The sequence below is a fragment of the Lepus europaeus genome, chromosome 4 (assembly GCF_033115175.1).
Source record: "Lepus europaeus isolate LE1 chromosome 4, mLepTim1.pri, whole genome shotgun sequence".
Taxonomy (NCBI): Eukaryota; Metazoa; Chordata; class Mammalia; order Lagomorpha; family Leporidae; genus Lepus; species Lepus europaeus.
In genome coordinates, this window is record NC_084830.1 from 108,842,734 (window position 1) to 109,131,091 (window position 288,358).

General features: G+C 45.9%; 2 protein-coding genes across 7 annotated transcripts; one reads left to right on the forward strand and one right to left on the reverse strand.

The window, feature by feature from the left end:
- The first annotated feature begins 3,365 nt into the window (after positions 1-3,365).
- Positions 3,366-142,215, forward strand: FBXW11 (F-box and WD repeat domain containing 11). 6 transcript variants are annotated; one of them, XM_062188690.1, is made up of 14 exons: positions 3,409-3,517; positions 12,570-12,732; positions 92,175-92,237; positions 95,536-95,761; positions 105,185-105,371; positions 106,258-106,348; positions 114,226-114,363; positions 121,193-121,311; positions 123,809-124,058; positions 128,261-128,379; positions 130,137-130,247; positions 131,766-131,844; positions 132,847-133,033; positions 139,628-142,215. In XM_062188690.1, the coding sequence occupies exons 3-13, from the start codon at positions 92,187-92,189 to the stop codon at positions 133,006-133,008; spliced, it is 1,533 nt and encodes a 510-aa protein (XP_062044674.1). In that variant the 5' UTR covers positions 3,409-3,517; positions 12,570-12,732; positions 92,175-92,186; the 3' UTR covers positions 133,009-133,033; positions 139,628-142,215. The 6 variants fall into 6 exon arrangements, with proteins under 6 accessions (XP_062044672.1, XP_062044673.1, XP_062044675.1 ...); XM_062188688.1 differs by lacking the exons at positions 12,570-12,732; positions 92,175-92,237 and adding an exon at positions 53,290-53,391 and having other exon boundaries at positions 3,366-3,517; XM_062188689.1 differs by lacking the exon at positions 12,570-12,732 and having other exon boundaries at positions 3,366-3,517.
- Positions 142,216-205,637: 63,422 nt separating this feature from the next.
- On the reverse strand, positions 205,638-213,711 carry SMIM23 (small integral membrane protein 23). Its single transcript, XM_062189911.1, has 4 exons — positions 213,622-213,711; positions 206,379-206,430; positions 206,130-206,197; positions 205,638-205,850 (listed from the first exon to the last, which is right to left on the reverse strand). The coding sequence occupies exons 1-4, from the start codon at positions 213,709-213,711 to the stop codon at positions 205,638-205,640; spliced, it is 423 nt and encodes a 140-aa protein (XP_062045895.1).
- Positions 213,712-288,358: the final 74,647 nt, after the last annotated feature.

Genomic DNA, 288,358 nt, shown 5'->3' on the forward strand with positions numbered 1-288,358 from the left:
GTCATTAGGTATCCTCTTACAGTCCTAGTTTGACTCCTTCTGACTTTTTTGTTTCCTAATGCTTTTTTTTTTTTTTTTACTTTTTAAAAAAGTTTTGAAAGGCAAAGTGACACAGAGAGAGAGAGAGAGAGACAGAGAGAGAGAGAGAGATCTTTCACTTGATGGTTCGCTCTCCAAATGCCCACAGTAGCTGGGGCTGGGACAGGCTGAAGCCAGGAGCTCAGAAGTTCATCTGAGTTCCACATGCAGGGACCTAAGCATTTGAGCCATCACCTGCTGCCTTCCAGGGTGCACAGGAAGAGGAAGCTGGATCGGAAGTGGAGTAGCTGGGATTCAAACCAAGTGGCATCCTAACCACTGTGCCAAATGCCTGCCCCTCATGTTGAAATTTAATCCCCATGATGAGAGGTTGCAACAGATGCCAAGCAGGTGCCAGCACCAAGCTCTTCGACTTGCAGAATCAAGAGCTAAATGATCTTTTTATTTATATATTGCTCAGTTTCAGATAATATGTGTACAGCAATAAAAAGTGCACTAAAGATAGATATAAGACAAACTGGAGTGATGGCAACTGTGGAAAATCATAGGCCACACTTCATATAAAGAAAGCAATTGCTGTTCGACCCCTGCATATCATTTCTATGTAGATCCAATAGTGAGATGTTCCAATTTTTCAAGAGAAGCTAGAAATTCAGGTTTTAAAATAGGACACTCATATTTTAAAACAATAAAAAAGATGGTGTAGGCTAAAGATACATATTGGGGGTAGGAAATGATTCACTGTGGGCTTCCTAGCTCTGTGTGCTGAGTCACGTTGCAGGTGCTGGGGCCTTGGAGATCTACATCAGTGGCACCCAAGGGACTATGCCTGTCTGTATTCTCACCATTGTCTAGACCCTTTCCACCCTATGCGCTTGGCTGTGTCTCTGGCTTTGGTCAAGGGGCATGAGCATGTGTGGTGTAACAGATTTGATAAGCAATTGTTCTTTGGGGCTTGTCTTCTTTGAAGCCACCAAGCAGAAGCTGGAGTGGTAAGAAGCCATGTGGAGAGGATGGTATTGTGGTGTAGCGGGTTAAGCCTCCACCTGCACATTGACAACCCATAAGGGCTCCGGTTCAATTCCCGTCTGCTCCAAGTCCAATACAGCTCCCTGCTGATGCACTTGGGAAAGCAGTGGAAGATGGCCCAGGTCCTTGGATCTCTGCATCCACATGGGAGACCCAAATGAAACTCCTGGTCCCTAGCTTTGGTCTGGCCCAGCCCCAGCCATTGTGGCCATTTGGGGAGTGAACCAGAGGATAGAAGATATCTTTCTCTCTCTTTCCCTTTCTCTGTAACTCTGCCTTTCAAGTCAAATAAATCTTTTTTTTTTTTTTTTTTAAAGAAGAAGCCATGTGGAGAAGAGAGACCGCAGAGGCCACGAAGTCACTTTGAATGAGTCCCCAGCTGATTGCAGGCCCATGACTAACTTCAGATTACACCATGTGGGTCTAGCTGAGCCTGGTCAACCCACACAATTGTAAAAAATAATAAACTCTGTTATTCTAAGCTACTAAATCGTGGGGTGGTCTGTTTTGTTGCAATAGGTAACAGAAGCAGAGGTCATTAATTTTAACTCCCTTGTTTACACTCCCTAGAGTGTTCCAACCAAGGCCCAGATAAGGCACTGCCTCTGGTGAAATTCAGGCAGCAAGTTAGTGGTGGTAACTGTTCAATTCCGGTTTCTTCCTATTGCTTTTCTTTCAATTCCTTGGTGAAAAGCACCAGATAAGGACAATGAAACTTCAAACTCTACCTGCATGAAATTTAACACTGTCTTCAATGCACACAAATCACTGCAATCATTTAGCTCTTGGAAATGGAAACACTTCTAGGTCATCCAGTCCCTTTGCTTTACAGGTGTGAGAATGAAAACACACTTGAGGAAAACGGAAAGCACTTGGAAGTAGATGACAGCTGACCGCTAGGCCTCGTACACTCTTGCAGAATATGAATCACCGCACAGAACATCAACATCAGACAAGGCCAAGCTGTGACCAGGAGAGGTCAAGACAAAAACCAAGACCATCCTTAATCATGCCCAAATGCAGATAAAACACGAACGCTGTCCCAACCACAAAAAATGACCACACACCCATTCCAGTTAGTTGGAGGGGCTGTTGCTACTTTACCAACTAAAGCTTTAGCCTCTACCCAAAATTCCCTTCCTCCCGAGAAGATTTATTGAGATGGACGATCAACGAATGACCATCACTGCCTGACAGTCTCGATGGCCTCAAGTCTCCCGGATCACCTTCCTGAGACGCCCTTCGGCTTCTCCTGGTGTGTGCTCTCACTCCAACTAGCAGGAAAAACAATGCGTTCAACCCTCCGTGTGTTCCCGCTGGGTTCTGGTCAGAGGAATGGCGAAGTCTGCAAAGCCATGAGGCTGAGTTTAACTGAGAAGAGTCTCCAGTTTTGCTTCTGAGCACCTGCCATTTTTCCCGTTCGTGTCTGCCGCCTTCCTCCCACAATTAAACTCCACGAGAACAGAGTCATGTTGAGCGCTGACTCCCTGTGCCTACAGCTGTACGCGGCACGGGTGGATGCTTAAAAAGCAGCTCTGAACGAATGAATGAGGAAGAGCGGCTCAGCCCACACTCGTTCCCTTTGGTCTCTCAGCTCCTAAGCCGTGGGGCATCCAGACAGGCCCACAGCACGTCAGCATCCCCCTTCCCCAACTTCATCTCCAGCCCCCTCAGTCCTGGGACACCCATACCCTTACAGCTGCTTCCCTCGGTCAAGCTTCTCTCTCTTGCGTCCTCTTCCCACACTTGAGCCCCAAGACCCACCTTCCTAATGCACTCAACCCATCAGTCTCCATCATCTTCCCCCACCACCACCACGCACCGGCGGACCCGAAGCCTCGCTACTTAGGCGTCGAATAGGCACTGCAGACACCCACCGCGCATGTGCGGAAATTGGTCGCACAGGCAGGATCTCTGACAAGCGGGGAGCCGTCTCCGAGTTTCCGTCCCGGTCTCCGCAGCCTTAGGCTGCCAGGAAGTCAGGAGAAGGCAGCCGGAAGGAGAACCTGCGCGCAAGGCTTTCTGGGACATGTAGTCGTGGCGCTCCCGAGACCCTACGCCGAGCCAGCCCTTAATTCTTCTGGTCTGCACGTCCCGCGTTCACAGGGCAGTGCTACTTTCGGCTCAGAATTGGCTGCCGGCTATCAGGAAAGCTCGGCCCGGGGGTCGGCTTCTCGTTCCCACAACGCTCTGCGGGGCCCGCGGCGCCTGCTGGGAGCTGTAGTGCCCGCCGTGCGTACTGCGTTCGCCGAGGGGGAGGGCGGAGCTGCCGGCGGCCCGGGCGGGCTGGCAGCTAGAGTGGGTGCGAGAGCCGCCTCCGCCTCTGCCGCCTCCGCCGTCGCCTCCTCCGCCCGGGCCGTTCGCTGCTGCGCGGGGAGAGCGAGGCGGGGCCGCCGGGGCCGCCATGGAGCCCGACTCGGTGATTGAAGACAAGACCATCGAGCTCATGGTGAGTGCGGCCCGCTGGACCGTCCGTTCTTCCGTCCGTCCGGCCCCAGACGGGCCTGCCCACCTCAACGTCCGGCGCGAGGCTGGCCTTGGCCCTTCCCCGCCGCCTCGGCCCAGATCCGGGCCAGCCCTGTCCTGGCCTCGGGCCCAGCGCGGTGCCTCCCGATCCCTCGAGATCTCAGGCCGGACTTGGCCCGGCCCCCTCCATGCCCCTCGGTTCTCCCCCCCGTCCCTGTCCCGTCTCCGGGCCCATCTTTCGGGACGACCCTCACTCGTTCATGCTGTAGCCTTAGGTCACATCGTGCTAGCATCTCATTCTCTTTCTTTTAGGAGGAGATCACCCCCCCACCCCCCACCCCGCGCACCTTGTATTTCTCTGGCTCAGGCCCGCACCGCGCTTGCAAGCACCACTTAGGCCGAATGAGGTGGTGGTGGGAGAGAGTGCAGAGGAGATCGTTACGGGCTGCCTCGGCCTCCGGGTCCTAAGAGGGGTCTCAGCACCCTCTCCAGCCCAGGGCTGTGTGGATGCCTGGGATAGGCCCTACAGGACTGGGGGGGTGGGGAGCTCTCTGGTCGGAGGCTGTTACGGATAAGGGGCCTCTTCCCTGGGCTCCTGTGGTGTCAGGCTTCTCGGACAAAGGGTTTCCTACCCAGCCGAGAGGGATGTTTGCACAGCGAGGCCCCAGGTACTCTGGATTCCATCCACTTGGAAAGGGAAACCATAACTTCACGTTTTCTTGAGCTGCTTTGGGAAATTGGGGGTGGGGTGGGGGGTGGAGCGAGGGGACCGTCGATCTCATCACTGCCGCCAATTCTTTCTTCTCTCTAAAAAAAAAAAAAAAAAGAGGCGAGGGGAGAGGGTTCCTTGGCCCCTGGGGGAGCGACCATTCTTCTGTTAGAAGCCATTGGCTGATACTCCCCGGTTCACGGACACCCTCCTCCCCTTTCCGTCTACGACTTGGATCCAGAGGAGTTTTTAGAAACAGGACCATGCGAGAGTGGCTAGCAGAAGTGAAGAATTTGCTAATTGGCGGCCGATGTGGTGGAAGAAATAAAATATGGCAGGTATTACCTGCCAATTGAAGATAAATCAAACGGGGCTCTGGAGGGAAGGAAGTCTCTGCTTCAGCAAACGACCGTGCCCAGGGATTCTTCCTGTAGAAGCCTCGACAGTTTCTTTGTATCTCTCCCAAGACTGTAGCAACTTCCACCCTGGCAGGGTGGAGAGAGAAAAGGCTAAAGAATCTACTTAACCCAGCAAAATGTTTTCCTAGCCAGATTTTCTCCAGTGTGAAAATGTTTATTGAGTCAGTGATTCCACTGGGTAGGGTTGGTGACATCAGAGCCACTTCCCCCATTTAATGCTATAAATAATAAATGGTGACACTGAAAGTCTGTTGGGTAGCTGCATGGTGTCCGTGGATGATGGCATCTGGGGAGTTGAGATACAGGTCTTAAAAATGGAAGTACAGTAGCGTAAATTCTGAGGCAGCTTAATATTTGCTGTCCTCTGCATGCCTTACCAAGCTGGACTTCCTCAGCACTCTTGAAAACTAGGAAAAAAATTCTGATAGTTCCCAATTCTTGCTTGTGGGTGTGTGTGCACATGTGCCATTGTTTTCAAAGGGTTAACGTCACTTGGGTTTTTGTTTGATCTTCATTTACTGAGTGATTTTCCTTTTCAGCCTACTTTATCAAACCACTTAGTCAAGTGTTTCGTATTCTGCTACTTTTGTAGTGGGTAATTTGGGTAAAATGATCTTAACAGTTAAAAATCTTTAATGATCTTTTTGTAATTTGGTAAAATAATTTGCATAGTCATAATTACATATATGACTTAAGGATACGTTCTTGAGGATGTAGAATTCATGTACTCACCACAGGAGAAATACTTCATGTTGAGAAATTGTTAACTTGGTAGCTCTTTGAAATGGGCTGTTATGAGCTCCTTCCATTTCCATTCATGTAAGAAATAACTAAAATGTCTTTATTTTCAAAAGAATTAGAATAAAATGATTGTACTGTGCAACCCAAGTCAGTGTCTTTGAGTGTCTTAAAATAAAAAGTCTTTGGCCTACATTTACTGACTTCCTATGTCCATAATGCGGGCAGATTTGATTTTACATGGTATGGTCCTTGTCTTTGATCTAAAAAGAGAGCTCAACCTCCTAAGAGCATTATAAACTAGGATTTAAGCTGGGATTCTTAGAAAATTTAGCATGAATTGAGTAGTTATGGTCAGTTTTAAAATGATTTTTCATTTAAGGATTTCAGTATTTCCTGAAGGGGATATCAGTTAAGACTGTTAGATAGCCCTTTTCATAAGCTTATATGTATTTATTTTAGTATAGGTTATAGTGCAGTTGCTTAGCAAGCTGATTAAGTAATATCCAGGATCAAATATAGGAATCATGCCTTAAAAATCCAATTGCTTGTGGCTTTCAGTATTTACTATTTTCAAAGTGCAGTTTCCAGAACTAAGTTAAACGTATATTTTATATTGGTTTTAAAGTCACATGACTGAGGGAATGGGTTAAACCAATGGTATTTTAAAAGGCTAAAGCATGGAATATTTTAGATTTTTATGAGTCAGCTTCAGTACTCACATATTTGTGAGTGTGCTGCCTGCACCAGTGTGGAACTTAATGGTTAACTAAGATAACTTTCATTTGATATTCCGGAGTGTGCTATATTAGAAGGAGGTAACGGACTTTGCGGTTTCCTCATTTTTTAATCTTCATCCTCCAGTTTCTTTGATTTTGATTTATTTTTTCCCCTTGCACTTTTAGTTAAATGTACTTGGAAAGGAAGTTGGCGATAGCAGAATAATTAACTCTTCAAAATATAACCCCTGCTGAAACTCCTACCTCTGGTCCCAAAGATTGCTTCTCTGAACTCTTACCTGCTGCATGGAATTTGGAATCTTAAAGACAACTGATTTTACAGTTTCTGATGGTGAATAATTTAACCACCTAATGACCTTCATGGCCTTATATTGGCCAAGTACTATGTCTACTCTGTGGGCCTGTTTTTCTGAATTTGGTAAACTCAGCTTTATTATGAGGTGGGGGAGGTAGAAAAGTAGTAATCCATTTTGGAAACAGAATACACCATTCTAAGTCCATTTTGGTGGACTTCACGGGATTATGTATCACATGATGGTTATTGACTCTTGAGTTATAGATGAGTTGATGTTCAATCATTCATCACTAGAAGGCACTCCCAAGACCTGTCGATTTGAAGAGAAACATAGTCTCCTATTAAAAGGCAGAAGAAATTGATGTCCAAAGTTTGGAAAGGCAATCCTGTCCCCATCTGGGTGCTAATGAATCCCTTCCCTCTTTATACACTCAGTGGACAGTTTGTACTCTGTTGTTAGATGAGTCCCCTCTGCTAAGTGACCCTAATTGAGTCCTTTCTCATCTCTTACATCTTAGGTGGCTATGTTATTGTTGTATGAAGTAACAGAGTTAGAATACATTGATCCTAATTAAGAAAATGTGATATAAATTCTGTTTTTCAAGGTGTTGAAGTAGAGCCAGGTCTCAGGGCCCAGGAGATGAAAGAAAAATAAGTTACTGGAGAATTTTCTCATTTTCTTTTTTTGGATCATTTTCTCTCACTTCCTGTCACTGACTTTCTAAGTGGAGTAGGTGGGATGGTTAGTGACTGCGTCAAGAAATTCGGCTTACCGTTGTTTATCCTTGTGTACCTCTAGTTTTGTGCTAGCTTAACCAAATGCGCATTCAACAGATGCACGTTTCATTAGGGTCCTAATGAAATAAACCACATACGTAATTATAGACCTTGTTGACCTGTCTAAAGAGGCTGTGGCTCAAATATATCAGTTTTTGTCCCAGATTTTGCAATTGGTTAGATGTCCTTTTACATTTGACAAAGGTAAACATGTTCCTGCACATAGTCTTGACACATGTGGCCCCTGCCTGCTGTAGTCTGTCTCTGGCAGACTCAGATGACTAGCCCAGGAGCATCACTAGGCCAATACATCGATTCAAAGAACAGCACATCTGGCCCTTTGATTAGTGGTGTTTGAGCTGTGAATTCTAGAAATAGGGGCCTGCGTTACAGTGCAGCCGGTTAATCTGCCATCTGTGACACTGGCATCCCATTTAAGTGCCAGTTTGAGTCTCAGCTGCTTCCACTTCTGATCCAGCTCCCTGCTAATATGCATGAGAAAGCAGTGGAAGATGGCCCAAGTGCATGGACTTCTGCCACCCACTTGGGAGACCCAGATGGGGTTCCAAATTCCTGCTTTTGGCCTGGACTAGCCCTGGCCATTGTGGCCATCTGGGGAATGAACCAGCAGGTGGAAGATCTCTGTCTCTGCCTCTGTCTCTCCCTCTCTCTCTAACTCTGCCTTTCACATAAGTAAATAATTAAAAAAAAAAAAAAAAAAAACCTTCAGAAATAAAGTCTTCTGCTCTGTGTGGTCTCTGAGATCCTGAATTCTACCTTGTGAGCTTTGTGCTTTACTGGAAAGAAAGCATTTCAAATCTTAGTGATTCCAAATCCAGTCTTCTTCCAGATTCCAGTCTTCTTTCTGTCCTTTCCTCTCACTTTCCTCACTTACTGTATATCCCAGCCAAGCATGGATGATCATATTCCTCCAAATTCTGTTCACCCTGCTTCTTTTGTCAGCACAAATACTGCCTGGCCTAAGCGCATTTGTATAAGGCTACAGGAATCTACTGCGAGGAACTAATGGTGGACTCTCTGGCCAGATTGGCTTAGGTGGCATCTCAGCAACCTTCCCTTCTGTCTACGCTGATAAAGTCCTGGCCACTCACAAAGCAAAATAGATACCACCTCCTTTGAAAGGGTCAATTATGTTATGATGACAGTTACTCTGTCTTTTGTGTGTCTGTCACCCCGCCTGCTTGAAAATCATTGTTAGATGAATGAATTCTGGCCCTTTGTACTTATCTTGTAGCTCTTAACGTATACCTATCTGTGTCCCTTACTAAATGATGAACTCCCTTTGGGAAGGGATGTGGTCTTACTCATCTTCCTGTGGCACTCCTTCATATACGCAGTGCCTTTTCAGTAAATGTTAAGTGGAAGTTTCTTGCTGATTATTTTCATACATGCTGCTTCCTGCTTGTATCTTTTTTTTTTTTTTTTAAGATTTATTTATTTATTTATAAGGCAGAATTAGAGGTATCTGCCATCTGCGGATTCACTCCCCAAATGGCCACAAAGGCAGGGACTGGGCCAGGCCAAAGCCAGGAGCCAGGAGCTTCTTCTGGTCTCCCACTTGGGTGGCAGGGGCTCAAGGACTTGGGGCCATTCTCAGCTGCTTTGCCAGGCACATTAGCAGGGAGCTGGATTGGAGGTGGAGTAGCTGAGATGAACCTGCTCCCATATGGTGGCTTAACCCACAGCGCCAGCCCCTCTGCTCGTATCTTAACCATCCTCTTTTCTAGAAATTTTCACCTACATTACTAATTTTCGCAATATTTTTTCCTAATTTTTATATGAATATTTGAAAATCTTTTGACTGTGTCTCACCTCCACTTCTGGAAGCTCTGATTATCCTGTACTCCCTCACAGTGCTCAGCGTGTGCCTGCTCAGTACATATTTACTGATTTAAATTGTTAATTTTTTTTTTTTAATTCTGTTAAAACTTAAGATTTCTTTTTGATGACCTTAAGACAAAGGTGGAGATGAATAGAGGAATAAGACTGGTGAGGGGCAGGAGGAGGGTGACTTGTGGCTCTCAGGACATCTGTAGACATTTTAACCATTATTTACAGATTTTTCCACAACATACACATTGATTTATACATATCCCCGGCAGTGGTTGTATGCAGAGAATTCAAGAAACCAAATTCTAAGGTCCTATGACCTGAGGAAAAGCGTGGGCTTTCCAGTGAAACCCCTGAGTTTGGATCCCAGCTGTGCTATTTGTTATCTGTGTGACCTTCAGAAGGGTAACTTTACTGTGGTGTGATTTCATGATCTGTAAAAATGAGGAAAGCTAGACATTTCTCGGAGTTGTTGAGAGCAGTATGTGGAAGGACTTTGCCGGGGCTCGCGTTTCAGCCAGCCCTGGCTGGTCTGATTTCCCCATGAGCACGGGGATCATGTTTTGTAAAATCAGGACAGATGGTGTGAAAAAGGGTTTACTTTCCCTTGGGTTGTGCACATATTTCTTTGTGAAGCTTTACAGAAGTCTACGTGCAGTTGCCTTTAGTCATATATTCATGAGCCATCGTTGGGGGGAAATGGTGAAGTCATACACAATCAATACTGTCTTGGAAACCTGAGGAGATACTGTTTAAATTACTAAGAACTACCAGTTCGGCATGTCGATCTGTGTTCTGCAGATAGAACCCATCTTGCCCTGCCTTAGGTACTCTGGTCGAAAGAAATGAGTTTACATTAACACGGGTGTTGTGGTTTCTTTCTGATTTGGTTTTGGCTGGAAAATTATGATTGTTGAATCCTTATTCTTGCGTTAGCCAAGCTGGTGATTTTGCCCTTTAGCATAGTAAGCAGTGAGTATCTATACAAAACTTCCTCCTGAGTAGTAGTATTGTTGTTCATTGAATTAGTTAACAATAGGGGAAAAAACCTGTTGGTCCAGTGTGTGCTTGTTATCCTCGGTTGAGTTTCTGCTGATTGCAATTGCCTAACAGGAAGTTTGTCTTTATAGGCAAATGATAGACAGACTAGGAAGACCTGACAATCCAGTGTAGTATCTCTAATCTGGATCTTAACTGTTTCAACAAAACTTGAAGATTACGGAGTTTTGTGATGTCAGCAGGAAACATTTAGTCAACAATGAAGACCTTCAAAGAATGGAAAGCTTTGAAGTGGAAACACTGGGACATTAATGTGAAACATGGAAAAGAAAGTGTCTACTTGGAGTGGGGAGGTGTACAGATATAAACACAGACAATCTGGGAAAGCGTTTTCTAGTTGAAAACTAGAAACTCTGATCCCCTGAAGAAAAAGAACGATCCAACAAGGATTCTACTATTGGGAAAAAGAGACTTGAATAATTTTTAGTTTAAAATTTTTTTAAAGTTCAGTTGAGTTTCGTTTAATCGTTTTGAGAACTAATTATAAGCCATATTTTGGTTTTCTGAAGTGACTGGGAGATTCAGAGAGAAAGGAACAGGAGACATGAAGTGCTTGGTTCTGACACTGCTGTTAATCTTCATCTCTCGCATCTAGTACAGGGCTTGGCCACCAACCAGGCATTCAAGAAATAGTTTCTGAAGCGAAGTGGGGGAAATTAGCTCAGTGGTACAGGGAAAAAGCCCGAGAAGTCAGAGGTTCAGAAATGAGTCTGTTAGTCAAATCGTGATTGTGTTTTGCTGTAATTCATTCTGCTTTTTGGATGTAACTAAGTTTTACTTTGCAAAGCATAGTATATTCCTTAGTAATTAGCCACTAACCATAGCCTACTGGTTACTATTATCAAAATTTGATTTCCAGTTTATTCTTAGGCTTTAAAGTAGTGTCACTTACTGAGAAAACTTGAGCACTCCTTATTTGCTTGGCATTTCACTTAGACCACTCTCTGAAGTTGTGGCTATTAAGAAAGATATTTCCATCTGATTGTTAACGGTGAGGTTAACCCCAGGCTGGCATTTCAGTCACTTCAGGTGCTTTGCCTACAGTGTCAACAATCAGAACATCCTTAGTCAATGCCTGTGGACTTGCAACAAATCATATGGTTTAAAAAAATATGAGTTCAGTTGGATTTGAGATTCTTTGTCAGGGACAGTGTTTGCTGCAGAACACAAAAACTACTGGGATACTTTTGTAATAAATGTGTTTTGTTTTAACAGTAGTATTGTAGGCCATAAGATTACAGGCCTCTGTTAATGAAATGTTTTTTTAAGTGGCAGCATCTAGGGAGTTTGCCCTTTCCGGATGGCTCAACTGGTTCAGCTGGGCTGAAATATTTGCTCTTCTGTATTTTTGTACTTCTCCATTCCAACAGTTAATTAACTTGGGACCTTTGAGAGTCAGGCTTTTTCTTCTTCTGACCAAGGATTCATGGCCTTTCTGGTCCTTGGACTTGGAAGGCAGCTCTGGGAAAAGGGCGTGAGTTATCCCACCTAGTAAGTAGGGGACTTGGGGCAAGGTTTTTTTTTTTTCTTATCCTTTTTTCTTTTCTTTTCTTTTTTTTTAAAGAGCATTGAATTTGGGTAATTAGTGTGAAGGGCCTGGCCCATTAGTAACCCTTCAATAAAAGTAGGTATTATTATGATCGCTGCTAGAAGCATTTTGGCAGTAGTATGGCAATTGAGGAAGCAGCAACATTTATATGCAAGTAAGCCACAATCTTAAAAGTCTTAGAATTTGCAGTCTAATGAGATCATTGGTAAGGTAGAAAAAGAATGGTGATATAATATGGACCAGGCTTAGTGTTTAAAGGTGTCATCTTATAAATTGTTTATTGGTAATCTTTGTTTTGTTCCATGGCTTATCCAATGACTGGCCATTGTGGGGACTGGCCTTTATTGTACTCTTAAGTTATATGTTTTGAAATGTCTATACTTCAGCTGAGGGTGGAGGATTTGGATAATGTGTTGATTTGATGTCTTGTATGTAGCAATCCCAAAGATTTCTCTGCTAGGTGCTTAAATATTTTTATTGGGAGATATTTAGCCCCCGCCCCATTCCCCATATCATTATTTTTGGCTGACATACTTTTTGTGATGGTGGAAGAGCTGTCTTAGGAAATGGACGAGGAAGGTCCTTTGGCTAAATGGCCTGAGACACCTATGTGGATAATAGGATAAGCTTTTAGTGGCTCTCATTTGGAAATTGCCTATTATTTATCATGAGTGAATATTAATATCAGGGAGGCTTTGTTATTTGCCATATGAAATTTTGTATGCTCTTTAAAGCCAGAGGTGAGAAATACTGCCAAAAAGCTGCCTCAGGGATTGCTAAGCTGTCTTCTGTGCCTCAGATCCACCACTCCATTGACCCTTCCTTTCATCTTCTTGGTGGCTGTCCTTTGCCGCTGGTGCCATGGTGGGTGTATGGATTGCTTTCTGTCTTTCAACAGTTACCGAAGTGCATGTTTGGGATTTTGTTGAAGAAAGCTGGATACAGTAAACGGAAAGAATCTTGGAAGATGCTTGACTGCTGTCTTTTCTCAGACTAGTCTGAAAGGGAATACCCCCATTCATTCTGGATTGGTGGATCTGAAGTACAAAAATATTCTCCAGGTAAGCCATTACCCTGTATTGTTTTGTTTTGTGGCACTCACTTCTCTAAAAGAAACTTTAAAAAAAATCCCTTTCTTTATTTCATTTTTTCCCGTTAACATGCAAAGAAGGAAATATTAGATACTTGTTCTTGGTGTCATGTTTGGATGTAGATTGGTGAAGGTACATGTGGCAGAATTGCTAGTAACACTGTTTCAGTGTCACAGTGCAGTTATTTTTATTATAGACCAAGACAGTTTTTAGTCATAGACTAACAGGGAATACAGTAAATAGGGAAATTTTGTTTGGGGTATAGCCTGGAAAATATCGAAAACAAGTGGTAGTTTTGAAGCATTATGACACTTGATTTACAGTTAATATCTGGTCAAAAAGTTTTTTGTAGTTACCTTATAAAGTGGTGGTCTTTTATTCTTAGGATTCTTGGAGGGTCTTAAGAGAGTTTCCTAACTGTAGCAATTGTTTATTGCGAACATCTGCTAAGCACCAGGCCCTGTTATAGGCATGTTCCATAAACTAGTGTGTTTTCTGCTTAATTGACACAGTGCTTCCCCTGCATTGTACAGATAGTGAAGTGAACTCATAAGTGTTAAGTAGGTACACGTTGTTCAGGGTCATACAGCTGGCAAATGGGCAGAGCCAGGCTTTAGCTTGGGTCTTTGTGTCCCAAAAGTTTTGGGTCTTTCCACCTGGCTGTATTTGCTGGAGTTTGTACTTCAGCATCTGGATTTTTCCAGCTGCCTCTCTGCAAGAAGATGGGGGGATTTTCTACAGGAGATATTCACTAAAAGAACATGCTCTGGGTCATTGTTTGGCATGATATTTTAATCAGGTCTGGTGCTCTGCTTGCTGACTGAAAATCGGAAAGTCTTTAGGTCAAGTGAACATGAAGGTAACTTAGTATGTTAGGGAGCAGTACATATAAGTATCAAAACTTGCTGTACACAGGGAAGTATCACGTGGTCTGGTGAGCTGAAATATGTATTTTCTCACTTCCTCTTTAGTATTTGTTGGTTTTTAAATAGCTCAGTAGTTGATTGTGTAGACTTCATTTGACTTGAAGTTTGTCAGCCTTATAAGTAAGACATTGCCAGGCAATCTCTTGAAAACATGCCTTTTTGGTTTTTTTTTGGTATTTAATACTCTGTCCAGATTACCCTCTCCCTTTAATCTTCAGTTTTTTTCTATTTGTCATAGACTAACACCCTGCCTTTGTAGGGCTTGTTTTAGTTTAGTTTCTTTGTGTTTGCTAGTGTTTCTCCTAGATCGGCATCTCCCACACTTGTCATCTGAAGGGCTGTCAGGGTGTGGGTTGGGGTACCACAGGGCACTCACTCTGTCTGCAGTGTCAGTGTAGGCGCTTTGTATGTGTGAACTTGTTGTATCCTCACCGTAACCTGTTGAGGTAGATACCGTTATTTCTACCTTCCTGGTGAGGAGGCCGGAGGGCAGAGGAGTTAAGTAACATGTTGAACATCACACAGCTTGTCAGAGATAAGGCCGTCTCGCTCCAGAGGATGTGCTGTACAGCATGCAGCGCAGAGTTTGCCCAGGAGTAGACGGAGAGGCAGAAATGCTAACGACTCCCACTGTGTACAGGGTTCTGGCGTCGAGAAGGCCCCGTGCAGAGGAAGGAATCGGCTGTAGAATATCCGTTCCTTCCCTCCTGTAGAAAAGTCTCTGAGGCTCTGTGTTTGCCAGCCAGGGGTATCTGTCAGGCTGTTTCCCAGGAGAACTTGAAACAGGTTAGTTCAAGTTCTTTCCCAATAGTGCTGTCCGATAGAACTTTCCGCGATGATCGAAATGTTCATGATCTGCACTGATTGTCCCGTGTGGTAGCTGCCAGTCATGTGTGGCCATTTTGAAGTGTACTTCTGCAAGTTAGTGACTGAATTTTAAATTTTGCTTAATGAAATGTATATCTCAAATGGTCAGATATATAGTTTTTAATTAATTTATTTATTTTTAAAGATTTATTTATTTTTTTACTTGAGAGTCAGAGTTACACAGAGAGGAGAGGCAGAGAGAGAGAGAGAGAGAGAGAGAGAGAGGTCTTCCATCTCATGGTTTACTCCCCAACTGGCTGCAACGGCCGGAGCTGCGCTGATCTGAAGCCAGGAGCCAGGAGCTTCTTCCAGGTCTCCCATGCAGGTGCAGGGGTCCAAGGACTTAGGCCATCTTCTACTGCTATCCCAGGCCATATTAGAGAGCTGGATCAGAAGTGGAGCAGCCGAGACTCGAACTGGCACCCATATGGGATCACTGTGCCACAGTGCCGGCCCCCAGATATATAGTTTTAAAATTTGTAAGTATCCTGTGTTTAGTCCTTGGCTTAGGACCCTCAGAAACCTGGTCTGATCAGCATGCTCAAGGCAGGTCTTTATCCCAGGGTTGGGCTAACAGTAACCAGCCTTAGAAAATGCATGTGTAAAAACAGAATTCCAAGAATTTACAGTGATACATGGATGTTGGCATAATTAGTATGTTTTTTTCCTGATGGCAGGTTTGCTTTTGAAGCCCTAATTAATATGCTAGTTTAATTTTTTTCAGATTAGAAACAAGAGTCAGAGAGACCTGCAGGACTCAAGCCAATTGACTGGGCTGCTCTCATTATATGAGGTAGACCTTACCAGCCAGTTCAGAGTTGCAACTCAGCCAGGGAAGTGAGATGCCTGTTGTCCAGGGCTGAGCCCGTGTCATTCAGCTGGCATTAGGAATGGCTGGCATTTCCCCACGACAAAACCTCTTCCTTCATCTTCAGTGCCTGCTCTTGCTTCCTAAATCCTTTCTGATTAAGGCATTACTTTTAGACAGGTTAATACATTCAGCTTGAAGGCATTCTTGACTTACAGGTCTGGGAGGCCCTTGGGTTTCCTTCATTATTGCTGTGATCCACTTTGTGTTCATTCTTACCTGGAAAAAGGCAGTTGAATTACCTTGCTTCCCTCTGGTCTCTTTCTACTGAAAAACTAATATTTGTTTGTTAAATGTGATCATAGAGTATGTTGTAGAATAGGAACATACTCAGCAGTAAACATACCTGTTTACTTACTACATTCTGCCTGCTTTACATCATGTAAATGGAGCTTAATATTTACTTACTATATTATTACTTTGAGACTTGTTCTTTTAAAAATGTTTTTCTTGGGGCTGGCATTGTGGCATAGTGGGTTAAGCCACTACTGGTGACGCTGGCATCAGTACTTGAACCATCTGCTGCCACCCAGGGTTCCATTAGCAGTAAGCTGGATCAGAAATAGAGGACCTGGGACTTGAACCAGGCACTCTAATACGCCGTGTGGGCATCTTAAGTGGTGGCCTAACTGCTATGCCAAATGCCTGCCCTCTGGAGCTTGTTCTTGAGGTAGTAAGAGTGACATAATCAAATTTATATTTTAGGAAGTTTACTCTCAGGTATGGGCAAATGGATTGAAAAGATTAAAGAGGGGGAGACCTGTTAGTCCAAGGGAGCAATGATGATGGTAAAACCAAACTTTGACAATAGAGGTGCTGGGGTAGGGTGCATTTGAAAGAGATAAAGATGTTAAGATTTACAGAATTTAGGGATTGGCTTTAGTAGAAGGAGAGAGAAGGAATATAGTATGAATTTTAGAGTTTTCTGCTTTGAGCACCTGGATGGATGTTTGTACTATTCTCCAAGACAAGGAATTGCTGGAAGAAAAGCAGACTGGGGAGAGAAAGAATGAGTTCACTTTGGGTTATGATGAATTGGAGTTGGCTTATGGATGGATCATCTAAGAGAAGTATCTGGTAGGAATATCAGCCTAGAACTTACAGAGAAGGAAGAGTTAAAGAGAAATGTTTGGGAATTTTTAGCACCAGTTGTAGCTGTTTTAGTGGAGTTACAAGATTACTCGGATTATAGTTTGACGTATCTATATATTGTATGGGAATGCCAACATAAAGAGATGGGCTAACAGTTACAAGGCAGAACTGAGATCATATGTGATGCTGACCAAGAGGTGGTGTTATCACATTCTCCTTTTTTTTTTTTTTTTTTTTTAATTTATTTGACAGATAGAGTTAGACAGTGAGAGAGAGACAGAGAGAAAGGTCTTCCTTCTGTTGGTTCACCCCCCAAATGGCCGCTACGGCCGGAACTATGCCAATCTGAAGCCAGGAGCCAGGTGCCTCCTGCTGGCCTCCCATGCGGGTGCAGGGGCCCAAGCACTTGGGCCATCCTCCACTGCCTTCCCGGGCCACAGCAGAGAGCTGAATTGGAAGAGGAGCAATCGGGACTAGAACCCGGCACCCATATGGGATGCTGGAGCCGCAGGTGGAGGATTAACCAAGTGAGCCACGGCGCCAGCCCACATTCTCCTTTTAAACTAGGTATTTTGTTATAGTCATCCAGGACCTAGTCAGCAAGTTAGGCCATTATATTTGAGTTATGATTTTTCTCTTCCACTGTAATTGTTTAATTGGTCAAGACACAGTTTTTGAAATGTTTTAAAAAATTCAGTGTTATCACTGCACATCTTATGTACATTTACACAAGTTAAATTCTGTGCATCTGCTAACAAAAATAGTAGCAAAAGAACCTAAACAATCATGGTTCTGGATCAGGCTTGATATGAGAATGGAAATCTGCTCTTCTCTCAGCCTGTCTCAGTTCCCGAATCTTAACTAGCTGTGATGGCTGTGATGGTGGCACTTTAAGACACACATTTTTTTTTTTTTTTTAAGGATTTATTTATTTATTTATTTGAATGGCAGAGTTACAGAGGCAGAAGTAGAGTGAGAGAGGTCTTCCATCCGCTGATGTACCCCCCAATTGGCTGCAATGGCCAGAGTTGCACGGATCTGAAGCCAGGAGACTGGAGCTTCTTCTGGGTCTCCCACGTGGGTCCAGGGGCCCAAGCACTTGGGTCATCTTCTACTGCTTTCCAAGGCCACAGCAGAGAGCTGGATTGGAAGTGGAGCAGCTGGGACTTGAACCGGTACCCATATGGGATGCCGTCACTGCAGGCAGCAGCCTTAACTGTTACGCCACAGCGCTGGCCCCAGGACACACATTTTTAACATCACAATTTGAGGCCCAATACAAGTCAGCTGTTTTTTGTACTAGTCAGTAGAAGAAACAGTGAACTGGTCTAGTGCTGGACTGAAAGTTAGTTCTTCTGGAATTATTGAGATGCTGTGTTGATTTTCAAGTGTGGCATATCTGTTAGGGGCTTTTAAGGCACATTTTCATTCTGCTCTTTTCACCTTGTATGCTCACTTTGGCTCCTAACTCCCAAGTGACATGCAACTCCACTGTACATTTTGGTAATGAAAGCATGGAGGCATGAAAAGTTCATTATAGCTACAGTCAGTCAATACTTGACAACAGTTTTTGAATGAATTATATATATCTATGATACAAAATTCCTAAGTTACAGAAGGGAGTACATGGGGCGGGGGTCGGGGAGAAAGGTGTTCATTCCCTTAGCTCCAGCCACCCAACTACATTCTTGGGTAACCTCTCGATATGTGTATGTGACTGATCTACATTATTCTGCACCTCGATTTGGTTAATGTGAAATTTGACTTGGTCATCTTTCATATTACTTTCCAAAGAATTCTCATATGTTTTGAAGAGATAATTTAAAAGACACATGCTACGTGCTGATTTATGGTACAGAAATGCCATGATGTCTTTCACCAGTTGGACTAATCTGTATGTAGGTTATTTACTGTCTGTTGGTATTAGATATAATGCCATAAGGACTAACTTTGGACACATGTCCTTTCTCACCGAAAGGAGTATATATTCAAGACAGGTTCCCAGGAGAAATGCTAGGTGGGTCCCCTAAAAATATCTGATAGCAGATAGGTATTTGGTGCAGCCAATAAGATGTTGCTTATTCTTTTTTTCTTTTTCTCTTTTTTTAAAGATTTATATATTTATTTGAAGGACAGAGTTACAGAGAGGCAGAGGCAGAGAGAAATCTTCCATCCCGCCATTTGGGGAGTAAACCAGCAGATGGAAGACATCTCTCTCTCTCTGTTTGAGAGGCAGAGTTAGAGAGAGAGAAGAGGGAGAAAGGTCTTCTATCCACTGGTTCACTTCCCAGATGGCTGCAACGGCTGGAGCTGCGCTGATCCAGAGCCAGGAGCCAGGAGAGCTTCTTCTGGGTCTCCCATGCAGGTGGCAGGCTTTTCCCAGGCCATTAGCAGGGAGCCGGATTGGAAATGAAACAGCCAGAATTTGAACTGATGCCCATATGGGATGCCAGTATCAGGCAGTAGCTTTACCCACTGTGCCACAACTCCTGCCCCTACTCCTTTTTTTTTTTTTTTTAAAGATTTATTTATTTATTTGAAAGAGTTACAGAGAGAGGCAGAGTTAGAGAGAGAGAGAGAAGTGAGAAGTGGAAGTGATCTGCTGGTTCACTTCCCAGATGGCTGCAACGGCTGGAGCTGTGCTGATCCGAAGCCAGGAGCCAGGAGCTTCTTCTCCCATGTGGGTGCAGGGGTCCAAGGACTTGGGTCATCTTCTGCTTTCTCAGGCCATAGCAGAGAGCTGGATCGGAAGAGGAGCAGCTGGGACTAGAACCGGTGCCCATATGGGATGCTGGCACTTCAGGCCTGGGCTTTAACCCACTGCGCCACAGTGCCGGCCCAGTGCCCCTACTCTTTTGCAGTTTAAACAGGCCTTCTACATTTGCCTTCCTTTCCTTGGCATTAACTTTTTAAAATGTCTAGGTCAGTTAGTTGTGCAACATTCTTATTTATGTCCTTGTGGTTCCATTTGATTTGTCTGTCATCCTTCTGTAAGCTGGAAGTTAGGTGAGAGGCATGCAGGCTAAATATTTGGACACGAATGCTTCCTCATAGGTGAAGTGTCCCTTCCACTGAATCACTTCAGGAGGCACTCATGACAGCTTACACCAGTATGAGCCCTGGCTATGGAGCCAGTAGCCTGGTCTCTCAGAGAACATAGGGTTTTCTTCTTGGCTGTTAGAGGGCAAACTTTGGGACACTGTTTGGCACCTTGTGTATATCTTGTTCACTTACAGCTTTGTACTCAGTGGTTTCAGCATCCTGATCCTGAGATCCGTTATTATGATAGGGGTTAAAACGTGTGGTTTCCTAGTCATTCCTTCTTCGTATGTTGGCTAGCAATCACAGAGGCCGCCTCCTTTTCTCCACCTTTCATATCTTTATCATTCTACTCTCATGGACTTTTATTTATTCAGAGTGTTAACAACCAGTTACAGTCTCTGCTGATGTTCATTTTCTCCCAGATTAGCCTAAGGAAGCCCTTCCAGTTAGCTTCTATTTCCTTTCTTTTTTAGAGATTTATTTATTTATTTGAAAGGCAGAGTTACACAGAGAAGGAGAGGCAGAGAGAGAGGTCTTCCCATCCACTGGTTCACTCCTCAGTTGGCTGCAACGGCTGGAGCTACGCCGATACAGCCAGGATCCAGCAGCCAGAAGCTTCCTCTGGGTCTCCCACGTGGGTGCAGGGGCCCAAGGATTTGGGCCATCTTCTACTGCTTTCCCAGGACATAGCAGAGAGCTGGATTGCAAGTGGAGTAGCCAGGACTCGAACTGGTGCCCATATTGGATGCCAGCACTGCAGGCAGCAGCCTTACCCGCTACGCCACAGTGCCGGCCCCTCCATTTCTTTTTGACATGACCCCTTCAGTCTGTGTGTTTTGGCTTTTTTTTTTGGGGGGGGAGCACAAAATGCCCCTGTGCCCTACTTGCAGAGTGGGAATCAGGCATGGTTCTTTTTTGTGGGGAATGGAATTTAGAAACCAAAATTGTTGGTGGCTGTCACTGCTCCTAGATTCTTTTGATCCACTAAAAGAAGAAAGATCCATGAGTTGGTGTTATTTCTGGTTCACATTTAATATTATAGGTATTTTTTTCTGAACTCGTTGACTTCATTTTCAAAATCTAAGAGACCTTGCGTGAGAGCTGTCAAATTGAAGTGCATGTTGTTACATAAATAGTCAGCTAAATGGTGTCTTCCGTTTGTTGTTGAGCAGGGTCTCTGTTCTGGGTACTGTTTGGTAATATGGAGATTACAGAGCAGAATCAGATGTGCACTTTGCTTCCAGAGGCTTGTAGAGTTTTACATGGGAAAGTAGAGCATGATGTGGAAACTGCCAAGGATCATGAGGGGTACACGGTGCTGTGCCAGCTAGAAAAAGGAAGGAAACTTCCCAAGGAACATTTTTTAAAGTTACCTTTTGAGGCCTGGGCAGAAATTAGACATGGGCACGGATGTGCAGGAGCAGAGCAGGGTTTCTTAGCAGAGGTCACCGAGGGACCAGTGGCTGGCAGACAGTGATGTGTGCTCTGTTTCAGGAGGGGCAAATAAGCAGTTCTGTGTACTGTTGGAGTGTACTTTGTGTGAAGAGACTGGGGTGCATGACTTTGGAAAGGTAGATTATAATCCAAGATAGTAGGTTCTGAGTTCCCATGGATACATAGAGCTTCTCAGACATATTTTAGTGTATGCAGTTAGAAAAAAAAAAAAAAAGCAAAACTGGAGGCATTTCATATCCAATCACTGATTTCTGGTTTTACTTGAACATTGGAGCTCAATAGCAGCTGTCCCTTTGGGTCAGAGCTTGTACCATCCTGTTTACCATGGAACCTGTAAGGCTGAGCTCACTTTGCCTAGGCACGTGCTTCCTTCTTCTTCTTCTTCTTTTTTTTTTTTTTTAAGATTTATTTATTTATTTGAAAGGCAGAGTTACAGAGAGACAGAGGCAGAGAGAGAGAGAGAGAGAGAGCGAGCGAGCTTCTATCCGCTAATTCACTCCCCAAATGGCTGCAACAGCTGGAGCTGGGCCAATCTGAAGCCAGGAGCCACGAGCTTCTTCAGGGTCTTCTACACGGGTGCAGGGGCCCAAGCACTTGGGCCATCTACTGCTTTCCCAGCCTATAGCAGAGAGCTGGTTTGCAAGTGGAGCAGCCGGGACTCGAACCTGCACCCATATGGGATGCCGGTGCTGCAGGCAGCAACTTTACACACTGCACCACAGCGCCGGCCCTGGCACGGGCTATATGTGCTTCAGCATCCAAGCTTTTTAACTTGCGATCCCTTTATAGGCTGTAGGAGGTGTGAGGGTGGTAGATGTGATTCAAGAAGAGAGCTGAGTGTGAACATTTGAGCAAGATCTGTGCTTTAGAGTTCATTCTGGCAGGCAGTTTGGAGGGTGCATTTGAGCAGGGAAAATTGGAGCAGGGAGACCAATTAGTAGATTGTTGGAGTTTTTCAGGGAAGAAATTACAAGATAGTAACAGATGGTACGAAGAGGAGGAAATGAGGCATTTTAGATGTAGAGTGGATAGATTGTATTGATGTGATAGATGGGCATATATGTGTGTAGGAGGGTACTCCACAAATTTATGGAAAAAGAGGATTAAAAGATGTTTATTGTGCAAAAACTTTTGAACTTACTGTATAGTTTTTTGGTAATATGCATTTCCATGAACTTTTTGAATATCCTTCATAGGTACTCTTTCAAAATATTTGCACCAAAAATAAACTTACTTATGTTATTTATTTGGACAGATAGATTGACTGATCGAGCAGTCAGTTGATCTATCAGCTTGTTTACTTTCCAAATGCCTGCAATAGCCAGGGCTTGGTCAGGCTGCATCCAGGAGCTGGAAACTCAATCTGAGTCCCCCATGTGAGTGGCAAGGACCCAACCAGCTGAACCATTATCTACTGCTTCTCAGGGTGTGTATCAGCAGGAAGCTGGATTGAAAGTGGAGCCTGGACTTCAACCGAGGCACTCTGGTATGGGATGTGGGCATCCCAGAGTGGCATTCTGACTGCTCTATGCCAAGTACCTGCTCCAAAATAAGTTTATTTTTTGTATTTTTATTTATTTTTTAAAAGATTTATTTTATGTATTTTAAAGAGTTACACAGAGAGATAGAGACAGAGAGGGAGGGATAGAGAGAGAGAGAGAGAGAGAGAGAAAGAGAGAGAGAGAGAGAAAGAGAGAGAGACTTCCATCCTTGGTTCACTTCCCAGATGGCTGCAACGGCCGGAGCTGCGCTGATCAGGAGCCAGGGGCTTCTTCCAGGTCTCCCATGTGGTTGCAGGGGCCCAAGGACTTAGGCCATCTTCCACTGCCCTCCCAGGCAGTGGAAGAGCTGGGACATGAACCAGTGCCCATATGGGATCCTGGCACTGCAGGCGGTGGCTCTACCTGCTATGCCACAGCGACAGCCCCTGTTACTTCACTTCTGATCCAGCTTCCTGATAATGCATTCTAGGAGGCAGCAGATAATGACTCAAGTTTGTGGGTCCCTGACACCCATGTAGGGACCTGAATGGAGTTCTGGGCTCCAGGTTTCTTTCTGCTTAGCCCAGCCCTGGCTGTTTTGGGTATTTGGGAAGTGAATCAGCTGATAGAAATTCATATCTGTCTCTGCCCTTCAACTAAAGGAAAATAAATAAATATACATTAAAAAATAGTCATTTTAAAAATAATGTCATGTTTAAAATAATGTTTTGTTGAAGATCCTCCCTGTCTGGTAGGGACACAGCTTTATCGAGATTCACTGCCAGTGCCGTTATTCTGGATATTTAGTATCGCTTCCAGCCCAGACATTGGGCGAGATAGATTTGAAGAATATGTAAGTGGGTAGAAAGTGAGATTGACTTACACTGACAAAAGCCACACCTGGCTATTGTGTAAGAAGCTTCCAACTTGTAGGGATGAACAAAGATTCCTTAAAAGAGCATTTGTATATATGTATTTATTGTGTGTAACTTACATGCATTGAAGAATACACATTTTGAAGTGTCCAGCTTAATGAAGTTTTAGATTTGTGCGCTACACAAGTCAAGAGACAGACATTTCTGGAGCTCTTGCTTGGCTGTAACTCACCCTGCGTGTGAACTTCCTCCAAGTCTGTTCTGTCCTCTTTCATTGCAAGGCTAGTTATGTCTGTGTTTGAATTACTTATAAATGGATTCATACAACATATATTCCTGAGTTTCTTCACTGTAAAATTCATCCATTTTGTTGTGTGTAGCCATACTTTTTTTTTTTCCTGTGTAGTATTCCATTGTATTTATAGGCCATGGTTTGTTCTTTTTACTTGGTTCCTTGAATACTGAGATTGCTGAGTACTTGGCTGCTTTAGAGATAACACTTCTACAGTGAACATAAGCACTTGTTTCTGTTAGATATAAAAACCCAAGAGTAGAATTACTGTGTCATAGGATAGGCATATATTTAGCTTTAGTAGATACTCTAAACTGTTTTCCAAATGTCTGTACCAATTTCCACTCCCAATCTCTAATAAAGAGAGTTCCAGACATCATCTATTGACAGTCCTTTTAATTTTAGCCAACCTGATGGGTGTATACTATTATCTTTTTTGTGGTTTTCATTATTTATTTATTAGCTGTATCATAGTTTACATTTAATAAAGTATACTCATTCTAAGTTGTAGTATTTGGGTTTTGAGATACAAATACACTCAAAAAACCATGACCACAGTCAAGCTCTGGAACATTTGTATCTTCCCCAAAAACTTCCCCTCATTCCCTTTTGTAGTCATTCTCCTGTACCTTCTGTAATTTATTTAATGTTATCATTTATTTAATGATTGTTATATACTACATCACTAGTGAGTTCTAGAAGTTGGTGATTTTTTAGGAATTGTCTTTTTCATCTAAGTTTTTGAGCCTACTTTCTGTAGCTACAGATTTTTTTTTTTAAGATTTATTTTATTTGTTTGAAAGTCAGAGTTACATAGAGAGAGAAGGAGAGGCAGAGAGAGAGGGAGAGGGAGAGAGAGAGAGATCTTCTGTCTGCTGGTTCACTCCTCAGTTGGCCACAATGGCTGGAACTGCGCCGATCCGAAGCCAGGAGCTTCTTCCACATCTCCCATGTGGGTGCAGTGGCCCAAGGGTTTGGGCCATCTTCCACTGCTTTCCCAGGCCATAGCAGAGAGCTGGATCAGAAGTGGAGCAGCCAGGACATGAACTGGCACCCATATGGGATGCCGGCACTGCAAGCGGCATCTTTACCTGCTACACCACAGTGCTGGCCCCTGTAGCTGTAGATTTGGTTGGTAGGCATTGTGGCACAGCCTGTTTATCCTCTTGGCACACCTGCATTTCAAATCAGAGCTCTGGTTTGCATCCTGGTTCCTCTGCTTCCAGTATGGCTTGCTGCTTATGTGCCTGGGAAGGCAGCAGCAGATAGTCCAAGTACTTGGGTCCCTGCCACCGACTTGGGAGACCTGGATTGAGTTCTGGTGTCCATGGCTTTGTCCTGGTCCAATTTTGGCTGTTGTGGTCATTGGGAAGAGAACCAGTATATGGAAGATATTGCTCTCTCTCTATGCCTTTCAAATAGATAAATAAATAAGTAAGTAAATATTAACTAAGTACAAATAATATAAATACATAATACTACAATAATAAAAAGTATATGTAATACTATAATAATAAAAATAGGTAAATAAATAAGTAAATAAATTTTTAAAAATGTTTTCTGGGTCTTCATATAGATGGACTCATACAGCATATACATGGGTGTTTGGCTTATTTTGCTCAGCATAATGTTTTTCAGATTAATTCTTATCAGTTCATTGCTTTTTATTAGTAATATTACTTACCTGAGTATACAACAGTGTATCCATTCTCCTCCTTTTTAAGCATTTTGTTTCCTGTGTTTGTTAGGAATGAGACATGTAGATGTTTGTATTCAGATTTTCGTGAGGCTCTTTCTTTTCCCTTGGCTGTATACCTGGGAATGCAATTGCTGACCTAACGCAGATGTAAAGGAGAAAGCTATTTTTCTGTACTTTAACATTTCTGACATCAGTTTTTCCCTTTTACACCAATCAGTTCTCCAAATCTTTGCACATACTGGGTATGCTTTGATTCAATTCTGATGCTGTCTATGGGAAATTAATAGTGTCACATTCCTCAAGTTAAAGGGCTCAGTCCCTCAAGATTGTGCCTACTTCACATGCCTATTTCAGCTCCCAGATGGGCACCTGTACTGTTGACTGACCAGAGTCAAATTGGGGGTTCCCATGATCCCCCCTCCTCATGTTCGGTAATTTGCTGTATTAGCAACACAGTTCATTGGGTTGTCCACTTTGTATGTTCTTTACTGCATATAAGTTGCACACAGTTAAATGTATAATATTTAAACATAAGGAAACCTGTTTGTTTAACTAAAGGATATTGTTAAGGATCCAGTGATAAACTAGGGTAAGAGGTGTACAAGATGAGGCAGAGAAGGGGCCCAAGGGCAGGTGCTTCTGTTGCTGTGGAGTTGGAGTGCACCACTGTCGCAGCATATGCCTGTATTCGCCATCCTGGAAATTCTCCAAATCCTGCTTTTTGGTTTCCTGACTTTTTTTTTTGAGAGCCCATTCCCCTAATGTGGCTAATTGATTCATGGGCATTGGTGATGTGGCTCAGTCTGCAGCTCCTCTCCTTCTGCAGAGCTTGTGGGTCAAAGCACTGAAAGTTCTGGTCCTCTGATTGCAAGGTTGGTTGCCCTGGCAGCCAGCCCCCATCCTCCAAGAGTCACCTCATTAGCTGACTCAGCTGTTGTTGGAAAGAGTTTATTATGAAAAACAAAAGTTGTTATCTTACCTATCACAGAATTCCAAAGGTTTTAGTTCTTATGCCAGAAAAAAGGGTGGGGTACAGCAGGGCAGCAGAGACCAAATATATATTTCTTTTTTTTTTAGCTTTTTTTTTTTTTTTAAAAGATTTTATTTATTTATTTGAGAGGTAGAGTTACAGAAAGTGAGAGGGAGAGACAGAAAGGTCTTCCTTCCGTTGGTTCACTCCCCAGATGGCTGCAACGGCCAGAGTTACGCCAATCCGAAGCCAGGAGCTTCTTCCAGGTCTCCCATGAGGGTGCAGGGGCCCAAGGACTTGGGCCATCTTCCACTGCTTTCCCAGGCCATAGCAGAGAGCTGGATTGGAAGAGGGGCAGCCAGGACTAGAACTGGTGCCCATATGGGATGCCGGTGCTGCAGGTGGAGGATTAACCTACTGTGCCACGGAGCTAGCCCCTCTTTTTTTTTTTTTTTTTTTTTTTTTTTAAGATTAATTAATTAATTTGAAAGTCAGAGTTAGAGAGAGAGAGAGATCTTCCATCTGCTGGTTCACTCCCCAAATGGACATAGTGGCCAGAGCTGGGCTGATCCGTAGCCAGGAGCCAGGCACTTCCTCCAGGTCTCCCATGCGGTTGCAGAGGCCCAAGGACTTGGGCCATCTTCCACTGCTTTCCCAGGCCATTAATAGGGACCTGGATTGGAAGTGGAACAGCAAGGACTTGAACTGGTGTCAAAATGGGATGCCGGCACCACAGATGGCGGCTTTACCTGCTATGCTATAGCACCGGCCCCAAAATATATAATTCTGCTATCACAGGGTATATGTTTAGTTTTCCAGAAGCTGCCAGATTTGTTTCCAAAGTAATTTGAACTCTTGTTTGCTTTACGTTATCCTCAGCACTTGTCATTGTCCGTCTTTTTTTGTTTGTTTGTTTTCAAGATTTATTTATTTATTTGAGAGACAGAGTTACAGACAGAGAAAGGGAGAAATAGAGATCTTCCTTCTGCTGGTTCCTTCCCAAACGGTCACAATGGCCAGAGCTGGGTTGATCTGAAGCCAGGAACTTCTTCTGGGTTTCCCATGTGGGTGCAGGGGCCCATCTACAGCTTTCCCAGGCCACCAGCAGAAAGCGTGATCGGAAGCAGAGCAGCCAGGACTTGAAGCGGCACCCATATGGGATGTCAGTGCCGCAGGCAGAGGCTTAACCCACTATGCCGCAGCGCTGGCCCCATTTTTTTTGTTTCCTTCCTCCCTCCTTCTCCTCTCCCTCTCCCTCTCCCTCTCCCTCTCCCTCTCTTCTCATTTTTCTGTTGTTCTTTTCATTTAACTTGAAAGGCAGAGAGATCTCTTCATTTGTTTGGTTCACTCCTGGGATACTCAAAATAGTCAGGGCTGGACCAGGCTGAATCCAGGAGCCAGGATCCCAGAATGAATTGAGTCTCTTATGGGCTTCTTCCCAAACTGAAATAGCCAGACTGGAACAGGCATTCTGGAGTGTGAGTGTTCCAAGTGGTGACCTAAGGGCTGGGCCTCATGCTCTGCCTGTTTTTAGTTTTAGCTATCCTGATACAGCTGTGAAGTGGTAGCTCATTTTGTGTGTGTGTGTGTGTGTGTGTGTTTTCATTATGGTTTTAATTTATATTTCCCTAATGACTCATGATAAGCATCTTTTCACTTGCTTATTGGCCGTTTGATTATGCTTTTGAAAATTGTTTATACAAAACAATTTTTAAAATGACATATTTGAAAGGCAGAGGAGAGAGAGAGAGAGAGAGAGAGAGAGAGAGAGAAATTGATTGATCTTCCAGCCATCTGAAGAGGTGACTTTTGGCATTGTTTTTGATTCTAGGATCAGACAGTACTTCACTCCGTAAAACAGAATAAATGTTCTGATGTGCTCAACAGGGGAAGCTGATTTCTCTAGACAGAAAAGAGCTGAAGAAAGCAGAAACAAAGGCAAAAAGTGGATTGATCGCTTCAGTTACTTGCCTTGGGAAGCAATGACAGGGAGACAGCTCAGTAGAAAACCAATGGATTGGTTAACGTTAGATTACTGTGGATTGCTTTTTGTAAGGATTAAAAGATGTGGGGATGAAAGCATAGGGAACTTTATTGTCATGTCTTTTTAAAATTTTTTAAAAGGATTTATTTATGTATTTGAAAGTCAGAGTTACAGAGAGGCAGAGAGAGAGAAAGAGAGAGAGAGAGGTCTTCCATCTGCTGGTTCACTCCCCAGATATCTGCAACAGCTGGAGCTGTGCCAATCTGAAGCCAGCAAGAGCTTCTTCCGGGTCTCCAATGTGGGAGTAGGGGCCCAAGGACTTGGACCATCTTCTACTGCTTTCCCAGGCCCTAGCAGAGAGCTGGATCGGAAGTGCTGGCCCCCATTGTCATGTCTTTCATTCTGATACCTCCAGAAGGTCAAATAGCAGCTTCTTTGTGTGTAGCTTTACCATAGGTGACTCTATTTTGATTTTTTAAAAAATTCTATTTCTTTATTTAATTTAAAGGGAGAGGGAGATCCAGAGCTCAGATCCTTTGGTTCACTCCCCATATGCCCCCAGCAGCCAGGGTTGGGTCAGGTTGAAGCCAAGAGCCTGAAGTTTTATTCCCGTATCTCATGTTGGAGTGAGAACCCAAAGTACTTGAGCCTGTTACCTCCCATGGTAGGCAATAGCAGGAAATGGAATCAGAAGTGAAACTGGGACACAAACCTGGGCACTCCAATATGGGATGTAGATGTCCACAGCAACATTGTAACTGCTGGGCCAAATACCCATTCCCCATTTTTATTTTATTTTTATCTATTTATTTGAGAGATAGAGTTACAGACAGTGAGAGGGAGAGACAGAGAGAAAGGTCCTCTGTCCTCTGGTTCACTCCCCAAATGGCCGCAACGGCTGGAGCTGCGCCGATCTGAAGCCAGGAGCCAGGAGCTTCTTCCAGGTCCCCCACGTGGGCGTAGGGACCCAAGAACCTGAGCCATCCCTCCCTGCCTTCCCGGGCCACAGCAGAGAGCCAGACTGGAAGAGGAGCAGCCAGGACCAGAACCGGTGCCTACATGGGATGCCAGCTCCGCAGGCAGAGGACTAACCCACCGAGCCACAGCACTGCCCCCCCCTCCCCGCACCCCCCCCCCCCCCCATTTTGATTTTTAATATTGTCTGTTGGGGCCCAGTGCGGGAGTTCAGTCTAGGATGATGGACTCATATTATTTAACGGAACTTGTATTTCTTTTTCTTCTACTTTTTTTAAAAAAATTTTTTTACAGCTTCACTTTTTTTTTTAAACAATATTTGTTTATTTGAAAGAGTTACTGAGAAAGAGGGAGAGGGAGAGAAAGATCTTCCATCTGCTGGTTCATTCCGCAGAGGGCTGTGATGGCCAGAGCTGGGCCAAGTGGAAGTCAGGAGCCAGGAGCTTCATCCAGGTCACCCACATGGGTGACAGAGGCCCAAATACTTGGGCCATCTTCCACCACTTTTCCCAGGCCATCAGCAGGGAGCTGGATTGGAAGTGGAACAACTGTTACTGAACTGGCGCCCATATCAGATGCTGGTGTCACAGGTAGTGGCTTATCCACTGCCACAATGCCAGCCAGTATTTTCTTTTTACAGAAGTAATCTACATTATTGTAGGAAAAAAATGAGGATAAAAATAATGTAAAATAAGAAAAGGAACAAATCATTCCTTTGATAATTATTGGTTTTTTGGAGGGCCGCATTCTTCCCTTCCTTCTATATTTATATATGTTTCATACATGCTTGTCACATATATAATTATTTTGTAGACTGCTTTTAAAACTCAACAATATTTGTGATGGCTTTCAGTCATTCTGTATTTATAATATTTTGAAGAGGTGCCTCAAGTATATGAATGTGCAAATGGGTAACATTTGAAATACCCTTTTAGACATTTAAGTTATTCTGAATACATGACAGTACAAAATTGGTTTGTTTCTTTCTTATACATTAATCTTCAGCACATCTGTATGTGTTACTTTGGGATAAGTTCTAAGAGGTGCAGTTGTTGGATTGAGGGAGATAGGCATTTTAAGAGCATGTTTATTTTATATAATGGCCAAAAGTTTTGCCCACTTTGTATTCTTACCATATAAACATGACATGGCAGACCGCATTCTTTCTGTGAAAATGTTTTCTCCATGTGTATGTCATTCTAGAGCTTTACTATATATTTTGAAATCCCAATTTAACGAAACATTTGTGAGTGCTAGTGACATTGGACATGCCTTTCCTACATTGTGACTGTGAGCATTTCTTTTTGTAAAGAAAGGCAGTGTGTAGAGAGCCGTAGTTCTGCTCTGCTGATTCTGGACCCAGGTGCACGGGGAGGCTGTGGAAGGAGGGTGTGGCTGAGGAACATCTGGGTTTGCTGCGGCTGGGTCAGCGCTGCCATTGTGTGCTGGCACTGGCCATTTTTGTGAAAGCCAGCTACAGAAGTGTGTGCCTTACTCAGCATACTGTCCCTGGAAAAGGTGAACTGAGTCCTGGCTCTGGGTAGACCCTGGCTGTGGATGCTCTTTGTGAAGCACCTTAGGTTCCGTGGCGATTTGCCTCACCAACAGCTTTACTCTACTGTTACCCTTTGCAGCTTTGAGCTGGGAGGCGGGCTTCTGCTGGGAATTCCTTCCAGTGCTGACATGGGCTTTTCCTCCTTTTCATGCAGCGAACCTTACTTCTAGTGGAGCAGCTGAGACTTGAATTGGCGCCCATATGGGATGCCAGCACTTCAGGCATCGGCATTACCTGCTACGTCACAGCACTGACCTTCATTTCCTTTAGATATATACACAGAAGTGGGATTTCTGGATCTCATATATAGAGTAGTTGTATTTTTAATTTTTTAACAAAATATTTATTTATTTGAAAGGCAGGGGAGAGAGAAAGAGATTCTTCCATCCACTGGTTTACTCTCCAAGTGCCCTCACTAGCCAGATCTGAGCCAGGCTGAAACCAGGAACCAGGAACTTTCCATCCTAGAGTCTCCACACAGATGGCAGGAGCCCAAGCACTTGGGCCATCCTCTGCTGCCTTTCCAGATGCATTAGCAGGAAGCTGGATTGGAAGCAGAGCAGCCAGGACTTGAACCAGTACTCTAAATTGGGATGCTGGCATAGCAAGCAGCGGCTTAACCTGCTGTGCCCCAACACCAACCCCTATTTTTAATTTTTGAGGAAACTTCACACTGTTTTCCATAGTGACTTTACAGTTTACATTCCCACCAACAGTGTGCAAAAGTTTCCTATTCTTACCAACACCCAGGGGAGGCAACACCTCATTCTGGCTTTGATATGCATTTCCCTGATGATAGTCATGTTGAGCCCCTTTTCAAATACTTGTTGCCCTTTTGTATGTCTGCTTTGAGAAATGTCTATATAAGCTTTTTGGCTATATTATTTTTTTTATCAGAGAGCGAGCCTGCTTCCATTCATTGGTTCACTTCCCAAATGCCTGCAACAGCCAGGCCAGGCAGAAGCCAGGAGCCAGGAACTCAATTTACGTCTCCCACGTGGCTGGCAGGGACTCAGTTACTTGAGCCATCACCATTCCTTCCCAGAGTCTGTATTAGCAGGAAGCTGGAGTCAGGAGGTGGAACCAAGTTATTCCTTATGGGAAGTGTTAAGCGTCCTGGCCAGATTTCCAGTGCCAGTGTAGATGGTGTTTTATTTTCATGTTCCTTTGATGAGCCTTGACGACCGTGTTTTCCTCCTGAGCCTTACCCATTTTGCTGTCTCTTATCCTAGTTTTCTCTACTTTAGTCACAGTGATTTTTTTCCTTATTTTTAAAAAAAGATTTATTTTTATTTATTTGAAAGAGTTACAGAGAGGGAGGGAGAGACAGAGAGCTCTTCCACCCACTGGTTCACTCAACAAATGGCTGCAATGGCCAGGGCTGGGCCAGGCCAAAGCCAGGAGCCAGGAGCTTCATCTGGGTCTCTTATGTGGGTGGTAGGGGCCCAAGCACTTGAGCCATCTTCTGCTACTTTCCCAGGCCATTAACAGGGAGCTGGATTGGAAATAGAGCACCTGGGACTCGAATGGCATCTGTATTGGATACTGGCATCACAGTCGGCAGCTTTACCTACTATGCCACAATACTGACCTTGAATTTGTTTTTTATTTCATTTTCTGTCTCTTGTGCCTCAGGGTCCTCACAAGCATTACTGTTTGTTATCATCATTATAGGGGGACTTCACTCTTTCCTTCTTCCTTCCTAGTTATCCTACGCTGAGCTTAGCTCAAGCATCGACTCCACAGAGCCTGTGTCTGGGCCCCTAAGGACCCTCATAGGTGAGCGTTCCTTGTCATGCTCTAGCAACCTTCAGCCCTTTGCAGCTGTTACCGTAATTGTAGTTGCTAAGTGTATTGCACAATCCCCTGCTAGACAGTTCCCTCTAGCACTTCCATGGGGATAAGGATCACATAGACATGTCATGTTCTATTCATTCCCAGCATCTACCGCTTCCCAACAGTGTTTCCAAACAGTGGTGCTTCCCAAACAGTTGCCAGTTTGAGTGAGGAAATAAATTTAGGAGAGCAAATGAGAACCACCATCTTGGACCAAAAGTCTGTTTGTGTTATTTGTGAATATAGTTGTCCTTAAACTCTTGGTATCCTCTGTTTGAATACCCATCTCTTTATTGATTTGATCCTGACAATTAAGCAATTGATATCAGAAACTCTTCTTAAAAGATCAAAAGGCATCCTTTGATTCTTCTCTGCCTTCAAATCAGATTTTTGAATTGTGATTGACTTGAAAGTTGCCCAATACTTTTGTCTCACTGATACTTCACTTGTCATTTTGAAGTTGTCCATGGCCTGAATTGCTGTCCTTTCCTCCCAACCTCCCTCCTGTCCAAGCAGCCACGGGGTCTGGCTCTGCGTAGCTTCTGAGACCAGACAGGGTTGGATCACGGTGCAGCAGTGACACCCTCCCCTCCTTGTGTGTCTCTATCAGTGATTAATAAGAGCAGTGCTGGCATAAGTTGCTATCTAAGGTCAAGTAAATTTAGGAAATGCTGCAAATACTCTCTTCCTCTGCAAAATTAGCTTGATGATTGTCATGATAGATAACATGTTTCACAGTGTTGCCCCAACTTTCCAGCCTCCAAAATCCTCTCCCTCTTTATTTTGTTTTAAAAACTGAAATGCAAGGGATACACTTTTGAAAATGCTATTCTTTATGATTTTTGTGTATTTTATCCTAACTTTTTTTTAACTTTTTAAATTTTTTTTTTTTTTATTTTTTTGACAGGCAGAGTGGATAGTGAGAGAGAGAGAGACAGAGAGAAAGGTCTTCCTTTTTGCATTCCAATGGCCGCTGCGGCCAGCGCGCTGTGGCCGGCGCACCGTGTTGATCCCAAGGCAGGAGCCAGGTGTTTCTCCTGGTCTCCTATGGGGTGCAGGGCCCAAGCACTCAGGCCATCCTCCACTGCACTCCCTGGCCACAGCAGAGAGCTGGCCTGGAAGAGGGGCAACCGGGACAGAATCCGGCGCCCCAACCAGGACTAGAACCTGGTGTGCCAGCGCCGCAAGGTGCTGTTGAGCCACGGTGCTGGCCAAGATTTTTTTTTTTAAAGATTTATTTAATTTTATTTGAAAGAGTTAGAGAGAGGTAGATACAGAGAGAGGTCTTCCATCCGCTGTTCACTCCCCAGATGGCTGCAATGGCCGGAGCTGTGCCGATCTGAAGTCAGGAGCCAGGAGCTTTTTTCTGGTCTCCCACGTGGGTACAGGGGCCCAAGGATTTGGGCCATCTTCTACGGCTTTCCCAGGCCATAGCAGAGAGCTGGATTGGAAGAAGAGCAGCCGGGACTAGAACCGGCGCCCATATGGAATGCCGGCGCTTCAGGCCAGGGCTTTAAGCTGCTGCACCACAGCGCCAGCCCAGTAGTAAGATTTTTTCCCTCACATTTTAGCATATGAGGAAGTGGGGACTGGAGAAGAAGTGTTTTTCGCCTGCGGTCACAGTAGCCAGCCATAGCTGTTTACTTGCTTAGTGTACTCATCGAGCCTGTGCTCTCTTTCACCACAGTCTAGAGTAAGAAAGAAAAGCTCTTGATTATTTAGAGGCTGTACTTCTGTTATGTTTGTGTGAAGAGTGTTTAGGTGGCAGCTTGGGACTCTTTTTTTTTTTTTTTTTTTTTGACAGGCAGAGTTAGACAGTGAGAGAGAGAGAGAGAGAGAGAAACGTCTTCCTTTTTCCGTTGGTTCACTCCCCAAGTGGCTGTTATGGCCAGCGCGTTGCGGCTGGCGCACCGCGCTGATCCAAAGCCAGGGGCCAGGTGCTTCATCCTGGTCTCCCATGTGGGTGCAGGGCCCAAGGACCTGAGTCATCCTCCACTGCCTTCCCGGGCCACAGCAGAGAGCTGGACTGGAAGAGGAGCGGCCGGGACAGAATCCGGCGCCCCAATCAGGACTAGAAGCCGGTGTGCCGGCACCACAGGCAAAGGATTAGCCTAGTGAGCACGGCGCCGGCTAAAGACTTATTTTTATTTATTTGCAAGAAAGTTACAGAGAGAGATAGACAGAGAGAAAGGTCTTCCAGCCACTGGTTCACTCCCCAGATGCCCGCAATGGCCGGAGCTGCGCCGATCCGAAGCCAGGAGCCATGAGCTTCTTCCAGGTCTTTCTCACGGGTGCAGGGACCCAAGGACTTGAGCCATCTTCTACTGCTTTCCCAAGCCATAGCAGAGAGCTGGATAGGAAGTGGAGCAGCTGGGACTCGAACCAGCACCCATATGGGATGCTGGCGCTTCAGGCCAGGGTTTTAACCCACTGCACCACAGTGCTGGCCCCAGCTTGGGACTCTTAAGAGAGCCAGAGGCTAGGGCCAACAGGTTTTCCAGGCTGTGCAGATGGTCAGTATTTGAGGAGATGGAGAACAAAAGGGAGAACCTTGGCTGCCTGTGCCCAGACTGCCTTTGTAAGCTCTCATGTTCCTTTCCTCCCTCCTTCCCCCACCTCCAGTCTTCCCTCCTGGTCCCTAGCTGCTTTGTTGGAGCTTTAATTTGGCTTTGCTCAACAATGTAAGAGCTGATGTTCATTGCTTTGGATGCAGCAGGTGCTGTACCTCCCTGTCCCTCTGAACAGAGGCCTCTTAGGTTGAGTAACATGGTTGGGTCACATAGTATTAGATCTTGGATCTTACTCTACCTCTGCCTGGATTTTTTTTTTTTTTTTAAAGATTTATTTATTTTACTTGAAAGTCAGAGTTACACAGAGAGAAGGAGAGGTATATATAGAGAGAGGTCTTCCATCCGCTGGTTCACTCCCCAGTTGGCCACAATGGCCAGAGCTGTGCCAACCTGAAGCCAGGAGCCAGGAGCTTCTTCCATGTCTCCCATGTGGTTGCAGGGGCCCAAGGGCTTGGGCCATCTTCTACAGCTTTCCCAGGCCACAGCAGAGAGTTGGATAGGAAGTGGAGCAGCCAGGACTCGAACCGGCACCCATATGGGATGCCGGCACTGCAAGCGGTGGCTTTACCCACTACACCACAGCACCGGCACCTGCCTGAATTTTTAACTTCAATAAATTTATACATTGGGCTAGCTAGCCACATTTAAATTAAAATATAGCTAGCTATATTTTACAGTACAGATTTAAATTAAACATACAGCTATTAAACCACTATTGAATCACCTTGAGCACCAAACCCTGGGAAATGGTGCTCTGATCTCCTCCTTGCCTTTATCTGCTCATTTGTACATCTGTGAATAATTCACTGGGGCTGGCGCTGTGGCGTAGCAAGTAAAGCTATTGCCAGCCACGGCTGGCATTCCATATGGGTACTGGTTCCAGTCCTGAGTCCTGGCTGCTCCACTTCTGATCCAGCTCTCAGCTGATGAGCCTGGGAAAGCAACAGAGGATGGTCTAAGTCCTTGACCCCCTGTACCCACGTGGGAGACCTGGAAGACGCTCTTAGCTTCTGATGGGCCCAGCTCCTGCCGTTGTGGTCATTTGGGGAATGAACCAGCGGACAGAGTATCTGTCTCTTTCTGTCTCTCCTTCTCTTTCTCTGTAACTCTGCCTTTCAAGTAAGTAAATAAATCTTTTTAAAAAAAGTGAACAATTCACTATATGTAAAAGATAATTCCAAAACCAAAAACATAAATTCCATTATTTATACCTAAAAAATTTAACAATTTCTTTATATCAAATAGTCAGTGTTCAAATTTTCTCATAGACAATTTTAAATTAATTTACTCTATTTTTATAACAGCTTTAGATTTATATAAAAATTAAACAAATGTCACAGAATTCTCATATATTTCCCCTCCCCAGTCTCTTTTATTATTAGCATTTACTATAGTGTGGCACTGTTGTTTCCATTAGTGAACCAATATTGATGCATTATTACTGAAGTCCAAAGTTTATTCAAATTTCCTTAGTGTTCTTTTCCCACAAATAAATTAACTTTAATGGTATTATTTTGTATTTGTATAGTAACTTCTTTAAGCACGTAAATGATTTCCTATTTAACATTACCTAATGTCCTTCTGTTCCAGGATCCACCTTCATGTAGTTGTCGTGTGTCCTTAGGCCCCTCTGGACTGTGGTAGCTTCTCAGCCTCTCACGCTTTGATGAGTGTGATAGTTTTGAAGAGCACTGGTCAGTTGTCTTATAGGATGGAATTTGTCTGCTGGTTTTCTCATAGATATTTTATAATAGTTTTTGAATTCAGAATCCAGACTCATTTTATACAATACATATATATGATAGTATCTGAAATCTCTGAGTCTGTGAAGATTGTTGCTCATCTGTTTTTCTTGCATTTTATTTATTGAGGAAACTCAAGATGGTTAATTGTTCTGTATAACTTCCCACATTCTGGGCTTTGCTGATTTTGTTCTTATCTCTATATATTATTATCTCTATATTCTCTGTATATTATATTATAAATAATAATATATATTGTTATTATCTCTATATATACTGTTCCATTTTGTCCTTTTTGTGAGTTGGTAGCTAGATCTAGAGACTTGTTGCCTTTAGGTATAGCGTATATCTCTATTAAACCAAAGAAAACTTGTGCTCTTTCCATGGTCCCTTCTTCCTGTTTATTTCTTTGAAAGAGAATGAGAGAGAGAAAGAGAGGAGAGAGGAAGGATGTGAGGGAGGGAGAAAGGGGGAGGTCTTCCATCTGTTGGTTCACTCCCCAAATGACCAAAGCCAGGAGCCCCATCCTGATCTCCCACATGGGTGGTAGGGGCCCAAGTATTTGGGCCATCTTTCACTGCCTTCCCAGGCTCATTAGCAAGGAGCTGGATCAGAAGCAGAGCAGCTTCAAACTGGCACTCTGATATGAGATGCTGTTGTCTCAAGCGGTGGCTTAACTTAGTGTACGACAATTCTGGCTCCATTGTGCTCTTAATTGTGTTATTCTCCATTCTTTCCAAGTAAGCAATTATGGAAGAACCAGTGCATCTGTGCTTTTCTTTGAGTTAAAATCCTACATTCATTGATGGTAGATAGGGTGAGCAAAACTGGCCTGCAAGAAGGTCAAGTGTGGTTTTTACTCTTAGTAAAATCAGTGGTGACCTGTTTATGGCACTGATAAGCAATAAGAGGGTAACAGTCCTATCTTTTTTTTTTTTTTTCAACTTTTTCCTTTCTCTCAGTTTAAAAGTATAATGATTGTTGTTAGGTTTTAGTTTATTCCAAAAGGTGTATTTGCATGATTATAATGACACATGTAGGAACATAAAAGCAAAATAAATGTGGTGCAGCAAGTTAAGCTGTTGCTTGAAACAGATAGCCCATATGAGAGTGCTGGTTCTAGTCTTAGCTGCTCTGCTTCTGATCAGTTTCCTCCTAATGAGCCTAGAAAGGCAGTAGAACATGACCCAAGTACTTGGTTCCTTATCGTGCACATGGGAGACCTGGATGGAGTTGCTGGCTTCTGACTTCTGCCCGGCCTAGAGCTGGCTGGAGTGAACCAGGAGATGGAAGATCTTCTCTCTGTCCCTCTCTCTGTTGTGTTTTTCAAATAAACACATTGTTTTTTGTTTTTGTTTTTTTGTTTTTTTAAAGGAAAATGAAGGTGAAGGGAAAAACAAGTCAAGACAATAAGATTAGGGCAATAAGGAAACAGGGAAAAGTTATATACAATGCTTAGAAAAAGCTTACCTGTTATGGCAGGGAGGGGGGCAATTTGGGCTTTGCCTGTGATAGTGCTATTTTGTATTTAAAGTAGTCTGGTAGACTTCTGTAGTCTTAGATGATAAATACATTTGCTTCTCTAAGGTTATTTGTTTGCCATTTGTTCTTGGTAGCCTCATTGCTTAGTCCGAATGGAGTGTCTATAAAAATGTAGGTCAGGTTGCTCAGTGCTGGGTTTCAGAGGTCTTTGGAAAATCACGACTCACTTTTTTCATTGCACTTTCTTTTTGTAGTCTTCTTAAAGTTTTGAATAATTTATCTTAGAATTTTTTTCCTCTAGTATCCATGGTTCTCGTATGAACAGGAAATTTTGGGATTTTTTTATTTTGAACCCCCTTGTTTATCTGTAGAATAAAATGCCTTCATAGGAGAGTAAATATAAATTGAAGAGTATTTCATCTGCAGATTTTCATTTCTTTATGATCCAGGCTATGTCAGTACCTCTTTTGGGTTTCTCCTGTTTTATTTAAACTAAATTTTTAAGGTTTGCTATGATTTTCCAGCTGATAGTGGCAGAAAACCAAAATCAAAAGTGGTTTAAGTCCAAAAAGTAAATTTATAATTTGGAAATGCTAGAGGTAGATATATATTGAAGTTTTTCACTCATACTCTATGTGGTACTTCTGAGTACCAGCACCAAATTCTCACTTGAGTGGCATGGTAGCATCAGCAGCTCTAGGTCTCATCCATTTGTCAAGATTAGTAGGCAAGAGATTTTTTTTTCTTGTGGCTCCTGAGGAAATCTTGGGATTCAGCTTGGTTTGTGTGATCATCACTGAGTGGGTCAGTATGATTAGGGGACCTGGTGTCTACTGTCAGCCCCTTAACATTTTCACATTATATTCTTCTAGCCTGCTAGTCAGGTTTTTGATCTTCATAAAAACTTTCCTGGATTTTACATGTTAATTATTTGATAATTCAGTAAGTATCTATCTAGCTTCTCTTTCTAGGCACTATAAGGACCTGAAAATATTAAGCTTGTAAATTGGTAAATTATCTTACTGATTGCTCATAAATTGCTTTATTTTTATATTTTAGAACTAAAATTCTGAGTTTTACTTAAGTATAGTTTTGTAAGAAAATTTATTACTTTAAATATTTTCTTGTTTGTAGACCAGTTTTCGCTTTTGTAAGGGGGATTATTTTCAAAGTAAGAGTGATGTCACCCTGTCAGCCCCTTCCCCTCACCTCCCGGTCTTGGTAGTTGTTTCTGCCGTTTGTTTATAGACTTTGACTTCATCAGTGAAAAGAATTGTGGATTACAAATTGTTTTTTTCTAGAAATATCCCCATGATATTTGCCTTCTGATCGTCCTCTTAATTCTGTATTCTCCTGAGTTAGTGAAAAATTTATGGTGGTGGTAACATCTGTGTACGAATGTTTTGTAGAATATCTTGAGTGGTTGCATATAGCCAGGCCATTCATAAAGTTATTAAAACAATGGGATTGAACAAGGTTTTTGACAAAGAAGTTGATAAGCGGTCCAGTATCTCTTACATTTATGCTGGGCTTCTGTGTGGTGACTTCATTACTTCCTCTGTATGAGACGTTCCAGAGAGTTGGGGTCTACCCCTGTTCACATATACGTGTGCAAAGCAGTCTGTGACCCTGTGGAGATGTTGTGTTTGGCGGTAATTATCTGCTGTTGAGACCAGGTGCTTTCCAGGGAGTACGTGTAACAGCACAGGGTGAGAGACCTAGAGGACCTGCACTAGAAAAATATTTTGAGAACATGGGCAGAATGGTTTATAAGTTCCTTTTTGTCTCCAGAAGTCAGTGAAATCCCTGGCTTGAAGCGGCGACAACTTCCCTTACCCAGCGGCCTGCGGGAAACAGTGCTAAGAGGCCCAGAGTCGCCCTCGCTGTGCAGCAGACAGCAGGATCTCATACTGAGGCAGCCCGGCCTCTGGCTGAAGGACAGATTCTTTTGTTTTAGAGCCCAGTGGACTGTAAGGCACACAACTTCATTCTTATTTGAAACCAAGGTCAGCTTAGGATATGAGGACAAGAGACTGTATGAGACAGAAGAGTAAGTTTGGTGTTTACTATAAAATTAATTAAAGGGTGATAAATTGTGCCTCTTTATGTCTACATATTAGCTTTGACAGCCTACTTTTTGTGTTATTCCTACCACAAGGAACAAAATTTTAGATACCATTGTTTACTATATCTGTGTATGTATAAAATTTTAAACATTGAGACTACCGATTTTGAATATGTATTTATTTGATATAGGGGGTGGTCAAGTCTTGGAAAATAAATGTGTAGTTGAGAAATGAGCAGTTAGAAAAATGGCAGAAGGCTTTAAAAATGGTGTAAGATTTGAATTCAAGTGGCTCCTTAGTAGAGCCCACTTTCCATTCTTTAGATACTTATTCAGAGCTTGCTGTGAGATGGGGCTCATGTTAGATGGTAGAAGCTTTGAAAGTCTTTGGCAGTGACAAGTCTATGAAAGCTTTTTTTTAAATAAATAAATTTCTCTGTTTATTATTTGAGAGGCAGAGAGACAGATCTCCCATTTGCTGGTTCACTCCCCAAATGCCTACAGTGGCTGGGACTAGACTGGGCTGAAGCCAGGACAATACCTGTCTCCCGTGTGTGCAGAAACCCAATCATGAGCCTCACTGTTGCTTCCTAGTGTCTGCATTAGCAGGAATGCGGAATCAGAAGCTTGAGCCAGATGTTGAACCCAGGTCCTCCTGTGTGGGATGCCAGTGTCCCCATGTGATGTCTTGACCACTGACCAGATGTCTGCCCCAAGAATTCCTACATTGTTTATTGAAGCATATAGTGTACCTGGTATTTACAGTAAATTTTTTTGAATTAATAAACAGTTTAATTTTGAAAATTGTTTTATTTGAAAGGCAGAGAGATGGGGTGGAGGGATAGATCTCCTATCTGCTGGTTTACTCCCCAAGTGCCTGCAACAGCTAGAGCTAAGCCAGGCCAAAGCCAGGGGCCTGGAACTCCATCTGGGATCCAAGTTCTTGAGCCATCACTTGCTGCCTCTCAGGGTACACATGAGCAAGATGCTAGATTTTGTAGTAGAGCTAAGACTTGAACCTAGGAACTCTGATAGGAGATACAAGTGTCATTTTTCTTTTTCTAAGATTTATTTATTTATTTCAAAGGCAGAGATAGAGATCTTCCATCTACTGGTTCACTCCCTAAATGTCTGCAATGACTGGGGCTGGGCCAGGCTGCAACTAGGATCTGGGAGCTTTTCTGGATCTCACATGTGGGTGGCAGGGACCAAAGGATTCAAGTCGTCTCCCACTGTTTCCCCAGGCACATTAGCAGAGAGCTGGATTGGAAGTGGAGCAAGCAGCCAAGACTCCAGCCAGTGCCCATGGGAAGCTGGCGGTATAGGCTGCAGCCTAAGCTGCTGCCCCACAGCACTGGCCTCTGTAATGATGTTCTTTAAGTCATCTTCTTGAAAGTGTTTATCTCTAGCTAGAAAAATATGCGGATGCTCATTATATCAAAACAAAAAGTTCATTTTCTGTATGTTCTAATGTTTTTTTTTTTTTTTTTAATTTAAGATTCATTTAAGAGACAGAGAGACAATGAGACACACACACACACAAAAGGTAGGGAAAGAGGATGGGAGAGACAAACAGGCAGAAAGCTCCCAACTGCTGGTTCACTCCCCAAATTCCCGCTGGTGGCAGGAACTCAACTGCTTGAACCATCACCTTGCCTCCCAGGGTCAGCATTAGTAGGAAGCTAGAGTCAGGATATGGATATCTTAACTGTTAGGCTAAATACCTGCTCCTGGTATTCGTTCTAAAACATAGCAAACTTCATACTCTCTTCCATTAAAATAGGGTAAGAATTTTGGCTTGGTATGTTTGGTGGCAATCAAGATTTTGTGTATATATTTCCAGAAATTCTCCAGCTTTAGGTTTGCGCAGGTAGGCAGATGGACCAGGAAGGCATGCAGCCAGCACCTGAATAGGGTGCAGGTGCAGTATATTAGTCCATTTTTTTTTTTTAAAAAAGATTAATTGATTTATTTAAAAGACAGAGTTACAGAGAGGCAGAGTCAGACACAGAGAGATCTTCCGTTCACTGGTTCACTCGCAAATGTTCAAAAGGCCAGAGCTGGGCAGATCTGAAGCTGGGAGCCAGGAGCTTCTTCTGGGTCTCCCATGTAGGTCCAGGGGCCCAAGGACTTGGACCATCCTCTGCTGCTTTCCCAGGCCATAGCAGAGAGCTGGATCTGAAGTTGAGGAGCCGGTATTTGAACTGGTGTCTATTTGGGATGCTGGCATTTCAGGGGGTAGCTTTACTCACTTTGCCACAGTGCTGGCCCCTATTAGTCCATTTTTTGTTGCCATAACAAAATATCTGAAGCTGAATATTTTATAAAATAAAGACATTTATTTAGCTCACAGTTTTGGGGGCTGAATCTGCTCAGCTTCTGGTGAGGGCCTCATGGTGGAAGCACATTTAGAAGAAATCCTTGGTAAGAGAAGAAGCCAGAGACTGGGACGGGGCTCATCTTATATACAACCCCCTCTTGCAGGAACTAATCAGGGTCTCATTAGAACTGCATAAGTTCCAATGTGGTGATGCCCCCAGTGATTTTGCTACCTTGTGCTGTGACCTGTCTCTTAAAGCTTCTACCAGCACATCCCCCTCCTTTTTTTTTTTTTTTTTTAAGATTTATTTTATTTATTTGAAAGAGTAACAGAGAGAGGTAGAGCTGGAGAGAGGGAGAGGGAGAAGAGAGAGAGAGAGAGGTCTTCCATCTGCTGGTTCACTCCCCAAATGGCTGCAATGGCCAGAGCTGAGCTGGTCTGAAGCCAGGAGCCAGGAGCTTCCTCGGGGTCTTCCACGTGGGTGCAGGGCCCCAAGGACTTGGGCCATCTTCCACTGCTTTCCCAGGCCATAGCAGAAAGCTAGATCAGAAGTGGAGCAGCCGGGACTTGAACTGGCACCCATATGGGATGCTGGCACTGCAGGTGGCGGTTTTACTCACTGCACCACAGCGCCAGCCCCTCTACCAGCTCTTAATGCCACCGCACTGGCAACCAAGTCCCCTGCATGTGTACCCTTCAGGGACAAACCACATCTGCACCATAGCACAGGTAAGAGGGGAAAGATGGATTAATGCAGGATGGGGATAGGCGTTTTGATACCGACGATGAGAGCAGGTGTCTCCAGATCTTAGATAATGTCTTAAAAACAAGGTTGGTCAGTTCTCTCACCTGGGTGTCCTCTCAGGAGTCATGCAGTATACAGCATGGATTGTTGTACATTTAGAAGTGACAGCCTTATAAGACAGAACACCATTTCTTAAAAGTTTTCTGACTGGATATCCTTGGTTAACTGTCTATAGACCACCGACATTGAAATGGATTTAGAGTGTCTTTGTCAGCTCAGATAACTGATAACTGCCTTAACCCCACCTGCTCTCCAGATTCTTTGAAGGAGAATGAGATTCTTTGAAGGAGAATGACCTGGCATCACGGGGCAAGTTGCTGTGAGCAGATCTGCCGAAATGCCCGTATTCTGTTTGAGGTGGCCTGGAGGAGAGAGGCTTGAGAAGCTTGGGTGCTTTATTGCTAATTATACATTGGCTGCATTTGAAAAGATACAATAGGCAGAAAGAATAAAATAAAAATCACTTGTAGTTAATTCTGGATGTTTTTGAATATTTTGTATGTATTAAATAAAAATGGGATCATAATATAAGATCTGATTTATTGTCTTTATTCACTTAAAGTTCCTGGGCCTCTTCTAGTGTGTTGGAACTTTGTTTTCATATACTGTGAACTTTTTTCCTGTCTATAAATATAAGTAGATTTCTGCCTGCTGAAAATACAATATTCTGCTTTGTAGTTATGTCTAATTTCTTGAAACAGCCCCTATTGTTGGTGTTTTTCCTTTGCTGTTGTGAACAGTGAAGTGGTGAACATCTTCTTAGCTGTATTTCTGGAAATATCTTAATTTTTTTCCTTGACAGCATTTCTTACATGTGAAATTGCTGAGTCAACTGATGCGCACGTTTTTCTCTTCTTAAATATGTACTGTGAGGTTGCACACCAGAGATTGTACCAATTACACCCCCTTCAGCAGTGTAGATGAATGACAAGTTGACAGGATTTGAAAATAAATGAGGGGAACTTGCTATTTTAGGAAGTTTAATATCAAGCAGAGGAAATGGCAGGCAACGTTCATTCGGGAAGAAACAAAGGTTCTGGAGTCAGATAGAATTCAGTTCTGCTACTTTTGATCTCTGACAAGTTATTTGATATCTTTCACAATCAGGCCTCTGTAAAACTTGGATTCCTGTCTGCCCATTGGAGGTGTGGGAATGGAAAAGTATGTTATGGTATAGCTCTACAGTTCTGTTTGCATCCCCTTCCAATTTGATCTTATTTTTTGGAAATTTTCATAACATTGATCATTTTTCTTGAAAATGAAGTTAAACTTAGAGTTGAGTGGTTTTCCTTAGTGCTGAACAACAGTCCTAATAGAACCACAGATGTTAACTGACAAAGGCCCAGATGTACTTAATTAAACTGTTGTTAAATTCTGTCTAGTCTCAGGATTTATGGATCTTGGATAAACTCCATTGGGATTGTGTTCAGACTGATCTGACTTGGAGCTTGCTGGGGGAATCTGTAACTCCTTGGCAAGTGAACCTCAGACTGGTCCTAGCACAACTGAGGACCCATGTGGCTATGCCGGAAATAGATTATTTTGTTACATCCTGTTCTGTGTCATGCTGCTTAGAATAGAGATGCCACTTCCCCCTCCTACATCTAATCCTTCTCCTCTCCAGGTTCTGTGAGAGCTCTGAAAAGCCTGGTGACATTTTTGAATCATGGATGATGATAGTTGTGAAATGGACAATTTGATTTTTTTCCTTTGAATTTCCTCAGGAATAAAACACTATGATTTTGATATTCACTGCTCTTTCTGAGGGTTACTAGGGAAAATATTTTTTCTAGCACTTAGCATTTTAACTATAGATGTTTAAGATAAGCTCCAAATTCTTCGGAAAAGAATGTGTTTTTATTTGAACTGTCAAGTTACTGTTGATAATTAAAATAATGTATCACTTTAAATTACATAAGGTAGTGTTCGAGTATTACATAAGTATTAAGTGGTCACTGGCCAAAAAAAATCAGAAAATGTGGGCGCATACAAATTTAAAAGAAACTGCCTTTTATCCAGGTCTCAAAGAGGACTGTGAAGATCATATTGGTTTTGTTAGCTTGTGGGTTCTGGTGTCTCATGTGCTCTTTCAAGATAAAATAATTGTTTGAATATTAGAATAATTTTCAAAAAGAGATTGTGTTTAAGGAAAGTATGGTGTAGGGCTCTGAGTCCTGATTCCACTATTGTTTGCCTGTGTTCTTCTAAAACTTGGCAGATAGTAAACTTTGGTTTTCCTCATTCTTCTCATACTTCTTTTCTCCCCTTTCTGCTTCCTTTTCACCATGACCTTTTCTTCCCATCAAGTGTATCTCAGCCTGAAAATAACCTGTGCTGTAGGGTATAGCAAATGACAAATAAGTATATGATTCTGGAATATAGGTGAAAAGAGTTAAACAATTAACTTTCTTGGTTATGTGTCATATGTTTATTGTCAAATTCTGATATAATAAGATCTTATATAGATAAGAAGGTGTTTTACATTTGAAGGCCATGGGCCAATATTCAGTTCTTTAAAAGACTTTGAAAAATGCCTTTAAATTGTGAGTTAATGTTTATTCTACAATGTGAATAATATATAGTGGTTTATTTCCAAAACAGTACAATTCAACATTTATACATGTACATTATTGAAATGTCACATTGTACCCCATAAATATGTCCATAAGAAATATTTAATATATGTCATATATTGCAAATGTAGTATACTATGTAACATATTTTACTATGTGTTAATAAGAATGAAAATATATGTAGCAAAGCAATACAATTATTTTGGTGATAGTTTGCCATTTCTTATAAATTGCCATCAAACATTTTAACAACAGAAACTTAGGTTATGAATTTTAGAAAACTTTTTTTTTTTTAAAGATTTATTTTAAAGTCAGATTTAAAGCGAGAGAGGGAGAGACACAGAAAGAGACAGAGATTGATCTTCCATCTACTGGTTCACTCCCCAGATGACCACAATGGTTGGGACTTGACCAGGCCAAAGCCAGGAGCCAGGAATCAGGAGCTTCATATCAAGATTTCCTTTCTATGAGCTCCTGAGGTTAGGATGCCATTTTCAGGGAGCTGGATTGGAAACAGAGTGGCCGAAACAGGAACCAGCATCCATATATCGGATGCTGTTTTTGCAGGAGATGCCACAACACTGGCCCTGGAAGACCTAAGTTGTTGTGGTCTTATTTCTATTACAAATATTATTGCATCTTGAAAAGCAACAGTCAGAGATGTGAGATACAATAGGCTAATTCCTAATTCTGGTTAACATCAGTGCTTGCTCTATTTGCCTTAAGGTGAGGACAGTCTTCAGCAGAAACTGAATGGAGAGTCTGTAGCCATCCAAGCCAGCATTCCAGAGCCGGAGCTGTGTATGCTCCTGAGCCCTTCTACTGCGGGATTCTTCAGGATCCTCCCCATCCTGGCTTGGGAGTCCTAGAGCAGAAGGTGTAATTGCCAAATGGTTGCTGTGCAGATCTTTATTTTACTCCCCCCTGTGTCTGGTAGCCCCCATTGTATTATCAAGGCACTCTTTGTTTTATAGCCTATCAGTAGAGGTAGTGAAAGTTTTATGGGAAAAAAGGACGTAGATTGAGTATGAAATTTGGTAAGTACTGGTCCTTGTGTCTCCTTTTTGTAGCCCTTCTGAACATACACGTTGGCTATAAAACACAAATGGGGTACTGTCCTGTAGGTTCTCTAGGAGGCTTACCTTTCTCAGTCCATCCCCCCCCCCTTTTTTTTTTTAAAGATTTATTTACTTGAAAGGCAGCATTACAGAGAGAGAGAGAGAGAAAGGGAGAGGCAGAGAAAGAGGGCAAGAGACAGATAAATCTTCTATCTGTTGGTTCACTTCCTAAATGGCCACAACAGCCAGAGCTGGGCCAGGCTGAAGCCAGGAGCCAGGAGCTTCATCCAGGTCTCCCATGTGGGTGCAGGAGTCCAAGGACTCGGACCATCTTCCACTGCTTTCCCAGGCCATTAGCAGGGAGCTGGATCAGAAGTGGAGCAGCTGGGACTCAAACCAGCACTCAGGTGGGATGCTGACACTGCAGGCGGAGGCTTTACCGGATGCACCAGAACGCTGGCCCCTCTTCTCTTCAAATCCTGCTTTGCTGCAGCTGCCACGGGTCATTCCCCTGCTTAAACATTTGAGTAGCTATCAGGGCCTCTAGTAGTGGTTTTTTTGATGTCTCACATGAAAGAATGAAAAGACTCAGAAATTCTTACTATATAACAAAATTCAGAGTATGTCTAAAAAAATCTGATTTTTTGCCTTATTTACTTCCACCCTTTATCACTGGATTAGTGTTGAACGGACATCATTTCTTGCCTTTGGCAAATGATCCTCACTTGTTCTACAAAACATGGAGTCTTTGTCAGTTTGAGTTGGCTGTGGCTTGATATGCCTTACGTCTTAGTTTCAGAACCTCACCCCCGCCTCCACTTCTCGGTGTATAGCATGACTCACTTCTATTCTCTGACAGATACTGTTGAAACAATATTGTATGCTGAGTTGCAGGAAAAAAGTCTTGTCTATGTTGGTATAAAGTTGGGTGGCCACCTGGGAAGCGCTGGTGGCTGTTTATTGGTAGACTGTAGCACACATTTAAAGAGATGTTGTCTTTTTACAGGATGAAGTTCCAAGTTCTGCAGAACACTATAGGAGAGACTTCTGTGATTTGGCCCTTCCCTGTCTAAGCTTTCCTCATCTCATACTTAGAATATTTTAATGCTTAGTTGATCGATGATCCTTGCATACAAGGGATGTGTCATGTCTTAGTTCTTTGGCTTTGCTTATGCTATTTATTCAGCTTGGAATGTCTTTCTCTTTGTCTTCCAGCTGCTTCTTACTCATCCTTTATGGTCTAGTTCAAGCAGCTTCTTCCTTTGGGTGGCTTAGGGTTATGTGTGTGTGTGTGTGTGTGTGTTTATACTATATATCAAGATTTCCTTTCTATGAGCTCCTGAGGTTAGGATGTCTTAAATGCTTAGTTGTATGTACAGTAGAATTCAGATAAGTTTTTTGTTAAATGGAACAGTGTATTTGAGCATGATTGGAGTTAGAAGAACCTGATAATGACAATAACCTATGGAAAGAAGATTAAAGAAAAAGATACGGGGGAGGAGGGATAGAACACGTGTAATATGGCAGATTTCTAAATCAGAGTAACATTAGAGAGATTATTATCATAAAATACCTCTCTCTGGGTAGCTTTAAAAAGAATTGCCCCTTTGAGAAGGAAACCAGGACAGGAGACTCAAAACAACCCCATCTAGAGACAGACTGAAGTTAGCTTTTGTGAATACTTCTTCAAACAGCCAGTCAGAAGACAAGGTGCCTGCAACTACTTTTTCCTTTTGATCTGTAGTTCCCATGGCAATAGGAAGAGAAGCTAGGGTATTTCCTACCTCTTTTAATAAAACTTTTTGCTTTTGAAAAATGTGAAACAGCTGTTATTCTTCTTGCCTTTGAACATGGTATTTCTTGACAGGATGGTACTATGATTTTTATTTATACAGTGAATATGGCAAAATTAATAAGCACTATCAGTTTCCTTGGTGGTGTTTCTTCAGGCTTTATGGACTTACAAGTATAATCAATTAATTTGGATATTTGCTGTTAATATCAAAACCTGTTGTGGATCATTTCCTGTTCCCTATGAACACTCCTAAATTACAATACTGGTCATTACAAATTGCTAAATAGGAAATTGTGATAAGGCTTTGTTGGAGGATTTCTACCTCGAGGCTTTTCTTGAGTATACCCAGTATGACCCTGTGGGGTTTCTTTTGAGCTTAAAGCTGAAGTTTTCGGAGGAAAGAGACTTAGCTTCCATTGTTGTTTGGCTTCATAAGTAGGTCAGTAAGTGTTTTTTAAAATTGATATAAGTAACCATGATATGGGGGAAGTTCTTCAGATCTTTTTTAAACAGCAGTTCCAGGAGCTTAAAGATAGACCACTGTTAGCTTAAAGAAAGAAGAATAAGAAAAACAGAGATAATCGTTTAAATTGTCACTATAGCTAATATATAGAAATCTTCTTTTTTAATTTAAAGCATTATGGATAATAGTTATTTCAGAATAGTCAACATGGGTTTCCATGCGAAGCTCCTAAATTTAAAATTACAAGCTTCAAGAATCACTGTTGTGATCCTAGTTGCATTTTAATGCTCTTAGGTTGATAAATGTGGAACTTTTATTTTTATCCATTATTATTTCAAAATTGGATCAATGTCCATTCTGGTCCATTAGTCCTAAGAGGAAGCTTGTTTAGGCTAGCAGGTGCAGACTTCCATATTAAAGAGAATATATTTCCTAGAGTGGCATTTTCTGTTGAGTAAAGACTATTTTTCTGTAAATGTGATTGGTCACTTTGCACCAAAGTAATTGAGATCAGACTCTTAGAGGGTCCTTTTAAAAACCTTTTCTTGAATATACAAGTTCAATATCAAGCTTTAAAAAAGCTTTTATGCACCAAGCTTGTAATAATGTTGAAATTAAGTTTACAGAAGAGTTTCTGTGTATTGCTTTCCAAATTTTTTATATCGAGTATTGATTAGGTTATTATATAGTTGGAAAACCTTGGGAAGATCACTGTTTTTCCCTGGGCTTCAGTTTCTTTACCGCTCATCTAAAATCAGGGGTAGGAGGTTAGACTAAATTACATTAGGGGGAGAAATGTTTGGCACAGCAGTTAACATGATGCTTGGCACCCCATATCCCTTGCCCCGGTTCAGAGTGACAGAGTTCAAGTCCTAGTTCTGCTTCCTATTATGTCTTCTTGCTAATGCACACTTTGGGAGATAGTGATTGATGGCTAAAGTACTTGGGTCCCTGACATCCACGTGGGAGACCCAGATGGAGTTCCTGGCTTCTGGCTTGGGACTGGCTGAGCCCTGTGTTGTGGGCATTTCAAGAGTGAATTGGCCGGCGCCGAGGCTCAATAGGCTAATCCTCCGCCTGGGGCGCTGGCACACTGGGTTCTAGTCCTGGTCGGGGCGCCGGATTCTGTCCCGGTCGCTCCTCTTCCTGTCCAGCTCTCTGCTGTGGCCCGGGAGTGCAGTGGAGGATGGCCCAAGTGCTTGGGCTCTGCACCTGCATGGGAGACCAGGAGGAAACACCTGGCTCCTGGCTTTGGATCAGCGTGGTGCGCCGACCGCAGTGCGCTGGTCGCATCGGCCATTGGGGAGTGAACCAACGCTAAAGGAAGACCTTTCTGTCTCTCTCTGTCCCAAAAAAAAAAAAAAAAAGAATTGACGCATGGAAGATCTTTCTCTGTTTTTGTCTGCCTGTCATATAAAATGAAAATAAAGAATATAAAAAGCTCTTTAAACCGTTCCTTCCAGTTCTCCTAGGCTGTGATTTTTCTTTTTAACTTATTGAATGTGAAACATGGCCTTAAAAATTTTAGATCTTACTTGCAGAATCTAATCAAGGTATAGTATTTCATGCTTATATGATTTTTACCCTTTGAGGCAAATACAAATGAAATGTTACAGAGGAAATTTGACTATTTTTACTGAATAAATGAAAATCAGTTTACAGATGAGCTTTGATGTTAATTTGGTGTCTGTTTCTGAATGCAGTATAATCCTTAAACTCCATCCTTCTGAGTTATTCTGTGATTTGGATAATTAGAAAGATTCCAAAAAGGACACTTTAATTGAGGTACAAGAATCTTAGGAGTTTATTTAAATTACAGAACCCATGTAATATAAATATATAATGGACCTTTTCTTTGCTCATCCACTTCTGATGTATGTTATGGAAACACTCTGTTTATTATAACAAGCATGTGCCTGAGTATCTCTGAATAGAGAAACGTCGTATAGTGGAACAAAAATTTGCTTAGAATCAGACAGAATTAACCTCTGGTCCTTTTTGTGCTGTTAGTTAACCCTGTGTACCTTGAACCAGGATCTTCTTTCCTGATCATCAGTTTCCTTATCTGTAAAATGGAACAGCACCTTTCTTACACGGGTCATCATGAAAGTTTACGATGTTCACTGTCTGCCGTATTACAGGAGCTCTGTAAGTGGAGCTGCTTCATTGTATTCAGCAAACGTTTATTCAGCACCATTTCTGTAGTTGGTACTCTAAACTAGGAAACCATGGGGCAACAGAACAAGTCTGGGAATCTCAGGGGTGTATGGCTGCCATATTGGCTGTGGTAAGCTTTGGAATAAAGGCACACATTGGAAACGTGGCATTTTCATTGTTACCAGAAAGCTGCATTTTTTAAAATTCCATTTGGTTTCTCTGCTTTTTTTTTTTTATTTCTTTTTAATATCTTTTCTGAACAGTCTTAGTATTCCTACGTTGTAGGTAAGATATAACTGGTTAATGGCAAATGCTTGCAGGTCTGTCTGATGCAGGCAAACTTGTCTTCGTTTAGTTTGTGGTTGGGGTCATCTTAGACTTTGCCCACAAAGCAGAATGTTTTGACAAGGAAAGTTATTCTGGGATAGTAAGTGTAAACCAGGACTGTCTCAGGCAAATGAAAATGTTTGCCCATCCTAATTATAGCTAGGATCAACAAATTTACGAGCTTGCGTCTAAAACTTTCAGAGTATTTTTGGTGAACCCAAACACTCATTTTCAGTTTTTCTTTCATGATTATTTCTCGTGCTATAGTAAGTTAATTGACGTTAGATCTGAAAAAATACTGCGTACTGTAAATAGTCTGATGGTTGTTAAGTACTAAACGTGTTTGTTTTTGTATTTTACTTTTTAATCTTAGTTTCTTTAAAACCAGCTGGCTTTTAAAGGACAATGGAAAAGAGTAAATGAAATGAGCTTTTAATTCTTTGTCCTGTCACATGAGCTTGATAAACAAAGTCCAGGATGAAAATCATGACATTCTAAAGTTTTTCCTTTAGAAAGGCAGACATGTGGATGACACCAAAAGTCAGATGTGGTTTTAAGCAGCTTTTTACTATCTGTTACTCTTAATCTATCACTTATCTTGCTTGTTTCTTTTGCCCTATTGTCTGAATCTCCTGTGATTGGATGTTAGGCACCAGTGCAAAACTACTCATGAAAAAAGTGATCCAAATTTCTAGGATAGCCTATGGAAGGAACTTGGGTTTTGGTAGCAAACTAAAGTTTAAAATTCTGGCTCTCCTGTCCTGCTGTGTGTCCTTGTGCAAATCACTTAATCTCTGAGCTTTAATTTCCTTACACTGTGGTGTGAGGATCAAATAATACATGGAGTGCATGGCACATAGTTGGTTCTTAAGCTATGAAGGCAATTATGATTTATGGCATAGACCAGTTACTGTTACTTTTATGACATTGTAGTCACACTCTCACTACTAATCTTGTTTGTATTCAAACTTTCACAGTTCTGTTTGGTGGGTTTTTATTTAAACTTTCTCTCTCCCTCTTGATTCTGTTCACTGTATCCTGAGAAATTAGTGGCTGGCAGCTGAAGCCTCCTCTCCTAGGACAGAAAGTGGGCCCTCTCCCAAGGTTTTAGTAAGGGACCTACCCTGTCCTCCAGATTGCCACGGGTGCACCCCCTGCCCCAACTAACATTCAAGTTGCCTGTGTGAAGGAGTGATTTGTTGCGGCCGGCCTCTAACTGCTTCTTCTCTTCCTTCCTTTTTGTCATCCTGCAGTGTTCTGTGCCAAGGTCTTTGTGGCTAGGCTGCGCCAACCTGGTAGAGAGCATGTGCGCACTGAGTTGCCTGCAGAGCATGCCCAGTGTCAGATGTCTCCAGGTGCCTCTCTTCTTTCTTGTTGTAAATGTGTTTTTACGTATGCCATGAACATTTGTTGAAACTTGCAGTAGTGTGTTTAATCCAATGTTAAGTCTGCTAAATGTTCTGTGTAACCCTCTGCTTTCCTCCAGCCTGGGTGCCCCGCATGGAGGAGTTAGTACCAAGAGGGGCCCTTCTGAGCAAGTGGGGCTCCTGCTGGGCCATGTCCTGCTCCCCTTTTTCTGCTCCTGCTTTTTACTCTTTCCTCCTGACCTTGAAGTTGTGATTCTCATGTTTAATAGCTGTGCATGTGCCATTAAAAAAAAAAAAAAAAAAACCCAAAAAGCAAAAACAAAACCCTGCCACTTTCCATTTGGCTGCCTTTTCCAGTCGGTTGAGTTGGGAGGGTTCCTAATTAAAGTGTTGATTTTTTTTTTCCTATTTTGAAACTCATCCTTTTGGTTTGCTTTTTTCTCCCTCATTCAAAAAAGAAGCAAGGAGGGAATCCTTAATGGTTTGAAGTCTCAAATTGAAGTCATAGCTTTATGCTGCCAATACCTATCAGTATGGGCCGCCTCCCAGATGCCACATCTGGTGCCTGTCCTCAGGGTCCACCCAGTTTTCCAGGCTGGGGCTGGCAGAGAATTCCACAGATAAAAGTAAAACTTTTGGGGGGACTGAGGGATGGGAAGGGGTTGCTCAGGACAAAACTTTAATAGGAGTGCAGCTGGTGGTGACCTGGCTTGTTGGGATGGTTTCTAAGAGAGCCAAGGCAGAAGATTACCGTGGCTGTATTTGTGAAGCTCTGTTGCAAGAAAGCATGAGTTTAATTACATATGGTTTCAGTAGCAATATTCAGTTTCCATCACTGCATAATCCACAGTTTGATATTTCTTTAAAAAGCAATAATTAAATTGCTGGTGTCCAGTAGAGATTGCCATATTTTAGGAAAAGAGGTTGAAATGAAGATATGAGCTAGAGTGGTATTATTGGTGCTGTGGGTAACTGCTCTTTCTAGAATAGCTTTCTTTTCACATTTATAGTCTTGAATGGCGCTGGGGGGCTAGGGAGGAGGAACTGTTCTTGCAGATGGGGCTGGGTCAGGCATTTTATTTACTTGTGGGCAAACACTCTGAGTAGCATTGATGTGGTTATTGATTCGAATAGCTTTATTTAGAGCACTGTACTGGAACCTCACTAATGCAATTAACTGGGGAAAGTAAATTCTATACAAGTCCCAGTCGTCTTTAGATTCTCTGTAAAAAGGTGGGTCACAAGTTCCAGGACGTGGGAATTGGGTGTTGCAGTGAGGCTCCAGTGTGAGGCCTGTGTTTGGAAAGCAGCTTCCCCATATTCAATGCAGCTCTAACAAGATGCTCTTGAGATGGCAGACATAGCTGCATGTGCTCTCCTTGGTGCTGTATAATGGATATTTGCATTATAATCATGGTGTGCATCTGTGTCTCTAGTTTCTGAAAATGTTCAGTTGCTTTTTTTCCAGAACTGGAAATTTAAGTAGGGGAAGACTTGTAGTTGTTAATGAGGTTTGGTGTACAGAGTGTTTTTATTGCATTCAGTTGAAAGTAATTGACCAATGGAAGGCATCATTCAATATATTTTAGTAGCCGTATTGTGAATTCTCTGGAGGTGGGGTGAGTGGGAGGAAGTGTGGATTCTTACCTTGTTGAAAATGGAAAGCCAACTGTGTTAAAAGTTCTTTGACTCATCTCTTCCTGTGAAAGTCATTTATGAGCGAAAAAAAAAAAAAAAAAAGAAATGTTGCCTTTATGGCCCTTGGTTTAGTGAATGGAGCAATGTTGTTCTTAGAGGTATGTAGGAAATTTTGTTTATTTTTACTAGCATTTAATTAAGGTACATAGCACAGTAAATGAATTAAGTACTCAGCTGATTGGAGTTAGCAAATCATTACTCTGTTTTGTTCCTCCTGTGAATGGAAAGTAATCATGTAGTAATGAACCTGAAAGAATTCTTTCCACTCAGTTGTTTTACATATATATATATATATATATAGACAGGCAGAGTGGACAGTGAGAGAGAGAGACAGAAAGATCTTCCTTTTGCCATTGGTTCACTCCCCAATGGCCACTGCGGCTGGCGCATCTCGCTGATCCAAAGGCAGGAGCCAGGTGCTTCTCCTGGTCTCCCATGGGGTGCAGGGCCCAAGCACTTGGGCCATCCTCCACTGCACTCCCGGGCCACAGCAGAGAGCTGGCCTTGAAGAGGGGCAACCGGGATAGAATCCGGCGCCCCAACCGGGACTAGAACCCGGTGTGCCAGCGCCACAAGGCGGAGGATTAGCCTAGTGAGCTGCGGCACCGGCCTGTTTGTTTTTTTAAATAAAAACCTGCACATGGATTTTCATTCTTACTTTTTCTTTATTTTCTCTCTCTCTCTTTCTTTTTTTTATTGTTTCAATGCCAGCATTCTTCCTTTCTGCTTCCATCCTGTCTCCACACTATACTAAAATTCAGTGCCTTCATTTGGGTTTGGGATTTCAAAGAGTATCTGTTGCTTATATGCTACAGCTTTGGTTTATCGTAAAGATGACTCTTCTTGACATTGTGTACCTCTGAACAAGCTCATCTGGAACAGGCCTGAGAGGAGAACAAACAGAGCCTGATTGGTTTTGATTGGCTCTGGAGTTCCACAGAAGCTCACCTTTAAAATTGCCACATTGGGTCCACTAATAGTCACAGTGGCTTGTCTGGCTGAATTGGTAGACCTTTTGGTAAAGCAGGAGTGATGAAAGATGTTTTTTTTTTTTTTTTAGGAATAATTTTGCTAACTCCAGTTTTTGCCATCTGTGAGACAGGAAAAAGGATAACAGAGACTGAGATATAAACCAGCCACTTACAGCTGTTCTCGGCGCTTCACATACGTTAGCTTTACTTCCATTTTTCTGGTGTGGAAAGTGAAACTGAGGCGATGTGTGCTGTTTGACTCAAGTTAGTATTTATGTGAGTGTGAGCTGGTGGAATTGACATTTGAATTCTCCATCCACCTGATTTCAAAACTGGTTTTCCTCCCTCTTACACTGGGATGCCACTTTTCTGAGTTTTATATCTTAGTTTTGTTTGTGGAAAACTTACTATTGATATCTGGTATGTGGTTTGTTTAGTTATTATTTTTCTGAAAATAAAGGGATACCTTCCAAATTCTATAGGGATTAAAAAAAAAAAAAAAAAAAGCATTCCTTTTGCTAGAACGAGTGCTCCTGAATCTTAAAGCTGGTAAAATTCCTGAATGGACTTTCTGCAGATTTAATTCCATGAATATTTACTGAGCAATTGGTACGTGCCAGGGCCTCTGCTGGTGTTGGTCATATAAAAATGAACAATTCAGGCTTGTTCCCTACTCTGAAGGAGCCCATTGTCGAAAGCAAACATGTGAATGAAAATCCAAACTGAACTGCAAATGGAGTCTGTGTGTGCTTGTGTGTGTAAAACTCTGGAATTAGCCAAACCTGTGTTTGTTTTTAAATATTTTAATTTTCATTTTTATTTGAAAGAGAGTTACTGATCTTCCTTCCATTGGTTCACTTTGCCATTCCCCACATACTTGCAACAGCAATGGCTAGGCCAGGCTGAATGCCAGGAGCCCAGAACTCAATCTGAGTCTCCCATGTGGGTGTCAGGGACCTAAATACTTGAGTATCACCTGCTGCCTCCCAATGCATGCATTGTGGGAAGCTGAGCTGGGTCTTGAACTGACACTCTGATATTGGACTTGGGTGTCCCAAGCAGCTTCTTAACTATTGGGCCAAATACTCACCCCTTATATGTGTTTTTAAAACAATGTAAGGCCCGGCACCACGGCTCTCTTAGTTAATCCTCTTCTTGCAGTGCTTGGGCCCTGCACCCGCATGAGAGACCAGGAAGAAACACCTGGCTCCTGGCTTCGGATAGGTGCAGCACCGGCCGTTGGGGCTATTTGGGGAGTGAACCAATGGAAGGAAGACCTTTCTCTCTGTCTCTCTGTCTATAACTCTACCGGTCAAAAAACAAACAAACAAACAAAACCAATGTGAACCAGTTTAAAACAGTGTGAACTAGGACTAACTCTCTACATATTTTCAAACAGTTTACTGAAATATGCAGATATCTCTGAACCAAATACAACTGAGACAATATTTCATTTGCTTCAGATACCCAGATTCGATCAGTTGATTGTTGTATCAGATAATCAAGAGTTCAAACCATGTAGAGTATTGATTAGCCAAGATGCTTGTGGCATGAGGATAACACCAATGTTAATGATAGTATTAGTTATTTTCCAGCTTGTTTTTGTGTGTTTAACTCTAGGCACTAGATTATATCATTTGATCCCTTATGGAGAAGGTGTCTTTTAATGTATGGATTATTTGAAAAATATTTATTTATTTGAAAGGTAGATATGGAGGGAGAGGTGGAAAGGGGAGGTGGGGTAGGGAGAGAGAGAGGTAGAGATAGAGAAATAGAGAAACAGAAAAACACTAACGTTCTTTCATCCAAAAGGGGCACTATGGTAGGCTCCCGCGTTAGAACAGTGGCTCTCTGGGACATTTAAAACAGTTGTTACAGTCATCACCAGCACTTAATAACATAGAGCACCTGCACAGTTTGATGGATTCCTCCCTGTAGGTGCCCCTTTCCACCCTGCCTGCCCTAGAATAGCTCTGGATTTATTTGTTTTACGTGATGGGATTGTTAAGGTGATTTTATTTTAAAAAATATCTACTATGGGAATTTCTAGACACAAACAAAAACAAAGAGAATCATTCAATTTAATCTTGAGATTTTTTAAAATTTTGCTATTCTTAGTTCCACTTTCTTTCACCTTTTTTTTTTCTGGTATGTTTTAAAGCAGCTCTAAGATGACTTACAGAGTTTGAATAATCACTATTTTATGTCAGCATTTAAAAAGTTTTAAATAAGGCTCAAGAAATTAAAAACAACCCAGTTAGTACCGAAAGGTATCAGAAGACATGTAGAGTTTCCTTTGGTCCCAGGTCTCACTGAACAGTTTCCCGTGATCATTGTAGACTAACTCTTTAAAAAATATGAATAGAACCATATTGTATATTTTATTCTTCAGTCAGTAGTGTGCATTGACCATCTTTCCATGTCAGCATATGAAACCAATTCTACTCTTTTCTTTGAAGCTGTAGTACTTTCTATCCAATTTTTTAAAAATCTTTTTCCAAATAACAACCAGTTCCCTATTGAAGAACCATTAGAAGGCAATTTTTTTGATATTGTAGGCACTTTAGTAGTTTAATTGTTCATGTATCTTTAGGTTTGCATGATTATGTTTGTAGAGTAAATTCCTAGAAGTACAATTGCCTGGCCAAAGAATATCAATGTTTTATGATTAATTATCTGATTACAGAGAAATTTAATCCCTCTTTTTCAACCCACTCCTCCAAGATTCCTGATGAGACAGTACATACATAAATATGTATGTATTGGCCATTTCTTGTTTTATGAATTACCCTTTCTTCTTTGTCAGTTTTTCTATTGATGGATTCGTTAAAAGTTAACTTGTAGGAATTTTTTCTTTTCTTTTTTAAAAAAGATTTATTTTTTTATTTGAAAGTTAGAGTAACAGAGAGAAGGAGAAGAGAGAGAGAGAGAGAGAGGTCTTCCATCCGCTAGTTCACTCCCCAATTGGTCACAAAAGCCAGAGCTGCACCGATCTGAAGCAAGGAGCCAGGAGCTTCTTCCAGGTCTTCCACACAGAAGCAGGGCCCCAAAGACTTGGGCCATCTTCTACTGCTTTCCTAGGCCACAGCAGAGAGCTGGATCAGAAGTGGAGCAGCCGGGACTTGAACCGGCACCCATATGGGATGCCAGCACTGCAGGCGTGGCTTTACCTGTTAAGCCACAGCGCTGGCCCCAGAATTCTTCAAGTATTTAAGTATTAATGTCATTTATTGCAAATATTGACCTCAGTTTGACATGTCAGTTTTGTTTATGATGGTTTTGTCCATAATATTTTGAAAGAAATATTTAGTTTTTATGTAGTCATTCCTCTTTTCCTTTATTTTTCTTCTAGTGGTTTATGGCATTATATTTCACACTTAAATGTCTTTTAGTTTCTCTGGAATTTACATTGCTGTATGCTGTGAGTTCTTTATAAATGGCTAGGCTGTTTTCTGAATGCCATTTACTGATCTGGTGTTTGCCCGTTGATTTGTAATCACATGTGCATGCTTCACGTGTTGTGTCTAGTGGTGTCCACTCGTAGAGGTCCCATTGAAGCTTCTGTTCTTCCCTCTGGTTATCATCATCAGTTATTGACCTTTGTAGGCTCGTAGTCAGTGGTTGTATGGGTAGTGCCAGCTTTAAAATGCATTGTTAATGATAAGGTAGATTTTATTAAAGTTTGTGCTAAACATAATGGTTTAATTTTTTTTCTAAAAGTATGATTCTCTTTGTTGTTGCTGTGGCTTGAAATTGGTTTCTTTAAAAATCATTTCAGTGTCATATTTTCTGAAAGCAGTGAGGTGGTCTAAGGTGATCTGAGAATTTAATGCAACAGAAAAGTAACAAATAAATTAATATTTTGGGCAGAGTTTTAATGATAATATAATGCCTGGCATGTGGTACTAGAACTCAGAAAATCACATATTTCCTATGGAGCAGAGCCTCTGCTGTGGGAAAATGAAAACTATACCTTGCTATGCTAACAGTTATAATTTATGGTTTCCAAAGCAGTGTGTATGATGGATAAGATTTCACAGTATAATTTGAGGGTAGCAAAGGTCATAAATGGAATTCAGACCACACTAAAAAAGTCTTTGTACTTTTTGAAGAAAAATGACATCATGTATTTTGTACCCCAGACATTTATTATCTTGCTTGTAAAAATGCTGGATTTATTTCTGTTGATTTATATTATATTCTGTTTATGAAAGTAATGTTTTTTCATAATAGATATTTAGACAGTAGATGAATATAAAGAAATTACTGGCCATAATCTCACTTTATTGTAATGCCCATTCTTTTTTCTTTGTCTCTTGATGTTTTATTTCTAGAGGTGTATTATATACATAAACAATCCTCCTTGCCTATAAGTTCTATATCCATCGATTAAACAGTGGATCAAAAATATTAGAAAAAAATTGTATCTGTACTGAAAACATACAGACTTTTTTTTTCCTTGTCATTTTCCCTCCCCTAAATAATATTTTTCTTTAAGCAACTATTTTTTTTAGCATTTATGCGATATTAGTTACTATAAGATAGAGATGATTTACTGTATTTGGGAGGATTTATGTAGGTCATATGCAAGTACTGAACTATCTTTTAAAACTATTTGAGAGAAAGAGAGGGATTGTATCTACTAGTTCACGCCCCAGAGAGAGTACAGGGTGTGCTCATGTCTGCTGATTCACTCTCTAAATGCCCACAGTAGCCAGAACTGGATCTAACCAAAACGAAGAGCTGGGACTGTAATCCAGATCTCCTACGTGGTTGTTAGGAACCCAGTTACTTGAGCCGGTACTGTATTATCAGGAAACTGGAGTCAGGAGCTGGGGCTGGGTGTTGAACCCAGGTACTCTGATATGAGATGCGAGTGTCTTAACTGTGAGGCTAAATGCCCGTCTCCATTATGCCGTTTTGTATAAGGGACTTGCACATCCATGGATTTTAGTATCTGTGGTTGGGGTGAAGTCCTGGGACTAATCCCCCATGATACCAAGGCAAGACTGTGTATATATTTTTTATTTTTATACAGACTTATACTGCACATACTAAATTATAACTCAGTTTTAATTGAATAATGTGATTTTTTTTTTTTTTTTGACAGCAGAGTTAGTGAGAGAGAGAGGGACAGAGAGAAAGGTCTTCCTTTCCATTGGTTCACCCCACAAAAGGCCACTACGGCCGGCGCGCCGCGCTGATCCAAAGCCAGGAGCCAGGTACTTCCTCTGGGTCTCCCACATGGGTGCAGGGCCCAGGCATTTGGGCCATTCTCCACTGCACTCCCAGGCCACAGCAGAGAGCTGAACTGGAAGAGGAGCAACCAGGACAGAATCCGGCGTCCTAACTGGGACTAGAACCTGGGGTGCCAGTGCCGCAGGTGGAAGATTAGCCTAGTGAGCCGTGGCGCCAGCCTGAATAATATGGTTAATGTGAATTAGTGATTAATGACTATTAATCATTAGTGAACCTACCTTTTAATAACTACAGCTCCACTTTCCGGACATATAATCATTTAATCAGTTTCTTACCATTCTGATTGTTGAGGCCATTAAATTTTACTGGGTATTCATGATTAGTTCTTTAGGTTATAATAATCATTGGAAAAATTCTGAGTCAAAAACTGTAGACTTTTATAAGGCTTTTAAACTTCTACCAAAAGATTATTGTAATTTTTAATATTGTCAGCAAAGTATGATTATAATAGAAATAAAAGCCCAGTAGGAAAGCACACAGACTAAATTAAAAGTCATATTTTGTTCACGTGTGTGTTTTTTCTTTAAGTAACAAATATTTGTGATTCTTTTACTATGTGCCTAGACTCAGTGTAGGTCTGGGAATTGGGAAGTATACAACCCAGACAAAAGCAGTGTTGTCTTGGAAGCTACATTTTAGTGGTAAGAAGTAACTTTGAGTGTGTTTGATGGTAACAGGTGCTAGGTAAAGGAGGTAGGTTATCCCAAGCTTCGCAGAAAAGCTTCAGCCTTACATAGCACAGTGAGGGAAAGGTTCCCTGGGAGAAGATGAGGTTTCCTGAAGAAAATACGGAAACAGGCTGTGTAGGTTGTAAGACTGCCACAAAACACACCAGACACCGGAGTTAGAGGAAAGGGTGGGAGGAGCCAAATGGGCCTGGGAGAGAGGGTGCGAGGGTGAGAGAGAGGAGGAGAGCATAAGAGAGAGAGATCAAGAGAGCCTGTGTTCAGGAACAGGTCCTCTTAAAAACTTTGCTGGAGGGCGAGCAGGGAAGTAGGAGCAGCAAATCCCATTAGGGTGGGAGTGGGGCTAACACCAGTGGTTGTGCCATGTGGTCACCTGGCTTCCAGGATTGGCAGCGGGTGCCAGGGCCCAAGATGGAATCTAAGGCATAGATGGTGCCATAGATAAGACTGCGCTATTTTACTAACATTCTCCCCTTTCGTTTTTTATAAAGCAAGAGTTTTAGCTATCTAGGCGAAGAGAATCCTGGTGGAGGGAACAGCAGGCTCAGAGGCAGGAATGTTTGTGTTGTTCACATGACTCTGGGTAGAGTGAAATGGGTGAAAAAAAAAGAGTAGGAAATGAATTCCGAGGAAAGGAGAGAAGGCAGCACAAATTCTGTAGGGCCTCTAGCTCTTACTGTATTTTGCCTTTTACTCTGCATCAGGTGAGATGTCACTGGGAACTTTCATCAGAAGAGTCATTTAGCATTTTAGCGCAGTCAGTTTGGCTGCCATGTAGACAGTGAAATGAAGCAGTGCAAACAGGGAGACCAACTTTTTTTTTTTTTTTTTATAAGATTTATTTATTTATTTGAAAGAGTTAGAGAAGGAGAGACAGGGAGATCTTCGATCTGCTGGTTCACTCTCCAAATGCAACAATGGCTGGGGCTAGGCCAGGCTGAAGCCAGGAGCCGGGAGCTTCTTCTAGGCCTCCCATGTGGGTGCTGCATGGGCCCATGCACTTGGGGCCAACTTCTGTTTTCCCAGGCCATTAGCAGAGAGCTGGATCACAAGTGGAGCAGCTGGAACTCAAACCTGTGTCCATATGGGATGTCAGAACTGTAGGCAGTGGCTAACTTAACCCACAGCACCAGCTCGGAGACCAACTCTCTGGGCTTTTCCCATGAAACAGAATTAATAAAAGATAGATACATATTTTATTTATTTGAAAGACAGAATGAGAGCAAGAAAGAGGAGAGAGAGATCAAGATCGAGCTGTCTTCATTTGCTGATCACTCCCCAGATGACCACAACAGCCAGGACTTGGCCATACTGAAGCCAGGAGCCAGGAGCTCCATCCAGGTCTCCTACAAGGTTTGCAGCGGTTTCAGTACTCAGGCCATCCTCCACTGCCTTTCCAGGTGCATTGCCAGGGAGCTGGATCAGAAGTGGAGGAGTCAGGACTCAGAACTGGTGCTCCGATGTGGGATGCTGCAGTCACGAGTGGTGGCTTATCATGCTGCCCCACCGCACTGGCCTTGTAGACAAGTATTTTAGAGAACCATTTCAGATGATTGGGGGGGAGGTGTTGACGGTTTGAAATTTGTCAGGCTGGGTGGTTTGTGGTAAACTCAGGCAGAATTTGCCTGTTGCAGACTTGAGAAAAAATTCCTTCTTAAAAACCTGAACCTCTGCTCTTGGGGTCTTCATGTAATGGGATGAGGCACCCTTAGGTTATGGAGGGTGATACATATCCTTTGCTCAGAGACTCCTGATTATTGACGTTAATCACGTCTAAAAACACCTTCCCAGCAACCTCTAGTTAGTGTTTGACCAAGGAGCTGGCCACCATAGCCTAGATAAATTGCCACATAAAATTACCATCACAGCCAACATGGAAGGAGGCCATAGTTGGTGGAATTAGAGATTCAGAGTGGAATCAGGCAGTTTATGATGAAATGAGGAAAGAAAAGACAAGAAAGCATGGCATTAGTAAAAATGACATAGTACCAGTTCTAGCAAGAATTCACTCAGAGGTGGTTTGGACTTTGGAGCCACTGGTGTGGTTGGAAGATAAAACTGTGACACATGTCTATTTGCAATAGTGAACTAGTGTGCCCTGGAGAACCATTTGGTGCCTAGGGCTCATTTTTGTGGAAGAACCATACATGTGTAGGGAACTTAACTGCTGATGAACATTGATAGACCTAGACACAATTCTAAGCCCCTTCTGAGTCCTCTGAACAACTTTATAACCTGGCACTATTATGTCTGTTTTATATGTGAGAAAACTGAGACTCAGAGAGAGAGAGAGAGAGAGAGAGAGAGAGAATGAATAAGTGCTCAAGGTAAGATTTATCAGTGTAGTCTCCTTAGTTCTGATATCCCTTACTGCCTTTCAAAGTAGAAACTGTTTTCATAGAGATGATTGTCTGCATTTTAAGTTGTAAATAGACTTTTCTAAATTTTAGGACAGTTACGCAATAGCAATGCTATTTATGTTATTATATGAGTAGTTTACGTGATCAAATTTCTCCTGTTTAGACAGGCTTTCTCTGACCACCCGGTCTAAAATAGCTTCCTGCTTACCTCTCTGTACTGTTACCCCACTTTATTTTTTCTTCACAGCATTTAGCACTGTCTGGGATTATATTCCATGTTTGCTTTTCTCCTGTTTGCTGTCATTTCCCCAACCCCCAAATTCAAGTTCTGCAAGAAATGGGACACGACTTCTTGTTCATTGCTTGGTAAACACACCCATTTCTAGAAATGGTTGCTAGCAGGTAGCAGGTATGCAAAAATTATTTACTGCACAATAAACTGAAATGTGGAGGAAAGGCTGGGTCCAAGCTTTTTCAGCATCATGTATTTGCTCCTAAGGTTAGGACTGCTTTGGACTTGGTTCTCCAAGTTCTGTGAATTCAAGTATTCTTGTAACTTGAAGGGTGATCTTGGAAAAAAAAAACAGATTTTGTTTTGAAGACAGACTTGTTTTGTGTGTGTGTATGTATGTGTGTGTGTGTATCTTGAAAAAGTACTGTTTTCTGATTATAAAGCCAACATATGCTATATGCTATAGAATATTGGAGTAAAATCAAACTGAAAAATCAAAGAATTCTCAAACAGTGTCATTCTTAATGTTTAGATATATTTTCCTTTAGTTTTTAACATATGCACATATTTACATAGTTGGATCTTTTATATGTGTATAATTTTATATGCTTTATTTTACTTATGCTTTGCACACTTAGAGTGATTATATTAACCTTTTCTCAATGGCACATAATAATTTGAAAATTCAATATCATGTACTTGTCATTTCTCTGAGTGCTTAAACTCTTTAATTATTTAAAAAATCACCACTTTAAGCATAAATCTTCCTTCATTTTGAATTATTCAGGGTATATTTCTAGGAGATAAAGAGTATATAGCTTTCAAATCATTTTCCAGAGACATTACAATTCATTGTATTCTTACTAGGGTTTAACATTATTATTTTGAAGAGTTTCAGTGAGCCTCTTGCTCTGTGTGCTTTAGTAGCATACTCTAAATTCACAAACCCCTTTATAAGTGACTGGTGTGTCCCTCTGAATAGTTTGTGTACATGCTGAGTCAGCTAAGGCATGGCCTACTAAAAGAAGATCTACTCCTGGATGTTCTCAGCCAAGAGAAAGCTCTCTAACAAGTGGGCAGCGCATGCCTTCCTATTGGATTACTGCGGTGCTAACTAGCGTTCAAAATTGAAACCATTCAGTTAGAATGGGGTGGTTCACAAAATACTTAAGAAAATATACAGTCACTCATACATCCTGTACACATTTACTGAAGACCTACTATGTGCCATCCACTCTAGTCTGTGTCCTGGTAATACAAAAAGCAAGCTGCCAATCTCCATAGACAGATTGCATATGAATAGCATCTACTCTAATGTAACAAAAACCAGGAGTCACTTACTGGAATCCTTGGAGAAATCTCCTATGGAATCTTTCTTAGCTGCTTAATTTGGAGTAAAAGGCACTTGCTGAAAGCTACATGTTCTTCTTTAAGACAACAGAAAATTAAAAATTAATTTAAAGTAATGATGATTGTAATGATAGAAATTACCATATAATTAATTTCTAAAGACTGAAAAGAAGCATTGTTCAGGGTGATCTGGTAGTTTCCAGAAAAGGGATGGGTGGGGTGAGCCCCTTTCTATTGACTAGTATGAGATGGCTCTGGAAGACCTGTAGTGTCTTCAGTCAGCACTAGTTTGAGACATTTGTTAAAGTCATCTGACAGTAGTGGTAAAAGGAAAGGGGTGGGTGCAGGAGGTGCCAAAGATTTCAGTACATTTATGAACCCATAGTTCAAAGTGTTGGATCTTAATTAATGTAAACAAGCTACTGAAACATATGATTTCTTTTGAGATACTCTCAAGCTTATAGAAAATTACAAGTGTAATTTGAGTAACTTTTGTTACCCAGTTTTAAAGTAAAGCTAACTGAATGCTCTATCATGCTGTGATATTTTGCTTTATATTTCCTATGAAGAAAAGTGTTCTACATAATCCTTATATAAGAATTAAACCACTAAATTATTGGTACATTGTTGCTATCTGATCCTCCATCCCTATGTAATTTTCATCATAGTTTCCAAAAATGTCCTTTATAGCAAAGTTGTCTTGTTCAGAATAATACATTGCCTTTATTGTGTACAGTTTCTGTCTCTTAGTTTCCTTCAGTCTGGAACAGTAGGTTAGTCTTTGCTGGGCTTTTGTGGCCCTGATACCTTAAGAGATTACAGATTAATTGTTTTGTAGTTTGTTTGTCACTATAGATCTATCTGTTGCTTCCTTAGGACTTGATACAAGTTCTATGTCAATATCACAGAAGTGCTTTGTTCTCACTGCATCCTGTCAGGTGCTGCATGACCTTGTCTCATTATGAGTGGTGATTGCTTCGATAAGTAGGGTAATGTCTAACAAACCTTCTTTACTGCAAAGTTAATCTTTTTCCTTTTGTAATTAAATATATTCTGGGGGCCAGTACTTTGGAATTATGTCAATGTCTGGTTTTCATCAGAATTTCAGATTTCCATTTATCCTATCAGTATGGACGCGTGTCTCCCCATTTTATTCTGAAGGTGTTATAATCTGTTGTTATTTGTATTGATGATCATATTGCTCAAGTTTAGCCAGGAAGTACACTTTGAAGTTGATTCCTGCATCATGTGATCTGTCCTCATACTTGTTTATGCATTGCCTTACTTTCTGCTGCAGCATATTCCTGGCTCATCTTGCATTTTCCTCTACTCAGCCTTAGAGTCATCCATTTCTCCAAAGAGTACTGGTTCTTTTAGTGAAGAATGGTCCTGATTGGTTCCGGGTGCCAGGAGTGCTTAGTGCCTCCAGAATGTCATTACTTCTAAGCCCTCTCGAATGAACTCATTCCTTTTCCACATATTAAAAACCATTAGTTCATACTGTTGTCTCCAATTCTAATCTAGTCCACAGATTTCCGTCTATCCTTATGTAAGGCAATGCTCTTCGTATCTTTTTATTGTTATTTTAAAAATATGTGAGCTAGGGTACAGTGCTGTGGTGGAGCAGGTAAAAGCATTGCCTACAGTGCTGGCATCCCATGTGGGTGCCAGTTCAAGTCCTGACTGCTCTGCTTCCAATCCAGCCCCCTGCTATGGCCTGGGAAAGCAACAGGGGATAGTCCAAGTCCTTGGGCCCCTGTACCCACCTGGGAGACTCAGAAGAAGCTCCTGGCTTCTGGCTTTGGATCAGCCCAGCACCAGCTGTTGTGGCCATTTGGGGAGTGAACCAGCAGATGGGAGATCTGTCTGCCTCTGCCTCTCTATGTAACTCATTCTTTCAAATAAATAAATCTTTTTTTTTTTAAAAAAAGTGAGATTGACAGAGAGAAGGAAGAGAAGATATGAGAAAGGAGAGAGGGAAGAAAAAGAAGAAAAGACTGGGAACACAGTCTCCCATGTGAGTGGCAGGGGCCCAACCACTTAAGCCATGCTGCCTCCCCGGGTGCACATTAGCAGGCAGCTGGACTCTGAGTGAAGCCAGAACCTGAATTCAGGCCCTCTGTTACAGAAATTAGTGTCCTAAGTGATATATTAACAGCTAAACCAAATGCCTGCCCACCTTTCCATATCATAACTGAGAAACCCGGTTCCTATTTTCCATAATATATTTTACTTGCTTAGTCCTAAAATACCCACTAAGTAGTTTTAGAATTACTTATGTCACTAAAAAAAGTACTAATCATATGAGTGTTTCTTTATAATTAAAAAAAAAAAAAAAAGATTGTTTGTGGCTATATTGTCCAGCTCCTGAATTTAGCAGGCACTTGAGTTAGTACCTTTTCCTCCTACCATTCACAGATGATTGTGCTTTTCTTTTGAGATATTGCTTAGGCTCCTTGGTATCTGCTAATATTTCATGTCTCCCAGTCCTTGCTGATTTAATTTTTATATGAGTATAGAAAGCAGTTATTATAGTTTTAGGAGTCAAAGCAACACAAAAAGGCGTACTCATAGAAGTGAGAACACTTCCATTCTCTTCCTTTCTGTCCTGTCACCATCCTTCATCCTTCCATGCATTGCCCACTGGGTAACTAATCTCATTAGCTTCTGATTTGACCTTATGGGTTTCTTTGTGCACTGTTGAATAGGTGTGAAATGATATATTTTCTTATTTCTATTTGTCTTTTATACAAAAGGCAGCATACAATGTATACTCTTGCACTTTTCTTTGTCACCTAATTACTCTGTATTTTATCCTTGCTCTTGACTGCATAGTAATCTGTGATGTTAGTATGTCATAATTTACTCAGCTAGTCTCAGATATGAGCATGTGAGTTGTTTCCAATTAAAAAAATTACAGTGCCCCTTTGTAGTTTTGTACATATGCATTTTCATGTTATTATTGAATTAGTGTATCTTCAGGGAAAATTCTGCCAGTGGAGTTGCCAGATCAAAAGGTAGATAGATGCACACTTAGTTTTGTTAGATATTGTCAGTTCTCCTCCAAAATTTTATGCACATCTGCCTTCCCACCAGAAATACGTTAGTGTGACTGCCTGTTTTCCTCATTGCTTCATCTCCATGATGTGCTGTCATACTTTTGAATATTTGCCAATATGTTAGATGAGAAATGTGTAGCTTTAATTTTTATATTTCTTTCATTATGAGTAAGTCTGAATGTCTTTTCCTATTTGAGTTATATTTACCATATGTTCTCCTTGATCTGTGGTAACTAATAGAATACCTGAAAGGTAATCTATAGAAATGATATTGACAATTTGAGATGCAATGATTTTGAACAGCCTTGTCTTGACTGTTAAGGAACAGATTTTTTTTTTTAATTTTTCCATACTATTTGTTGAACTTTTTACCTAGTATAGGGTTAACCTTATGAGTATAAAGTTCATTGAAAATAAATCTTTGTATAAATTAAGAATGAGAATAGGACAAGGAAGAAGGATGGGAAGGAGGGTAGGAGTTTATGATGTTTTTAAAAACTTTGTCGCTGGCGCCACAGCTCACTTGGCTAATCCTCCGCCTGTGGCACCGGCACACCAGGTTCTAGACCCATTCGGGGCACTGGATTCTGTCCCGGTTGCTCCTCTTCCAGTCCAGCTTTCTGCTGTGGCCTGGGAAGGCAGTAGAAGATGGCCAAGTCCTTGGGCCCTGCACCTGCATGGGAAACCAGGAGGAAGCACCTGACTCCTGGCTTTGGATCAGCGCAGTGCACCGGCCGTAGCAGCCATTTTGGGGGTGAACCAACGGAAAGAAGACCTTTCTTTCTGTCTCTCTCTCTCTCACTGTCTAACTCTGCCTGTCAAAAAAAACAAAACAAAACAAAACAAAAACCAAAAACCTTTGTGTTTTAAGATTAAAATTTTTATCTAGTTAAATTTTTTTGCATCTGGATTTTAAAACATTTTAAATAATTTTTCCCACATGCATATTTTGAAGGAATTCACTCATATTTTCTTCTAGTTAGTTAACAGTTTCAGGGTTTATGTTTAAATTTCTGATTTGTTAGCCAGATATTCATATACATTCTGTGAAGTTTGGAACTAATTGTAACTTATTCCAAATTGCTAACCAGTTGTCCCAGCACTAGTTGTTAAAAAGGTTCCCCAGTGATTTGAGATGCCCCTTTGATCATGTGCTAACTTTTCATATGCACTTGAGTGTATTTGTGGACATTCTGTTCCATTAGACCAGAGCATGGCAAACGACAACTCACAAGCCAAATCCAGCCCTGTTTTTGTAAGTACAGTTATATTGCAGACCAGCCAGTTGAGTTGCTTGTGTATTGTTTGTGGCCACTTTCATGCTACAATAGAAAAGCAGAGTAGTTGTGCCACAGATCGTGAGGTCTGCAAAGCTCAAAATTCTTCTTTCCTACCTTTTCAGAAAAGCTTGAAGATACCTACATTGGATAATTATGTATTCATATGCTATAGTGCCTCACTTCAATTAGAGAGACTTATAGCACATTTTATTGTTATTCTTTAAAAATTATTTCTCTATGAGGGAGGGAGAGAGAGAGAGAGAGAGAGAGAGAGAAACAGAAATGCTCCTGCATGTGCTAGTTTACTTGCCAAATGCCCAGAGTGGCTGGTACTAGGCTGGGGCCAAAAACAGAAGCTGGGAACACAATCCAGGTCTCCCATGTGGGTGACAGAAACTTGAGCTATCACTGCTGTCTCCTAGTGTCTGCATTAGCAGGGAGCTGGAATCACAAGCCAAACCTGGGAATTGAACTCAGTGTGGGACGTGTTCAACTTAACTGCTGGGCTAAACACCCACTCCATACTTAAAATTTTTTTGAAATAATTCTGATTCCTTATTTAACATTCCATTAACAGGTTTATCAATTTTTTAGCAGTATTATTTTTTCTTTTTTTCTTTGACAGATAGAGTTAGACAGTGAGGGAGAGAGACAGAGAGAAAGGTCTTCCTTCTGTTGGTTCACCCCCCAAATATCCGCTACGGCCAGAGCTATGCTGATCCGAAGCCAGGAGCCAGGTGCTTCCTTTTGGTCCCCTACGCGGGTGCTGGAGCCCAACCACTTGGGCCATCCTCCACTGCCCTTCTGGGCCATAGCAGAGAGCTGGAATGGAAGAGGAGCAACCGGGACTAGAACCCGGTGCCCACATGGGATGCCGACACCGCAGGCAGAGGATTAACCAAGTGAGCCATGATGCCAGCCCCAGCAGTATTCTTTAACTCCCACCTATTGCCTATATAATACTAAGAGCTTTTCTTTTTTTCCTTATCTCTTACATTAAAAAAAAATTAGGGGAGGGGGGAAAACTTAAGCTGTCATCTCCTGTTCCCTTTATCCACCAAGTCCAAGGCCACCACTTGATTTTAGTTGCAAATATTTTGTCTGTCACGTTGTTTCATTGAGTGTGTGTGTATGTATCTTTTTTTTTTTTTTGACAGGCAGAGTGGATAGTGAGAGAGAGAGAGAGACAGAGAGAAAGGTCTCTTTTTGCCGTTGGTTCACCCTCCAATGGCTGCTGCGGCCAGCGCATCGTGTTGATCCGAAGCCAGGAGTCAGGTGCTTCTCCTGGTCTCCCATGCGGGTGCAGGGCCCAAGCACTTGGGCCATCCTCCACTGCCTTCCTGGGCCATAGCAGAGAGCTGGCCTGGAAGAGGGGCAACTGGGATAGAATCCGGCACCCCGTCCGGGACTAGAACCCGGTGTGCCGGCGCTGTGTGTATGTATCTTTTCCATGGGAAACTCGTTACACGTAGTCTTGTCTCCCATTTTAACTGCTTTCTCTCTGTTGCATTTTATGCTTCTTTCTTTACCTCATTTTCAAGCTTTTGGATTATTTGCTTGCTTTTCTTCAGTGCCTCTTATACTTTTCATATGATTTATCATTTGAGGGTCATTGTAAATTGTTCTCATTTGTTATAATTATCTCTGAGTTGATTCTATTTCATTTCTTTCCGATCTTGGTGCAGTTCCATTCTTAAGTTTTGAATTTCTGACTTAAGGTGGATAAAGAAAAACATCAATGCTTCTTTTGAGCGTGTTTAATTCAGTATGAAATAACTATTTCCAATCAGATTCCTTAAAAGTGCTGTGCTGTAATGTACTAAGGTCACATTTTTTGTTCTAGTCCCGGTTGGGGCGCCGAATTCTGTCCCGGTTGCTTCTCTTCCAGTCCAGCTCTCTGCTGTGGCCCGGGAGTGCAGTGGAGGATGGCCCAAGTGCTTGGGCCCTGCACCCCATGGGAGACCAGGAGGAAACACCTGGCTCCTGGCTTTGGATCAGCGCCGTGCACCAGCCGTAGCGGCCATTGCGGGGTGAACCAACAGAAAAAGGAAGACCTTTCTTTCTGTCTGTCTCTCTCACTGTCCACTCTACCTGTCAAAAAACAAAAAACAAAAACAAAAACAAACCCCACAATTTTAAGTTTACAGCAAATGAAAGTAATGATGGTTCCAATGTATCTGTGTCCTTACACATGCACAGTTTCTTGCATTGTGGGTATCCTGCACTATAGGGACATATTTGATGGAATGGGTAAATCTATATGGCCATCATCATTTTCCAAAGTCCATAGTTTACATTGGGATTCACTCTTGATGCTATATATGCTATAGATTTGGACAGATATGTAATGACATGTATCTGCCATTGTAGTATCATACAGTATAGTTTCATTGCCCAAAGAATGTTGTGTCCTCTGACTACTATTCATCCCTTTCCCACCCTTCCTGCTCTTGGCAAACACTAATCTTTTTTTTTTTTTTTTTCTGTTTCCATGGTTTTTCTTTTCCAGAATGTCATAAAGTTGGATTCCACAGTATACAGTCTTTCCAGATTGACTTCTTTCACTTAATGATATGCCTTTAAATTTCCTCCATTTTTATTCCATTCATTTCTTTTTGGCTTTGAATAACATTCCATGGATGTACCATGGCTTATTCATTCATTCAGTTATTGAAGGACATCCTGGATGCTTCTGAGTGTTGTAGTTGTGAATAAAGCTGCTATAAATATCCATGTGAATATGTGGCTGTAAGTTTTCAGTTCAAATACAAAGGAGCAGGACTGCTAATTCATGTGATAAGAATGTTTCCTTTTCTAAGAAATTGCCAAACTGTTTTCCAAATTAGCCCTACTGCTTTACATTTGTACCAGCAATGAATGAGCGTTCCTGTTGCTCAGCGTCCTTGCCAGCATTTGATGTCTGTGTTTGGGATTTTTGCCATGCTAGTAGGTATAATATAATGCCGTATTGTTTTAATGCATTTCTCTGATCATTTACGACATAAAAATGTTTATTTGCTGCATGTGTTATCTTCTGTGATTGTCTGTTAGAGTGTTTTACTTATTTTCAAAATTGTGTTTGTTTTCTTATAATTCAAGTTATTAAGAGTCCATTGTATATTTTGAGTGACAGTGCATTATCAGAACTTTTGCAAATATTTTCTATGTTTTATTTTTCATACTCTTGACAGTGTATCTCACAGAGCAGTTAAATTTGGTGAAGTCCAGCTTATCCATTCTTTCTTTCATGGAGTATGCCTTTGGAGTAATGTCTAAAAAGTCATCACCAAATCCAACCAACAACATCTAGATTTTCTCCTATGTTGTCTTCTAGTTTTGTGTCTTACATTTCCATTTGTAATCCATTTTGACTTGATTTTTTGGAAGTGTATAAAGTCTGTCTAATTCATTTTATTTTGAATTTGGATTTTAGTTGTTCTAGCACCATTTGTTGAAAGACTGTTTTTCTTTACCACATTGCCTTTGTTTGATTGTTAAAGATTTGTTGACTATTTATATGTATTTGAAGGATAGAGAAAGAGAGAGAAATTTCATATCCTGGTTCTCTCCCCAAATACCCACAACATCAGGGGTTGGGCCAGACTGAAACCAGGAGCCAGGACTCAGCTTGTAACAGTGACTTGAGACCAACTTCGTTCGTCATCTATCACTCCTGGGGTGAGCATTAGCAGGAAGCTGGAGTTAGGAGTAGAGCTGTGCTAAAACCTAGGCACTCCAGTATAGGATGTAGGCATCCCAAGCAGTGTCCCAGCTGCTGTGCTAAATGCCCATCCTTGTACGTTAGCTTTTGATTGTATTTCTGTGAACTTTTTGAAACCCCCAGATGTGTGTGTTTGTGAATTTTCCTTGACTTGAAGTGAGATGTGTCAAAAAAACTTCTGGATTTATTTTCATTCTCTAGGTTACCTTTTCTCTTTTAAATTTTTTTTTTACAACATTGAAGTATATTTTACATATTATAAAATTAGTTCATTTTATGTGTGAGTTCAAAAATGTGCTATCATCATAAATCAGTTTTAGAACTTCATATCCCCTTGAAAGTATGATTTGCCTTTTGATTTCTTAATTACACTTTCAGTAAACATTAATTATTCTATTGTAATTTTGTTTACACATTTTTCTTTAGCAGTTGTGTGCAGTTTAAGGAAGCATTGCCTAGTTCAGTGTTGTGAAGATGTTTTATGGTTTCTTTTAACAGCTTTATTGTTTTCACCTTTTACATTTAGATCTGCACTCTATCTAGAATGAATTTGTATGTATATGTGTGTGTGTCAGAATATTTGAATAATATCCAGCTGGTATGGTCTTTTATTAGACCATTCTTTTCTCATTACATTGAGGTGTCAGATGAACTTCACTGTGTGAATCCGGTTGCGGTTCTGTTCCATTGCGCTGCTTAGCTACTGTATGCTCTGTGACACAGTGTTAGCTACTATAGCTGTGTAATCATCTTGAGATATCATCGTGTAATTCTCTAGTTTAGTTGTTCCAGACTACCTTGGCTCTTCTTGGCCCATTATGTTCTCTCTCTTTCTCTATTACTTGTGAATACACACACACACACACACACAGTACTTTCATCTTCTGGTTCACCCCCTAAATACTTGCAATGACTGTGGCTAAGCCAGGGCAGAGCTAGGAGCCAGAAACTCAATTCAGGTTTCCCAGGTGGGTGGCAGGAACCTAGTTACCTGAGCCATCACCAGTACCTCCCAGGGTGTGCATTTGCTGGTTACTAGAGCCAGAAATTGAACCCCCAGATACTCTGATGTGGGACATGGACATCTTAATGGCTAGTCCAAAGGACAAGGCTAACTGCCCCATATTTCTATCTGATTTTTAAAACCAACTCTGTTTTTATAATGGGGAAAAACCTGCTGGGAGCTTGGTTTGTGTTGTGTTGATTTCATCACCTCTTACTCTTTAAGTTTAGCTTTTATGTGTTTAGTTTTCTTTTCCCAGTTTTCATTGAATGATATAATCTACCAGTACTCATTAAGTAGTTATTAGTAGAATTAGAAATGTAAAGCATTGCTTTATAATTTCTTTAGGCTGTATGCCTGCATCTGTAATGAGTCTACCAGGTTATACTCAAGTATGATAGAAGAAATGATTGTGTTGTGGTATGGTATTTCTCTAGTTTTGGCTGACATCCTCAAAAAGATGTTTTTTTTTCCCTTTTTAAGTGTTTTATAGTAGAAGCAAAAAAAGTGAAAGTGTTTTTCCAGTTTTATTTTTCCCCTTCTGAGCTATGTTGTGTTATATGTGCTTTTCATATATTATTTCTATTCCTGAGGTTAGCTAGTGTTATCCCTCTTTTATACAAAGAGGTAACTGAACCCAAGAGAGTGTTCCTGCTTACCCAGAGTCACCTGGTTTGTAGTTGTAGGCCTGGCTTCAAAGGCCCCTTGGTTACACTTCCACAGACTGGCTCTCTAGTGCCATTCGTCAGGATTAAGCGTTCTTTACTAATTACATTTGCCACTACTTCTAAATTACCTTTTTTTTTTTCATGATTTCTTTAATATAAAAAGTTTTGTGGACCGGCGCTGCGGCTCAATAGGCTAATCCTCCGCCTTGCGGCGCTGGCACACCAGGTTCTAGTCCCGGTCGGGGCACCGGATTCTGTCCTGGTTGCCCCTCTTCCAGGCCAGCTCTCTGCTATGGCCCAGGAGTGCAGTGGAGAATGGCCCAAGTGCTTGGGCCCTGCACCCCATGGGAGACCAGGAGAAGCACCTGGCTCCTGCCATCGGATCAGCGCGATGCGCCGGCTGCAGTGCGCCGGCCGCGGCGGCCATTGGAGGGTGAACCAACGGCAAAAAGGAAGACCTTTCTCTCTGTCTCTCTCTCTCTCACTGTCCACTCTGCCTGTCAAAAAAAAAAAAAAAAGTTTTGTGTAGTTTTGCTTTTAAAACTGTCCTCCAGGTAGGAAGCAACGGGGTGCATGGAAAGGGCATGTTCTGCCCTTGTCTGCTTTCTCCCGGGAGATTCCAGTGGACTCAGATCTATCTTTCTTTGGAACTTTTTAAACGTTCAAATAATTAATGAGGTTTTCTTCTTTTATCAGGTGACTTGATACTTCAGGGAAGATAAGGGTGAATGCTATCTGAAAGTAGATTTTGTGTCTTACTACTTGAAATGGTATTGCATGTTTTTCTTTCTTCTATGTTTTGAATCCTTCCTCATCGTAGACACTTTGGAAAATATGGGAAAGGAATAAGGTGAAACAAAAGGAATAGGATGAGGCAGAGAGAGATCTTTCATCTGCTGGTTCACTCCCCAAATGGCTGCAACAGCTGGACTTGGGCCCATCTGAAGCCAGGAGCCTGGAGCCTCTTCTGGGTCTCCCATGCAAGTGCAGGGGCCCAAGCACTTGGGCCATCTTACACTGCTTTCCCAGGCTATGAGCAGAGAGCTAGGTTGGAAGAGGAACAGCCAGGACTTGAACCCGTGCCACATGGGATGCTGGCACTACAAGATGGAGGCTTAGCCTACCATGCCACAGCGCCAGCCTCTGGAGGTAAAATTTTGCCAAAGGAGTGCTTCTTGTGTGCCAGATTTTTCTTTTAAGTTTTCTTACTCTGTTTCCCTCTCAGTTTTATGTATGTAGACAGAGGCAAAGAGCAGCAAGAGAAAAGAAGCTGCAGAAACAGTGTTGTAAACATTTCAACATGCAGTTGCTTTTCTAAATAAATAAATATTTAAATTTTGTTTGTGAAGAAAAATCATAAAGACATATTTGAACATATTCCCATGCTTAAAATATCACATAGAACTTTTTCCACATCACTGTTTTAAGGCAGGTAGATGCAGTCCTCACAGTTTTTATATTTTGTTCTTTTGCCTATTTCACACATTAAAAAAAAAAAATCTCTCTCTCTCTTTTTTTTTTTTTTTTAAGATTTATTTATTTATCTGAGAGGCCGAGTTACAGACAGAGAGAGGAAAAGACAGAGAGGTCTTCCATCGCTGGTTCACTCCCCAAATGACCACAATGGCCAGAGCTGGGCCGATCCAAAGCCAGAAGCCAGGAGCTTCTTCTGGGTCTTCCATGTGGGTTCCAGGACCCAAGCACTTAGGCCATCCTCCACTGCTTTCCCAGGCCATTAGCATGGAGCTGTATTGGAAGTGGAGCAGCTGGGACTCCAACTGGCACTTATATGGGATGCTGGCACCACAGGCAGAGGCTTAACCTACTGTGCCACAGTGCCAGCCCCCAAAAATCTGTTTTTTGAAATAAATCAGAAATGGAACTGTATATCACCTCATTACTAGAAAATCATGGGCACTTACTGCCATAGGTTACTGCAAAAATAAATACCATATAAATAAGATTCATATGAATTAGTTTTTTTTTTTTTTTTCATAGAAAACTGAACAGGAGTCCAACTGCTTTTGTTAGAAATAGACAGCTTCAAGTGTTAAAGAGATGTGAAAATCTCTTTTGGTAGAATTAGAAGAATTAGAAGAAAACTGAAAATGTAGCAACTTTTATACTGTGGGCTTCATTGTACTCTAATATTTATTGTAACTAGGGGTTTTCAAGTGCTTTCACAAGAAATAAAATTTACGTTTAGACTTACTATGCATAAGTATATGTATTTATGAGTATTTAATTTGTAATTTTAATATATGTATATACCTATACATATTTATAGCTAGGTATTCACTCAAAAGCACTGCCATTTTTTAATTGTATGATATCGATTGTAAGAAGCATCTCTTTCAGAGATGTGAAAATCTGAAAAAAATTTACAACTCAATAGGGGAAATACTGTGTCTTTTGTTCTTTTGTTATTTCAGTTTTTTTAAAAAATGCTGATTTTTCCCCTTAAGTTGATATTGTAGGCTGGTGCCGTGGCTTAACAGGCTAATCCTCCGCTTTGCGGCGCCGGCACACCGGGTTCTAGTCCCAGTTGGGGCGCCAGATTCTATCCTGGTTGCCCCTCTTCCAGGCCAGCTCTCTGCTGTGGCCCGGGAAGGCAGTGAAGGATGGCCCAAGTGCTTGGGCCCTGCACCGGCATGGGAGACCAGGAGAAGCACCTGGCTCCTGGCTTCGGATCAGCACGATGCGCTGGCCGCAGCGGCCATTGGAGGGTGAACCAACGGCAAAAAGGAAGACCTTCCTCTCTGTCTCTCTCTCCCTCACTATCCACTCTGCCTGTAAAAAAAAAAAAAAAAAAAAAGTTGATATTGTAACCCATAATGGATTGCAACCTCCAATTTAGAAAAAAAATATGGCCTTAAAATATAAAAAAAAAGAATTTTGACTCCTACTTTACAAAAAAATTAGTATAAGTTTATTTTAGATGGAAATGTACAAGGTAAAACAAGACTTCTAGACTATGTACATTGGAGTCTCTATGATGTTAGTAGAAGAAAGAATTTGTTTTTTAAGATGTATTTATTTGAAAGTCAGAGTTAGAATTGAGAGAGAGAGAGAGACAGACAGACAGACAGACATCAGCTGGTTTATTCCCCAGATAGCTGCAATGGGCAGCACTGGGCCAGGCCGAAGCCAGAAGCCAGGAGCTTCTTCCAGCTCTCCCACATGGGTGTGCAGGGACCCTAATACTTGAGCCATCTTCTGCTGCTTTTCCCAGGCCATTTGCTGGGAGCTGGATTGGAAGTGGAGCAGCTGGGTACACTGGCATTGCAGGTGGCAGTTTTATCTGCTACACAACAGCGGCCCAAAGAAAGGATTTTTGAGCAAGGCAGATACCACAAATAATAAGACATTTAGTAAATTAAAATTTCATTAAAATGAATCCCTTTTGCGTGTGAAGACACCATTAAGAGAATGAAGAAGAAGCTACATTTTAGAAGAAAACCTTCGTAATAAAAATATTTTAAAATGGACTCCAGTCTCATATATGAAGAATTTCTAGAAATCATTAAGAAAAAAACTAATTAAAGATTGGTTAAGAGTTTTGATGGCTCTTAATGGCTAATTAATTTATAAAAAGGTGTTCAACATCATTATCTCTCAGGAAAATGCATATTAAAATTAGATATATGGTTGATGCCGCGGCTCAGTAGGCTAATCCTCTGCCTGTGGCGCCAGCACCCTGGGTTCTGGTCCTGGTTGGGGCGCCGGATTCTGTCCTGGTTGCTCCTCTTCCAGTCCAGCTCTCTGCTGTGGCCGGGGAAAGCAGTGGAGGGTGGCCCAAGTGCTTGGGCCCTGCACCCGCATGGGAGACCAGGAGAAGCACCTGGCTCCTGCTTCGGATCGGCGCAGCACGCCGGCTGTAGTGGCCATTTGAGGGGTGGACCAACGGAAGGAAGACCTTTCTCTCTGTCTCACTGTCTAACTCTGCCTGTCAAAAAAAAAAAAAAAATTAGGTATACTAATATACACACAGCGAAGAGTTAGATTTCAAACAAAGCAAAGACCAAATCAGAATTCACAGATGCTCCTGGTGAGGAGCACCTGACAGTGTTGCTTACACTGTTGGTAGGAATGATGACTGGGGAGAATTATCTTGGAAAGGTGGCAGTGTCTGCTCCATGCCCTTACAAATCCGCCCCTGGGTGGACCTGCTAGAATTGCTTACACATGTGTGCCAAAGGACTCGAAATCGTTGTTAGCCTTTCGCCAGAAGGAAGTCCTGCAGGATGGGACAGCGTGGATGAGCCTTGAGGGCACGATGCGAAGTGAAATAAGCCAGGCACGGAGACATGCTGTGTGATGCTGCTCATATGCACAGGTATCTACAGTAGGCAGACTCGCAGATGCAGGAAGCACAATGGTGGTTGCCAGGGGCTGGGAGGAGGAGAGTGGTGGGAAGTTGCTAGTCTACAGTTAGAAAATGTCAGTTATCTGGGATGAGTCAGTTCTGGAGATGTGTTACACAAGATAGTGCCTATAGATAACAGTGCTGTGTTGTACACTTGAAATCTGCTAGAAGGGAGATCTTGTGAGATGTGTACTTACCACTGCTTCAAACTTAGCCATGCAAAGTGAATCTGTGGTGATACTTAGAAAATAGTGGTTATCTTCGAGGAGCTATGCCTGGGAAGTAATTAAGAGGGAGGAATTTAGGGCCCTAGAAATGTTCTTTCTGTTGATCTTAGTACTAGTTACGCTTGAGAGATTTGCTCTTTACTGTACTTGAATAAATTTTTTTAAAGCTAAAAATCTCTCAAGTATACCATACTTTTATAGCCCCCCCCCCCTTTTTAAAAGAACAGTTTTAGGTTCATTGCAGAATTGGGAAGAAGAAATGGCAATGCCCCCCTAAAAAGCCTCTGTCCCCCCCCCCCCCACATGTGGTTCTCATTGTCAATGAGCCCCAGCAGACTGGTTGTTTGTTAAATTTGGACCTATGATGACATGTCATTCACTCACAGCCTGTAGTTAATTTTACATTGAGGTTTACTCTTGGCATTGGACATTGTGTGGATATGGACAGATATAATGACGTGAGTCCTTTATTGTAGTAGCAAAGAGTAGTTTCACTACCTCAAACATCTGTGCTCAGTGTACCATATATTAAGATTTTCATTTTATTTGAAAGGCAGAAGGACAGCGAGCTTCCATCGCTGGTTTACTCCTCAAAGACCTGCAATAGCCAGGGCTAGGCCAGACTCCATTCAGGTCTCCCATGTGGGTGGCAGAGCTCCAACTACTTGAGCCATCATCTGCTGCCTTCCCAGGGCACACATTAGCAGGCAACTTAGTCGGAAGCAAGGATTTGGGACTGGAACCAGCCCTCCATTGTGGGACCTAGGTGTTTCAAGCAGCAACCTAACAACTGCACCAAATGCTCTCTGTACTATGTTTTAAGAGGTCACTCTCTTGTTAGACATTTGTATTGTTTCCTATTTTTCCATGTTATAAATTGTTGTAGTAATATTTCTGTGTGGGTCTAAAATTCCTTGGGAAAAATTGCCATCAGTTAGATTATGTCCAATATTATGTAGTACTCTTTAAAGGTATGTGTTAATAAATATTCTCTGAGAGGTAATAATTTATAATCCTACTAAAAAGCCTAATTCCTATACAGAAATAAAACCCACTAATTTTTAAAAAAAAGAATATTTTATTTATTTTGAAAGGCAGAGTTAACAGAGAAAGGGAGAGACAGAGAGATCTTCCATCTGCTGGTTCATTCCCCACATGGCCACAATGAATGGGGCTGGGCAGCTGAAGCCAAGAGCTTGGAACTTCATCCAGGTCTCCCACATGGATGCAGGGGCGCAAGCACTTGGGCCATAAAAGCTACTAATCTGATAATTTAAAAGTTGCATTTTTTAGTGTTATTAATATTTTGTGGTCATTCTTAAAAATAGGTCTGTATTTTTTGCTTATTTGCCTATTAAAGTATTAATTTTGTTTTCCTAACTTACAAGATATCTTTATAATTATTTGTTATATGTTGCAATATTTTCACCAAAGTATTTATCTTCAAAACTTACTAATTTTGAAACTTCAGGAGCTTAAAGTTTTTTATGTAGTCAGCTCTGAATTATTTCCATGCTTGGTGTTATGCTTAGCAAGTCTTCTATTTGAGAAAAAAAATTTTTGGGGGGTCAGCATGTGGCACAATGGATTAAGCTTCTGCCTGCAACAGCAGCATCCCATTTGAGCACTTGTTTGAGTTGCGGCTGCTCCACTTCTTTTTTATTTATTTATTTGACAGTCAGAGTGGATAGTAAGAGAGAGAGACATAGAGAAAGGTCTTCCTTTTGCCGTTGGTTCACCCTCCAGTGGCTGCTGTGGCCGGGGCATCGCGCTGATCTGAAAGCAGGAGCCAGGTGCTTCTCCTGGTCTCCCATGCCAGTGCAGGGCCCAAGCACTTGGGCCATCCTCCACTGCCTTCCCGGGCCACAGCAGAGAGCTGGCCTGGAAGAGGGGCAACCAGGATAGAATCTGGCGCCCCAACCGGGACTAGAACCCGGTGTGCCAGCGCCACAAGGTGGAGGATTAGCCTGTTAAGCCACGGCGCCGGCCCCACTTCTGATCCAACTCCCTGCTAATGTGCCTGAGAAAGCAGCGGCAAGATGGCTGAAGTACTTGGGCCTCTGAAACCACAGGGGAGACCCAGATGGAATTCTGGATTCCTGGTTTTGGCCTGGCTAAGTCCCAGTCTGGCGTTTAGGGGAGTGAATCAATGGATGGAAGATTCTTCTCTCTCTCCCTCTCTCTCTCTCTCTCTCTGTGTCTAACTCTGCCTTTCAAGTAAGTAAATGAACCTTAAGTTTTTTTTTGTGTGTGTGCTTTTAGTAGTTCTATGTTTTTTTTCCCACATTTGATTCAAAAGAATCAAATCATAGTATGTTTTGTTATATGATGTTACCATGTAACTTGTTAGTTTTACTTGCTCTATTGAATTTTTACCCTTTGCCCACCAATTTGAACTTCTAATTTTGTCATTCTCAGAGTCTTAAGTGTAAATCAGTGTTTCTGATCTTTGTATTCTGTTTCATTGATTTTTTAAAAAAGATTTATTTATTTATTTGAAAGGCTGGTGAGAGAGAGAGATAGAGAGAGAGAGAGGTGTATCTTCCATCCGCTGGTTCACTTCCCACGTGGCTGGAATGGCTGGAGCTGGGCTGATCTGAAGCTAGGAGCTAGGAGCTTCATCCAACGTCTCCCATGTGGGTGACAGGGCCCAAGCACTTGGGCTGTCCTCTGCTGCTTCCCCAGGTGCATCAGCAGGGAGCTGGATGGGAAGTGGAACAGCCGGGACATATGGGATGCCAGCACTGGCCTCATTGATTGTTTTTAAAACATACTGCTGTAATTATTGTAGCTTTTAAGAAAAATGTTAATTTCAAAGAATAAAGATGGTCCTCTCTTTTAAAATATAATTGGTGGTGATGAAAGGAAAACAACTCTACTTTCATTCCTCCAGCTGTTTTTAGTATCATCTCTTTTATAATGTCAGTAACTACAAAATAATTGTTTGAAATTTGAGTTGAACTACAGTTTAATTAGAAGAAAACTTATAAAAATCAAATAAATAGCAATTTCTTTAGAAATTATTTTTCAAAAGTCAGAAAGATACAGAGAAAGAGAAATCTCCCACCCTCTGATTCACTCCCCAAAATACCTGCCAAAGGCAGGGCCGGGCTAGCTGAACACAGGAGCCAGGAACTCAGTCCAGGTCTTCAACCTGTGTGACAGGGACTCAACTACTTGAGCCATCACGTGGGGCTTCCCAGGGTGCGCTTTAACAGGAAGCTGGAATCAGGAGTGGAAGCTGGGACTCAAACCCAGGCATGCTGGCAATCCAAGTAGTGTCTTAACCACTGTGCCAGATGCTCACCCTGAATGGCAGTTTCAACCAGATTCCCAATGGATTTAAAATTTATTAGGAATATATATCTTAGTAGTAGAAAGAAAATACCCACTATGTCCCTATATTTTAACATCTGTTTTGAGGAAGGAGAAGGTTTCCAGTGGAGGTATGTTTAGTGGTGGCCTGGCTCAGCATGTGTGCATATGTGACTGACCTTCTGAGTTGCTAGATTCATATGGGAGATGGAGACTGTTGCTGTACACCAGCTGGTCTCCTTTCAAAATGAATGCTTTTGGGGTGGGCATTTGGCACACAGTTAAGTTGTGTGGGTGCCTGCATCACATATTGGAGTGCCTGGGTTTGAGTCCAGGCTACTCTGTTCCCAGTCCTACTTCCTGCTAATGCCCACTAACCCTGGAAGGCAGCAGGTGATGGGCTTAAGTGCTTGGGTTGCTGTCACCCATGTGGGAGACCCAGATGGAGTGCCAGGCTCCTGACTTCAGCCTGACACAACCTTGGCTGTTGCAGGTGTTTGGAGCATAAACCAACACAGGGATGTCTCTCTCTGCTTCTCAAATAAAATGGGGGGAAAAATGCTTGTAGCTTTCTCATGTTCTAGTTTTCAAGCAATGTGTTGGTAAGATTTAGGTTTTAGGGGCCTCGGTAGAGTTAAAAAACCAACAAAAAGGTGTCTGGTTTGCCTTGCCAACATTGTCCTATGTATTTATCTCTGGAATTTACATCAAGTAGTAGTTGGGAGATTAGATTTAGATTTTTCTGCTTAGCCTAGTCTGAAACATATAATAATCTTTTTCTGATTTCTAATTGTATTTGTGATTTGTTGTGTGACAACATGGAATATTGAAAAGAAATCTTTGGGGCCAAATTCTATATTCTCCTGTATGTTCATACCTACAATAAAGTTTAATTTGTTAACTAGGCATGGTAAGAGATTAGCAACAATAACTAATAATAAAATAGAACAACAACAATAGTTCATACTAAGTTATGTGAAGTAGTTTCTCTCATACGAGTCAAGACAAATATCAGTTATCTTTGGGCCCTGATTTCCATGGGTGGCTGAAGCCATGAAAAATGGAAACTGTGCATGGGAGAATTGGGGATACTGTATAGTTTTTTTTTTTTTTAAAAAGATTTATTTTATTTATTTGAAAGACAGAGTCACAGAGAGAAGTAGAGACAGAGAGGTCTTCCATCCGTTGGTTCACTCCCCAGATGGCTGCAGCGGCCGGAGCTGTGCCGATCTGAAGCCAGGTGCCAGGAGCTTCTTCCGGGTCTCCCTTGTGGGTGCAGGGGCCCAAGGACTTGGACCATCCTTCACTGCTATCCCAGGCCATAGCAGAGAGCTGGATCAGAAGAAGAGCAGCTAGGACTAGAACCGGCGCCCATATGGGATGCCAGCGCTTCAGGCCAAGGCTTTAACCCGCTGCGCCACAGCACCGGCCCCACTGTATAGTTTTTTTAATTAGACAAAAACTTTGTGATAAACCTAATAATTTAAGCTTTACCCCTTTCCTTCCTTCCTTTGTCCTTCCTTTCTTCCTGGCCTACTTTGCATCGAAGATAGAAACTTATTTAAAAGGGCTGGCATTGTGGCGTAGCAGTTTAGGCTGCTGCTTGTGACGCAGGCATCCGTATGAGCACTGGTTCCAGTCCCTGTTGCTCCACTTCCGATACAGCTTCCTGTTAATGGCTTGGGAAAAGCAGAGGAATACAGCCCACATGTTTGGGTCCCTGCAACCCACGTGGGAGACTGGATAAAGCTCCTGACTACTGGTTTCAGCCTGGCCCAACCCCGGACCATTGCTGCTATTTGGGGAGTGAACCAGTGGATGGAAGATCTCTCTGTGTCTTTCCTTCTCTCTCTCTGTAACTCAGATTTTCAAATAAATAAATAAAAATATTTATTTATTTATTTGAAAGTCAGAGTTACACAGAGAGAAGGAGAGGCAGAGAGAGGGAGAGGTCTTCCATCCACCGGTCTATTCCCCAGCAGCCAGTAACGGCCGGAGCTGCGCTGATTTGAAGCCAGGAACCAGGAGCTTCTTCTGGGTCTCCCATATGGGTGCAGGGCAGCCGGGACTCAAACTGATGCCCATATGGGATGCTGGCACTGCAGGCGGCGGCTTTACCCGCTATGCCACAGCACCAGCCCCAATAAATATATCTTAAAAATAAAAAAAGAAAATTATTTAAAAAGTACTTTTAACATTTTACTTGATGTACTTTGTTTTTATTCACTATATAAATGCACATTTTATGGTCTTCATAAATTCCAGTTTTTAAAGAGATTTAAAAAATTATTTGTTATCGGCCAGCGCCGTGGCTTAACAGGCTAATCCTCCACCTTGTGGCGCTGGCACACCGGGTTCTAGTCCCGGTTGGGGCGCCAGATTCTATCCCGGTTGCTCCTCTTCCATGCCAGCTCTCTGCTATGGCCTGGGAAGGCAGTGGAGGATGGCCCAAATGCTTGGGCCCTGCACCGGCATGGGAGACCAGGAGAAGCACCTGGCTCCTGGCTTTGGATCAGCGAGATGCGCCGTCTGCAGCGGCCATTGGAGGGTGAACCAACGGCAAAAAGGAAGACCTTTCTCTATGTCTCTCTCTCTCACTATCCACTCTGCCTGTCAAAAAAAAATATATATATATTCTTTGTTATCCAGTGGTTTGGCTTGAATTTTGCTTTTCTTTCAGTAATGATCTTTGCTTTTCTTTTTTTTTTTAAAAAAATTTAATTTTTTGAAAGAGTTACAGAGAGGGAGGGAGGGAGAGAGAAAGAGAGAGAAGGAAAGAGAGAGAGAGAAAATCTTCCATCCACTGGTTCACTCCCCAGATGGCCACAATGACCAACACTGGGCGAGGCCAAAGCCAGGAGCTAGGGCCTTCTTCCAGGTTTCCCACATGCATGGCAGGGGCCCAAGTACCTGGGCATCTTCTGCTGCTTTTTCCAGGCTATTAGCAGGGAGCTGGCTCAGAAGTGGAGCAGTCCAGCCTGGAACTGGCACCCATATGGGGTGACAGCTTCGCAGGCAGCAGGTTTACCTGCCACGCCACAATGCTGGCCCCTTGCTTTCCTTTTGATTCAAATTTTCCTGGTTTTTGCTCATTTCTTTCAGCCTTTTTTAATGTGAATTTGTTACTATACTTAATCTTGTCTATAGGGGAATTCCTGTGATCGCGTTGGTTTTATTTTTAAAATTCCGGTAGCAACCCATTAAATTGATTTCATGAGCTAAAACTAGCAGTTGTGGCACTCAGCAATTTCTGCCAATCAGGTGGAAAACACCTGAAACTCACCTTTTCTGTATAGAAAATACAGAGAGGCTTCTGGGTAGAACAGACTTAGGTCTGAGTCCTCTCTGTCATGTACTAGCTGTGTGACTCCTACCCTCTTAGTTCACACAGAATTTGCAGCACTTTTAAAGTAGCATCCCTCTTACATAACTCAAAATTGGGAATTTTCCAAGTGGAAACTATTTTGTGTTAGTTGGTGGCACCTACTGGCAAAGATAGAGCATTACTGTGCCTGTACTCCAAGCTAAAGGTGAATGGCGCCTGGGTCATTGGGAACAGCCTGCCACCTTCGTTGACTGGTACAGCAGTGAGAAGGCAGAATGCCCAAGGCGCTGTAGGAGTGGTGAAGTGCTGCAGAGGAGAAGGGAATTCTCTGGGGCAGTGCGGTTTCACGGCAGATGCAGCGTGGCTGCTGAATTATCCAGCTGATGAGTGATTTACTTTTTCTTGACGAATTTTCAACTCACAATATTGGGAGACTATGTGTGTGTGTGTGCATGTTTGCGTGATGGTGCAATGAGTAAACTTTCCCAAGTTTTGCTTGGTTTTAAATAAAGTTCAGTTTAAAGACTGTACTTCACACCTGGGCTGCCTAAAATGCTTTTGTTTGCTATGTGAGGAATTTTTTTTTTTTTTTTTTTTTGACAGGCAGAGTAGATAGAGAGAAAGGTCTTCCTTTTCCATTGGTTCACCCCCCCAATGGCAGCTGCGGCCAGCGCACCACGCTGATCTGAAGCCAGGAGTCAGGTGCTTCTCCTGGTCTCCCATGCTGGTGCAGGGCCCAAGGACTTGGGCCATCCTCCACTGCACTCCTGAGCCACAGCAGAGAGCTGGCCTGGAAGAGGAGCAACCGGGACAGAATCCAGCGCCCCGACCGGGACTAGAACCTGGTGTGCCGGTGCCGCAAGGCAGAGGATTAGCCTATTGAGCCGCGGCACCGGCCAGGAATTTTTTTGTTCATTGTATTCCAAGGCCACAATACGTGTATTTTCAACTAAATTTTTTTTGACAGGCAGAGTTAGAGAAACAGAGAGAAAGGTCTTCCTTCCGTTGGTTCACCCCCCAAATGGCCGCTAACGGCTGGCGCACTGCAGCCGGCACGCTGCGCTGATCTGAAGCCAGGAGCCAGGTGCTTATCCTGGTCTCCCATGAGGGTGCAGGGCCCAAGCACTTAGGCCACCCTCCACTGCCTTCCCGGGCCACAGCAGAGAGCTGGACGGGAAGAGGAGCAATCGGGACAGAATCCGGCGCCCCAAATGGAACCAGAACCCGGGGTACCAGTGCCGCAGGCGGATGATTAGCCTAGTGAGCCGTGGCGCCGGCCCTCAATTAAATTTTTAAACAAAAATATTGAATTCTCAAGAAGTACATTTTTGTTGTAGTTGACACACTGCAATCACATGTATTTCTGGGGTATAGTGACATCTCAATACATACACACAAACTGCAGCAATCAGATCGGGGCACTGGTGCATCTGTCACCTCCAGCCATGATCATTTCTTGTGTTGAGAACATTCAAAATTCTCTCCACTAGGCTATTTTGAAATAATTCATTTAATTCTTGTGAGCTGTAGTTACCCTGCTATGTTGTAGAACTTTAGAAGTTACCTTCCTATCCACCTGGACCCCTGTACCTGTTCACCATCTTTTTTCTATCCCTTCCACCTCCCCTTCCCAGCTTCTGGTAACTGATATTCTTCTACTCTCTACTTCTAGATGAACTTTACAGAAAATATTTATTTATTTTTTATTTGAAAGGCATAGTTGCAGGGAGAGAAAGGGAGACAGAGAGAGACAGGGAGAGAGAGAGAGATATCTTCCACTCACTGATTCACTCCCCAAATGGCTGCAATGGGCAGGGCTGGGCCAGGCCAAAGCCAGGAGCTTCTTCTAGGTCTCTTGGGTCTCCTGGCAGGGGCCAGGCACTTGGGCCATCTTCCACTGCTTTCCCAGGCTATTAGCAGGAAGCTGGATTGGAAATGGAGCTACTGGTGGCAGCTTCTACCCTCTACACCACAGTGCCGGCTCCTAGATGAAATTTTTAGCTTAGCTTTTTATAAATGAGAATATGCAGTATTTCTCCTTCTGTGCTTGTCTTATTTTGCTAAAAATAATGTCTTCCAGTTCCATCAATATTGCTGCAAACATGACAAAATGTCTTTTTTGTGGCTGAATTGTATTCCATTGTGTGAATATATGTACAGCACATTTTCTTTCTCCACTCAGCCATCGGTGGATACCTAGTTTGATTCCATACTTGGCTGCTGTGAGTAGTTCTACAATAAGCACGTGGATGCAAATGTCTCTTTGACATAGGGATTTCAGTCCTTTCGGATATATACCTAAGTAGTGGGATTGCTGGATTGTACAGCTGCTCCAGTTCTAGTTTTTGAGGAACCTCTATACTGTTTTCCATAATGGACAACAGTGTCAGATTTGACTATTCTTCCTATACTCTTTCATTAGACAGATTTCTTATCAGCATTATAAAATCTCCAAATCTGACTCTCAGGGCAATGGAAATTTGACTGTTTGAACTAACCAAACCAGTTGTCCTTAGTACACTATTTGCATTAATGCTAAGAGTGCTGTTTATAAAGACAGTACCCACTGGTGCCTGTGTTTTCCTTTGTGATGGTAGAAAAAATGCCATGAAGGAGGCAATGCTGTAAAGAGTCTAACTTTGAATCCTGGCCCATATTTGCTTCATAATCCCAAGCCAGTTGCATATTTCTCACCACAACTCCCGCTGCTTGTAAAATAGGGCATGCCTATTATTTTGTGGGGTCATTGTAACCCTTATGAGAACAGTGCTACTTCAGAGAAGTTTTTCCTGTCTCAACTTTATAGGTAAACACTATTTCTCTGGGAACAAAAGAAAAGAAGAATTAAATTTTATTACAGAGAGTTGTTTCTTGTGTAGACTGTAGGGTCTTCTGATGTGTTTGTGTTTTCCTCCTTAAGTGAAGAAAGTATTAAGGTAGCTTTGATCAGCACAGCTCTGGAGAATTCAGGTTCCATTTTTTTCATTTTTAAAAAAGATTTATTTTCATTTATTTGAGAGAGAAAGATGGAGAAAGAGATCTTCCATTTGCTGGTTCACTTCCCAAATGGCCGCAATGGCTAAGGTTGGGCCAGGCTGAAGCCAAGAGCCAAGAGCTTCTTCTGGATCTCCCTCAGGTGCAGGGGCCCAGACACTTGGGCCATCTTCTGCTGCTTTCCCAGGCACATTAGCAGGGAGCCGAATTCGAAGTGGAGCAGCTGGGAGTGGAATTGGAGCCCATATGGGATGTCAGTGTAGGCAGCGGCTTTACCCTTATATTTGGAAAGGTTTCGGTTTAGATCATATGCATCCCTTCTGCATTTCCTCTGGGATACCTGGTGACATGGGAATGGGGATGGATTTCTCACTTCTTTTCCTCTTTGGTCTGTATTCCTTTGTATTCCTTTATCTGTTCCTCCTTTCATGTTTCCAGCCATTCTTCTTGCCGTTCTTAGGACCCAGGACATTGGGACATTGCAAGATGACTTTGTAACTACCAAATTCAAGGGATGATATACTTTGTTCATTCCTTAAGGAAACCTATTAAATCTCTGCATTCCTTCAAGATAAGAGCAAAAGGAAAATTACCTGGAGAGTCTGCCATAAATCCTGCTTTTGCTTCCATATTCTCCACCCCCTTCTTTCCACTCAGGACTAGTCACTGCTGCTTTCACTCCAGCCGTGTTTTGAACAGGGAGTACACTGCCTTCCTCTCTAGCTAATGGTTGGCTTTTCACCTAAGAGCCCCACCTTGTTATATTCCAGACCTTAGTGCTACTATGGGGCTTAGAAGTTGTTGGTTTTTTTTTTTTTTTTTTTTTTTGAGGAAGCCATGTGTTTCCTTGTAGGCAGCTGTCTGGAGCCATTCTGTCCAAGTCTCTGAAGTTAGAAAAGCGCGACAAGGTAACTCATCGGTTAAAGCAGGGAGTGCAGTGATATTTTTTTGAATACCCATTAAGCACCAAGCATTGTGCTGGATATTTTCAGTTGTCTCAGTCACTCTATGCGATTTGTATTTGTTCCATAAGTAAAATAACTTGCTGTAGATTATACAAACACATTGAATGGATGATCAAATCAGGATCGCAACTTTTGTCTTAGGTTTCAAAGCTTTTGGCTTTCCTACTTTGTGGTAGAGCCTGTGGGTGACCTGCATAACGACTGGGGTTCAATGATAATTCTTTTATTATTATTACGTACATTGGGTAGATTCAGATAGATTATTTGTAAATACTTTATGGGTCCGAACATTTTAGGATATGACTAAATAGGGAAAATTTGGGGGGGGGGGCGGAGGCTTATTCCATAAAGGCGATAAACAGGATCTTCTAAATACTGATAACTTAATTAGATCTGTAGTATCCTTTTGAATCATGCTATGAAACAAATGTTGTAATTTAAACTTTGTGCCGCATTCCTAGAATTTTAGAGTTGGGAATGAATTTTAGAGAGACTCCTATCCATAAATGAGTTGTTACTCTTTTCAGCACACAACTCTTCCACTTCCCCTTCTCATTAAATTTCCATTTAGCCATTAGGTAGGAGCCTCAAAAGGAAAATCCAATCATGTATAATCTCCAGTTAATGGGCATCTATTGAGCGACTAGGTCACCAGAAAGAATAATTACACAGTACCTCTTTGTGTAGTAAACACAAAAATCAAAAGCTAATGCATTCCCAAGGCACACTAGATTGTTAGTGGCTGACAGCATTCTCTCTTGAGGGAAAAGGTTGGGGCACCCACCATGGTAGAGGAGATTGCAAAGCCATTCCAGGAAAATAAGGCTACCAAGGTGGAGAAGAGAAAGGCAGGGGGATTCCAAGGTTTTGTCACTTACAATTATTTGCTGATTGTTGGGGTGGATTACTGCATAGCAGACATTCTAGTCGATGTTTTATGCCATCATTGAGAACTTGGTGGATCTCTGGGTTTTCTTGCTACAAATAAAAGAATAACAGTGAAGACAAGTAGTAGAACTTCAGCCATACTCCCGATTTTGCCTATTTTCTAAGATGCCCAAATTCCATAATGAAGAGTTTGGGGATACTTTTGTCCAGTTACTAATTATCTTGATTAATGAAAGATGAACATACCTCCTTTGACCCAAAATGACACTGCTAGCCACAGCCAAGTAGTTCTTGGGTTTGTGTTGATCCACTCTAGTTTAGGTTCTCAAAATTATATCTTGTAGTTATTATTTAGGATTTGCAAAACTTGGCATAATTCAAATAACCTGTTTTTCCCCCCTTAGAACACTTCAGTTATGGAAGATCAAAATGAAGATGAGTCCCCAAAGAAAAATACTCTTTGGCAGGTAGGAATGACGTGCACAGAAAAGACAGCAATTGACTGACAGAGATAAGAGTCTCCCTCTGCCAATGTCCTCAGTGAAATCAAGAGCCAGGCTTTTTTGTTTCCTTTTGTGCAGTTTTGCTAGTTTCAGAACTCCTCCCCCATCCCACCCCCAGTTTTTTGAAGTTGTCACAAAGATTCCCATGTGGGAGTAGCCTAAAATGTTATGACTGTGTCCACCGTCTAGCCAAGGACGGACCATGGTGGCATCATTTGTCACCAAAATGGCACCATGCCACACACCAGTGGAAACATTGATGACTTTTTCTCCTTTTCTTCCTGACCTCCACCCTGCTCTGTCTTTTCCTGTTGGTTTATGTTTTCCTTTTAAACTTGGCTTTTTACACTCATGACTTTATTTTAGTTTGCCAGTTTTCTTCCCCCCCCCCCCTTTTTTTTTTAATGTGAGGGGGAGAATGTAATGTGTTGTAATTTTCATCAATCTTTGTGACGAAATATAAATGTGAAGAGAATAATGTAAAAAATATATCTGGGTTCATTCAATTTGAAACTAAAGAGGTAGATTAGTTAACAAGAATAAAGCACACCTAGCTGGTCTGATGTGAAATGAAGTAAAGGAAAACAATGTTAGGGAGAGGTTGGAGGGCTGAGCCGGTGACTCCAGTGTAGAATGTGAAAAGTGGACTGTGAATAGTGTACATGCCACTATATTTTTTGGACGTTGCTTGTAAACAATTTTGTGCCATCCTTTATGTCTATTATTTTGCAAGAGGGTTCTCTTCATTCACTATTGATTTCTCATTTTGCAGTGGTTCTTAACACCTTAGCTTGGGGTTTTGCTTCCATCTGTCTTCCAGTCAACTAGTTAATGGTACATAAATATTCTAGGGATGCTAAATGGTTGGGAGCCCTTTTGTAAGTGAAATAATAACCCTTTTGCCTATCAAATGAGATAATGGGATGTGAAAGTACTTTGTAAATTATAAAGTAGTACACAAATCAAAGTTGTTACCATGTTGATTCTTAACTTCTCTGAGAGCAGTTATTTTGACAAGTTATTTGAGGAAAAATAAAGAGGAAAGGGAAACATGCAACTTTCTTCCTCAAGATCAGGCAGTGTAGACATTTTTATGTATATTTACTCTGACTTGGCATGCTCTTCTCATGGATCATGATCACAATACTCTTCCTTAATATTGCCTTTTTATTACTTAATATTAATTCATAAGCATTTTCTTTTTTTTTAAGAAAAACTTACCTTAATAAATAAATAAATAAATAGAATTTTAATGGTTACATTGCAGCACTTTATGTAGATGTGTTATAATTTGCATTAACCAGTTGCCTATAATTTGGCATTTACTTCTGTTTTTTCTATAATTAGGCAGTTACTTCTTTTTTTTTTTTTTTCTGTGACAGCATTGTGGTGGATATCATTATGCTTAAAAGTAGAGTAGATGTCCCTGATCAACTGCAGACATTCCTCACAGCAAAGAAATTTCACTTCATTTCTGTTTTCGAATTCTTAATTTTTGAGTCTGTTAGATAAGAGAATTTTACTATAAGCAAAATTAAAAAAAATATCCCTGTTCAGTGCTGCCGCCTAGTGGTACCTGGTGCCAGTGAGTTCTTCCTAAACCAGGTTAGGAGGGGAAGAACACATTGAGTGGTGAGATAAATTAGGTGGGACATAAATGCGTTCCAATCTAAGAACTTGTTGCAAACATGACATTTAGAAGATTTTTATCAAGGAAAGTCAAAGGCCCCTTTGGCTGTTTCTAAAGGATACCCTTTCCTTTGGGATGGATTCCATCCACTTTATTTTGGGGAACATACTGATAACAAAAGCTCTTGATTCTTTCTATGTAAGACTTCTGAGATAAGTTCCTAATGGAAGTAATGAACATTTGTAATTGAACTCTTTAGTTCTCAAAATTCTCTTATGGTATTCCTTTTGGCATAATACACAAGGAGCCTACCAGAGGAGTCACGGGCAGATGGCACAGCAAATGTTTGAGAAGTATCAAGGTTATTTTGTTTTTAAACAGGGAAGCTACTGAGCCTCATACCACCAGGTAGCAGTTGTGGCTGAATCTAGGGTTTTGGATTGTTTTTTGGGTGCTAATGTCTAGATGCAGCATATGTAGTTTGAATTGTTAAAGAAATATACTGAGCTTATGCAAGGACATTTTGGTGGATTTAATGAGAAAACATTGTTAGTATAGCAGTTAGGTTGTCCGTGAACCACCACAAGGCACTTTTCAGGTGTACATGGTTTACCCTGGGTCACTTTCTGAGAAGATAATCAAAAGAAGGACAGTCTAAACTGTTTTGGTAGAGAAGATTGAAACTGTTGAGTACAATGAGGTTTTTTAGATTGAATTGCCTTCAAACACTGCTAATCCTGTCTGTTAGGTAGACTAGTGGTTATCAAAGTGTTGTCCCTAACATGTAGTCTTTGGACCAGCATCAACAGTGGCAGCGGCAGCAGCATCACCTGGGAACTTGTTAGAAATGCAAATTCTGGGATCTAATCCAGACCAACAGAATCAGAACTTCTGGTGTGGGGCCCACAATCTGTTTTAATAAGCTTTCTTGTTACTCGGATTCAGGCTTCAGCAGGGAACCAGTAACAGAGTTGCACAGTTAGGCCCCTCCTCCTGGTACCCATCTGCAGTTTTGGTTTCAGTTTGCAGAGGTGAAGTATGGCCCCAAAATGTTAGATGGGAAATTTGAGAGAGAACATAGTCACATAACTTTTAGTGCAGTATATTGTTGCAGTTGTTCTATTTTTAGCTTATTGTTGTATATCCCTTAGTAAATTAAGCTTTGTAAATTGTAAGTTAAGCTTTGTCATAGGCACACATGTATATGAAAAAGCAGAGTATATGCGGGGTTTGTAACTATCTGTGATTTGAGGCATACAGCTGAGGACCTTGGAATGTATTCCCCATGGGTAAGGGGTAACTACTTTTTGCAGTATTAACTTTGAAATTTAGAGGAAGTGAAACAAATTATTCACTTTAATTAATCAGTTGCCACTTTGCCAAGTTGAGCAATTCCTCTAAGATGGTCATCTCCAGCACTGGTTGTCTAATAACAACTAATTTTGGAATAAGCGTTAGAGAATAATGATGTAAGATGCCATGTAGCTTTTGAAATAGTTATAACTTTGGTATTTACTGTAGTGACTAGGTTGAAGACATGGATCTTGAATATATTTTTAATTAATTTTAAATTATTAAACGTCTTTTCCCTGTCAACCTAAATTTGTTTTTGTTTTTGTTTTTCTAAAATAGATTAGTAATGGAACATCATCTGTGATCGTCTCCAGAAAGAGGCCATCGGAAGGAAACTATCAAAAAGAAAAAGACTTGTGTATTAAATATTTTGACCAGTGGTCTGAATCAGATCAAGTGGAATTTGTGGAACATCTGATTTCACGAATGTGTCATTACCAGCATGGACATATTAACTCGTACCTGAAGCCCATGTTGCAGCGGGACTTCATTACTGCTTTACCAGGTAACTGACTCGTCTCCTACGAAGCCCACCAGTGGAAGAAGGCCCAGCCCACGAACCTGGCTGGAACTGAGTAGATATTTATGAAGTGAAAGAATGAGTGCTATCTGAGGCAGCATTTCTGTGGGACACACACTGTGTTATTGACAAACGGCATTTCACGAGGAATTATAATTTAGTATCTATCCAGGAAATGTAGGCAGTTTCTGTGACAATCAGTGTTGATTATTGGTCAGTGGTATTGTTTGATTCATCTCATGAGTTAGCAGTATGCTTTTTATTTTGATGTAGTCTGAATACAATCCGCACGATGCCTTTATATATAACTGAAAACACTTATGGAACTGTTTTCCCTTCCATTTGTATGTTTGGCAAGTGTCCCCAAGCCTAGAATGTTCATTTATATCAGAAGTGATACTTACGGAATTGCAAACATGAATTCATGTCTTTTTATTACACTTCTTGAAACTTGTTTCTGGATCCTCTCCCTCACCATCCTCCCTCCATCTCTCTCTTGCTCTGTCATGAAGTTGACTTTGAGTTTTAAAAATAGACTCCATTTCCAGAGCAGTTTAAAAAAAAAAATGTTCAGAGCATATCCCGTATCCCTTTTCTTCCATTCTCATAGCTATACAACCTGCCCCACTACCAACATCCTGCAGCAGGGTGGTGCGTTTGTTTGGACCCATGAACCTGTGTTGATACATCGCTGTCACCCCAAGTCTGTCGTCTACATTGGCCTCCCTTTGGATTTGGACAGATGGATGATGACGAGATTCTACCACTGGAGTGCCCTACACAGGAGCTTCACAATACCCGCCCTGCTCATTCCCTTCAGAGTTGTTTTTAAAAGAGTTACAGGGAAAGAGGGGGAGACATGCACAGAACCATCTGCTGGTTCATTCCCTACAAGGCCCCAGTAGCCAGCACAGGGCCAGGCCGAAGCCAGGAGCCAGGAGCTTCATCCGGGTCTCTCACATGAGTGCAGGAGCCCAGGCACTCAGGCCATCCTCCTCTGCTTTTTCCCAGGCCGTCAGCAGGGAGCTGGATCAGAAGTAGAGTAGCCGGACACGAATTGGTGCTCATGTAGGATGCCAGTGTTGTGGTGGCTTAACCTCCTGCACCACAACACTGGTCCCTTCTCTTGGAGTTTTGATCTCATTCTTTTTGGTCTCTGTCACTTTGTCACCTTTTTAAATGTTTCATATTAAATTTGACTAGGTATTCTTCATTCTAGAAGAAATGCTGGCCAGAACCTTTTCCTCTCAAATGGTTTGTATAGTGTGGGGGTTACAACTGCCAGGCCAGGGCTGGTCTGGAAATGGGCAAGGATGGGCCAGTACCATTGCCAGCAGCCCTCCTTCTCAGAGCTGCCGCACGGCTTCCCAGAGGGCAGCCCTGGCACGCCCTGCCTCGCCTGTGGTTTGCAGGAGAGTGCGGGACTCCATCTTCTTGGTACTTGTGCAGGGCTTGAGCCTAAAACCTGGGGCTGCACCCTGAGTGGCCAGCTACTTATTTCTAACCCTTCTTCCAAAACTTGTAAGCTTACTTGCTACCATGGGGATTACAGGTTGTTTGAGGGTTAGTTTAGAAAATTCTGGGTCTGCTGTTTTTTTTTTGTGTGTGTGCTGAAATGTAGCACCGCTTGCCCTTCCATTAGTATCTAGAAATGAGAAATATGTATCCCCACCTTTGTAGGGTCATACTGAAAGCTCATCATGTAGATCAGGAAGCCAAGGAGCAGAGAAATCATATAAAATGATCAGGGTCAAACATCTTGGTTATTGTGGTGATGGTAAGGATTGTGCAAAAGGTGGTGCAAAGTCAAGATTACTCCGGGAAACTCCATAAATTGGCCCTCAGTACTGAATACATGAATTGCAGCCATGTTCAATAAAAGCCATTTTAATTATGAAGGGTAGAATAAGGAGGTGAAGAGAGAAAAAGCCATGAGAGAGAGAGACAGAGAGACAGGACAGTGCATGGAGGTAAGCCAAGTGCACATGCTGCTCTGTATGTACAGCGCCCCAGCTCCCAGCACCCAGGGAGTCAGGCTGCCTCTCAACCAAGAAAGACAGGGTCGTTTTTAAAGTTAATGATTGTGCTGTTCCTTTTAAGTATTTGTAACTAAATGAGGCTACACCACCATTTGTTTTCTTCCCTGTATGTTTTGTGCCAGGGAAATCACCTCATATTTATAGGATAGCCACAAGGTGGCACTGTTGAAGTTCTCTTGATTTAGAGTCTAGTTCATAGGCAACCGCTTTGCCTTGGGATTGTACAGCCTTGTAGAACAGGCAGAACAGATGAACATGTGTTATGTATATAAATATGGTTAGTGTCATTGCATACAATTCAGTTTTCATTACAGCGAATTTTAAGGCATTGTCCATATCTCTGTTAAAGTGGAATTTTGTGGTATTGACTATTACATGAAGTGAATGGACCATTGGCTGGGGCATGGAAATATTTTCGTTAAAAGGCTATTTGTTTTAACAGGGTTTGATCTGAACATATATACATATGTCAGTATATTTCATACATATGAATCTAATAGCTGGGGACAAGCTGGCCACGTCGATTGTGTTAGTTAGTGTGCAGTAGGCTTGGATCAAACCTGGCATTGGTTCTTTGACAGATACCCTGCCTCGAAAGCATTAGGGGAAAAACACGTCCCTGTGTATGTTCATACTGAGATTTAATGATGTGTGGAGCAGCTTACTAGTCATTATACTATAGATGATTTTGAGTTTGAGTTTTTATTAAAATTGACACTCTACTTCAGACTTGATTATTAAAACTATTAATTCTGTTAAAATTATCATTTTTAAGTTTTTAATGCTTACTGTAAATATTGTACCTGTCAGTATAGGGAAAATGGAAAATGTTTGTGGTTCTGGCTCCTTTCGGTTCAGTGGAAAAAGTGATAATTCTGATATGCTTTTCTAAAAATCATGGTAAATGTTTAGTCTGCAATGTCAATTTCTGCAGGCTGAGTTTGTGGTTTGTAAGAACTGTTGTTAAAGGGCAAATTTATACTATTTAAAGTGCAGGCGGAGTGTACTTCAAAAAGGATGATTAGCGTTGGTGATAGCATTGGTGAGACCTCTTCACAACTAAGAATTTTAAAACACTTTACTCTTGGTCGTAGTTTGTTTGTTTGTTTTACCCACAGGTGAGGGTGATAGAGCCTTATGGACTGTATCTGTGACAGAGACTCCATCAAGGGTCTTGGAAATGTAGAAGAACCAGAGGTAGCCAAGGCTTCAGGCTGGGTTTAGACAGCCATTAGGTCTGAATCCCCCCGCACTGCGTCTCTTTGAGACTCCACTTCTGAAGCCTCAGTATGCTCATCTGTATAGGGCTAGTGCCCCTTCCTGAGATACTGTGAAGATTTAAGACAGTGTGTAAACGTGCCTGGCATCAGTGGAACTCAGATGGCAGTCTAAAAGAGAATGAGCCCAGTGAGACAGGAAACGCTTCTCTGGGGTAGTCCGATTGGTTGCTAAGACGTTTTAATTATTCACTCACTATTCTCTGAATTGATTCATCCTGACATCACATAGATGTGTGTGCCACTTTGTTGTTTTGTTTCCTGAATATTTGATGGAGAAAGATATTGGATGTTGTGTCCTGAGCTGCTTTTCACTTTAATTTCTGTCTGAATTCGTGGGTTGGTGTGTTCCAAGTGAAAGGCATCCATTGACAGACTGTTGCTATCAGCAACTGAGTTGTTTTCCTTTCAAAGGTTTCTAACCTCACATTTTACAACTAAATCTGTGACAGAGGGAGGGGGAAGGGATAGCAGGGTGGGTGGGAAAGGAAGTTTCTTTGCAGCTGCTCTTTGAAATGTGTTTTTAAATAATACAAGTTCCTGGAATTGTATGATCTAAGCAGCTGTGTTAGAACTGGCTGTAGTCAAGGGCACTGAACTGACATCACACATTTGATTTTCGTTTTGATACAGTGTTATTTACATATTGGGCTTTGAAACCGGTGACTTTTAATTGTTTTAATTTATTATTGAAAAATTTCCAGACCTTCATCTGGTGCCTGTAATTAGCACCAGCAGTATTTCTTCAGTGCTGTGTGTGCAGTATTATGGCCTCCATTTTCTGAGGCCATAATGTGTCCTCTTGTTGCCTTGGGAAAGGGGTGGTGGTGGAAGATGGTGGGGGTCGGGGGAGTGTCTCAGCAGGATAGAGTAATGAGAGCCAGACACAGGTACTTATGAACATGCTTAGTGTTAACACCTCAAAGCATTTTTTAGCCCAGGCAATTGAAGCACCTTATTTGGTAACTTCTTTGTCTGGAAAGTGCTTAAAACTAGAAAGTTGCAAGGTCTGGGGGCCTCTGGAGGTAGCTACTCCTAAGTCCCCAAGTAGAGATTGTGTGGTTCTTACTCTTCAAACATTGCGGGGTTATGAGACTTATACCAAGGCAATAGATGAGGCTTAGCTTTTGTTGGAGGAGATGCGCAACACTGCTTTCTTTGCAAGAAAGTAAGAAAGAATAACACTACTTAGCTTCCTCGACCATAGGTGATTGGTGAAGGGATCTGAGGGAAGCTAAGACTGACATGTACTAATAAGTACCTGTTACATATTCAGCTCTCTCTGCTTTTAAAAAATATTTATTTATTTATTTATTTGAAAGGCAGAATTGGAGAGAGAGGTCTTCCATCTACTGCCTCATAACCAAAATGGCTGCAACAGCTGGAGCTGGGCCAGTGCAGGTCTCCCATGTGGGTGTAGGGGCCCAAGGAGTTGGGCCATCCTTTCAAGTGCACTAGAAGGAGCTGGATTAAAAATGAAGCAGCTATGACTGAAACTGGTGCCCATATGGGATGCCAGTGCTGCAGGTACCCGCTACACAGTGCTGGCCCCCCATATTTGGCTCTTAATATCCATCTTGTTAATCTCCCCATCAAAGTTGGGAAATTCAAACTCTGTAAAATGAAGATATTGAAAGTGCCTATCTTGCAGGGTTATTGGGTAGATTATATGTGATAATCCATTTAATATCATTCTTATGTGATAGAAGTTTGAGGTCCAAAAAAAGAAAATGGATTTCTTTAAGGTCACTAGTGGTTGACAAAACCAAGAATCAACCCAGGTTATTTGACCTTACTGACAGTCAGTGCACTTTCCACAAGACAAAACGTGTACTACCTCTGAGAATGATGAAGTGAATTTAAAGTATTAACCAAAGGAAATGAGTCTGATCTCATGGGTCTTTGGGATGCTGCTTTATGGAACTGACTGTGTTTGAACAAGGAGGAAATATGTGCTAGTCAGGGATTTACTTGTGCCAGAACTCACTGATAGTCTAGTTGTAAGCTATTGAGGCTATTGAGAGGGGCCCAAAGGGATCAAAGGTGAAAAGCGATGTCCTTGTTCTTACCAATAGTTCCCAACGTGTTGGAATTATCTGGTGGCACTTCTTAAAAATACAGATTCCTGGGCCTTACTCTCTATGGAGATTTTGGTTCAGTATGTCAGAGAAAGATCTGAAGAATCTGTGTTTGTTGCTGATGTATTGAAAATCAGTGACCCTAAGTGATTCAGAGACAGTGATATGCACTCTAGCAGCTCGTAGACCATCCAGGTAGGTAGAGGTTTGGTTACTGCTTTTTCAGTTTAATTCATACAGATCATGGGAATGGTGCAGCCATTGAGGTCAAGAAGGAAAGGATGCATTCTTGCTTTGCCATTTGTTTCATCTCTCAGAGAGTGGAGACCTTGAGGAGAATTGGTTAGGGTTGTGTTTGTAACCACTTAGTAGGATTTCGTTAGTGATGTGGAAGTAAAATAAACCTGAAAAGTAACTATCAAATGTAGAAACTAGAAAAGGAAGATAGGTAAGAACTACCAAATTGGAGAAATTAAAAGAAGAGCTAGCCTGTGGCTACAGACTCAGAACAAAAATATGATTAAAGAGGCTGAGAGATCCTGGAATTTGAAATTCTGATGAATGATTTCTCAATCTTAGTGGTAGAAAGGCACAAGTAGGACCCCATGTGATTATCCATGGATTTTTCCTGATCTCAAGTAAACACAGTAGATGGAAGAAAGGGGCCCATGATTATAGGGTTACACAATAAGGTGGCCTGAGCCTTTGAACATGGTCCCAAGAAGACCAAACCCCAAATAATGGAAAATTGTCCAAAGTGTTTAATCTGAGAGAGTTGAAAACAAACACAATGATCCACTATTTGGAGCAAGATTATAAAGAATAAAAATAGATGGTATAGTGATAATAGAAAGAAACAGCATGTTTTCACTCATTTTAACTGAAGTCTCCCTTCTCTCTCCAACTAAGAATAATAGCTTTAAAGCAGGGAAGGATAGAAAAATCGTAGAAAATACGAAGATATTTAGGAATCACATAGCTTCTGTAGGCAAATAGGACTAAATACCTTGTATATCAGGATAGTGACAAAACCTGTGGTTGTAATTTTCAGAATTGTGTAGCACAAAGCAGGTAATTGAAAACCAGTGTACAGCGCCACTGGACACAGCTGTGCCTTGTGTAACTGCATTTAATAGTCCTGCGTGGTAGTACCCAGAGATAAGTGGGTCTCCTGGTTTTAAGAACTGGGAGGATGTATTTGGAGGATAATAGTTAGCTGTTAGTTGATGTTATGCACTGGCAGGATTCTTAAGTGAGTTTCAGAAGTTAAACCTCAGCATCTGAAAAGATGGTGTAGGGTTGTTAAGATGTATAGTAAGATATATACAGAATGTTAGAAGACGCTGTGTTTGAGAGATGGGGCTTTATAATTTTTCACCAATGAACATGTTGAAAAATAGCACACAGCGGCTAGTGCCAACTTGCAAATATAGAAAGACCAGCAAGGGAACACAAAGAGTAATCATACTAAATTCACCTTAGTATCCTTTTGGTTTAAGTTAACCAGGCTAATAGTATAGGCCAGAAGAATGATGTAAAGATAATAGTATCTTCATGGGATGGTTTTTCCAGGTGTCCCTGGGACTGAGTAGTGAGATGTGGGCTGGACAGTAGCATACCCACATGATTACAGAGCTGATGACTCAATGCTCTTGTCATTGAGTGTTAAAGCATATAATAGCCTGGAGGGAAATAGCTAGTGCTCTGGGTGCTGTCCTTGGTTCTGACCCTCTTAACCTTGTGTCTACAACTTCATAAAGACTAATTATACTTGCCCAACCATATAGATCTGATGTGAAACATCCGTTCTTCTGTATGATAAAAATCAGAATTCTAGAGTATGAAATGAGTGGGTTAGATAGAACTTTGAAGGTGAATTCTAGTAAGGATAAATATAAACTCCTGGAAGAAAGAAACTGCCTCCCACTTTTCCAATGAGCCATACAGATTCAGAATTAGTGGGAATTATTTTAATGACTGTTTGGTGGGGAGAATTTTTAGAATTTTTTTTTTTTTTCTGACTGCCATCTTAAGAGTCTGCTGTGATAGGGCTGTCAGATGAGGGCAGTGCAATCTTTGGCTGCATTAACTATCATACAGTGACCAGCACAACCAAGGGCAGTGGTCCCAGTGTATTTCTCCCAGTGTGGCTTGGGCATTAGATTTTAGTCCAGAGTAGGAGAATTAGTATACAAAGTGCCTGGAAACTATAATCAGTGAAGCAAGAATCATTGTTATGGTTGAAGAAAGTCATCATTTGTGAAGAGTTCTCATGCATCCTCTCATTTTGATAGTTTCAAAATAGGCCAGAGACTGTTGTCTCCATTTCATTCATGAGGAAACTGAGGCCCTGAAAGCTTAGTGATTTACCTTCACCCTTGTCATTCAACATCAGGCCTGGTGCTACTATATTGCTTCTGTTTATTTTGAAAAAAGAATAGATATTAATTTTATGGAGTGTTTTATTGTCTTAAAATCTTTTCATAAGATGGTTTAATTTGATTCTTACAGATAATGAAAGGAAGGGTAGTTGTTACTGATTATCGTTTTATGTGGTAGAAAATTGAGGCCCAGGGGTGTTTCTGGATTTGTTGTTTCATGTCATAGAACTAGTACATGGTGAACTTGGGGCTTAAAGTGGGGCTCTCCTGACTGTAATATTCTATGTTCTTTTCCCTATACAGAGTAGGCTTGGGGAAGACCTGTGTTTCTTGCAGCTGTAGAAGCCATGTCTAGAACCATAGGATGGGAGCTTGCAGGTGATGGCAGTGCTGCCCATAGTAATCTTCTCATTGTGAATGTCGGAAAGAGACTAAATCCCGAATATTTGTCTTTGAGAGGACCTCTGTATTGTGGGGGTGGTTGAGGTTATAGGTTTTATAGACATGTGGCTATTGTTTTTGAGGATTTTTACCATCTATTTAGGAACAGAAAATGGATATCCACAAGAGGGAGGTGAAAAATGGATAAAAATACATGTAAACACAAGACACAACTGACTTTAACTCTTAGATCACCATTTAATGTTTCATGTTCTTAAAGATAGGTCAGTGCTTCACCCTTTATAATGTCTCCCTAGCTCCAAGGGATTCCCAGAGAGCATGATTGGTGAGATATAACGAGCTGTCCATAGTCAACTTTTTTTTTTCCCCCCCCGACAGACAGAGTGGACAGTGACAGAGAGAGACAGAGAAAAAGGTCTTCCTTTACCGTTGGTTCACCCTCCAATGGCCACTGCGGCCGGCGCACTGCAGTCGGTGCACGCCGATCTGAAGCCAGGAGCCAGGTGCCTCTCCTGGTCTCCCATGCAGGTGCAGGGCCCAAGGACTTGGGCCATCCTCCACTGCACTCCCAGGCCACAGCAGAAGCTGGCCTGGAAGAGGGGCAACCAGGACAGAACCTGGTGTGCCGGCGCCGCTAGGCGGAGGATTAGCCTAGTGAGCTGCGGCGCCGGCCCACAGTCAACTTTTACACATAGACAGGAGTTGGCAGCAGTAGTTTTATTTAAAAAACCAGAACTGTAAAGAAGCATATGTTTATATATTCATGTACTTGTATATTTGTAAATATTTTGATTTTTTAAGATTTATTTATTTGAAAGGCAGTGTTACAGAGAGGTTGAGGCAGAGAGAGAGAGGGAGAGAGAGGTCTTTCATCTGCTGGTTCACTCCTCAAGTGGCCGCAACAGCCTGAGCTGGGCTGATCCAAAGCCAGGAACCTCTTCTGGGACTCCCAAGTGGGTGCAGGGGCCCAAGCACTAGGGCCATTTTCTACTGCTTTTCCCAGGCCATAGCAGAGAGCTGGATCAGAAGTGGAGCAGCTGGGACTTGAACTGCTGCCCATATTGGATGCCATCAGTACAGGTGGTGGCTTTACCCACTACACCACAGTGCTGGCCCCTGAACTTTTGATTTTACTCAAGTATTTTACCTACTTCAGATTTCTTTAAGGAAATTATGGCTGGTACCTCTGCATCTCCCTGCCCATTCCTTCATTCCCTTTTCTGTTTTGTAGAGCAAGGCTTAGATCACATAGCAGAAAACATTCTTTCCTACCTGGATGCCAGGTCTCTGTGTGCAGCAGAGCTGGTATGCAAAGAATGGCAGCGAGTGATCTCAGAAGGAATGCTTTGGAAGAAGCTGATTGAGCGAATGGTACGCACTGATCCCCTCTGGAAGGGACTCTCAGAAAGAAGAGGGTGGTAAGTACTGGGATTGCTTGCTTTGTGGAGAAAAGTTTCTCTGACACAAGGTCAGATGATTGCTCAAAAAGGCAATTATACCTGCAAATGTGTTGACCTGTTGTAAATAAAGGGGAAAGTGAGGGGTCAAGAGTTGAAAAAAAAAAAAAAAAGGTAAAGATTGTAGAATTTCCATTTTTGAAATGTGTGTTTCCTTTATATAGATTAATTATTAAGAAGCGTTATGTAGTTTGGATAGATGAATTGGCTCTGCAAAGCTATGTGTTTATGTTTCTTCCTTCACATTTTTCTTAGGAAAAAATACCATTATCAAAAGATAGATAAGACAAAAGATGAGAAAGTCGTGGGCTGCCATTTTGCTCTGTTAGTGCCCCAGGTTGAGGCTATGGATTATAGTGACTGGGTATTTTAAAGAAAATTCCATGAACTTAAATGCAGCTTTTTAGCTGTATGCACATCAGTGGCCTGGCCCAGTTATCTTAGAGAAAAGGAAACTGTACAGTGAAGTGCAGGGGTGGGAAGAGTGAGGATTAGGGCAGTCTTCTTTATAGGAAGCCGTTTGATGATAAATACTGTTAGATCTTTCCAAAGCTACAATAGGACTTTAAAAATAAAACAAAATAAAAAACTCTATGAAATGAAACGCTACATTAGTATGTATTGGTACTGAGAAAACAAAAGGCCAGGATCATGTTGGAGAGCTGTGAATTGAACTGAACTTATATTTAATGTTTACATTTGTCAGAAATCATGCTTTTGAACTACTAAAGCTCAGTGTAAGTTAAGAGACATAAAGGATAGGTCATCTTTGTAAGCAGCATATTTAAATAAAACTCACCTTTTATAAAGTGCAAAAGTGTAACATCTGTTTGTTTTTATTTGCCAGGGATCAGTACCTGTTTAAGAACAGACCCACAGATGGTCCTCCCAATTCATTTTATAGGTCATTATACCCAAAGATTATCCAGGATATAGAGGTAACTTTATGTTTTATCTGTTTTATGAGCTCTTTGTGTTTTGTTCTCAACTTTTTATGTTGCCTTAGAGTGGTCTTTGTTCTAAAATTATGGAACTAGCATTTTTTTTTTTAAAAGTTGAGCTTTTGGAGTACATGTGTCACAAGGTATAATCTGCAGGTCTTCACTCTTCAGAGTAGATCATGTCTTCTTGCAAAAGATATCTATTCTAAAATGCTTCTGCAAGGCTGCCAGGTGGTTAAAACTTTCATCCACAAGTTTTTATTCTAATAGGATAAATTTTCCAAAAGCCAGGGCCCAGGTTTTTAGGTGAACATGGTTTTACGTTTTTGAATCATCTCTCAAGAAGTGGAGAAGGCATGTTCTTAGGTAATTTCCTCTGTATATTACCCATAGTTTTTCATGAAAATAACTGAAATTATTCTAAGCAATAGTTTTAAGCAGGTTTTATAGAGCGGATTATGCTCCTGGACCATTTTGGAATTGAATGTAACTTCACCAGACCAGTAAAACTCTGTAAACTTGATGAGAAACATTGGAGATGTTTGATATTGTTCCTGTGTTCTAATTAGTTCAGTTTTATTATTTAGCCCTTTTCCTTGAACCAGGAAAGACATGCACAGGCATTTCTCATTAACTCTTTCACATGTGTTCTTGGCAGGTCTCGGTTACTTCACTGTTTCCTCCTTGGCAGAAAAGTTTAGGCTTCACTAGGCAGTGCTGTATCGCCCATAAAATTATACTCAGTTTCCCAAACGTGAAGTAATCCTCTCCCCCAGGTGATAGACATAAAAGTTATTGTGCCAAAATTCATTAATGGAGAAACATGTGTGTTTTTGGAGTCCCGTCCCCTCCCCCACTTCTCAGGCAGATGTGAACTAGTGGAATTGTTCCCTTAATGGTAAATCTGGATGTGACTGGAATATCATTATTTAAAACACACACCCTTGTCTGGAGTATTCTGCTCTCCAAAATGACCTACAGGGTCACCTTTTAGGGAGAGTTACATTATTTAAAACTTCTACCAGACAAATTATAAAGTTTGGGAATTAAATAATCCATTGGCCAATCAAAACATAGAATAAATTGCCCCCGCAGTATTAGCTGAGTCATAGATGGGTGTGCATGTGTTTCAGAGGAGAGAGATTGTCTCCTACCCCTATATAGTTGTATTAGGGCATGTTCACATCTTTGAAATTAGGTTTCCCTGTGTTTTTTGGGGAGTAGGGTGAACTATTTACAAAGTCTCTTCAGATTTCCTTGAGTAATCTTATCAAGTCATCTGTTTTGAGGGTAGCATTTAAAGTCATTCATTAATAAACAGGGACTCTGGGAGTTGTATGATGAGGCTAAGGATCTGGTGACATCAATTATTTTATTTAGTCCTCATGACTTGTATTATAATGGACAGTATGAACTCAGTGTTCTGTGGCAGGACAGTATGTGACACCACCTACCATAACCATTTCCTCGGGCTGAAATAACATTTCCAAGTTAGTAGAGGAGGCAGATGTGAGAGGAAACAGCGCTATGGGGGAAAACCCTATTTGACACAAAACCTCTGCATCATGGTGGTCTACTCAGTGGTTCTTAAAGTGTGGTTGGCCACAAGAGTCTCCTCCAGACTTTTGTGGGCTAGATTGCTTAGTGTAAGGGATGATGTTTATACTTTGGTATATTCACTAATAGTAATAATGATAAAAATAATGTACCACTAATAGAGCATTTACTAGTGCCAGATACTTTGTTAAGCATTTTATGGTACCTTTTCTCATCGAACATTCTGGACAGAATGTGAAAGGTGGGCCGTGACCTAATTTAAAGTTGAGGAAACTCAGGCTCAGAAAGCTCAAGTGGCTTGATCAAGATCACACGGCTAGTGAGTAATGGAGTCTGGGAGAAACATTATACTCTTCTTCCCTCGATACAACTCTTGGTAGTGTAGATCCCTGTGCTCCTGGTTTGGGAGTTGTTTTATTCCGTGCAGGGTGGACATTTTTACATGTAGGGATTTCTTGCAGTGATCCTGGCATCAAACAAATGAGGGGGTTTTGTGGGTATGGCTGTACCCCTGTGGCTGGCATGGACCCTCATGAGCAGAATTCAGTTCTTAGAAATACCCTCTTTTGAGCCCCTGCAATATACCAGGAACTGTGTTGGGTGATTTGCTTAGATTATTGCATTTATTTCATACAGAAAGGTATACACTGTTATCATTCATGTCTATAATAAGGCAAAACTGAGACTACAAAAAATTTTAGAACTCCTTATGCAGTTAAGCAGTTAAAACAAATTGACTGAGGTCTGTCTAGCTGTAGGCTGAGAGTGGTTGGTTGTTGTTTTCCAAATGCACATTCAAGGAGTCAGGGAGAAAGAGCCATATGGTTTTATACCTACAGAATTTCAAGGTGGTCTTTTCATCTGTTTCAACTGAGTCAACAGTGGTCAGTGCCCTGGCCTGTCTGCCTATAAAGGGTATGGGGTAAGATAATACTAGTTGGCCTTGTTTTAATTCAGTTATGGCAAAGGTAGTGCTTTTAAAGGTTTTGAGTGCATTGGCAAAAGATCAGTTATACCTGGGATGTCACGTGGATATTTACCCCCTCCCCCATGGTTGCCTGTATGTACACAGCTTCAGAGTCTCTATTTTCTCCATCTATTTGCAAGGTTGCCAGTTCACAACACTTTCTTTTGATTTCTTTCTCTACCATGACAGTTTGGCTCACATTTGGCAGCTGTAAACCAACCATTGCCAGATTAGCTCTGGTGAGCACAAAGGAAATGTTCGTCTCTGAACTACCCGTTCCACACTGACCCACCAGAAACTAGCTAAAAATTAAGGGGAGAGTAGAGAACCTGGCTTGGTGAGGCTAACTCCTGTTACTCAGGAAATGAGGACGTGAGAAATGGAGCCTGAGGAGAATAAGGACCCGTCCCTAGCGTTATGTGAAGGTGCATCACTCCTGGGTGTTCCTGCCACAAAGAGATGCTTTACAGGGCCTCTGAATTGGGAGGGACTTCCTGGAAAGCCCAAGGCACACTCCTAAAAGCAGCAGCCGTATTCTCCTTTTCTGTCTGGAGTCTTTGTTGCTGTTCATACTGTCACTGTCATTGTTAGCGGCTGGCATCCTGCTAGGTACTTTGCTACAGTGATTTAATCCTCAGTTCGTCTAAACTGAGATTCTTCCCCCAAGACCCATGTTCTTTTCGCTCTGCCCTGAGTGTCCCTCGCAGAGATGGAAGCTGTTTTCACAGAGTTCTGGTGGGCTGTTTCTCTCTGTTTCTTCAGAGAGTGGCAGACTGTCATGGATGCACCTTTTCCCTCTCTTGCCTGTGAAAGGCTCTCCTTGGAACAGAGCACTGGGCAAGTGAGGGTGTGCTGTGTCGCACCTTTTAATAAACCACACTGTATTCAGGGAAAGTGGAGAGCTTTTTTGTGGTTTGCAAGCTTGATATTAACATTGTCCTGACCAGAAAATGCTGAAACTTGCCCACCCACCCAGTTGTGTTTAGGCTTCTAAAAATAATGTTATTCCTCCATGCTCAGACATCTGTTTTCACTCTATTGCCAATTTAAATGCTGCTGTATACTCTGTGTATCATGGCTACTTTCCCAGTATTTTGAAAATTTGCTCAGGGTAAGGGGATTTTACAGGTTCTCAAAAACACAAAATCTTCCTTTACGGTAGCTGTCACACCTGATGGCTAAGTGAAGTGTCAGAGAGCCACGTAATTAAAGAGGTGCACCTGTGCACGACCTGGGCTCTGCTGCTGATGTTGAGATCCTAGCTGAATTCCTTTTGAGGGCTGAGTCCCTTCCTGGGAACTGTTAGGGAGGGCACAGGATTATCAGCTTTAAATATCAGCCTAGACTGAGACAATTCCTAGCAATTTGGCGAGAAGATATTTTCTGGTCAGAGCCCACTATTTTTGGTCTGTGTTCTCAACAGGGCCTGTGCTGAGAACTTTCCGGATGTAATCTCATTTGATCTTACGACAGTTTTGAGGGAGGAGATATTATCCCCATTTTTAGAGAGGAGGAAACTGCCACTCAGACAGTGTAAGTCATCGGGCAGGCATTGCTTTCCCGTGTGTGGGTGGCCCTGGCAGTGGAGAAGCCAAGTGCATCTCAGGGTTACCTGCAGCTGCTGCGCAGCACTGTCGTAGTGCCCTGGTCTGCTGCCTTGTGGCCTCCATTGGCATTTCAAAGCAAGCCATGCTTGACTTGCAATTTGGGAACCCAAAGTGGAGACTTCCTACAGTGACCCACCAAGAACTACTTGACAACCTTTTTCTTTTTAAAATTTAGAAACATATTTTATTTTTTATTTGAGAGATAGAGTTACAGATAGTGAGAGGAAGAGACAGAGAGAAAGGTCTTCCTTCCATGGGTTCACTCCCCAAATGGCCGCAACAGCCGGAGCTGCGCCGATCCGAAGCCAGGAGCCAGGAGCTTCTTCCCGGTCTCCCATCTGGATGCAGGGGCCCAAGGACTTGTGCCATCCTCCACTGCCTTCCCAGGCCATAGCAGAGAGCTGGATCGGAAGAGGAGCAGCCAGGACTAGAACTGGCATCCATATCAGATGCCAGAGCCACAGGTGGAGGATCACCTACTGCACCACGGCGCTGGCCCCCTAGAAACGTATTTTAGAAAATGAGGCTCTTCACCAGCAAAGTCATAGGCTTTCATTCAACTTAGAATGAAAGGCTGTTGTCTGGATTTTGAGAGGTTCTGTCCTCCAGCTCTAGGTTATGGCTCTGCTTTAACCTTGTTCTCTGTCCAGACATCTCACAGTGGATGTGTGGCTTTGCCTTGGCTCCCTTCTGTAGTCCCCTCTGCTGTGTCTTAAGGGTTTAGATGCAGAAAAGCTGTGACTAGGTTACTGAGTTCTACCGAGTATTTTAGAGCAATGGGAGAACATGTAGGGAAGTCTTTCAGATATGGGGATTCCTCTACTTCTCCTTTTTAAATTAAAAGTTATCCCGAATGTGGTCATGTGGTTTTTCCAGTCATAGAAATATACAGAGTAGCAAGGCTCCTTACTGACTGAATAACACTTGAAAGCAGTTGTACATGTTTTAAACCCAGAAACAGCTGTAGGAACTTAAATACCCCACCTGCTCTGTGTGTAGGACAGACTATGTACTGATCTTTGGCATGCTCTGGATTCATGTAGAGTCGTGCTTCTGTTGCAACTCTGTGGATCCTCAGAGGATGTAGCTGAGCATGGGTAACCACTGCCAAGGTCACTGGCCAGAAATCAGGCTTGTTCCCAGGACATCTGCCTCCTGAGTCAGCGTTTTCCCAGGATGCTTAGCATGCTGACGTGGCTCAGTCACTGTCTAAAAATACATCACTTCTCCCAGGGACTCTAAGCATTGAGCTCCTGTTAAGAAATTCTTCATTTTCTGGACCCTCTTTTAAAAAGTTAATTTCTACTGCCACATCTGATACCTGCCACATCTGATACCTGAAGATAACAGATGGGGTCAGCTGGTTTGGAAATGTGGTTTATACATCTGACATTTTATCACCTCACTAGAGATGATGGCATGGGCTAGGAAGTCCCCACACAGACATTGGGAGTGTGCCATCCCGCCTTATGGCAGGGCTCTGTGTGGGAGCTCTTGGAGGGCAGGGCTCCTGTTTCCAGGGCTCTTGCTAAGCACAGGCCACGATGATGGAAACATTTTCTTTTAACGTCTGTAAGTGTACCTACTACCTTCCGTTTCTCTTTCTGTGAAGTGGACAACAGTTCCTGCTTCCCAGTAGTGAGGCTTAGCTGTCAATGCAGTCATCCCTCAGGGTCGGCCTGTTCCACAGCTGTAGGCTGAACCAACGGGGTTGAAAACAGTTTTTGTATTATTATTCTTTTAAAAACTGTGCCACTACTGGATGTGTATAGACTTTTTCCTTGTCATTATTCTCTAAGTAATAAAATACAACAACAATTTACAGTGTGTCAGGTATTATAGATAATCCAGAGATGATTTAAAGTATATGGGAGAATGTGCGTACATCATCTTACATAAGGAACTTGAGCATCTGTGGAGCTTGGTATCCATGGGAGTCCTGGGACAACCCTCCATATATAAAATACACAGTATTGTTAGGAAATCGTAGTGCCTGGCATATAGCACTCAATGGGCTCAGTAAACTGTAACCTTTTAGACGTGCAGAAGCTTAGTGCCTTGAAAATAAGAGGAAATACAGTTAGATATCAGCAGAGCCAGTGAGTCAAGTGAGCTTTATCTCCTATCTTCTACAAAGCAAGTAACTAAACTTTTAGCTACTCAGAGATAATTAGCTACACAGAGAAAACCTTTTAAACTGTATTCTGAACTGAAGTGTTACCAGTTATTATAGCCCCCATTGGCCCCTGATTTCAAGGTTCAGGAATTCAGACTTTGGTTATTCTTGTATGGTTATAACTTGTATCTTTTGATCCTGAAAATTCCCTCTGGTCTCTACCAGAAGCTGTATTGTGGTGGTCTGGGTGGTGGTCTGGGCGTGACCTGCTTCCTCATTAGACTTTGCCCAATGGTCTCAGGCCCAGGGCTCTTGGTCTCCCTGAGGTCTTGCAGCACTTAGAGTTTTTATCACTCATTTCACACACTCCTATTTTATCTGGCATTGGTACTGATCTTACATTCTGTGTTTATAGCCTCAGGGACCAGGACCTTCTTCCTTATAGGCTTTGAATATGTTAGTAAGCATTACAAAAAACTGGGTGTGACTTCCAGCTAGTCCAATTACTCGTTTTGTGGCCTTGGATAAACTGGGTCTTTATATAGTGGAAATAATAATAACTTTTCTTCCAAGCTTATAGCATGCGTTAGCCAAATAAAGTTAGAATGCAGATGCTCCTCGACTTGTGATGGATTTACATCCTGATGAACTCATTTTAAGTTGAAAATATTGTAAGTTGAAAATGTGTTCAATACCCCTAACCTACCAAACTTCATAGTAACACAGTGCATTGTATGGTGTTGGCTGTTTGCCGCTGTGATTGCATAGCTGTCTGGGAACTAGTGCCCAGCACCGCACGTAAGTATTGTATCACCTACTGCTGGCCTGGAAACAGATCAGAATTCAAAGTACAGTTTCTATTGACCATATACTGTTTTTGTACCATTGGAAAACCGAACAATTGAAAGTTGCACCGTCACCTTAAGTCAAGGACTGTCTGTATATCCAGTTCAGCTTTTGTGTGCCTAGATGCTAGACTGGTGCCTCTTGAATGCAGTGTGCTTCCTATTGATCTTTTTATCCCCAGTTGGAATATACTAACATTGTGGGAAATGTCACATGAATGAAGAAAGAATGAGAATAACAGGGCTGGCATGTGCTAGTCTTACTCTAAAACAACGTTTGTCTGGAGGGAGATTGATAACAGATAAAATTCTTCCTATGTAGTTGTCGTGTAGTTGTTGCTCAATATCTTTTCTCAGTGCTCAAGACAATGCTTTGGTTGATACATGCATTGTCAGAGTGTGCTTAATGATGGCTGCAGGGTTTCGCCAAATATTTTAATTGGCATTAGGGAGCTACCCATTGAGTTATTATTTGTTTGTATGTTTTGGGTGCAAATGGCATTCTTCAACCATATTGAATTCTGTCTAAGCCATTTCAAACCCAACCTAAAACTCATTGGAAATTCTCTGATAGTTGCCAGAAGAGCAAGGAAACTTTGAGTAAAAACATTGTTGGGCTAATGTCTTACTTGGAAAAGAGCACGATTCCTATCCACAGACAGTTATGCAAACTAAGATTGGGGTATCAGTGGTATGCTGTTTCTGGAAGCAATGCCAAATTCTGAAACCTACTAGAGGAGTTGATTCACAAAAACTCACTTTGTCTCCTTTTTTCCCACTAGACTATAGAATCTAACTGGCGGTGTGGACGACACAACTTGCAAAGGATTCAGTGCCGCTCTGAAAATAGTAAAGGTGTCTACTGTTTACAGTATGATGATGAAAAAATTATCAGTGGCCTACGAGATAATTCCATTAAGGTGAATGACAGCATTTCAGAATTGTGGTTAGGTGCTAGACACTAGATATTACAATCTTTGCATTTACGGATTGGTTTTATCTGTTCCACTCAGTCGTGGCACTTCCTTGTGATGAAAACAAGACCCTGACTGCTAAGCTGGCAGATTTTGTTTGTATATTGTCGTGTTTAAGGAAACTTTGAGTTTTTAAAGAACTAAATTGTAATTTACACACAGGAAAGTTATATAAAGTAAACATATAGAGACAAAGATCTGTAATAGCAGTGAAGACATTCCCTTTCAAATACCCTTGTCCTGACCTTTTAAAATTGCCCCCACCTCAAATCTTGGCAACTAATCTTTTTTTTTCAGTCCTGTCAATTTTACCTTTTCCAGAATGTCCTATCAGTAGAATCATGCAATATGTAATTTCTTGAGTCTGGTTCCTGTACTTAGCATGGTGCATTTGAGATTCATCTGTGTTGTTGGATTTAGTTATAGTTTTTTCTTCTTTTTTTATAATTGCTCAGTAGTATTTTTGAGTGCATCACATTTACTTGTTGAAGTGTATTTGTGAGTAAAGTCACATATGTTTCATGAGAACATTAAGTTTTCAGTTCACGTGAGTGTAAGCCTAGGAGTGGGATTACTGGCTCATGTGGTAAGTATATGTCTTGCCTGCTAAGAAACTGCCAAGTTGTTTTCCAAAGTGGTCATACCAGTTTACATTCCTGGCAACAATGCAGAGAGTCCCTTTTGTTCTGCCACCTTGCCAGCCCTTGATATTTTCAGCTTTTCAGATATTTGCCATTCTACCATATATTGACATATCTCAGTTTTTTTCTTTTTAAGATTTATTTATTTATTTGAAAAGAGTTACGCAGAGAAGGAGAGAAAGAGAGCAAGAGAAAATGAAAGAGAGAGAGAGGTCTTCCATCTGCTGGTTCACTCCCCAAGTGGCCGCAAAGGCTGGAGCTGTGCCAATCTGAAGCCAGGAGTCAGGAGCTTCTTCTGGGTCTCCCACGTGGGTTCAGGGTCCTAAGGACTTGGGCCATCTTTTGCTTTCCCAGGCCATAGCAGAGAACTGGATAGGAAGTAGAGCAGCCGGCACTCGAACTGGCGCCCTTATGGGATGCCAGCACTGCAGGTGGTGGCTTTATGCACTTTGCCACAGCGCTGGCCCCCTCAGTTTTGTTTTGAATTCACATTTCCCCAATGATTGATGACAGTAGGGTCATTTGTCATCTGTATATTCGTCTGTGAACTTCCTGTTCAACTCTTTGCCCATTTTTAAAAATGGATTCTTTGTTAGGCATAGTTTCCCAAATATTATCTTCAAGTCTGTGACTTTTCTTTTCATTTCCTTAATTTCTTTCATAAAGCAGAAGACTTTAATCTTGATGAAGTCCAGCTTCCTGGTCCCCCCCCCCTTTTTTTTTATCATGTTTTTGATGTCATAGGAAGTTTTTTTTTTTAATTTCTAATTTTTTTATTTATTTTTTTATTTTTGCCAGGCAGAGTGGACAGTGAGAGAGAGACAGAGAGAAAGGTCTTCCTTTTTGCTGTTGGTTCACCCTCCAATGGCCGCCGCGGTAGCGCGCTGCGGCCGGCGCACCGCGCTGATCCGATGGCAGGAGCCAGGTGCTTATCCTGGTCTCCCATGGGGTGCAGGGCCCAAGGATTTGGGCCATCCTCCACTGCACTCCCTGGCCACAGCAGAGAGCTGGCCTGGAAGAGGGGCAACAGCATAGGAAGTTTTTCACTGAGCATCTTCAATCTGTTGCTAATTTCAGAAGTTTGTGGCCATTAGTGTTTCAAATATTAGCTACTCAAATATTTCAAATATTCACAGTTTCTCTTCCCTTCCAAGAATCTAATTTTGTATTTGAAAATCAGAGTTACAGAGAGAGAGATACATCTTCTGTCCATTGGTTCATTCCCCAGATGGTGGCAATGACTGGTGCTGGGCCAGGCAGAAGCCAGGAATCAGGAGCTTCATGGATTCCCACATGTGTGGTTGGGGCCAACTTCCAGTGCCTTCCCAAGCACATTAGCAGGGAGCTGGCTCTGAAGTAGAGCAGTCAGGATTCAAACCAGCACTCGTGTGGGTGGGATACTGGCGTCCCAGACGGTAGCTTAACCCTCTGTGCTACAATACCAGCACAATGTTAGACCTTTTGACATTATCCCACATAGTTCTTTACATCTTTTCTACTCTTCTACTTTTTCCTGAATAATTTCTAATGGCCTGTCTTTAAGTTGTGTGAAATATTTTGAGAAACCACTGATTGAGAACAGTGTTGCTGGTGGTGAAAGTATTCACCAGCAGTCAGAGAGAGAAAGAGAAAGAGAGAGAAGGAGAAGAGTTAGATTTATTAGATACACTGAAAGGAGGCAGGACAGATAGAGGCTGATGAGTGCTGCAACTTGGGTTGTAACCCGGGAGATACATATCTGAGGCAGATTGCCACTGGGCAAGGGTTTTCCATCACTGGAGATTTCTTTATTGCTGGAGATTTTCGCTAGGGACTTCCTTATTACCAGGTGCCCAGGTGACCCACACAGGGAATTTTCGTCTCTCATCTATATTCTGCTATTGCCTCCATCAAGTGAAATTTTTATTCGGTTGTAATATTTGGTAATTTCTGTTTCTCTGATAAAATTGTCTGTCCATTTTGTTCATATCAAGTATGTTTATCTTTACTCTGAGGAGTAAAGTTATAATAGCTTCTTTATTTTTTTAAAAAGATTTATTTTTTTATTTGAAAGAGTTAGAGAGGGAGAAACGCACAGAGAGAGAGACAGACAGAGACAGAGACAGAGACAGAGAGACAGATCTTCCATCTGCTGGTTCACTCTCTGAGAGGCCGCAATGGCCAGGGCTGAAGCAGGCTGGAGCCAGGAGCTTCATCTGGGTCTCCCACGTGGGTGGCAGGGGCCCAAACACTTGGACCATCTTCCTCTGCTTTTTCCAGGCCATTAGCAGACAGCTGGATTGGAAGTAGAGCAGCCAGTATACAAACCGATGCCCATATGGGATGCTGGTGTCACAGGCAGCAGCTTTACCAACTACACACCACAATGCCAGCCCCACAATAGTTTCTTTTTTTTTTAAAAACATTTATTTATTTATTTATTTGAAAGGCAGGGTTACGCAGAGAGAGAGAGAGAGAGAGAGAGAGAGAGAGAGAGGTCTTCCATTTGATGATTCACTCCCCAGTTGGCCACAACGGCTGCAGCTGCACTAATCTGAAGCCAGGAGCTTCTTCTAGGCCTCCTATACAGGCGCAGGGGCCCAAGGACTTGGGCCATCTTCCACTGCTTTCCCAGGCCATAGCAGAGAGCTGGATCAGAAGTGGAGCAGCCAGGACTCGAACCGGTGCCCATATGGGATGCTGGCACTCCAGGCCAGGGCCTTAACCCGCTGAGCCACAGTGCCGGCCCCCCACAAACGCTTCTTTAAAATCTTAACAGAGGTGGACATTTGGCAGGACAGGTAAGGCACTCCTTGGGATGCATCCTGTATCAGGTTTGGGTCCCACCTCCACTTCTCATCCAGTTTCCTGCTAATGCACATCCTGGGAGGCAGCAAATGATGGCTGAAGTCCTTGGGTCCCTGCTACCCCAATGGGAGACCTAGATTGAGCTTCAGGCCCTGCCTTCAACCTTGCCCAGGACTGGCAGTTGTGGGCTTTTAGAGAGTGAGTCAGCCAAATGGAAGATCTCTCTTGCTTGCTCTTTCTGCTTTTCAAATAAAATGAAAATTTAAAAAATAAGGTCTTTAACCATTGTCATCATTTGTGGAATCTCCAGCTTCACAATCTCCTGAAATTTGATTGTTTTGTCTTTGTTTTGTTTTGTAATGTAATTTTGAATTGTATCTTGGACGCTGTGGAGGTCATGTTGCAAAGACTGTAGATCCTAGATGAGTGTGTTTTCAAACAGTTCAGTTTTCCAAAGCCTTTGCCATGTTACTTTGGGTCTATGGCACTCTTGCTCATGTATTGGAAGACTTCTGTCAGGATGTCAGTTTTTCCCCAGTTTATCCATACATTGATTATCAGGCCAATCAAAATCTGGCAAGTTATTCTGTGGGTATTGACAGACTGACTCTAGAGTTTACATGGAGGAGCAGAATACCTAGAATAGCCAACACAGTATTGTAGGAGAAGAACAAAGCTGGAGAACTGACACTGACTTCAAGACTTGCTTTAAAACTACAGTAGTCGAGACAGTATGATAGTGGCAAAGGAAGATAGCTAGGTCAGTGGAACAGAACAGAAAGCCCAGAAGGAGACCCATATAAGTAAGAGTCTTTTTGTGTCTTTAAAAAATAATAAAAGCTTTATTTATTTGTTTATTTATTTATTTGAAAGGCAGAATGAGAGAGAGATGAAGAGACATCAAGCGCAAGTCCAAGAGAGTGTTTCCCATTTGCTGGTTGTCTGTTCAAACCTGTAGTAGCTGGGGCTGGACTAAGCTAAAGCCAGGAGCCAAGAACTCCATCTGGGTTTCAAACCTATGAAGCAGAAACTCAAATACTTGGGCTGGAGATACTAGCAGGAGCTGGTTTGGAAGTGAAGGTAGGACTTGATCCCAGGCACTCGTTGTAGGCATCCCAAGCAGTAGCTTAACTCCTTACTCTGCAATGCCTGCCCCAAGTCAAAAGCGGTACAATGGAGGAAAGTTTGTTCAACAATTGGTGCTGAGGAAACTACACAGAAAATGAATGTAAACATAGACCTTATGCAATCACAAAAGTTAACTCAAAATGTATAACAGATATAAAGTGTAAAATTGTACAGCTCCTAGAAAACAACATAAAAGAAAAATTTAAGTAATACTGATTTTGGTGTTGAACAGTTAGATATGACACTGAAAGCATGATCCATTGACATGTTGGACGTCATTAAACTTCAGAATTTCTACTCTATGAGATACATTGTCAAGAGCATGACTTGACACAGAATGGGAAAAAGTATTTGGAAAAGACATATCTGATAAAGAATTGTTATCCAAAATATACAAAGTTTTAAATATCAACAACAAGGAAATAAACAACCTGAGTTTAAAAATGGGCTAGAGGGAGACATTCTGATGTGATGGATTAAGCCATGGTGTAGGATATCCACATCCCATATTGTGGTGCCTGGGATCAAGTCTTGCCTCTGCTCCCAGTCCAGCTTCCTGCTAATGTGCCCCTGGGAGGCAGTAGATGATGACTTAGGTACTCAGGTCAATGTCACCCACATGGGATTCCCCAATTGAAGTTGCTGGCTCCTGGTTTTGGCTTGGCCCAGCCCTGGTCATTGCAGATATTTGGGGAGTGAACCAGCAGATGGAAGATCAATCTCTGTCCCTCTCTGTCTGTCTCTTTCTTTTGCTGTCTTTGTCTCTTCCTTTCAAGTAACTTTTTTTTTTTTTTAAATGAACCAGTGATGCTTAACACCTTATTAAAGAAGACTCACAAATGGCAAATAAGCATGTGAACCCACATCCCATATCACAAGTCATCAAGGAAATGCAAATTAAAACAATAGTGAGATTCCACCACACAACCATTAGCAAGGCGAAAGACCAGACACTGACAACACCAAATGCCGGCAAGGACATGGAGCAGCAGAAGCAGGAATTCATTGTTCATGGAAGTGTAAATGGTACAGCCACTTTGGAAGACAGTTTGGTAGTTGTTTCAGAGCTAAGCATACTCTTACCATGTAAGTGAGCCACACTGCCCTTTTGTATTTACCCAAATGAACTGAAAACATGTGCACAGAAAAACTTGCACATGGATGTTTATAGCAGCTTTGCCCAATTGAGTGGATAATAAACTGTGGAACACCCAAATAATGAAGTAATTTTCAGCACTTAAAATAAATGAACTCTAAAACCATGAAAAGATATGGAGGAACCTTAACTGCATGTTAGTAGGCAAAAGATGCCAATCTGAAAAGGCTATATATACTGTGTGCTTCTGACTATGTGACATTCTAGAAAAGGCAAATAGATGGAGACAGGAAAACACCATGCGTAGAAAAATAACTATTATTTACATTTTATTTCCTTTTAGTTATTTTTCTTCTTTAAAAATATAATCATGGGGCTGGCACTGTGGCATAGTGAGTTAAGCTGCTGCTTGCAGCGCCAACATCCCATATGGATGCTGGTTTGAGTCCAGCTGCTCCACTTCCGATCCAGCTCCCTGCTAATGAGCCTAGGAAAGCAGCAGCAGATGGCCCAAGTTCTTGGGCCCCTGTACCTACGTGGGAGACCCAGATGAAGCTCCTGGCTCTTGGCTTCAGTCTGGCCCAGCCCTGGCTGTTGCGGCTGTTTGAGGAGTAAACTAGCAGATGGAAGATTTCTCTTTCTCTCTCTCTGTAACTGCACCTTTCAATTAAATAAATCCTTAAAGAAATATATATGTATGTAGTCACTATGGACAGTTTTTATTCTGATCATTTTAAATACTTGATTGTTATGAAGTGTTACATTTTTCTCATTTAGAACTCTTCATGGTTTACCTTGAATTTGCTGAAATGTTGAATGTTTCATTTTTTATCTTTTTCATTTTGTAAACAAAGGGTAAACAGTATGTTTTTATTTTTTAATTCCTTTTATATGGTTGTTGATAGTATGAGTACAACAGCACATCTAAATAAAATAGCACTTGTGTTCTAGAAATTAGCATTGTCCTGTTCTTGTCATTTCCCACATGTATGATATTTAACTGCTTTTATTTACTGCTACACAGGTGTATTTTATTTTTTAATTCAGCTCATAAAGTATGACAATAACATTTATAAAATGTGATATACTAAGTTACTGTTTGTGATTGATCTTGTCTCAATAGATTTGGGATAAAACCAGCCTGGAATGTTTGAAAGTGTTAACAGGACACACAGGCTCTGTCCTTTGTCTGCAGTACGATGAACGTGTTATTGTAACCGGTTCTTCAGATTCTACTGTGAGGTGAGTGATCTAGCTTCATCGCTTGAAATTGTGAAGCGGAGACTGAGAGTCACAGCTTCTGGGATTGGCACACACACTTTGTATTGTTTAACTTGCTGTATTTAACAAATGTTTCATTTTATTTGAAAGGTGGAAGGGCCAGCATTGTAGTATAGCTGATAAAGCCACCACCTGCAATGTCGGCATCCCATATAGGCACCAGTTCATGTCTTGGCTGCTTCACTTCTGATCCAGCTCCTTGCTAATGTGCCTGGGAAAGCAGCAGAGGATGCCACCCACATGGGAGACATGGATGAAGCTCCTGGCTCCTGGCTTTAGTTTGGTCCAGCTCTAGCTATTGTGGCCATCTGGGGAGTGAACCAGTGGACTCTCTCTCTCTATAACTCTGTCTTTCACATAAAATAAAATCTTAAAAAAGAAAGGTGGAGAGAGAGAGCGAGAGAGAGATTTTCCATTCACTAGTACACTCTCCAAATGCCCACAGTAGCCAGGGTGGGGCTAGGCTGAAACCAGGAGTCCAGAACTCAATCTGGGTCTTGTGTGGCTAACAGGAACCCAAGAACCTGGGCCATCACCTGCTGTCCCCCAGGGGACATTAGGAGGAAGCTGGAATTGGAAATGGAGCCAGGACTAGATTCCAGGCTCTCTCATACAACATGTGAGCATCCCAAGCAGAATCTTAACTACTGTGCCTAACACTTGCCCCAGGTTGCACAACCTTTGAGAGACATAGGAAGAGTGAAATCTGAGTGCCGGATAGCTGGCTAGATATTTTGTATAATATTATACTCTTAGGTTCTCACATCATCCTTTACCAAGTTGGTAGATACTAGTTCCATTTTTATAGATGAATTAGGAAACCACAGCCAGAGAGGTTAACTAGTTTCCTCAGTCAAGTTGGGACAAGGACATTTTCCCCCAGATGGAGTTGGGTGTAGATGAGTTCATCTGAGTAGAGGTCCTGAAGTGGCGCCTCAGCTGGACTGTCTGCTGGTGGGCTGGTGGCTTGAAGGGAATATGGGTCTGAAGGAAATCCCTCTTCTAGGCTGAATCAGGTACTGGAAGAGGGCTGTTTTGCAGTGTGCCTCAGAGGGGTAGCAATAGCCCCTGAGTCTGTCTCCGGGTTGCTGTATTCTCCATCCTCTCTCTTCTACTTGATCCTGTGGCCACTAGTCTCATGCCACACTCTTGGACTTCCCTGTTCCCCAGCTCACAGCCGGCCCAGGATCCCCTTCCTGCCCTTGAACTTCCAGGCTGCTACTTCTGCCAGAAATCACATCTCAGTCCTAGAGACCAGAGCCTTCTCCTCCACTATATGTGAACTTGTCATCTTAGGAGGTTGGGGTTATAGAAAAGCCAGGCTGTGGGAAGACCGTCCCTAAAAATCTTGTATCTCAAATATGAAGCAAGTAGGAGACCCTAGCTTTGTCCATAAAGCATTTGAGTACAGAAATGGGTGTGGTGTTGGATGAGATATCATGACTTCTAGTTTCCAGTTTGCAGTGGATAAATACTTGTAAGAGACCTAGCAGTCTGTTAGACGTCACCAAGAACTGCACTGTTCTCAATTCCCCAGCCGTTATACCTCCGTCTTCCTGCCATCTCAAACTCACTGCAAAGCCTACTTCATTGAGCAATCATTCATCATCAGCATAAGCCTACAAACACTGTCCCTGAACACCTGACTGTCAAGTCAACCATCCCAGCACTTCTCAGCAAATAAATTGTTTCTGGGGCTCCTTGTAATCCTGTACATAGGTACTTTTAAGTATAGACATAGGGCAGGGCTGGCAGTGTGATGTAGTGGGTAAAGCCACTGCCGGCAGTGCTGGTATCCTGTACGGGTGCTAGTTGGAGCCCCGACTGCTCCATTTCCAATCCAGCTCTCTGCTATGGCCTGGGAAAGCAGTGGAAGATGACCCAAGTGCTTGGGTCTCTGCGCCCGCATGGGAAACCCAGAAGAAGCTTCTGGCTCCTGGCTTTGGATTGGCCCAGCTTTGACTGTTGGCAGCCATGTGGGTAGTGAACCAGTGGATAGAAGACCTATCTCTCTCTCTCTCTCTCTCTCTCTCTCTCTCTCTCACTGCCTCTCTATAACTCTGCCTTTCAGATGAATAAATAAATAAATCTTTAAAAAAAAAAAAAAAGGAATGGATACAGGGAACAGGTGTTTAGTCTGGAGACGTCTGTGTCACACATTGGAGTGTTGGGTTAGGTTCCTGGCTCTACCTCCTGACTTTAGCAGACCCTGAGAGGCAGCAGTGATGGCTCAAGTAATTGGGTTCCTGCCACACATATGGGAGACCTAGACTGAGTTACAAGCTTTTGGCTCTGGCTGTTGCAGGCATTTGGGGAGTGAACAAGTGAATAGGAGCTTTCTGTCTGTCTCTCAGAAAAAAAGAAACAAACAGAAACAAGAGTGGACTCAGTTTAGAGGACAGAGTCTTTTCTTGGCTTTCTCAGTAATTGAGCAGCATGCATTTCTCTTTTCGTCTAGAGTCTGGGATGTGAACACAGGTGAAGTTCTCAACACATTGATCCACCACAATGAGGCTGTACTGCACTTACGCTTCAGCAATGGACTCATGGTGACCTGTTCTAAGGACCGCTCCATTGCCGTGTGGGACATGGCTTCTGCCACCGACATCACTCTACGCCGTGTCCTGGTTGGCCACCGTGCTGCTGTCAACGTAGTAGACTTTGATGATAAATACATCGTGTCTGCCTCTGGCGACAGGACCATCAAAGTAAGTGAGTCTTTAATCATAGCCCTACCTGCTTCTGTCTCTTACGGACCAGAGAGAGTGGAGACAGGCCAGTACATGGCAAAGAGTTTATTCTTCGTTTATGTTCATGAACCCATGCAGCCTTCCCATTCTACATACTTTTAGTGTCAGGCAAGGTAGGAGGAAGTCATCGATCCAGAAAAGAGAATAATAGTCTTCCATTTCACGAAATGACATTGTTGATAACTTTGAAGAGGAAGAGAACCACAGCTTCGAGCACGCATTGTGTGCTAGGGGCTTTATGTCGCATCTCACTTAACCATCCTCGTACTTTTTTTATTTAGGTGATGCCTCTGATTCATAGCCGTGGCTCAGAGGGTGAGGGACAAACTCTGTTGGAGGTCACACAGCTAGTAGCAAATTTTATTCATTTAACTTAGACAGCTTGCCTTGCCATTGACCCTGGGCTGGCCTTTGGAGATTTGTTGAGCCTGACCTGTCCATGCTTTCAGGAAGCTCAGCCTGTGCTGTGTATGTGAAGGCAGAAATGGGACAAGCAGTTGTAGCCTGGGATGCTCCCCAAGATATGGTCATTGCAATTCTGACCCCAGTGTTCATGATAACTTTTTAAAATTCCAGCTTTCTTCTGTATTTATGACAACTTTACTGAGATGTAATTTCCATATCATAAGATCCATTATTTTGAAGTCTGCAATTCAGTGACCTTTCAGTTTATCTGAAGTGTTGTTTAAAATTACCCCAATCTAGTTCTGGAAGATTTTTATCTTAAGAAGCATCATACCCATTATGAATCAGTCCTCCCCACACGCCCCTTCCAGTCCCTGGCAGTCACTACCCTGACACCTGTCTCTATGAAAAGGCCCGTTTTAGACATTTTATACAATTAGAATCATACATGTGGCTTGTGGTTGTTTCAGTTTGGTTTTGACTATTATGAATAGTGCTACTATAAACGTTCATGTATAAGTTATTGCATGTTTGTGTATTTTTATTTCTCTTATGATGGTAACTCTGTGTTTAATATTTTGGGGAACTACCAAACTATTTTCCAACATGAATGTACTGTTTTGCAAACATGCCAATGGTATATAAGCGTTTGAACCTGTTCAAAAAAACTGTCTTTTAATGACAGTTAAAAGCTCTAGACAGTATTCTGATACCTAGCTCCACATAACATGAACTGTATTGCATCAAACTTTGGTTTGAGTGGCCTGGAAACTCAACACGTAGTATTTCTGTGTGTTGATTTATTCCATAGTCAACAGCAGTGAGTACAAGACCAGTGCCTGAGCCGGCGCCGCAGCTCACTAGGCTAATCCTCCGCCTTGCGGCGCCGGCACACCGGGTTCTAGTCCTGGTCGGGGCACCGGATTCTGTCCCGGTTGCCCCTCTTCCAGGCCAGCTCTCTGCTGTGGCCAGGGAGTGCAGAGGAGGATGGCCCAAGTGCTTGGGTCCTGCACCCCATGGGAGACCAGGATAAGCCCCTGGCTCCTGCCATCGGATCAGCGCGGTGCGCCGGCCGCAGCGCGCCAACCTTGGCGGCCATTGGAGGGTGAACCAACGGCAAAAGGAAGACCTTTCTCTCTGTCTCTCTCTCTCTCTCACTGTCCACTCTGCCTGTCAAAAAAAAAAAAAAAAAAAAAAAAAAAAGAGTTGAATCTATTTAAAAAAAAAAAAGACCAGTGCCTGAAGTCAACAGGGTCTGGGCCTTATTGCAAAAACAACTGTTTTGTAATATCAGCTGGAAGGTTTTTCCGTATTCTTGTCAACAGTTATTACCTGTCTTTTGTATTACATCTGTCCTGATAGATGTACAAGAGTATCTGTGGTTTTGCTCTGCAGATTATAATAACTGATGGTATTCAGTATCTTTTCATATGCTTATTGACCATTTGTATACCATCTTTAGAGATAGATCTGTTTAAATCTGCTGCCCATTTTAAAAATTAGGGAATTTGTCTTTTTATTACTGAGTTTTAAGCTTCTTTATGTATTCTGGATACAAGACCCTTATCAGATACATAATTTGTAAGCTATTTTACCCTGTTTTATGGGTTGTCTTTTTTACTTTTTTAAAAAATTTATTTTATTTATATAAAAGGCAGAGTGAGAGAGAGAGAGAGAGAGATCTTCAGTGCATTTCATTTCCCAAATGGCAGCAATATCCAGGGCTGGGCCGAGTGCAGCCAGAAGTCCAGACTGTGTCCTAGTCTGCACATGGTGGGTGGCAGTGGGCCGAGTACCTGGACCATCTTCTACTACTCTCCCAGCATTAGCAGGGAGCTGGATCAGAACTGGAACAGCCAGGACTCAAACTGGTGCTCTGATATGGATGCTGGCCTCGCAGGTGGTGGCTTAACCCACTGTGCCACAACATCAGCCCCTTCACTTTCTTTTTAAAAATTATTTGTTTGAAAGACAGAGAGAAAGAGATCTTATATCCACTAATTAATTCCCAAATGCCTGCAACAGGTGGAGCCAGGCCAGGCCAAAACCAGGAGTCAGGAACTCAATCCATGTCTCCCACAAGGAGTTATCACCTGCTCTCTCCTTTGGTGCACATTAACAGGAAGCTGGAATTAGAAGCAGAGCCAGGACTTGAACCCAGGCATTGTGGAATGAATGTGGGCATCCCAGACAACGTGTCTTAACTTGTCCTCTAAATGTCCACCCCTCTTTTCACTTTCTTATGTTGTTTTTTGATGTGCCAATGATTTTAATGTTGATGACATCCAAATTATATTTTTAAATTTTGTTGTATTATTTTTATTTTGTTATTATCATCTAAGAAATCATTGCCTGATTTAGTGTCACAAAGGTTTACTCCTTTGTTTTGTTCTAAGGGTAGTTTCGGCTCTTATATATAAGTCTTTGATCCATTCTAAATTAAATATTTTATATGGTATAAGGTGGATATTTATCTCTTGTTTTGTATGTGGATATTCATTTATCCCAGCTACAAATGCAGCTGGTAAAATGATTCACAGCTCTCAGGTTGCCGTATATCTCTGCATTTGGCTTCCTAATATATTAAATATATCTATAAGCATGATTTCAGAAAAGTGGGGATTATTTAATCCATATACATAATATTAGCATTGATGTTTCAAAACTAGTGGAGCTATTTAAGAAATTGCGCTGGGGCAGGTATTGCAGCATTGTGGGGTAAGCTGCAACTTTGAATATGCACATCTCATATCTTTAGTGCCAGTTTACATCCCAGCTACTCTTCTTCTGGTGTATCCTGGAAGGCAGCAGAAGATGACTGGAGGGCTGGATAGAATTCCCAGCTGCTGGCTTCATTCCAGCCAATCTCTGGCTTTTGCAGGCATTTGGGGGAGTGAATCAGTGAATAGAAGATTCCTCCCTGTCTCTGTCTATTTCTGTCTTTCTCTGTTTTTCTGCCTTTCAAGTAGATGAAAATAGATAAACATCGAAAATAGAACTATGCTGAAAAAGAGGAGGGTATGAAAGATAAAGCTTTTTTTTGGTATCAGTTACATTGGGTGTGATGTGTCAGCTGGCGTAGAAATGTAAAATCTGACACAAACTCCTTCTGCTAGGCAAATGAATGTCTCAGCCATCTAGTAGATATTCTCTGTGAGGATCTCAAAGTTTGGAGACTTTGCAGCTTCCTTCATATTTATTCCAGTTTTATCACTAGACAGCCAAAAAAATTCTATGCTGTCCAGTCTGTCCCCCGGCCTTCCAATATTGAGTTAGAAGAGGCCATATTTTATAATTACATATTTGGGTCATTCACAGAAGCTCTTTGTTTATTTTTGAAAGTGTATTTTGGGGCCGGTGCTGTGGCTCAATAGGCTAATCCTCCGCCTTGCGGCGCCTGCACACCAGGTTCTAGTCCCAGTCGGGGCGCTGGATTCTGTCCCGGTTGCCACTCTTCCAGGCCAGCTCTCTGCTATGGCCCGGGAAGGCAGTGGAGGATGGCCCAAGTCCTTGGGCCCTGCACCCCATGGGAGACCAGGATAAGCACCTAACTCCTGGCTTCGGATCAGCGAGGTGCACCAGCAGCGGCGGCCATTGGAGGGTGAACCAACGGCAAAAAGGAAAACCTTTCTCTCTGTCTCTCTCTCACTGTCCACTCTGCCTGTCAAAAAAAAAAAAAAAAAAAAAAAAGAAAGTGTATTTTGGAAGGACTTTTCTATATTCATTCTTAAAAATATTGCTAATTTGTTATACAGGTCTGGAGTACGAGTACCTGTGAATTTGTTCGTACTCTTAATGGGCACAAGCGAGGTATTGCCTGCCTCCAGTACAGGGATCGACTGGTTGTGAGTGGCTCCTCAGATAATACCATCAGGTGGGTAGAAGTTGATGTGCTGACAGAGCAGGCTAATTATTTACCCAGTGTTGGCTCATCTCTCAGTCCTAATGCTCAAGTGATTGAGAATAAATGGGATGCGTTAGATAAGAAAATCTTAGGTAACTTTTATAAATTTATTTGGCTCTGCATACTCAAATAGGAAAATTGTGTTCACCTTGGGTGTTCTTCCAAGATTGCCCCAATACACAGTCAGGATCGCTTAATACTGGAATACCTCAAACTTTAGACATTTACTATTTTATTAAAATCCCTTAAATAAATATCTGATTATCTCATGTCATTTTCCCACTCTTCCAACACAACTAGCAGCTTTGCATACATAACTAACTTTGGGATTTATAGCAAGATTTCCTAATGTTTAGGCAAAATAAAGATTGGGTCCAAAGTAAGCTATACTTGTTATAAGTTTTATCATGTAAAATTCCAAGATATTTAAGATAAAAGCTGATTTAGAGCGCATATCTTGGTTCTGCTGAGTTTGACCTGCTTTGTGGTGCAGCTTCATGTTTCATCAATGAACAGTCCTTAGCTTCCTCATTGGAGTCTCTGAGATTTTGCAGAATAGTGATGCAGATTTCTGGACAGTTTATAGAGGGGAGCTACTTTGGAGTCCCCTTGGCAGTGCTAATGGCTCTGTTCACAGTGGATTCGAGAAACAGTCACCACTTTCTAAAGATTTGCTGAGGACAATTATGGTAAAATGTTCACTGGGTGTGTGATAGGTGAAGAGCCAAGAAAAGTCATGGAAGGATTAGTTTGCTCCCTTTGTTTTGTTCATTCTAGTTTTCTATAATTTCTTTTTGCAAATAATAGAGAAAAATCAATGATAGTAGGAAAAAAAGAATCCTCTAATTTCAGAATTGTTACGTAAATCATATGCAGAGAAAAAGGCCTGCTGTAGTCGATGGATTTGTGTTTCCAAGATACTACAAATGCCTAGAAGTCTCTCACTCCGACCTTGTCAACTATCCGACACTGGTATACAGTCTATATCAGGAAGGACACGTCTCGCCACCCTAGTGGTCCACCAGTTTTAACCTCAGTGGACCTTACAGATTCTGGGGTAGAAGCGTGACCGCTGACTGTTAGGTGGTGTTCTCCCTGTCCCCTTCACCCACTACATGACCACTTACCATCTCTATCTTCCCCAGAAAAGTACTCCTAGACCACTTGACTACATGTTTTCATCAATTCAGAGGTCAAGAGAGTGCGCAGAAACTAACTGTAGTGGAAGTTTCTTGTTTGTAGATCTCATTTAAATAGTAATATGTGCATGTGATTTTAAAACATTTCAAACTGTATAAAAAGGAAATAAAACAAAAAGTAAGACTTCCTCCTAGGTTAGTGCTTAAAGTACACAAACTGTATAAATGTATATATGAGTAGATTCTAGAAAGTTCTTGGGAGAGTGCAATTAAAAATATTTACTTTGGTCCAGAAAAATTTTTTGAAATCCTGGCATATATAGACTCTTCAAAAAATTTATGGAAAATGCATACTGTGAAAAAACTAGGCCTGGATTTCAAAGTCCATGAACTTTTTGACGCATCCTCATACTTTGTATGTGTAGACTATGCGTGAGCTAAAAATCAAGAGTTTAAGGCTAGTGAAAAGTCATTTTTTTTCACTTTCATAAACTGGGTTTATTCCATGAAAAATGATTTCTGTAGTGGGAGAAAGAAGTTGAGGATTGTGTGGGAAGTTGTTTCTCAGAAGTGTGTTTTTCATTCAAGGCTATGGGATATCGAATGTGGTGCCTGCTTGAGAGTCCTAGAGGGACATGAAGAACTGGTCCGGTGCATCCGATTTGATAACAAGAGGATTGTCAGTGGGGCCTATGACGGGTATGTGTTTACAGGGTTCAGATGCACTGTTTATAAATCTCTCAAGAAAGACAGGACATGCTGCATGTTAAGCAGCCCTGTGTGTGCCAGGTCCTATACCAAGGACTTTCTAAGTCATGGAGGGTGGCAGGTGTCGATCAGGTGAGCCCACTCAGGCCCAGAAAGGGGACATCAGTCTTACCCTCAATCACACAGTAGCAGAGCCATTGTGGTTCCTAAACTGCTACATTTAACCAGCATTGTAAACTTGAGGAGTGGCTAATTCTGTTGGAGAATTCAGTTCTTTACCTTAGCCATTAATGAAACTAGGCTTTTTTGATGAGTTCAGTAATAACTTTCTTCTTCCCCTCATTTGAAACAACTCACTTTTTTTTTAAAAAAAATTTTGAGATTTATTTATTTAAATTTGAAAGGCCAAGTTATAGAGAGACAAAGAGATCTTCCATGTGCTGATTCACTACCCAAATGGCTGCCAGGAGCCCTGAACTCTATCGTAATCTCCCACGTGGGTGTGGGGCCCAAGCACTTGGGCCATCTACTGCTGCTTTCCCAGGCACCTTAATAGGGAGCTGGATCAGAAGTGGAGTAGCTAGGTTTTGAACTGGCACACATATGGAATGGTGCCATTGTTACCTGTTATGCAACAACACTGATCCTAGAACAAATCCTCTTTAAGACACCTCAGGACTTTTAAGGTTTATTTATTTATTTGAAGGGCAGAGTTATACAGAGAGAGAGAGGGAAAGGCAGAAAGAGATCTTCCATCCACTGGTTCACTCCCCAAATGGCCACAATGGCCTGGACTGGGCCAAGCCAAAGCCAAGATCCCAGAGTTTCTTCTACATCTCTGACATGAGTGGCAGAAGATGTAGCCACATGAAGCCTTTGGGCATCTTCTGCTGCTTTCCCAGATGCATTAACAGGGAGCTAGATTGAAAGTGGAGCAGCTGGGAATCAAACTGGCAGCCATATGGGATGCTGGCGTCACAGGTGGCAGCTTTACTACAATGCCAACCCCAGCTCATGACTTTTTGAATGAGCAAATGGCAACTGCAGACCTTTTAAGACAAGCTTATACAAATCTTCGAAACGGGGTAGTTGGTCTGGTTATACCCCTGTTGCTAACTAGCAGCATTTGCTTAGTTTGGAGTAGGGTATCTGGGAATTTCACACAGAGCTGTAGCTTCTGGCAGCAGCACCTTATCTACTCCAGGGGGCCCCCTGGTTAATGAATTTGGCAATGTGGATTATCCAGTCAGGAATTGAACTGAGATAAACTGAAGTTTTCTTGTCTCACTTAAAATAGTAGTTCTTCCAGATTTCAGCAATGCTGAGTATGTTTAGATCCTAAATGTTTTCTGCAATACTATAATTGTTTCAAGTAACTTGTAAAACATAAGCATGTTGCCCATTAGCTTGATAATAGGCAGTTCAAATATACTTCTTTTTGTCAAGGAAATGCTTAGCAATATATAAAATGTTAGTATTTGTACTAATCTCTGTCATTTTCCTTTGTAGGAAAATTAAAGTTTGGGACTTGCAAGCTGCTCTTGACCCTCGGGCCCCAGCAAGCACCCTGTGTTTGCGCACATTGGTGGTATGTGATCTGTTGAAAGAGAAGCTGATTCCCTTTGCTGAAAGATGGCCATGTGCCCATAGCCCTTCCTGTGACCCACAAGGAGGCCTGTGGATCTCACCACTGGCTTTCACGTTTAGCCAAAATCAGAGAGGGTTTGACATTTATATCACTGTGGGCTCTTTCTGAAGGAGTAACAGGACAGGCTTTCTTATAGGGGGACTGGATTCCTCCTAGAACACGCAGTATATTATCTTTCCTGGAGGTTTGGGAGAGCTCTTAATGTGGCTGTTAATGTCTCTATAACAGCACATATTTGTACTATAATGGTAGCATGTTCCATCAATCTGTGCTTTATGCACATACGTAGTTTATGGCATCTTCATGTGTTAATCTTGTTTTTGCAACTTTACCAATGTCCTTTTAATAACCTGGTTGGTTCTCTTGTATTTTTGAGGAGATATCATTTGAAAATACTGGTAGGTTTTTCTTATTTTTCTTAGTGATGTTACCATTTATTTCTAGTTCTAGCCTCTTGTATTGCATCTAGAACATGCAGTATTATAGTTAGGGCCATTCTTGTTTTCCTCTTGATTTTAACTGGAATAAATCTGATGTTTCACCATGAATTGTGCTGTTGTGGTTAGAGGTAGATATTCTTAGCCATGTTAAAGAGACAGCCACCTGTCCTCTGGTTCTGGTTCTGGTTTTTACAGTATACAAAAAATTAATGTTAAGTATTGTTTATCTTTCTAAGACCTTTATGAGGTGATCACATCGTTTTTCTTCTTTGACATATAAATGGTCCAGGATCTATGATACAAAGTTTAATGAAAGAGAAAAAGTAGAAGGAAAGCAAAGTATTTGTTCTTGGGTTGAAGGACAAAGCTCAGTGAGTTCTGGAAAATTATTTGGGAAGTCTGGATAAGCAGTTGTGTTTCCAACTTGGGCTAAATCTCTCGCTGGGAGAGATGAGAGGTTGTAAAGGTGTCGTTTTGTTCATGAAGCCGTTATATTTCCTAGGAACATTCTGGACGTGTGTTTCGGCTACAGTTTGATGAATTTCAGATCATCAGCAGCTCCCATGATGACACTATTTTGATTTGGGATTTCTTAAATGTGCCTCCCAGTGCCCAGAATGAGACCCGTTCTCCCTCCAGAACATACACATACATCTCCAGATAACAGTCTGCACTTTCACCCGCTTCTGGTGAGCATTAACCCTGTACTGATTGAATTCATCTTTCCTTGGAAAGTTTTTTGAGACTTGGATTCCTCAATGATGTGATCCCAGGTCTCTATTAGATGTGTCAGCATTCACAGAGTTCTTTTGTAAGACCAGATCTTTGTAGTCACGTACAAACAAGGCTGAATTTGGGATCTTGTGTGTTGTGGGATTTTTATGTCGACAGATGAGGAATGTAATTCCTTTTTAAAATACTGTTTTCTAACTTATTTCTCAGATCATATCAATTTAGCACCAGTGAAGTCTCTTGAGTTTTATTTTGGAAGCTCCTTTTCCACTTTCTTTCCTGTTTTTCAGTTCCATCTTTGATTAAAGATATAAAAGAAAAAAACAACTACATAATTAACCAAATATTCAAAGTCACTCTCCTCCTTCCACCACAGTTCTCACTACCTCCCTTCCTTATGTGTAAATCAAAGAAGGTTTTTGTTAAGAGAGCCTCTAAACCCCATTCTTTATCCATGAGATACAACAGGTACCCTGAGTCCTTTGCTGTGGTTACAGGAAGACTTAAACTCATTATAACCATTGGTGATAGAATGTTTTGTTTACTAAAGATGTTCAATCTGGAAGATGTGTGAAGTCTCACTTGCCTATGTCCTAAGAACCGATGACAATCTGGACAATACTCCCAACCCTGGGAACTTTGCAGGGGCCAGTGAATCTGCGCTCTCTGAACTTTGTTGATTTAATCAATACAGTTGCACCGATTTGTACTACTATAAATATACATATATAGAGACTGTTGTGATTAATAAAATTCATATTTATTTAAAACATTACTTCATTTTAATGGCTTTTATCATTATATACTTTCTTGCTTATTGAATGTTAAAAGGAATAAGAAATGTACAGAGTTTTGAAATTATTTTGATAAAGATTTGGAGCCCCTGATACCTTACTCCTCAATTTCTTGTTTTTTCAGCCATTACTTAATCAAGATTCCAAAACCCAGACAATAGGTATCCTCTAAGAAGTTTGTTGTACCCAGGAGTCAACACATTACAGTCACAGGGCCAAATGTAACTTACTGCCTGGTCTCCCCCCCCCCCGCCCCAATGCAGTTCCTTTGTTACAAACACCAGTGTCTGGTACAGTGTACAGTATATTAGAAGCAGTCATTGATGAATTTTGTGCCAGTGGCACCTGATGCCATTACAATGTATTTGTGCTCTTTCTGCAGGGCCACACAAGAATGTGTCCCTTAAATGTATACACCCTTATAGCTACCTTCATAATCAAAGCATTTTCCATCACATTTAAATCTCTCTGTAGTCAAAACCTTCCCCGACCCCAGCCTTGGCAAGCACTGGCTTGCTTTCTAGTACTAGGGTTAGTTAGCATTTTCTAGAGCTGCACTGTCCACTGTAGGAGTCATTAGCCCTATGTAAGCTCCTAAAATATGAGCAGTATGCTATAGGAACTGAGTTTGTAATTGTATTTAATAATATTTATTTATTTTTAAAAGATTTATTTTTATTTATTTGAGGGGCAGAGTTACAGAAAGAGAGAGGAGGAGACAGAGAAAAATCTTCAATCCACTGGTTCACTCCGCAAATGTCTATAATGGGCCAGGCTGAAGCCAGGAGCTTCTTCTGTGTTTCTTGGATCTCCTGGCAGGGGCCAGGCACTGGGCCATCTCTGCTTTCCTAGCAGAGAGCTGGATCAGAAATGGAGCAGCCAAGCCTTGAAATGGCGCCCATATAGGATGGCGGTGTAACAGGCGGTGGCTTTACTAGTAATATTTTATTTAAACTTAAATTTAAAAGGCCACATGTGGCTTACTGACTCCCTGTTTGGACCAGTATGGTTTAGAAATTATAGATTTTTAGCTTTTACATTTAGATCTTTGATATATTGAGAGTTCAGTTTTGTGTATGGTGTGAAGTAGAAATGTCATTGTTCCAGCACTATTTAATGGAAGGACTTTCCTCTTCCATTGAAATGTCTAAGTACCTTTGTCAAAACTTCAGTGTCCCCTTACTTACTTGTAGGTCTACTTCTAGATTCTGTCCTATTCCATGAGCTGTGTGCCTGTCGGTTCACCAATACATGCTATCTTTATAATAAATATTCCAGTATTTTTCTTTTTACATTTTGTTTAGACATTCTAGGTAACTTGTTTTCATATTCCTTTTTGTTGGGGGGGGGGTGGTGGTGTTATGTATTTGAAAGAGTTAGAGAGGGGCAGAGGCAGAGAGGTCTTCCATCTACTGGTTCATTCCCCAAATGGTCACATGGACAGAGCCTAGCAGATCTGATCAAAAGCCAGGAGCTAGGAGCTTCTTCCAGGTCTCCCACACGGGTGCAGGGGCCCAAGCACTTAGGCCATCTTCTACTGCTATCTCAGGCTATAGTAGAGAGCTGGATTGGAAGTGGAGCAGCTGGGACTCAAACCAGTGCCCATATGGGATGCTGACACTGCAGACCAGGGCTTTAACCCGCTACGCCACAATGCCGGCCCTCATATTAATTTTTTTAAAAAAGATTTATTTTATTTATTTGAAAGTGTTACAGAGAGAGGTAGTGACAGAGAGAGGTCTTCCATCCACTGGTTCACTACCCAAATGGCCGCAATGGCTGGAGCTGCGCCGATCTGAAGCCAGGAGCTTCTTCCGGGTCTCCCACATGGGTGCAGGGACCCAAGGACTTGGGCCATCTTCTACTGCTTTCCCAGGCCATAGCAGAGAGCTGGATCAGAAGAGGAGCAGCCAAGACTAGAACGGGGACCCATATGGGATGCCGGTGCTGCAGGCCAGGGCTTTAACCCACTGCGCCACAGTGCCAGTCCCTCCCCATATTTATTTTTAATCAGACTGTCGAGTTCTAGGAAAATGGTTGTTGGGATTCTAATTCAGACTGCATTGAATCTAAAGGTCATTTTGGAGAGAATTTCTGTCTTAACAAATGTTGTCCTCCAGTCCACAAATACGTTTTCTATCTCTGTCTTATTTAGGTCATCTTCAGCTTCTCCTAAGCAGTTTTCTGCATGTGTAAATGTAGACGTCTTATATGTGTTTTGTTACATTTATTCCGTTCTTACCTTTTCCCTTTGCAATGGGCACTTTCAAAGCTGTGCGTTGTTTGAGCTGCCGCCTGTCCCTGCGTTTTTCTTTTTTCTCACATAAGAAGCCTGTACAGAAGAAGATGGACAACTAGAGCTATAGCTGGGCTTCCGGGCTGAATAGGTCCAGGGGAGAAGGTGTGTCATGAACCAGTTTAGCTGTGACCGTTGTATATTTGTGTCTTTACACTGTTTAGAGAGGCACATGGCATAATCCAAGGCATCCATAGTATTTTTTTTTTCTTGGCATATTTAATGGATGTGTTAGAGAACATTGAAAGCTTTCACAAATTGACAACTTGTCTATATTACCTACAAGTGACTGAGAGAGGAACCAGTGGTCAGCAGTACCATGCCTCATACTGTGGTGGAAAGGAAATGTGTTACTTCTTCCAGCCCTCCCTCCACCCTGTCTTTGGAATGTAAGAACGATGGCCTTGTTACAATGCACAATTATAATTTGATGGAAAAATTTTTATCTGTTTTTTAGGTGGTATTACAGCACAAGCAGTGAAACTCCAAATGTGTTTTTCTCTTCAAAGATTTACTTTTGACAACCTTGGCAGTCAGCTTTAAAGATTTTATTGCTTTTTTCCAAATTCTTTTCACTTATTATAGCATGAGAAAAATTATTACCATGTGATACCATAAGATGTATGCATAATAAGAAACACTACTGTAGTGATGAGTTAACCTTGTAGTAAAATATTTACCCCTGAAGTTTCAGGCAAGAGTATTTCTGTGTCAGGAAGTAGAGGATAAATTTATTTTCTGAGTCATTTAAAACACTACTGTGTCCTCAGACACAGTAGCTTGTAGCTCAAGATTCATCTTCTTTTAAAAAAAAAAAAAAGATCTATTTATTTATTTGAAAGTCAGAGTTACACAAAGAGAGGAGAGGCAGAGAGAGAGAGAAACAGGGAGAGAGAGAGAGGTGTCTTCCATCTGCTGGTTCACTTTTCAATTGGCTGCAACGGCCAGAGCTGCGCCGATCCAAAGCAAGGAACCAGGAACTTCCTCCGGGTCTCCCATGCAGGTGCAGGGACCCCAGCACTTGGGCCATCTTCTACTGCTTTCCCAGGCCATAACAGAGAGCTGGATTGGAAGCAGAGCAGCCAGGACTCGAACCGGCGCCCATATGGGATGCCAGCACTGCAGGCGGCAGCTTTACCCGTTATGCCACAGTGCCGGCTTCACCTCTTTTTTTCTAACTACAAAATATTATAAGGTCATTAGAGGCAAGTTGAGAGGTGGGTGTCGTGGTTCAGTGAGTTAAGCCACTGCTTGGGGATATCTGCATCCCATATTGGAATGCCTGGTTCAAGTCCTGCCTTCTCTACTTCCAATCAAACTTCCTGCTAATGCATCCTGGGAGGCAGCAGATGATGGCTCAGGTGTTTAAGCTCCTGCACCCATGTGAAGATCTAGGAGTTCTGGGTTCCTGGCTTCAGCCTGGCCCAGCCCGGGCCATTGTAGGCATTTGGGAGTGATCTGGTGGAGGGAAGATTGCCCTGTCTGTTACACTGCCTTTCAAGCAGATTAAAATAAATAAACATTAAAAAAAATAGAAATTTTAGAAAAGGTCTGTAAGTCAGAAGAATAAAATCAACTCCTACTCATGGTTCATTGCTGTTAACTCCTTTATTCTGTGTCATTTCAGGCTTTTGAAAATTATAGTTTATAACTATACCTGTTTTTTAAAAATGCTTTTGACTGTAGAACTGTTGCATGTAAATAATGTTAATATTTATTTCAGTGATTATTACTAATTATCAGATGCTGTGTGGTTGTTTGGATATGCCCTATTATTAGATATTTACGCCCCCTCCCCAGCTTTCAATAGTTATAAAAAGCAGTGCCATGATTCTTCTTAAGCATCTTTGCCCACCCTTTATAACCTTTGGATGGGATTCTGGAAATAGCTGGCCTGTCTGGGCTAAAAGAGAACATGTTTAAAGACTTGGGGTACATGGGGTCATGATGCCCTCCACAAGAGCTGGCTTAGTCTACATGCCCCCCGGCAGTGGTGCATAGTGCCTGCTTCTAATCTCTGGGTGTTGGTATTTTCAAAATAACTTAGGTACTCTTAAATACTCTTAATGGGAAAACAGTGGTGAATGAAATTTAATCTGTCTTGCGTTCATTGAGAAGGCTTGTTAGGATTTTTGATCTTAACAACTTTTGGAAAAGTTGCCTTACCAAAAAGCATACGTGTTTTCCAAAGGCCTTTCTCTTCTGCTGTAGAATTTTAGACCCATGTGACTAGATTTTCCTAACTAGGCCAGTGCTTTAGTGCAGCGCTTGGAAAGCGTCGATTGTGAAGTAATTTGAATAGATTTTGATTTTGTTTTGATTAGAATAGAAAATATCAGTTGCAGTGTATTTTTTTTTTTTTTTAAGATTTATTTATTTGAAAGGCAGCATGTCAGAGAGGAAGGACTAAGAGAGAGAGCTTACATCTCCCGGTTCACTCTCCAGATGCCCACAATAGCCAGGGTTTGGCCAGGCCAAACTAGGCGTTGGAAGCCAGGACCTGCATCTGGGTGTCTCACCTGGGTGGAAGGGATCAACAAAATATGGAACACACAGTGGTCTTTCCCCCAATACTGTGTTGTCCTTCCACAAATAATTGATTTTTAAAAATAATTTCTGATTGTTAGCATCCTATTTCAAAAAGGGACAATTTTTTTTTTTTAATTTTAAAGGTTGATTTATTTATTTGAAAGTGTTACACAGAAGGAGGAAGGGGGAAAGAGAGAAAGATGTCTATCTGCTGGTTCACTCCATAAATGGCCACAACAACCCAGGCCGAAGCTAGGATCCAGGAGCTTTCTGGGGTCTCCCATATGAGTAGCAAGGGCCCAAGCACTTGGGCTGCTATTCTCCACTGTTTTCCCCAGGCCATTTTCAGGAAGCTGGATGGGGAGTGGAGCAGCCAGGATGTGAACTGGTGCCCATATGGTATGTTGGTGTTGCAGGCTGTGGCTTCACCAGCTACGCCATAGTGCTGGCCAGAAAGGGACAGTTTATTTCCTAACTTTGCACACTGTGATTTCACAGTGATAGATGAGGGAAGCATGTCCTAAAGGTGCTAAGTATAAAATGGAGCATTAGGCAGTTTTGTCATATGCATAGTTTTAGTCGAAACACTGAAGTGGCTTGATTGTAGAGTCAGCCCTCTCTGTGAATGCCTCCCTGTCGCTGAATGGTCAACTCTGGGAACTAAACACAGCATTTCTGGACTGTAGTTTTCCTATTTGTAAAATATAGATTGTAATAGTTTCTGTCTTACAGGGTTGCCTGTGAGGTTGAAATCAATGTTATGCCTGGTATGTGATACACTCAGAGAAACAGCTTGCACCTCCTGTTCCTTATGCTGAATCTGAGAATCAGACAACTGTTGGTGTGCACAGTGTGTGGTTGAGCTGGGCTGTGGAGTGTACATCTTTATCTAACCAGAATATCCATCCCTACTCCCTTTCCCCCCCTCCCAGGGTTTCCTAGTCTTGAACTACTGGCTACATGGCTACCAGATGCCTAAGGGAATTCGTTCACAGCTGAGTTATGAAGCTGGAATTGGTTCTAGACGCTGGGTAGATGCAAAGCAGCCTAACTCTTCAAGTACCGACATTTCTCACCTCCGATCCCGGCTCTACTTTGAGAAGGATACCTTAGCTTCACCGACTTCGAGTAGAACAGAAGCCCATTTCCTCCCCCATCAGTGAAAAAATCTAATGCTTCAAATGTAAATTGTTCATATAAAAGGAACACACAGTCTGGTTTGCAGAAGTAAAGCGACCGTCACGAGAAGACTTGGCCTCTAATTTATATTGCTTTGCACTTTGGTCTGATATTAAGAAACAGCGTTCTTCTTCAGTGAAATTTTGGGTGCCAAACACCTACCCAGAATGTCCAGGGCTTTCCTTTTCCGAAGTTAGCATTCTCCTTTTGACCGTTCAAGTCATTATGAATCTTGACTTGTATTAGGAACATGTTGGACAACGGGAAAAATCTCTCCGGATTGTTTTAGTAACTTTTTTTTTTTTTTGGATTACACTTCCTTTCTGTACCGGTTTCTTTTAATTTAAAGAACTTTAAGCCAGTTATATTATCTCCCAACAGGTAATATAGCTCTTTTCTTTTATTAACTGTTCTCTCTCCCGCAGCCATCTCCTCATATTTGGTAGAGTAACACCTTTATATGTGTGCTTGCCTCCTAATTTAAAATACTGTATCCGCATGTAGATATAATGTACATAACAGTTTAACCTCAAGGTTGCTGGAGTCGGGGCCCCCTGAGCCTGAGACACTAATACAGAGTGTGTTCGCACTTAGCCATGGGTTGGGCTCAAGAACCTGATAGCAGGGTTGATGTGGATGACCTAGAACCCTTCCTGCAGTATTCATACGGTGGTTTTATTTTGTCATTGTGTGTGTGTGTGTGTGCGTGCACGCATGCGTGCGTGTACACCTGTGTGTGTGGTATGTGTGTTTTAATGGGACTCTTGTTTTAAAATGTAATTTCTAAAGCTTAACACAAAAATGTTTTATTTGTTGTGCAGTATATATAATAGAGAGGTACCTTAAACATTTTTGTTGTCGTTGGTCTTTTCCTCGTAAGTACTTTTGAGGACTAGTGGTCAACTTCCCATAGTATTCATTTGGCTTCACTGTCAGAAATCATTATTGTGTGTGGTGTTGATCCTGAGAGGGGAAAACAAGAAGGCCCTATTGACTGAATTTCCTGGCTCCAGAACACCTGGGTTGTGGCCTTGCCGGGGGTGTGGGCAGGGCCTGCTCAGAGAGGGCGGAGTCGACAGCACAGGTGAGGCTGGGCCAGATGCCTGCCTTGAAGGTGGGGCACTGCTACCTAGTGCAGAGCCTCAAGCCTGTGAATTCCAGCCCGCTCATCTCTGGTGTCACCTGCTGCCGTGGCCCCAGCAGGTCCCTTCTTACTGCTCCTGCGTGCTCTGCAGCCCAAAATGTGTGAATGGCGCTGTCGCACTGACCGTGCCTGGAAAGGACACTGGCGTCCAGGCGGCACTCCTTTGCTAGGCTTTGACTCGCCCCTGGCCATTGTTTCCGAAGGTCAAGGGATGTCCGCAGCGTTTTAAAGGACCAATCACTAGTCTCCTGTATGTGAAACCTCTTCCCGTGGAAGCACACTCTAGAACTAAAGGGAAGGCCCCTGGGCTCTGTGTTGTCCTTGGCATTGAGAATGGTGTGGGATCAACGTGTGTGTATGTGATTTGTTTACTGAGTTGGCTTTGCTTTTTAGTTTTTCCTTTTATCTCTCTCTCTCTCTTGATATATAGATATATAACATCCTTCCCTCCCACAGGTTACTAAATGTCTATTTTTGAGAGGTTGAGCCTCAAAGTGTAAAGATAACTGAATCAACAAGCCTCCATCGGGAGGTGGTCGTCGTTTCCCTTTGGCCGCTCTTGAACTTGCAGCTGTAGTCTCTAACTGGTTAGGAAAGCCCAGGGGAGGGGCCAGGAAGGGAGGGGAGGGAGGAGGCAGTTCTTCTGGACGAATGGATTTTTGTTGTTTTTGCATGTTTAATATAGAAGTTCCTCTTGTTCCTTGGGAGATCATGGCCTTTGAATATGCACACAACCTTTGAATTGTGCCTATGAAATTATAGCAGGGGACTTTGGCACCCAAGGAATTCTGACTTTCTGGGATTATAGTAGTAATTCCCAGCCATACTCTGGACTTTATTTTGCTAACCATAATTGAGCAACTGTAAATTACTGCTATATTAATGTTTTAAAGCACTGGGATAGTCTAATTCTAACTTGTAATTAATTATGTTTGCCAATTATCTGTTTGAAATAAATTTGTGTCTGAACAGCTATTGAAACTGTTAAATTGTACAGATATTATTCATGACAGCTTTGTACTGTGGAATGTGCTTAATAAAAAACAAAAAGTTTGACCTTTGTCCAATAAATTGCTAAGTAATGTCAGTAAATCAAGTATGAGTATTATGCAGTACACCGAATCTGGCTTCATGCAATTGTTACATCAGCTACTAATTCAAAGCCAATACTCTTAATAAAGTGTTGCAATACTCTGATGTTCGTTAAGAAATTTTTGAAAAGACATTGTGACATGCTATTAGGAATTCAGTGACATACAATGGAAGTTCCTAGATTAAGAAAGTTCTTCTACTCTGTAAAAATGAAGTTGATGGCAAACTTGGGTTTTGCTGATGAGAACTTTGTAAAGGGTGATGTAATTCCTTGTCTTGGGGCCTTTTACTGAAAGCTGCCTTGTTAAACCTCAGGAGGTAGGGGCTGGTTCAGAGCTCTTCCCCAGCAAATCTGCTTTTCACACACACTTAATTGCTTCACAAGTTGCTATAAAAACAGGAAAGCAGCCTCTTAACTGTCCCCGGTGGCTTTCAGGTGTTAGTGGACCCTCCCCTTCTTGGGGGATGGGGGTGGGTGGGTATGAGAGATGCAGGTGCACCTCCTTCCACCCCAAGTCTTGGGAAGAAACTGCTCAGTTTTCCATGTCTGTGTGTGTGCACGCAAACACACACACACATCACTGGTTGAGGATTAAACAGGAAGACTGCGGTTAGGAACTGCAGGATTTCTACTGAGTTGTTTGGTTTGTTTTTTCTGTATTCCTGTTGTTTTATCTATCCCCTTTGAATCTGTACTCTTTTTAAGATTTATTTGTTTGATTTGAAAGGCAGAGTTACAGAGAGGCAGAGGCAGAGAGAGAAAGAGAGATCTTCCATCCACTGGTTCACTCCCCAGATGGCTGCAACAGCTGGAGCTGCACCGATCCGAAGCCAGGAGCCAGGAGCTTCTTCCTGGTCTCCCACATGGCTGCAGGGGCCCAAGGACTTGGGCCATCTTCTGCTGCTTTCCCAGGCCATAGCAGAGAGCTGGATTGGAAGTGGAGCAGCTAGGACTTGAACTGGTGCCCATATGGGATGCCAGCACTGCAGGTGGTGGCTTTACTCACTGTGCCACAGCACCAGCCCCTATTGAGTTTTCTTGATAGCTGAATTTTCTCTATTAGTCAACAACATTGGTAATGTGCACTTTGGGGATGAAATCCGAGTGCTTCTGAATAGTATTGTCCCCACCTGTTTTTATTGTAAAATGTTTTTGAAATAGGTAGCTGCATATGGTTAAAAAGGTTCATTTATAAACCATGAAAGGATGGAGTGATAAGTAATTCTCCCTCTCTTCCTCGACGTTCAGGCACCAGGCATTGCAGTCATTGTCCTCCAGTTTCTTATATGTCCTTCGGCAGATAACGCTCAGTGCAGAAGGTTGCATGTTTACACACACAGGTACCCTCCTCCCAAGTGTCAGTGGAGTGTGCTGGACCGCGGTTTGCCTTTTCAAATCTCACGCTCTTTAGGTGATGGGTCCATGTTAGTACTTGGAGTTCTACCTTGTTCTTGCTCAAGGCTGCATAGCATTGGGTTAGATGCAGCTTAATTTATGCAGCCAGTTCCAGTGGAGGGTGCAGTTTGCAGAACGGTAAGAACAGGAGCCTGGGTGTTGGACTGGGTTGTACCCTCTCCCGTGAATACCAGGTTCCTTCTCTTGGAGAGATGAGGTGTTGCTCCAAGAAAGTCACAGCTTCCAAATACACCCCACGTTGATTGTGAAGACTCTAGGAGGAGTGTGGAGAACGCCTTGCATGTTTACTGGGGCGGTGCTTTGCCATCTCAGCCTGTTTTCCAGTTGATGAGGAGACAGGAAGTTGGGCCATGTGGCTGTCATCCTGTCAGTGATGAGCTGTGGGGCGATACCCGCTTTTGGGTCTTTGCTTCCTTGTGTTTCACCAGTTCAAGTCCTGGAGGTCAAGTGTCCCAGCTCCAGTCACTTTTGCAAGAATGGAAACCCAGTGGTGCCAGCTGTAACATTGCGAGCAAAGCGGGAAATCCAGATTATGTGAAGACACAACTTTAAAAAGTTGCCAACTAATTGTAAAATAAATCTCTGAGGCACCAGTTTGCTTTCTCTGAACTAGCATGATTTAAGGATTTTTTTAAAGAAAAGATGGATTTATTTGAAAGGCAAAGTGGCAGATCCATCGGTTTCTGTCTGCTGGTTTGCTCCCCAAATGATTGACCCCCAAAAAGGCCAGGCCAAAGCCAGGAGTCTGGAACTCCATCAGGGTCTTCCACATGGTGCTAGGGGCCCAAGTATTTGGGCCATTTTCCCACTGTCTTCCTAGGCACGTAAGCAGATAGCTGGAATGGAAGCAGAATAGCCAAGATTGGAATTCTGATGTGGGGTGTGGGTATCCTAACAGCAGCTTAACCCCCGGCACCACAGTGCTGGCCTCTGAAGCATGTTCTTAGTGACCTGATGCAGTGTGTCCAAGTATGAAGAACTAAAGAGGCTCCAGAGGAAAACGACAAATTAAATAAGCCTATGGCAAAGGGAGCTGTGTAGAGTACGTTTGCTTTTAAAAAGTGACCCCATTAAAAGGAAGGTGCTTGAAAAGGCAGAAGGAAGGAGCCAAGAGTTGGCAGCCATTGTCACCAGCACATTGTGAGAGCAGAACAGAAAGCAAGGCAGGATTCTGCCCCGGATCGGCTCGGTCTTCCAAGGGAGGAAGGCTCTTTCCAGAGCTTGCCTCGGCAGAGCCCCAAGACGCTCCCTGGGGTTGGTTGCACAAAGCTGGCTTAACATCTTGTATGTACTCAGTGAGAATCTGTGGGATGACCGAGTAGATGGCCGTCTCCAGAAGTTTACCTGGCCCACACGCCACACACTGATTCAGTGTTGTAAGGTTTCACGGACAGACGTAGCCATGTGAAAGAATGGGAGTGCAGAGCCTAAGTAATTTCTTAGTGCACGCCGGGCCACCTGGAAAGTCGAATCCTCTCAGTGGGATCTGATTGTTGCATCGCATCCAACTTTGTGGTTATCTACCCAGTCCGTCTCCAGGAATTGCTTGGTCTTATTGCCCAGGGTATGTGAGCTTCTGCAGGGCTGGCCTGGGCGAAACTGGATGTGACAAGGCCAAGGACTTCCTTTGTAGGGAGGACATCCCTGAGGAGCAGGGGGAGCCAGTGTTCTGGAGAGATCGCAGTGAGTACAACTTCAGCTCCCTCCGTCCTTACCACCATCTTCAGACCCACCCGACTCCTTACAACACCCACCACTGGATCTTGATGGAGGCCATCCCATGGAGGTCATTCACCCACAAGGTGGCAGGGGGGAAAGAGCTGGGGCTTTGAGGCCCAGAGCTTTTGCAGCTCTGCCGTGTAGTTGGCAGCAGCCTCCGTGGTCAAGGGCATTCATTGCCCTGAACTTGAGTCCCTCCAGGAAGTAGTCACTGTATTTTAAGATTGGCATGAGGCGTTGCCGTGGCTCAATAGGCTAATCCTCCGCCTGCGGCGCCGGCACATGGGGTTCTAGTCCCGGTCGGGGTGCCGGATTCTGTCCCGGTTGCCCCTCTTCCAGCCCAGTTGTCTGCTGTGGCCCGGGAAGGCAGTGGAGGATGGCCCAAGTCCTTGGGCCCTGAACCCGCATGGGAGACCAGGAGAAGCACCTGGTTCCTGGCTTCGGATCAACGTGGTGTGCTGGCTGCAGCGCGTCGGCCGTAGTGGCCATTGGAGGGTGAACCAATGGCAAAGGAAGACCTTTCTTTCTGTCTCTCTCTCTCTCTCTCTCACTGTCCACTCTGCCTGTCAAAAAAAATTAAAAAAAAAAAAAAAGATTGGCATGAGGAGTAGATGGCATCATGGAAAGCACCCAGCACGGTGCCTGGGGACTTCAGCTGTGGCACTGAAACAGCAGAGTGCTCACACTTGAGAAAGGTGAGGTGCTCCGTGGAGTTGGGGATGAGGTGATACGAGACAGAATTAAACATGCATGGGCAAGAATGTAAGGCCACCTGGCAGGGAACTGCCAGGGCTGGCACTCCTGAGGCCAGCATTGTGGCACAGCCAGCAGAGACACTGTCACCCCATAGTAGCGCGCCAGCTCTAGTCCCAGCTGCTTTGCTTCCAATCCAACTTCCCTACCTGTGTGCCTGGGAAGCAGTGACGGATGGCTGGAGTACCTGGGTCCCTGCCACCCACTTGGGAGACCCAGACGGAGTTCCTGGCTCCTGGCTTGGGTCTGGCCCAGCCCTGGCTGTTGCAGCCATTTGGGGAGTGAACTAGTGTATGGAAGATTCTCTCCCCCTTTCTAAAACATAAATAAATTTTTTTAAAAAAAAAAATTGTCTCTTCTGGAGGAGCACTGACAGTCCCCAGGAAGGGCCTGGGCTGTTGGGTGGGAGGGAGAGGAGAGGCAGCTCAGGTTCAAGTGCCAGCTCTTTTGTGCATTTTGTTCACTGGCGATGCTGAGCAGTCTGGGTCCTATGCCGGGTGCCAGGCGCAGCCCCTGGTGGGTTGGGGGCTAACAGACCACTTAGGAGCTAGCGTGGCGACTCGGGAGACAGGCGGTGAGGTCAGGAAGAGGGCAGAAGGCGGAGGAGGTAAGGCAGGGGTTCTGAGGGATGTCACTCAAAGTAGGGGACGGGGCACGCGGGGAGTGGAGAGGTTGCCAGGGGCGCCGGCCTCGGGGGCCCGTCTGCTCGGCTCTACCGGGAACGGGCGCGGGCCCTGCTCTCCGGACGCTTCCATTCCCCGTGCGCTCCCGAGCGCCTCGGGACGTCCCGCTGGCGCGGGGGACAGGGGCAGGAGGCAGCCCGGCGCCGAGCCGGGAGGCTGAGGCTGGAAGGGCCCGTCAGCCTCCCGGGAGAGGGCGGCCACTGGGGGAGCGCGGCGCGGTCGGCTGCGGACAGGGGAGGCGCCCCGGGGAGCCGGCGGGGGCTGCCCGGAAGGGAGGGGACCTGCGCTCCGGGAAGGGGCGCGGAGGTGACTGACAGAGGCCGAGGAGCCGGCCCGGGCCTCCCGGGGGACGCCCAGTCCCGCCTCGCAGCTCCTCCAAGACGGGCTCGCGCGCGCGCGCGTGGCCAGGCCTGGCGGGCGCGCCCTCGGCTCGGGGACGCGCGCTGCGGCCGCCGGTGGGCGCCGTCGGCCGGGGCCGTGCCAGCGAGGCGGTGATAGCGGCCGTCGGGGCTGGGTCCGCCCGCGGCCCAGGCATTTTACAGAACGGGCTGCGAGGTTTTGTTTCAGGAAATTTCATCATGTCTCCAAGAAGGGGAAGGGAAAAAGGAGGGGCGGGAGGAGGACTTAATTGGCCTCAGACTCCCCCCACCTCCGCCACGAGGCGGCCCAGGTCAGACTCAGGTCAGCGCCGCCGTGCGGACCCTTTAGTGGCCCTTTGTGAATACCTCATTTCTGTAATAGTTTTTCCTTTAAAAACAGCTCTGCCTACTTTGGCAGATGGTGACATTCCATTAGCATATGGAATATTTTTCAAAACACATCCGAGAGCATGTCTCTGACGGAGGAGACTGGCAGAAGCAGGCGGCTGGGAGCAGGTCCACGGTGAGCAGAGCTGTGCACCCTTCCCACGCCACCCCGGCCTCTCGTACTGACGGGCGGGCTCGCTGCTGGACTCACCGGGACCTGGAGGAGAACAGGTCGGCTTCCCCACCACCCAACCTGTCGGCCTCCATACACCTGCACACCCCCACCCCCGGGGGGCAGCCAGAGGGGGCTGTGAGGATGCCCTGTTCGTTGAGCACCTACCTGGTGCTAGATGCAGTGTGAAATGGGCACTTGTCTTTCCCGCCAAAATGCCTGGGCCACACAGCAGGCAGAGCCCTCCATAGAAGGCACAAGTCGGGTCAGGTCACTGCCCTGCCCAGCGCGTGCCAGGGACTGCCCATTGGGCTCTGACCCAAGTTCAGACTCCCCAGGACGCCTGCAGTGACCTCACCCCTGCTTCCTCTGTCACTCCCACTCCAGCTGCAAGAGCTGTCCATTCTTTGTTGCTGCCTGAGGGCCTTTGCACGTGCTGTTCCCTCTCCCAGCATGCATTTCCCTCCAGCTGTTGACATGGCCCAGCTCATGTGCCTGCCCCACATGAAGCTGTCTGTCCAGGAGAGCCAAAGGACCCATGCCATTCTCTGCTGCATCACCTGTTCTGTTTCTAGAATTCACAACAACTTGTTTTGTTTACTTGTATTTATTCAAGACATATTTGTTGACAGCCCTGTTATGTGCTAGGCAGTGGCAAAACATAAAAAAATTCCCCACTTCCAGGAAGCCCGCTGGATGACTGGCACTGGCAGGAGATCCATCGTGGGTTTCAGGACTGCCCTTCCCAGAAATGTGCCCTTTGCCTGGGTCAGAGCTCAAGAAATGGCAGGTAAGCGAAGGGCTGAGCCCGCATTTTATACACAATGACGTGAAGCGTAGATGTCCATATGGTGCTGTCAGTGAAATAGCAGAGCCCGGAGGCACACCTGGGTCTGTCTGACCCTGCAGTGCGTGATCCAGGGCGCCCGCCCCATGCAAGCCTCTTGCTGGGGGCCCTCCCTGCTGCTTCCTTCTCCCTGGTCCGGTGTCCAGGCCCTCTTCCCTCCCCGCATCCAAGCTGCCTTGCGTCTGAATTGTTCTCTGAGTGTCCTGCATGCACTGGGCCTCGAGGCCCCCCAGCACTCCGGGCAACAGCCTTCAGCTCCCTGAGCCCCAGCTTCCTGGACCAAAACAAGAATGGGGACCACAGGAGATTCGCTAAAGCGCTTAAGAGATTATCCTGCCTTCCGATCAGCCGGTTTGTAAACTGTCTTCAGTAGAGGTTAAAAAAAGACTTGTGGGAGGAGGGTGTTGTGGTGCAGTGGGTTCAGCTGCCACTTGGGACGCCCACTTCCCATATGGGAGTGCCTGGGATGGAGTCCCACCTCCTCTGCTGATCCCGCTCCCTGCTGAAGCACCAGGGAGGCAGCAGATGATGGCCCAAGTGCTTGGTCCCCTGCCACCCACGTGGGCAACAGGGATGGAGTTACTGTCTCCTGGCTTCAGACTGGCCCAGCCCTGGATGTTGTAGGCATTTGCGGAGTGAACCAGATAGCTTTTCTCCTCTTCTCTCTCTGTTCAAATAAATACAACTTAATTTTAAAAGTCTTAATCCCCAGTTGGAGTGTGGTCTGTCCATTGCATTCCCAGCTTCTGGCTCTTCTCAGCCTGGTGTTTCCAGCTCTCCATGCTCCTCATTCAGGCACAGAGAGGCTGACCTCAAACTGGCTCATGCAGACCACGGCATCATAGGCCCAGGAATTTGCTAGCTTCAGGGATGGCTGGATCTGGGCGCTCCAACGATGCCATCAGCTCTTGGGTCTCACCTCTCTGCTTCCCTGTCTCGCTCTTCTCTCTCAGTCTCCTTCTAAAGTAGGCTCCCTTCCCACACGTTGGCCCCATCCTTGCCAACCTCTCCGAGACCATATCGTATCCTTTGAACAACTTTGGAGGAGCTAAATCTCTTTTCCCTGTAGGCCCAGAGAGCCTGGGAATTAGTGTCCTTACTTAGATCGGGTCATGTGCCCATCCTTAAAGCCATTGCTGTGATTAGAGGAGCATGGTGCTCTCATTGGCAAGGCCTGGAGATCGCCTTGACAAGCCATGTGGACTGAGAAGGGGGGGACTTAGATGCCCGAAGAATTAGCATACTGAGGTCCACCAATAAGGGGGAAGGGATGCTAGACAGCACGGAGCTGACAAAGCCCTGTAGCCAAGCCTTCTGACAGTAGCCATGCCTTTTCCCCATGGGAAACTGGACCTTTGCATGCTCTTCCAGGCTGAAGTCAAGTGTGCCCTCCTCCCTGAGCAGCCGCAGGGTAGGAGCCAAAGCTCGCAGCTCCTGAACTGCTCTTCGGCCCTTGTCAGCTTGGTGCTCGGCCTTGCAGCATTGGCTGCGCACAGCAGAGCACACAGAGGCAGCAAGGGAGAAAAGGGTTTGCCTCTGTGGTCGGAGGGACTGGAGTTCAGATGCGGCTGTGCTCCTCGGGTGAGCCGATGAGCGTGCGCTGGGCTGACGCAGGCCTCCCAGGGCTCCTGCACACCAGGCTCCAGCCTTGTTCATCTCTGAGTTCCCAGCCCCGCTCACAGACCCTAACCCGAGAGTACTTTGAAAGGTGTGTGGAAGAACGGGATTCGAAGGTAAGCTTACTCTGAGCTCTGTGCATTGTTTTGTTTTGTTTTGTTTTGTTTTTTTCATAATACACATTGTCCATGAACTTGATGGAGAGCCCTTGTATGCCTGCAGTTCGGGCTTTTTTTTTCCACCAAAATACACTGATCTTTTCATTCCATTTTTGCAGACTTTCTGCAGTGTCCTTGTACTTGTGTGTTGAGTGAACAAACACATGGATTCTGGAACTAGCAGGGCTCAGAGGAGTCTCCCACTCAGAGTGTACCGAGAGTCTCCAGGTGAGGAATGGTGGAGTTCCTTAAAATAGATTCAGAACAGTAGGAAAGGGGGGTGCTCCAGGGCCCACCCAGTGCCGCCAGCAGGGGACACGGGCAGCAGGCACCCTGACTTCTGCTGCCTCCCAGGAATCGCGCACATGACGGAGCATGGAGCAGGACTGGAGTTCGAATCCTACCGTGTTCACTGAGCTCCCACGTCCGGCTGCACGCTCTCCTTGCTGCTTACCTTTGCTCTCCCAGAACAAATCAGTGTGTTGACATCCACTAAAGCGGTGGATAGGGCTGCGTAAAAAGCCAGAACGCAGTGAACCTCGCGGGCCATTCACGGTAGAGGATCGGCCGTTTCTCTCCTCCTTTTCACCTGCTACACCGCCATCTTTCCAGCATCAGCTACTTTAAGAGCAGACCCGTTCGGATGCCTCTGGGAATCCCCACTTACCCACTGTACAGATAGGGGAGGGGAGTGCCTAACTGAATCAGTCTTTTGATGGAGTGAGTGAATGACTGGAGACAGATCCAGGCCCCCCAGTAGGAAGGGAATACAAATCCGTTTCTGTTCGTTCTTCCGCAGTGAGGAGATAACCTAAACATCGGCGTGATACCATCGTACGTATCTCGTTTGCTAGTGATTTGATTTCATTAGTTCTTTCTTGGAATTCTCAAAACTGAACTCCAGGGAAAGCTTACGGTTGATACTGTCCCCAGAAGTCATGGAATGAGCGAGTGTCTGCTCTTGGACTTTTCCCTCTCAGCTGGCTTGGTGGCTGTCTAGGAGTTCAGGCCCTGGCTGGACTGTCACCGCTCCTGAGTTCTCTTGACTGCTGGCCTTGGCACCACGTTTCTCCTTGGGACAGGTCAGGAGGATGCTGGCGCTGGTTCTTGGTGGCACAGCCTAATCCCAGGCTCCAGGGATGCTGAGTAAGAGCTGGGGCCCTGGGCGTGGCCTGAGCTCTGATTCCTGGCTCTGCCCCAGGCACGCCAGGAGGGCAGAATTTGGGCAGGCTCTTGCCGTCAGATCCCTGTGTGTGTGCATGCCTGTTGCTACCTTCCACAAAGGTCAGGGAGGCCTTTGTGTTACCCACACTTAAACCTTCTGAAGAGCTGTGCCCAGCCAGATGCAGCCGTACAAGAAGAGAAATGCTGGTCTCCCTCTTTCTTGCCTGGATGGGATTGGTGTAATGAGCTGGGTGAGACAGCCCACGTTCATGACGTTGCTTGCTCTTCCTGTTGGTCCACGACTTACGGGCTGCGATTGTTACAGTGACAGAGGGACACAGCAGACCACAGAGGGGATGGTGCCTGCCTGTGTAAGAACTTGGCACGGGTTCTTTCTTTGAACTGGGCGTGAGTCACAGCGTTGGGTACACTGAGAAAGCATCATCAAGTCTGTAAAGCTCTCTCATTTCTACAAAGCAGGTGGCTTTTGTCTTCAGGGACAGAGCGGCTGGGAGGAGGCCAGCACTGGGTGATGTGTCACTTCTGGATTTCCCAGCCGCAGTGCTCTTGACCTTGGAGTGGGACAGTTCTTTGTTGTGGAGCATTCCCTGTGTGTCATAGGAGGTCTGGCAGCATCCCTGGCCTTGACCCACTAGATGTCGGTAGCAAGGACACCCCTGCCTCCCTAGTGTGATGACCAAAAATGTCTGCTGATATCACCGATGTCCTCTGGGGGCACACAAGCCCACCCCACTGAGAACCGCTGGGCTAAGAGACTGAGAGGGTTTTCTCTTTTCTCCTGTTCCCAGAAGGGAGCCAGTGCAGCCATGCTCAAAGCATGGTGGAGAGCCTGCGGGACCTGCTGGTGAACAAAACCATCCCCTTGGGCATGTTCTTAACTTACCCTTCAGGTTCACGTGTCTGTTGAGTTTCTTGGTTGCAAGCTATAGAAACTCCAGTCCAAAATGATTTAAGGGAGAGAAAAAAAAAAAAAAAAGGAATTTTTGGGCTCATGTTAATTGAATAGCACCAGGCATAGCTGGATCTAGGTGCTTAAACAATGTTATCCAGAATCAAGAAATTTTCCATCTCTTTGCTCTAATTTCCTCAAAACTGGTGTCACTCTTAGATGGGCTCTTCTCATGTGCTGTGGGTGAGACAGCTGCCGGCAGCTCTGGCCTACTCCTCACTCCCGCAGGTCTGATGGGAAGGGGAGGATGGAAGTCCTGGGTGGCCTGCAGCCCAGGAGACTGAGCTGTGTCTGATTCACATGCATGGCCCTGGAGCCATGGAAAAAAGACCAGTTAGTCACTGGCAGTGGTTGTCCAGAGGAAAACTGGGGCAGTGATCTGAAAAGACACCAGCGGATACTGGTCACACCCTGGTATCACACCGTTTATAACTGTAACAACAATAGTAGCCGCAGTGGTGACTCCCATGTTCTACACCAGACCCACCAGTACCTGACAGGCAGCTTGTGTCAATCCATTATTCAGATGGGTAAGTGGAGTCTCAGAGGTAAATGAATTGATTTGGCTAAAGTCCCATAGCTGAGCAGTGGCTGAGCCACAGACTTGGGGCACCATTTTACCCTCCCTAACCTCCTCTTTCTATGCAGGAATTCATAGGGGCTCCAAGAGCTCTTTAGAGGACCATCCTAGAGGCCACAGCTTTTTCAAAATCCTCTTGTCCATGATAATCCCTTCGGGGCCCTTCTGACACCGCTCGGTTGACTTTTCATGCTTGGCTCTGTTTGGCCTGCTTCCTGTTTCTCTGCCTTCCGTTTTTGCTGTTCTATCTTCTGTTTCCTGGGGGACCTCCAGAGGGGTGTATTAGTAAGAACAGCTAACATTCTAGAGGGCTTGCTGTGCGCTGGGCATTGTGTGTGGCAAGGGATTGTTATAGCATAATTTATTTTAAAATTTATTTATTTGAAAGGCAGAGTGAAAGTGAGAGTGAGAGAGTGAGACAGACAGACAGAGAGAGAGGGAGAGAGAGAGAAATTCTCCATCTGCTGGTTTATCCCCCAAATGGCCACAATAGCCAATGCTGGCCCAGGTGAAAGCCAGGAGCCAGGTTCTCCATCCAGGTCTGTCACATGGGTGGCAGGGGCCCAAGCACTTGGGCCGTTACCTGCTTCCCTCCCAGGTGCATTAGCAAAGACCTGATTGGAAGTCAGAGCTGTATTGGAAGCCAGCCAGAACTTGAACCAATGCTCTGATACAGGATGCTGGTGTTGCTAGTGGCGGTTTAACCTGCTGTGCTACAATGCCAGCCCTTCGTGACATAATTTCATTAAATTTTCTCAACTATAGTATCAAGTTGATGCTACAATTATCCACATTTCACAGATGGAGCCGTTGATATCTAGAGAGGCCAGACGACTTGTCCAAGGTCACCCGGCCAGATGGGAGCCCAGGGGTTTGACAGACAGATCCCACTGCCTTTATCATGGCACAGAAACTTCAGAAATTGCAAACGAGTGGTCTGAGAGTCGAAATTGGCTTACAGATATATTTTGTTTGGCCCACACATTATTTCCAAATGCATACATACTGATTGCCAATGTTTAAAAACTGGGAACCATGCATAATAAAAAAAATAATAAAACACAAAATCCATTCTTTCCTGCTTCTCTTGGGGGAAAAAAATCAGCAGATTGGCAGCACTGAGCCTACATTCCTGCCTGGCAGAGGTCGGCTGGAGCCGACAGCTCGGTCTCTGCTGGCCCCTTTGGGCAGGGTGCGCGTGCTCCAGGTGAATGCAGCGCCTACCACGCCCTACTGCCTGCCCGACCCTGAGCTACATTTGCTGTGCTGTGTTCCGTGTGGAGCTTTACCTGCCTGGCTGTGGAGGCGCCACCTCCCCGCGAGGCACCTGCAGCTTTGTGACCCCAGTGCTTTGGAGTTGCTCGTAATCTCCGTCCACAAAGGCAGCGGGACGCTCCCCCACTGCTGCTGGTCTGATGACTCCCGCACTAGAAGTGTTGGAAAAAGCCGCAATTTCCCTTCCCGCCAGTGCCCCAGTTCCACCCCCTCCCACCAGACTTTGGTTTATTGGCCATCAGAGACCACTTGCTTGGGCAGTGTTTGTCTTGGGTACATGACCGTTTTTTCTTGCTCCTCCCAGAGCCCCCTCCGGTTCTTCCTAATCCTCGTCAGGAGACCCATCGCTTGGATTATCATGAAACCCAAGCCGCGGGCGTGAGCTGTGACCCTTTACAACCAACGGCCCATTTCACTTCTGCCCAGGTCTGTTTGTTTAAACTCTCTGCTGGCAGGGCGCAGGCTCAGGGGCAGAGTTCCACAGTGTGCTCAGGCAGATGTTCTGGCCTGCCGCAAGGGGCTGTGTCAAAGCCAGGACAGGAGAGGCAGTGGCCGGGCTCCAGGCTGCGGGGGAGGAGGGCGCCTCGGGGGTGTGTAGGGAGGGCAGGAGTTGAGGATGAAAACAACAGTTCTCAGTACTTGGGCAAATGGGATCTGAAGGCCCTGCTTCATGTATGAGAACATTACTGCGTAGGTGGAGTCTCCTGGCCAAGGTCACAGTGCTAGTTAAAGAAGGAAAGAGAAACAAAATGTTGTGCAGCCTATTGCATGTAGACTAGTAGGTGCTGCTGATGGTGATGATGGTGATGGTGGTGGTTGATGGTGTTGATGATGGGGATGGAGATGATGGTGATGGTGGTGATGGTATTGATGGGGACAGAGATGATGATAGTGATGGTGATGGTGGTGATGATGATGATGGTATTGATCATGGGGATGGGGTTGGTGATGGTATTGATGGTGATGGAGATGATGGTGAAGATGGTGATGGTATTGAATGATGGTGAAGATGGTGATGGTATTGATCATGGGGATGGTAGTGATGGTGATGGAGATGATGGTGAAGATGGTGATGGTATTGATGGTGATGGAGATGATGGTGAAGATGGTGATGGTGATGATGGTATTGATGGGGACAGAGATGGTGATGGTATTGATGGTGATGGAGATGTGGTGAAGATGGTGATGGTATTGAATGATGGTGAAGATGGTGATGGTATTGATTATGGGGATGGTAGTGATGGTGATGGAGATGATGGTGAAGATGGTGATGGTGATGATGGTATTGATCATGGGGATGATGATGGTGATGGTATTGATGGTGATGGAGATGATGGTGAAGATGGTGATGGTATTGAATGATGGTGAAGATGGTGATGGTATTGATCATGGGGATGGTAGTGATGGTGATGGAGATGATAGTGATGATGATGATGGTATTGATCATGGGGATGATGATGGTGATGGTATTGATAGTGATGGAAATGATAACAGTGATGATGCTGACAGTTGCAATGGTTTGTGAGTGCCCTCCAAGGTTTCATGTGATGAAATTTAATCTCGATTGTAAGGTATTAAGAGGGTAGAAACTTCATGAGACAATGGTGTTTACAGGCAGGGCTTTTGGGAGGTGATTAGGATTAGACAGTCACCAGGGCAGTGAATTACTAGTGGCTATAGAGGAAGAGACCAGAAGATACACACACACACACACGCACACGCACACGCACATGCACACGCAAACACACTCTCCCTGTCTCTTGCCCTGCACTGCCTTAGGACTCTGTCAGCAAGAAGTCCATCAAAGAGGTGGCCTTAGCCTCACACCTGCAGAATCGGGAGCTGCAATAGACCTCTTTTCTTTGTAAGCCCCCTTCCGTAGTACTTGGGTATTAGCGACAGAAAACAGAATAATACAGCAATGAGTCCCGGAACTGAAAGGCATGGTGAAGGCCTCCAGGAGGGGGAGAGTGGACACTGGACCCCACGAGGCACTGCCTGGATCCTGCTGCAACAGGACTGCCTCAGAGCTGCACAGTGGTCAAGACGGAGGGCACTGGCCTCAGCATAGACCCGAGACTGAGTGCTGGACCCACTGCTCAGGGCCCGTGTGAACCTGGTGTGGTTGCAGAACATAAGCATCGTTTTCCTCATTTGCAACTGCAGGGAAAGAGCGGCTGACAGAGTTTTGTGGGTGGGAAGCACAGGGCCTGGGGTCTGGCGTGTCATACTTGTTGAGAGTGTTAACTTTTCCTGTCTGTCCAGAAAGCCTCAGCCTGAGAGCTTGCATACAGTGCATGCAGGCCCAGGGAGCACCACCAAACCCAGATCCCACTGGGAGTGGCCAGAGGTCAGGGTCCAACTCCAGCCCCTCAACTGGGGGGAGCATCACACCCCCTGGAAGGGCCCCCACACCCTCATTTGTAAAGTGAGGTGGCAGTAGCACTTCCCTTGCAGATGGGGGGAGGTTAGAGAAGTGCGCTCAGCATCAGACAGGGCTGGCCTCTTGTCCTCTGATCCCACCATTGGTCAGTGACCTTGGGGACGTCGGCTGACCTCTCTAAGCATCCGTTTTCCCACGTATCAAGTGAGAACACACACACACACACACAAAAGCAAAAAAGGGCTGCTCTCGTGTTTGTTTTATGAATGTTACGCTAGTGCCTATCAGGATCATCTTCGTTAAACATTCCCAGCCCAGGGCATCACACTCCCACGCTGTTCAAGGCACACAGTCCATTAAGGAGAAAAGGACTTTTCTGGAGGTCTTGGTAGACAGAACCGGGGAACAGACTGGCTCCAGCTCTGATGCAGGGGAACGGAAGACCCTGGCTTCCTTGGGTCCGTCCTGAATCCTTAACAGTGGCTGTGGCTGGAGGCCGGCGGCAGGCACGGTTGTCCTGGAGGTGACTGGCGGGCGGCTGTGACCAGCTGAGGCGGGAGAGCTGGGTTGTGTCGCTGAGTCAGGCTTCTGTTGGCTGCTTAGTTTTGATCCCGGCCTTTTTCCCTGGGGGGCTGGTGGCGCAGGGCTTGTTCCTCCTGTGCCCACCTGCTGAGCTCCGACAGCGACTCCTAGAGAATCAGTGGGGTTACCTGGCTCGTGCACGCGGTCTGGCACGTCCTCTGCGTGCCCCCACCCGTGTTGGTGGCGTGAACCAACGCACGCACGCGGGCACCAGCAGCTGCGGGAGTCACCGCTGTCACCGACGGTTCTTTACCCCGCCCCGCCCCGTCACTTTCTTTCTGTAGCCTGCTACCGGCGAAAGTGTTGCCTCTGCCGAGGTTTGAACCCGCTCTCTGCCGCCGGAAAAGCGACGTGTTTCTCTTTCCGACTCGGCGGCCCGCGTGGGGCGCTGTCGGGGTCCGCCCCTCCCGAGGGGACGAACCCGAGGGAGAGCCCGGAGCTTGGCAGGTTCATTCCGGGATGCGCAGTCCCCAGCCCGCCATCTCGGGGGACCACATCAGAGGGGACCGGTGTCTGTCAGGCCCCGGGGTCTTCGGCTTCCGTCCTGGGCCGCTGCGGGGACCCGCCCTTCCGGGCTCTTGCCTTTCCTGGTGGGGCGGATGCATCCGATTGGCAATTGGGCGATTTATCCCAGGAGCGGTCTTTGGGTTTTCCTCGTGTTTTGCACTTGAGCTGGGACTGAGTGAAGTAGGAGGACAATGGTGTCAGGGGGAAGGGAGGTGGCTGGGGTGGAGGGCAGGTTGGAGGCCGGTGGGGTTTGGGCCGGTCCAGCCTCCGTGTCCACGCGTGCGCCAGCCTCGTCGCTCACTCCCTGGGTCGCCGACTCCTCCCTGCCTTCCTTGGTTGGGAAGTTCTGTGCGCCTGCTCTACACACCTGCTGGCCACCAGCGATCCCCCGCGCTGTGCAGGCGTCCCATCTGCTGGGGACCGGATGTTCGGATGCTGGTTCGCACCCAGGCTGATGTCCAGTTCCCAAGCTCGTGGTGCTGGGCGGGGATGAGCTCACCAGGGTGCAGCCCTCAGCAGTGACATTACTGCCTTTAAAAAGAGACCCCAGAGAGCCCTGTGATGATACAGGAGAAATCAGTGGGGTCCCCTGAGAGGACCCTCACCAGAACCCCGCCCTGCTGGGCCTCTCAGACCTTTGGCCTCCTGACCTGGGCAAAATACATCTCTGATATATACAAAGACAGAGAGATGTTCCATCCACTCGTTCACTCCCCAAATGATAGTTAACAACCAGAGCTGGGCCAGGCCAGATCTCCATCCAGGTCTCTCATGTGGATGGCAGGGGCCGGGGAACTTGGACCATCTTCTGCTGCCTTCCCAGGCCGTTAGTAGAGAGCTGGCTAGGAAGTGGAGCAACTGGGACACAACGGGCTTAACCCTTTGCACCACAACGTTGGCCCCATACTTCTGCTCTTTGTAAGCTACCTGGTCCATGTGACAGCAGCCTGAGCTGGCCGTGACTTCCTCCTTCAGTTGACAGCCCTACTCAATCAGGGAAACTGATGGGTGAATACACAACCCCCAAGGGAGGCACGGGTTCAGACCACGCGAGGTGACAACAGCTCATACTTGCCTGGCGTTTTCCACGTACCAGATACCGGATTTTCCACGCTTACCTTGCATGGACACATTCATGTCTGTCAACCACCAGAGGAGCAAGGTCCTGAGCAAACAGAGACACAGAGATGTAAGGCACTCCCCCGAGGTCACACCACAGCAGATTTGAGCCTAGAGTGTACCCAGCCTCTTACCACCATGCTAGCCGCTTTGGAGATGAGGTGGGTCTGCTTCCAAGGGGAGGGGCTCCCAGAGGGAGGGGCGGTGAATCTGGGCCTTGAGGAGGGAGTAGAGGAACCTTGGCATAAGGAACCAGCAAGCAGAGGGGATGCCTGTCATGTGCTGCGCTGGTTTCAATGTTCCCTCCGAAACTCAGGCTGAAATAAAAAAAAAAAATACAAGACTTTAAATTTATTTTAATTTTGTTTGAAAGGGAAAGAGAGTAAGCTTCCTTCATTGGTTGACTCCTCAAATGCCTGCGACAGCCAGGGTTGGGCCAGACCCAAGCCAGGAGTCTGAGACCCAGTCCAGGTCAACTCGTGGGTGGCAGGGACCCAAGTACTTGAGCTGTCTGTCACTGCTGCCTCCCAGGGTCTGCACTAGCAGGAAGCTGGAATCAGGGGGAGCCTAGGACTTGAACCCACACGCTCGATATGGGGTACAGGTGTACTAATATTAATTGCAGGGCCAAGTGCCTACCCCTGCTGTTGAAATTGAGCTGCCATTGTAGCAGCATTCAGAGGTAGGTCTGAGCCCCCATGGGTGGATCCGTGCTGGTACTGAGGGGTGGGCTGGCTGGTGCGGGAGTAAAAGGCCGAGTTCTGCTCTCCATCCTGTCCTGAACATGCTTGCTGGCCCTTCCTTCACGTGAGATGCGGCCACGGGCCCTGGCCACCTGCATTTGCCATGCTCGTGGGCATCCTAGTTCCCGGATGGTGAGCCAACTCAACTTCCATTGTTGGTCTATTGCTCTGTCTGAGGTGTTTTGTTCTAGCAGCAGAAAACTGACTGTGGGATGGGGTGTCCTGGTAGGGGAGATGGGGGCGAGGTGGGCGGCGCCGTGTATGACCCCCCTTCAAGGAGGGCTAGATGGCCTGGTTTTAAGGAGGCTTTGACCACCAGGTCAGGGGAAGGTGGATGGCACTGGCTCAGGCTGCAGAACCCTAGTGCCTTCAAGTCCTTGTGCCCTGAACCTGCTTTTCTTTTTTAGAGATGTATATGAAACATAGAGTTACAGATAAAGGGAGAGACTGGGAGAGAGAGAATCTTCCATCCACTGGGCAACTCCCCCAGTGGCACAACAACTGGGGGTGGGCCAGGCCGAAGCCAGGAGCCAGGAGCTTCTTCTGGGTCCCCCATGTGGGTGGCTGGGGCCAAGGACTTGGACCATCTTCTGCTGCTTTCCCAGGCACATTAGCAGGGAGCTGGATCAGAAGTGGAGCAGCTGGGACTCAAACTGGCATTGCAGGCGGTGGCTTAACCTGCTATGCCACAGTGCTGGCCCCCACTTTATGTTTGTCCCCAGTGCTGTCCCTGGGACACTAAATAAGTGGAAGCAATTGTTATCACGACTCACTCTTACCTGACATTGGTTGGGACCATTTCTGTGTGCCATCCTATCGGGACCGACTGTGCATTTGGGATTCACATGGGGAAGCAAAGACCACCATGGTTGGCACGTTTAGCAAACTTTGCCTGTAAGGGAGGTAAGGTTCCTGCTCTGCGAGAGGGAGCACGCGGGGAGGCAGGGGATGTCAGCACTGGTCAGATCATGCACTTGCATCATTTCATTGCAGCCTTACTCAAACCTCACAACCTAGATTCCTTTGTGACCCCATTTTACAGTCGAGGAAGCTGAGGCTCATGGAGGGACTGAGATCAGACTGCTTGGGAGTGGGGCAGCCAGGGTTCCAGGCTGAATCTGTACTGCCCCAGTGATGTACAGAGGAGGTGGCTGTAGGAGAGATGGAAGGTCAGTCTGCCGGGCTGGTGTGGCTTTTGGGCCGGCCCCCAGGAGTGAGCAGTAAGGCAGGGAACCCTCATGTTTGGTGGATGCTGCGCTCTGCTGAATCCTTTAGTGAGGGGTCCCCTCAATCCCTTTTCAGCTGACCTGGGAGAGAACCCGAGGGACAGTTTCCTGGTATAGAATAGCCCAGGGACTGCCCCTGTGCATGCCAGCACAGCTTTCAAAGGCAAATAAAATGCAGCTGGCACTGGATTTACGGAATAAATGTCTCCTCTCCTTGTAAATGTACAAAGAGCAGAGAAGGTGGTCAGGGCGAGGGATAGAAGGGATTCTGCAGCTTGGGTGAGCTCTTCAAGGTCCAGGGCAAGCAGAGCCATGTCACATCCACCTGAGCCGTGGCCGCCCAGGTATCCCTGGAGTTTTTGGAGGCATTGGGGTGCGGGTGCAGGTTCTGCCCCTGCTGCTGTGCTGAGATTGCCCTGGGAACTAGACAAGGAGATACGTCTGGAAAAACTACAGCCAAAAGCGGGAAAGGAATGTCTTGGATGATTTCCAAATACCTCTCAGAAGCAAGAGGAAGGCAGGAGGATGAGCCTTAGGTATGAAGGAGGAAACTGAGGCATGGCAGGGCCCCTGCCCAGTGCTTTCTCCTTCCACATGTTGCTGTGGGCACCTTCTCCCAGCACACCCACGGACAGCTCCGGGCCTTGCTCTGCCCCCAGTGCTCTGGACCCCACAGAAGCCTCTAGGAGCCTTTGAGACACCCCTCCTAGAGTGGATTCCCCACGGGCAGGATTGCCAGATAAAAGCAGGATGCCCAGTGGGATTTGAACGTCAGACACTAAGAACGTCAGTGGCAAACATGATCATTTGTCAGATATCCCAGTCTCACGGGCCTCCCGTGTCTTATTCACTAACCCAGGGCACGAAGTCCAGCGGGCTGGGCTCTCCCTCAGGGGGGTGGGAGGGAGACCCAGTCCCTCCCATTTCTGTAGTAACGATGCTGAATGCCAGTGCTCAGGGGTTGCACAGAATCCTTTTGTTTGGATGTAGAATGGCTCAAAAAGCAAACATAGATGCTCACAACTTGCATTGGCGTTACATCACGCTAAACCCGGAGTGAGTTGGGAATACCCTAAGTGGAAAGTGTCTGCAATGCACCTGCTCAGCGGCACAGAGCCCTGTAGAGCGATGGTGGCTCCCTAGTGACTGCGCGGCTGCTTGGGACCTGGGCCATGAAGGATCGCACCGCCTGCACTGGCCCCGGGAAAGATCCTGATTCCAAATTTGAAGCACAGTTTCTACTCAGTGTGTGGATTGCGGTACCATCTTAAGGCTGGAAAAGTCGGAAGTCAAGCTATCTTAAGTCGGGGACCATCTGAGTCAACTACAGTTCCTTAAATCCTTCTGCCGGCTTTTTATTTATTTTTTAAAAAGATTAATTTATTTGAAATGCAGGGTTACAGAGAGGCAGAGGCAGAAAGAGAAATCTTCAATCCACTGGTTTACTCCCCAGATGGCTGCAACAGCCAGAGCTGCGCTGATCCGAAGCCAGGAGCCAGGAGCCAGGAGCCAGGAGCTTCCTCCGGGTCTCCCACCTAGGTGCAGGGGCCCAAGGACTTGGGCCATCTTCCACTGCTTTCCCAGGCCATAGCAGGGAGCTGGATCAGAAGTGGAGTAGTCGGGATCGAACCAGCGTCCATATTGGATGCCCACACTGCAGGCAGCAGCCTTACCTGCTACGCCACAGTGCCGGCCCCCTGACTGCTTTTCAGATTGAGCCCAGAGAGATCTTGTGAGGTAGGAATGGTCCACATCATTGCTTCTCTTGAGTCTAGTTTTCTTTTACAGAAAGCCTTTTAAAAATTATGTATTTACTTAGTTTATTTGAAAGGGAAAGAGAGAGAGAGAGAAGGAGCATTCCCATCTGCTGGTTCACTCCTCAAATGCTTGCAACAGCCAGGGCTAGACCAGGCCAAAGCCAGGAGCCAGGAATTCCATCCAGATTTCCCATGGGGGCCACAGGGACCCAAGCACCTGACTCGAACCCAGGTGCTCTGACACCGGATGTGGGCCCCCAACCTGTGGCCTAACTGCTTCGCCAAGTACCTGCCACTGATCTCACTTTTCTTTTTTCTTTTTTTTTTTTTTTTTGACAGGCAGAGTGGACAGTGAAAGAGAGACAGAGAGAAAGGTCTTCCTTTTGCCGTTGGTTCACCCTCCAATGGCCGCCGCGGTAGGCGTGCTGCGGCCGGCGCACCGCGCTGTTCCGATGGCAGGAGCCAGGTGCTTCTCCTGGTCTCCCATGGGGTGCAGGGCTCAAGCACTTGGGCCATCCTCCACTGCATTCCCGGGCCGCAGCAGAGAGCTGGCCTGGAAGAGGGGCAACTGGGACAGAATCCGGCGCCCCGACCGGGACTAGAACCCAGGGTGCTGACGCCGCAAGGCGGAGGATTAGCCTGTTGAGCCACGGCACCAGCTCAGGGACTTTTTACCATTGATCCCCACTATGCTCTAGGCAGCGGAAATGCAAATCAAAGATGGAGCTGACTGTCTAGACGGGGCTCAACCTTCTGGACAGGGAGGGAAGCAGACAGCAGCAGCTCTGGCCAGAGCTGAAACTCAAGCCCTCAGCCCCCATCCTCCCTGCGTCATCCTCCCAGCAGCCTTGGCTGACGGTGCCACAGCCAGAGTCGGCCTGGGCTGCTTCTCAGTCCAGTCTCAGAGGATCTGTTCTTATCCCAAAGGCTGAGTTTGCCTTCCTATGGTGAAGCTTTTCACAAAAGAGCTCAGCTACAGTGGACGCCGCCTCTGCGTCCTTAGCTTTTTTGTTTCGTGAGAGGAAATGAGTCTCACTATAAAACCTCGTCTTGAGATCAGTTTTAGCAAGATTGGCAACTGCTAATTGAAAACATCATTTCTGGGGCCCTTCCATCCAGGGCAGCAGGTGCAGCTTTGTGGTTTTAGAGGGAGTATTTCTTTTGGAGAAAAGTAGGAAAAGTGCCCAGATAAGGTCCCTCCAAAGCCATCAGATCTTTACTTTTCAGCCATGAGTTACTTAGAAGGTGATTGGAAAGATTAACTGAAAAGCTAAAAGAAAAACCAAACTTCATCCTCCAAGGCAACACTCTAAATCTCTTCTTTCTGCTGTCCCAGGCTGAAGAGAGGGCAAATGTTTACTGCAGTTTGTTCACACTCCCTGACGATGCTGTCCGCCCCTGGGACATCAATCTGATTCCGCTGCATCTGTTTTTATTCTTAATCCTGAGAAGGAAAGCCTGGGCCTCCCTTCTTGTTTCAGATGAGTCCAGAGCTGGCATTTTCCCTTTACATGTCACTGCTTTATCTGGCTGGGAAAGGACAGCAATTTCCTTTTTAATTTTATTTTTGTTGGACAATAATAATCGTACAGATTTATGGGGTACGATGTGGCGTAGCAAATCAAATCCTACATAGAAAAGATGATTCCCAGGGCAGATGTTGTGCTGCAGCAGGCTAAGCACTGCTTGGGCACTTGCATCCAATTTCAGAGTGCCTGGGTTCGAATCCTGCCTCTGCTTCCTGTCCAGCTTCCTGCTAATGTGCATGAGAGGCACAGATGATGGCTCAAATACTTCGTGGTGTCCCCAAGAGCTCCAGGCTCTTCCCTTATGGTGACAGGGTGCCTGAGTAACTCCAAAGTCACACCCTCTCAAGTTCAAGCCCAAGGGGAAATAGTAAGAATTTCCCCCTCCCCCCAGGAAACAGACAGAATCTTTTGAGGTTCACTTTAACAGACAAAGTCAAGTGCCCATCCCTGAACTAGTTCTTGTGGCCAAGAGGCTGCCCTGATGTGCTTTGATGGGCCAGAACTGGGTCAAGTGCCCCACCCTTGAAACAGAGATTTTTATCTAGAGCTTGTGGCCTGAGAGAGGTGAGAGAAGAACCAAGAATAAATATGGAACTATGGAGAATAGATTCTTTTAAAGACAAGCAGATTTATTTTATTTATTTGAAAGGTAGAGTTACAGAGAAAGAGGAAAAGGCAGAGAGATTTCCAACTGCTGGTTCACTCCCTAAAATGGCTGCAATGAGTGGGGCTGGGCCAGGCTGAAGCCAGGAGCCAGGAGCTTCAACCTGGTCTCTCATGTGGATGTAGGGGCCCAAGGACTTGGGCCATCTTCTGCGTCTTTCCTAGATGCATTAGCAGGGAGCTGGATTGAAAGTGGAGCAGCCAGGACTTGAACCAGCGCCCATATGGGATGCTGGCATTGCAGGCGGCAGCTTAACCTATTATGCCACAATGCTGGCCCCATGGAGATTAGATTCTAATAAGCAAACAAACCAGAAAGAGTTCGTATCTTCTATCTTATATGCTATTATATATTATCTATAATATATTTATATATGCTGTTATATACTATATATAGCTATTTTATATTTAATTATAAAGTATTATATAATTATATAATACAAATTATAAATTATTATAAAATTTATATTTTATTTTATATTTATATATTATATATAGCTATTTTATATTCATGTATAGATTTTGCCCTGTCATCTTAAACCTCTTCTGAACACTTTCTTTGGTGAACACAAGAAATATTATTGGTTGATTGACCATCTATCCATCAATCTGCATGAACATGAAACAGTGTGCTCCTTGTTTATTCAATAGGCGATAATCCTTACTATCAGTGTTTGTTTTCACAATTATGTTCAAGTGGTCTGAGGGTGGACCACTGAGAACCCTTCCAAGCTGTGTTCTGTATCCTTTTGTTGTGCCCCCATCTTTCTCTAAGTGCTCCCTCATTTTATGGTAAAAGACTTCAGATTTGCTAATACTTTTCCTGGCCCAGCCCTGGAATCAGTCCTCATTGGTTCTGGGATCTGAATTTACCCTACTTATAAGCTAATAGGAGCCTCTTAGTATTTCATAAGTGTTGGCAGATTACATGATACTCCTGGGGCCGGCTCTGTGGTGCAGTAGGTTAAAGCCCTGGCCTGAAGCGCCAGCATCCCATATGGGTGCTAGTTCAAGTCCCGGCTGCTCCTCTTCCTATCCAACTTTCTGCTATGGCCTGGGAAAGCAGTAGAAGATGGCCCAAGTCCTTGGGCCTCTGTATGTGGAAAAAGAGACTGGAAGAAGCTCCTGGCTCCTGGCTTCGGATTGGCACAGCTCCAGCCATTGCGGCCATCTGGGGAGTGAACCAGTGGATGGAAGATCTCTCTCTCTCTGTCTCTACCTCTCCCTGTAACTCTGTCTTTCAAATAAATAAAATAAACCTTTAAAAAAAATGCATGATACTCCTGAGCCAGCATCCAAGGACTCAGTTACTTATGATACAGGAAGTAACATGAGCATTAGCACACTCCATCTCTTCTCTTGCCCACTCCCTGCCTCTAGTGGGAACAACGTGATATAGACCAGGTGGAGGCCACACATGCAGGGTGTTTGCATGACCGCCAAAGAGCACAGAGCTGGAGGAACCCACCACTTTTATAGCAAGCACTAAGCGTGCCTACTCTTTATGGCAGAAGGAGACATTACCCGTTCTGTAAAGTTGCTCACTGCAAACACAGCCCTGAGACAGGGCTGGAAAGGAGTGTCCAGGTGTCTTCACTCTGGGCACACCAGCAGAGTATGCATGAATGCTTGAGCCTATAGCAGCTCTTCCAGCAGCCACTTGTCCACAGACCCCTGTTTTGTCTTTAAGTTGGGAGTGGTATTTAGAAACCAGGATCTACTTGCTAGATGTACTCATTGCTACCAAGTGCTTATTGCTCCTAGCAGCTCTTAGTGGGCAGAGTGAGGGACTAAATGTACACATACGCATTTATGCTATACCTAATCTTACACGTATGTACACCGATTGATCTACACCTGCCTGCCCATCTACGTTATCTATCTTTCTCTCTCTCCGTGAATTCACATCAATGTGTCCAGTCCAGCCTGATAGGTTCATTCTAGTTTTCTGCCTTGGCATACGTGTCACACTTCTCAGACAGTGAGAAACCCAGACTATATTTACCCAATTGTTGAATGCTCCTGGATATAACCAGTCTCCTGTCAGCGCCCCTGCTACCCCCTCCCCAATTGCATGAAAGACCTCCTAACCCTCCGGAGCTCTGATCCGAAGTGCTGGCACGGTCTCCCCCATAGGAGAAGTCCTCCTCTCCCCAGTGCTGGCCCATTGCAGTGGCTGATGCTCACAAATTCTGACAGCCTCCTCATCTCTCAGGCTCCGAAGCCTGGTGCCAGGCTGCACCCACACACCTCCCTGTACAGGGGCCCTTCTCACACCGCCTGGTGAGACACTTGGGTCAGGTTACCCACCTGCATGGACACCCCCAGGCTGGGCCACCCCTGCCCCGCTACTGCCCTGTGCAAGCCAGCTCCTCCCCTCTCAGGCTCTGACATGCCTACCCTTGCCTTCTGCAGACATTTGCCTCGCTCAGCCGCACCTTCATAGCGTTAGACTGAATTAATCTGGAAGGGACAGGAAGGAGAAGGAACCTACCTGCTCGTTTTGAATGGCTGCGAGGCGCTGCCTTAAGGGGATGCCACCTAGTTTGCGTAACCACCTCCCTGCTGCATTCCCTAGAAGTGGTTTGTGTTTTTTCCCTTCCTAGGAGTCAAGCCGTGAGCACGGTCTCTGTGCGTCTCTCCAGGCACCTCCCTGGTGCTTGTCTCAGGACAGAGTCCCAGGAGGGGATGGTTCCTGGGTCAGAGGGATGACGGGTTTTAAAGCTGCTGGCCTCCATAAGCTGGCGTCGGTGCCCATTTCACAACCCGTACACCCCTGAAAAGTAAGCCAGTGGGGCTCCGTTCCAGAGGCTGCTCACGTTTGCTATGGATGAGACTTGCTTCGCAGCTTTGTGACATCACCCCGCCTTGGATCCCAGGATGGATGTGGGAACGTCTGCATCAGTAAGCCGCCCCGTGTCTCCGAGGTGGCAGCTCGCTGCGGCGCGGCCAGCCCAGCCCGCGCGGGCCAGGCGCCCGTGATTTATAAGGTCCAAGCATGAAGTCTTCAGGAAAGTTGGTGAAGTACTTTATAGGTCACCTGTATTTTTCCTACCATAGATGTTTTGACTCACAGGTTTCCTTTATGTCACTCTGCCCATAGTCCCGATATTATTAAAATGGAATAAAGAGGTTACTGTGGTGGCTGAGTAGCACCCGGGAGGGCGTTTGTGATTCTGAATGGGAGAAGAAAGAACGAACGGGCCAAGGGATTAATTAGGACACAGATTGGCAGTCAGGCAACCAAGTATTATTGCGTGAGGGCCCCTAGTCCAGTTTAGGGCTGGGAGCCGTGGGGAAATTCATTTGGTCATTGATTCGCTCAACAAACATTTACTAGGCAACTACTCTGTGCCAGGCAGTCTCCTCTGTGCTGGGGACCCAAGAAAGAGACTTTGTCCCTGCTCTCAGGGAGCTCATAATCTAGAATGCAAACCGAGGCCCCTAGTGTAATATCTACGGCAGCTCCCATCCCAGCTAAGGAAGATCCAGTGACGGTTGTGAGCAGCATTCCTTCTATGTGAAAATTATTACAATTACTTTTTATTTACCTGAGAGACAGACAGAGCTCTTGTGTGCTGGTTCACTCCTCAAGTGCCTGCGGCAGCTGGGACTGGGCTGAGGCTGAGCTTGGGAGCCAGAAGCTCAAGCCAGGTTTCCCACGTAGGTGGCAAGAGCCCAATTACGTGAGCCATCATTTCTGCCTGCCAGGGTCCGCATTGGTGGGAAGCTGGAGTCAGGAGCCAGAGTTGGGAATCAAACCCATGGTGTAGGACATGGGTATCCTAACTGCTAGGCTAAATGCCCTCCCATAAGCAGGATTCTGGAAGTAGAAAAACGTATCCATTAGGATAAGTGGTGGAGGTGGGGAAAGGGTTTTATTTAGGTAGAGAAAGCAGCTTGAGCAAAGACACGTGATTCTATCCGTCAGCATTGAGGATTCAGGATGTGTGTTCCACATGTCCATGTACGCTGCAGGGCCTGGGCAGGATGTGGGTTTTATACCCCAGTTTTTAGCTGGGAAAGTTATGAATCTGCATAAAATTAACAAATGATTTTCTTTTGCTTCCAGGAAAAATTCTAATTGTCTTCTCTGTGCACCCAAGGGGGAATCGTTAGCACTTGCAGCGTCAGGGGCATTCCATGGTACACATTTATATTCTTCCTAGTGCATGTTTGGGTTGGTTAGGATGTGACTGATCTCGGCTGGGCCCAGCTGGGCTGGCCTCCAGGCTGGGATTTGACTCCCAGACCAGCCCCATGTGACTCTTGACCTCCTTGGATCAGGGACAGCCTAAAGCCATGTTCTCCTAACCGAAGGCAGGAGTACACGAGATCAGCTCTGATCTGGGAAGCACATGTCTAGCTTTGGCTCTCTCACATCTGCCAGCATCCATGGACTGAATCATGTGGCTGTACCCAAAGTCATGGCTGGGAAAATGCACTCTGAGGGCATGACAAAGATGGGGTTGTAGAACTACACCCTCTGCGACCTGACTCCTGCAGGCCTCACCTGCCTCACTTCCCTCTTTCTCTTCTGGCACATGTGCTATGGCCACACAAGACCACTGGGGTCCCGTGGGCGTACCGGGATCTTACACGCTGCATGTCAGGCTTGTGCTATTCCATGGACCTAGAATGCTCTTTCCTGTCCTGTTCACCTGCTCAACCTCATCCCATCGCGCCTGGTTAAGAAAGGGCTGGCTCCAAAGGGCAGGGGGGATATTCTGACCTGGGGATTCAGGGCCCTTCTTCATGCTTGGTTTTCTCTTTCTCCCTGCGCCCCCTCCTTCTCTTCTTGCTCTCAGTGTGCACTTTGCCATGATAATGTTAGGGTTATGATTTGATGTAGAGACAGGTGGCCTTACCCTGACCTGGATCATTGACAAGAGTGTGCTGCATTTCACGAGGGTCACCTGCTGCTCAGGTGGCTTCTCTGCCTGCTCTTCCGCCCCTGGTCTTCTGGTGCCCTGCTGGGGGGAGGGCGGCGGTGGAAGTCGAAAGCAGAGTCCAGGCATTCCTGTGCGTGTGTCCTGCGTGGTGAGTCCATCCAGCGGTTCCCCATCCACCCCACCTTGACCTTGGGCACCATGCAGGTCACACAGAGTAGCCGTCAACGCATTTGGGGTGAGTGAATGCATCGATGTGTTTCCTCCGTGTGGTCAGGACGCCGGGGGAGCCGAGCAGTTGGGCTTCGTAGGCAGGAGGAACAGAGCCGCGATGCCAAGACAGGGACGGGCACATCTTAGCTTTCAGAGATACTTCCCGCAGCGGCAGCAAGCAGCTCTGCGCACCAGGCATGCCAGACTCGCTTTGGGGTGAGGACTGCGTTTTAAGCCATCTATTTGCAGAGGCTCTAGAAAGTTATAGAGCCTTGGGGAACCAGCCTGGGGCCATTCACAGCCCACTTAGTGCAAGTGTTGTCTTTGGGGCCTGCAATTCCCTTTATATAGACCTTTTTTTTTTTTTTTTTTTTTTTTTTTAAATGGGGCCTGGATTCTGTTAACATTAATGTGGAACAGGTCAAAGCAGGCCCAGCCATTACTGATAATAAAAAGAGAGATTCTGCAAATGTAACAGTTCACCCAGTGCCCCAACAGGCAGCGTTGTTGGGGTCTGAATTGTAGTTTGTTCATGCAATCAGCTGAGGCTGGGGAAGGTGAAGTAATCTCCCCAAGGTCACGGCGTCTTGGTCCGTTTTCTGTTGCTGTAACAGAACACCTGGGTGATTTATAAGGGAGAGATTAATTTTGGTTCAGTGTTCCGAAGGCTGGGAAGTCCAAGGCATGGTGCTAGCATCTTGGCTTCTGGGGAGGGCCTCCTGCTGCTCAGTGGCAAGTGGGTGCCTGAGAGACAGAGCACAGGGGCTGGACTGGCTGTGTCACAGCTGGCTCTCTGATGAACCCCCTCCCCTGAGAAAGGCTCCAACCCCTATTTGTGATCTAATCACCTCTTAAAGGGCCCACGACCTCTCAATCCTGTTACCCTGACAATCATATTTCAGAATGAGTTTCAGAGGGGACAAACTGTGTTCAAGTCATAGCCCAAGACTAGCAAGGGGCTGGGGCTAGGGAGCTCCAGGTTGGCCGGGTGACAGTACAGGTGCCATTGTGATGGAGAAGATCTAGTGGTCAGCTCAGGGTCATGAGGAAAGCAAATCTCAGGTAACCGGTGTGAGGACTGAAGTCCTTCCCAAGTAGGAAATGACCTCTTTTTATTTCTAATTTATTTGAAAGCAGAGAGAGATCTTCCATCTGCTGATTCATTTGCTAAATCCCCACAACAGCCAGGGCTGGGCTGGACTGAAGCCAGGAGCCTGGAAATCAGTCCAGGTCTCCCACCTGAGTGGCAGGGACCCAAGTCCTTGGGCCATCACCTGCTGCCTCCCAGGGTGCACATTAGCAGGGAGCTGGAATCCGAAGTGGAGCCGGGATTCTAACCCAGGCACTCTGACATGGGATGGCAGGTGTCCCGAGGGGCATCTTAACCACTCTGCCAAACACCTGGCCCCAGACTGAGCTCTCAAAGGCGAGGCTGGAAGGGTTTGGCATTGGCACAGGATACGGAGCAGGATCAAAGTCCAGAATCAAGACTTTGAAAAATGAGTGGGCATCAGAGACCCGTTTTTAAGGTGGTGCTGGAGCAGGTGTGTGAGCCTGAAGTGGAAGAGGAGGGTATGGAGTCTGAGCTGCTTGGCCTCCTCTGTCCCCGGGCACACCCTTCCTGTTGCAGTTATCATGGCTTCTGAGACAACTGCATGGGGAAAAAGTGCTCCTCGGAACAGAGTTTGGAAATCAGTGAGTTCAAGTGAGCTCAGGACCTCTTCCCCCATCAGCCAATCAAAGCCACATCTACCCTGGAGAAAAGTAGTCAGATTGACTTGTCTAATATCGCGAGAGTGGACAGCAGGGGATACGGGGGACGAATCTGAGCTGACGCGTGTTTGGGGCAGGCAAAGCATTTGATGGTGTCGTGCGCAGTTGCTGCTACTGGCTGCCCAGCATCTACTTCCTTTTGTCACCTGCACCCCGATTCTTACTTGGGTGCTGAACCCTCCATAGCCCTAGGGCTCCAAGGGGAAGCTGGCCCAAGTTGTTGCTCTGGTCCCTGGTCCCTGGTTGGCCTGAGCTTGTGTACACAGCTCCATACCCTGGCCTCAGCGCCTGTCCAGGGTCCTGGGTGAGCATTTGCTTGTTTCTGAGAACAAGTTCTCTCTTTTGTTGTCCCCTCCCTGAACCTGTGCTGGGGAAGCACTCTTTTCCCCCTGATCTTAGAAGCCCTGGTCCCTGCTGGCAGCCATCTTGGAGCCAAGCGGAGAGGCAGGCATGAGCAGAGGGCACTGGCGTGTGCATAGTGGAGAAATAGAAAGAAACAAGATTCTTGGAGACTCCACTGAGCTGTGCTGAAACCCATCCACGTCCAGACTCCCGATTGCAGGAGCCACTAAGTGATCTTAATTCATTAGGTTTGTGTTACTTGGGGACAAGCTGTTCCCAAATGGAGGGCTGCTGATTCCACCATGTTCTCAGGGAAGCATTCCAGGCGATTGCAGATGCAGGCTGAGTTGACTCCTGCCTGGGGCACAGGGGAGGAGGTCACAGACTGCCAGGACCAGCCTCTCCGCCCCCTCCATCCCTCACCCCGGCCACAGTCCCTGAGTGAGGCCAGCCTAGGAGGCACGGTGACAGCACTGTCTCCGAAACCAGACTGGGGGAATACACATTTTCTTGGTGATAAAACGTCTTGCGTTCCTTTCTTGGGCCCTGTCTGCCCATTTTGGATGAGATCAGCCATAAGACAGAAACCTTGGGGGCTGTAAGAATCGAATATTCTACTGTACATTGGACAAGATGCTCTTTCAGTCTCTTTCTAACTCTGACAAGTCGTGGCTCTGTGAAAGCCAATCCAATTAGGGTGAAGGGGCTCTGAGAGTTTCTGTCGTGTGCCAGGCTCCTCACGGCCTCTCTCTCTCTACTTTGCTGATTTGCGTGAGGGGTAAATGAGAGCCCCATTTTGCAGATGCAGAAACTGAGGTTCCAAAAGGCTGTGAGGCTAGCTCAAGTCTTCAGAGGAGAGCTTGGGTTTAAATTTCTTTCTGATACCAAAGTTTTGCACAATATCAAGTGGTGTGTCCTTGCTTTGGGACAGTTTCTTCCAATAAAGATGGTTGCTGTACTTGAGGAAGGGTCAGAGAGAGTAACACAACTTCAGCCTGGTCGAAATTGTTTTTTAGAGATTTATTTATTTATTTGAAAGTCAGAGTTACACAGAGAGAGGAGAGAGAGAGAGAGAGAGAGAGAGAGGTCTTCCACTGATGGTTCACTCCCCAATTGGTCACAATGCTTGGAGCTGTGCTGATCTGAAGCCAGGAGCTTCTTCTGGGTCTCCCACGCAGGTGCAGGGGCCCAAGCACTTGGGCCATCTTCTGCTGCTTTCCCAGGCCACAGCAGAGAGCTGGATCAGAAGTGGAGCAGCCGGGTCTTGAACTGGCGCCCATTTGGGCATTAACCCACTGCGTCACAGTGCCAGCCCTATGATGGGAATTGTTTTGGAGCAGTGGCCCCATGGATTTTTTTTTCTTTTCATAAACAGTTCAGCCAAGGGTGCTTCAAGAGGCCAATCTGCAGCTTCCGCCCCCACTGAAACCCGGAAGAATGTGAAGCAGCGCCAGCGAGCTTGCTGGGTAATCTTGGAAGCAGCAGAGCCCATGGGAGTTGGCCTGTGTCTACTCACAGTGTGCAGGTGGAGGGAGGAGGTAGGGTTGTTGCTTCAGTGGCCACCAAGCCCGGTGCAGGCAGAGGGTGTGCAGGCCAGGCTGTCTGAGAGGATGGGGTGTGTGTGCACACTACAGACCTGCTGCAAAAATAACCAGTCTTCAGGAGGGAGACAGAACCAGCCTGACTTCCTACGCTGTCCTGACTGATCTACAAAGCCCCTGAGAACACCGTCTTGCCTTCAACAGAATCTGGGTTTTCATTGTATGTTCACGGTGCTCCCTGGCTGGAGAGCAGACAAGTCACTGTTGGGCTGGGGAGCTGCACACACACCTGCACGCACACCTCCCTGTGTCTCTATCATTGCCTGCGGGCTGCCATTGGGGTGGAGGCGGAGGCTGCTTCCTGGTCGTGGACCCAGCTGTGGGCAGGCAGCAGGCCACACCCGCAGCATCCAGGGTTTGGGAGCATTTTGGTTCTGACGGTGGATTCTGGGCAGAGCACTACAGCACCCGCTCCATTTCTCATATCAATTTGCTTCGTGTAGCAACTTCACGCCATCTCCGACCTGTTCTCTAGGGTTCTGTGTGATCTGCTTTCCTGGAGTAACTTAACCCTACTCAAGAGGCATGGATTACAATCCCCACCACTGCAGAGAGGCTTGCGATGAACTTTGTAGTCGTCATTTCCCTCCTCTACTCATCTTAGCTTCAGCTGGCCCCCCGGCTGGTCTTGGCAGCTTTCCTTGTGGGCAGATCAGCCTGGACCTCTGGTCAGGATGCCCTCCTTAAGCCGTGGCTTCTGCCCTTGACCATCAAGGGCTGAGTGTTTGGTCTGACCGTTAAGGTGCTTGTTAAGATGTCTGTGTCAATGCGTTGCGCTGGCCGTAGCGTGCTGGCTGCGGCGGCCATTGGAGGGTGAACCAACGGCAAAAGGAAGACCTTTCTCTCTGTCTCTCTCTCTCACTGTCTACTCTGCCTGTCAAAAAAAAAAAAAAAAAAAAAAAAAAAAAGATGTCTGTGTCACTATTGGAGTGCCTGGCTTCAGCACCTGGCTTCGACCCCTGACTGCAGACCCTGCACCCTGGGGTGCAGAGGTGATGGCTCAAATGATTGGGTTCCTGCCACCCCTGTGAGAGACCTGGATTGAATTACTGGCTCCTGGCTTCAATTGCAGTCCATTGTGGGCATTTAGAGAGTGAACCAGGGGATGAAACTTCTCTGTTTGTCTATTTGGTTCTGTCTCTCAAAAAATTTTAAAAATAATTTAAAAACTTGGCACAAGTGGGGCTGGCATGGTGGCGTGGTTGTTTAAGCTGCTGCCTGCAGTTGCCCGCATCCCATATGGGTGCTAGTTCGAGACCCAGCTGCTCCACTTCTGATCTCGTTCCATGCTAATGAGCCTAGGAAAGCAGCAGAGGATGGCCCAAGAGCTTGGGCCCCTGCACCCATGTGGGAGATCCAGAAGAAGCTCCTGGCTCCTGGCTTTGGCCTAGCCCAGCCCTGCCATTGCAGCCACTTGGGGAAATGAACCAGCATATGGAAGACTTTTGTCTCTCTGTCTCCCCTTCTGTCTCCAACTCTTCCTTTCAAATAATTAAAGTTAGTCTTTAACAAAAAGATAAAAAAAAATCTTGGCATAGGAGTGCCAAGAGGTACCCCAGTGGACACTTCTAGGAATGGTGCTGTAAAGGGACTCAGTTTTGGTCTCTGTTGCTTGTAGGTTAGACATTTGGCAGTGGCAATAATTAGATTAGTATTGAAGAATGTGAGTCTCTGCCTTTGGGACCATGCAAAACTCCAGTTGTTATCACCATGGCTGCTCTATGCCCGTTGGTGGCTAGGGTGGCTGGTACCAACTGGCTATGTCCATTTGTCTCTTTGGTTGTGATTGTCTTTTTTTAAAAGATTTATTTTATTTATTTGAAAGACAGAGCTACAGAGAGAGGTAGAGAGAGAGAGAGAGAGAGAGAGGTCTTCCATCGCTAGTTCACTCCCCAGATGGCCACAATGGCCAAAGCTGCGCCGATCTGAAGCCAGGAGCCAGGAGCTTCTTCCAGGTCTCCCACGCGGGTGCAGGGGCCAAGTCACTTGGGCCATCTTCTACTGCTTTCCCAGGCCATAGCAGAGAGCTGGATAGGAAGTGAAGCAGCCGGGACTAGAACCAGAGCCCATATGGGATGTCAGCACTTCAGGGCAGGGCTTTAACCCACTGTGCCACAGTGCTGGCCCCTGGTTGTGATTGTCTTTTGCACAGTGGACGCTGTTAGGTAGGTACTATGTGATTAGAGATCTTCACACATCATGCTTACTTAGAGATTTGTCAATATGTGGACACTGCCAGAAACTTGTGAGAAGATGGAATTAAAACTACCAGTTTATTTTGGTGCAAAGAAAATTTTTTCATAATATGTACAAAATGAGTTTTTTGACAAGTCTATCCATGGAGTCCAAAATTTTTGCAACAAATAAACTCATACTTTTAATTCTATTTTTCTTCATCTAATTTTTTTGAGATTTATTTGAGAGAGAGAGAGAGGTCTCCTCTATCCTGGTTTATTCCCCAAATGCTCTCAATAGCCAGAGCTGGAGCTGGCATCTGGGAATGCAATCCAGGTCTCCCACGTAGGTGACAAGAAACCAATTACTTGAGCCATCATTGCTGCCTCCCGTGGTCTGCACTGGCAAGAAGCTGGAGTCAGGAACTAGAGCCAGGAGTTCATCTAGGACACTCCAGTGTGGAATGCAGGCATCTAATGCAGGCAGGGAGCTGAATAGGAAGTGGAACAGCCGGGACACGAACAAGTGCCCGTATGGGATGGTGGTGTTGCAGGCTGCGGCTTTACCAGCTGCGCCGCAATGCTGGCCCTGGGGAATCTTTCTTAACAGGAAGAGAAAGGGACCCATCCACCAGCAGTTGTAACTGCTGAGTTGCTGGTCGTCTGTGGTCATCCTCCAGACCCCATTGGGTCTTTGAATGGGCCAGAGGGTGAATTAAATGAGGATGTGCTGGGGCCACCACTGTTGCTCCTCTAGGTCTTTAAGGACGGCCCTAATCTCTGCCATTCTCTGTTTGGTGTGTTAGTGATTTCTATTCACAGTCTTGGCTGAAATACGAGGGATAGTCTTGAAAGATCCAACTTGGCTTTTTCTGCTTGTCAAGGAACCCATGTGGGGTCCCCTTAATCACCACAAAGGCTCATTTCCTTTCTCATTTGAGAGCCGGGGGGTGATCCCAGATGTGTTCATGTGAGCCAGACCTGGCCAGGCCTCTACTTCCTACCTGCTCCCTTCTGCTCCCAACTCAGTCCCAGAGTCCAAGAGTCCTTGAGAAGTCTGGGATTTTACTGGAGTTTGAATTTGGATGTGGACCTCTTTGGGGGATTGACTGAGGGGATCATTACTGTACAGATGCACCTTGATGTCCCAGGGTCCTTCCTCCTGGGGACCCAAACTCTCCTTTAGTGACAGTTTCCAGGTCTAAGAATTGAGCAAGGGATTACAACTTTCACCGAGACAACGTCCCTCCATTCCCCAACCAGTCATCCTTGATTTCGTTTGATTGTACAGCTTTGAGGAATATCCTGCTTTCTTCTTGGAAACACTGCACTCTCTTTCCGCGTCTGTGGATCTCTGTACCACTCCATCCTGACACTCGTGACTGCAGTCATCAGCTGTGTTTCCGATGGCGGAGTGCTTCCACCTGGGCTTGCGGAGCAGCTGCCTTGAACTTCACTGATGCCTCCTCTTCCTCCCACCAGCACATCATCTATTGCAGCAGTGGGTGCAGCATCCTCTGGGCCCACCTGCCTTTCAAATCAATAAATCTTAAAAAAAAAAAAATGAAAAAAGAGAAAAAACTGTTCTGACACTTGCTAAAAGAGTAAAAAAAAGACTTTATTCAAGACTGTTGCAATAGTGAAGAGAGCTCAGGATCAACTCCAATAGCCATGGCAGGTGGGGATTTCTTGCCAAGGAGCAGAGTAAGGGGACCAGTACAGGGAAAAGTACTAAGAGGAGACGTCAACAGCAGGGGATTTTTTTTTTGCTAAATTGGCCTAGCAGGATTCTTGCTAAAGGCAGACCACGGACTTTGACATCAAAGATGGGGAGTGAAGAACTTGACCAGACACCAGGGGTGGGGAGATTCTTGCTAGACTGACTTAGCAGGATCCTTGCTGAGACTGGACTAACCACGAATAGTCCTAGAAGCCCGAAGTTGATGCTTAGAAGAGGAGGCTCAAAGGAGCCTATATTTGACCAAAGAGAGCCTCTTTGCCAAGAGCAATTCCCTGGAGAGGTTTCTTCCCTGAGCCATCATCAGGTGTGGGAGGTGAGTTCCCTGGTCTTGTCGAAGGCGTAAATTCTCCTAACGTCTGAAGCAGGGTTCTGTGCCTGTTGATGGATTGCACTCATTTTTTGGCATTTCCATTTCCCTCATTAGCACTCTCTGAGTGGAGTCAAGCAGAAGACTCTGAGACTGCAGGGGAAGAAATGGGGCATTGGAATGATTAGAGCCAGAATGGAAACTTGATTACTTAAGCCAACATCCTCTTAGACCACTCGGGCTGTGCGAGTTAATGAATAAATTGAGTTGATTGATGTCTGAGCCTCTCCCAACTCGGAAGCAAAGATAATTGAGCATCTGGAAGAGGTTGTACCAGCTCCTACCCATGGCTCTGATGCAAAGAGCCAGAGGGGACAGCTATGTCTGGGGGAAGGCTGTGGGTCAGGTAGAGGCACAAGTTCAAGCAAATTAGATCTCTAAAGCAAATGTAACCAGCTTTTTCCCAGGGCTCTCCAGTTTTAGGATGCAAAGGTTTTCAGCTTTCGCTATACATCAGACAATGTGGGCCTTTGGTCTCCCCAGTTATTTCTGGGGATCTCTGGGCATGTCTCATGTGAACCCACACATGGACCTGATTCTCTGGTTTCCTTACAATGTCCACTGCCCCAGAACTACTCGAGGACCATCACCAGTGTCGATGCCACTAGTGACTTCTGCAAGATGGAGAGGTTGGATGTGGTTGCGATGCCTCCACCCTCCATTGCAGCAACCCTTCAAGTCACCATCTCAGCAAGTGTTCCTTGGGCCTCACTCTACGGGGGCCAAGATGAGGTCCAAGCAGGGCCGGAAGATGCCACTTGGGAAAAGAAAGTTTTTCAGTATTTGCAGAGGGCCGCAAGCACTCTCTCCGTCACACCAGACATACTGAGAGCACACTGACCATGACTGCTGCTGACAACCGCCTCCTGATGAAATTGACACTGTGGACAGTGCAAGACAGAAAGACCCCCAGCCTCTGATGACGTTGTTGAAACATCAGGTCGATTAAATGGGTCTCCCACCATCTCCTACTTGATTTGTCCTTACATTGATGATCTTAAGCCAACTTGAACTGTGTTTTTAAAATTCACCGTCTGAAGCACATGTGAGCCCACTTAGCTCTTTTGGACTTTGATGTTATTTTCCCTCTTGAAAAGCCTCAGGATCCTCCACAAGTGCACCCCGGGGCCACTCTTGCACCCCATGCCTCAGTTCAGTGTGTGTAGGGCTCCGGAGCAGGCCCCCTAAATGAGGAGATCCTGAGGCAGTTTGGGGGAGCCGGGGGTGGCATCGATGGCTGGAGGGTCCAGGGGGTTGAGGACGGTGCTGAGCTCAGTCTTGGAGTCAGACTTCTGGTTCGGATTCTGACTCCTACACTGTAAGACCCGGGGCGAGGCATTCCCTTCTCACATCTCTGCCGTAGATGAGGTTTACTAATAGCCCCTAGCATAGTGTTTGGAAGATTAAGATGATGAACGCGGTTGTCTCTCAGTATCTGCAGGGGATTTGTGCCAGGATCTCTGTGGAGACCAAAATCCGTGGGTGCTTAAGTCCTTTATATGAAATGGTGCAGTGCTTCTGTGGAACAGACACGTATCCTCCTGTGTAGCTTAGGTCATCTCTGCCCATCTTACCCAAGTAATGACTAAAAGAAAGGTTTTTACATATTCCGTACAGAGATGATACTTTTCCTCTTGAATATTTTTTTTTAAATTTTTGACAGGCAGAGTGGACAGTGAGAGAGAGAGAGAGACAGAGAGAAAGGTCTTAATTTGCCATTGGTTGACCCTCCAATGGCCACCGCGGCTGGCACGCTGCAGCTGGCGCACCGCGCTGATCCGAAGCCAGGAGCCAGGTGCTTCTCCTGGTATCCCGTGGGGTGCAGGGCCCAAGCACTTGGGCCATCCTCCACTGCACTCCTGGGCCATTGCAGAGAGCTGGCCTGGAAGAGGGGCAACTGGGACAGAATCCGGCGCCCCGACCGGGACTAGAACCCGGTGTGCCGGCGCCGCTAGGCGGAGGATTAGCCTGTTGAGCCACGGCGCAGGCTTCCTCTTGAATATTTTGGATCCACAGTTGGTGGAACTGTGCCTACAGAACTCGCAGATTTGTGGGTTCGACTGTACTTGAACAGGGCCGGTAGACACTAAGTGCTTAATGGATGTTATTTCTTGCCAGCTGTCCTACTGAATAAGCTGCTGTGATCTGTGTGGGTAGCAAGGGGAGATGTTTATGTCCTGCCCTGGGGGCTCTTACCTCTTCTTTTTTTAAAAATATATTTGAAAGGCAGTGTGACAGAGGGAGAGGAGGAGGGGAGGAGGAAGAGAGAGAGGGTGAGGGGGAGGTAGTGGGAGATCTCTTCCATCTGCTGATTCACTCCCCAAATGACTGCAGTGGCCAGGGCTGGGCCAGGGTGAAGCCAGGAACCTAGAACTCTATCCAGGTCTCCCATATGGATGACGGATGGCAGAGCTCCAAGCACTTGGACCATCTTCCCACTGGTTTCCTAGGTGCATTAGCAAGGAACTGGATTGGAAGTGGAGCAGCTGGGACTTGAACCAGTGCCCATATGGGATGCCAGCATCACGGGTGGCGGCTTAACCTGCTGTGCCAAATCACCCACCTACCTCTTAGCTCTTCTTGAGGTGAGCTGGGCCAGGTACTTGGGCTGAGTCTGCTGAGAGGGATAGAATAGAAACAGACATTTGTCATTCCCAGAGGAAATCCCTTTCTGGCTCCCTCTTAGTTTTTACATTGAATCCAAACAGCTTAGTGGTGGTGCTGGGGTGGGCAGATGGGGTGGCCACTTCGGAGACACCAGCCCTTTCTGCAGTGTGGGGAGTCACCCTGGAGTTGAGTGTTCCGTGAGAAGGTGGCTCACCCCAGCTTCACACTTGTGTTCATCCTGCTTGGCCCCTGTCTCGTCTTTATGGGGTTTATAAACCTTTTTCCCCTTTCTTTTAAAAATCACTGTTTATTTGCAGAGCCACTGGTTTTAAAACTTGTGCAATATCTTAAATGTCATTTTTGCCCTGGTCTGCTCTTAATACACACGAACTAGTGCCTCTTACATAATGCAACTCAGAGGCCTTTGAAAATAATGATTCCCAGTAAGGATTTAACATGGGTAATCATTACATAATCCGGAAAGTGTATAGCTCCTGCCATTAATTGGAACTAGTCTTTTCACGTCAAGGAGAGAGGGGCAACTAGTTGATTCAACTAGTTTAGTCCAGGTCTACCAGGGCCTCAGAGTGACAGCACTGAATTGATTGCTCCAGGTAGTGAAATAACCAAACAGATTTGAGTCCTCAACTGGGTCATCACACTCAGATGACTGGCCTTGTTTACTTTCTCTTTCCACTGTATTGGCCAATGGGATTGGATTAATTGGCCTGTTGTTCCGGCATTGGGTACAGTCACAGTCAAATCATTGGCCAATGGGGAAAAATGTCTGTCAAGCCTGCTGTTCCACCAGCTGCTGACGTGAGGCCCTGTGAAGACAAGGCTGCAGGGAAACCCGATGAGCCACACAGACCTAGGGAGCATGGTGGTCCAGTGCTCTGCGTCCCTTTGCACAAGGCTGCATTGTATTTGTTGCCCAACATGTACTTTTTTTTTTTTTTTTTGTAAGATTTACTTATTTTATTTGACAGGCAGACTTACAAAGATGCAGAGGGAGAGAGACAGAGAGAGAGGTCTTCCATCCGCTGGTTCACTCCCCAGATGGCCGCAACAGCCAGAGCTGGGCCCATCTGGAGCCAGGAGCTTTTTACAGATCTCCCACATGGATGCAGGGGCCCAAGGACTTGGGCCTCCTCCTACTGCTTTCCCAGGACATAGCAGAGAGCTGGGGCTTGAACCGGTACCCATATGGGATGCTGGCACTGCCTGCCATGGCTTTACCCACTACACCACAGTGCCGGCCCCGAGGCTCAGTTTTCTCAAAGAGAGAGAATGAGCCTCAGTAGACAGCACTGTGCATAAGACTTTCTGGGGGCCGGCGCTGTAGCGTAGTGGGTAAAGCCGCCACCTGCAGTGCTGGCATCACATGTGGGCGTGGGTTCGAGTCCCGGCTGCTCCACTTCTGATCCAGCTCTCTGCTGTGGCTTGGGAAAGCAGTGGAAGATGGCCCAATCCCTTGGGCCCCTGCACCTGTGTGGGAGACCCAGAAGAAGCTCCTGGCTCCTGCCTTCAGATCGGCACAGCTCCGGCCATTGCGGCCATTTGGGGAGTGAGCCAGCGCATGGAAGACCTCTCTCTCTCTTTCTCTCTCTCTCTCTCTCTCTCTCTCTCTCTCTGCCTCTCCTTCTCTCTCTATGTAATTCTGACTTTCAAATAATATAAATAAATTTTTAAAGACTTTCTGAACCGCAAGACATCATTCAGATGGGAAGTGTTTCACTCAGGACCTGATTTTGCAGATTTGTCCAGCCTTGGGTAACAAGCGGCAGTAGGGTCCTAGACTTTGGACTTCAGAACAAACAGACAACATTTGCCATCTGCCGTTGGGCACCTCAGTGTCCCAGGCCCCTACCACATGGAGCAAAAGCTCGTGATGCATGAATATCTAAAGTTAATGCTCTTTGTTGAGATAGGAGCAGAGTTGGGCTGGGGACCATGGCAACTCAGAGAAGAAAGGACCTTGTTCTTGGGGGCATTGGGAACCTTGAAGAGAGAGGCAGGTATCCCAGCCTGGGGCTGGAGAAGGCTTGGAGAACAGCTGAGCTGGCTGTGAAGGAAGCAGGGGGAGATGTGGACTAGCAGAGGGCATGAGGGACCCCGGTGTTTCTGAGCTCTGGAACCACACTTCTGCTGTGCGATTGTGAGAGAGGGCCTCATAGGCAGTGCTAGTGTGGGTCAGCCCAGGTTCTGTCGCTGTAACAGAACACCTGAGGCTGGGTTGTTTATAAAGAAAAGAGGTGTATTTTGGTTCCAGTTCTGGAGGCAAGATGAGACAGTCACTTCTGGTGAATCCTGTGCTGCTTTGGCTCAGGGTGGAAAGCAGAAGGGCAGGTGGATGTGTGTGGAAGAGGCAAACCAGCAGGAGACCCGGTACAAGCCGGATCTTGCAAGATTGTACTCACTCCTGTGAGAAAGACATGACTCCCTCTTACAGCCTGATCACCTCTCAGTCTTGTTACACTGGGAATTAAATTTCAACTTGAGTTCTGGAGGGGCCGGATCACATCCAAACCATAGCATCTGGGCTCTTTGAGTTGTGAGACATAACCAAATGATGATGCATAAGAATGAGATTTGTGCAGAGATCCTGGGGTCGCCGGGAGAATTGAGGGCAGAGGTACAGAAACACCAGCCTTGACAGGACCTGGTGCCTGGCTTCGGTTTTCCCTTGCCCACTCCCATTGTCAGTTACACTCTACTCCTGCAGATGGTTAGCATGTTCATCGGCGGCCCAGAGTCACATCTTTCCCAGGTCACCCCAAATTCAGGAATCCTCCCTCCTACTTTCAGTGGGAAAACCCCAGGAGGGACTGCACTTGAAGTGCCAATCTTAGAACTGGTCCCTGCAGCCTGGGAGCCGGGTCCTTGGATTGATGCTGTGGGTTCCTTCTGGTCCCAGGTGGTAGGAAGAAAAAGAGGTGGATGGTGGGCCACAGTAGCAAATACTTGATCCTCATTATTTGTAGAGTCCTTATTTGTGAATTCACCTGCTCAGTGAGATTTGCGTGTACTCAACACTGCCTTTGTGGTCACTTGCAGACATGCAGAGAGCAGTGGCCCACTTCAGTTGCCTGATACACTGAATTGTACGCACTCCTGGCTGACATCAAACTGAGTGACAGGTGGCCCTCTTGCTTCAGCTCTCACACTATAGCTAAGTGTCTTTTTCGAGATTCATCCGATGCCATGCTCTTTGCCTTTTTTGTGGGTGTTTTCACTGCTTAGCACGCCCCCCACAGTTGGCCTAGTGATTTAGAGCCAGCTGGGCACCTGTGTTGCACATTTGAATACTTGGGTTTGACACCCGGCTCTGGCTCCTGACTCCAGCAGCAGCGATGACTCAAGAGATTGGGTTCCCTGTCACCCACATGGGAGACCTGGATTGAGCTCCCAGCTTTGGCCCAGCCTGGCTATGATTATTCTGTGCATTTGGAGAGTGACCCAGTGGGTGCTGAAGTGCTGTCTCGTGATCCTAAGGATGTGAATGCGCTTGTGGAGAAAAAAAATGGTCACTGGAAAAGCTTCATTCAGGCGTGAATCCTGCTGGCCACTGTGAGGTCAATGTTAATAAACTGGCAATATATCTAAAATATGTATTAAAGTAATTTCATGTTAAGCTAATGTATATTAAAATTCAAATTATGTTCTTACATTTAAAAAAATTTGTTTATTTATTTGAAAGTCAGAGTTACACAGAGAGAGAATGAAGCAGAGAGACAGAGAGAGAGAGAGAGAGAGAGAGAGAGAGAGAGAGGTCTTCCATCAGCTGGTTCACTCCCCAATTGGCTGCAATGGCCGGAGCTGCGCTGATCTGAAGCCGGGAGCCAGGAGCTTCCAGGTCTCCCACATGGGTGCAGGGGCCCAAGGACTTGGGCCATTTTCCACTGCTTTCCCAGGCCATAGCAGAGAGCTGGATTGGAAGTGGAGCAGCCAGGACACGAACCAGTGCCCATATGGGATGCCAGCATTGCAGGCGGCGGCTTCACCTGCTAAGCCACAGTGCCGGCCCCATGTATTAGAATTAAATGAAGGCCGGCGCCTCGGCTCACCAGGCTAATCCTCCACCTGTGCTGCTGGAACCCCAGGTTCTAGTCCTGGTTGGGGCACCAGTCCTGTCCTGGTTGCTCCTCTTCTAGTCCAGCTCTCTGCTGTGGCCCAGGAGGGCAGTGGAGGATGGCCCAGGTGCTTGGGCCCTGCACCCGAGTGGGAGACCGGGAGGAAGCACCTGGCTCCTGGCTTCGGATTGGCGCAGCTCGAAGTGGCCATTTGGGGGGTGAACCAATGGAAGGAAGACCTTTCTCTCTGTCTCTCTCTCTCTGTCTAACTCTGCCTGTCAAAAAAAAAAAAAAAAAAAAGAATTAAATGACAATGGAGCAGAAACAGAGACACAACAGACACAACACAATGTGTTGATGAACATGTTGTGGCCTGAGGGTCTCAGAACTTTACCCTGGCCTTCCCTTGTAAGCTGTGGCTCAGTGTTTGCAAAATTGGGTGTACAGTGCTTTCACAGAACTCGACTATGGTGAATAACAAGAGTAGACAGAAGCATGTGATGAGACTTTGTCCTGGGAGCCAGAAGGGACCATTGGGGGGTCTTAAACTGGAGAGAGAGATATTCTGTATTTGGGAAGGTCCCTCTGGCTACCGAGTCTGGGATGGATGGGTGGAACCGTGGCTGAAGGCAGGGAGGACAGTGAGAGGGTGGTTATGGAATCCCGGTGAGAGACAGGGAGGCTGCAGCCAGGCAGTGGTGCTTGGGAGGCGGAGAAGGGGATGCACTGCACGGACCGGCATGGTGGCGAAGTAGGTTAATCCTCTGCTTGCGATGCCGGTATCCCATATGAGCACTGGTTCGAGTCCCGGCTGCTCCTCTTCCCATCCAGCTCTCTGCTGTGGCCTGGGAAAGCAATAGAAGATGGCTCAAGTCCTTGGGCTCCTGCACCTGTGTGGGAGACTGGAAGAAGCTCCTGGCTCCTGGCCTCGGATTGGTGCAGCTCCAGCCGTTGCGGCCATTTGGGGAGTGAACCAACGGAAGGAAGATCTTTCTCTCTGTCTCTCCCTCACTGTCTGCAATTCTACCTCTCAAATATATAAAATCTTAAAAAACAAAAAGAAGGGGATGCACTGCAGAGAGTTGTGCAGTTGTCCCTCAGTTTCCATGGAGACTGGTCTAGGACCCTCTGAAGACACCCAAATCTGTGGCTGCTCAAGGATGCCCCTCATATATAAGTGGCACAGTATTTACATGGAACCTGTGCATGTCCTCCTGCATATTTTTTATTTTATTTTATTTTATTTATTTATTTTTTTTGACAAGCAGAGTTAGACAGTGAGAGGGAGAGACAGAGAGAAAGGTCTTCCTTCCGTTGGTTCACCCCTCAAATGGCCGCTACAGCTGGCACTCTGTGCCCATCCGAAGCCAGGAGCCAGGAGCTTCCTCCTGGTCTCCCATGCAGTGCAGGGCCCAAGCACTTGGGCCATCCTCCACTGCCCTCCTGGGCCACAGCAGAGAGCTGGACTGGAAGAGGAGCAACCGGGACAGAATTGGCGCCCTGACCAGGACTAGAACCCGGGGTACTGGTGCTGCAGGCAGAGGATTAGCCAAGTGAGCATGGCGCCGGCCATATATATATATATATATTTAAGATTTTATTTATTTATTTGAGAGATAGAGTTACTGACAGTGAGAAGGAGAGATGGAGAGAAAGGAGAAAGGTCTTCGGTCCTTTTGTTCACTCCTCAGATGGCCGCAACGGCCAGAGCTGTGCCGATCTGAAGCCAGGAGCCAGGAGCTTCCTCTGGTCTCCCACATGGGTGCAGGGGCCCAAAGGACTTGGGCCATCTTCCACTGCTTTCCCAGGCCATAGCAGAAAGCTGGATTGGAAGAAGAGCAGCTGGGACAAGAACCAGCGCCCATATGGGATGCTGGCGCCGCAGGCGGAGGATTAGCCTGCTATGCCGTGGCACTGGCCCCCCTCCTGCATATTTTAAATCACTTCTAGGTTACTTACAATACCTGCATGCAGAGTAAATGCTATATAATTAGTTGTCGTACTGTCCTAGTTAAGGAATAATACAAGAGAAAATGGCTGTGCGTGTTCAGCCCAGACGCGTGTTTTCCTGAATATTTTTGAGTCACTCCACATGTGGATACAAAAGACGGTTACAGGGAAAGTTGGCAAGAATGGGCACCTGCCGGATGATGGGGCAGGGGAGGAAGACCCAAGATCTCAGGGGTTTAAAGATGTCAATATTTGGTGTGTCTCCTTGTTAGAAGGGTGGCCTACTAGTCCGTGCCGTGTTTCCCTCCGGCCCCCAGAGGGAAGCTGAGCAGCTGGAGGGGCTGGTGGTTGGGGACAAGCACACGTTCACCCAGTGCCTCTCTGCAGACAGCACGCAGACCCAGCTGTGTTTTCTCTGCCTCCTGACATCATCACCAGTCATAAAAACCCAACCTGGGGGAATTGTGCTGACGACTCGGGCTGTGATGTATGAGACAAAGGAGTCCGGGGGCACACTGCAGGGTGTGTGGTTATGATGGCGGCTGGCGGGGCGGGGGAGGCTGGCTGGACCTGGCATTTGACAGTTGTCCGTGGTTGCTCTCCAGGTCAATCATTTCCTGGCATTCAGCAGGCCCCGGCTGTTCAGTTCAACCCTGGCCTTTGAATACAGCTGGCAGGCCCTGGCAAGATGCCACAGCCGGGGCACCTCCCTGCTCTCCCCGCCCTCCTCCCTGCAAACCTCAAGGTCTCCAGCTCCTTGATTAAAGTTGCCCTCCTTTCTTTGGCTGTGAGTCCTGGTTCCACACCTTCCTCTGGCTTTGCTGTGTGCTCTTGGCCTCTGGGGGACCCATGGAAATCATCACCTGGGGCCAACTGGAGGCCTGTGTCTACATATCTTGGATCTCTCCTTACAGTCTAGAAAGCTCTGTGCGTAGGTCCCCTTCATGCTGCACTTATGCACGGGCTGTGGGTGTGGCCCTACTCTGCTGGGGACAAAGTCCCCCGTATCTTCTCATGGTTCTGGGATATGTTCATCTGCAAATCCCATTGAACTGGGCGCTACCAGGTACTTTTTTGGGGGAAATCTAAAAGTACAGAAGGAAAGCCTTTGTGTGTCATTTGTTATTAATAACTCACATTGTAGAGTGCTTACCGTGAGTCAAGCAGTGAGCTAAGTGCTTCTAGTTTGGTTTTGCTATTTTAATGCTTGCGGCCATATTACTAGGCAACTCCTACTGTAGGCACAGAGAGGTTGGGGTCAGGAAAGGGTCTCATTTCTGTTGCTTGGGTCTGAATCCAAGTTGATAGAGGCCACAGCTTGAACTTCCCTCTGTTCTATGAGCTAAGCCAATGTCTGCTGAAGGACAGACTCTGTGACCTGAGCTCTTGCCCAGTGCACATGGCTGGCCGGCATTTGCACCAATGGAGGTACAAGAAAGCCCAGGGACTCAGCCCAGCAAGGCCCCAGGGCCACCCTCATCGCACTCGTGGAGCTGGGGAGTGTTCAGTGTCTGGAGGAAGGAACTCAACCAGGATGTGCAATCTCCCAACCCACACTTTCTGTATTACTACATCATGGTGTTTCTCTTTACACAAGCCATCCACGACTCCATTCTCCGTGTAAACATTTCTAGCATATTCCAGAAAGAATACGGAGTGTCCTCCTCATCTCTCTCACTGCCCGTTCCCTCCCCAGAGCTCGCTGCGGATGGTTTACCATGCCTCTCTCCTGAAGAACCCCCGTGTACACATTGGCCTTTGTGTCTTCCTGTCATTTTTGATAAACAGGGTCATCTTCTCTGTACTGTTTTGCAGTTTGATTCTTCCCCTCAGGCCTTAGAGTCCCTGCTGTTCCCCTCATCTGTTGCCATTGCCACCTAGAATTCTATATTGTTTAACCCACTTGACCGGGCACTTTTTCAGCAACACAAGTCATTTGAAAAAGCAAATTACCCATGTTTACTGGGGGACAACAGAATAAATACTACAGTTTACCTCGGGAAGGTTGACGAGGTCAGGGTGTTAACTGGGTTGTAGGAGAAGTGAGGAGGGGATGGGCGTCAGCCCTGGCTGTAACCCAGAAGGTTGCAGGCCTGAAGGTGTCAGCTTCCTTTACATCTGCTCCCCTCCTGGCCACTGACTCTGCTCGCCTGCCCAGTTTCAGCGTTTCCATGTGGGCCCTTCAGGCCCGCTGGCCACGTAACCTGCCGTCTCACGCCCTTGCAAAGTGGGCGAGGTTCACTCGCAAGTCGCCCAGTTCCAGGCCCCGCCTGGCACCCAGTCAAGAGCTGGTTAAACCTCGTCAGCTGAAAGGTGCCAGCAGTCAGTCTGCAGCCACTCACATTCCACAAAAGCATCTCACCCAGTTTAACTCAGTCAAACCCAAACACCCATTTTTGTTGAGACTTTGACGAGCCCTGGAAACCGCCGAGGGCCGGCCTTGCCCCAGCACACGTCTGAAATATGTCGGGCAGGTGTTTCCAAAGAATGTATGCTACAGGAAAATATATCCTGATGTAATCTGACTAATTTGGCTTTTGCCTGACGTGCAGGAGAACTGGCTATTGGTAATGGAAACAGTTCTCGGGCCACTTCAGGCGGGGGCTTTGTAATGCGAGCTGCTGGAGCCGTGCAGGTGCCACTTGGGGCCCCTGTTTTCATTTTACATCTCGGGTTTGTTTACTTTCATGGGTTTCTTGGGGGGTGGGGAAGAAACTGGAGGGGTTTAGCAAGTCATTTTTCATTTCACAGAAAGAAATGGTTTTGTATTAAGAAAATTAGCGTCAAGCGGAGCCCTGCTAGCGACCGGAAGCACACGTGGCCTGGGAGGACATGTTTCCTGAGGCTAAGTCCCCAAAGACGCGTGTTCAGGTTCCGCTTTACCTGCGGCCCTTGGCAGAGGCATCAATTAAAGAGCGGGAAGCAGTGTTTTCCTTGCTAATTCTTGGCTACCGAATAGGGGTTACCGAAAGCTCCCCCTCTCCCCCTTGGAGTTAGGTGGTTTTGAAAAATTGTAAAATTATGAATTCTACTTTGTTTTCCATCAAGGGCGGAGGAAGTGGTTTCCAGGGTGCAAAGCCCCTGTGATGGGCAGAGAGGCCCCCCTCCCCTTTTTCCCCCTTTGTTGTGTTTACTCTGATGGCCCTCCTGAGGTTGGGGTGTCCCAAACAGGAGGTGGATGGGCTGAGGGTGGGGGACCCGGAGATGTTGGAGTGGCAGCTGCTGCAGGACCAGGGATTCCAGGTGGAAAAAAAGGGAGGGAAATGAGACGGACCCTGTCCCCTCAGGCTCTGTCAGGCAGGTGGAGGGCACAAGGAAGCCCTCATCAGCATGGACAACATGATGTGTTTGTCACCAGGGTTCTCCAGTTCCCTGGAGATGGGGAGCAATGAAACCCAAGTCCCAGTTCCTTGCCATGGTTGTGAAAGTCTGGTGCTTGTTCCACCCTATGCTGGGTCCTGGGTGAGTGTTTGCAGGCTGTCCTCTCCCTCCTGGTCCTTGTGTTCCCAAGAGCTGCCTTGGGACTGACTCAAGCTGGTTTTTGCAGGAAGCCTGGCCCCCTCCCCAGTTTCCACAAACAGAACCTGTCCCCAAGTGTGACGTGCACTAAGGGACATTGCTGATGACTGAGGGTGGTGCAGACCACGCAGCCACCACCACCACCCTGTGGGTGCACCTGGACCCTGGCTCCTTCTTCTGCCCACTTCCCCGCTGGAGAAAGGAGCAAAGCTGCCCCTTTTCTCCTGCAAGAGAGTCTGCTGGATCAAGTGTTCAACTCATGCATCAGTGCACCCATGGGTGCCTCGCAGAGTATTTCAAACCGAACTATATACACCCATGGAATTACCCGTGGTCACAGCCAACTCACACAGCAAAGGGGCCTTGCACACCTGCTAATCTAACCCTTCATCTTACAGGTTAGGGAACGAAGGCCAGAGAGGAGAAAGGCCATACCCAAGGTCATCAACAAGTATTGGTAGAGCTGGGCTAAGGCCAGGATCCCTGCTCTCTGCTCCTGGCCACCCCACCATTTCCTTAAAGACTGCTCCGGGGAAGAGGTCAGAGCGCTGGGTTTACATCCTCTGTGCTATGTCCCAATGTTTCCCTCAAATTCACCTCTTTCTATCCTTTCCTGGCTGGTGGGATGACAGCAAGTTAAGATGAAGCTGAGCAAGTCCCACGAAAATGACAGTGCTCAGTATTTAGGAGGTTTGGTTGGGACACAGCTCTTGTACACTGCTGGTGGCATCGATACAGTTTTTCCTAAAAGTAGTTTGGCAGTATGCAACATGCACTATGACAATGCTCATATGATATTTTATTTGTTTTTATTTGAGAGAGAGCTATGCTGGTTCATTCACCAAATGCCTGCAATGACCTGGGTTGGGCCACACTGAAGTTGGGAGCTGGAAACTCAATTTTGGTCTCCCTCCCACATGGGTGGCAGGAACTCAACTACCTGAGCCATCACCTGCTGCCTCCCAGGGTGCACTTGTGCAGGAAGCTGGAAGAGCAAAGTAGACTGAATCCAGGTAATCCAATGTGGAATGCTGGTATTCCACCTGGCCTCCTAACCACTAGCCAAGCACCTGCCCCTATATGCTATGTCGTGCTCAAATTTTAAATTGAAGGGTGATATGGCATAATTACATGTGTAAGCCTGAAGTGAGAGTTTGATGAATTTTTACAAAGTGATCACACCCACATACCCATCATCCAATCCAGGTCAATAAATAGAATATTCCTAGCACCTTGTCAGCCTCTTGTACCCTCTCCTGGTCCTTACTCCCTTCAAAAAGCCAACATCCTGATTTTCCTGATTTTTTCTAGATTGACTGTGCTTGATTATGAATCTCATATGAGTGGGATCATGAAGTATATGCTCTCTCTCTCTCTCTTTTAAATTTATTTGACAGGTAGAGTTATAGACAGTGAGAGAGGCAGAGAGAAAGGTCCTCCCTCCACTGGTTCACTCCCCAAATGGCTGCCACAGCCAGCGCTGCATCGATCCGAAGCCGGGAGCCAGGTGCCTCCTCCTGGTCTCCCATGCGGGTGCAGGGCCCAAACACTTGGGCCATCCTCCACTGCACTCCCGGGCCACAGCAGAGAGCTGGACTGGAAGAGGGGCAACCGGGACAGAATCCGGCGCCTGGACCAGGACTAGAACCCGGTGTGAGGATTAGCCTAGTGAGCCGTGGCACTGGCCAATAGGAGTTGTTAGAATGTTCTTGCAACAGGTTCTTTGTAAGGTGCACATGTTGTTAATCTCTTCTCCCATCCTGCTTGCCTTTTAATCTCTTAATGGTGTTTTTTGATGAACACCTATTCTTAATTTTAAAATAGTCCATCAATCTTTTCCTTTATGTTAATATTTTTGTGTTTCCTTTAAGAAAATTCTGTCCATGGTCATGAATTACACTCTTGTGTGTTATTCTAGAAGCTTTATTGTTTGACTTTTCACTTCTGGGTTCATAAAGCACCTGAAACAGAATTTTGAGTATGGCACGAAGTAAGAATCAGTGTCTTTGTTAGCCACCAGGTTGTACGATTGATTTAGCACCATTGACAAGACAACTCTTTCTTTACTGCTTTGAAATTGTACCTTTGCCATAAATCAGGGGACTGGATAGATTTGAGTCTGATCAAGTTTGTTATTCATGCCATTAAGGCTTTATATCCTTCTTCCTGTTTGCATCTGTATTGTTAGTTACTGAGAGATGTGTTTCAACAGTTTCCACTATTTGTTATGGAGTGGATTATCAGTTCTCCTTTGCTACATTATTAAGCTCACTTGAATTTAGGATTTTTTTAAAAAGATCTTATTTATTTATTTGAGAGGTAGAATTACAGACAGTGAGAGGGAGAGACATAGAAAAAGGTCTTCCATCCACTGGTTCACTCCCCAAATGGCCACAGACAAGAGCCAGGAGCTTCTTCCTAGTCTCCCACATGGGTACAGGAACCCAAGGACTTGGACCATCTTCTACTGCTCTCCCAGGCCATAGCAGAGAGCTGGATCAGAAGAGGAGCAGCCGGGACTAGAACTGGCGCCCGTATGGGATGCTGGTGCTGCAGGGGGAGGATTAGCCCACTGTGCCACAGCGCCGGCCCTGAATTTAGGATTCTTATATATGTTCTATTGACTTTTGACCTCTTTGCAATTGTGAATTGTTATTCTTTGTGTATGATAATATGTTCAGTCTTAGTGTCTATTTGATCTGAGATTGGTAGACGATATTTTAAAGATTTTTTTTAAAAAAAGTATTTGAAAGGTAGAGTTATGGGGGGTGGGGTGGAGAGTGATATTTCCCATCTGCTGATTCATTCCCCAAATGGCTGCAATGGCCAGAGCTGGGCCAGGCTGAAGTTAGGAACCGGGAGCTTCATCCAGGTCCTCTATGTGGGTTCAGGGGTCCAAGGACTTGGAGCAACTTCTGCTGCTTTCCTAGATACATTAGTAGGGAGCTGGATCTGAAGTAGAGTGGCTGGGACTTGAACTTGTGCCTTTTTGGGATGCTGGCCTCACAGGTGGAAGCTTAACCCATTGTACCACAACTCTGGTGCCAGTAGACTGTATTTTTGAAATACTCATATATCCATCGATTTATCTCTGTTTATCTTTAAGTGTTTTTGAGAATACATTTTTTTGTTCTTTTACTTTAGATATTCCTGAGTTTTTTTTTTAAGATTTATTTATTTATTTCAAAAGACAGAGTTATACCAAGAGAAGAGAGACAGAGAGAGACAGAAAGAGACAGAGAGAGAGAGAGAGAGAGAGAGAGAGATTGAGACTCCATCTGCTGGTTCACTCCTCAAATGGCCACAATGACCAGGGCTGGACCAGGCTGAAATCAGGAACCTGGAACTCCATCTGGATCTCCCATGTAGGTGGAAGGAATCCAGGCATTGGGTCCATCTTCCTCTGCTTTCCCAGGAGCATTAGCAGGGAACTGAATCGGAAATGGAGCAGCCTGGACTTGAACTGGCACTCATGTGGGATACCAGCGTCACAGGAGGCTACATGAGAATGCTGGCCCCATTTCTGGGTCTTTTAATTTGTGTCTGTTATGAGCAACATACGTAAAAAAAAAATCCAGAGTTGGAGCCAGTGCTGTGGTGTAGCAGGCACAGCACTAACGCTGTGGTGCCAGCATCCCATGTGGGCCCCAGTTCAAGTCCCTGCTGCTGCACTTCCAATCCAGCTCTCTGCTATGGCCTGGGAAAGCAGTAGAAGATGGCCCAAGTCCTTGGACCCCTGCACTCACGTGGGAGACCCGGAAGAAACTCCCGTCTTAGCTTCGGATGGGCCCAGCTGCAGCCATTGTGGCCATGTGGGGAGTGAACCATCGGATGGAAGACCTTTCTCTCTGTCTCTCCCTCTCTCTGTCTGTAACTCCACCTCTCAAGTGTATAAATAAATCTTTAAAAGAAATCTAGATTTGCAATCCTTATGTTTTAGTTGGAGAATTTAATCTGCTTCCAGTTTGGGGCTCTTATGAATAAAGTTTTAGAGAATATTTTCACACAAGACTTTCTAGATATGTACTTTTTTTGTTGGAAAAATATCTAGTAGTGAAATTTTTTTATTTTTTATTTTTATTTTTGACAGAGTGGACAATGAGAGAGAGAAAGACAGAGAGAAAGGTCTTCCCTTGCCGTTGGTTCACCCTCCAATGGCCGCTGCGGCGGGCGCACTGCAGCTGGCGCACCGTGTTGATCCGAAGGCAGGAGCCAGATGCTTCTCCTGGTCTCCCATGGGGTGCAGGGCCCAGCACTTGGGCCATCCTCCACTGCCCTCCCGTGCCACAGCAGAGAGCTGTCCTGGAAGAGGGGCAACCGGGACAGAATCCGGCGCCCCGACTGGGACTAGAACCCTGTGTGCCGGCGCCGCAAGGCAGAGGATTAGCCTGTTGAGCCACGGCGCCGGCCTAGTAGTGAAATTATTGATAGAGTTGGTGTATAATTTTAGTGTTTTAAATCCATATTACTGAGGATAGCTTGTATACAATAAAATATATAGATTCATATTTTATGGTTTGATAAATGCTAACAACCTTATACACCCATGTACCTAGCACCTCTAATTAAGATAGAGAATATTTCCAGTACTCTAAGAAGGTGCCATGTGCACTTCCCCCGAGACGTGCACCTCATTGCTATCACCATAGTTTTACTTTGCTTGGAATCAGACAATAGATTCTCTTGTGTGTTGCTTATTTCCTGCAACATAATGCATTAGAGATTCATCCCTGCTGTTGTCTGTATCCGTAGTTCATGCTTCCAAAGATTATGTGTAGTATTCCACTGTGTGAATAGGCCATAATTATTCACGGACATGTGAGTTGTTTCCAGTTGTTGTCTTTTATGAATAAAGCTATTATGAATGTTTGGTTGTTTTGCTTTGAAGACCATCACAGTTTTCATCTATCTTGGGTAAATACTTAGAAGTGCAACCACTGAGACAGAGCGTAGGTGTGTATGTAGAATAAGCTGCCAAGCTGATTTCCAAAGTGGCTTGTGCAACACTCCCACTCACAATGCAGGAGATTTTCATATGTTATTGCCATGGTATCTCACTGTGGTTTTGATTTTCACATCCTGGGTGAGCAGTGATACTGAGCACATTGCACACAGTTCTTGTCTGTGTATACATCTTCTTCCTGAAGCGTCTTTTCAAACCTATGGCACATCTTTTAAAAATGGGTGATCTGTCTTTTTCTTACTGCCTTGTTCTTTTTTTTTCTTTTTGACAGGCAGAGTGGACAGTGAGAGAGACAGAGAGAAAGGTCTTCCCTTGCCGTTGGTTCACCCTCCAATGGCCGCCGCGGTAGGCGCGCTGCGGCCGGCGCACCGCGCTGTTCCGATGGCAGGAGCCAGGTGCTTCTCCTGGTCTCCCATGCGGTGCAGGGCCCAAGGACTTGGGCCATCCTCCACTGCACTCCCTGGCCACAGCAGAGAGCTGGCCTGGAAGAGGGGCAACCGGGACAGGATCGGTGCCCCGACCAGGACTAGAACCCGGTGTGCCGGCGCCACAAGGCGGAGGATTAGCCTAGTGAGCCGCGGCGCTGGCCCTGCCTTGTTCTTTATTCTGCATCTGAGTCTTTTGTCATATATTTGCATTATGAGTAATTTCTCCCAGTCTATTTCTTGCCTTCCTTTTTCGGAGGGCATTTGTTAATATTAATAAATCTTTGAAGAAAAGGACTCCTGCAATGCCAACAATGTTATGTAGGATGTGAGGAAAATGCTTAGGACGTGTGGTTGGATTGAAAAGGGAAGAAACAAAAGTGTAATTTGTCACTGTGAACTTAACTATTCAAAAATATGCATTAAAAAATCTTGGTAGAAAGGCATAAAACATTGCTTTGGCTGACTCTGGGCAGTGAGGTCATGCTTTCTTGCTTTTTTTTTTTTTTTTGGTGTGGTAAAATACACATAACATAAAATTCACCATTTTTACTATTTTAGAGTGTACAATTCAGTGGTATTAAATACATTTACAGTGTTGGTTAACCATCACGACTATCTAATCCTAGAACTTTTTCATCACTCCAAATGGAAACCCTATTCCATTAAGCAGACTTATCTATTCTCTCCTCTCACCAGCCCCTGACACCCACTAATACACTGTCTCTATTCTCTTGTTTTATATATATGTATGTACACACACACACACACACATATATATGTATACACACATATATAGTTTTCAGGGTTTTCCTTTTTGGATTGTTGCTAACAAGTATGTGTTTTGAGATGTGAAATAAAGCAGAAACCAGGAGTAATGAAGAATGTCCTATGGGGAGGGAACAGGGAAGTCGTATGGCACTGAGCAGTGAGCTCTGTGTTGCAGGGAATGAGGCAGTAAAAACTCATCTTGTGAAAACAGTCAGCCTGGATTCAGGTCTGGGCCTGGCCAGCGCTCTGCCTGCACGAGTCCTCTTGCATGTGTCTTGCAACCACTCCGGCAGGCAGGTTCCAGTGTGCCCCAAGTACAGCATGATGCTGAGTCTCTTCCCCAAGTCCCAGTGGTTATCGTGTGTCTGTCTCCTTCACCGTACTGGGGACGCCATGAGGGCAGAGACTGCACCATATTGGTTCTGGTGTCCAGAATATTTCTATTGCCCCAGAGCATCCTGGTGGTCATTAAGAGTCATTGAACGCAGGTGTGCAAGAAAGATTCCTCTCGCTGGAATTCCTAGCTGCTGTCTCATTAGCTCTTCCTCCTCATTGCTTCTTGGAGCTCCTTTCTGTAGCAAGACGGGCCCCACCCACGAAAGGACTCGCTAGTACTCTGGAGTGAACAGAATCAGAGGCGCCGTCTCTAGGGGTAGCCTTGCAGTCAGAGGCAGACTGGGAGGAAGTCAGAGCTCAGGGACCCAGTCTCGAGCTGTGAGAAAATATCTGAACGGTAGATTCATTAGGTCCCGCGTGGCTTTAATGGCCAGGGCGGGAGGAGAGAAGTAATAACGAGTGACATTTATATAGTGTGTTACAGTTTACAGAGCTTTTGCATGCGCATTACCTCATTTAATCCGGAAGGAGCCTAAGGTGGGGCTGCAGCACGTGGCCCCAGGGTTTGCCGGGCTAAGCTCGCATCCTGCCTCCAGCACTTGCTAGCTGTGTGAACCTAGAATATTTAGGCCTCGCGTGCCCCAGTTTCCTTACGTGTATGGTGAAGGCACTCCTAGTAACTCTCGCATAGATTTGCTGTGATGATTACATAAGGTAATGCCCATAAAGTGCTTAAAATACTGCCTGGAGCATAGTAAACACTCAATAAAAGTTGGCTCTTATTACTGAACCTTCTAATAGGCCAGCGAGATGTGCTGATAGGGGGCAGTTAGGGTGATGGGGAAGCTAGGACCAGATCTGTTTGATCCCCAAACCCTGTCCTTTCAGCTCTGTGAGGCCACCTCCTCTGACACACTCTTCATGTAGGTCCCGAGGCAGAGGACCAAGTTCTGCCCTAGCAGACCTGTGCCCCTGGTTCAGAAACATCACTTGTCTACTTAAGCTAAGGCCCAGATGAGGTGGTACAGCCCAGAAAGCACTTTTTTTTTTTTTTAAACAGGCAGAGTGGACAGTGAGAGAGAGAGAGAGACAGAGAGAGAAAGGTCTTCCTTTGCCGTTGGTTCACCCTCCAATGGCCGCCGCGCTGCAGCCAGCGCACCATGCTGATCTGAAGCCAGGAGCCAGGTGTTTCTCCTGGTCTCCCATGCGGGTGCAGGGCCCAAGCATTTGGGCCATCCTCCACTGCCTTCCCGGGCCATAGCAGAGAGCTGGCCTGGAAGAGGGGCAATAGGGACAGAATCCGGCACCCTAACCGGGACTAGAACCTGGTGTGCCGGCGCCGCTAGGCGGACGATTAGCCTATTGAGCCGCGGCGCTGGCTCCAGAAAGCACTTTGTACCCAGCCAGGGTACAATGGAAATGCAAAGAGTCATCCTTACTCACATTGTTACGTTAGACAGGTATTTCAAATTTCTTTCTTGGCACCTATTTCCTCCCGATCTGGTAATGTCACCCCACTCAGCTCATGCGTGGGTGGGGCTGCTCCATGAAGAAGGTCTCAGCGCCCGACATTGGCCTTGGTCTCCCGTCCTCCCTGCCTGCAGGCGTGGGCTGCGCGTGTTTGAGGAGATGTCATAACAGAACAGATCTGGTGCCCGGCGAAAGGCATCTTCCTTGGCTCCACCCCTCATCGCTCTCAATTGTCCTTCTGACAGCCAGATTGGAACCAAATTGGATTTAGTGCATTTCACAATTTTGTTGAACAAATTTGTGGATTAAGGGAACAAATTAAATCCACATTTTTATTTGACATCATCAAAAATATGACATGCAGGCTGGAAATGGACGTTTCTGCTCTTGGAATGGATTCGGTAGCGCCCAAATCCTTGCTTCCTGGAGATTGTTTTGTTTTGCTTTTCAGCCCAATGCTCACAAAGACCTTTTGGAAGCCTGGTCCCAAATCTTATCTGTGATCTGGGGACTATCTGGTCCTCTGCTTGAGACAAGGACATCATAAATGGGAGCCCTTGAGTGCCATCCTACCATTCGTCTCTCTCTGGGTTCACTTTGGTGTCCCCTGGGCCACACCCTGGCTCAAGTTCCAGCGTTTTCCTGTAGTTGGACTGGCATATATTCTTGTTCGTGCAAACTCAAGTGCCCTACTCCTTCTCTGAACTCTTAGGCCAATAAATATTTTTGTGGTTCATTGGCCATTAATTGGGTGCCTTTGGCATTTCATCCAATGGCTTGTAAATCAGTGTAGATATTTCACTTCCCTCATCTTTGGTTCTTGGCCTCCTGGTAGAAAGACAAGCTGTTAGTGGGCAGGGCATGTGATTTCTGCTTTTTTATATATGTACTGTACGTGTGGTAGCAGGCAATGAATATTTATGGTATTATAAATTTAATTGGCATATGATTACTTAACAATAAAGAGAGCACTTTTCAAGAGAGAAGATAGTGTTGGCTGGGCTTCATGGAAGGGAGGCTAGGAAGAACGCTGGTGTAGTGTGAGGACTCTCAAGGTTTGAATCCTGGACACTCACTTTTTGGGCATAAGATGTTTACCATGATGTGGTCTCTCTGAGTCTCAGTTTCTACCTTATAATAATTGTGCTTGACCAAAGCCCTGTACCAGTACTGGAAATAAGGAAGCATTCTGTAATTGATAGACACCAAGTTTTATTATTTCTCCCCCATAAACCTTATATTCCTAAGACATATTCATGGGGGCCGGTACTGTGGCATAGTGGGGTAAAGCCTGGGTCTGCAGCTCCAGCATTCCATATGGGCACCAGTTTAAGTCCCAGCTGCTTCGCTTCCAATCTAGCTCCCTGCTAATGCATCTGGGAAATCAGCAGAGGACAGCCCAAGTTCTTGGGCCTTTGTACTGGCGTGGGAGACCTGGAAGAGCTCCTGGCTTCTGGCTTCAGATCAGCGTAGCTCTGGCCATTGCAGCCATCTAGGGAGTGAACCAGTGGATGGAAGATCTCTCTCTCTCTCTGCCTCTCTGTAGCTCTGCCTTTCAAATAAATAAATATTTTTTTAAAGAAAGTAATACTTATGGCTAAAAATCCCGGCTGCTCCACTTCCAATCCAGCTCTCTGGGAAAGCAGTAGAAAATGGCCCAAGTCCTTGGGCCCCTGCACCCATGTGGGAGACCCAGAAGAAAGTCCTGGCTCCTGGCTTCGGATCGGCACAGCTCCGGCCATTGCGGCCATCTGGGGAGAGAACCAGCAATGGAAGACCCCTCTTTCTGCCTCTCCTTCTTTCTCTGTGTAACCCTCTGACTTTCAAGTAAATAAATAAATCTTTAAAAAAAAAACAAAAACAAAATGGGTTAACTTTGCCTTATCTAATAGAGTGTCCGATTCTTACCTTTAAAACAAATCATCTGTGTGACTGTGATTTTTCCTGCCTTGGTATGGAAGTTGGAGAGAGAAAAGCAAAGCTGACCAAAAATTAAGAAAACAAACAAACAAAAGAAAAGCCAGGAACAAAGCAACAGTAGACAAATAGAAGAGCTTGGGGGCACATGAGAGAAGCTGCCAAAGATATCTGTTCAGGAAGAGAGCGATAGGGAAGAAAGCCATCAATTAAAATTAATGAAAGAGTTTTAATTATCTATGATGTTGACCTCATGTGCCAGGTACCTGAAACAAAGAAACGTGGGTAATTGGGTAGTCATGCATTTTCTCAACTGGCCACTTTCCCCAGAACAAGATCCAGCCTGTCTCTTCCATCATAGCCTCATGGGCTACCTGGGTCAGAACCTGAAATCATGGCTGAATTTCCTCTCCTCTGAGAGGGGTCTCGGCCCAGCCTCGTCCACGAGGATGTCTTCAGTTGTACTTTCAGACTGTGTTCTGATTCTCTGAACCTCCCAGCAGCCCTGTAGCCATCAGCCTCCTCCGCACCTCCATTTCTCACTGGAAGACTGCTGTGGCCTGGTATTCTGTTTGTCCTTGAAAATTACCTTCTCTCTACTCTTCTACTTGTTTTGTTGGTTCCTCCCACTAGCCTATTAACTTTTTTAAAAAAAAAATTATTTATTTATCTGAAAGGAGGAGTTACAGAGAGGCAAAGGCAGAGAGAGGGAGGTCTTCCATCCACTGGTTCACTCCCCAGGTGGCTGCAATGGCTGGAGCTGCGCCGACCCGAAGCCAGGAGCCAGGAGCTTCCTCAAGGTCTCCCACATGGGTACATGGGTGCAGGGGCCCAAGCACTTGGGCCATCCTCCACTGCCCTCCCAAGCCATAGCAGAGAGCTGGATTGGAAGTGAAGCAGCAGGGACTGGAACTGGCACCCATATGGGATGTTGGTACTGCAGGTGGTGGTTTTACCCACTACGCCACAGCACTGGCCTCAATCTATTAACTTCTTATTTGTCAGCGACTGACACGTGCATGGCCCAATAGCATTTCTTTTAACAATTAAAAAAAGTATGTTTATTTATTTGAGAAGCAGAGAAACACAGAAACAGATAGGGAGACAGAGCTCCCAAGTGCTTGTTCACTCTCCACATGCCCGCAGTGGCCAGGGCTGGGGCAGGCTGACGCTGGGAGCTGGGAACTCAATCCAGATCTCCCACATAGGTGGCAGGGACCCAACTGCTCGAGTGTCATCACCTCTGTCTCCGAGGGACTGCATTAGCAGGAAACCAGAGTCAGGAGCCAGTGCTGGGCCTGGAGTCCAGGCCCTCAGTTATGGGACACAAGTGTCTTAACCAGCATATTAGGCCACTGGACTAAACATCTTGCCCCAATATTTCTTGATTGAATGGAAGGAGTTGTGAATAGTGGCCTTCAAGAGTGAAAGAAGACATTTTGTCCCCAGAAGGAAACCTACTTTGTGGATATGAAAGTGAACTCCTTACTGGGGGCTGCCGGGCAACATTTTGCTAACCTTGTTCAAATTATAACAGACTTCAAAGTTATATGCGTTAGAGATATGGGGTGTAATTTGTGTTTTCCGCACCCAGGAACGGAAGGCAGAGAGTGAGATATTCCCCATCTATGTGGCTACTTTTGTGCTTTCCAGGCAGCAGACCCGCTCCCCTGGAGTGACCTGGGGGCTCAGCCACCTCCTGGCTCACTCTCAGCGGTTATGTCTGGCTGCCTCCCTTCACACAGGCCCTCGAGCGCGGATCTGGAATCTCCTCGGCTCTGGCCTGTGGATGTTCGTCTCCTGAAATTCTGCTGTGCGGGTTTTGAGTCTTGGTGCTGCAAATACACGCTGTGCCATGACACTCTCTGCCACATTTGTGACCGCCTGGGGCTCTGTAAGTCATGTTGGAGTGCTCTGGAGGAAAGTGGCCCCAAGCTCTTCCTTGCATGAGACCGCTCTGTCCTAGAGTACACTTGAGCCTTGGCATCTGTAGGGGTTTGGTTCTAGGACCTTACCTACCACAACACCACAATCTACAGGTGCTTCAGTCCCTTGTATAAAACAGCACAATGTTTGCATGGACTTCAAGGAGTTCACGGAAACTGGAATGAAAAGTTTGTTTTGGTGTAAAAATATTTGAAATCCATGCATATACAGAGTCTTCAAAAATTCATGGAAACTATATATTATGAAAAAACTATGCATGGATTTCAAAAATCTTTTGTATGAAAATACATTTTTTAAAGATTTATTTTATTTGAAAGAGTTGCACAGAGAGAGAGGTCTTCCATCTGCTGGTTCACTCCCCCAAATGGCCACAATGGCCGGAGCTGTGCTAATCTGAAGCCAGGAGCCAGGAGCTTCTTCCAGGTCTCCCACGTGAGTGCAGGGGCTCAAAGACTTGGGCCATCTTCTGCTGCTTTCCCAGGCCACAGCAGAGAGCTGGATCAGAAGTGGAGCAGCCCATATGGGATGCGAGCACTGCAGGTGTTGGCTTTACCTGCTACAACAACAGCACTGGCCCAGTCAATTTTAAAATTTCATTTTCCACAAACCTTTTAAAGTATCTTCGTAACCGGCATACTTCATTTTACAGACTTTAAGTCATCTCTAGATTACTTGTAACACCCGTGACAAGGTAAATGCTATCTAAGTAGTTACCATGTTGTATTTTTAGGGAATCAAAAATGTGTGTGCATGGACAGTACAGTTGCAGTTTTTTCTGCCTGTTTTCCAACATCGGTAGCTGACAGTACTGGATCCTCTCTCTCCCTCTTGCTCCAGCTGATTGGACCAGAGTGGTCACCCCAAGGTCATCTCCAAAGCGTTCTAATTTGTAGGGCTTGGCCAGGCACAGTAAGCCCCAGCCAATCATAGCCCACCTGTCCCCTGCAAGTTGACCTGTGCAGTGTGTATGGAGTCAGAAGGCTGTGAGAGAGGGAGTGCCATGTGGGGTTCGGAGCCAGTGGGAGTCATGAGCAATGGAAGCAGGAGCCCCAAGTTGAAGATGAGGTACAAGGTTTGAAAGGAGGGAGAGACGGGGCAGACATTCAAAGGGGGCAGGCGCCAAGTGGTTACATCCAGGTGAAGGGCTGGCCTGCAGGGTCGCTCCAGCAGCTCCTGGGGCTGGTGCACTGGGGCCGCCTTGGATTCTCTGAGACTCCCCAGCTCTGGGCACCACGTTCCCAGGCTGTGGAATGCTCCTGGATTTGGGGAGATCCTGGCTTGCTTGTTGCCTTGCCATAAGCCCTCCCTGTCTGTTACCCAAGTGGCTCTCTGTGGTGTAGGGCCTCAGATGCCAACAGAGCAGAAATACCCACCGTCAGTGAGGTGCGGGTGCATGCCGGCTCACACGGCTCTGTTTGGCCTCCGTGTGTGCGAGAGGGCGGGGCTGGGGTCCCCGAAGCAGCTCTGCCTCAAAGGCTCCACGAGGCTGGCTCCATTCCTTGAGACTCTGTTTGCCCCAGTTTTAGAAACACATGTAAGGTAAGTATTTTGTAAATATGTTGAGGTTTTTTTAAATAATTGCACATCAATAATGACTGTTAAAATGGAAAACAACTAATAATTAAAAGGGCAAAATAAACAACCCCAACAATGAGGCAGATAGAATTCAAATAATAAGTAACTAAATTTCCTGGAGATAAAGGGGAAGCAATAACATAAATGCATATTCTTATCCTCCCTCCTTTCAAACATTTTAATTGGAAGACAGAGGAGACAGCAGAATAGACACACACAGAGAGGCAGAGATCATTGGGATTTCAACCCCGCCAAATGCCCACAACAGTTGGGGCTGGGCCAGGCCAAACCCAAAAGCCTAGAAAACGGTCGACAGGGTGTCGGGGACCCAACTGCTTGAGCCGTTATCTGCTGCCTCCCAGGCTGCATGTTAGCTGCAATGCTGAACTGGAAGCAGAGGAGCTGGGAAAGGAATCCAGGCACTCTGATCCGGGCTGTGAGTGTCCGCTGCACCAAATGCCCGCCTCCTGCCCTCTTTTGGCAGCTTTTTTTTTTCCCATTTCACAGCACACGTTGCAGTCTTTTCCGTATCTGTAGATGGAAAGCGGTTTTATGAGCTCCCTGTCTGGGTGTGCCTTCATTGATCGCATCAATTACTGCTATCATTGGGCCCCTCCCTTTATTTTCTGTTATAAATGAAGTTAGAGTGAATAAAGGTATGTGTGTGTGTGCATGTGTGCACGTATTTCACACATGTGCAACATAGTTGTGCTATAAATGCCTGGAGGCAGGTTGCCGAGTCAGAGTGAAAGCATCTTCGATTTGGAAAGCCGTCGCCTGCTTGTCCTTTGTAGGGATGGGGACGTTAGCCAGCGTGCTTTGAGCAGCAGGGGTGGAGGTTCTGAGTGCCGCTTCACATGTGCGCACCCTGAGTCAGCGCCCCCAGCACACCTGGAGTCAGTGACCCCTGCTCACCCTGATCAGTGCCCCCCAGCACACCCTGAATCAGTGCCCCCCTGCTCCATTCTAGTGAGAAAGGAAAGGGAATGTGAGGAGGGTACAAGCCTCTGCCTGCTACCTGAGGGCAGGTGGAAAAGTTCAGGGAAAGATGCACATAAAAGGCAAGTCCCTTGGGAGCACGTGTTGTGCTGTGGCAGACCAAGCCGCCATGTGGGACACTGTCATCCCGTATCAGAGCGCCAGTCCGAATCCCAGGGCTCCACTTCCGATCCAGCTTTCTGCTAATGCATCTTGGGAGGCAGTGGAGGACGGCTCAGTGCTTGGGCCCCTGGCCCTCACCTGAGAGACCCGGAAGAAGCTCCTGGCTCCTGGCTCCTGGCTTTGGCCTGGCCCAGCGCTGGCTACTGGGGGGGATTTGTGGAGTGAACCAAAGGATAGAAGATTCTCTCTCTCTCTCTCTCTCTCTCGTCTTTCAAATAAGTAAAATTATCTTCAAAAAAGAAAAAATAGAGCTAAGTCTTTATTGGTACAAAAATGTTTGACATTCGTATGTGATTCTTTCACAACCCACATTGGCACGCACATTCGGAGAACCCCACGTGTGACGGACATCCTTTGCCATCCACACCCTGGACACACTGTCACCAGTCAGGCAAGGTGGGTTTCCCTGGTTTGTACAGGCGAGGGTACTGTGCCCCAGGGAGGTTAAGGAAATGTGTGCAGTGTAAAGTCTGGAACCCAAGGCTGGGGGCTGCAGTCATGGTGCCAGGCAGGCAAGCTCGGCGGGGCTCTCCCCAATCCCCTCCCCCTCCTGTCCTTCTCCCCTCCCCTCCCTATCCTCATTCCACTCCCCCTCTTCCCTCTGCTTCCTCTCCCTTCACCCCTCCCCTCCCCTTCCCTCACCCCCTCCTCCTCCCCTCCCTTCCCCCTCCTCCCTCCCCTTTTCTTCTCCCTCCCCTCCCCCTCCTCCTCTTCTCCCCCTGCCCTCAACCTCTCCCCTCCTCCTCCTCTTCTCCCCCTGCCCTCAACCTCTCCCCTCCTCCTCCTCTTCTCCCCTGGCCCTCAACCCCTCCCCTTCTCCTCTCCCTCTCCTCCCCCCCTCCTTCCCTTCCTTCTCTCCCTCTCCTCCCTCCCTCCTTCCCTTCCTTCTCTCCCTCTCTCCTCCCTTCTCTCTCCCTCTCCTTCCCCTCCCCCTCCCCCTCTCCCGCAGCTGCTTCTGTCCGTGTCCTTGACCATGAACAGTAGCATTCATTTACCAACACTTTTATTTTCTTGCTGGCCTCGTGTCAGAGTCCACTTTGAGGGGCCCAGGAAGCCCCAGCTGCCTCCCGCCTGGCCTCCTGCCCAGGCCCCAGCCCTGGCCCTCACAAGTGACTCTTGTGGGAGGGACAGGGCTCCTCCAGGTGCGTCTCTCCCAGAAGAGCGTCCAGCCACATCTCCATGTCCCGCACCAGCTGCTCCAGCTCGCGCAGCTCTTCCTCTAACTTCTCCAAGAAAACGTGCAAGTTCTTCTTCACCCAGTTCCGCGTGCCCTTTCCTGGCTCTTCGGCAGGCTCCTTGGTCTGATATTCGAACCCCTGAGAGGCAGACACCAGAGTTATAGCATGAGCTTTTTCACGTAGGACCTCCTGCACACTGGTTTTGAAGTCCCCAGGGCCTTTGCCTGTGCCATGTGTTCTGCTTGGAGCACCCATCCCCTCCTTCTCACCCAGTGAGCTCCTGCTCATCCTTTACCACCCAGCTTGCCCGTGACCCCTCCTCTGGGAAGCTTTCCCAGATTTCTTCACCTCAGTAGTCGCCCCCCTCCCTGGGGAACCTAGCCCCCCACCCCAGGGGAACCTTGCTGAATATGTTACCTGGGAAGCCACGGGATTTTGGGGGTAGTTATAGTCTCTGATCCTTTCTGACATCTCCCAAGTTCTTCCTGAAAGAGCCACAAACACCACCCCTTAGTAAAAAGAGCACAGTGAGAGGTGGGGGAGAGAAGCATGTTTGGTCACGCCTGTGGGCTGACGGGAGAAGCAGGAGGAGGCACGTGTGGAGGCCCCGAGGCTGGCAGCCTCTCCAGAACACACACGCTGATTCGCAGACACCAGGAAGCTCACCTGATATCTCTGTGCCCAGGTACAGCAGCAAAACCAGCAGCATCAACAGCGTCTGCAGGCAGGAAGGGGTGGGAACAGGAGGGTGAATTCTGGGGGGGCAGAGGCCAGGCGGGGGGGTGCTACGAGAGTGCTTAGAGCTTAACTTTTTTTTCTAGTTATCTAAGTCACACATGCTTACTGCAACCTGCGCCCCGCCGCCCCGCACCCCAACACTGCAGAAACAGAAAACAGCCACTTGCTGAATTTAGGCTGTGTTTTCCTTCTTGTCCCCTTCGGAGAAGGAAGACGCCTCTGCTGTCTTCCCTTGCCTCATTTTAAAAATTTTGTTTTATTTGACCTTCGAAAGGAATTAACCTGAGGTGGAATTTGGACTAGTGGTTAAGATACCTGCACGTGTGCTTGGATTTGACTCCCGGCTTCAGTTCCCAACTCCAGCCTCCCGCTAATGCTGACCCTGGGAAGCAGCAAGGGTGGCTCAAGTATCTGTGTTCCTGCCACTCAGCTGGGAGACGAGGATTGAGTTGCCAGGTCCTGGTATGGGCCCCGGCCCAGCCTTGGCTGTTTGGACATTTGGGGAGTGAGCCAGCCGATGGGATCTATCTGACTGTCTCTCAAAACATAAATTCAAAAATTCAAAGCAGGAGCCAGGGCAGTCGTGTGGCACAGTGGTTAAGTCCCTACCCAGGATGCCCGTGTCCTACGCTGGACTGTGTGGTCCAGTCCTGCCTCAACTGCTTCCCATTCAGCTTCCTGCTGATGGACACCCTGAGAGACAGCAGATGATGGCTCGAGTCCTTGGACCCCTGTCACCCACGTGGGAGGCCAGGATGGAGTTCCTGGCTTCAGCCTGGCCCAGCTGTGGCTGTTGTAAGACATTTGGGCACCAGTGGATGGTAGAGCCACTCTCTCTTTCTGTGTCTCTGTGTCTCTCTACCTTTCAAGTAAAATGAAAAGAAAAAAAACATTTAAAAATGAAAGAAATGCATCAGCTTTATTGTAGTATAACTTATATATAATAAAATGCACACATCTAAAATGTATGATTTGATGATGTTTGGCTAACTGTCTATAGCTATGGATTGTCATCCCAATCAGGATACCTAATGTTCCCACTGTCTTAGAAAGGGCCCTCATGCCCCTTTGCAGTCAATTCTCTCCTTTTTCTCAGCTGCCAGAGGGAAGTGCAGATCCTGTTTCTGTCACTAAGAGAAAGCTAGACCAGACACAGAGATCTCCCACCTGCTGCTTCACTTCCCAGCTCCCCATGAGGGCCAGGGCTGGGCCAGGCCAAAGCCAGGGGCCGGGAGCACAATCTGGGTCTGCCCCATCAATGGCAGGGACCCGAACATCTGAACCATCACTTGCTGCCTCCCAGGGTATGCTCCAGCAGGAAGCTGGAGTTAGGAGTGGAACTGGGACCTGAACCCAGGCACTCCGATATGAGTTGCAGGCATCCCGAGTGGTATGCTACCAGCTGTGCCAAATACCGTCTTCTCCTTATTAAGTTGTAATAGTTCTTTATATATTCTGGATATAATTTCTTTGACAGATATTTGTATTGTGAATTTTTCCTCCAAGTCTGTGGCTTGTCTTTTCATTTTCTCACCAGTGTCTCTTCAAAATGAAAATATTTCAGTTTTAATGAAGTCCGCTTCATTGAATTTTTTCCTTTTGTGGTTGAGCTTTTTGTATGCAGTCTAGAAAATCTTGCCAACTTCAAAGTTGTAGATTTTCTTCTGTTTTCCTCTAGACAGTTTATTGTTTTACCTTTTACATTTAGGTGTGTGTTCTATTTTGAATTAATTTTTGCATATGATGTGAAGGGACACATTGTGACTCAGTGTGACCAATTGAGGTTTTGTATATGAATGTCTAGTTGCTTTAGAGTTATTTAAGGAGACAAAATTTTCCTCACTGAATTACATTGGTGTTTTTATTAAAAAAAAACTATCTACCATATATTATGTGGGTTTATTTCTGGATTCTGTTCCGTTTCAATGACCTATAAATCTATCTTTACATCAGAACTAAATCTATATACTCTTGCTAAGGCTACCATAAAAAACACAAGTCAGTGCCTTAGAAAGCAGAGATTGACGTCCTGTGGTTACGGAGGGCGCTGGTAGCACCGGTTTCTGGTGAGGTCTCGCTCGGTTTTCCCACTGTGCCCTCACTCAGCCTCTTCTCTACTTGGGCATCCCGGCTGTCTCTTGCTCCTCTTAAAGGGACAGCAGTCCTAGGAAAAGAGGGCCCAAACTTATGGCTTCTCTTCATCTTCTTTTACTACTGCCTGAAGTGTAGTCACGGTGGGGGTTAGGGCTTCAACACAGGGCTTTTGGAGGGACCCAGTTCTGTCCATAGTGAATGCATTGTCATGATTTATTTATTTGAAAGGCAGAATTAGAGAAAGAGAGAGGGAGAGGGAGAGGTCTTCCATCCACTGGTTCATTCTGAAATGGCCACAATGACCGGAACTGAGCCGACCTGAAGCCAGGAGCCAGGAACTTCTTCCAGGTCTCCCGTGTGGGTACAGGGACTCAAAGACTTGGGCATCTTCTACTGCTTTCCCAGGTACGTTAGCAGGTAGCTGGATGAAGTGGAACAGCCAGGACTCAAACTAGTGCTCATATTGAATGCTGAAGTTGCAGGTGGAGGCTTAACCTGCTGTGCCACAACGCTTGCCCCAAGAGTGCTCTCTTTTGCGTTGATTTTTGAATATTGACGCAATCTTGAGTTCCTTCAATACGCTTAGCTCATGAGACATTAGCTTCTTCCCCAGTTTTGGTGTTTTTATATATTGCTGGATTTGTTTCTGTGATATATTTGAATCTGCATTCATGAGAGTGGTTTATATATATATTTTTTAACATATGTTTGCCAAGTGTATGTTTTCTTCCCATAATGAGTGAAGAGTTCCCTCCTCGGAGATGTACAATTTGGGACATGCTCAATTGGACTTGCCCCAAATGGTAGAGTTAGAAACATATGAGGGGATTCCAATTTAATCCTATCAAGGTGACATGTACCAATGCCATCTCACTAGTCCAAGTGATCAATTTCTGTTCACAATTGATCATGATGATAGGACTAAGAGTCAAAGGGATCACATAAACAAGACTAGTGTCTGAAATTACTAACTGATAGAATAAAAAAAAAAAAAAGGGAGAGAACGATCAACATGGGAAGCATGATACACAGCAGACTCATAGAATGGCAGATGTCCTAAACAGCACTCTGGCCTCAGAATCAGCCCTTAAGGCATTCGAATCCTGCTGAAAAGCCCATGAGAGTATTTCAGGCATGGAAAGCCAAGACACTCTGGCAAAAAAAAAAAAAAATGACCTAAATGAAAGATCTCTGTGAGTGAGATCCCAGTGGAAAGAACAGGTCATCAAAGAAGGAGGTACCTTTCTCTGAAGGGAGGAGAGAACTTCCACTTTGACTATGACCTTGTCTAAATATGATCAGAGTCGGCGAACTCAAAAGGCTTCCATAGCCTTGGCAACTCATGACAAGAGCCTAGGGTGATTACTGATGCCATAAACAAGAGTGTCAATTTGTTAAGTCAACAACAGGAGTCACTGTGCACTCACTCCTCATGTAGGACCTCTGTCCTTAATGTGCTGTACATAGTGATTTAATGCTATAACTAGTACTCAAACAGTATTTTTCACTTTGTGTTTCTGTGTGGGTGCAAACTATTGAAATCTTTACTTAATATATACTAAATTGATCTTCTGTATATAAAGAGAATTGAAAATGAATCTTGATGTGAATGGAAGGGGAGAGGGAGCGGGAGAGGGGAGGGTTGTGGGTGAGAGGGAAGTTATGGGGCGGGGGAAAGCCATTGTAATCCATAAGCTGTACTTTGGAAATTTATATTCATTAAATAAAAGTTAAAAAAAAAAGAATTCCCTCCTCATCTGTTTTGTGGACAAATTTGTGTAAGTTTGGTATTATTTTTGTCTCAAATGGTTGATGGAATTTTTTGATGAAAATGGGCTCATAGATATATTCAGACTTTCTATTTCTTCTCAATTTTGAAGTTGCATTGTCTCAGAAGTTTGATAATTTTGCCTGAGTTAACAAATGTCAAGTTGTTCCTAACGTTATCTTTTTTTTTTTTTTTTAGACAGGCAGAGTAGACAGTGAGAGAGAGAGACAGAGAGAAAGGTCTTCCTTTGCCGTTGGTTCATCCTCCAATGGCTGCCACGGCTGGCGCGCTGCGGCCGGCGCACCGCGCTGATCCGAAGCCAGGAGCCAGGTGCTTCTCCTGGTCTCCCATGGGGTGCAGGGCCCAAGCACTTGGGCCATCCTCCACTGCACTCCTGGGCCATAGCAGAGAGCTGGCCTGGAAGAGGGGCAACAGGGACAGAATCCGGCGCCCTAACCGGGACTAGAACCCAGTGTGCCGGTGCCGCAGGCGGAGGATTAGCCTAGTGAGCCGCGGCGCTGGCCCCTAACGTTGTCTTAATATCCTCTCAGTGTAGGAGCTGTTGTGATCTCCCTCTTCAACTGTTGATATTAGTAATTTGTGTGCTCTTTCTCCCTCTTGCTTGCTCTCAGTCTATTTGGAAGTGTACCCATGTTATCTTTTCAAAGAAAGGGCTTATGAATTTACTGTATTATTTTTGTTTTATATTTTAGCAATCTTTGATTTTATGTTTATTATTTATTTCCCTCTAGCACTGATCTTCATTCTTCTTTTTCCTGCTTTTAAAGTTTTATTTCCAGACATACCTATGTCCGCATGTAGTGTACCTGTGTGTGGGCATGTACATACTGACGCTGGGTCTCCCTCAGACTCTCAAGGGGGAGTGATGCGTTTCTTGTACACTAGAGCCTGTGAAACAAAATTTAGATCTGCTACTATAACAAAGAAATAAATATTTAAAAATATTTATATCTATTATCTAAGATAATATAATATATTATAAATATTTATATTTATAAATAAATATAAATAAATAAAACATTTATATTTTAAAGCTATTAAAAAGTTTTATATCTTGTCTCTCTTTCAAATAGTACTTTATAGATACTAGCAACTATGTTATTAGTAGCTTCAAAAAATAAAACTAAGCCTTAGGGCAACATGGTTGAGTCTCATATCGGCAGGGATGAATGAGGAAACCAGATGTAAAGGTAAACACAAAATTTAGGATGACAAAACTCACCTCTGAATTGTGGTTGTGAGGGTGGGGTTGGACTGGGAGGAGCCCCTGAAGGAGGTTTCTAGGTGCAGGAAGTGGGTGGTGATGTGGGCCAGTACAAAAGTCACTGTGCCATGCATGTAAGACTTGTGCATATCTTTTGCCTTAACAATATCCCTTAGGAATCTTGAAGGAACACAGAATTGTCTTCTTTTTTAAAATGGCTGGAAAGTAGTCTATGGCTCAGATCCTCTAATGTTTGTTTCTTTAAAACCTTATTGTTTATTTGAGAAAGAGATATCGAGAGAGGGAGAGGGAGAGGTACAGAGAGATCTCCCACCTGCTGGTTCACTCCTTGGAGAGCCAGCTGGGAGAGCTGGAATGCAAGGCCAGCCTCCCACTCAGCAGGGGTAGGGGTTGGGGCAGGGGCAGGGGCCCGCTACTTGAGCCATGGCCAATGCTTCCTGGACTGTGCATTTGCAGTCAACTGGCATTGGGAGTGGGGCAGGGCTTTGCTTTGACCCCAGGTGGATGGGATGCAGATGGCTGAGCCATGTGTTAGCTGCCATGCGCAATGCACTCGTGGCTGCTCTTCTGTTTATGAAGCCACGCTGGTCCCTGTGCGCCCCAGGCGATTCTCCTCTGTGCACACAGTGGGGAGGCACAGAGGAGCGTGCACCGGGATGACTTTCAGTCCCTTTCCTGGTGCTGTCTTGGGGCTCGAGCCGCTTCCTTTCTTCTCTCTGAGCCTCTGTGTATTGTAGAGGGGATTTTGAACACTAGGGCCTTCTATCAGGAGAGCTGGGCTGCCGCGGGGGAAGGGGGGTGGCTGAGTTTCGGCACCTCCCATTGTGGGAGGGCGGTGTCCCCTTCAGGAGGGGACAAGGGCACGCGACTGTCCCTAACTGCAGAACTCTTTTCGTGGCCTTCCTAAAAGTAACATTCCTGGGGTTTGGGATTCATGGAACACTTTTTAGGAAAAGCTGTGCTTGCTGGGTGCCCATCAAGGCCCCCGGCAGATACCATGAGGTCCAGCACCTAGCAGGCACTTGGTGCAGGTGGGGGTGAATGGGTGACTAGGCCTTTTGAAAACACAGAGATGTCTTGTTGCTCTTCTGCAACCCTTAGGAGCTGGCTGCTGGGCCCAGGATAAAGCTGTGCGCCAGTTTCGATGCGTGAGGCCCTTTGACATCTGCTCATTGCCCCGTATGGGAGGCAGAGCGTGCAGGGCCACCCCGGCTCAGGATTCTGGAATCACATGGACATGGGTTCAAATCCTGGTATTCCAGCTGTCTGGCCTTTTAATATTTTCTTTTATTTGAAAGGCAGAAAGCGAAAGACAGAGATGGAGAACTTCTCTCTGCTGGCTCACTTGCCAAATGTTTGCAACATCCATAGCTGGGCCAGCCCAAAGCCAGGAGCTGGGAACTCCAGCCTGGTCACCCACCCAACTATCCGAGCCATCACTGCTGCCGCTCAGGGTGTGCAGGTAGCAGGAAGCTGCAGTTGGGAGCAGAGCCAGAACTTAGACACAGGCACTGAATATGGACTGGGCATGTCCCAAGCATAGTGTCCTAATTTGCTAGGCCAAATGCTCACCCCGTTTTACCTTTCCGGGCCTCGGCTTATTCACCCGTGAGTGAGGTTGCTAGCATTAGCCTCTCAGGAACACTGTAGCTCACGAAGCACCAGGCTGGGCACAGCCGAGTGTTAATGTTTCCCCACATGACGTCTGAACTTCAGCCCTGACCGTGAATGCTCCCGGAGCTCTCTGACTTGGTGCGTTATCCTACCATCGCTATTCACACAGCCATTCAGCACCTGTTACGCACCATGCCCCACTCTAGACACTGGAAATTGAGTGGGGAATAAAAACCCTGGCCCTTCTGGGCACACTTTCTGGGGCAGTGCTGAGAATTAGATGAGAGAGCGTCACTAAGGGTTTGGGCAGGGGGCATTAAGCCCTCATGCTGTGCTCTCCCAGGTTGGGCTCCAGGGCTGGGATCCATGGGAGAGAAGGCCTTGAAGTTTGTCTAGGGTGGTGCAGGCAGCCCAGGGGGGAGGAAAGCATGTACCTGGCTTGGCCTCACCTGCTTCCTGTCTTCGCTGTGGCAGCCCCTTCTCCGCTCAAACAGCTCGGCCACCACCCGTCCCCGGCCGCCCACCTGTTGGATGGCCATGGCCTCAGGTCAGGCTGCCTGGATGGAAGGAGGTGCCCCCAGTGGACAAGCAGCTGGGCACTCACCCCTCCCCCACCTCTGGTCACCAGGCATCCATCACTCTTGAGTTCTGATGTCACAGAAGGTGTGGGGGCAGGGGCATGCTGAGGTTTAGCTCCTTCCCTCACATTTTTTTCCCCACCTAGAAATATAGAAAACAAAGTGCAGAAGGAAACGCTTGAAAACACTGTATTTCAGAATGCTGATTTTCTGTGGCTTTTCTCCTGTCTTTGTAAGTTTTAAATAAAATACTAATTTAGGCCGGCGCTGTGGCTCACTAGGCTAATCCTCCGCCTTGCAGCGCCGGCACACCGGGTTCTAGTCCCGGTCTGGGCACCGATCCTGTCCCGGTTGCCCCTCTTCCAGGCCAGCTCTCTGCTGTGGCTAGGGAGTGCAGTGGAGGATGGCCCAAGTGCTTGGGTCCTGCACCCCATGGGAGACCAGGAGAAGCACCTGGCTCCTGCCATCGGATCAGCGCGGTGCGCCGGCCGCAGCGCGCCAACCGCGGCGGCCATTGGAGGGTGAACCAACGGCAAAAGGAAGACCTTTCTCTCTGTCTCTCTCACTGTCCACTCTGCCTGTCAAAAAAAATTTAAAAAAAAATACTAATTTAAAAATACAAAATCACTAAGAGCTTTTTTTTTTTTTTTTTAAAAAAATAGTTGTTTGAAAGGCAGAGTTACAGAGAGAGAGAGAGAGAGAGAGAGAGAGAGAGAGATCTTCCATCCACTGGTTCACTTCCCAAGTGGTCACAATGGCTGGGGCTGGGCCAGGTCGAAACCAGGAGCCCGGGCCAGTAGCTTCATCCAGGTCTCCCACCTGGGTGCAGGAGGCCAATACTTGGGCCATCTTCTGCTGCTTTTCCAGGCACATTAGTAGGGAGCTGGATCAGAAGCGGAGCAGCTGGGTCTGGAATTGGCGCCCCTATGGGATGCCAGAATTGCAGGCAACAGCTTAACCTGCTATGCCACAATGCTGACCCCATTAATAAGAGCTATTTTTTAAAAACTCATAGCTTCATTAGAATTTTATTATTTGAGAAGCAGAGAGACAGAGGGGAGGGAGAGAGCAAGAGCGAGTGCTAGCTACCATTAGCGGGTGAGTGCCAGCTACCATTAGCGGTTTCATTCCCCCAGAGACCCACAACAAAAGCCAGGAGGCTGGAACTCAATCCAGGTCCCCATGTGGGTGGCAGGAACCAAATTGCTTGAGCCATTGTAGCTGCCTTCCTGGGTCTGCATCAGCAGATATGTGGAGTTAGGAGCCAGAGCTGGATATTGAACCCCGGAACTTTGATATGGGACATGGACGTCTTAACCAGTACGTTAACCTTGTCTCAAGAGCTATTTTTAATTAAAATATATATGAAGATAATAAGCAGCTGTGGCTCATTCCTTTCTACTTGCTGGATGAGTGCTTCATGATACGTATGAACCACATCTGGTTAACCTTTTACCCATTGAAGGTCATGTTCAAACATGCGGGCTCAGTGCAAGTTTTAGCTCTTACAAGTGAACCGGATAGGGACGTTCTGGGATGGGATTTTCATTTCTGAGATACATAGCTAAGTGCAGTAGCCGGGTCATATCGTTGTGGGTCTGAGAGCCTGACAAGCTGTGTTCGGGAATGGCTGCACTGTGCATCTGAGTGGCTCAGTCTCTCCTGCTCACCGGTGTCTGGTGTTTTACTCTCTTGATTTTGGCCGTCCTGCTACGAGTGCCGTGATACCTCGCTGTGCTTTGATGAGAGTTTTGCTGGTGCCTAGCATCTTTTGTCACTTGTGCATCCTCTGTGGTGCAATCTCTCTTCATGTCTTTTGCCCATTTTCTAACTGTGTTGGTTTTTCTACGTGGAAGTTTTGAGAGATCTTTGGTATTCTAGATCCCAGTCCTTCCTTGGACACAGGATTTGTAAATATTTTCTCCCAGTCTGTAGCTTGTCTTTTCATTCTCTTCCATGGACCTTGGCAGAGAAAAAGTTTTAAATTTTGATGAGCTCTGATTTGTCATTTTTTCTTGTGTGAATTGGGCTTTTAATGTCAAATCTAAAAACTCCTGACCTAGCCCTAGATCCCAAATATTTCTGTTTTTAAAAATTTTCTACTTTATATCCCAATCTGTGATCCACTGGGAATTAATTTTTATGTGAGGGGCAAAGTTTAGATCAAGGCTGACTTTTGGCCTTTAGATGTCCAATTGCCCTTGTATCATTTGTTGAGAAGATTATCCAAGGGTTAGTGCTGTGGCACAGCTGGTAAAGCCACTGCCTGCAACTCTGTCGTCCCACGTGAGAGCTGGTTGAGTCCCGGCTGCTCCACTTCTGATCCAGCTCCCTGCTAAGGTGCCTGAGAAAGCAGCAGAGGATGGCCCACGTGTTTGGGCCCTGCACCCATGTGGGAGACCCAGCTGGAGTTCCAGGCTTCTGGCTTCAGCCTGACCCAGTCCCGGCGGTTGTGGCCATTTGAGGAGTGAATCAGCAGATGCAAGGTATCTGTCTGGAACTCTGTCTTTAAAGTAAAAGATATTCAAGAAATAGTAAAGAGATTATTCTTCCCTCTTTGTTATGCTTTTGCATCTTCATCAAAAATGAGTTGCATAGATCCATGGGGGACTGTTTCTGGGTCTCTGTTATATCTTACTTATCTGTGCATCTGTCCTGGAACCAATGACCATGCTGCCTTGATGGCTGTAGCTATACAATGAGCCTTGATGTTGAGAACAGTGATTTTTCCCACTTTGTTCTTTGTCAAGATTGCTTCAGTTCTTCTAGGGCCTGTACCTTTCCATATAAACTTTTTAAAAAAAATATTTATTTATTTGAAAAGCAGAGTGACAGAGAGAGAGAGAGGAGAGACAGACACAGAGAGACAGAGATCTTCCAATTGCTGGTTCACTCCCCAGATGGCCACAACAGCCAGGGATGGGCCAGGCTGAAGTCAGGAGCCATCACCGTTGCCTGCTGGTGTCTGCAGAACTCCATCTGGGTCTTTTGCATGGGGGACAGGGGTCCAAGTACTTAAGCCATCACCACTGCCTCCAGGGTGCGCATTGGCAGGAAGCAAGAACTGAAAGTGGAGGAGGGACTTGAACCCAAGCATCCAGACATGAGATGAGGGTGTCCCGGGCGGCCATCTGAGCCACTGCGCCAAATGCCTACCCCTCACCATTGTATTGAAAATGCCCATTGTTACGTAGTACATGTTCAGTAAAAGCACTTGTTGAAAGGATGAATAATGAGCAGCCTCAGACGGTGGACTGTGAGAGGCCATGAACTGGGTCTGCTGATTACATTCTTATATTCTCAGGACTTGGCCCAGTAAATATTTGCTGAATGAATAAAGCAGGTGGTATGATTTTTATTTCACCAGTGATGAAGCTGAAACCCAAGAAGGCCAAGGAGGGCTATCAGCAGCAGTGGCGGCCATGGCCCGAGTCCTGCCTCGTGCCAGACCTGAGTGCTGGCCACGCATCTCCTTGCTTACTCTCCACCCCCGCCCAGCAAGGCCGGGGCTGTGAGACTCTGCTGGGGACGTTCCTCTTTTTATCCGGTGTCACACACACTGCCTGAGTAAGGCAGGTCCAGCTCCAGAGCCTTCCTGTTTGCCATAAGGAGTTAATGTCACTTCAGCCCAAAGCCGAGACAGTTGCCAGTCCCCTCCTTGGTGGCCTTACTATGGGTAGGGAGATGTGGGATTGCCACGAAGCAGCCATGTTGCCTCCGTGCCTTCCAGCCCCACGCCTGCCTCAGCTCCTTCCGTCTCCCTTTCCTGCTTATCCTGGTGATGATAATGCCTTGCAACTAAGATATTTCAAGAGCTGTCTAGGTACTGGGCACTGTACTTGCCTCATGTATATTGGCTTGCTGTATAATTACTAGACCAGGTGGCAAATAACACTGTGATCCCCATTTAAAAAAAAAAAAAAGATTCAGAGTTACAGAGAGAGAGGGAGAGTCTAAATCTTCCATATGCTGATTCACTTCCCAGATAGCTGCAATGGCCATGCTGGATCAGGCCAAAGCCAGGAGCTTCTTCCAGGTCTGTCGCGTGGGCACAGGGACCCAAAACTTGGACCATCTTCCGCTGTTCTTCTCAGGCCATCAGAGAGGGGTATCAAAAGTGGAGCAACCAGGATTTGAACCGGTGCCCATACGGGATGCTGGTGTTGCAGGCGGAGGCTTAACCAGCTACACCACAGCATTCACTGGCCCCTGTTATCCACATATTAAAAGTTGAGAGTGATTAGTTACCTTCTCAAAGTTACACTGCTGGAAAGAGGCAGAGCTGAGATCTGAATGGCCCGGTCTGATTTCAGCACCACAGCTCTGAGTAGCCACCGGATACTGCCTCTTCCATAGCAAAACTGAGAGAGAAAGGGAGCCACCCGGACGTTGGTGGGAAGGGACCCGACTCACGGCTCCTGCCTCCCGCTTGGGAGGGCCATCTGTTTGGTCTTGATGTCCTTGCACTTGCCCACACGCCTGCTGGCCTCTTGGGCTTTACGTCCTGGACACATTGCAGATGCCAAGTGCAGATGCAGGGACTCCCCATTAAGCTAATTGTGCCACATTAAAGCAGTGAATTAAAGTTGCAGAAAGAGAAAACCACCAGACACACTTTCTGGGAAACCCAACAAACTCTTCCAGGAAACCCCTCTGAAGAGCGGTGTCTCTGGGGTTTGCTTGGAGCCCTTCAGCATGCGAGCCGCTGACCGCGGTTGGGGCCGCCGAGGAGGGAACGGGAGTAACTTCCTGAGTGAATGTGGGAGTGAATGGGGGAGGAAGGGAGTGAATGGAAACTGTGTGAATGAAGAAGGAGTTCTAGGCAAATAACAAATCATTCTCAAAATACCACACCCCATCCAAGGAGCAATCCGCCCCATATCCAGCAAGTAGAGACTGGGCAGTGCTCTGTGCCCGCGTGCTGTCTCCCAAGCTGTTACTGACATCCACTTGGGAAAGTGGCCTCCCATCTGGGAATCCCTGTTGTCTGAGGAGTGGGGCTGCTGGTATCTTGACTTGTGGGGTTGCAGGGCTGGGTGGGATGAGCTGCTTGGGCAGGGTGCTCTTTGGTTCTCTCCTACCTCTCCTCTTTCCCTCCTGCCTTCCTCCTCCAGCCCTCCCTGCACGCTGTACCTTGTGAAGTGGCCATTTCCTTGTCTGTAAGGTACAGACAACATACGTGCCTTGTAAGGTTGTTAAAAAGAAAGAGGGCACATGTAAAATCCTGACCCACGGTGATGGTAATATTTGCTCCCTTTTATTGCACATTCACTATGAAGCATTGGAGCATTCTTTTTTTTTTTTAAGGTTTATTTATTTATTTGGAAGGCAGAATTACAGAGAGGGAGGGACACACACACACACAGCACCAACATCCACTGGTTCCCCAAATGGCTGCAACAGCTAGGGCTGGACTTTTTTTTTTTTTTTTTCAAGAGAAGCTAGAAATTTGATCTTACATATGAAATAGACTGACTTGCAAATGGTGGCCATAAACTTTAGAAAAAGATACACGGTATGGACGATATGCAGGCAGCATTTGTGAGTTCTGCTGTGTGACAGGCACTGTGCCGGACATGACGTCACAACAGCTCTGCTGGCTTAATAAAATCAGCAAAGGCAATGTTTGCAGGATGCACACAGAAATCTCTGGCCTTGACGGGAGGAGGGAGGACGTGGGGATGGGAAGGGCCCTGGGCATGCAAGGGATGGCCTGAAGGCAGAGCTGTTCCCTGGGCACAGGTACACTCTCCCCAGGTGGATGCCAACTCCAGGAGGGAATTCTGAGTTCTCTCAGTGTTTGCATTGCTCACTTCTGGCTTCCGTAACAAACGACCACAGACAGGATGGTTTAAAACCACAAAAGGTGCTTTTTCTTACAGGTCTGGAGCCCACAAGTTCAAAGTCAACCTTCTGGAGCTGTGCTCTCAAGGAACCAACCTGGCCCCACTCTCTCTAGAGGCTCTGGGAGACGGCCCCTGCCTTGCCTCTTCCAGCCCCTGGAGGCTCCTTGGCTTGTGGCTGCATCACTCCAATCTGTCTTCGTAGTCCCATCTCCTCTGCTCTTCTATCTGTGTGAAATCATCTCCTTCTTATAAAGATACACAGAATTGCATGGAGAACCCCCTGGATAATCTAGGATAATCTCATTGCATAATCTTCAATCGAATGATGTCACAAAGGCCTACCTGTCAATCCAGGTCATAGTCATGGGAATTGGGATGTGAGCATCTTCGGGGGACTTTTTCCAATTTTTTCCCTTGTTTTGGGGACAGTCCCTGCAGGTTCCAGGCTCTGGCCAGGGACACCTACTAAGGCTGAGCCTTGCAGCAGGGCTGCCCCCTGGCTGCCGGGGGTGGGGAGGAAGATGGTAGCTTCTATGGCTCCTGCAGGAGAAGTGGGCCGTGCCACCTACAGAGACTTGTGCAGTGAGGGACTGTCTCCAGGGTCAGGGGGACTGGACGTGCTGAGCAGACCACTGTTGGCAGCCGCTTCTCCCCTCTGCCCCAAGACAGAGCTAGTTCTAAGAGCTCTCAGTGCCGTGAGAGCAGGACCGCCTCCCTCGTATCCTCTGCAGCATTCCAGAACTCAGCACGATGCCTGCACTTAGTAGGTCTGTGTCGGCTCACAGCTTGCCACCTGCAAAGCCCGTTTTCTCCATCTTCCTGTTCCTACAGCAAGCAGTGCCTGGGGCACCAGACGGGCTGAGAGGGTCAGATGCATACCTTTACACTCAGCCTTGGCATGGGGCCTGCCTGCTGGGGACACAGGTCACACCAAAAATACTCTTCTGCATGCCCCATTAAGCAGAGGGCTGAAAGAACTGTGAACAGTGGACCAAAAAGGAAAAAAAAGTGGGATTAATTTATGAGGCGTTCTGCTGCCTGGATGGCTCATTGCATCCCCGTTCTGGCACCGGCGCTCTCTTATGTGCTTCTAGACTTACTGTACTTCGACATCCAGGGGCTCTTTTGTAACGTGCCAACTATTCCGCCGATATTGTTCTAGGCACCTCCTGTTGGTCATTGGGCTAATTTATTTCAGTCGGAATTTCAGGACCAGACACAACTCTTATTACTCACTGCTTCGAAGAGAGAATAAAAGAGCAATTGATATTTGGAAAAATGAAAAATATGTCCAGAATACTTTGGGCCCTGAGGCCAAGAAGGAAAAAAAAAAAGGGGTGGGGGAGCTGGAGGGAAAATTCAGGCGGGCTCACCTCGTCATGCACTCCGTCGTGGCCTGTCTAGGAGACACGGAGTCTAGAAGGTTTGCAGACCAGCGGATCCATGCCGGAGCCCCGGAGGGTCGACAGACACCTGGGGCCTCCCGCACAGGACTGCAGCAGCCACCTGCGGGAGCGGAGTGGAAGACTGCCCTCCCGGAGCTGAGTGTGTATCAGCAGCTCTGAGTTGAGGGCAAGGGAGCGGTCTCAGTAGGATTGTTGAAGCTCTCGGATCTGAGACTGACTCTTCCTGGGAAATTAACCTTGGGACAGGATGCTGAGATGTGACAGGGCAGACACTTGCGTTCGGGAGCAGCAGGATGTGGGCTGAGGGGAGGGCTTGCTGATGGGCACAGCGCTGGTGCAGGGGCAGCCCTGAACCTCACTGAGTGGCCTCCCCAGGGCCACACGAGACCCTTTGCCAGGTGCGCGTCAGTGTGAAGTCTGTGACTTGGCTGTTCCTGGAAGTCCTGGTTGAATGCCGGGTTTCTGGCAGACAGAGCTCCTTCTGCAGATGCAGGGAGGAAGGGGATGGGGCTAGCCGTGTGCTGGCCAACAAAAGCGGCTTCCAGCGATGACATGTGTGACTGTGAAGGGGGCGTCCACGCGCGCTGTGGACCCTCTGGGATGGAGTCCTGCTTTGGGTCCTGGGCTGAAGATCAAGGCAGTCAGGAAAACAAATCCCACCCCCCTTGGCTGGGGAGAACTTGGCCTTGCACTGCACACTCTGCCTTGTGGAGTGTCCGATTCCTTCTCTGTAAGGTGCAGACAACATATCTGCCTTATAAGGGTGCTGAAAAGAAAGATGGCACATGTACAATTCTGACCCACGGTGATGATAATATTTGCTCCCTTTTATTGCACATTCACTATGAGGCATTGGAGCATTCTTCCTTTTTTAATTAATTAATTTGGAAGGCGGAGTTACAGAGATTGTGAGAAGGAAAAATAGAGAGAGAGAGAGAGAGAGAGAGAGAGAGATCCTCCATCTATTGGTTCACTCCCCAAATGGCTACAACAGTTGAGGCTGGACCAGTCCAAAGCCATGAGCCAGGAACTCTATCTTGGTCTCCCACGTGGGTGGCAGGGGTACAAGTACTTGGGCCATCTTCCTCTGCTATCCTGGGGATACTTCCTGGGTGCATTAGTAGGGAGCTGGATCAGAAGCAGCAAGGGCAGGTGCTGTGGCGCAGTGGCTTAAGCCGCCTGCTGCAGCACAGGCATCCCATATGCTGGTTTGAGTCCCAGCTGCTCCACTTCCAACCCAGCTCCCTGCTAATGCACCTGGGAAAGCAGTGGAAAATGACCCAAGTCCCTGGCCCCCTGGACCCACGTGGGAGACTTGGAGGAGGCTCCTGGCTTCGGCCTGGCCCAGCCCTGGGTGTTGTGGCCACCTGGGGAGTAAACCAGCAGATGGAGAATCTCCCTGCCTCTCTTTCTCTCTGTAAATCTACCTTTCAAATAAATGAATAAATCTGAAAGGAAGAAAGGAAGAAAGGAAGGAAGGAAGGAAGGAAGGAAGGTAGGAAGGAAGAAACAATGATGCTGGTCTCTAATTATGGCTTTACCCACTCTGCTCCCATGCCAGATTCTGGAGAATTCATTCTTTCATATGATCTTCACAGCAACTCTATGAGGTTGAAACTAATACTATCCCTGTTTTCCAGATAGGACGCTAAGGCTATGGGAGATTCAGGGCCTCACCTGAGACTTAGGGCCTGAAGTGGTTTTTTGTTTTTTTTGTTTTTTTTGTTTTTTTTTACAGGCAGAGTTAGACAGTGAGAGACAGAGAGAAAGGTCTTTCTTTTCCGTTGGTTCACCCCCCAAGTGGCCTGTGTGTTGCGGCTGGTGCGCTGATCTGAAGCCAGGAGCCAGGTGCTTCCTCCTGGCCTCCCATGCGGGTGCAGGGCCCGAGCACTTGGGCCATCCTCCACTGCCTTCCCGGGCCATAGCAGAGAGCTGGACTGGAAGAGGAGCAACCGGGAAGCAATCCGGCGCCCTAACTGGGACTAGAACCCAGGGTGCCGGCTCCACAGGTGGAGCATTAGCCTAGTGAGCTGTGGCGCCGGCCGGGCCTGAGTTTTTAACATCTGCTGCCTTAGACAGTGATCAGTGTCTTCTAGAGAAACACCTTCAGTAAGCACAAGGAGACTTCAAAAAGTTCGTGGAAAAGTAGAGCTAAGAGATCTGTTTATTTTGGTGTCAAAAATCTTTGAAGTCCATGCGTCGTTTCTGCATAGTTTGCATCTTCCATGAACTTTTCTGCAACCCCGTGTACGGAGTCAGGTGGGAGGAGACAGTCTCTTGAGACGTGCAGTGTGCCTTCCCTGGAGCACAAGTCCGAGTTGGTAGAGGAACCCGTTGAGCTCTGAGGGTCCTTTCTAACTGCAGAGGTATTTCAGAGGGACGCAGGACGGCAGAGCCCAAGGGAAGCCGGAGGTCAATGCCCAGTCCTTGGTGCCAGCTTGCCAAGGCAGCCCTGTTTGGTGTGTTCTAGATGTTTCTGTCCTTCTCCAATCATGTACATTGGAATTTAGGCTGGGAGGACCCTGTCGAGGCGCTGTAAACACGTGGCATTTCCAGCACACAGGGAATGCTCCGTGTCCATTTGTCAAGAGAACGTGGCCAGGGCTGAGTGTCCAGGGTTGGCAGCCAGCTCCCTGAGCCTGAAACGACTTCAAGACAAGATCAAAACATCCGTGTCTGGGACACTGCTGGGCTGAGAGCAGCCCCACTTCCGATGGCTGCTCCCTGACCGCCAGGTCAGGGGTCTCCTGGACGGGCTGGGTCACGCTTGGGAGAAGCGCCGCAGACCCGGGGGCCTCAGGCCAAGCTCATAAAAACAGAGTGAGCCTATAGACACCATCCAAAACCAGGTCCCCGCAGCCCTTGCGCCAGCTTCTTTTTGTTTTCAGCTGTTTTGGGTTTCTGGCAGTCGGGGCTAGAGGGAACGGTTGACACAATAGCTGCATGTCAGACTGTGCTTTTATAAGGAACACCATGAAATTCTCTTCTGCGGCTGGATGCTTCCCGGGCTTTGTGGATGAACCTTGCGATCAAGTTCAAAGCAGTCTTTGATGGAATTGGAGGGTGGGGCCGTGCAGGGTAAAGATGGTGTGCCATTGGCCTGTGCAGAATGAGCCCGCAGGACGCTTCGAGGGGCATGGGACTCTCAGCCATGCATGTGCAGGTTCTGTGGGCATGGGTGGGGGATGCTGGAGCTGAGCCGTGCAGACCAGGGTACCTGGCTTCCCAACTCTTCTCCTTCGACCCCCTGTGTCATCCTGCCCGGGTCCCTTCACCACGGTGTTATGGTCCATTTCACAGGGCCGGTGTGTCCAGGTAGGAACAAGTGTGGGCTCCCCACATCGGGTGGGCAAGAGTGGGGGGGGGGTGATAGAGTTGTGCCTGCCATCAATCCCTGCTCTCGATACCGAAAGTGATTACAACAGCCCAGATGGTTAGGATGGCAACAGCTCATAGGACCAAGCTATTGACCGTGCTGAGTCTGACGAAGATGCTGCTTTTCTTCCTACCAGGCACTAGGTCCCTAGCTAACAAGTCACTCCCCCTTCCAAGAAGCGAACACACAGACAGGCAAGTCCGCTTTCTACTCACCATTTATAGTCTGGCTAAAGCCTCGCCTCGATGTAGCCCTGCAAGCACAGGGATCGCTCCCTGCCTGTCTCAATGGCAGACAGATGCTTACGTTTTAGAAAGCTGACGTTTACAGACTAGAGGGTGCACATCTGGCATAGTGGTTTACATGCTGCTGGGGACAACTGTAGCCCATATGAAAGTGTCTGGGGCGAGTCCCAGCTCCTCTCCCCATCGCAGCTTCCTGCTACTGTGCACCCTGGGAATCACCTGTACTTGAGTACTTGGGGCCCTGTCACCCAAGTGGAAGACAAGGAATTGAGGTCCTAACTCCTGGCTTTGGCCTGGCCTAGTCCTGGATATTTGGGGGGCATTTGGGAAGTGAACCAGCGATGGGGAATTTTTCTGTGTCTCTCTTTCAAATAAAGTTTTAAAAAAAATTTAAAGCAATGTTCCCATATAAAGGCAGGTTTCTGACTTTCTTGAAGAATGAAAAATCTAGGGCTGGTGCTGTGGCTTAGAAGGCTAAGCCTCTACTTGCTGCGCTGGCATCCCATATGGGCTCTGCTTCTTGTCCCGGCTGCTCCTCTTCCAATCCAGCTCCCTGCTAATGATCTGGGAAAGCAGTGAAAGATGGTCCAAGTGCTTGGGCTCCTGTACCTGCATGGAGGACCCAGAGGAAGCTCCTGGCTTTGGATTGCCCCAATTCCAGCTGTGACCATTTAAGGAGTGAACCAACAGATGGAAGACCTCTCTCTCTGTCATTCTACCTCTCAAATAAATAAATAAATCTTTTAAATAAAAAAAGAGTGAGAAATCCAGCCACTTGATCGGTGTTCCTGCATGACCACACTTGCCTGGGACTAGAGTTTATCTTTCCTTAGATGGGCCTGGGCACTCCTGTTGGTTCCTGAAAGTGTGGTGCTATCTGTCTGGCCTTGAAGGCATCTGACTTGTGATCTTACCCTTGACCCTCACTCTCTAGTTAGGTGTTGAATCACAGTGCCTTAGATTATCAGGAAATATTTCCTGTGCATTCTTCCATTAGCCCTGGGAGGGCACCTGCTCCTATGCAGGAGAAATGTCTACATCTTTCCAACCCTGTGAGGGCCCTATGGCCCAGGGCCATGATCATCTATTGATTAGATTAATGAAAGTGGGCGTCCCCAGATGGAGGGAGGGATTCTGTGACCCCAAGGAGACTGTGTGTCTCCATCCCTCTACCATGATGCCAGGGCAGTGGATATGAAACTAGTGCCTATTATGCCCCTGCTGTGTACTGGGTGTGGTGGAAGCAATCATGCAAATATCATCTCACTGGACTCACATCACCTCCCCAAGACTGAGGTCATTGTCCGCATTTTACAGACAAGGAGAGTTGCACGGAGGGGAAGCAAAAAGGCCTGCCCAGGGTCAGAATTGGTTTGCAGGTGGCAGGGCCAGGACTCGAACCCAGGTCTGTTGACTTCCACGTCTAACTCTCACCACACACGCCCTGGGCCAACCCTCCGTGCCAGGCCCCCTCTCTGCCAAAGAGAAGACCTTTTCGATGTTTTGTGTCCTTGAAGGCAAACCAAAAGAATTCCCTGCAGCTGGCTGCTGGCATTTCAAGTATTGGTTTTATGGGTTTTTCTGGTGAGAATGCACCCAGGGGCCTATCACCCTTGGTGAAATAGATACTTTTCCAATCAAAGAGTCAAACCAGAACTTGGCTTCTTCGAAAACCACTCGTCTGGAATGCTTGCCAGCCACCAGACGGTCCCACAGTGCAGCTTTTTCAAACTGTCTCAGACGTATGGAGAGACCTTTAGGGTGGAGGGTGGGAAGGCGCACGCCCCGCTATGGGAACCTGCAGACGCTCAAGGCTGCGGGCCGCCTTGGCTGGCCAGGGTCGAGCCAGCGCCTCTGCGGCGTTCTCAGGAGTCTCGCTGCCTTGCTGAACCCCACATAAGCTTTTATTTTACGAGACTTCTCTTTCATGAAACAGAAACAGTAATTAAAGAGAAAAACCTTCTATAAACAAGTGTCTATAGTTCGCGTTTGCTTAACTTTTTCCAACCTTATGAAAAATTGGAACTGAAATCGCCTTCTGAAAGAAGCTTCGGGAAGTATTTTCTTTCAGGTTCATTCAAAATAGTGACACCTTCTTCTCCACCCCTTCCCGAATCCTGGTGTTTCCAATGGTTTCCGCCATATCCTGGAGACTGACTGTGCGGTGTGTTTTCATTATCTCTCGCCACAGTCATGGGGACATGCGAACGGCTTTGAGTGTTGTGGGTGACCTAGCCCTTCACCCCGGGTCTAGCTGGGACCTCGGTCCCTAAACAGTGGGACCGTTTGGCCTGCAGGGGTGGGTGAATTCTGCCCGAGAACCGGTGGCGGGCTTGGTTAGGGACTGGTTAATTCATTCCAAACGGTCAACCAAGGATGGTGAGCAGACATAACCTGTGGTTCAGAAAGGTTTCCCTTAACCCTTCCTGGGTTTTGATCTGAGGTTTGTGCAAACAGAAATTATGTGTGGGGTGGAGCCCAGCCAGGGCGTCTCTGAGAAAACCCCATCTTACACATTTTCTTCGAGTCGGCCAGACGTAAATCTTTGAGGATATCCGTCTTCCTGACAGAGTGGCTGGGTTTTATGGTTACTACACCCTGGTTAGATTTTAATGGATAAAATACTTTTTTGAGTCCAAGGAAAGGGCTGGTATTCCCTGAATAGCTAATATAGTCTTTCAAGCAGAAAGGCACGCCCATTTTTTAAAAAGCCAGAGACTATGCACCACCAAGGGGCGGAGGGCATGCGCGTGTGTGGATGAGTGGGCAAATGAAGGAAGGGCACTTCTGGGGGCAAATTTTCAGTTCTTTTCAGGATAAGCAAGTTAACTTTTTTGCCTCTGAAATAACATTTTTATAATAATGATATAATAATATTGTACACTAATTATTATTAATGTATAATTAGTAGTAATAATAAAATAATACTTCAAGCTGGGGTGGGTCAGCTGTCAACCCCAGCTACCCTTCCCACTGACAATAATAAAATGCCCAATGTCTTGTCTGCCCGTTCATTATTGATCCACAACACCCAATCTCCTCCTAGGCTCTCTCCTTAGTGCCTTCCTCCCTCCCTTCTCTCCTTCCTACAAGTGTGTTTGCTAGGACCTGCTGCCTGCCAGGCACTGCCCTAGGCTCTGCTGAAGCTCCATACAAAGATGCCCAGAGAAAGCTGCGGCTCCAACCTAGCTGAGCAAGGAGTGGAGCTCGCTAAGAGTTTCGTCGTCTCTCAAAAGGGGAGATGAGAGAAAGGTGCTTAGAGGAGTTTGGGGAATGATTTGAGGGTGCTCTGCTGGGCAGGGTGGGCAGAGACAACTGACTCCCTAGGGTTTCAGGAGCTTGTGATTTGCAGAGGGAGGTAGTTTTATAGGCAGTCTGTCACACTATAGTATAAGTGTTAGGGCAGATACCAGGAAATGAGGAGTAGGGCCCCAGCCTGAGGTCTGTGGACAGGAAGTGGAGAGAATGCCTCTACAGTGGTTAAATCTTAAACTCATGGGAGGAGAAGGGAGTGGGGAAAATTCTTAGAGGCAGGGGAACAGTGTGTGCAATACCTGGGAGACATCAGATCAAGCTGCACCCTGGATGACCAGTTGGGAAGCTTGGCTCTCCTGCAGGAAGGCTGTGGTGATGGCCTTGGGACCTTATGAAAGCCACACAGAGCGGTGAGAGGGCTCCAGGTGTGCTGGGTTAGTCGGGGGTGCCCTTGGGGGAGCGAGGTGGGTGGACTTGCCAAGCAGGAAGGGAGCCGTTTTGTATCATCGGTAAAGGTGTGGAGGACAGAAAGCGTGGGAGTTCTGGATGGGAGGTGCTATGGCTCAAGTAAGCTGCTCACCTGTGCTGGTGAGAAACCCCAGAGCAGACGCAGCTGCTCGTCTCTTCACCCATCTTTATCGTGTAGTTACTGTGTTCTGGGCACCGCTTGTGCTGAAGATAAAGCAGTGCATGTCCAGCCTTCCATCGTCTGTCCGCTCATCCATTGATTCCTGCTGGTGGGATTGGTGTAGGCAGGGAGATAGTGTTAGCAAGGAAGCTGAGGGTTTTACAGAACCACTCCCCCTGCTGCAGTCCTCTCTCCTGGACTCACACAATGGCTCTGGCCAGCCCATGGTGCAGGGGCCTGGCCTGTGCGATGGCTCCAGCTGTCCTATGAGACAGCCAGACCCATGCTGCTAGGACTGCCCCCTCTTCTCTGTGCCACCCAACTCCCTTTCCATGCACTGCCCAACCCCGCTTACTGTGCACTGCCAAACTCCCCCCACCTCCCATGTAGTAGAAACCAAAACTTCCATGATGCTGCAAATCTAGAATCAATACCAGCTAGAAATTTCCAGTATGGCTACAGGCTGTGTCCCTGTGGTGATTTTTAGGCCATTATAATAAAATTACCATGGCTGACACTCCCACTCCCATAATGCACCTGACGCCATGACACTTCCAAGATTTCTGAAAAAGGGCATGGAAATGGGTGGTACTCAAGCTCCACCACCAAACTCCACCTCCTTTGAATATTCAATTAAGCCCTCTCCCAGATACCACCCCCTATTGCTTCCAGATCTTATAAAAGGATGGCCCCGAGCCTTGTTGATTGCAGCTTTCTCTCTCCAGCTTGTCTGCGCTCCCTCTTGAGTGTGTATTTTTGCTTTGCCTGTAAATAAATCTTGCTTCTCTGCTCACCTTTACCTCACTGAATTCCATCTTGTGAAGGAGACAAGAATCTGGGTCAAGCCTAGCCAGGGACTGACCCCCAACAGGATAGGTGACATTGACAGAATTGCCCTTGAGAAACTGACCTTGCTATTCCAGCCATTTGTCAGGCTGTCTGTCATTCATTCCACCAACCAGGAAGCAACATTCCAAGTGCCTACTGTGCACCACACACTTTCTTCGACTTTTCTTTTAAAATCTTTTTAGTTGTAGGCTGAAACATAGGTCAAGAAAAATCACACAAAACAGATGTATACCCTGGGAATTGGTATTGAGTGAACATCCCTGTAACCACTGTCAGCTCAAGAAATAAAACTGCCAGCCGCCTAGAAACTGCTGCCTGTACCTGTCCTGAAGTCCAACCTTCCCTCCTCCCGTAAGAAGCTTGGGTGCCAACTTTTATAGTCATTTCCCCCTCACTTTTCTTTTTGGTTTTCTCACCAAGTGTACAGCCCTTGATAGTGTAGTTTGGTTTGATTTCTTTTAAGTCTCTTTGTAGGCTCTCCCTGTGTCTTTTTTCTTTTTCCTATAATCCATGTGTTCAAGGATCTGCATCAGCTGTCCTGGATATTTCCCCACACTTGGGATTTTGCTCTTGGTGCTGTTTAACGTGGTCCTCTGTCTCCTGGATTTCCCGTGAGCTGACAGCTGGCAGAGGCCCAGTGAGCTTCAGATTCTGTCCCTTTGGCAGAACTAAAGGTAACCAGGAGGCATGGTATAGCCATGCATCACTAAACTATGGGGATACATTCTGGGAAATGCAACTTCAGGTGATTTTGCCATTGTGTGGCCATCACAGTGTGTGCTTAGCTGTCACTAGGCTGTATAACCATGTGGGACCGCTGCTGCACATGTGGCCTGTCATTGCTGAGATGATGTCATGCAGTACGTGACTGTATCTGGTTTTGCTTTTTTTGCGATGTTGGCAGCCATTGCCACCCAATGGGGGTTGTACATATGATGCAAAGCTAGTGCTACCATTTGTCTTTATAATTTTCTTGAATAATTTTAAGGAGATAATTTCTCTGATTTGCTGATTGCTTGGCCATTTATAGGAAATACAGGAAAATACTTCAGTTTTTACTTTTACTCATCCAGATTTAAAAACTGGATAAATTGAATACCATCATCTGCTAAAAGTGACCATCTGGTTTTTAAAAATATTTATATAATTAAAACTCATAGATTTAAACATATTTGATGGATCTCCAATATCATTGCAACTTTAAACCTTAGTGAAGCTCAAATTATCCTATTTTTTAAAAAAATAAGATTTATTTATTTTGAAAGTCAGAGCTACACAGAAAGAGGGAAAGACAGTTTGAAAGAGAGAGGGAGGGAAGGAGGAAGAGAGAGAAGGAGGGAAGGAGGGAGGGAGAGAGAGAGAGGTATCTTACATTTGCTGGTTCATTCCCCACATGGTCAAAATGGCCAGTTCTGGGTCAGGCCAAAGCCAGGAGCTTAATCTGGGTCTCCCACATGGATGACAGGAGCCCAGACACTTCAGTTATCTTCCACTGCTTTTCCTAGGCCATTAGCAGGAGCTGGATCTGAAGCGGAGCATCTGGGACACAAACTGGTGCCCATATGTGGTGCTGGCATCACTGGTGGCAGCTTTACGGGCTACACCACCATGCCGGCCCCAAATTATCCTATCCTGCAAGTGTGAGCCTTTTCATATTGATTTCTGATTCCCTTTAATACAGCTTTAGTAGTCTTTGATGGTATTGAAGCTATCTGACATCATGATATTCCAGAGTCAAGATGACTCTGTTTCTAGTTCCAGACTTGAAAATTGCCATTTCTCCAAGGACCCCTGTTTCTGTTAGGAAGTAGTGTTTAAAACCATGGTCTCAGTGCTCTGGTTGCTCATTGCTTGCAGGCACACATGTTGTTTCTGGGCTTCTCCCTGCACACATGGGTGCATGTGCACACATACAGATTCCTTGTGAGTTTATACTGATATTTCACATTCAATTTCAGAACTTCACAGATTCTACTTAACTCTTCTATCTCATATTTGTATCTACTTTTTTCCACATGGAGAATTCTAGTTGAAAAGGACACAAGAGAGGGTAAAATTAGGATAAACCGTAATTACTCATTTTCTTTGTCTAATTTTGTACATGCAACAGTCTCTAAGGAACAATATGAGGGTACTTCAAAAAGTTCATGGGGATAAGGCAATAAAAATAATTTTATTTTAGTATCAAAAGTTTTTGAAATCCATTTATAGTTTTTTCATAGTGTTCATGTTCTACCAATTTTTTAAAGACTCTTCATATATGATTTTGAATATTTTTGCCCCAAAATAAGCATACCTTTACATTTTTTATTGATTTACATATATTTATTTGAAAGACAGATATCGGTAGATAAAATAGATAGATAGATATGAGGGGGTGGGGAGAGGGAGAGAGAACTGAAGAAGACCTTCCATCTGTTGGTTTATTCCCCAAATGCCTGCAACAGCCAGGAAGGGCCAGGCTGAAGCCAGGAGCCTGGAACTCAATCCAGGCCTCTCACATGGGTGGCAGAGGCCCAGGTACTTGAGCTATACACTCAGGCTTCCCAGGATGTGCACTGGCAGGAAACTGGAATGAGAAGCAGAGCTGGAACATGACCCAGGCACTCCTGTTTGGAATGTGGGCATCGCAAGAGGTGTCTGAACTGCTACACCTAACACCTGTCCTAAAATAAACTTATCTTCTAATTCCATTTTCCATAAACTTTTGGAATAGCCATTCTATTAATATTGCTACCACTGTTAAAGATTACTGAAAACAGTTAATTTTTTTTCATATACTTTTGTTCTTCCTCATTTAAAAACATGATCACATCCACATAGATCAAAGGGTTATTTCCTACTGTCACACCTTCCTTTTAACCATCATTTAGTCTTAGATTTGTATATAGTTTATTCCTGCATTCACTTTTATTGTCTATAGCTTGTTCTCTAGTAGATTTCACAGAATGTATCAAAATAATGAGAATATTAATCTAATGGGAATAATGTCTCTTGAGCTGATGACAGCAGGTTAGTTTTGCTAGGTATAGAATCTTTGGTTCCCTTTTCTTCCTTGTGTTCTCTGTCACAGGGCATTGGTGTCAAAAGCCATCTTTTTCACTTATGTATCATGAGCTTTTTGCCCCTTTATGATCAGAAGACTTTATTTCTTTTTCTTTAAAGTTTAGTAATTTTGTAGACTATGACTTGACATTGGTCATATTGGGTGAATAATTTTCAGGTACCTGGTGTTCTCATTCAATACACAGTTTCAAATATTTTGAGTTTAGGAAATTTTCTTCAGTCAAAGGGTTTCATATTTGTTTTCCTTTGGGTTTCTTCTTCTGGGAAATCTTTTATTCATTTGTTGGATCTTCTTTGTCTGTGTTTAGCATTTGTAACTTCCTTTCAAAATAATTTTATCTTTTTATTTTGAATTTTTCTTTCTCATATTGTATTTCTTAAGGGATTATTTTTATATTGTCTGTACTCATGTTTCCTCTAGCTTAGTCTTTATTTATAAAATGATCATTTTCCTTTTATTTCTAATTCATCTTGAGCTCTGTCATCCTATTTCTGAGGTTTAAAATTTTTATTTATGAGGTTCTATCGTTTTCTCAATGTCTTTTACTTATTTTGAAATAATGTGCTAGAATTTTTATTTCTTCTCAGAAGAATTTTTTTCTAGTGTGCTGTCATTATCCGTAGGATTATTATTCTGTTCTTCAATCCCCTTTTTCCTCTCAGGAACTTTCTACAGCATTTGTTTTTGGCATTCTTTCTGCTGATAGTTTTTATGTTAATTTACTTTTCCAGAACTTCTAAAAAGAAATTGGTTTCTACTGTTTTCATGTAACGTTAAACAACTTGGCAGCTTATATTTTGAGATGTCCTGGCTCTGTTCTTTTCCCTCACTGTGTCTGTGCTTCTTAGTCCTTTGTTGTCCTAGTCCTATTTGATTTAGATTCCATTCCCAGCAGTCTGTCCTCAGAGCGGGACCTTGTCTGCACAGGGTCTGCTTGGAGAGTGTGTAGGGACTGGATGGTTACAGCCTCCACAGCCCTTACCAACAGCACCTGTGGCTCTCAGGTATAGGGACTAGACAGTGCCAGCCCCCACAGCCCTTACAGACAACACCTGCGGCTCTCAGGTGTAGGTACTGGACAGTGCTAATTCCCTCAGCCCTTACCGACAGCACCTGTGGCTCTCAGGTGTAGGGACTAGATGATGCCAGCCCCAGCAGCCCTTACCAACAGCACCTGTGGCTCTCAGGTGTAGGGGCTGGACAGTGCTAACTCCCTCAGCTCTTACCAACAGCACCTGTGGCTCTCAGGCTGCAGTGGCACTCCCTCCACCCCACTTTCAGCTGCTGTGTTCACTTTGGCTTGCTGCACTTCCCTGTGGATGCCTCTGGTGTGTTAGTGTTCCTGCTGGACTCCAGACCATCAGAGACCTTATTGTTTCTCCTACTTTCTCACAGAGGCCAATGCCATGCAGACATGAGGGCCATCAGTGCTTTGGCTTTGTGGGCACTCAGTTTTATCTAGTTTGCTTGTAAATATTGTCCATGTGATTTTTTAAAAAATTATTTTAAAAAGAAATTGAAAAGAGCTTAATTTTTTAACAAAGGTGTATTTATTTATTTGAAAGGTAAAGTTATGGAGAGGAGAGAGGGATTGCTCTTCTATCCAGTGTTTCAGCCCCAAATGCCCACAACAACAATGGGAGCTGGGCCAGGCTGGAGCCAGGAGCCAGGAGACAACCCAGATCTTCCATATGGGTGGCAGGAACTCAAGTACTCGGGCCTTCATCTGCTGCTTCCCGGGTGCATTAGCAGGAAGCTGGCCCAGAAGCAGAGGCAGGACTCGATCCTAGGCATTCCATATGGGATGCAGGCAGCCAAAGTGGTGATGTAACACATCATAGTGCAATGCCTATTTTGATATGGGGCTATGTGCAATGCAACACTATGCTTCCAGCACCACTGCCCCTGCCCACTCCAGAAGTCACACCTACCTTACAAGTTAAAAGTGTTAATTTACAGGGCCAGAGCTGGGGCTTGGCAGATGGAGCTGCCGCCTCTGGTGTGGGCACTGGTTTCAGTCCCAGCTGCTCCACTTCTGATCCAGCTCCCTGCTAATGCACCTGGGAAAGTAGTGGAAGATGACCAGAGCTGCTGGCTCCTGGCTTTGGACTAGCCTAGCTCCAGCTGTTGTGGCCATTTGCAGAGTGAACCAGTGGATGGAAGATCTCTCTCTCTCTCTCTCTCTGTCTCTCCCTCTCTCTAATTCTGCCTTTCACGTAAATAAATAAATCCTTTAAAAAGTGTTCATTTACCACAGTCCAATGAGATAGATATTATTTTCCTGTTTTTTAAAAAAGATTTATTTATTTGAAAGGCAGAGTTGCAGAGAGAGAGGGAGAGAGAGAGGGAGAGACATAGAGAGATCTTCTGACAGCTGGTTCCCTCCCCAAATGGCTGGGATGGTCAGGGTCAGGCCAGGCCAAAGCCAGGAGCTTCATCCAGGTCCCCACATGAGTGCAGGGGTCCAAGCACTTGGGCCATCTTCCGCTGCCTTTGCAGGCTAATCAGCAGAGAGCTGCTTAGGGAGTGGAACAGCAGGAGCTTGAACCAGTGCTCCAGTACGGCATGCCGGTATCACAGGCAGCAGCTTAACCCACTGCACCACAACGCCGGACCCCGGAGGCCGGAGGAGTAAGCAATGGGCACAAAACAGGAATCAGAATTATATGAACATGTACATGGGACAGGTGTAGCTCAGGCTTTGTGCTGACTGCCTCACACCCTTCTGCCCATTACCTCCTCATTACCATCTGTTACAGAGCATTACAGATGAGAAATGGAGGCGCCAACGGGTTACGTCACATAAATCAGGCACATAGCACTGTGCTGATGAATAATAGGCCTGTGTCGTCCTAGAAGTAAGATTTAAAATCTTTATCTTGGGGCTTGCGCTGTGGTGTAGTGGGTAAGGCTGCCGCCTGCACTGCTGGCATCCCAAATAGGCACCAGTTCAAGTCCCGGCTGCTCCTCTTCCAATCCAGCTCTCTGCTGTGGCCTGGGAAAGCAGTAATAGATGGCCCAAGTCCTTGGGCCCCTGCAGCCACGTGTGAGACCTGGAAGAAGCTCCTGGCTCCTGGCTTCGGATCAGCACAGCTCTGGCTGTTTCGGCCAACTGAGGAGTGAACCAGTGGATGGAAGACTTCTCTCTCTCTCTCTCCCTCTCTCTCTTTCTCTCTCTGCCTCCCCCCTCCCCCAGTGTCAAGTAAATAAATAAATCTTTTAAGAAACAACACAAGAAATGAAATCTTTATCCTGACTTACAGAAATCCTACTCCATCTCGCCCCCATTTCCCACCCTCCCCTGTCTCAGATCATGCTAGGGAGAAGCAAAGATGTCCTTCTGCCTTCCGCTGACTGCCTGTTGTGTCCGAGGGCTCTGTTCTCTGAGCTGAACAGACGCATGAGCTTACTAACCAGCGGTGCAGGCGGACTCTGGCTTGCTGAGTTGGGTTTCTAACTGCAAGGTCACGTGTGGTCCTTCCCCTTCATCACCTCTCCAGTTTGGGCAGAGAGAGCAACAAGTAGATCTACCAAAGAGACTACCAACTGTGATCAATGCTAAGCTGGGAGCTGGGAGAAGAGGAGATGAACGCAGACTGAATAGAGATAGGAGAGCACATCTTGGAATCTTAAGGCCAGCTGCTGCTTTACTGAGCCCCGATCATTTGTTGAACAAACAATTGTTCTAATTATTACAACTTTGGAAGGAAGTTACAGTCATCCCTTGACGCTCGTGGGGGGAGATTGGTTCCAGGATCCCCCGTGGAGATCAAGATTTCGGCATGCTCAAGTCCCTTCTAGAGAAGCATTTGCACAGAACCCATGCACACTGCCCTGTATACTTATAACTCTTCCCTAGATTACTTGTATCAAGTTGTCACAAGATATTGCTTGGGGAGTGATGACAAGAAAAAAGTCTAGACGTGTTCAGTACAGGCGCAATCTTTTCCTTCTAAGTGTTTTCCACCTGCAGTTGGTTGAATCCGTGGATGCAGAACCTGCGGATACCGAGGGCCAACTGTGCTTCCCTCAGACTTCACAGATACCTGGGCACAGGGCGATAAAGAGGCTCACGCCCAGGCCAAGGGCTCCAGGGAGTTCAGCCTAGGCCTCTCTGGCTGCAGAGCTGAGCTGGCCTCCCTACAAAGAGGGTTATGTGTGACCCTGACTCAGCCACCCCAACCCACTGGGAGACATGGCTTGCGTGGGATGAGCTCTTGAGGTGGGCAAGTTGGGTTGGGCTGGACTGGTTTTCCTCCTGAGTGGTGGGGTCGGGGGCCCACACCACTGAACCCCAGATGAGTGTGGGAAGGAGGAAAAGAGCTGTCCATGTCCTTGCTCTACGCCCCTAGACGGTAGCAGTTGGGGCGGTTTCAGATCAGCATCTGAACTTTGGGAAGTCAGCTCCTACTGCATGCAGCCCCTTCCCCGTCTGAGGTCCACCCAGCCCTAATTTTCATATGAGTTACATTAACGAGTCTGATGGGAAAGTATGTCTTGGTTTAAAAATAGAATAATACAACAATAAATCAAGAAGAAAAAAGCAAACTGAAAAAATGCAGAAAACAGATGAAAAGGAAAGGAAAAAGTGAACGGTATAAAAATACCCTCCATGCCAGGCACTTCAGATGTGATTTCCTGTGGCCTGCGCTTTGAAAGAGCTGCTGTTGCGCCATGTGCTGTGTCTGAAGGCCAGCGGGGCAGACCAGACTCGGAGGCCAAGGCCACATCTGACCTGCTCCTGCTCCGCGCATGGCCCCGGGACGAGTCACATGGTGTTTCCCCTAGCTGCGGCTGATTCCCGGGGGCCTGCCTCCCCACCCATGCCTCCCCCAGCTCTGACACCCTTCCTGTTTTGGGGCGGAGGGGCACATAGTGGGGCCACGGGGAGGGGCCAGGGCGCTGGCTTCCTTGTGGGTTGGTGCAGACGACTTCAAAAGCCACGTCTGGCATGTGGAGAAATGATTTAAAAGTGCACTTGGGTGGCTCCCAATTCGACCTACTCCAAGTAAGTAGAAAGAAAACATACATTATCTCATGTTAAAGAACAGGCGTCTTTGAAGGCATGGCCAACTATTTGTGAAATCCTAACTTCTTGCTGCACAGAGCTCCCTGACAATCCTAGCAACCGCTGGCAAGGCCAAAAGGATATAAACATCATGTCAGGGCGCCAAATTCCAAACCAGCCGGGATCGCATGACAAATTTGTAATTCTAATCAACCAGGATCTCAGATGTACGCCCCAAGAATATACTGTCTGCATCAGGGATGCACTTGTCTGATGTTCAATTATGCCAAGGAGAAGCAAAATAAACGTCTTTTCCAGCAGGCTGATTTGGGAGGGGTGAGAGGTATTAGAATGAGAGTGGAAAAAATAACATTTCAGCAACAGAGAGAAAAAAGAGCAAATCAAGACATGACTGACGGGGCCTAGGAATCGTCCAGCTCCAGTGCTGGGTGCTGAGGCATTCGCTGTGTATTATGGGCCATGGAAGGCTGGGGAGGGTGGAGTATGGGTGTGGACGGGAAAGGACTCACAGCCCGGCGAGCACCTGACACAGATGGGCTTGAACCAGAGAAGTGTCTCAAGACGCGTTGGGATTGTATTTATAAACCGCTAAAATGTTTCTGGCTTGCCAGGCAAGAAATTGGAAGCAGGCATCCTCTAAGCATGTGTGTGTGTGCGTGTGTGTGTGTGTATGTGCACGCGTGTGTCCTGGCCGTCAGCTTGAGGCCAGCTGCACTTGATTAGTAATCTCCAGCATGCCCACAAACACGCATGTGAAGGAGGGGCTGGGATGCTATTAAGAAAATGTGATTTGTTAATGCCAGGCTGTGGATCTCGGCTGCTTTTGCCATCGCTCTGTGCCTGAGAAGGGTATTCTAGGAGGTGCTGGGTGGGGCTGCCTGTTGAACGTGTGCTTCAGAAGTCAGGCGGGGAGTGGGGGCAGAGGGAAGAATTGTGCTTAGGGCTCTGCTCCTTCCTCCCTGCCCTGACTCCACTCTGGAGAGGAATAAAGGCCCCACATGGCCAGCCACCAGAAACACCCAATTTCAAGGCCTAGCTGTGCATCTGAAGAGAGAAAAAGAAGGGGCCAGGCCGCGACTGTTGAACCTGACACTTCTTTTAACCTCTGAAACCATACAGTGGAGGATCCATGAATATGCCCTGTTCCTTTCTTAATAACAGGATTATTAGTGAGGACTGAGCACAGAATTGAGGTAATACCAGTTTTTCAGTGCTATAGGCATTATTACGGTATTATTTTTACTAAAGGAAGCCAAAGCTCTCCATTTCAAGCTATCCTCTGAACTGGCCCTGCGCAGGTGCCTGGAATGTCCGACAATTGTTGTTGCTTTGGGTTAGGCCTAGGATGCTCATGTTCAGACGTGAATCCTATCCGAGAAGAGTAAACATGGCTCTAAGCAGAAATCCTAAACTTGGAGCTTTTGGGGGTCACAGAACCCTGTGTGACTCTGATGTGGCTTCCCCAAATGCCCACTGATGTGTTTACATGGCATTTACAATTCGATGGAGATGAGAATCCAGTGACCTCATATTAAGGTCCTTTTGCTCTAAAAGTTGGAAACACATGAACTAGGTACATTTTGGAGAATGTGAGGAAGGGTCCAGGGCAGCAAGCAGTCTTGGCAGGCAGATGAATGTGCTGAGGCACACAGAGGTGAAGTGACTGTCGCCAGATTACAAATCCAGGTTACCAGAAGTCAGGGCTACCACACTTTACTCAATGGAGTCAGGCTCAAGACCCTACTCTGCCACTTCTGCGTGCCTTTGAGCAAGCCACTTTACTTGCTTGGCTGTGCTCTGTATCTTTGGCTTCTTTATCAGTAATCTAGACATAACTATATACTCAGGCTTCCTCATCTGTGAGTGGGCATCCTAACATTTGCTCATACGTTTCTGTTGAATTTGACTACTGGTAATGTTGGTGATGCCTTTTGTCAACTCTAAAGTTCCATCACAATTGCTAGCTATCGTTGCTATTACTGTTGAAAGACAGATGCTGTGGTCTGATTATTTGTATTCTCTAAAAAAAAAAAAAAAACAATGGAAGGTATTTTATTATAGCAACGTCAATGAACCAAGACAACAGGATATAAAAACAATGGCAAATTTTATTGTGGGAACCTGATAGTGAAAAATCAGGACCTTATGATTGAAAACATTTTGGTTCAAACCTATGGGGGCCAGGCTGTGGTACAAGTTCATTCCTGGGTCCTGTGAGGCTAGAGTGGGCAGTGAAAACTCTGAGTGCATGAATTCGGAATCTTTCTGTTATGAGTGATAGAAACACTTCTAAATGGCTTAAGCAAAAGGAGGGATTTATTGGTTCACAAAATTGTTTCTTTGGTTTATTATTTGGCTTTGTTTTCACTCATATGGTCTTGTGTCTTGGCATGTCTGGTGATTTTTGATTCAATATCAGACATCGTATGCAGAAACTGAGACTCCAGATGATGTTATCTTCCTCTAGGAAGGCCCACTCACCCTTTCCTGTGTGGGGCAGAAAGCAGGGACAGATCACCTTGATCTAATCAAACTTAGCCAAATTGAGACCGGTTGCATTTTGGTAAGGCTTCATTTAAATCTGGTTTGCTCTCCATCTTCCAGGCCTTCCTGTTGAGAGATTGGTGTGTTCAGTGGAACCCTTTCCCCATGGCAAAGGCTGAAATCCCATCCTGGCCTTTTCGGCACTGTAAGATTGCTGAAAACACCCCTCTGCCATCAAAAGTCCTGTTTAGTTTCAGAATCTGGGAGCTTTGCTGGTTCTTTGTTTCCCAGCAGTGCCTACTGCCCAGGAAAAGTCTAGATTCTTGTTCTCTTTCCCTGCACCCTGAACCAGCAGGTACCCCCAAGGAAAAAGAGGCTTCACTTCTTCATAACTCCTACTCTGAATCTTTCCCCTCACTTATGGTTGTTTCAGTAGATTTTAATTCCTCTAAGTGAATTTAAAAAGAGAATTTTGTCCAGCTTTTGTAGTTGTTCTCAGAGGAAGTGTAGATCTGCTGAAATCTACCCCGTAATGCCTGGAAGCAGAAGTCTTAGTTTGCAATATCTGAAAAGTCTTAGAATAGATCTAAAAAGGTACTTCAGAAAGTTGGTGGGAAAATGGAATTAAAAAATGTATGTTGGTGCAGAATTTTTGAAATCCATATATGCTAGGAGTATTCAGAAAGGTCAAGGAAAATGTGTGTTACGAAAAACTACACATAGATTTCATTTTTTTGTACCAAAATTAACATTTAATTCAGTTTTTCCACAAACTTTTTGAAGTAACCTCCTATACCCAGGAGTGGGATTGCTGGTCAAACATAAACATATTTATAATTACCTTTTTGAGGAATCATCAAGCTTTTTCCATAGTGGCAGCATACCATTTTACAATCTCACTAACAATGTATGAGAATTCAGTTTTTCCACATCCTTGCCATTCTTGCTATTTATAAAATTTCATTGGTTATAATCATCCCAGTAGATATATAGTGGTATCTCATTGTAGTTCTTTAATGACTAATGGTGTTGAGCATCTTTTCATGTCCTTATTGGTCAATTGTATATCTTCTTTGGAGAAATTGTATTTGAATCCTTTGCCCCCTTAAAAACATTTTTAAATTGTTGTTGAGTTTAGGAGTTCTTTATATGTTCTGGATATTAGTGAACCTTCATCATATATAAGATTTGAAAATATTTTCTCCTATGCTGTAGGTTGCCTTTCACTTTCTCCATAATGCCCCAAGGTGTACAGCTGTTTTTAATTTTGGTAAAGTCCTGCTTACCTAGGTTTATCTTGTTTCTCATATTTTTGACATCCTATCAGAGTGCATTGCTGAAACCATTTCCACTAAAATTTACCCCTGTGTTTTCATCAAGGAGTTTTATAGTGTTAGATCTTGAATTTAGGTCTCTAATTCATTTTGAGTTAATATCTGTGTATGAGGTGAAATACAGGTCCAACTGAATTTTTTTCATATGTGAAAATCCTGTTAGCACAATTTGTGAAAGTTTTTCTTTTTTAAAGTTCAAAATGCCTTTATTTCAACAATAATAGTTGAAGAGTTGTACTTTTCCTTGCAACAATAAACACACATCTTAACATAGTAACTATGTTCATATATGCCCACCAGGCAACACAAGATAAAACATGACTATTGTTTGATAATATAAACAAATACCTAATAAATTGCTAAGAAAACAAGGCTTTAAAGTGCTAGTTCCTCACATTCTGCATAGAACCTCCAAGGCTGATCCATTACATGGCATGGGAGAAACCCTGGATCACTGATGAACCAGAATTCATTGGTTAATATGCAATGTGGGATGCTTTGTGTTGATGCTCTGGAAGTTCTTTTAAATGATACAACTCGGGAAGAGCCAAATGAAAAAGATGGCAGGGCAAGGCAAAGGCTTCCCACGCCTCTTTGGGCACCTGCCGCCCCAGTATCTTCTGGTCTAGAAGCTCTGTGACCTGGCATGGGAGGCTGACGATGTTCTAGAGGTGAGGGCACTTCAGAAACATGCTTCAGAAGTGGCTTCCCAAGAATAGTGCCAGGTTACATAACTGTCACCTCCCAAAAGATTCTTGATTCAGGTGATAGGGTTTCCATAAATCTGACCATTTTCTACTTTAATTTAAACACTTAAAAAATACAATGAAATACTTTAAATTATCCACTCAATAAAATGCTTTATGAATAGTCTTCTGCTTTGAATTCCATAATTTTAATTCCTGGATGAAGCCTTCCTAGTGATATCAAATCTTTTATCTGCATATTCTTTTTTAGGAGCTGTGCTGTGGTTTAAAGGCTTTTTAATGATATGCTGTGGGCCAGCCCTAGAAGAAGAGCTATGGCTGTCATTCACATGTGGAACTTAAGTTGCTGGCTTAGGAGATGGGGATGGCTCCACTGATTTGAATTTGGCACTCTTACCAAAAGGTCAAGTGACTATAGATGTGTGGGTTTAATTTGGGGCTCTCCATTCTATTCCATTGATCTCTATCTCTGCCCTATACTAGTAGCCACATTGTTTTGATTATTGTAGCACTGTAGTAAGTTTTGAAATCAAGAGTATAGATCCCCCAATTTTGCTCTTTATCAGGATGATTTTGACTATGCAGGACACCTTACAATTCCATATGAATGTGAGGATTGGCTTCTACATTTCTGCAAAAAAAAAAAAAAAAGACACTGGAGTTTTTTAGGGATTGTGTTGACTCTGCAAATAACCCTGCGTAGTACTGATAGCATAATATTAACTTCCTGTGTTCATGAACATGGTGTATCTCTTCATTTGTTAGGTCTTTGATTTTGTTCAGCAGTGTATTATAGTTTCAGTATATAAAAGCTTTCACCCTCTTAAATTGTTAAATTTATTACTAGATATTATATTCTTCGGGATATTGTTTAAATGGAGTTGCTTGCTTAATCTCCTTTTCAGTGTAAACACCATAGATGTATAGAAACATGATGGATTTTTATGTGTTGATCTTGTTCCCTGTCATTTTGCTGAATTCCTTCAGTATCTCCAGTTGTGCTTTTCTTCATCTCCTACCCTTTATATTTTTCATCACAACTTTCATCTTTATGCACATTATTTCTAACAACACAGATTTGTAATTATTTTTATATATTCATCTTTTAAATTCTCTAAGAAATAAAGAGTGTATTTGAGAACAAAAAATGCAATAATACAGACTTTTTATATTTGCTCATGTATTTCCTTTACACTGCTTTGTGTCACTGTATAGCATCTTTTCATTTCACCCTGAAGAACCACATGCAGCATTTCTTACAGGGCAGATCTAGTAGTAATGAACTCCCTTCACTTTGTTTTTAAGAGTTCATCTTTTTATTGAACATGATGCAAGAACTTTAGTGGGGATGAACAAAGCCCTTGTTTACTTTGGAATGCCTTCTTTTGTCCTTCATTTCTTTTTTTTTTTCTTTTTCAATCTTCAATGCTCAGACTGTCCTTCATTTCTATAGAATAGTTTTTCTGTATATAGAATTCTTTGCTGATAGTTTTTTAAGTTTTAGCAGTTTAAATATTTAGTTATTTATTTATTTGAAAGGCAGAGTTACAGGAAGAGAAGGACACACACACAACCACATACACACATACACACAAAGAGAGAGAGAGAGAGGGAGAGAGAGAGAGAGAGAGAGAGAGAGCGAGCTTCCATCTGCTGGTTTATTCCTCAGATGGCTGCAATGGCCAGGGCTGGGCCAAGCCAAAGCCAGGAGTAAGGAGCTTCATCTGGGTCTCCCATGTGGGTGGTAGGGGCCCAAGTACTTGAGCTATCTTCTTTCCTTCTGAGGCACATTATCCGGGAGCTAGATCAGAAGTAGAGAAGCTGGGACTAGAACTGGCCCCATCTTGGATGCTGGCATTGCAGGTGGCAACTTAACCCCACTATCCCACAGTATTGACCTCAAGTTTCAGCATTTTTAATATATCATCCCATCATCTTCTGGTTTCCATAGGTTCGGGCCAAAAATCAGCTGTTAGTCTTATTGAGGCTCCCTTGTACCTGATGAGTTGCTTCTTTCTTTCTGTTTTCAAGATTATCTCTGAATTGTTGCAAGACTTTGGCTAATTTCTGTGCTCTGAGAATGTTGGTTTTGATGATTTGTGCCAGTGTTTTGTTGCTTTTATGGTGTAGTAGATTTGTGGAGGTCCAAGTGTGAGTCTTACTCTCTACTTACATATAATGTAGTAATTCTTGTAGTTGGGTTCTTGCAGGAAAGAGATTGGCTCATTTCAGAAACTGAGAGTAGGTCAGCATGATTGGAGAACAGAGGCAAGAGAAAAATGGAGAGATAAGGCTAATGAAGGAGGCTGTGGCCAGCCTACGCAAGCCTGACCTTTATGGCAAGGGATTTGGATTTTATACAACATGGATTAGGAAAGTGGGTGGTTTTAAGCAGGATGTGGCACAATCAAATTTAGATTTCAGTAGGACTGCCATGGATTGGAGGGGTAGGAGTGGGAGCAGGGAGACCAGTTAGTAGTCCATTACCATCACCAGGTGAAAGGGGATGTAAACTTTGAAGAAAGCTCTTCCAACCTTCCTGCTCTAATGTTATTCAAAACTTTACTTCAGAGGCCACCTCTGCCCTCTCTCTTCCACATTTTTAAACCATTTCTCTTCAGACTATATACATAATCAGATCTCTCCTACATTATGAATGATCCGTTTCACTTTCTCTTTCCAGGTACTGTCCAATCTCCTTCTACTTCTGCATCCCATACAAAATTTTTTTTCTTATTAAAAAAGATTTATTTATTTATTTGAAAGGCAGAGTTACACACAGAGAGAAGGAGAGGCAGAGAAAGAGAGAGAGAGAGAGAGAGAGAGAGAGAGAGAGAGGTCTTTCCTCCACTGGTTCACTCCTCAAATGTCTGCAACAGCTGGAGCTGGGCTGATGCGAGGCCAGGAACCAGAGCTTCTTCCATGTCTCCCACACTGGTGCAGGGGCCCAAAGACTTGGGCCATCTTCCACTGCTTTCCCAGGCCATAGCAGAGAGCTGGATTTGAAGTGGAGCATCTGGGACTCGAACTGAGACCCATATGGGATGCTGGCACTGCAGGTGGAGGCTTTACTTGCTCCGCCACAGCACCGGCCCCACAACATTTTCAAAAGAGAACTCTACAACTACTTTCTGACTTCTTTCCCTTTTCTGCTCAGGTCTCTGCTCTCTCTTGCCATGTGATGGCTAAGTGTTCAATTACTTCCTTACTGTCCCATAGGATCTACCCCTCTGCAAATAACTCGTTCACTGCTACCCCTATTTTTAGGCATGATGCATGGCATATAGCAAGTGCCAAGTTAATATTTCTCACACAGATAACTGTTTGCTGGTATTCCAGAGACAAAATGGTCTATTCATATAGGAATTGATTATTTCACAAGGAATAATCAATGCACTCATATATCTTTATCTTCCCTTCCCAATATCAAGCAACAGTGCATGCCTGCTTCAATTTAAATTTATCCCTCAGTTTGGGCTGGCTACTAAGTCAGTCATTCATTTCTGAAAATATTTCTTGAGGGTTCATCTTGTGTCAAGGACCATTTAAAATCAGTGTGATCTCCACATTCCATGTCAGTCAGGGCCTAGTAGTTGATAAATATTTATAGCCTTGAACTGATTCACTGCACAACGTGCTAATTCCATTCTCCATGTTCTAGCTCTCTGTAAGATGACAGCCAGACAAGTGAAAAAACAACTTTTTATATGTAGGCCCTCTTTATGTTCAATAAAGACACAGGTCCCAGGTCACCCAGTGACATGTGTACACTGGACAAGCACTGTGCAGATCGAGATTCAGAACTTGTCCTGCACCCCAAGGACTCCCTTATGTCCCATACAGACACATTTTTGAGCATAAACACACACATTAAAAGACTTGTTGCATTTTTATTGTATGTTTTATTTTATAAGTGACCCTTCACGTCCTAAAATTAAAAAAAAAAAGACATCAGTGCCTAAAGAAACTAAAGCATAAAGCTAAACTAAGGACACATGAAACTTTAATACCACTAGACTTTTGGTATTAAAACAGCTGGCTATTCAGGATCAAGAATCTTTTACTTAATTGAAGCGATGTAACCCAACGAGGACTGCTATAAAGTGAATTTCTGTCAAAAATAATCTTTTCCTGTCAACTCCTATTATAAAATTGGAAACACCCTCTGTTTGGGAACAAATGTTGGCTTCTGGCTGCAGGCTCATCCTTAAAAAAAAAAGAAACAATTTCCTGATAAAACCTCATCAATAACCCTCAAAATGTTAATGAGACTCACAAAACAGAATTCTCTGTAATGTTCCGAATACATTACAAAATCAGACCGCTAGAAGTGGGACTAGAATGAGGGATCTCTGATAATACAATGGTCTCCTGTCATAACCCTCCTGCCGCACAAGAATTCCGGGCCCTGCTCTTGGCTCCAGGCACCAGCTGTGCAACTCAAGTCACTTTGTTTTTCTGAACCCCAACTAATTCATATCCAATGTTAAGAAAAAAAAATATAAAATTGTCTGTATTGGTCAGGGCTGTTTGTGAGGACCAAATGAGATAGCATTTGGTGTTTTTGCTTGCTCGTTTATTTAGTTATTGATCCGTTCAAATGATACCTACTGAGAATCTCTTCTGTGACTGGTACTGTGCTAGTGAGACTGAAACTCGATACAAATGTCCCTAATGGCCACCAGCCTCATCCATCTCCCTTAGCCCAAGGTGTCCTTGCCTGTCCTTTAGGTTTCACTGCCGTTAAAAGATTCTTAGACTCTAGGGAGTCTACAGCTGCCCTGCAAAGTTCCAGTCGCTGGATTCAAGGACTTACTTGCTTTTCCAACAGTTAAGAACCTTGATGAGGAGTATGGTCCAGGGGTCATTTGTTTAGGGAATTCCAGGTCCATGCAGAAACTACCTACCACCTGCCTGCAACACTGCCAGACCAACCGAAGCCCACCTGGCCATCACAAACATTCACTGAAGAGCACGGCGTCACTGACCAGTCAGAGGAAGGCCGTGAAGGTAACCAGGCAGCCAGGAACTTGGACACAAGGGCACCTCTCAGCCCCAACTGCAATCCATAAAAACTCGTACCTCTAACCCCTCTGGGAGCCTGGGGATTCAATGGTAGGTGCCCGGCTCCTTGCTCTGCACTTTGCAAATAAATGCCTGCTTTTCCTCCACCATCCTGCTGTCAGAGGTCAGCCTTCTGTGCACTGAGCGAGTGAGCCTGAGCCGGGGATTCTACAGCCACTCCTCCACCTAGCTTGGGGAGCCAGGTCTGCAACACTAGAGAATGCAGCAATGAGCAGGACGGTTGTGTTTTCTGCTTCCGTGCTATTAACCATCAGTTACAGAGCAGAGACATGGAGCAATCACACCTGATGCTGTCTGTGCAATGTGAGAGGAGGTGGCGCACGGTCGATTAAAAAAAGCCAGCTTGGACACAACAAAAAAGTTATTAAAATGATTTATATATATATATGCCTTAAGCAGTTTATGTTCACTAAAAACATTCATGTACACACTCATCGATATTTTGATCTTTTTCCTGGAGTCTGAGTTTATAGAGTTACTTTCTTTTTAAAAAATATTTATTTATTTATTTGAAATTCAGAAGGGGAGGCAGAGAGAGAGAAAGAGAGAGAAAAATCTTCCATCTGCTGGTTCACTCCCCAGTTGGCTGCAACGGCCGGAGTTGTGCCAATTCGAAGCCAGGAGCCAGGAGCTTCTTCCGGATCTCCAATGCTGGGGCAGGGGTCCAAGGACCTGGGCCATCTTCTACTGCTTTCCCAGGCCACAGTAGAGAGCTGGATTGGAAGTGGAGCAGCTGGGACTCGAATTGGCACCCATATGGGATGCTGGCACTGCAGGCGGCAGCTTTACCCGCTACGCCACAGTGCCGGCCCCCAGAATTACATTCTGTATATATATTTTCTTGCAGAAACCACTTTCTTTAAAGTGAAACAATATATTTATGAGTTAATGCAAGCACATAATCCTTCTAGAATGTGTGGCTGCTGTTGCCAGTTGTTTGGAGTTTTGTTTTTACCTCCACCATCCAGTGTGTGTTTTCTGGGCCTTGCTTCTGTTGGTTTTTTTCCAAGGCAGTGCATTTGGAAGCAGAAGTTTTCCTCTAATGCTCACATTTCAATTCTTTCCATGTTATTTAATTAAATTATGTAATTATAGCACTGGGTACACCTGCCATGAACAATTTGGACAACAGATTCAATGGTCTCTTGGTCAGGAAACGACTTAACGGGTGGGTGCAGACATTTATGGGTGTGAGAAGGGCTGGTTGTATGGGATATGGTGCTTTGGACAGCAAGTAACAGAATCTTGAACTCAAACTAGCTTTTAAACTTTCCTTTCGAAAACCCCCCACAGTGGATAGTAAGAAACACATGGTACGTGATCTCGTAATCTCTGTACACGTATGCAACGGGTAAAGCAGGAACTGGAACACATTTTCACACATAATACTTCTCTTTACTTGGTGTGATACCATCTGATTTTCTATTTGAATCTATTTTCTATTCTGTCTTTAAAAATTCTGGTCATGACTCCCAATGTAACCTCATGCACCCTACAGTGTGAAACACCTTGGCTTAAACTCAGCATCATTATAATTATTATTCCATGTAGGAGGAAGTCCGGCAAGAGGGAGGCCCTTGGCTGCTGCAGTGGCTCAGCAGAGTCCTCGAAGTCACGGTTGTTTTCCATAGGTTTCTCTCGGCAGTCCTCGAAGGATTCTCTCCTTGGGGTGCACGGAGGCTCCCTCGTGTGGCCATTGTTTCAAGCAGACAGGGTCACACCTAACAAAGAAGACAGAGGAAGACTCCCAGAAGCCCCAGCTGACTTCTCAGGTCCCATTGGCTAGGACTGGTCACATGTCTACACCCCAGCCCCAAGGAAGGCTGGGAAAGCAGGTGACTGGCATGTTCAGCCTTTGTAAAGGGTCCTAGGTTCTGCCAGGAAGGACTAAGGGAAGGGGAGTGAGTGTGAGGGAGGCAGCCTTGCGTGAAGGGCCTGTGGTCTGCAGCATCCCGCTGGCTCTGAGCGGCAGTAGTGTCTTTCATGGAGTGGGAGTAATGGAGAGTGCTTCCTAAGCCAGGATCTGCTTACAGAGAGGCTGTTGGGTGGAGTCCAACCGAAGCATGGCGAAGGCTCTGAGAGACGTGCAGCTGGTGGTGGTGCCTACGGCAGGGCACTCAGCTGAGCCCCAGGACTGGGGAGCCATGTGCGGAGCCAGGGTGTGGAGGGATGGGCCATGATGCTGGGGGTAGCGGTAGGGTCCCAGGCAGAGGGAATGGCCAGAGGAGGGCGAGATCAGCACCGAGATGACATAGCTCTGCACCTCCTGCTAGGGCTCCAGAAGTTCTGGGATATCCCCTGCCCTTGGGCAAGTCCCTGTCCATTAGGAAGGATGCCGTAAACGTTTGTCACTGGAAACAAAGGGGCCAAAGGTGCCTTCCCAACACTGGGATCCTTTCTATCGCAGAGGGTGAAGGAGGCTCAGGCAGGGCCTGCATGTGTAGAGTTAGCAGGGGGCGTAGCTCCCAGCGGGAGCACGCAGTGTGAGCACAGGCCTGGGGGCAGGAAAGCAGGGCCCTGGTCGGTCACGTGGCTGGCGAGCTCTGTGCCTGTCCGGGGAGCCCTGGGAGTTGAGGCAGGGAAGGTTGAGAGGTGGGTCAGGCCGCCTCCATCCCCGCCACGGCAGGCCCCGCCTTGGCGAGCCTTCCTGGCAGCGAGTGTGACACTGGGCCTTGGGAGACAGAAGGAATGACTCAGGCCTTGTTGCTGTTTAGCAGATTTTTTCCCCCAAAGCGGAGTACCTCCCAGGGAGAAGCCCTCGTCTGGCCCTTCCTCTTGGCACCAGAGAAGGCGCCTCTCCAGGCTCTGGGGAAAACTCAGTCCATGCATGGTCCGAGGGTCACCGGGTCTTGTGTCGCCCTGGCTGTGCTGGGAGGGCCGCCGAGGTAGCACAGGCCCTGTCCGGAGGCGTCTGGGCAGTGGGCCTGGGGGCGAGGGTGTCTGTGGTCCCAGGCCTGGAAGTGGACTCTCGGGCACAGAGGCCCAGGATGGTAGAAGTCAGGGCAAGGCTTGGTGGTGGTGCCTGGAGTGGGAGTTGCACAGTTCCGTCTCCATGCACAGTTTCCCAGCCTGGGAACTATAGACGTTTGGGGTCCAGTGACTTGTGGGGAGCCAGGCTGTGCATGGGGGCGTGTTTAGCAGCACCCCTGCGCTCCACCCTCTAGATGCCAGCAGACCGCTTCTCTCGGTGGTCACAGCCAGAGGGACTCTGCAGATGTAGCCGGATGTCTCCTGGGGCCAGTAGTCCCCCTGGCTCCACAAGTACAGCCCCAGAGAACAGAGAGGCCCCTGGGCCCTTGCTCGTACAGAGAGCTCTGTTGAGATTGCAAGTTACAGGCAAACCTAGAGGCCAGGGGCCCACCTGTTGTGAGGATGGATGGATGGGGAGCTGCGCCGTGAGAAGCTTGGAGGCTGCCTTCTGCTGTCCGGCGTGGGCCTGGGTGCCCACCCCTGTTCTGGGAGCCAGGAAGAGGCACCTGGTGGAGGAGCAGCTTTGGGTGTGTGGGAAGAGGGGAGAAGGCAACCTCTCTTCAGCCCAGCCTCCTCCTCCAGCACTGTCTGCAGTCCGTGCCCCGGCACCTCCAAGGCCCTGCACCCTCGGCAGCTGCTCTGCAGGGCGGGGAGCACTGAGTGCAGACAGGAGGGGTCACTGTTCTGGCCAGGGCAGCCTTGCCTCTATCCAACAGAAAGCTCTGGCTGTGCTACTGCTACTGTCTGACACTAGTTCAATTTGGCTTTATGCGGTCCAGAGACCGGAGCAGGATTGCAAGCCAGTATTTATAGGGTGAAGGCAGTCCCACATGGCTCGTGGTTGAGACAGGGACAAGGAGCTGGAGAAGATGTGGCCACCCCCTGCCTTGGGCTTTGTGCAAGCAGAGAAGGCCTCAAGGTGCAAAGACGGAGCAGGAGGCAGCTGGCCCTTTAAGAGCGGTTCTCTGCAGGTCTTTGGCGTCTCCCAGGACAGGGCAGTCCGTGTGCAAGAGTGAGTTCCAGAGAAGTTGGAGTCTTTTGGGGAACTTGCTCCTCTGGGGAGCTGGGCCCTGGACAAAGCATCCTGCGTCGTGGCCACCAGCCAGGCCTCCGGCCGCGGGAGGGAGATAGCTTTACACTGGAGCCTGTCTCCTCTGCCCTCCCCGCCCCCCACCTTCTTCCCAACGGCAGTTGGACCTTTCTGGAACACTTGGCATACCTCCAGGCCGTCAGGAGGAGTCTGCCCTTGCAGACAGAAGACATTGAAACGCAAAGGCAAGCTGTCCAAACAGCAATTCAGGAGGCAGAGCTCAGAACTAAATATATACTCTAAGGAGCGCAGGGACCGTCTCATCGCTCTGAGCCAAGACAAGCACAGGCTTTCTGTGCGTTTGCATGACTTCTTCCCTTTGCCGTAAGTGCCCCCTGCAGCGCACACCTGACACTGCCTTTGGCCACCCAACATCCAAATGCCCTGGCCATGGGTCTGGGTGGACACGGAGTGCACCCCTCAGAACAGGGGCTCAGAATGCCAAGCCTAACTTGCTCAGCCTCCCTTGCAGCTAGGGCGTGACATGTGGCCCAGATGCTGCTTCCCATTGGCACTTGGCTTGGCCTTGCCAACAGGAGCTGTGGAAGCTGAGTTGTAGGGACCTGGAGAAAGCCCTGGGGGCTGCTGGTGGACGCTGTGGCGCCCTCGGTGGGGGTGGGGTCCTCATTGTGTCACTCTCGTGGCATGTTTTCTGGGAGCACTGTAGGATGGGTTGTCTAGAACGTCATTCTCCACTGCTGTTCTCCCCACACTTCTGGGAGCTCCTGGCATCCTTGTGATGAATCCTGTTCATGTTTGAAAGAACCCCGGGTAGCACCTGTACTTGCAATTATGAGCTCTGGCAAGGACACTTTACTGCGGACTGAATGTGTATGTCCTCCGCAGCTGCAAATGTGGGAATCCTAAAAGCCAAGGCTATTGTTCCCCAAATTCACACTCATCTTTGAACACTCTACTCAAATGTATCTCTTCCAGAAGCCTTCTTAGATTCCTCAGCAGTTAGTAGGTAAAATATCTGAGCTCGTAGGAGCATACCAGATATTAAAGGGAGCCTATGGGCTAGGCACTGTGGCATACTCTGCCTGTGGCACTGGTATCCCACATGGGTGCTGGTTTTTGTCCTGGCTGCTCCACTTCTGATCCAGTTCCCTGCTAATGGCCTGGGAAAGCAGTGGAAGATGACCCAAGTCCTTGGGCCCCTGCACCCATGTAGGAGACCCAAAAGAAGCCCCTAGCTCCTGACTTTGGATTGACCCAGTTCTAGACATTGTGGCCATTTGGGGAGTGAACCAGTGGATGAAAAACCGCTCTCTCTTTGTGTCTCCCTCTGTGTAACTCCACCTCTCAAATAAATAAATAAATCTTTAAAAAAAAAAAAAAACAACCAAACCAAACCAGTAGTTAACTATAAAGGAGGGAGCCCATAAAGAACTTTCAGTGGTCTCCCTGAAAGCACATTGGGTAATTTGTCAGTCTGCTGGGTTGTAGGAGGGGATGAGGGACCGGAGGGAGAGATGAGAAAGCAAAGTGTCATAAACTTGAGCTCTAGAGTTCAAATCCTAGCTCAGCGGTGACTGTAGTTTTAAGCAAAGTACTTAAAATCTCTGAGCCTCAGTTTACTCTTCTGCGAAATGGGATTATCAACAGTACCTATATCATAGGATTGTTGTAAGGATTAAAAATAACACAGGAAGAGGCCCATGTGTTGGTGCAACAGATTAAGCCACCACCCGTGATACTGGGCCAGTTCAAGTCCTGGCTAATCTACCTCCGACCCAGCTCCCTGCTAATGCACCTGGGGAGAACAGAAGATGGCCCAAGTGCTTGAGCCCCTGTCACCCACATGGGAGACACAGATGGAGTTGCAGACTCCTGGCTTCAACCTGGTCCAGCCCTGGCCATTGCAGCCACTTGGAAAGTGAACCAGTGAGGAAAGATCTCTCTCTTTCTCTCTCTCTCTCTCTCTCTCTCTCTCTCCGTAACTCTGTCTCTCAAATAAATAAATAAATCTTAAAAACAAACAAACAACCCATGTGTGAAGTGCTTTAGATGAGTGCCCAGCATTTAGCCAATGTGCAGTAAAGATTAGTTATGCTTTTTGCTGGCAGCTGAGTTCAGCAGCAAGTCAGGAGATCTGAGTTCCATCCCATCTCGGTCACCACTTCCCTGAGTCTCAGAAAGGCTGTTTGCAATCATCAGAATCCTATTTCAAATCAGCTTACGCATAGGAAATGGGGGTCTTGGCCGGCACCGCGGCTCAATAGGCTAATCCTCTGCCTTACGGCGCCGGCACACCGGGTTCTAGTCCCGGTCGGGGCGCCGGATTCTGTCCCGGTTGCCCCTCTTCCAGGCCAGCTCTCTGCTGTGGCCCGGGAAGGCAGTGGAGGATGGCCCAAGTGCTTGGGCCCTGTACCCCATGGGAGACCAGGAGAAGCACCTGGCTCCTGGCTTCGGATCAGGGCGGTGCGCCAGCAGCAGTGCGCCTACCGCGGCGGCCATTGGAGGGTGAACCAACGGCAAAAAGGAAGACCTTTCTCTCTGTCTCTCTCTCACTGTCCACTCTGCCTGTCAAAAAATAAATTGAAAAAAAAAAAAGAAAGAAAGAAAGAAAGAAATGGGGGTCTTTATGGGACCCTAAGGTGCAAGAAGTAAAAGTGGAAAATCACGAGAGCCTAGAATCAGGAACCGGAAGGTCAGTGGCACCAGGCCACCGCCCGCTCCGTTCTTATTCTTCATTCTCAGGATCCTTCTCCTTTCCTTTGCTCCTTCCTGCATGCCACAGGTGGGCTTGCTGGGCTCTCTGCTTCCGTAGCTCCCAGATTTGCAGGTGGAAACTCTCTGTCTCCAGATCCCGATTCTCAGTTCCCTGCAGAGAGCCTTGGATGGACTCAGGATGGATGAGGAAGCCCGTCCCTGGTCCAGTCAGATATGACCAGGAAGTGGGGTCATGGATACAAACCTCTCCTCTAGAACCCCTCTCCAACAGTGGGCTGTCCATCAGACCGTCACCGGGAGTCAGGCAGACTTGCCCTCTCTCTGTCTCAGTTCCTTACCTGTACGGGATGATGACATGAATGTATTAAGTGAAATAGTTTCAGCTTTAAATAATAGAATACTCGATTAATGGTGGTGTAACTCTCAAGTACTTTGTTCTCTTATGTAGTGAGAAGTCTGAAAGTAGGGAAGGCTGGGTCGTGGCTGAAGTTGGTCACCAACAAGCCAGCATCTTCCTTCCTTCCTTCCTTCCTTCCTTCCTTCCTTCCTTCCTTCCTTCCTTCCTTCCTTCCTCCCTTCCTTCCTTTCTTTCTTTCTCTTTCTCTCTCTCTCTTCCTTCCTTCCTTCCTTCCTTCCTTCCTTCCTTCCTTCCTTCCTCCCTTCCTTCCTTTCTTTCTCTCTCTCTTTCTTCCTTCCTTCCTTCCTTCCTTCCTTCCTTCCTTCCTTCCTTCCTTCCTTCCTTCCTTTCTTTCTTTTGATTTTATTTATTTGAAAGACAGAGTTACAGAGAGAGGTAGAGACAGAGAGAGAGGTCTTCCATCCACTGGTTCACTCCTCAGATGGCCACAATGGCCAGAGCTGCACTGATCCAAAGCCAGGAACCAGGAGTTTCTTCCGAGTCTTCCATGTGGGTGCAGGGGCCCAAGGACCTGGGCCATCTTCTACTGCTTTCCCAGGCCATGGTAGAGAGCTGGATCAGAAGTGGAGCAGCCAGGACTCCAACCGGCACCCATATGGGGTTCCAGCACTTCAGGCCAGGGCTTTAATCTGCTGTGTCACAGCGCCGGCCCCGCCAGCATCTTTCCATCCTTCAGCTCTGCCATCCTTAGCCTGGTACTTGCTGTGCCCAGCTTGCTGTGGTTGCGCCAACTCCACCTTCACAGAATGATATTCAAGCGGGTGACTCCAGGCCTGTTCCATGGGGATCCCTTCGATCAAGGAGTTCTATTAGAGATTTCTCCGTGCACTCCATTGGCTAGTACTCTGCAGGGAAATCCGAACTAGTGTCTGCCATTTTCCATTCCTATTGTTGAAGCGTGACTTCCCCAAGAAGGAGGTGTCACTGTGAGATGTCAGATAGGACCATCTCTAGGCAATACCGTAGGCTGTCCGCTTGAAACAAAGCGAATGCTCAGGGCCGCTGTGCTGATAAAAATCCAGAAATCATCCACGTACAAACACAGCATGTCCAAAAGGCTGTGCTTAAGCTCCTTTCTTCCAAAGTCCAAAGCGACGTTAAATATAAGCTGCTGCAGTTTTCGTGTCCATGTACAGTTGAGGTCCACAAAAGAACTAGTGATGTGCTGGCATTGGCTCTGGCTCGACTCGCTTCTTTTCAGCTCTTCAAAAATGTAGCCAAAGATGTTTTTACTTTGACTTTCTTCTTTTCATGGTAAGAAGACACTTCTTTAAACAGCTCACAGGCCAACACTAATGACTAACGCGATGGCCAAGACTAAAATGGATGCACATGACCGCCTTGCATTATCTGCGGGGAGCAGGCAGAGTTGGCCTACTTCTCCTGTAGTGCATAGCTTTGTTCTTATCTGTGAATGTTCGTGAGTGGAGGAATTTCATTGCAGATGTGAAACTGCTTTTGAAATCTGGGTGGTTCTTTTAATTTGTGTTCTTTCTTCTTTGTACACGGAAGCTTTTCTTTAGTCTGGTGCTCACTGAGGGCAGACAGAAAAGCACTCCAAGGAGATAAAGTTGCCATAACTCAGTGGCTCCTTTCCCAGCATACAGGTACAAAGTGGTGCAGTCACGGAGGTGCTCGTGGTACAGGTACTCGTGGGCAGGCGATGAGTGCGTTCTGCTGGAGGGAAGGAATGACCAGTGAGCTGGTGGAAGCGGGCTCCCGTCAGCACAGCACAGGCTTGGGAGCTAGCAGACTTGGCCTCCAGCACGCCTGTCACTGCCACTTCTTTGAGGGAGAGGTCTCGGGAAAGCTCTTCTTCCTTCGAAACCTCAGTGTCCCCAACTTGAACAAAATCAAATCCAGTCTTTTAGGGCCTCTCTATGGATCACGAGACTTGGCCAGGCGACTTTCTAAGGTCGTAACTCTGAGCCTCTGATTCTAAAGATCGTGGTTGGGGATGGTATTGTGATGCAACAGGTGAGGCCAACGCTTGGTTGGCTCACACCCCATGTGAGTGCTGGTTCAGGTCTTGGCTCCTCTGCTTCTAATCCAGCTGCCTATTAATGTGCCTAGGAAGGTGGTGGATGATGGCCCAAGTGCTTGGGCCCCTGCCACCCTGTGGGAGACCTGGATGGAGTTCCAGGTTCCTGGCTTCAGCCTTTCAGCCTGGCTCTGTCTTGGCTTTTGTGGCATTTGGGGAGTAAAACAGGGAAAAGAAGATCTCTCTCCCTCTTTCATCTCTCTCTCTCTCTCTCTCTCTCTCTCTGTCTATGTCTATGTCTATGTCTATGTCTATCTCTATCTATCTCTATCTCTATCTCTATCTCTATCTCTATCTCTATCTCTATCTATCTCTATCTTTGCAATGGCAAAGCACCTGTAGATATGATCCAACTTATACTTTCAAGTTCTGTGACCTTAGGAAGGTCGTGTTACATCTTTGATTTTTTATTTTTCTCCTCTGTAAAATGTAGATGAGAATCGGGCTATGTTTGAAAGATGCTGTACAAACTAAAGGAGAAAATGGACTAAATGAGATAAAGCTGTTTGCAAATGGCTTGACAGATCTCCGTGAAGGTTGCCTTTCTTCCTTTTCTTGGAAAAGAAACTGCAAATCGTCATCCACCTGCAAACCTCCTTCTCCCTTGACCATCCTGACTGTGTTTTGGTCTCATGGTTTTGGTTTGCTGTTTTCTCAGTTTACACCGAAATCCAGCATTGTCTATCTCCCCTCATTTTGCACATGTACAGGTGGGGTTATTGCATTTCACACATCTTTTCCATAGTTAATCACTCCAAATCCCAGTCCCATGAGTTCATCCCTCTGTCAGGGCAGAGTGCCCTTCCCTGTTAGGCATTTATGTACCTTATCTTGCATAGACTTGACCTTGATTTCATCTGAACTGTCCCACTTCACAGAGATTGTAGCTGAATGCAGGAGATCTCAATTTTGTCATTACACTCTAAGGGGAGGAGATATTATACCTCTCAAGATGTGACAGAGGGCCAGACAGAACAGGGGCCTTGGCCACGTGACCTCAGCAACCCAACTCTCCGCTTCCTCTTCTGCAAAGCAAGGGGATGAGCCGTGCTGACCTCAGGGTCCTTGTGCCTGGCACGTGGCAGGTGCTCAGTGCTCATTCATGTTCTCCCTGCTCAGCCTTTTCCCTCTTCCCCTACCTCATTCTCGGCCTTGTTTGTTGATCTTTGGTCTGATTCTTGGCATGCACCCGTCTTAGAACCCACAGGCCCCTGTGGGTGCTTCTTTCCATGCTCCATGGGCTGTAGTCTTTGGGATTTGTATGAGTCTGCTTTCTGTTGCTGAAACAAAACACTCGAGGCTGAGTGCTTTATGAAGAAAAGGGGTTGATGTGGCTCGTGACTGGTGGCTGGAGCGTCCAAACAGCATGGCCCCAGCATCCTGGCTGGGTCCCACCGTGATGGAGAAGTGGCAAGGGAACAAGCTATGGCAGAACTGACCAAGTGTGTGGGGTGGCCTCACTTTAGAACAACCGCCTCTCACAAGCACTGACTCACTCTGCGAGGCCCGCATTGATCCCTTCCAACAACGGTGCCTCTATGACCAACCACCTCCCACTAAGAGTCCCTCCTCATCTCTTAATAATCCCACCACCTCCCCAAGGCCACAATGGGGTCCCGGCTTCCAGCACATGCACCTTTGCAGGACGGATCATGTCCAAAGCACAGCAGGGTTAGCCGGGCTTGGGTTCCTATCTCAATCCTCTTACCACTGTGTCAGTTAAATACTTGGAGACTCCTTGGCCTCATATGCTTAGTAAGAAATTCTAAGAGCACAAGCCTCTGAAGTTATCATAAATGCTACTTGAAGGAATATTCTAGAAGTGCTCAGTATCAAACACGCTATCTTATAGACAATTAATAAATGGTTTTGCTGGGGCTGGCATTGTGGTGCAGCAAGTTAAGCTGTCATTTACGACACTGGCATCCCATGATAGAGTGCCGGTTCATCTCCCAGCTGCTCCACTGCTGATCCAGCTTCCTGCTGTTGCTCCTGGGAAGACTGAATATGATGGTCCAAGTGCTTGGGCCCCTGCCACTCATGTGAGAGAGCTGGATGGAGTTCCTGGCTCCTGGCTAAGGCCTGGCCCAGTCCTGGCTGTTGTGGCTATTTGGGGAATGAACCAATGGATGGAAAAATCTCTCTTTATCTCTCTCTCCCCCTCCTCTTTTTCCTCTCTCCCTTCTCTGTCACTCTGCCTTGCAAATAAATAAATCTTTTTTAAAATGGTCTTTCTGCTGCACATTAGTATACTAACACCAGAGTGTAAACCTCTTGAGAGCAAGGACTGTACGTTTTCATCCTTGCATGCCCTTGGCCGTGCAGAACCACCCCTCTGTTGGTTTTAGTTCTTCTCGTCTCCTGCAACAAAAATAAAGTTGCTTTGCTGCTGTGTTGCCGGTACACTGGCACCCCTGTACAATGGGACCTGTTTACGTAAGTGCCGCTTTCTAAGATCCTGGGACACGGGGCCACCTGGCCAGATGCAGATGCCTCAGGAGTTTCTTGAGCCATCCAGGAGCTGGCTGCTGTTCTGGGAGGCAGGCTGAGCGGAGACACGGCCGCAGGAGGGCTCCTGGACAGGCCAGGGGCCCAGCTTCGAAGAGCTCTTGTCTTATTTACATGTTGCCCTCTCGTTATTTTTCTGAGGACCTTTTTAGAATTTCATTGGGAGTCAAAGAACACATTTTGCCAAATTCAGAGGCCTTGTAACCACAGGGCCTGGTCCCAGTGACCAAACCTAGACCAAACCATAACCTTCTGGCACTGGACGCTGTTTACTGCTGGCGAAAGACCACTTTGGGTTTCACAGTAAAAAGGGTTAGAAAATTGTATGAAAGGGCTCAGAAGACTCATGGACATCAAATGGCTCTTACGAAACCAATGTTGTAATTAGTTAAGTATAAACCAATCAGAACCATATGGCTTAAAAGTTAAAGGAAAAAAAAAAGAGTTGGAGGAAAAAATGTCCTTTGGGGTTTAATCAAACAAAAAGTGCCGGAAAACTTGTTGATGTTCACCAAGCTCAGACCCCAACGGGGCCCCCCAGCCCCTCCTTTTCCCTCCTTCCTTGGTTCTGTCCGTGCATCTCAGGCGGCTTCTGGGTCCCCCTCTTGGGACGCAGGTGCAGTGGAACAGGGGTGGGACGGGATCGGGCTGGAGAAAGGCTCAGGGCTTCTGAGCAGCACAGATGCCAAGTGGCAGATTGGGAATGGCCTCCCCGTGGAGATGACAGGCAGGTGAGGGGCTGGGGGGAGGGGCGTGGAGTGGCCATCCTGGAGGACAAGCAGAGGACAGACGCAGCACTGGGGATGACGGAATTGAGGATCACCGAGAGTGGCTGGCTCACAGCTCATGCAGCGCTGCCTTCTCTGGCACCCCCATCCCAGGTACCCAGCCCCTCCCTGGCCCCTTTTGTGACACCATCCTGGTACATCCTGCTTTCCTAGTGGCACTTTCCTCAAAATTACAAATGCTCCTGTTTCTTCCTTTCTCTCACTGCTATTTCTATTCCTCCACACTGCAAGCTTCTTAGGAGAAGGCTTCTCATTGGCCTGGGCCCCGTTGCTGTCTCCCTGGCAGCTGACACAGTATCTGAGCTGGAGTGGCTGCCCAAGGTGTATGTGGGGAACGGATAAATGGAAAAGGAACCGGCGAATGACTAGCGAGTAGAAGGCATGAAGGCCGGGAAAGGAGCAGCAGCCAGGTCCTGCGAGACTTGGTCCATTGTGCTCAGAGGTTTCTGGGGAAATGGGAAGTCCACAGAGGGTTTCAAGCAAGGATGCGACAGAGTCAGCGCCGGTGGAGATTGGGAGGAAACACGGAGGGTGGGAAATCCCGCAACCAGGAGGACCCGAGTGCCGACAAATCCGAGGTTTGTCTGGCCTCCTCCCACTGTGGCTTAAGGGCGTGGGATCCTGCACTCCATATAGGAGAGGCGCTTGCTAAACGCCGCTGCTGTGTGAACAAGCGATAGAGGCTTTGGCTCCGGAGCCCGCGTCCTCGCCATTATTTTCCCATTTAGCAAATGGATCTTGTGGCTCACTGTGGAAAATCGTCTTCCAGAAAAAAGAGAGCGGGAGATGTGCAAGTCTGCCCTGTCTAGAATGTTTTCCCTGAACCAGAGTCTCTTTCCGCCCGTGGCTGCCCTTGGCACCTCTCGGGTTACACGGAGCTGGCCCGGGGTCTCTCCGACATTTCAGCGGAGTCACGAGTGGGTGGGATGGGAAGTGCTGGCCTGAGAAATGGGTAGGTTGCTCAATGTCCCTGGAAACCCTCCGAGGACAGAGCTGAGTGTTATTTGGGGGAGTATTTTAGGTGCCGAGTCATCTTTATGTTAGGAGAGAAACCCAGAGCCCAGGCTCCCGTCTGGCTCTTTGTGTTATTGCTGGAAGCCCCAGGGGGAGCCGGTGGCTGTGCCTCTCTGAGAAGCTGCTTCCCGCCCCGGAGGCGTCTCCTGCTCCTCTACTTTAGGGCTCTCAGGTTTCCAAAGGAGCCTGGCCCCTCTCTGCACAGAAGCACCACAACCCCCGTAGCCAACTCTTCCTGTGTCTGCTCTGTGCCTGCTCCAGGTCAAGGTGCATCCTATGTGTATCACTCATCAGACCCTCAGCTCGGGATGGAGACTCAGAGAGGTGAAGTCACTTGCCCAAGGCCACACAGGATCAGCATCGGCTTGTGCAGACAGTCCTTCTTGGCTTCCCTCCTGCTGGGTGATTTAAGCCCCTGCAGATGGAGCGTTCCAGAAACCTAAGCCTACCCTTCCCTTCCACGCTCCACCACTTTGCCCTGGTCTTATCAGGAAGCTGCTGCCCTTGCTCCTGGATTTAAATCGCAACATCTGCAGTGCGCATGTGTGAGCTGAGGACCCTTGAGGAGCCAGCGAGCCTTCCCAACAGTGCTGCCATTACCGGAGGAGCCCTCCCCCAGGGGCATCGTGCAAAGCCCCGGGGCACCAGGTGGCGCTGGCTGCCTCCTGCCTGGGGGTACAGCTCCAGCTCCAGCTGCAGCCAGAGGGTGGGTAGGTACTACAAGTGAGGGCAACCAGATGCTCCTTCCAGGACCTGGAACCTTGAAGGAGCGAGCAGGGGCTGAGAGGAAGGGCTGGAGGTGCTCCAGGCTGGCAGCCGCAGTGGCGTGCCGGCCCCCAGTCCCCCTGACCTTGAGGAGGCCTCTGGTGCTTCACCCTCCAGTAATCCCTTGGTTTCTGGCCACTTTCCAGACTTCATCACTGATCTCTGCCAATTCTACGAGCCCCTGATAGCCTTCCAGTAAATTCCATTCGATTACCACACAGCTTGCAATCAAGAACCCCGACTAACACACCACCACTTATTAGACGCTAGGTAGGAGCCAGGCACTTGACATGTGACATCTTGTAGCCTGACCCAGCCCAGGAAGCCCTGGGAGTCCGGCCTTCCCGAGCAGGACGCTGCGGCTCAGGGAGCAGCAGGAACGGGCCCCAGGTGGCCCAGCTGCACAGTGGCAGTGCTGGGATTTGAACCCAGGTTTGTCCCATTCGGAATCTCACGCCTTGTTATTCTCCTTTTCATCCGTGCTGGCTCGCAGTGCCTCGGAAGGGCGGTGCTGGCTGGCCCGGGACTTCCAACATGCAACCTGCACTGCTGGCCCGAGACTTGTGTCGAAAATACTTTCAAAATCTAATTTGCTCCCATACATGAACACCTGCCAGGAAGGAATCCGAGGCCTTTGGGCTCAACATGGAAAAGCTGAGTTCACTTGCCCCGGAGAGGGCACCTGCAGGGAACAGGGAAAAACAGTTTTAACCCTTTCTCGGGGCCAGAAAATCCTGCAACCATGGGAAAAGTCTGCACGGTGCATCCCGCGGATGGGACGCATGGTGAAGAACCAACAGACATCACAGGTTCTTTAATATCCTGACTGTGCCGTGGTCCGTTTGGGGGAATACTTGAAAGAAGGTGGAGCTGGGTATGAAGAACTCATTTAGTTCCTTGCAGCTTCTTGGGGGCGAAACTTGGAATTCCTCAGACCCAGTGACTGGGGCGTTTTGGGGCCTCTCAGAGACCTGTCGAAGCCCCGCCTCTTCCTGCTGCCTCCCCAGAGGCTCCCCGAGGCTGGACTGTGTTCATGATGCAAAAAGACATCTGAGCAGATCTGTAGTTGAGACTGCGGGTGAAGGGGACCGTGCCACATGCTCTTTTGTCAATGGAAACGCAGAACCAGACTCAGGCCAGACGCAGGCATTCAGCACCGGGAAGCTGAGTGCTGAGTATGTCACCAAACCTTCTCGACCAGTCCGCCGCTGCAGATTTGGAAGGGTCCACAGCTATTTCTGGACATGGATTCGTGTTGGAGACAGACTTCTCCTGAGCCACGCTCTTGGCTAAGGTCTCGGTGGCTGCCTTTGCTGTGCAGACCTGAAGACACATCTGAGGATCAGAGGCCTGAACTACGCATTCAGCTGAGTTTTGAGAGCATCTGCTGTGGCAGAATGAAAATGGTGCCTGTCCGGAAGCCCCAGTGACCTTGACCTTGGAGGTGGCTGTAGCTCCTAGAGCTGTGTCCTGATATTTTTGGTCACTTGGCTCTGGGCAGTGTGTGAGCCCACTTATACATGAAGATACTTTGAGAGTTCATGGAACGTTATAATTAAAAGAGAAGTTAATTTTGGTGCAAATTTTTTTTTTAAATTCCTGCAGTTTTTTTCATTGTACACATCTTCCATGAGTCTTTGGGAACTTCTTGTATGTGAAATGATTTTTTTAGAGGATTGTGAACATTGAGATCTATCTACTACATAGTAGAAAACTATTTATAAAGGCTCAGACAAAGCAATGATTAATTGGGGCCAACACGACAACATAGCAGGGTAAAGCCTCCACCTGCAGTGCTGGTATCCCATATGGGTGCCAGTTCGAGTCCTGGCTGCTCCAGTTCTGATCCAGCTCTCTGCTAATGCAACCTGGGAAAGCAACAGAAGATGACCTAAGTGCCTGGGCCCCTGCGCCCACCTGGGAGACCTGGAAGAAGCTCCTGACTTCTGGCTTCGGTCTGACCCAGACCTGGCCATTGTGACCATCTAAGGAGTGACCCAGCAGATGGAAGATATCTCTCTCTCTCTCTCCTCTTCTTTTTCTGTTTCTCTGCCTTTAAAATAAATAAATACTTTTTTTAAAAAAAAAAGAATGTCTAATTGGAGACTAATAAAGAGGATTCTCATGAAAAAATAAAACAAACACGAAGTCAGATGTGGCCTCGGGGGCCCAGAAGGCAGGCTGCCAGCTAAGTCTTCCTGCTCTCCCTTTGTAGGAGTGTCTGTTCCTCTGTGAGGCAGCAGGTCAGCCCCTCTGCCTCGTTGTGGTTTCTGTCTCTCCATGGTTTTGGCACCTCCTCCAACTGTACCACTATATGACTATTCCAGACTGCAGTACTCATCATGGCTGCTGTCTGCAAGGCTCTGCTATGTTTTTTGTTGGCGGGGGGAGAGTTTATCAGCCATCTATTGCCATAGTAATGCTGCATAACAACCATGAACACCCCAGTGCCATGCAACAATAAACACTTGCTGTTGCACACTAGCCTATGGGTTGTTAGGAGGTTTGGCTGGGCTGAGCTGAGTGTGGCAGGACTAAGTTGTGCCTCTCTGGTCAGCTTTGGGTTTGCAGATCTTGGATGGGCTCTCTCATGTGTCTGGACCTCACCTGGGGCAAAAGGGCTTCCTTGGTGCTGCTCTGTATGTATCTTCCTCCACCAGGGTAGCTTGGGTCACAAACCCAAGGAGAAGTAGAGAAGCAAGTCTTCTTGAGCCCTGGTCTAAGAAGCAGAACACCATTGCTTCTGTGGCTTTCTGATGGTCCAAGCAAATCACAGGTTCAGCCCAGGTTCATGGGGAGGGGAAAGAGCTCCACCTCTTGATGGAAGGAGATGCGAAGTCACGTTGCAAACGGCACAGCTATTAGGAGGCACGAGGAATCGCGATCACTTGTGCAATTACCCAGTCACACAGAGAGTCTGACTGCCTCTCAGCCAAGCCTCCGGATCAGTTCCGTTGGGTTCGGATGCTCCGTCATTAGAGACTTGGCCGTGTGTGTACACGGAGTCGGGGCAGGCTCAGCAGAGAGATCTGTGCTCATTGCAGGAGCTGCTGTTGTGTTCATTTACTCTTAAGACAGCTCCCAATCCTGGTCCAGTAACCATGGTTACCATTTAGCCTAATGTGAGTTCCTCAGTGACCCCAAGAGCAGAGTACTTAACCTTGGCCTGGACCAGGCACTAATCAGATTAGTCGATTCAGGTATAGATTTCAAACCAAACCAATTGAGGCCAACAAAGACAACCCTAAAACTACTACCTAAGTCTCCCTGGTAGGCACTCACTCTCTCCTGCTATTTGGGCCTTGATTAGAGAAGTCCGGAGCCATAGCAAGCTTCTTGTCCTCTTGTGGAGTGCATGGACCCTGGAGAGCAGAGCAGAAAGAGACACAGAGAGAGACCAGACCCTAGTGTCTAAAGTGCTGCATCATGTCGGGCATGGGGAGCCAAGACACTGTGGCAAAAAATGATCTACATGAAGGATTTCTGTGAGTGAGATCCCAGGGGAAAAACGGGGTCATCAAAGAAGGAGGTACCTTTCTCTGAAGGGAGGAGAGAACTTCTACTCTGATTATGGCCTTGTGTAAATACTGACAGAGTATGTGGACTCAAGAGGCTTCCATAGCCTTGGAAGCTCGTGTCAAGAGCCTCGGTGATCACTGACGTCAGAAATAAGAGTGTCAGTTGTTAAATCAGCAACAGGAGTCACTGCGCACTTGCTCCCCATGTAGGACCTATGAGAATTAACAGTAAAACTAGTCTTCAAACAGTACTTTATACTTTGTGTGTCTGTGTGGGTGCAAACTATTAAAATTTTACTAAGTATAGAGTTGATCTTTTGTCTATAAAGATAATTAAAAATGAATTTTAATGAAGAATGAGATGGGAGAGGGAGTAGGAGGTGGGACATTTGGGGGTGGGAGGGCAGTTATGGGGGAAAGAACCACTTTATTCCAAAAACTGTATCTATGAAAAATTTTAAAAAGATTTATTTATTTATTTGAAAGTCAGAGTTACACAGAGAGAGAAGGAGAGGCAGAGAGAGAGAGAGAGAGAGAGAGAGAGAGGTCTCCCATCCACTGGTTCACTCTCCAATTGGCCACAATGGCTGGAGCTGCGCTGATCTGAAGCCAGGAGCTAGGAGCTTCTTCTGGGTCTCCCATGTGGGTGCAGGGGCCCAAGGACCTGGGCCATCTTCTACTGCTTTCCCAGGCCATAGCAGAGAGCTGGATTGCACATGGAGCAGCTGGGACTCGAACCAGAGCCCATATGGGATGCCAGCACTGCAGGCGGTGGTTTTAGCAGCTACACCACAGTGCTGACCCCATAATTTATATTTATTAAATATAAGCTTTCTAAAAAAAATAAAGTGCTGCATTGAGCCATATGATCTTGGACTAATTACTTATGTTTTGGCTCAGCCCATTCTAGACTAGATTTTCTGTCACTTTCTACTTAAAAGGTCTTGACCAGGGTCCTGATCCTATAGTCAGGAAAATGGCGGGCATTTTTTATTTTAAATTTTTATTATTTATATATTAATGGGGGTAGGGAGAGAGCTCTCATCTGTTGGTTCACCCTCTAAGTATCCCCACAACAGGTAGGGCTGGGCCAAGCCAAAGCTGGAAGCCAGGAACTCAATCCAGATCATCCAGTTCCTTGGGTGACAGGAACCCAAATACTTGAGCCAATACCTGAAGCCTCCCACGGGGCACATTAGCAGGAAGCTGGAGCTGGGAGAGGAGCAGGACTCAAACCTAGGCACTCTGCTATGCAATCTGGGCATCCCCCATGTCGTCTTATTTGCTGGGCCAAAAGCCTGCGCTGTGACAGATGGGTTGATCACACATGTAGACTCCTCAACATTTTGAGACGGAGCCGTCATTAGTTTTGGGCCTCTTATTGTGTATCACTGCAGAAACAAGGCTGTTTGGATTTTATTATACCACTGCCAAGGCCCATCTGGGTTTTTGTCAAGGCAAATATTACACAGCTCACATATCCTTGTGTACTGTGGGTACTCCTGATAGAGGGTGGAAAACAAAACAAACAAACAAAAACAGAATTCTTCGAATCCCCAAGAGTTCTTCATCTCTGGGCCTTGTCTATGTGATCGATAAAGAGAGAGCAGTGTGCTACATAGCTGAGCTGTTTTCTCTCTGAGTAGGTCCTCAGCCTTTCCCCATTTTCTTTTTCTTTCTTTCTTTCTTTCTTTTTTTTTTTTATTTTGACAGGCAGAGTTAGACAGTGAAAGAGAGAGAGAGAAAGGTCTTCGCTCCGTTGGTTCGCCCTCCAAATGGCCGCTATGGCCGGTGCACTGTGCTGATCTGAAACCAGGAGCCAGGTGCTTCTCCTGGTCTCCCATGTGGGTGCTTGGGCCATCCTCCACTGCCCTCCCGGGCCCACAACAGAGAGCTGAACTGAAGAGGAGCAACCGGGACCAGAATCCGGTGCCCCAACTGGGACTAGAACCCAGAGTGCTGGTGCTGCAGGCGGAGGATTAGCCAAGTGAGCCATGGCGCCGGCCCCTGGCCTTTCCCTATTTTCTTCTAGGGTCAGAGTAGCCGCTGCTGTCCACTGAGTGCTTGCCCTGGGCTATCACTTTGTTGTGCTTTTCAAAACGTGTAAGTACATATATTTTAGAACTTTTATTTTGGTATAATCTCAAAGTTACAGAGAAGTGGCAAGAGCAATATAAAGAATTCTTGAGGCTGGGTGCTGTGGCACAGTGGGCAAAGCCGCCTGCTGTAATGCCAGCATCCCATATGGGCGCAGGTTCGAGTCCCGGCTGCTCCACTTCTGATCCAGGTCCCTGCTAATGGACCTGTGAAAGCAGCAGAGGATAACCCGAGTGTACTTGGGCCCCCACACTCACCCAGGAGACCTGGAAGAAGCTCCTGGCTTCTGGCTTTAGATCAGCCCAGCCCCAGCCATTGAGGCCATTTAGGGAGTGAACCAGTGGATGGAAGACCTCTCTGTCTGCCTCTGCCTCTCTGTAACTCTGCCTTTCAAATAATGAATAAATCTTAAAAAAAAAAAAATTCTTGCCCCTCCTTTGCAACAGTCCATTGTTCATATATTGCCCAATATGTTGTTATATATTGTTCATATATTCACTTGCTGTTTTCTCGCTGCATGTATACCTCCCTGCTCCTACCTGCTCCACGGTGTCTTGCCAAGGACATACACTCTTACATTACAGCAGCTCCACAAACAAAATCAGCATCTAACCCACAAATGTTATCAGTTGACGCCATAATCTAGTTTTTAGTAGTCATTTTTCTTTTCAGTCCAAGAGCTAATTCAGGACTGAGATTGTTATGTCTTCCTGACGAATTGACTCTTTCATCCTTTTAAAATGTCCCTCCTTATGTCTAGCAGTTTTCTTCTTTCTAAGCTCCCCTGTGTCTGGGATTAATATCACAAGCCCAGCTTTTTTTTTATTTTCTTACTGTTTGCAGATGTATCTTTTTGGATCCTTTCTCTTACAAGCTATCTGTGTCCTCATAGTTAGAGGAATTTTTCCCTTGTACATAGCATATATCTTATTTTCTATCCATCAAACAATCTCTGCTTTTAATTGTAGTTTTTTAATCTATTAACATTTAATGCAAATATTGATATGGTTGGATTTTGACCTTTGTAAAATTTGTATTTGCTCCGTATTCTTTGCGACTGTTTTGTCCCTCTTTTTCCCTCTGCCCTGCACTATTTGGGTTACTCAGACACTTTTTAACATCTCACTTTAATTCCTCTCTTCTATTTTTGGCTATATTTCTTTGTATTTTATAGTGACTCCAACAGAGATTACTCTATAGTCTCTTCACTTATCAGAGATACTTAGAGTTATTATGGCACAACATCACAGAAATATATTATTTCAATATTATAGTTTAGTTAATCCAATCTTTTGTGCCATCATGAATATTGTATTCATACAAACATCTGTATAATCCCACAATATGTTAGTATTTTTAAAAGATTTTTATTTATTTGAGAGGTAGAGTTACAGACAGAGAGAGGGAGGGAGAGACAGAGAGAGGTCTTCCATGTGCTGGTTCACTCCCCAAATAGTCAGCCACAGCTGGAGCTGGGCGGATCGGGAGCCAGGAGCCAGGAGCTTTTTCCTGGTCTCCCACGTGGGTGCAGGGGCCCAAGGACTTGGGCCATCCTCCACTGCTTCCCCAGGAGTATTAGCAGGGAGCTAGATCAGAAGTGGAGCAGCTGGGACTCGAACTGGCACCGCAGGCCAGGACTTTAACCCACTAAGCCACAGCACTGGGCCCTTCTTTCAGTATTTTAAAGACGTTCTTCTGTTGTCTTCAGGGCTTTATTGTTTTGGTAAAAAGGTAGCCATTGGGTCTAACACTGTGGCAAAGCAGGTAAAGTTGCTGCCTGCAATGCTGGCATCCCACGTGCACCGGAAGAAACTCCTGGCTCCTGGCTTCAGATGGGCTGAGCTCTGGCCGTTTTGGCCATTTGGGGAGCAAACCAGTGGATGGAAGACCTCTCTCTCTCTCTCTCTGACTCTCCCTCTCTCTCTAACTCTGCCTTTCAAATAAATAAATAAATCTTTTTTTAAAAAGGAGCTGTCATTTCTATGGTTTGCTGCTTTGTACTGCATTGTTCTCTTGCCACCATGAAGATTTTATCTTTTTTTTTTTCTAGAAATTTGATTGTAAGATGCCTGGTCAAAACTTTCTTGGGTTATTCTGTTTGGGGTTTTGTTGAGCTTCTTGTTTTGTTTTTCACTAAATTGCTAAGTAGGCACATGTTAGACCACTAGATATGTTTTTATAGGTCAAACTATTTCATATTGGATAATGTCTATTTTCTTTCTTGTTAGAAAAAAGTATTTTAAATTTATTTTATTTATTATTTGTTTTAATTAATTAATTTTAAAAAGCAGAGTTACAGAGAGAGGGAAAAACAGAGAGAGGTCTTTCATTCTCTGGTTCAGCCCAGGCTGAAGCCAGGAGCCAGGAGCCCTATCTGAGTCTCCCATGCGGGTGGCAGGGGCACAGTGCCTGGAAGCAGAATTGAAAGCAGAGTAGCCAAGACTCAAACCTGAGCTCCACTACGGGATCCCAGCATTGCAAACACCTGCTGACCACACCACAACACCGGCCCCTGTTGTCTATTTTCAATTTCATCCCTCATTTTTATTTTCTTCTCCAACCTGCTGTCGGGTCCATCCAGTGAAATTTTCATTTTATATATTATAGCTCTTTTTTTGGTGTGTCTTTCTTCTTAAAAAAAAGATTTATTTATTTATTTATTTATTTATTTATTTATTTGAAAGGCAGAGCCTACAGACACACACACACATACACACTCACAGAAACAGATAGATAGATAGAGAGATATATTCTATCTGCTGGCCTACTCCTCAAAATGGCTGCAATGGCCAGGGCTGGTCCAGATCCAAGCCAGGAGCCAGGAGCCCCATCTGGGTCTCCCATGTGGGTGCAGGGGCCCAAGCACCTGGGCCATCCTCTGCTGCCCTTCCAGGCACATTAGCAGGGAGCTGGATCAGAAGCGGAGCAGCCAGTACATGAATCAGCATCCACATGGGATGCTTGTGTCACAGGCGGCAGCTTCACTCACTGTGCCACAATGCTGGCCTTAGGTATTGTGGTTCTTTGTTCTGGAATTTCTAATTTTTTTTAATCTTTGTAGTTTCGGTTGTGGGCTGAGTCCTCATCTGTTCTATCATTATGGTCATGCTTTCCTTGAAATCTTTGCACATATATATAAAGCCTGCTTTAAAATGCTCTTCCACTAATTTAAATGTTTGCATCGTGTTTGGGTTGACTTCTGGTGACTCTTGCTTTCTCTTCAGTATGAGTCCCCCTTCCATTTCTCTGCCTGTCCAGCAGTGTCTTATTCTAGTCTGGAGATTCTGAAGCCCAACTTTGGGAGCCTCTGGATTCTGCTATTGTCCTCTGAAGAGCGTTAATCATTGTTCCAGCAACAATTCCCTTGGTTGAGTTTAAATACCCAACTGCGTCTTCCCCGTGGAGGATGACAGCTGAACTACTCAGTTCCTTCAACTTTCCAACTGTTGCTCTTTCCCGAAAACCTGGTGACTGTAGCTCTACATGCACAGGGAAAGAGGCGGTCAGCATTCGGGCCAGAATTTGTACACAGACGTGGGAGATTCCACATTTTGTGATCCCCTCCTTTTCAATATTTCCTCCTCACTTCTACCCTTCCGGGAAGCCTCCAACTCGGTCCTCTGACTCCTCCAGCCGAGAGGACCGAGGCTTTTTGCTTGCGTTTTAGCCACTCTGGGCACCAGAGGCTGGGCAGTTCTGTAAGGCGTAACGCTCCCCTCCAGCTTCTGTCTGCTTTTAGCAACAAGGAACCACGCCCTTCCAAAGCTGTCTTGTCTAGCATTGTGACTTGCTATAACCGTTACTGGAAGATTGGAGCCATTGGATAATACGTGAATAGATACTGGAATTATTCTTACAATTGTATATCCATGTGCTCGCTTAATTGCTGTCTGTCTACCTCTTTAGAGAAAGCACTACCGGTCTTGCGCACCATTGCATTTTGATTGCCTGATATTTAGAAGGCACGCAGTAAATTATTGCAGGATAAGTGGACGGACATTGCTTCATCCGCACCACTCCCACATTGTCAGGTGCACGTGTTCTTGCTATGTTCCCCTCTGCTTTCCACAGTCTTTCTCTTAGGCCAGCTCTTCTCATAGTCACAAAACAGCTGCTGAGGCCCCAGGGGTCTCATGCAGACAGAGCAATGCCAAAAGGAGAGGAGAAATCGTTCTCTTCCCAAGCGTTTGCTTTTAAGAGCAGAGGAACTTGCCCAAAATTCCTCCAGCCGTCCTCCCGTCGCATTTCACTGTCCAGAACCGGTCATCGTGCTAGGCTGCACAGTCAGTTACTGCTGAGGGAAATGGGACCACCGCGAGTGGCCTGCATGAACTCAGAAGTGTCCTTAAATCATCCTAAGGAGAGGGAGAAGCCAGAGCAAAATTGTGACTGAGCCAGCGAGGAGACAGGGGTGAGGTGACTGCTGCATGACAGCCAATAGCGAGTGCTGCAAACGACCCACACAATCACACACGGACTCTGTCTTCCTGGACCACACGCCTGATGAGTAAGATTTCTCAGAACTGAGGTCCGTGCTGTGAGTGACAGGCAATCATGTAAGGAGATGGAGCTAGGATCAGGGTGAGGGTGGTGCGTGTGGCCGGCAAAGCCGGGAGCCCAGACTGTGAGATGGCTGCCCTGAATTCAAACTCCACCCCGCTTCCCAGCTGTGTGACTTTGGAGAAGTTGCTTCCCCTCTCTGGGCCCAGCTGCATCTGCGGTGATCTTTGACAGGGTTCAATGAAAAGGGATTCAGTGAGGCCCCCTGCACAGCCATTTGGCACATAGTAGGCACTCCCACGGTGTCTCTTCCAGTTTAAAGAGAGGGGAGAGGGTATGTTTGGAGTTAGCGATCCGACAGGCTGATCCCTCGTGTTTGTTTTGGAAAACGCGTCTCAAACTCGCAGCCGTGACACAGTCTGACATCATCAGACCTCAGACACTTCCAGAATCGCACCCCTAGCTGGAAGTGCCCAGTGTTTGTGATTCTTCTCGATCCTTTCGGGCCCTTTTCCCTGGGAATCTGGCTTTTCTCCCCCACTCCCCCACCCCCATCGCCACAGCCAAACCTGACTTCTTTCTAGCAGGCTGGAGCCAAGCTCATCTGGGCTATAAACCTAGACGGTTGGGAGTCACCTGGCGGGTTTTACGTTCAGCAGCTGGCCCAGCCTAGCTAATTAGGACCAGAGAGCGGCGGCGAAGGGGCCGGCGCGTATTCTAGGTGCCCTCGCCAGTGTCTGTTTCTAATAACGGCGGCAAGTAGCAGAGGCGGCGGGGGCAGCGTGGCGCGCAGTGACATCATCCCCCCAGCTGTTTTACACATCTGTAACACGGCTCATTAGGCCTCTCTGGACACCTCATCCTTCCCTGCTCCACCAACTCCAGTTGCAGGAGAAGGGGCTGTCCTGGTGAGTGAGGGGCCCCCCGAGATTGGGGCTGCCCTCGGGGTCAGCGACGAGCGTGGGCGCGCTACCGGTCACCGGCGTTTTCACAGGGACATCCCCTTGGGGCAGCAGGAACCCCTTTAACCGCTGATGGCTTCAACAGGAGCCTGGCACTCGTGTGCGGTTGCTGGTGGCCAGGGCCAAGTTCGTATCAGGGAGCGGTCCCCATGCGGCAGCTGCAGAAGGGTTTTTGCTTATTTTGAGTATTCTAAGCTTTTCCTAACCATGAATAACAACAACCAAATAAATCATTCCACGGGGTGTAGGGGAGGATTGCCTTTTCTCAGCCAGAGTAGCAACAACAAAAGGCATTTTATGTGCTCTGGACGTTACATAGAAAAGATTCCACCATATATAAATATATATATATATATATGATCTATGTATGTATGTTTATTTCGATATTCGAAACCATCTTGTGTCAGGTGAATGAGAAAATCTTCCTAGAAAAGCTTTCACTGGAAATCCAAATGACTAAACTAAAAAGAGTTTTATTACAATCAACTAGAGTGCATATTCTGAAAGAAAAGTGATGTTTACAAAATCAAAAGCAAAGCTTTGTCAATAGGAGGGAACTTCAGAAAGTTACTGAAAAATGGAATTAAAAGGTTACATGAGGATGAGCGTTTACCTAGAGGGGAACACGCCAGTTAAGACTCCCACATCCCTTTGGGGCTGGCGCTGTGGTGTAGTGGGTAAAGCTGCTGCCTGCAGTGCTGGCATCCCATATGGGGGCTGGTTTGAGTCCTGGCTGCTCCACTTCTGATCCAGCTCTCTGCTATGGCCTGGGAAAGCAGTAGAAGATGGCCCAAGTCCTTGGGCCCCTGCACCCACGTGGGAGGTCTGGAGGAAGCTCCTGGCTCCTGGCTTCAGATCAACTCAGCTCCGGCCATTGCAGCCACCTGGGGAGTGAACCAGCGGATGGAAGACACCTCTCTCTCTCTCTCTCTCTCTCTCTCTCACTCTCTCTCTGCCTCTGCCTTTCAAATAAATAAATCTTTAAGAACAAGCCCACATTGGGGTACTCTGGTCTGATGCTCAGCTCCATTCCTGCTTCCTGCTAGTGCAGGCTCTGGAGGGCAGTGACAATGGCTTGGATCCCTGGGTTTCTGCCACCGTGAGGGAGGTTGGCTTGAGCTTCCAGTTCCTGGTTTTGGCTTGGTCAGGTCCTGGCCATTACAGGATTTGGGGAGTGAACCAGAGGATGGGAGCTTTCTTCCTCCATCTTTCAAACTAAAAAACACCGGAAGCCACAGGCGCATCCACTTCAAAGGCTGCACGACTGGAGAACGCGGTGCTGCCTGGAACCGAAGGCAGAGGGAAATGGCAGGTTTCCTCTTAGCCCAGTAACACACAGCCCAGTTTTAGAGACACTAATGGAAACCGGTGTCTCTCTTAGGACCCATAAAACAGCAGATGGAAGAGAGTGTAACCACTGCAGGGGCAGGGTGACAGTTTGAACGAGAACGACTCGTTCAAGTCCCCTTCTCCAGGCCTCAGTGTGTCCATCTGGCAAATGGAGCAGGCGGTTCTCTAGTTACTGATGATGATACAAGCGTACTTTGAGTGGGCATTAGAAGCGCAGGAGCTAGATTCTCGAAAGAACTCGTCATCTCCCAGGCCTTTACAACGACCGCAGTTCAGACACAGTCCTCCTCTCTCATAAGCAGGTCTGCGCTCACGAACCATCACACCATCGCTGTTTGTTTTCTGGTCTGTTCCCCTCCAGCAGCTTCAGGGTGTGTGATCAGGGTAAGAGATGGAGACTTAAGCCAGACAGATGTCATGTTCCTTTCACCACTGTGCCTGGGCCAGGGAGGTGCTTGTGACAAAACCTGAAACTGTGAGAAGAAGAAATAGTTCCTGGCACGGTGGGCTTAGCCACCGCCTGGGGTACCAGCATCCTGTATTAGAACACCAGTTTGAGTCCCGGCTGCTCTACTTCTGATCCAGCTCCCTGCTAATGCACCTGGGAAAGCAGTGGAGGATGGCCCAAGTGCTTGGGCCCCTGCCACCCATGCGGGAGACCCAGATGAAGCTCCTGGCTCCTGGCTTCAGCTTGGCCCAGCCCCAGCTCTTGCGGCCATTTGGAAAGTGAACCAGTGGATGGATGATTCTTTTTCTCTCGCTCTGTACTCTGCTTTTCAAGTAAATAAAATAGACCTTTAGACATGACGTTAAGTTCAAAGCTATAGGGTCCTTTTTGTCATGACAAGAATCCTGAGTATGAAGCTGACCTGGTGCTAAGAGATACTGAGAGATCATCCTTATTTGAACTTATGTGAGCCCCTTGATCTAGCTGTGCCTGAAGCCAAGTAACACGAATCAAAGACTCTCTTGGATAAAGTACTTTGAGTTGGGTTTTTTATCACTTGCAGTTTAAAACACGAAATGATCCTATTTGATAAGGAATTGGACAATGATTTTGCTTTCTTTCTTTTTTTAAAGATTTGTTTGAGGGGAAGAGTTCCACAGACAGAGGGAGAGATAGGAAGAGAAAGGGATCTTCCATCTGCTGGTTCACTCCCCAGGTGGCTGCAATGGCTGAGGCTGGGCCAGGCCAAAGCCAGGAGCCTGGGTCTCCATCCACATGGATAGCAGGGGCCCAAGCCCTCTAGCCATTTTCTGCTGCTTCCCCAGGTGCGTTAGCAAGGAGCTGGATTGGAAGTGGAGCAGCCAAGATTCGAACCAGCGTCCATTTGGGATGCTTGGTGTCACAGGCAGAGGCTTGACCAGCCCCAAGACAATGATTTTGAACGGTTAGTTTACTAAGAACCACGGAACTATGCATGAACACCCAGAGTTGATTCACCGTGACCTTTAGCAGCACCCAGAGCGCCTGCTTCTGTCCATTTCCTGAAGCGCCCGTCAGAATTCTTATCTCAGAGTTTTATTTCCTGAGTTGAGCTTTAATGTCATGTACATTGAAATTTGCAGAAGTATTTCTTATAAAAAAACACCACTGCAGACCTCGTATGTCGTTTAGAGATGCCTTCGTAAGTGCGTGTCTTTCAGAACTCGGTGTTAGAAGACTTGGGGAAAGGCCACGCCCCTTTCCCCTCCTGGGATGTCAGCCACAGCTTCTGTATTCCTCTTTCCCTTGGCTTGCAGGCCGCTCAGCACCAGACGCAAAGCTCAAGTGTAAGTCACTCTACGCGACCGTACGATGGGTGCATTTTCCTTTTCTTTGGTTTTTCTGTTCTGTGCATGAAACATATGTTTTTGCTTTACACCATCTCAAATTCCTGAATGGAAGAAGCATGCTATAAACAAACAAACAAAACGTGTCCATGTTATTGCCATTATAAAAGTGATGATAGGAGGGAAAGAGCTCACAGCTCTGCTGAACATTTTCCCTGGACTGAAACCTAAAAATCGGGCAGAAACCTCAAAATCCAGTATGGATATTAGCTGCAGGGGCCATGAGTTTTCATCCTCCGGACTCACACAGCTCTCTGATTTTTCAAAATATTTATTGATTTGAAAGGCAGAATGAGAGAGAGAAGGAGAGAGAGATCTTCCATCCACTGGTTCACTCCCCAAATGCTTGCAGTGGCAAGAGCCAGGAACTCCATCCGGGTCTCCCGCATGGGTGGCGGGGACTCAAGTACTTGAGCCATCTTCTGCTGCCTTCTCAGGCCCACTAGCAGGAAGCTGCTTTGGAAGCATAGTAGCCAGGAAGCAAACTGGCTTTCTGATGTGGGATGCAGGCGTCCCAAAGTATAGCCTGAGCCACTGCTCCTCAACGCCCGCCCCCCAGCAGTCTGGTTTTTTGTGTGTCACGCCTGAGGCCCTTGAGGAGAGATGTGTGCTGTGCTGTGTGGCCCAGGAGAAAAGAAAGATGGGAGTGGACAGGTTTGGCCGCTAGCTAGCCAGAGAACCTGGGCAAGCCGACTGTCCTGCTTCAGTTTCATGTGAGGGAAGCAATGCACACGGCAAAGCCTTGTCCTGAGGCATGTAGGAGGTCCCAGATGCGTGGCACCTAGCGCCATGCCTGTGCCCCCTGGTGCACTGTGCCCCCTGCTTTCTGTGGGAGAGCTCTGTCCCTCCGTACAGCCGTGGCTCATGGGTTGCCCTCCAGCTCGTGCGTGTCAGCCTACCACTAAGCCTTCACCCAGAGGCAGTCCAGGAAGTAGCTCCACAGACACAACTCCTGCAGGGGATGTCCTAGCGACCTGGTTCTCTGTGGGATTTAGCATCCCCTAGATGAGGGCCATGGTGGTTTCAATGTTGGTCCCATCCAAGACTCATGTTGTCGGTCAGCAATGCTGGGGGGGCAGGGCCGAGAGGGCGGGGCCAGGGCATGAGGCTCCACCCTCAAGCGTGGCCGAATGCCCCTAACAAAGGTCTCCCTAAAGTGCGTTCACCCTCTGTGTCTTCCCGCACAGGGTGGCCTCTGATGCTGGCGTCTGGATGCTGGGTTTTGCGGCCTCCAGAACCGCAAGCAGGGACATTTCTGTCCTTTGTAAATGTTCCATCTCCAGGGTCCTGCTCCAGCAGCAGAGTTTATATTTCTGTGTGGAATGGGTGTTAAGGACAAGCTTTCCTGGGATGTGCTTTCTCTCCCACTGTAAGAAGTAGGCCACTCTGGCTGCCCCGAAACGCAGAGGAAGAAGAAGGAAACACAAAGAGATGAGTGGCAGCGGCTGGACACCTCATCTCCGGTCCGTCAAGGGCCTGGGAAGCTGGAGCGCCCCGCTCCCACTGGGGGACAGTGGTGGGGCTGCCGCAGGGGTTCCAGGGTGTCCCCAGGACCCATTTGCTGGGAACCTAGTTGCCAAATTCATGCGTAGGGGTGGTCTTTGCTGGGGGGGGTGGTTTGGGGGGATGGTTAGGGCTAGATGAGTTCCTGACAGGCCCCCACGACAGCGTTGGTGACTTCCTAAGAAGAGGAAGGGACACCCGAGTTGTGCCTGAGCGAGTGCAAATAGAGGAGCGCCACACACTGATAAAATCTGACAGTCCTTCATTGCCAGCGTGGAGAGTGGGCTCGTGCCCTAAAGAACTCACGACCCCCAAGCTCAAAGCAACAGGCAGACACCACAAGGAGGGGAGGGGGAATACATGGTTGCTAGGGTCGGGGGGAATACATGGTTGCTAGTCAAGCTGACCTAAGGCTTATGGGAAACTAATATCAATTACAATCTTGACAATAGACAAGTTACGATCTTAACACTAATCCAGGTGTAGCCTATCTTTTTTTCTTTTTAAGATTTATTTATTTGAAAGTCAGAGTTACACCCAGAGAGATGGAGAGGCAGAGAGAGAGAGAGAGAGAGACAAAGACAGAGACAGAGACAGAGAGAGAGAGGTCTTCCATCCTCTGGTTCACTCCCCAGATGGCTGCAACAGCCGGAGCTTTGCCAATCTGAAGCCAAGAGCCAGAAGCTTCCTCCGGATCTTCCATGTGGGTTCAGGGGCCCAAGGACTTGGGCCATCTTCTACTGCTTTCCCAGAGAAAGCTATCAGAGAGCTGGATCGGATGTGGAGCAGCTGGGACTTGAACTGGTGCCCATATGGGATCCCGGCACTATAGGCTTTACCCACTATGCCACAGAGCCGGCCCCTCAGCCTATCTGTTTTTAAGCTTGAGTGATCATGCCAGGGAGTTTCTATGCTCTGCCAAGTGGGATGCAGGGTTATGTTATTGTCTAAGTTTTTTTTTTTTTTTTTTTTTTTGACAGGCAGAGTGGACAGTGAGAGAGAGAGAGACAGAGAGAAAGGTCTTCCTTTGCCATTGGTTCACCCTCCAATGGCCGCCGTGGCCGGCGCACCGCGCTGATCCGATGGCAAGAGCCAGGTGCTTCTCCTGGTCTCCCATGGGGTGCAGGGCCCAAGCACTTGGGCCATCCTCCACTGCACTCCCGGGCCATAGCAGAGAGCTGGACTGGAAGAGGGGCCACCGGGACAGAATCCGGCACCCCGACCGGGACTGGAACCTGGTGTGCCAGCGCCGCAGGCAGAGGATTAGCCTATTGAGCCGCGGCGCTGGCCTTGTCTAAGTTTTAGATCATAGTTTCAGACCTGAGTCTCATGGTGGGGGGTCCTTTCTCAAGATGGAGTCTCAGGTGCTCTAAAATGGAGTCCCTACTGTCAGGATGTCATTGCCAGGCTCTGGCTTGCCCTGGGATGCCCTCTGCCGCTGGAGGCTCAGATGCTGGGAGAAGAAATGTCCACAACCCCAATCCTCTCTAAGGCTGTCTGAGGCTTCACAGGGGCTGAGCAAACCTTGTGACTTTCTGGAAAGTGCCGTGACTCTCGGAGAAGAGCAAGGAAGGGTCTCAGGTCAGCTGAGCCTGTTGAGCCCCCTGCCCGCCGTGGCCACTGGACAAGGCTCAGAACACACCCTTATGAGGGCACCCAGGAAACATGGGAGCCGTGCGCCCCTCAGGGGTAGCCCAACAGCAGTACAGAGCAGCAAACCGAGTTGACGAGACGGCTTTGAAGGCCAGACTCCAGGCAGGCAGCTTGGGAGGAGGCCTTGCCCTCGGTAATCAAAGCCGTGCTGGCAGACCCGGCCTGCCTGGAAGAGTCTGGCGTGTTCCGGGCCCAGGCGCATGCGCAGACCCTGTGCCGTGGCTTCAGTCCACAGGGAACGTGTGTCCTCTTTCCTGGAGCCTTTTTTCCAGCCTCACATGTGACAGCTGCCTTCGCTTGCCCCGAGCACAGCACTGTACACGTGCTTAAGTGATCGGAGTCTACTTGCTCAAATGCAAGAAGGGAGTCAGTGCATGGACCCAGTTGGCTGGCTACATAAGATTGATGGCTTTGGGTCGGGGGTGGGGGGTGGGGAGCTGTTTACAGATCTCTGCGAGACTCATGAAAACTGTCAATCTCCGTTCTGGGGAAAATGTGCACAGCCCCGCACAGGTTTCATATAATTTCATCAACCTACCGAAGTTCAGCCAGGGACACCTTGAGGGTCAGAGACTTGTGATCATGTTACGGAATCCAAGACTAACCAGAGGATGGCCAGGATCCGGTCCCAGGTAGGAACCGTTCAGCTCCATGTGAGAGACACAGAATCACCCTGGCTTAAGCAGAAAGGGATTTATTCTTGTCTCGTGTAGAAGTTCACAATTATCAGATGACCACAACGCTGTTAACATCCCACACTCTCTCTCTCTCTTTTTTTTTTTTTTTTTTTTGCCCCAGCTCCAGCCATCCTTAGTATCTATTTCCATCCTAAATATCTCTTCTTGGTTCCTCACTGGCCACTGCTGCTCCAGCCATCGTATCAACATTGCAGACAGGAAGAAAGAATTACAGGGAAGGAGGCGGTCCAAAATGCCTGTACAGTGAAACAACCCCTTTGTAAATGTGCTTTCCTGAAAGTCCCACTCGCTGAATCCTAACTCCTGCGTGCCGCAGGGGAAAATGTAGACAAGTATCCGAGGGCTTTGAAGTGTAGCTTCTTGCTCAGGTCCACGGCCATTCCTATGCAAATCGGGGTTCTTGTCCTAAGGGAGAAGAAGAGGAGAATGGGCATTGGGTAGGCGCTGAGCTGACTACCACGAGGGGCGATAGGAGGATTAGAAGTCACAGACCCAGGGGAGCGGGGCCAGCAGAGGTCAGGAGACTCAGAAGGAGCATGAATCGGCCTGGGGGCCATGGGGATGAAGGGAAGTAGACGGGGGTTGGGGGGAGTGGAGGAGGGGTCAGCCACAGCTGGCGACGCAGAGGGTGAGAGGGTGGAAAAGGGGCACTCATGAGACATCCCTCCTGGTTTCCAGGGTGGGCCCAGAGCCCTTGACCCGGGGAGGGGCTATGCCTCGGGGGCGACCTCAGGCACGGCAGGGGTGACAGGGAGGCTGGTGCTGGAGAGCTGAGAGTGCTCTCCAGCAGGTGAGGAAGACCTACAGCCCTTCATGTGTTTCCGGACAGCCACTGAGAAGCTTCTTAAAAAGCCAGTGCCGTGGAACCATGCCTGCAGTACGGCAGGTGCACACGTGTAGATGTGTGGTGCTGTGAGTTTTGACAAACATGCACACCGTGTGCGTAACCACCGGCCTGGCCAGGACAGAATAGATCTTTCTTTTTTTTCCTTTAAGATTGATTTATTTATTTGGAAGGCAGAGTTACAGAGAGGGAGAGGCAGACGCAGAAGCAGAGAGAGAGGTCTTTCACCTGCTGATTCACTCCCCAAATGGCCACAATGGCCGGAGCTGGGCCAATCCAAAGCCAGGAACCAGGAGCTTTTTCTGGGTCTCCCACGTGGGTGTGGGGACCCAAGAACTTGGGCCATCTTCCATTGTGTTCTCAGAAACATTAGCATGGAGCTGGATCGGAAGTAGAGCAGTCGGGTCTCGAACCAGTGCCCATGTGGGATGCTGGCACTGCAAGCGGCAGCTTTACCAGCTATGCCATAGTGCCGACCTCAGGACAGAATATTTCTATCATCACAGGAATTTCCCTCACTTCCCTCCCTACATCTGCTACCCCAGGCGTGCCCCGATCTGATTTCCATCACCATAAATTCACCTCGCCTCTTGCAAGCTGCACATAAGCAGAACCATATTTTATTATGCACCATGTTTCTGAGATTCATCACATTGTTGTGCTTATCAGTCGTGTGGTTCTTTTCACTAACAGGTAGTAGTCGGTTGTAAGAATATCCTACAGTGTATTCACCCGCTCATTTGCTGATGGGTGCGTGGCTCACCTTCAGTTTTTGGCCGCTGTGAAAAGACTCTTGAACATTTGTGGGTAAATCCTTTGTAAATTTTCTGTTGGGTAAATACCTAGAAGTGGACCGGCTTGACCATACGGTACAAGGGTACTTCAGAAAGATCAAGGAAAAATAGAATCCAAAAATGCTTTTAGTTTGGTGCAAAATGGTTTTGAAATCTATGCATGACTTTTTCATTATATGTATTTTCCATGAACATTTCAAAAAAATTTTGCTACAAAATAAACATCTGTTTTTAAAAAGATTTTTATTTATTTGAGAGGTTACAAACAGAGAGAGAGAGAGAGAGAGAGAGAGAATCTTCCATCCATTGGTTCACTCCCCAATGGACACAACAGCTGAAGCTGTACTGATCTGAATACAGGAGCCAGGAGTTTCTTCCGGGTCTCCCATGCAGGTGCAGGGGTCCAAGGACTTGGGTTATCTTCTGTTGATTTCCCAGGCCATAGCAGAGAGCTAGATTGGAAGTGGAGCAGCTGGGACTCAAACAGGTGCCCATATGGGATCCTGGCACTGCAGGCGGCAGCTTGACCTGCTATGCCACAACACTGGCCCCCCAAATTCTCTTTTTCCATCAACGGTACGTGAACAGTTCAGCTACATCCTTTCCAATGCTTCGTGTCACTGGCTCTCTGTTTTTAGATTTCAGCCATGTCAGCGAGTATGAAGTAGTATCTCATGAAGTGTGTATTTCCCTGGTGTCCAGCGATATTGAAATGTTTACAAATACTTATTGGAGAGTCATATATTCTCTTTTGAGAATCAAAGACTTTTGCCTACTAAACAAAATTGGATTATTTGTCTGCTTATTATGGAGTTAGAGAAGTGCTTTTACGTTCTGAATACAAGTCCTTTGCCCATGATTGTTTTGGGAATTTCATCAGCTAGTCTATAATTTGCCTTTTAATTTTCTTAATGATGTCTTTTGAAGAAGAGAAGATTGAAATTTTGAAAAGTTAATTTATAATTATTTTTGTGCCTCATGGTTTTTGTCTCCTCTGAGCAATCTTTGCTTATCCCAAGTTTGTAAAGACCTTCTCCTATGTTTTCTTCTAGAAATCAAAATCATTTAGCCTCTAGAAGAGTTATATTTTAGGTAGGGAAGAGTCGAAGTTTACTTTTTTCTTAAAATTATCTAGTCATTTACGTAAACATCTTGTGCACTTAAATGCTTTTTTTATATATATAAAAATAGACTTTAGCACCTTCCATTTTCCTTATTCTTAGTCCCTCTGCTTTGCTGGACACATGCTCTACCTGCCTGTGCGGCAACCCAGCTCTGAGTGCTGCTCCGCACATGTTGGGCCCACGTTGCCCGAGGGACACTCAAAGGGAGGTGTCTGCCAGGCTCTGCTGGGGTGGCGCTGCAGAGAGAAGACTGAGCGTTCGGTACAGAAGTGGGAGATCTGTGGATGATGGCTGTAGTCACGCGGGGTTAGGAAGACCACAGCCAGGTCCCTGTGGATTCTGCAGCCCCGCTTCCTTCCCTTGCCTGTTCTGCCTACAGCAAGCAGGCAGCAGCTCCCCACTGTGTTCCTGGCAGCCTTACAATCCCTCGTTGGCTTCTGCACCTTTATAAATAGTTCATTTATTAAACTCTCCTTCTGGGGCAGGCGCTGTGGTGTAGCAGGTGAAGACACTGTCTGCAATACCGGCATCCCATATAGGCACCAGTTCGTGTCCCAGCTGCTTCTCTTCTGATCCAGCTCTCTGCTGTGACCTGGGAAAGCAGTGGAAGATGGCTCAAGTGCTTGGGCTCCTGCACCCATGTGGGAGACCTGGAAGAAGCTCCTGGCTTCAGACTGGGCCAGCTCTGGCCGTTGTATCCATTTGGGGAGTGAGCCAATGAATGGAAGATCTCTCTTTCTCTCTCCAACTCTACCTTTCAACTGAATAAATGAATCTTAAAAAAAAAAAACAAACAAACAAAACTCTCTTCTTACACCCCCTTCTGAAAAAAAAAGAAACTTTGCATTTTACCATAAACCTTTTAAATTTTTTTGTTTGCTTATTTATTTGTTTAGAGAAACAATCTGCTGGTTCATTCCCCAAAATGCCTGGGGCTGGGGACTCAGTCCAAGTCTGCCATGCGGATGGCAGAAACCTAAGTAAGCACTTGCCTCCCACGGTGGAGTGGGGAGCCGAGCCAGGATGGAACCCAGGCACTCTGATATGGGTGCAGGTGTCCCAGGCTGCGTCTTAACTCCGGGGCCTGACCCTGTTACACCCTTTTGACTGTGTCATCTGTTTCCTCCAGAGGTCCTGTAGGCCGCCTCCCATTATGGAGATTTTTAAAAACCAAGTTCATTTTTTTATCTATATACAGCAAATTTTAATGTAATATCAGATCATTACAGTAGTATAACTTTTTTTTAAAGATTTATTTGTTTATTTGAAAGGCAGAGTTAGAGGCAGAGACACAGAGAGAGAGGTCTTCCATCCGCTGGTTCACTCTCCAGATGGTCGCAATGGTTGGAGCTGTGCTGATCCGGAGCCAGGAGCCAGGAGCCAGGAGCCAGGAGCTTCTTCCGGGTCTCCCACATGGATGCAGGGGCCCAAGGACTTGGTCCATCCTCTACTGGATCGGAAGTGGAGCAGCAGGGACTCGAACCGGTGTCTATATGGGATGCTGGCACTGCAGGTACCGGCTTTATTTGCTTTGCTACAGCGCCGGCCCCACTATAACATTCTTTTTAAAAAAAAAAATATTTATTTAAAAGAGTTACACAGAGAGGAGAGGCAGCGAGAGAGAGAGAGAGAGAGAGAGAGAGATCTTCCATTGGATGGTTCACTCCCCAATTGGCTGCAATGGCTGGAGCTGTGCTGATCCGAAGCCAGGAGCCAGGAGCCATGAGTGCAGGGACCCAAGGACTTGGGCCATCTTCTACTGCTTTCCCAGGCCACAGCAGAGAGCTGGATTGGAAGAGGAGCAGCCTGGACTAGAACCGACGCCCATAGGGGTTGCTGGTGCTTCAGGCTAGGGCTTTAACCCATTGCACCACACCACCAACTCCAACCCAGTATAACATTCTTAACCATTACCTTGACACAGATGTAAAACGAAGTTCCACAGAACTGTATTTGCAGTAATACTGATACATAGAGGCGTTTCTTTCTTTTTTGTTTTTAGCTCCCACACATAAGTTAGAATATGTGGAATTTGTCTTTCTGTGTCCTGCTTATTCCAAGTTTAGTAAAAGGTAACCTTGTCGTCCTCCGTCCTGCCTCTGGTTGAACACAGGCACACCCCGACGGGCATTTAATCAGCCCCAAACTAGCCACAGCTGCAGAAGGCACACCAGTCTGCCACAGGAGCTGGAACCTGCCAGTGAGTTCTGAGCTCCTCTGTGGAAGGCGGCCCAGTGGCTCGCACCGGGTACTAGAATCGCCTCTTTATTTAGCTGCCTTTGGTTCCCCAGCATGGGGCGGGCACAGGGAGCACCTGATGCCCAGGTGAGTAGCAAACCCTGGCCCCCTGGACTCCTGCGGTGACTTCTGGTGCCCTCAGCCTGCCTCCCCGCCCCCTAGTAGCCTGGGTTGGCACCCCTAGAACTGCGCGGGGGAAACGCTGAGCCCACGCAGGTGAGGGCATTCAGTGGTGCCAAAACCCAGCAAGCGAGGCTTCGTCCTTTTGTTCTCACTTTGCCTACTCTACACCTTTAAAGGGAACGGGCATCATTTGCTCAAGGCCAAGTTAGCCTTACAGGAATCAGCCTTGGGCCTGCCTCAGGGTTTCAGGAGAGGCTGCTGGGAGGTGAAGAGGCAGGGAGAGTGGGACCCACCTCTCTCGGACCATAGCCCGGCCGCATCCGCCGCAGCTTCCGGCGCACGACCGAGGGCTCCAGACCTGCTTCGACTTCTACCTCAGCTGTTTCCGGGATGTGTGGCCTTGGCCTCCTGTGCAGAGCCCGGGTGAGTCAGGCTCAGGCAGGTGCTGGCAATATCAGGGAAGCCAGGGGACTGCCTTCTCCCTGTCTCCGTAAGTCTCCAGTGCTCATGGCCCCCATGCTCAGGCCCCACCCCTCATCCTGTCTCACTCAGTGTCACCTTCCCCGCCAGAGCCCCCCTCGTTGGGTCAGTGTGCACGGGGTGAAATACACCAGCTAGGCCAGGCCTGGGCTGGGCTTCACTCTGCTCACCCAGGCCACCTGTGCAACCCCTGCACACGAGCGAGCAAAGGGATACATACTGGGGAGGCCAAGAAGGAGCCCTATCAGGCTGCCACAAGCCTCCACCGCCAGTGTTTTGGAGGATGGGATGAGTGGTTTGAAAGCTCTGGGTTCAAATCCTGCCTCTCCTTGTTGTGGGTGCTTAGGCCTCAGTTTTCAAATAGAAAGCATCCTTCCCTACTCAGAGTCCTAGTGTGAATGAGTAAGCATGCAGAGGGCCCTGCTGGCCCTGGGCCGCTGGCAAGCAAGCTCTAAATGGTAGCAGGTTGGTTTTTTTTTTTTTTTGGTAATTATTATCATTCCCTGGCTTGGGTCCTGGGAGTCCAGGGATGCCCACAGGCCAGCTGCAGATCATTAGGCTTCACGTGGCTGACATCTGGGCTCCGAGAAGCCAGTGCTGGGAGTGTATCACAGTCACCCTGGCCACAGGACACAGCTTGATGGGAGCTCGGGCATCTGCATGGGCGGGGAGGTGGGGGACACGTTCCCTAGCCCGGTGCCTTATGACTTGTCTAATGACAGCCTGTTAACACCTTCCTCTAAATGGGCACCGGAGGGGCTCTGGTGTCGGGGTGCTCAGAGGTGAGGAAGGAGGAGGAGGCCCGGGAGACTGAGGAGGCTCAGCAGTGGTTGGCCGTTCGGTGCCATCCAGCCAGCCCTGACTGCTGCTCAGGCTGGTGCCAAATGCTGTAAGCCCTGTGCAGAGACTGCTGGCGTCTTCTCGGCCCTGCTCTCCCTTGGCTCTGCTGGGATCACAATCCCTGATTTTTCTGCTGAGCTCATTGTCGTCCAGGAGGAAGGCGGTGTTTCCTGTCTCCCCCTTGAGCTGGGTAGGACCATCTTCTGGCCAGGGAGATGGGGGCAGGAGAGGTATGTGCCGTCTCCGTATCATGCCTTCACAAGGAAAGAGCATCCTCCTTTCCTTCTACAGGAGGCTGCACCCCAAACAGCACGGTGAAGCGTCTTGGGCCACGTGGATAAAGCAGTAGCTTGGGGACAGCAGCACAAGAGAGAAGGAGCCTTGGATCCTGGCACCGTGGAGCTCAATGGATCTCTATATCATAGAGTTCTGTGGTTGTGAAAGAGACCCTAGCCAATATATTTGCATTTTTATAACAGGCTTCCCTGCCATCCTTGGTTGAGATTAGCAAAGCAAACTTGGAAAGGTTTAACAACTTCCCCGGAGTGCATTAGTATAACACTAGCTGTAATAACAAGTAGACCCAAGGAGAGACGGTGACTTGGGATGCATGTGGTGCTGTGAGCCTGCTGTCCCCCTCCCTGTGCTTCTAGGAACACTTGTAAAATGTTTGTCATGGGGGCCCAAGCTGCCCTGATGTCATCCGTTGACTGGAGGCCCAATGCCAGGCGGGGCCAGGCAGGGCCGGGCACACCTCACGTTCACAGTATTTGCTTTGGGCTGGTTCTGCTGGGTGGGGTATGCCTGGCAGATTCTGGTGTTGCTTATGAGAACAGAATGGGGGAAAGAGCACACCCTGGAAAGACGATGGCCATGCTTGGAAAATATTTTTAAATGTTTGGGCCCTTTATCCAAAAGATGGGAACCTTTCTACAGAAAGATAGTAATTTTAGTGCGATTTATGGGAAGTAACTAACATCTCACAGGCAAGGACTGGGGAAAGCGTCATGTAGGATTTTATATAGTCATGTAAAATAACAACCAAAAAGAGTTCAAGACAACCAGGGAAATGCTTAAGGAAAAACAAAGTAAAAAACAGGAAATCATATGCCTATGTGCCATAGGATTTCAAATTTTTTTGGCACTAAAGTAAACTTATCTTTTAACTATTTTTTCATGAACTTTCTGTAGTTCCCGTGTATATGTTTATATATAGAAACACATATACGGAATAAAATATGTGCATATAAGTATGTAAAAGCATTAAAATTAAGAATAATTAAATGTACATATATGTAAATATTATAAACATAAATAAGTAGAAAACATAAGTAAAAATTTAATTATTACCAGGAGCATCTAGAGAGGAAAAACGCTAGAGAAATAAATCAAAACATAGAAGTCTGAGGACCGGCGCTGTGGCACAGTAGGTTAATCCTCCACCTGCAGCGCCATCATCCCATATGGGTGCCGGTTCTAGTCTCGGCTGCCCCTCTTCCAATCCAGCTCTCTGCTGTGGCCTGGGAAAGCAGTAGAGGATGGCCCAAATCCTTGGGCCCCTGCACCCACATGGGAGACCAGGAAGACTCTCCTGGCTCCTGGCTTTGGATCGGCACAGCTCCTGGCATTGCGGCCAATTGGGGAGTGAACCAGCGGATGGAAGACCTTTCTGTCTGTCTCTCCCTCTCACTGTCTCTAACTCTACGTCTCAAACAAATAAAAATAAAATCTTTTTAAAAAATAGAAGTCTGAGTGGTAAACACTATTGATTGTATTTTTCTTCTTCCTGTTTGTATATACAATTTTAAAAAGTCCGTAGAAGAGGGGCACCGATCCTGTCCCGGTTGCCCCTCTTCCAGGCCAGCTCTCTGCTGTGGCCAGGGAGTGCAGTGGAGGATGGCCCAAGTCCTTGGGCCCTGCACCCCATGGGAGACCAGGAGAAACACCTGGCTCCTGCCATCGGATCAGTGCGGTGCGCCGGCCGCAGCGCGCTACCGCGGTGGCCATTGGAGGGTGAACCAACGGCAAAAAGGAAGACCTTTCTCTCTCTCTCTCACTATCCACTCTGCCTGTCAAAAAAAAAAAAAATTTTTTTTTTAAATTTTAAAAAAAGTCCGTAGAAGAGAAAAATCATCCATTAAAACATTAAAATAGGCAAGAATATATTTTTTTATAATTTTGCTTCTTTCTTTTTAAGTTTTGTTTGTTTGTTTTTTTGACAGGCAGAGTGGATAGTGAGAGAGAGAGAGACAGAGAGAAAGGTCTTCCTTTTTGCCGTTGGTTCACTCTCCAATGGATGCCGCGGTTGACGTGCTGCGGCCGGTGCACCGCGCTGATCCGATGGCAGGAGCCAGGTGCTTCTCCTGGTCTCCCATGGGGTGCAGGGCCCAAGAACTTGGGCCATCCTCCACTGCACTCCCTGGCCACAGCAGAGAGCTGGCCTGGAAGAGGGGTAACCGGGACAGGATCG

Bases quoted from the DNA above. Each gene is read 5' to 3' on its own strand.
- FBXW11 (XM_062188688.1), top strand. From the start codon at position 3,473: ATGGAGCCCGACTCGGTGATTGAAGACAAGACCATCGAGCTCATG. The intron at 53,392-95,535 runs GTGCCTCTCTTC...TTTCTAAAATAG, and splicing joins CCAGTGTCAGATGTCTCCAG to ATTAGTAATGGAACATCATC. The intron at 131,845-132,846 runs GTATGTGATCTG...TATATTTCCTAG, and splicing joins TGTGTTTGCGCACATTGGTG to GAACATTCTGGACGTGTGTT.
- SMIM23 (XM_062189911.1), bottom strand. From the start codon at position 213,711: ATGGCCATCCAACAGGTGGGCGGCCGGGGACGGGTGGTGGCCGAGCTG. The intron at 206,431-213,621 runs GTGAGGCCAAGC...TCCTGCCTGCAG, and splicing joins ACAGCGAAGACAGGAAGCAG to ACGCTGTTGATGCTGCTGGT. The intron at 205,851-206,129 runs GTAACATATTCA...TCTGCCTCTCAG, and splicing joins AAAATCCCGTGGCTTCCCAG to GGGTTCGAATATCAGACCAA.